This window comes from Harmonia axyridis, chromosome 7 (assembly GCF_914767665.1).
Source record: "Harmonia axyridis chromosome 7, icHarAxyr1.1, whole genome shotgun sequence".
Classification (NCBI taxonomy): domain Eukaryota; kingdom Metazoa; phylum Arthropoda; class Insecta; order Coleoptera; family Coccinellidae; genus Harmonia; species Harmonia axyridis.
The window spans coordinates 18,594,202-18,882,559 of NC_059507.1; the positions used below are offsets into that span (position 1 = coordinate 18,594,202).

A 288,358-nucleotide genomic window follows, 5' to 3' on the forward strand; every position below is an offset into this window, starting at 1 on the left:
CGTCACTTTCAAAAACGATAGAATAAGTATCAGCACCTAGGAGAATATCTATGGGTTGAGAAATATGAAATGTTTCGTCAGCCAAATTCAAGTGCTCGAAATTAGGGATGTGTCGTTCACGAACGAACGGATCAAAAGACCCGGGTCTTCAAAACGAATGGTTCGATCGGGTCGTCTCGCTGAAAATGATTCGTTCGTTCGAACCGATCCAGATGAGTCAAACTTTCACGTTCAGTTCATTCAATCTGTGGATCTTTTAGGTCCCAAAGATCGAAAGATCCATGGAATGGTTCGTTATTCTAGTCTAGGTAGACTATTTCGGATGGGTTGACCGCAAAGAAACATCTGGTAGTAATAAAATACATCAATTTCGCAGATGAACCATCGGCTCGGCAGTCGGCACCCGGTTTTGAACAAAAATGATAGATAGTAACTGTCTGTAATGGCTCCCTCTCATGATTATTACCAATTATGATATCTTGAAAATGTGTTAATGTATATTGTTTATTATTTTTCGATAAAAATTTTTCAGAAACATGAATGTAGGTTTAGTTAAAACTATACATTCATGATTTATTAGTAGCTAAAACCTCGAATAGTCCGCAATCATTCAATTTGAACGAGACATAAATTGGTTTATGAAATTTTTTCATAATCATTACATGGATCAGATCTCAACTCAATTAACTCAATTCATTATATTCGGCCAATTCGGTAACTTATAACTTCTTGATAATGGATTATCTCCTTTATGTTTATTATCATGTCTCGAATATATCATTATCACGAATTCTCGATCCTATTAAAAACATACCGATCCACAAATACAAAGGTGATCTTAACTTAACAAAAACATTCTTAACCTTAACTTGACCAGGTAAAGAAAAGAAGGAACGAAAGAACCAGATTTACGGATCTTTGAATCATGCGCAAATCGTGCATGGTTCGATCTGAGCTAGTGAGCTGAAAAGAACCATTGGGTCAATTGAACGGGTCTTTTGAACCGGGTCGTCAGAGCTATTGATCTGGTTCGACCCGGGTCGTCGAAATTGAACGAACCACACATCCCTACTCGAAATGTTTAATTATTTCCTGTGACAAAGGTGCAGAAGGTATATTGTTGGTAATTTCAGGTAACACAACAGCGTGTACTTGTAAGTACTCCAATCCCGTTCTGGGATACAACTTGCAATCTATTAAACCTAATGGTTGCGCATTGGTCTGACCAATACCAGAAATAGACATATTGATTGAATTAATTTTTAAACCCAATTTTTTCACTAGTTTCTGACTGATAGCAGAAATTTGAGACCCTGGATCTAACACAGCTCAAACTTGGAGCTTTGTACCGTCAGCAGATTCAATTCTAGCTTGAACAGTACCAAGAAGCACTTGTCCAACACAAATAGACTTTTTATTGATATGATATGAATTGATAATTTCATTGGGGGTAGCAGATTCAGATTCCGAAACTTTACTTTCAATGTGGAGGCTGTTATTGTTCGGGATGTCAGATAGATTATCTGACTGATTGACAGATTGATTATCTGGATGGAGGCTAGTATGGTGACGAGTTGATTTGCATACTCTACATGAATTTTTGGAAGCAGAGTATTTAAAATTGTGAAGTCCAAGACAGTTGAAGCAACGTTTGCAGTTTTTTAAATAATCAAATTTAGCTTGCCTCGACATTTTTATATAAGATGGACATGCAAACAGAGGATGTGTATCATTACATTTTGGGCAATGAAGAATTCTTGAGTTCACTGAACGAGATGGCCAATTGAGGGAATGATCCTGAGAAGAACCAGCAGAACTTGCAAGCAAAACATTTTTTGTTTTATTTTTAAAAGAGTGAAATGAACTTGAACCAGTTGATTTATTTGAAGATTTAGAAGAGTTCTGTTCGCAAAACTCCTGAGCTTTGAGTTGTTTCGTGACAAAATCTATCAAAGACTTATATTCAGGAATATTAGACGAGCCCAATTGGCTTTCAAATGCTTTTCTAGTATAATGATCAACGTTACGTAATGCCAGTGAAAACAAAAGAAAATCTGATAAATCCTTTATGTTTAGTGCTTTTATTGCGTTAACTGAAGTTTGATGACAATTCAAGAATTCTTTGAGATGTGTTACAGAATTATTTGTTGAAGCCTTGAAATTCAATATTTCATTTAGGTACATAGTCACCAACATTATTGGATTTTGATAACGTGACTTCAAGCTTTCATATGCCAATTCATAATTTTCATTTGATAACTGCAGTCCTGATATAACTGCGAGTGACTCATTCCTTAAATAAGACTTTAATAATTGAAATTTTTGTATTGGCGCTAAACTTTTATTTTCATGGACCAGAGAATTGAAAAGTTGAAAGAATTCTGTCCATTCTGAACTTCCACCTGAGAAAGGGCGAATATTTATTTTCGGTAGCAAAAGAGATTCAAAATTTGAAACCTGTGTGTTAGACGCTTGGTTTGACGCTGATTGTTGTTGTTTTAATGAAAAAAATAAAGCCCTAATGTGAGCTACCACCTCAGCAAACGCCAACTCCGACTGAGCTGTTTCAACACGTTCAGTTGCTGATAATTCGGAATTAATTTCCATCATTTCCTCCTGTATACATTCAAATTTTGCTTCGCACGCAAGTATTTTCTCCTGGTACGCTTGTAATTCAAAAATATTTGAAGAATCGTAACCTTCAATTTTTTTCCATATTCCGGTTACAATAGAAAATACATTGGCTCTTTTATCGACCAATTTATTCAATGAGGCATTACCTGTATCAGTTTTAGGTGGCATTGTTGTAAATAAACGAACGAAGAAAGAGAATCAAAAGTGAATTGATTAAATTGAAACAGATGTGAACTCTGAGAAAGATTACTTTCCAGCTATGGTGAATGTTGCCAGATTGTAATATATGGATACTTATAAAAAACTGTTTTGATGGCCGCAAAAAGAAAGGAAATTTGAAATGAAGCTACTGAAAATTTAGATTGAGATATTGAAATTGGACGCAATTCGGCTCGCTAGGACCAAATTATGTTGGAGATTGATCAAGAAAATTTTAGTGGACTGTATTCAGAGTTGAATCTTATCCCAACACAGTACGAAAACGAAAAGGACAAGTGAAACCAAAGTAATAATAAAATAATATTCTTACCTAGAAGTGGGTGAACTTAAGTTATGGATCTTGCAGCAGTCCTCAGCTTCCAGAAGCAGATTGATTGAGCTCAACAAACTGAACCAGAAGTGGTAGATCCTTTATGATTGACAAGCTGGAAAATTATTAATTCGACCCCACTTATCCTTAGGAATGTCACAGAGTACGCCCTGGTGACAACTTTATTTCTCAAACGGAGTCTTTTGATTTAATGTTTATGGAACAGAAACACTGTATTTCTGATATACACAACTTCGATGGTCAGCGAACAATGCGTTGAAAATGCGATATATCCCGAAATTTGTGTACGTAAATTAGAACAATAATTATTAATTATTTGGTAGCAGAATGGAAACAATCAAATCTTTCGTATAACACGTAAAGAATGATACTGACTGATGGAAATCACAACATGTGCGCTAAGCGGCAGAGATCACAGATGTTTTAAAATTGCGATAAATACCGCATTTAAATTCATACGAAATTTAATAACTGAAAATTGAAAAGTTTCGAAAAAATTGAACTGAAAAAAAAAGAACGTTCACTTGGCGTGAACAAGGAGGTATACCGGAAAATTCCGTTCCTTGATATGATGGTGCATAGATGTGATGATGACAAGCTTTTGACCTGTTGGTACAAGAAACCTACAAGTTCTGGGAGATTACTAAACTACTTTTCCAATCATGATTTTAAACATAAAATATCAGTAATGAATGGATTGATTCATAGAATAAAGAACCTGAATAGTCCCCAGTTCCATCAAGAAAATAATGATAAGACACGTACTGAAACTTAATAATTATCCTATTAATTAAGTCAATAGGATGGTAGCACAGTCAATGAAAAGGGATAACATTCACGCAGATCCACCTAACGGCCAACGGGAATGAGAATAATGAAATGATTAAATATTAAAGATTTCCTTTTGTGCCTTTACTATCATTGAAACTGAATTTGATGTTCAAGAAAAATAAAATTCCGGCTCAATTAGTGTTTTATAATACAGAAAAAGTGGATGAATTATTTCACAATCTAAAAGATAAGACTCCTACATTACAAAGATCAAATTTAATTTATCAGATACCTTGCCTAGATTGCGAGAGGAGTTATATAGGACAGACTAAGCAGTACCTCCAATATAGAATAAGACAATATAGATATGATTGTCAGATGAAGAATTGCAATAAAGTTGACAAAACGGCACTAGCTAGACATCCATTTGATTTTCAAAATGCTCGGATATTAGATTATGAGGGTAATTACTATAAGAGGTGCATCAGCGAGATGGTATGATATATACAATAAATATTCACCCCACTGTAAATGACAGAACTGATACCCAAAATTTGAGTTATGTTTATTCTAATTTATTATTATTTCGGATTTATTATCTTTATTATTATTTCTATTATTATTTATTTATTATTATTATTGAAGAATGAATTAGTTTTAATTTGGTTGCCATTTCTTGGTGTAGTATCTTTCCTACTGCATCTTGCCTCTCTTTATATTCTTTTCCTGCAAACATTTGACATCCTCCCGTGATATGTTGGATTGTTAAATTCATTGGACACCCATAACGGCATCGATCTTCAGTAATAGTTCGATCCTTTATGATATGCTTGCAGTAATTTCTCGTTGAAATCACTTGATCTTGGATGGCTAAAAGAAATCCTTCCGTTTCTGAATACATTGCACCTGATGTGAGTCAATAGTACGAGTACGACGCTTCAATGTCGACATGATCCTGGTTCACCTCGTTGAAATGTCGTCCATGTAGTGGCTTTTCTGCAAAGATGGAGATCTTTGCAGTTTTTCTTGGATTGTCTGGTGGTTGTATGACAATTGCTCCTTGTGCAGTTGTAAAGGTGTTGATTCGTCTGATCCACACAGTACTTTGAAGACCTCTGATGTGCCTGATTTGTCTTTGAAGTATGTTCGTAGGCATTCAATTTGCCCATGGCAAGTTCCATGATGTCTAGCAGACCTCTGTCTCCTATTCCTAGGCAGTGTCGTCCTCTCAATGCTACTTTTCGGATGGTGCTTGTGTCTTTTGTCATCAAGGTTCTCATTTTGCGTTGCAGGTTTTCCATATCTGTTTTGCTCCATGGAATTATACCGAAAGAGTATGTTAGAATTGAACATGCATATGTATTGATAGCTCTCGTCATGTTCTTGCTGTTGAGGTTTGTTTTTAAAATTTTGTTTTTGTTCTCCTGATGAACTCAGTTGTTAAGTCTTCCCTCATTCTTTGATGGTTTATTCGTCGGTTTTGTTTTATTCCTAGGTATTTATAAAGATCGTCCGATTTCATTGCTTCTATCTCCTGTCCATTGGAGAGAGCGATCGGTTCATCTTGGATTTTTCCACGCACTACGCTAATAATACGACAATTGTCTAATCCGAATTTCATCCCCACGTCTTTCGAAAAATTTTCCACCAGTTTGACCATAATTTGCAAGTGGTTTTTGTTGCCTGTTGTAAGTTTCAGGTCATCCATGTATAGCAAATGATTGAGTGCAATAGTATTTCTATTTTCTTTGATATTGGAACCTTTTTCAGTAGCAAACAGTTGTTTAGAAAGGGGATTCAGCGCCAAGCAGAACCATAAGGGACGCAATGAATCTCCTTTTTGCTAATGTGCTTAATTTTGTTGTTTTTCTCTGGCTGGTTAATGACTTTAAGGTTTTGGCTTCACACCTAGCAATGTTGCTATTGAAAATGCTGCACAGTATGAGATGAGATGAAAGATACTTGGGTATAATCTCCTTGTTGGTCATGACCAGAAGATGAGATAGTTTCTTGGATGTCCTCAATCTTGGCAGTATCGGTCGTCTCAATGGATCTGTGCCCTCAAAATCTATAATGCATCTATTCATTGTGGCAGATAATCGCTCCAGTAGTTCTCTTTGGCCTTCTTCTGGATTTTCGACGGGTGCAGAATATATATTTCCTCGTTGAGCATCACTTATTGCTATCACATCTACGTTGTTTTGTTCCTCATAGTTCATTTGTGCATTGATGTTGTGTTGGTTTTCAGCACAATCGTAGTTTTCTTCAATTTTCGTTTCGTTATCAGTGAAGTTCCTATTCTGTAGCATCAGTTGGACTTCATTCTTTATGGTGGTAAGTCTCTCATCGGGTACATGTTTATTTCTCATATGACCCAGTATTAGTCGTCTACTCTTTGCTCAGAAACTTAGAGTTCGGGATAGTTTCTGTGGAATTCTGCGAATAATTTTGGCCGGTAGCCTATTTCATACTCTCCCATATTAGTCACTTCATAATATATGCGCATAATATATCCCGCATACTGTCATGTCCAGCGACGGCTCCAGACACGCCCTGACGAACCTCAGGCAGCGGCTCTATATTCCTATTCCTCAAATTCACCATCATTCATGGGTTCCTCCTTGTCGTAGAGGAGACGGCCTTTGATCGCCTTTTACGATCCGCAGAGCTACGGTGGGAGAATTCTCGAGCTGCTTTCCACACGGCTTCGTCCGGGAGCTCCTGGAATCTGCGGTGGGCAGGAGTTGATTTAACTCTCCTGATAGGTGAATCGCTAGGGATTTACCTACCGCTACCGCTACAGCTATTATTATTATTATTATTTTTATTAAAGTCTTTGAACTCCTCTAACTCCATTAAATAGAAGTCTTTATTGTCAGGGTGTTAGTTTTGTGAGACTAATGTGAATGTCTCCATAAGTATCCGAAATTGGTCGTATCATTTCTATTCTTACTTTCAAACCACTTACCAAATTACCTGAATTACTTGATCAAGAAATTTTTTGAATCTAGTTAGTTGAGCTGAAATATTTTCTTTTGATAATTTGAAAGAATGGATTTTTTCTGATTAACACATGATACTACCATATAACACACAATAATGACAAAATAAAACTTGCTTTAAACAAGACTAACCTTCGAATATTCTTTGTTGTTTTTCCATTCAAGGGCTCGGCAAATTCTTACGCTTCTGAATACTCCTTCAATGCTTCTTCTATTGAATGATTCTTCACGTGCTTCTTGATGTATTTTCTCTGGATTCTGCTCTCCAATTGATTGTTTATCACTGGCGTGAATCCAGCTCGAAGGACCAAATGTTAAGGGCACGCTTATCAAAGCACCAATTTTTTTGGGATGAAGAATAATGTTTTATTTCTTCCACTGATTGAGATACTCGTACATTCTGATACAATACTTGGATTTTATACTTATATTGAATAAGAACAAACAATTATAACAATGAGAAATGAAACTAGGTTATGAACTAGCGGACTGTATTAGCTGATTGCTGTTTGTACAATTTCAACTTTCTGTGAACACAGGGATGTGAATAGAGAGAGAGAGATGGAAAAGATCGGCGATATTGAGTTGAGACCACAGAACTACATATTTGTCATTTCTTGTTCCTTATGAGCTGGCCTCAACCATGTATTGAAAATTGGAATATAATTAAAATGAATAACCTCAAACAGAGGCTGTTCAGTCCCCGAACATATCTGGCATGGTGGCTTGATCTATAGGATTCTCCGTTTCTGCAACTTCCTCATTCACAGAAATAGCATCCAACGGTCTTCTCTTGAACCTTGATCCTCTCCTTGATGTCTCTCGTATTTAAAAGCGTCCTCCTTGAGCGTCCAGGTTCTGATCGTAGTTATACTTCCGCTTCTCCCAAGTCCCTAATCCAAGCGTCAGGATTTTGATCTTCTCGGCAATGTCTTGGTTTATGAAGAGGTTTTCTTTGATGTAGTCCTAGCCGGTCTCGTGGAACTTCCTCATTTCTTTGTCTTTGACGTCGATCGCCACCTTCGCTTCGCTGTGGTTCTTCACAAATAACTTAACCTCCAACACTTTTTGAGGGAGTTCGAAAACTGTTACTCTAGCTTACATTTTGGACGGACCTGCTGATGAGCAGTGCTTGATATGCTTTGTTCAGCTTCTCGCGTTTGATCTGCTTGATTTCCAACAGTCTCTTTCAATAATCTTTTATTTCTTCCAGCCTGACGAATGTCCCATCTTTGGTTTCGTGATTCGAATGTAGCAACTATTGTCCCTGGTTATATGGCTAGTTTGAGACTAGAATATTTAAAAAGAATCGGATATGTGAAAAGTAAAATTTTTTGATATACATACCTCCTGAATATGGAGTTTGAGTGGGAGAGCAGGGGATGCAAATTTTTGTCCAACTGAAATCCACCTTGAGTTTGATATTTATGTGTTCAATTTTCTTATTTAGGTTTATTTCACTTAACGCATCAACAGTCAATACAGTGTTTTATTATACACAAGAAATAATGAAAATAATGAAATATTGAAACAGCTTTCAGTAATTCTTTCCTTTTATATTAAAAAAAGTGCTTTCATTATAATAAAATACAATCCTTACTTATTGGAATTAATATCTCAAATGAAATACCAATGAATGCTGATTTTCCTATTCAATTACAATGAATATACCACAGCCATAATGAATGAAACTAAACAGTATAAACAGAAGGATATCCGATCAACTGCTGCAGCCAATAACACCCAATCCTGCTGTACAGAAGGTTTCATAGAAGGTTTGAAAATATGATCGTCAACGCTATTATGGTCATCTAAGTCAGTCACGTGATGATCTCTCATTTCTTCAGCTGTCACTCTATGAATTAAGGTGGACTGAAAATAATTAGAGAAATTGTGTTCAACTCAGAAATTACAAATAGTTTATGGTTATTAGATTCGGAAAAGCATTAACATTTTATAATATATTTTAAAGGTGTCCCAGAAGACAACGTTAAACCGGAATCGGGTAACAGGAAAATTCATAATAGTTATCAGAAATATAAAAGAAAGCCTACTCGAAGACATGAACGTTAAACTAGGTTAAGTTCGGCCATAGAACCTCAACCGCTTCATTCTCTATTCTTATATAGAAAATCATATATTATTATACAAATTATATAATAGTAAAGAAATGAATGTAATAAATATAGCAAAATGATAGTATCAGATGAATAAGATAAACGTAAATGATTATACAAACAAAGCAAAATGATAAAAGTGAAGATATTTGGGTAGGCAACCCAAAATACATATTGGAGAATTGTGAGTAATATACAATTCTCCAACATACTCCCTCGCCAAATGAAGGATCTTCATTTTAACACACAACAAAAAAAATATAGTAACTATAATTTTAACATTAGCAAACTTTAGGTAATTTCTTTCGTTTTTAGATTCTATCCAAAATCAAAAATATCAGTAATACAACTTCCATCTTCCCCTTTTATGTTTGCATAATTTTCTTTATTTCTTCCACATCCTGCGTCTGGAAAGCAAAGGTCTTCTATAATATGAGGAACTTCAACATTGTAAGGATATATGAACATAATTCTTCTCACATCAGCATTCCATTCAACAATTAAGAAACTATTAAACAAAGAACTTTCCTTCAATTGCCTAATTTTCGAGTACACTGAAACATTTCTGACATAAGTTCTGAATATGTCCAAAGTAGAATCATCAGTAACAGTAAGTAGTAACAGTAATAAATACCAAACAACTTACTCGGTAATAGGTTTATTTTCTGTGAGGTAGGAAATATTGGTTGAATACTTTCGTTGAATACACGTGTAATACAAGGTGAATACAGAACAGAGTACACATGCAATACTAGATTAATAAAAGTAGAGAATATACAAGACATGAACGTTAAACGAAGTTAAGTTCGGCCTCAGAACTCAGCCGCTTCGTTCGCAATTCTTGTTCTTGCATATATAGAAAATCATATATTATTATACAAAATTATATAATAGTAAAGAAATAAATGTAATAAATATATCAAACTGATAGTATCAGATGAATAAGATAAACGTGAATAATTATACAAACAAAGCAAAATAATAAAAGTGAAGAACCTGCTCGATGAATTACAGAAGGGATGTAAACAATATTAGCTCCATCTATTCTTATTTGATTCATTATGACCAGTTTGTTGGGAGTGAATTGGATGAATCACATTCCACAAGTTCTGCAGTCGTAGAAATAACGTGAAAGAATGATTCCTATGTTCTGGACCGGTTTTGTGAGAGTAGATTGGTGTTTGGTTCATGGCATCTTTTAACAATCGCATTTGTTCCGAGTTCGGTGAGAGTGAATTTCTGGGACCAATGTGATTTAATGCTACTCTATGTTTCATTTGTCATGTGCGTGTATTCTGTGGTAAGTCTGGTTGACAGCATTTTTGACAACCTCTCATTTGATTATTCTGTTTACTTTGTTTACATGATTAAAATTGATTTCTACTCCTTTGCTAACGAAATATCAGATCCTTTTTTCGCTGAAGTTGTTGATGTTCTTGTTCGTTGCTTTCTTGAGAGCTATTGATTTGTGTTCAAATAAGATCTTTATAACTCTGTATTTCGGTATGTACTATTTGTATTATTATTTTTATATATTTTTACATGCTTGTGATGTATCATGTTTTGACTGTTTTAAATTGCTATTGTAGAGTCCTGAAGAAGGTCCCCATCGGGATCGAAACGTCGACTAAATGGAATAAAGAAGAGTGACATTATAACACTTATCAATTTTCCCACACCCCTTATCAAATTTACTATATATATATATATATATATATATATATATATATATATATATATATATATATAAATCGTCCATAAGATCACCTCTCTTTGTGCATCCGATATGAGTCTCTCTTCCAATCCAAGATAGTGAGTATTTTCAACTAAATGTTCTTCAACCAGTCCATTCGTGCTGATGATAAGGGGAAGTATCGTAGTGCTGGTGAGTTTGTAGATTTCTTTTAATTCGAATGACAGGTCATGATATTTAGTCCTTTTTTCAGTGTAAGCTCTTTCGATGTTGTCATCTGATGGAATGGTGATGTCGATGATTGTCACCTTCCTGTTCGCTTTGTTGAATATGACAATGTCGGGTCGATTGTGTGGAACAGGCCTGTCCGTGGTAAGTAGAGAATCCCAATATAACTTAGTTCCATCATTCTCCAGTATTTCCCTTGGTATATACTCATGCACCTTCTTTGTTTCTTCTATTAGTCCGGCTTGGATGGCAATGGCCTGATGGTATATCTTGGCCATAGCGTTGTGGCGATCTGTGTATTCTTTGGGAGCCATTACCGAACAGGACGAGGTGATGTGCTGAATGGTTTCAGGCGACTGGGCACACTTGCGGCATCTGTCATTAGGTATGTTTTTCCCTATTATATTTTTCACGTTCACGTTTCACAACGCTGAGCACGGACCGTGCTTGTTATTATCATTTGTATGGATCACCCAAACCTTAGCTCTTTTGTCTTTCTGTTAATTCTTTAGAGGTAACAGATTTGTGGAATATGGATATGAATAATTTTGGACATCGAAAAATAAATAATACCTACACATTAAATAATTCACATGTGAATATATATTGATAATATTAAGTGGCTGATACTGCATCAAATAAAATAAGGGAAAAACAGAAAAAGTAACAATCAGAAATGTACAAAAATATAGTAATACCAGTTATTGAATAATTAAATTTCCTGAATATTGTAACGAATTCGCAAGCCCTACGCCACTGCCTCTTTCTAGAAGGTACCGGACACACCGAGAGCTCGATAGAAAGATCAAGACGCTTCTAGAGAGAGATGCGAGCGGTATATAACCAATCGAAGCCGCAGAGCAGGGCAGTGCCACGGAATCGGCTGTCAGTGCCGTACACTCAATTAGATATAAGTTGTAGAAATAAATTAATGTAGTAGTGAAAATAAATTAGTTGAAATAAATCATCTGTAAATAGTTATTTATAGTTGTGTACCTGAAATAAATTAGTGTTAGTCAGAAGTACCGATTTAATTAACCGAAAAACGTTACAATATATTTGATATTTTCTATTAATTTCTGAGCTAATCAAAGAAATCTTGTGAAATCTTTAAATGAAAAGGTAAGATTTTTAGGACATCGAATAATAAATAATAAGCCATATGCATATATTCATATATTTATTTAATAATAATGATTCTTATTCATTCTCCACCAACGACATATTGCAATTGAGGAAGAGAATCATTTGGGTTTTTTTATTATTAAGTCGGCTTCGACGTTCTGTCAATATTTGTCCGGTTTTCGAAAACAATCGTTCGCACGGAACTGATGTTGCTAGAGTGCATAATTGATCTTGTGCGATTTTAGATGAATACGGTAATCTTTCTTTGAGCTTTTTCCACCACAAGAGTGAATTCTGATGGCGAGATATAACACCCTCTTCAATGTATCCCTGCATTTTAATAATTGCACGAGAATTGTGTGTACCTTCAGGTTGCACAGAAGCAATGGTTTTGTCGAAAGTACCCCAAATAGACATAGAATTCACATTCTCGATTTCTTCCATGGGTTTATCGTTTGATTCTTTTGCTGCGGTACTTGGATATAACCCACTTGACTCTTCGGAGATTTTTTCTACAATCATTTTCATTATATTTTCTTTCGTATTTTCAGCCATGGAAGGATTCAAAAATGCAAATTGTTTGAATTTGGGATCAAGAAAAGTACTCACTGCTAATGTGTTATTGTTTTCCACATTTCCTAAACGTTCCTGAAAACTGCCTCGAAGTCGTTGAACTACATTCGTCACAGTTTCCGATAACTTTTTCCTTAGTAACTCTTCCAAAATATTCTTCAATCCATTACAAATGGGGATCACTAACGAAGAGCAATAATTTACTCCACTCAGAGATTTTGTGGCTTCTTCAAAAGGTTTTAATATCAGACACAGTTCCTTTATAATGTTCCACTCTGTAGCTGTAAGTACAGGCAGTTCTTTTTCAATAATGGCTACAGTACTTTTCACAGCTTCTTCTAAAAATATAAACCTTTCTAGCATGCTAAACATGGAATTCCATCGGGTCGGAACTTATAATATTAATTTTAAGGGTGTTTTTCCCACGTTTTCTTGATATTTTATTAATTTTTGGGATGACATGTTACTTTTTTCAAAATGCTTAACTATTCCCCGAACTTTATCAATAGTTTTTTGGATGTCCTCATTTTTGAGTCCATCTTTCACTAGAAAATTTATTGTGTGCGCTAGACAGCCAATATGTTTCCATCCTATGTCTTGAATTGCTTTTTGGATTTCGCAGCTTCATCTGATACTGCAAATATCACTTTCCTTTCAATACCCCATTCCCCAGTCACTCTTCGTAGTTCCGCAGATAAATTTTCGGAAGAGTGACGTAAATCGCAAGCCAAACATTCAAGTAATATTGATTTTAAATAGAAATTTTCATCAATAAAATGAGCTGTAACTGCAACATAGCTAACATTGTTAATAGAGCTCCATGCATCGGTCGTGATGCAAAATGTGTTTCCACTATTAATTATTTCTCTAACACTATGAACGCACTCCTCGTATATTGCTGGCAATAAAGTTTTTGAAATAACAAATCTTGAAGGTAGTTGATAGTTGGGATTCAGAGCAGATATTAACTCTCTAAATCCCCTGTCTTCTATGAGGGAAAATGGCTGCAGGTCCTAAAATAAACAACGAAAGTAATTTTCTATCGATGACATTTTTCGACTTGGTAGATATTTCAGAAAAAAAAAGATTCAACTCGCGACTGTCGAAGGTTTGATGAAGATGGACCGGAACAGGTTGCGGGAGGCTCTTGTTCAGGTGAAATTACTTGATTTTGTGTAGAAGTCGTGGCTAATTGGTTCGTTGCTTCAACTGTTGGGAGCTGTAAAAAATTCAAAGCAAAATTAATGAAAAATTATTATGAAAACATTCATTTTTCTTACATTTTCAACTGTTTTCGTTGTTTCAGCTTTGGTTTGGAACGTAACAGAAGGATGCCGATTTTTCAAATGTTTTCTTAAATTTGAAGTGGTGGTTTTAAAAAATAATTTCAACTTGCATAAATTGCAAGTAGCATAATTTCCATCAACTTCTGTGAAGAAAGCCCAAAGATCGCTGGTCTTCCGCCTATTCATTTTTAAGAACTGGTTCACACAAATCGCACACACCAACTCTAATAGTGAAAAATCACGACTAACGAACGATAACGTTAACGAATATTAACTTTTATTATCAACAGAGAATACTGCGAAATCAATATCAGTATCAGTTCTAACACTTCTAATATTCAGCAGCTCAAATATTGTAAAATGAACTGTGAAATAATATCAAATTCAAATCCACTAGCAGCTAGAAGAGGGACATCAGGGGCTGCAGCCCCCCTCAAAGATACCGACGATTCGAAGAAAGTTTGTCAATAGAAAAACCATACCTAACGTCTCTAACGTGTTTTCGTTTATTTTTTATAATACAGAATACAGTACCAATTATGTAGTAATTCAGTAGTTATCATTTCTTTGTAGCAAGTATTATAATTCCTACAAAAATACTTCCGAAGCAATAAAAACATCAGGCGGGCTTCATAATTTACGATTGCCACGGACGTTGATACGCCCTGAAAATATCTGTGAAATGTTCAAACAGTGATCCCGTCACTCTCTGTATTCGTTTTGCGGAACCGTAACTACCTGTGACAGTCTGATATCAGTGATTAAATCACAGTTCGTGAAATATCGCTCATCTCTAGCTGAGACGTCTGACCAATATACACCTCACTACATATTGAACAAGGAATACAATATACCACACCACTCATATTATCAACAGTCATCCTATCTTTCACTCGACTGTATAATCTGTCAATTTTAAATTAAGATTTCTGAATCAATCTAATTTTTGTGGTCTTCAGGAGGTTAATAAATGCATCAGTCATACCATTTATTAGGGGAATAGATAAGTAAAAAATTCTTTCTGTGTTCTCAGTGTCAACAGTGGTGGATGCGCCCCTCTCTCCATTCGTTGGCTGTCTCGAAGGAGTGGTGTTATAAATTAATCTGGACAACAACCTTTTTGGGTATCCATTCTCTAGCATCAACTGTAACAATAACCTCAGATTCTGCTACCTCAGACTTGGATGGGCAACTTTTTCAATAAGATTCTTCAAACCTAAAATCATGTTCACCTTTTGCCCATGTGGATGATTAGAAAAATAGTGTAAGTATCTCCCTGAACTTGTTGGTTTTCGGTACCAATCCAGAATCAGCCTATTTTCCGGTGTTCGAATCACCCTTGTATCCAGGAATGGGACACCATTCGCTGTTTCTTCCTCCAACGTAAACTGTATGCTTTCATGTTCACTGTTGAACCTGTCTAGAAAGAAAGTAACCTGATTTTTAGGTACAGCACATATTAGATCATCAACATATTTCTTGATGAAAGGAATGTGAAAAGGAATATTGGCAAGAATGCAGTCCAGAAGGAAATCCATTACTACTTCAGCAATAGAAGGACTGAAGTTGGAACCCATAGGGGAACCGAGCAACTGTTTGAAGAACCTACCATTAAAAAGGAAATAGTTCGAAGAAAACAGGAACTTAATGGCATAGATGAATTCTTTTTTTGGTAGACTTGTGTGGTTTCTGATAGTCTCCCACTTGTTCTCAACAGCTGAAACTGCCAACTCGACAGGAATGTTGGTGAAAAGAGATACAACGTTCAGGCTGATCAGGACATAATCAACAGGTAACTGGAAATCATTCACATATTGGGCAAAAGAAAAGGAATATTCAATAAAATATCTACTTCTGGTAGAAGAAAGATATTTAGACAGGATGTCTGATATAAAAACTGACAATTTGGATGTGGGGGTGTTAACAGATGATATTATTGGTCTCAAGGCAAGAGTGGGTTTGTGGATCTTTGGTAAACCGTAGAATCTAGCAGGGACTGAATTGTAAATGTACAGTAATTTATCTTGTATTTGTGTTATGTGGCCCTAACTGACCCATCTCTTAATCAATGCATTACATTTACCTTGTGTAGTAGTAATAATAATAATAATAATACTTCACTTATTTTATCCTCTTCCATATTAGTCACTTCATAATATATGCGCATGATCGTTTCATTTATCGAACTTGTCCATTTCATGCGTCTTCTTGGTAGGCCTGCTTGGGTGAGTGCTGGTTGGAGATCCTGCGCAGCACCTTCAGCAGTCGGAGAAACTCGTGTTAATCTTCTCCTAGAATGTTGAGATTGTGGAGGCGTAGCATTTTGTTCGACAGACGCACGTCTCCTTAGCACTCTGTCACCGACGTACCGCATACTGTCATGTCCAGCGCCGGCTCCAGACACGCCCTGACGAACCTCAGGCAGCGGCTCTATATTCCTATTCCTCAAATTCACCATAATTCATGGGTTTCTCCGTGTCGTGGGGGAGACGGCCTTTGATCGCTTTTTACGATCCGCAGAGCTACGGTGGGAGAATTCTTGAGCTGCTCTCCACAGGGCTTCGTCCGTTACCCTGGACAGGGACCCTTCGACAGGTTTCAGCTTCCTGGGTCAGGGAGCTCCTGGAATCTGCGGTGGGCAGGAGTCGATTCAACTCTCCTGATAGTATATAGGTGAATCGCTAGGGATTCACCTACCGCTACTCCACTTGAACGCTATAAACGGTACTGGGATCGTACAGTTTTGACTGATAAAACAGTCCCCCACAACAGGCCAGATATATTGCTAGTTGATAAACATCAAAAGGCAGCAATACTCATCGACGTAGCAATACCCAATAACAACAACATGCGTCAAAAAGAGGTCGAAAAAATTTCAAAATATAGGGACCTCGAATTTCAGATAAAGCGCCAGTGGGGAATGATATCAACTAGAATAGAACTATTCCAATTATCATCTCAACAACAGGAATAGTACCCAAAAATCTCAAGAGAAATATCAAGCAACTAGGACTTAGTGAGTATATATGTAATGCAAAAAAGCTGTTCTTTTAGGTACTGCAAGGACGGTGAGAAAATTCCTAGGAAGCGAAGGATAATATTCAATAAAGACCCGCTTTTTTTATAAAAAGTTTAAAAGGTTTTATGGACGGAAAATGTATATTGAATTTAATTATTTCTTATGAATTCAAATTCAATCAGAAAAGATTATTAATTGATAAACTACTGAAGAAATTAAAAAAAATTGTTGGACAGAAAAGATATAAATTCCATTTCTTGAATATATTTGGTTTTTTCCATGAATTGTTCGTACACCCGTTTTAGGTCACAAAAATCTACCCTTGATTCCAGCAGCTGGTATAACGTAAACAAAACCGATCTTCGGCAGAGGGATGAGAGGCAATAAAGTGATAAAACTGTGAATAGAAAACAATTGCTAGTTATGAAAAGAAGCAAGAAGGATTTCTTATAAAGACACGTCCCGGCCCGTAATGTTTTCAAGATGTTTAAAATGTGTAAATGGAATCTATTGCAAATGTTCGAATGATAACTATTTCAGTTCGCTCTTAATATCGCTCTTATGCCTACTACTGAAAAAAAAATTGCAAGACCTTCCGGATTTCAGAATTGTACCTAACACCTGACAAAGTACCTTATCGAGAATCTGAAAAAGTATCTTCAGATAGTTATTTGATTTCTTTTTTTGAAGTATCTTTATATACCTTTGCAAAAAAGTATCCCATTTTGTATCTAGAATCTCTTATAAAGTAAGTTTGACGGCTTTGTCAACTTTATTTTAAAATATTTATTATTTAAAAAAATTGAAATAATATTCTAATTTCCAATCAGCATTAAAAAAATCAAGTTATTAATCCGAAAAAAATCAAGGTTGAAGTAAAAAAAAATTTTTCAATACATTCTTTTAGTAATTTAGTAGATTTCTCGGAAAAAGTAGAAAATACCTTCCTCCAATATTTCCGCCTCTCTAGAATAGGCTCTGCCGTTTCAGGTTCTTCTGCTGAGTTCCGACTTTATAAAGCGCTTGAACATTTTGTTTTTTTATCTTTAAGATGATAGTGTGTAACAATCGGAGGATACGGATGAACTATTATTTCAAATTCGAATGCGCCCACCCCGAAAAATAGTTGTCATGTCTGAAATTCTTTGAAATTAAAAAGAAATATTCAACATATTCTTTTTGGAATTCGGATTTCTGAAAAAAAAATGGAATTTGCCGCCCCCAATATTTGCCGCCCTGGCAAAATGCCAATTAGCCAAACTACATAGCGGGCCCTGATTCAGTGTTTAATTAAGAAAAATTTCCTTAAAGTCAATTGAAAGTTCCGGGCGAAGGACGTAAAGGATGAGAACGTTTTAGAAAAATATTATCTTGAAATTATTGCTTTCTTACTCGGCAGCTTACATTTTGAGCATGCGGTCACAGTGTATAGATCATTAAATAAAATGATGTTTGAAAAATTTCCGAAAACGTATTTTTTTATTAGTATTTCAGATTCAATTTCGAAAGGTATCTCGTATCTAGTAACTCGAACAATCATGTTCAAAAAATTTTGTATTTGGTTATCTTTTATTCGGTATCTTGTACATTTTTGCCAGCGATTGCATGCTCTGGCGGAAACAGGTATAGAGGTCGTGAAGAATAAAATCTCAAAATTTGATTATTTTAGTTTCCAATAGTTTAATAGTTTTCCAATAGTCCATAAAACAAATAGAGTATTATTTACAATTACAGTTAGGTAAGTGACAGCGAAAATTTGAATGTTAATAATAAACATGTTTAAGGGTCAAAAAATGTATACGTGAAAAAGAATTCCATTAGGATTCTTCCATGGTGAATGTAAATGAATTTATTTGAATGAGATTTCGGAAAAAAAACATTGAAAACTCTACTGGATGATAAAATGATAGAATTCATTGATAACTCATTCAAAAGTTAATATCGGGCTATTTCAACTGGTACACCCTATAATTTATTATGACATTCAGGAGACAACTTTTCAAAGTTACTAAAATTTGCTATCTGAAAGGAAAAAAAAATCAGGTAATGCCATCTAGAATAAGCCCGATAATAACTTTTGAATGAGTCGTCAATTAATTGACTTGTTTTGAATAAATTAATTCATTTCGAAGTGATTTTGTAAAAAATCGAAATATTTCAAAAACGGTAAATTTTGAGAGAACCATTTTAATTTAATTTATTCCGTGCAATCTGAAAATTCAATGAAAAAAAAGGTGTACACTTTGTTGGTACACCCTGTATATTTCCAAACAATTAGATAATGGAGATCTAATCTAATAGAACCTCGTGTTACTGTGCCGAAAAATATTCGAAAATATCAGCCCTTAATTGTAATAGAGCATCGCATCAATGTTGGAACAGCCTTTATGGATTGGATAATAAAAATGAAAGAACTCATTTCAATTTATAAGATATAAGTCATCGTTTTATTCTTATGATTCTCCAACAAAGCTAAATAATTTTTATGATAGCAAAATAAAATAAAACTTATTTTGCAGACGTGCCTTATCAGCATTGGATTTTTATTTTCAAAGCAGTGTGGCCAGATTTAGTAGAAATCTACCTTTCAGTAGTTTTTTCGCATTTCCATGAAATTTTAAGTAGGAAGAAATCAGTTGTTAGATTTTCGTAGTTTTATAAATCTGATCGAGACGATTGGGAATTGGGATGCCTGGACTGTTTGTTCTTTGAGATTCTACGCAATTCTAGAAGAAAGTACGTAAACATAATAAAATCATAAAACTTCTTTGGTAGCTGTCGGCTGAGAACAACTACAAAGGGTGAATCTACCAAGGGTATCCCATCAAAAACAGATGGTGTATAATATTTGATTGAAAATATACCATTATCTTACATCTCGTATTTTAGTCGACGGAAAAAAATATATGATATATGTAACTGAAATTTCATAGGCAAATTAAAGTGGCTGAATAATCTGGTTCGATTCACGGAAAAAAACTTCAGATAAAAGAAATCCTAAAAAAGTGTGTTCACCCAGGTCGTGCCGACAGTAACAGCGGACAGCCGTAATCACTTCTGAAGTGATTTCCACAAATCTCTTAATGTTTGTGACAATTGTTTCGCCAACACTATGACATAATCAGCGTTCATATATTCTGATTGACAAAACAGACCTTAAATAAGTGACAAAAATATGAGCATTGCCTGAAAAAACATAAATACTAAAAAGGTCCAAATAAATTTTAAAGGTGTATTGGACGTTCACCACGCCTGGGATTTCCAAACTATTGAAGAAATTCTATAATGAACAAGCAGATGTAAACTCATGCCTATTATTGAATTTCTTCGAATAGTTTGGAAATTCCATGCGGAAAATGTCCAATATAACCGTAAACTTCATTATGTCCAATTTAGTGTTTCATTAAGGTTGTTCGAAATATCATGTCAAACACTGTAAAAAACAATTCGGATTATATATTTATTTTTATGTATAGGTAAACACATCACAGAAATATTTTCGGACTTTATTTCGTGAAATAACAATATACTAGCTAGCGGCTAATATCTAGCCTCCATAAATAATCAAATATATTATTTTTGGAATCACAAAATCGGGGGATTAGAAAAAGTCTTATTTCACAAGATCGAAATAGCTTCATTAAAATATGAAAATAAGGTTCATATTGAAAACTAAAAAGCAAGATATGGAAACTAAATTTACTTGTAGAATACAACGCAAGCATAAAAAATAGAGGTATGATTAGGAAAAAGGAATTGTGATTTGTGATAATTGTCGACAAAAAGCATTCATATTTTCAGAAAATTATTCAATTTTATCGTTTACATTCTGTCCAACTACTAATGATCGAACTTTGTTAGACTTCCTTCAATCATGCAAATATTAAAATTCTTATTGTTGCAAAAAAGGGGATGGTAATTGTAATAATCTTCTCATTCACCTATAAGATTAGTATTGAAATGCTCAATTTCAAAATATCATAATAGTAACTTTTATACTTTATTTTATAAGAAATATCCTGGGATATGATTGAAAATTCAACTCCCTATTCTCCTTCTGCCTAACAAATGAATTGATTTTTGATCAAATCAAACTAATCTGATATATAAATTCACACTGAATTCACACAAAAGAGAGCCAGCGTAAGATCTTCATTGTATACCTATTGAATTTCAATACACGATCAAAGACTAATCATATTATGTGAAACGATCATCATCGACACATATGCTTGATTGTTTGAAATTAATATTTTGTATTGGTCTTTCTCAAAAGATATATATATATATATATATATATATATAACAATAGTTATAAGTATGATAAGGGGTGTGGGAAAAATATATATATATATATATCTTCTTCTTCTTGGCGTGCCCTATCCGTTCCGGACGTTGGCAATCAACTTGGCAAGTTTTATCTTGTTCGCTGCGTTTCTAAAAAGTTGTATGGATGTCTGGCCAAACCACTTCCTGAGATTGTGCAACCATGAATGTCTTCTTCTACCCGGTCCCCTTCTGCCTTCCACTTTTCCCTGTATTATCAACTGCAGTACTTGGTATTTGCTGTTCCTCATGACGTGTCCGAAGTATTGAAGCTTTCGTTGTTTGATGGTGAACACAACTTCCTTGTTCTTTTTCATTCTTCTCAATACTTCTTCATTAGTGATGTGATCTATCCATGATATTCGAAGAATTCTGCGATAAGTCCACATTTCGAATGCTTCCAGTCTTTTAAGCAGTGCGTCAGTGAGGGTCCAAGCTTCAACCCCGTAGAACAGTACCGAGAAAACGTAACACTGCAATATACGGACCTTCAAGGAAATGCTAAGTTCCCTGTTAATAAACAAGCTTCTCAGATTCAGGAATGCTGATCGTGCTTTTTCTATGCGGCTGCGGATTTCAGTGATTTGTTCCCAGTTGGAATTTACTATAGTGCCAAGGTAATTGTATTTTTCCACACGTTCAATAGGCTTATTTTATAATTTAAGAATACTAGGTGGTGCAATTTTCTTACTCACGATCATATATTTGGTCTTAGAAGTATTGAGTTTCAATCCGAAATCTTCACTGATCTGGTTAATCCTATTCATAAGAAACTGAAGTTCATCGATCCCACTTGCTAGCACCACTGTATCATCGGCAAATCTGATATTATTAATTATTCTACCATTCATTTTGATGCCCATCTCCATTCCTTGCAATGCCAACTTGAATATTCTACCGGAGTAAATGTTGAATAACGTAGGAGAGAGAACGCATATATATATATATATATATATATATATATATATATATATATATATATATATATATATATATATATATATATATATATATATATATATATATATATTTGATTAGTTAACAGTCGTACTATAAATGTCTGCAATTTTAAGGGATATCGACTGAAGCGAGGTAGATTTAAATACTCTTTATTTCTTGCCTAGCTTTCGGAAAACTTTGTTTCCATCATCAGGGCCAAAAATGTTGAGGTTATTCCTCAGTAATTACAAATAAACTTGAAAACATTGAGACAACAGTTCACAAGACAAGTAGTCAATTTTTAAAACGCAATAAATTATGCTTCGATAAATCTAACCTTAAAATAATTGATCACAGAGTATACAAATCAGTCTACAGATTATTCTGTCATAATGTTGTTCTTCTCTGACTTATTCATCCAACGGTCCATCATAAAAATTTTTTCGTTCTTTAATGTTAGGGTATGTGAGTAGATAGGTATATACATTACTTAGTTTCTGTACGTCGGTCTTTTTATTTATTGGGTCTTTCTGGTTCCTTATGTTTATCATCTCGGCCTTACACAAAAGTGACATCACAAAAAACAACCAGCGATGTGCTTTAACCATACATGCGGTAGAGAAAGGACATAGGATTGACTTCGACAGTACAGAGATAGTGGCAACTCAGAAAAAGTATAACAAAAGACTCATACTCGAGATGATAAACATAAGGAACCAGAAAGACCCAATAAATAAAAAGACCGACGTACAGAAACTAAGTAATGTATATACCTATCTACTCACATACCCTAACATTAAAGAACGAAAAAATTTTTATGATGGACCGTTGGATGAATAAGTCAGAGAAGAACAACATTATGACAGAATAATCTGTAGACTGATTTGTATACTCTGTGATCAATTATTTTAAGGTTAGATTTATCGAAGCATAATTTATTGCGTTTTAAAAATTGACTACTTGTCTTGTGAACTGTTGTCTCAATGTTTTCAAGTTTATTTGTAATTACTGAGGAATAACCTCAACATTTTTGGCCCTGATGATGGAAACAAAGTTTTCCGAAAGCTAGGCAAGAAATAAAGAGTATTTAAATCTACCTCGCTTCAGTCGATATCCCTTAAAATTGCAGACATTTATAGTACGACTGTTAACTAATCAAATATATCACAAAATGGGATTTTATCATGACATCGCCACAACTTATGGACAAGAAGAGGCAACAAGACTTAAAAGGTGGAGCTCAAATAATATCAAGCTGGCATCTGCCCGAAATAGGAGAATATTCCTGTTGGAGTGTAAGAGAAGAAATCTGGTACCTAATCATATAAATCACAGCATTAAAAGTGTTCAGAAGCTTTTTGAAATTGAAGGAGGGAAAAAACTAAATAAGAAAATCGATAATTTCAACAACAAGTTAACTAGTTCTATCTCACGCTTGGAGGTTAATCATGTAAACTTAAGAATCAGTCATTTAGAAACAGCTAATGAGGATATTATGAGGATGTTAAAGGACATCATGTCACGAGAATTGTTAATGAAGTTTAAGAAAAGACAGAGAATTCTATACAACAAACGATTCCATATAATAAAACTGACAAACATCAAAAAGATTGGAAAACTGGAAGAGATGAATAAGCCAAATTGGAAGAATCAAGAAAAATGGTTTAGGAATCTGTCGTCAATACAGATTCCTAAAGAAATAGAAAATTTTCTATCGTTAGGATCGAAGTTCAGCATGGCTGTACCTGTAGGGGAGATATCGATGGACAATCTCATTGCCGATGTAGAAGATATTATTCAAAAGACAACTGAGAAGAATCAAGACCTATACCGAGCAAAAGTATCCAGCATCATAGCCAGTTATATTCACAAAAATAGGGACATAATGTACCAAACAGACAGACCATATAGAATTGCAAGGGAATTTCTGAAAGCTAATGAAAATCTTATCATCCTTAATAGCGACAAAGGAGCAGTCACTGTGGCCATGGACAGAGAAGACTATACTCAAAAAATGTATACAATAATAAATTCAGAAAGTTTCAAACAAATACCGAGAGATCCTACAACCACATTGCAAAACAAATGCAATGACTATGTAAGTAGACTTTTTAAATCTAACTCTATCAGTAAAGAACAAGCAAAAGCCATGAAATGCTACAACTCAGTTTGTCCAAAAGTTTATGGAAATCCAAAGGTTCATAAATCAGGACACCCACTTCGACCAATAGTTGCTAGCATACAGAGCCCAACATCAAATTTGGCGGAATTTCTGGCGAATATTCTATCGAATGCATATGAAAGAAATAATGAGTACTACATAAAAGACACCTTTGAGTTTTCCAAATGCATGAACAACCTAGTCATTCCAGAAGGATATGAGCTAGCATCACTCGATGTGATAAATTTATTTGGCAATATTTACAATGAATTGGTATTGAAGGTAATCGATATAAAGTGGACTAAAATTGAGGAACACTGCAACATTCCTAAGTCATTGTTCATGGAGATAATACAGTTTATTCTAAAAAACAACTACTTCTGCTTTCAGAATGAATTCTATGTGCAAACATTTGGCTGCGCCATGGGATCGAAGCTTAGCCCGATCTTGTCACAATATGTAATGGACCATCTACTGGATGTATGTATACCGTTGCTGTCATTCAATCTCATTTTCCTGAAGAAATTTGTTGACGACCTAATCCTTGCACTGCCTCACACAGGCATAGATGAAATACAACAAATTTTCAACAGCTATGATCCACACATACAATTTACAATAGAGAGAGAAGATGAAAATAAAACAGTACCCTTTTTAGACACGAAGGTATGTAGAATAAATAACACAATTAAACTAGACTGGTACAGAAAGAATTCAGCATCCAATAAGTTCATCAACTATCAGTCAGAACATCCAATACAAGTAAAAATAAATTGTGTTAAAGAAATGAAAGCCAGGATCAAGAACATTTGTCACCCAGATTTGGTGGATGCGAATCTGAAGAAATTATACCGGATATTTCAAGAAAACTCTTATCCGAGAGGATTACTAAACAAATTATTGTACGAGTCAAATAATAATCCAGAACAACCTAAACCTGAACCAAAACCACCTGAAGCAGCAGAAGGAGATGATAACAGAATGCCAGAAAACACAAAATATGGTTCCCTGCCAAATATTAGAGATTTGACTAGTAAGATCAAAAATTGTTTCAAGGAGGAAAATATAAAGATAGCAACGTATAATACAAAAAGCATTTCAAGATTATACAGCAGAATAAAAGATCAAACACCAACACTACTTAGGTCAAATGTTGTCTATAAGATGAATTGTGCGGAATGTGAGTGCACATATATTGGTCACACGTCCCAGTGGCTAAAAAGCAGATTGGCCTTACACAAAAGTGACATCACAAAAAACAACCAGCGATGTGCTTTAACCATACATGCGGTAGAGAAAGGACATAGGATTGACTTCGACAGTACAGAGATAGTGGCAACTCAGAAAAAGTATAACAAAAGACTCATACTCGAGATGATAAACATAAGGAACCAGAAAGACCCAATAAATAAAAAGACCGACGTACAGAAACTAAGTAATGTATATACCTATCTACTCACATACCCTAACATTAAAGAACGAAAAAATTTTTATGATGGACCGTTGGATGAATAAGTCAGAGAAGAACAACATTATGACAGAATAATCTGTAGACTGATTTGTATACTCTGTGATCAATTATTTTAAGGTTAGATTTATCGAAGCATAATTTATTGCGTTTTAAAAATTGACTACTTGTCTTGTGAACTGTTGTCTCAATGTTTTCAAGTTTATTTGTAATTACTGAGGAATAACCTCAACATTTTTGGCCCTGATGATGGAAACAAAGTTTTCCGAAAGCTAGGCAAGAAATAAAGAGTATTTAAATCTACCTCGCTTCAGTCGATATCCCTTAAAATTGCAGATATATATATATATATATTTTTTTAATAATCACTGTTTGCAACAGGTTTTACCCATACTTGTCGGACTGGTCGTCAAGACAAGAATGGCAGCTACGATTCCCCTGCAGGAATTTTCGTACGATCCTGGTTGTACTGAGGATTACCTGTTTCTGCGAGCTTGAGATGACTTCGCGGGGGAGACACAGTCTATCTGTATTTCCAATAAGGTGCTCCTCCACGAGTCCGTTGACAGAAATAATCAGCTGATCGACTTGAGCTTGTACAGTTCGCGCAGTTGAAAGGCAAGATCGGCGTACTTTGATAATTTCTCCGTATACGCTCTCGTGAGGTTATCGTCGGCAGGTATCGCAGGTATATATATATATATATATATATATATATATATATATATATATATATATATATATATATATATTTCAAGACGTCGGCGCATATTCGTGTTATAACAAAATTTTGGAAGTGCTTAGTAATCCGCAAAAGTAATCGCGAGCACTTCAGTGCTCGGGAGCACTTTCTGGATTGCTAAGCACTAAGCCTTTTGTCAAAGTGCTTCGATTACTAAGCACTAAGCACCGATTTTAAAAAGTGCTCGGGAGCACAAAAAGGCTTCAAGTGCTTTCGAAAGCCCTTATTAAAATGCTTTGGCGCAGCTCTGGCTATGAGAAATATTTTTATTCGAAATTTTGGTAGTGGATTATTTTGTTCATGGAGTTTAGCCCATCATAGTGGAAAAAAAAGTACCGAGCTACTGCTGCACATTACACCAATAAATTGTCTATTTCATAGTGATTTCAAAGAGGTATCACATAAGTCATTTGTTATTCAAAGAAAAAAGATATGGCTGTTTTTATCCAAATGGGTACGTTTCTGACAAAATCAAGTTTGTCAATTCTGTTAAGAAATCTTCGATATTGCATTACTTAGTGAACAATGGCAATTGCTTACGTGCGAAAATATTACTCGCATAATTATTCACCTCAACGAAATTCAATTTTGCCGGCAAATTTGGATGAAAACAGCCATATCTTTTTTCTTTTTTTGTATTTCACGAAGACGAAAAACAAAACCATCTTCGCTTTCGAATTATGTGAAAGTTGTTTACACATTCAACATATTTAAAATTCCTACGATTTTGCATTCGAAACTAGTTACTGCTAAATGCCAAATGTTTTCAGCGGAACACATGTTTTTAATCCCATTTAGTTTACGAAGCTTTGCATGCCCTTTGTATCTTGTATTATGATACAATCTTTCATCGATCGTACGCTGTGTATTGTGCAAGTGAATATAAGATATATTACTTACGCATTGTTCATCGGCGTCGTAGAAATCCAGGAATAAATCAAAATACCTACAGCGTGAGTAGCTGTTTTATTGAATTAAAAACCTCAAAGAAAACCGTTTCAATGTTCTTCATTCACTAGAATTCTTTTTTTTTAAGCACCATTACTAGATTCTTCATCGGAAGTAAGTTCTGTGTTTTCATCGGTTCAGGTGATGTTTTTTGGTGGGGAGGGGTTGGAATTATGAAGGTGGCCATGTTGTTATTGTTACTTTTTCAGCAGGGGCGCCAAAAAATGCTTTGCTTCAGGTGCCAAAATTGCTCGCGCCGTCCCTGGCCCTAAGTACACTGCGCAAAAAAATTAACCCACATTATGGAAATCTCAAATTTATTCTACAACTGAAGGTGTTCTCAATGATAATTATTTTTACATAGTTGATCGAGTGTAGAAAATCAAACGAAAGAAAAACTATTGATCACTAGAATTGATCGAGAACAACTGATTTCAGAATGGAGCCAATACATTCAAAATCTGATAATCTCATTTTTTTTATTCCTGCTGGGAAAAAACATCTGTATTGAAGTTAAACGTTGAAAGTGGATAACATATACATGCATAATTCTGATAAAAATAATCATTATTGAGAACACCTTCAGTTGAAGAATGAATTTGAGATTTCCATAATGTGCGTTAATTCTTTTGCGCAGTGTATATATTATACAAGGTGCGGCACGGAGGGCGGACGTTTTTCAGATGGGCATAACTTTCCCCCACTGAGGACGAGAGAAGTGGGGAAGGTGCCGTTAGACTCGTGTGTTCCTAGCATTTATTTACCAGTTGTCGTCATGGAGTCTTGGACGGTGGAGCATCGTGTTTTCGCCTATGATAGTTTCGTCCGAAATAATGAGTCAGTCACGGTCGTGCAGCGTGAGTTTCGTCGCCATTTCCACATTCATCGGAATAGAGCTATTCCCTCTCAAAACACCATCGTGTGTGGTTCCAACAGGATGGAGCGACCGCCCACACAGGCAGAGCATCAATGGACGTTATTCGCCCTCTCTTCCCTGGTCGCCTTATTTCCAGGTTTGGCGATGTTCATTGGCCTCCCCGGTCCCCAGATTTATCCATATGCGATTTTTTCTTATGGGGACACCTCAAGGCTAGAGTATACGAGACCAAGCCCCGAACTCTGGACGAATTGAAAAGGGCTATTCGCGTGGAAGTTGCCCAAGTTGAGAGAGCGATGTTGGAGAGAGTCTACGCGAACTTCCAAGAGCGCCTCCAGCACTGCATCACCGATTTCGGCCACCACATGCCTGATGTGATTTTCCACACTTGACTGTCTCAAATGCTATTTCCTTGAGAATCTGATTCCGTCAATAAATGTGTTTTTGAGTAAAAATTAACGCTTTTATTATTTTTTTAAAACCATCCATCCTCCGTGCCGCACCCTGTATATTAATTTTCAAGAGAGAAATGGAAATGTCTAATATTAAACTTGAATTGAAAATCTATAATTATATAAAACCGCTTGCACATTTACGTCAAACTTTAAACGTAAAATCACAGCCCAAACGGGACCATCTAGAGCAAAAATGACAAGAATAAGACCCCCCTCAAAATCGTCTGGAGATACCGGGAAAAATCCCAAACCTTCGATTCTCCTCGCGGTTTTCGAGTATACGGGGTGTTTCGGATCATTTTGACATTTCAAGTCCCATATTTCTGTGGTATCTGTGGACAATTTGACTGTCAGTGTCATGTTAATAATAAATATTCCATTTCGATATATGAAAGTTCTTGAAAAAGTTTGCAGTTTCCAAAATTGTTATTCAATATTTAAATAAATGCCGACAGATAAAATGCAAAGTTTTCGGCGAATCGAAAATTCGATAGATATTTGTCAAAATTTGGAAATGAACATTGATATCATCGAATGCATTTTCAGTTCAGGTTCGTTTGAAGGGTTTGTATAATTATTGATTCCATTGGATGAATGTTACTTTATTTCAGGAGTTTTTCGTTTATTTTCCACAAACCATAAAACTACATTCTCTTTCGTGAGAATTTGAATCTATTGCGACAGAAGATGGAACTACAAAAGAGAACAGAAGTTTCATCTGATCATGTATTAAACAGATAGAAAAACTCCTTATAGATAATTCACAATTGGCTTTATTACTGGAAAAAGAGCCAAGTTAGTCAGATGACATTCAAAAATTTCCATGTGTTTTTTGAATATCTAAAATATACACTTTTACGACAGAAGAGTGCAAAAATATAAATGATCAATCCGTTTTTGAAGAATTTGAGTGCAGTGCTGTTGAATTTATAATGAATAAGTCTGTTATCTGTTATATTATTTGCCGCTCAACTGAAACATGTATTAATAAACCTTGGAAATTAGAGACTCTCAAACGTATAACCTGAGCTATACTAGGATATACATATAAAAAATCAGTTGAAATACTAGTCAAAATGTTACGACAGAAATAAAATTTAAAGGATCATTCAGTATATGAAGAATTTCAACATGGCAGTTACTTTTGAAATTGGTATCAATTTTCCAGCAATTCAATGTAGGTATAAAATACTTTGAAAAGTAACTATATCAAAACTTTCCATTTCATGCATGAATGATTAAACTCGTATAAACATGTAGATACCTATTTCACTAAAGTTTTCAATCGTTATAGGAATTGTTGCTCTATGGCCAGTTCGAAAATGCTATCCTACTGATTTATTCATTGCTTTTAATTTTGGTAAAAATTAAATTATCAATTGATTCAGATCCAAAGTTAACATTTGAAAAAAATCAAGTCAGTGTAGTTATCGAACCCACTAACATGGGTCAATAGTATTGGCCGATACAATTTTAGTACCGAGGCAGTCATTTGAAATACTGAACACATCTCCTGACTGAAGTAAAACTTGAACAATGATCTTTTTTTACTTGCATCTTGAAATGAATTTTGCACTTTTTCAGTGTTCAATAATGAGATAATTATTGAATTGACTCAAGAGATTAACAGAGTATGCTTTATCAGGATTAGTTAATACTGCTAAAGATGTTAATAAACCTATTAATTCCTTATATGGTTCATCATTACAACTCTCTTTTGTTGAATCAAATTTCAATTAAGATCTCAAAGGAGTTTTCATATGTTTACAATTAGACATGTTGAATTATTGCAATACATATTTGAAGAATTTAAACGATTACTATACTACCTTTTTCATAATTTCTAGTGATATTCAGCCTAAACATTTTTTAGCTTTCCCTAAATTATTTATGAAAAAATTATCACTTAAATTTTCTTTCAGATATATTCATTCAGAATTAATATTTGTTAAAACAAAAAAGTCATCCACGTACAATGCAACAACAGTTAGCAAGTTATTTTTTGATTTTATGTAAATATAATGCTCAATTGTTGATCTTTTTTAACTAATATCTGTCAAAATTTTATTTACTATATATATTGCCCTGTTCAATTTACTTCTGAGTAAAACTCAGAGCTACAAGCTTGCTCTATAACGTAGCGAACCATCATTCAGCTGTCCTCCACTGAATCAGAATTATCTAGTGAAATTTCTATATCATCCCATATCTATGATAACTACATCTCGACTGGTATTAATGAAATTGTTACCTGTATCCCTTTGATCATTCACCAGAACCCATAAAAATCATTTTTGTCCATATACCTTCAAGAAATATGCAACAGAAGAGTATGCAAAATTCATTGATACAATTTTCAGATTCTAAAAACGCCTTAGTTCTTCAGGAATGTCCAATTGGTCTTTCGATATTATAAATTATTGAAAATAACCTACTATTAACCAAATTTTTAGATTTCAAAAGGTGTCTTTTCTTGTATTCTAAATATATACACCCTATATAATTGTTGATCATATATTGTATTTCTTAATAAATTATGGAATAGAAGAATAATTTGTTGCTCAACTGAAAAAAGTATTGATGAACCTTGGAAATGAGGGACTTCTTATAACCTGATTTCTCAAAGATGTTACACCTAAATATGATTGCTTGTAAGGCAACATAAGCCATGGGTTTTTGAAAGGTAGATCTATTCATTCTGCCTCTTTTCAGTTCATTATAGCTATACTGAATATTCCTAAAACAAAATTTCACTGTAGGTCTTTTCATAGATCTTATCGAATGATTATGTAAATTCAATATTTGTCAAAACTGAAAATAAACATTGAATGCAGTTTCTTTATTTCAGGTAGTATTTCTATTAACTGATAATAACTCTCACATTTTGATTATGCATTTTTCCCAAATTTTTCAAAGAAGAAAGAAATTGCCATTTCTAGAGAAATGAGAATTTCAGATTTCAAAATGTCTCATTTCTCCAAAAATGACTAATTACTACTTCAAATATATACACCCTATATAATTGTTGATCAAATATTGTGTATTTCTTTACAAATTAGTTAATAATTTGAAGCTTTAATCTCAATTTTCAGACTTGAATGGGTCCAACATTTCTAGATACTTCTAATTGATATTCGACAAATAAATATCCTGTATAATTATCCATCCAAACGAAAATAATCCATCTTCTGAAAAGAAAAACAGGTAAATGTTTACTATATAGAATTAATTTAAATAATGATTCAAAAGTGATGAAATTTTGCAGACTTACTTATTTTAGGTCTTAGATCACGAATCCGGTGTCATAAATTCCTCTCCTCAATCAAGCTAGTGTTTTTTTTTTTTATTGTGAATTTGGCCTAATGAAGGTGAGGTTATCCACATTAATATCTAATTTTCTTGTATTTTATCAACTGATTCTCGTTAGAAATGATTAATTAATCACATTTCAAGCTTTCCCTGAACTAAAAATGCCTTTTTTTCGTCAAAATCGATGGTTTTATCCATTGTTTATATATGGCGGCGGCCATCATGTTTAATACGTTACGTAACGTCTGTCAGATGCGAAATAATCTGCAACGTTGCCTGTATGCCAGATCTTCTTGATGGGATCGGTTTTTTACTTAGTGGAAATTCATAATAATAGATTGTTTGAGATTATGACGTATTATAAAACTGTATGGAAACTCATAATTTTCGCACAGCTATTCGAGTAGAAAATTCGGCAAGATTATTATAATTTATATGATCATGTTGAGTGTCTGTGGGAGTATATATTTCGGAAATGTATTTGAAGAATTCATGAAACCTATCGGTGAATTCAGGAAATTTACGATGAAAATAATGCTCGGCCAAGTAAAGAACAAAATGTTGGAAACCTCCATTTTCCAAACAATCATAGGATCTCCAACAATCGGACATAACAGTGGTTACTGGAAGAATCCACTCCTTAATTAATTCCAACAAAGTATCCTGACTCCTATCAGCAACTGGAACCATGAATACTTTCTTGGATTCTCACTCGATTCCCCCAAACAACCACTGCCCCTCTATAATTCTACCTCGATTATATTTTCTCCAACCAAATTTCGTTTCATCTATTTCTACAATTTTGCCCGGTCCCCTCAAAGGTTCGGTATCAGTATCAGCTATAGACTGATCTGATTAAAAGAGCGGGAATACTTGTTCAATAAAAACCATAGATAGTTGGAACCAATTAACAAGATCTTCACATATAATACACTTGCCAATTTTTCGAATCCAAAAGGGCCGCGAAAATTCGATCCCTGTTAATGTCATAATCTCATTCAATTTAACTACAAATGTGTCACACTGGCAACGTTGCTGATTATTTCGCTTCTGACAGATATTACGTAAGAAACATAATGGCCGCCACCGTACATAAACAATGAATAAAATAGTAGTTTTTGACGTAAAACAAGGGATTTTTATTTCAGGAAAAGCTTGAAATGTGATCAATTAATCATTTCTAACGGGAATCAGTTAATAAAATACAATAAAACTAGCTATTAATGTAGTTAACCTCACCTTCATTAGGTCAACTTTACAATTAAAAAAAAAAAAACTAGCAAGATGGAGGAATTTATGTCACCAGATTCGTGATCTAAGACCCAAAATAAGTAAGTCTGCAAAATTTCATAACTTTTGACCCATTATTGAAATTAATTCTATATAGTAAACATTAGGTGAGAAACCTAAAATTATCACATACAATCAAGTTTTAAGTGTTTCTGCATTCAGCTTTCCAATTACATATTGAAAATATTCTCCACTTACGTTGTATATTTTGAATGAGTGAATTAAAAGTCTGAAATTATCATCAAACACGATTCATGAAATATTTCTGTTTTCGTTTAATTAGATTAAGATTAGATTATGTCAGTATTGAGTATCAAAGCAGATATATCAAAATGAAACTTAACTTAATGTTTATAATGGAAGAGGAAGATGAGATTGTGTTGATATAATAAAAGTGACTTTATGTAGTCCAAAAAATAATTTTACGTGAAATCAGTGAATCAGTGATATTAATTAAAATACAAGTAAAATGAATTGGCTATCATCAAACTTGAAAATGATTTTCGAAATGAATAAATGGTAGTTCATATATGGTGTTATTCTGGTTTTTTCGATATTGGCATCGGATTCAGTTTAGTCCTCCTGAACATATACAGGGACATTGATGTAGACGAGGACGCTGTGATTACAAGGTTTTCAAAGGGTTCAAACACCAAATTAGATTTTGTGTTATAGTTGCCAATTGTCTTTTTTTTTCATATTAAACAAAGATTTACTATTTATTTTTTTTTAATTTCTACCTGAATGGCTAAAACCGTGATAAGTAAATAAATATATTATAATATAACAAATACATAAGCGTACAACTTCTTTTGCGAAATTTGAGGCTTTATTGTAAAACACTGGTTATAGTTACATTTATGATTCGAAATATTGCCCATCGCTGGTCACTATACTTTCTCCCATCTTTCGGGCGGCGTACGAATTGAAAAAACTGGTCATCTTTTTTTGAAGCGATCCACGAATCGATCCAAGTTTATAATTCTTCATAAGATAGGAAGTGCTGGTCAGGCCGTGTGCTATTGATCGAAACAAGTGATAGTCCGAGAATGATAGTCTGGAGAATACGTCGGGTGGTGTAGGAATTCCCATTTCAACTTTTTCAAATTTTGTGAGTATAAATTAAACAGGAAGTATGTATATGTACCTATATTCTATACAATAAAGTACCTAACTCCGAGCACGATATCAGGTTTCCTCTGAAAACGAAAATCTTGTGTAAGAGGCACCCCAGTGAAATGCGGTATTTTTCTACCAGTATCCTTGAGGTACAAACGAAAATGTTTATGTTACAAATAGTTCCTAAAGAATGCAAACAAAAATTCCTGATTTTCGAAAAAGTGGGTACTAACTTCGCATTTTAGGAATGATATTTTTTCATTATAGGTTAGGTTACAAACAAAGTTTTTGTGTTACTTACAGTTACTAACGATGTTTTCTCTAAGTAAATCCTTTTTTTCGAGAACAATCGAAAAAATCGAAAAAAAGCATGAAGTTGGCACCCCAGCGGAATGCTGTATTTTTCTACCAGTATCCTTGAGGAACAAATGAAAATTTCTCTGTTACAAATAGTTACTAAGGCGTTACTAACGAATGCAAAAAAAAACATGAAAATTATCGAAGTTATCGAAACGGGATATACGTGAATGACATAACAGTTACTTCAACCTCAGTATCATCCATTGTGATGTCGAAATATATTAAAAACAGTATACAGGGTGAGTCTTTGACTTGTACATATATTTTAACCGAAGATTCTTGAGGTCAAAAGAAACACTTTTTTCATTTACTATTTTTTCCGATTCGGCCCTGTTAAAAAGATATAGCCATTTTAAATTTTCATAATGAGCTAATTCACCCCTGGTAACCGGAACACTGAAGTTTTCGCAAGTATAAGATATACAATTTGAACCTTGGAAATAAGCTACTGAATTGGAAAAACCATAATAAACTCACTTTTAACATTCCATTTGTTGAACAAAGTAGTATTTATAATACAATAAATGAGTTATCCCAATTTCATTGACGATAAAGATTAAACATTTTTCTTTTGATTTTCTATTTCATTTTCGATAATCATAACGAATTGAGCTCGCTACCACCCATATTAGCTTAGCTCTGATATTCATAATTCATATCCATTCATTCATTAGATTGCATTTATAATATATCGTTGTTCATTTCATTTCGTACAACATAACCTCACATTCTCAAATAAATAATATTTATCTGTGAAAATTCTAACACAGACTAGTAGTCTGTGGTTTTAAGTTTGAACCTCAAATTTCGAGTGTTGCAAATTTAAACACAGCAGTTCGAATAATCTATGTTCTAACCTAAAATGTTCATTTACAGTTTACACTGTTATTGTTATTATGATATTATATTTGCATAAAATGAAAATCATCGAAGATTTGAAGAAACCCAACAGAATATTGAAGTTCCATACATATTTTCAAGAAATTTAAAAACAATTTCCAAAATAAATGTGTGGATACAAAATAAATAAGTGTGCATTCTGATAGAAAGTAATTCCATTATGAAATGAAGCATTTGATTTGTTCCAACTATCTCATAAAAATAATGATCTGCATCGATATTTTTGAAGCCATCAGTGTGAAAATATGGAAATGAAGTTTTATGGCTCTGTAATCAATGGAAAATGTTAGACTCCACTTGTAATCAAATTTGTTCTATAATATGTACCTACATTATAGCCAACTCTACTACTTGATTCTTCTTGATTTTGACATTGAAAATAAATGAGAAGTATTCAATATAAATGTCCACAGTTGAATATCCTGTTTCTTTCAACTCAACTATTTGTTTTCATATTAAAACAATTATGGCACTCTTGGAAGTATGTCAATCATATGCTCTAGGATGAATTTATGGAATAGCAAAAGAATAAAAGTATTTAATCTCAATCACATGAAAATTTGTCTAGTATGTACTTAATGGTATGTTTCGATGTGAGTTTGAATGACCCTCGAAGAATACAGTATTATTCGATAGCAGCAGTCTTTAGTGGGATATTGACTGTTATCATTATAATGGGACTATTTTGTGAAAACTTTTTTAAACATGGGCTTTATGGGAAATCTGGACTTTTCAAAATAGAATATTGATTTAATGAAGTATCTTCTTATTATAAGAGCTGAGTCAAAGCTCAGTATTTTGTAATCAAATAAAAGAGTTGAGGTGAGCTTATTCAAATCACTTCATTTTCAAACTAAGTTGGCTAGTACTTCAATTCTAAAATCTGAGGCATGACATCATAGTAAATATTCATTTCTGTGGTTTTTTTTCCACAACAGAACAGAGTTGCATTTAGCTAAAGTACCCAATTTTTCGAATTTCACAGATAATTTTTTTTTTTTTTAAGATCAAGTTACTCGGAAACGGCGCTTTGTAGGAGAAAATATGAAGAATACTTTTATTTTTCAAATTAGCCAAATATTGTTCAATGAACATTCAAATTACTTTTAAGAGTTGGGTTCTTCGAATTTCTGGTATTATTATGTGATGTAATGTTCATAATGAAGAAACTGAAAGATGTGTAGGGAATCTTGTGTTAGGAGAAGATGTATCACATCAAGGAAAAGCTATATTCCAAAAATCATTTCCTTCAATTGAACCATTTACGAGATATAGCTGAAAATCACATTTTTTTATCGATTTTTAACAGCCTGTATCTTTGTAACCGGGCCGAATCGGAAAAAACTATAAAAGAAAAAAGTGTTTCTTTTGACCTCAGGAATCTTCGGTTAAAATATATGTACAAGTCAAAGACTCACCCTGTATACCAGAAGAAGTTTCGAATTTGATCAATTCCAATAATAGTTCAACAGTTTACGTTGAAAAAATCGAATAGTCAAAAAATAGTAAGTGATTAAATTCGAAGTGTGTGATGAAACACACATAGTTTTTCTCTTTATGGTTATGCATTCAAGAAATTTATAATATCTGTTTTATTCACGAAAAAAAAATAATTTTTCGGCAACCGTCCGGGAAGTGCTCACTTCCCGGACGCTTTTTCTCTGAGAAAGTAGCATTTCCCGGCCTAGTCCGGAAAGTACGTACTTCCTGGACTAGGCCGGAAAAGAATCATAGAATCCATAGCAACCGAGATAACGGCTGACAGTTCATATGAAATTAGTTGTCAAAAATTTTGCATGTTTTTTGATCGCAATCGCAATAAAATATGGAAAGCAGCAGCGATAGTGTTATTTTACATGGTTGCCGAAAAAATATTGTACGCAACACGCCCGAAAATGGTTTTTTTGGACTCACAGACTTCCAGGACTCGCTTACGCTCGTCCTGGAATTTTGTCTATTCGTCCAAAAAAACCCTATTTTCCGGACTTGTTACGTAAATTACTATATTGGGCTGAACTTCTATGTGCAATGGGGAGATATTTTTTCATTGCATAGCTCTCTTATAAACAAATTTAAGTATTTTCCGGGTCATTCATTTCGAAGTAAGAGAAATATGAATCACATTTGTGACAACCCTCTATATTACTTAATGAAGGGTTTTCAGAATCTCCAGTGAAAATCTATCATCAATTTCGCAGTCCGGTGGATAACTTTTAGCGAAGTCCCTGCGTTCTATCGTCACGTTAGGCTAATGGTCGTAAGTTCCTTAAATAGATAAAGGCCCAGAAAACACAATCCCCTTCGATGAAGTTCCCCCACGACTTACTAGGCTGAAGGAACGCATACGCTGCTTGTCATTCGTCTCGTCTATCGCACCAATTGAGTGGAACCAGTTATTGTTACGAAGCGGTAGTATCTTCTCAATACCGAAAGCGTTTCATTCTTCGAAGGGGAAAAGGGCCGTATTGAATAAGTTTGTCAATGAAAAACTTATCTCCTTCATATTTCTATGAAATGAACATTTTACTAGTAGACCTACTGCACCCTAGGAAATATTTATAATTTAGTAAAAGTAAAAGCGCATACGTGTGAATGTACCCTTATTACCTTATTGTTTTTTTATTTATTACATCATTCAACAGCCTAAGCCAATTACAGAATGAGAAACAAAATTTCAACAACAATAAATCACAAGAAATGAAACCTTATTGAAATAAATGCATTTCACTTATGTGAAAAATCAAAAAATTAAATGACTATACAAAAGAAAATCAAATCAGTCTATTATCCCAGAATAGTATTCCTCATAACAGATGGTTTAGGTACTATTAAAAATATCTAAAACATCCTGAACAGAAAAGTAGCTCCGACACATCCGCTACAGAGGCGAGAAGAAACCCACATTAGTGCAGCGCGGAAAAAAAGGAAATAGTATATTGTGCGACAAGTGGGGAAAGTTCAACTTTTCTCGCGAGTGTGGAAGTTACTCGCCTTTCAGGCTCATGCGCAAACACACGAGCGAGAAAAGGACTTTCTCCACATGTTGCACACTATACTTTTCCTACAACTGCACAAATTTCAATAATTCAAGTAATGGACTTGATTCAAATCAAAATGGCCTTCGTTGACAGTATGTGCTAATTCATTGCGTTTCCATAAAAACGACTCAAAAGCCCAATTTCATTGGTCCACCAAGCGAGGTGTGGGCAAAGTGCCGTGAGAAATAATATTTCCCACAGTATGAGTAATACATAGTTTTCAAATTGAGTAAGCTATGAAGAATACGCTACTTTTCATAGCAGTTGTAGGAAAAGGTAGTTGCAACTCTCACGAGTAATCTGGGTACATGTAGATTGATTTCAATTGGGGTTGGTGATAGGTGAAACTTATCACGTCGCCCCTCGATGATTTTAGGTTATGATAAAATGGTTGAACAAAAATACCATGAAATACTAAGCACTGACCAAAAGGGGACCTGATTTAAATATGGTGGGTCGTTCGCAACCCATTAGTGCATCATGACCTGTGTTGGATCATCCTCTCAAATGTTTTCACTTATCAAAAGAGTATTATCAACACTATACAAATGTCTATTGAAGGTCACAATTTCGTTGTTTTTTTACAAAAGATACTGTGATTTTTGGGAAGTTTCACGCGTCCTGAAGGAGAATAATGTCGACATATGCAGTAATCTATCGCTCGCATCTATCAAACGGAAGTTTTTTCCCTCCGATGCTTCTCATTCCGTTGATTTGACTTCAACAAAGAGGCTACGGCTTGAAAAGGAATTTACACATGAAAATTTTTTTCATACGTGGTAATTCACTTAATCAGGAATCATATTTTAAAACTACGCAAAGAAGGAATTGTCAAGACAAGATTGAAAGCATGGCAGCTCTACTACATTCTATTCTCGAATTGCTGTTGTTCGATGGGTCCTTTTTTAGTAAAACATTTTTTCGGCAGTAAACTATTGGATGTGCGTGATCACGGCCTGTCCGAAAAACGCTGAGCATACATTTAAAAATCTTCTCATTTTCACTTCTATGGTTACTACGCCAATTTTCATAATGTGAACAAGATAAATTAATCAAACATGGTTAGCAAGGGTTTGTTTTTCGATTTATCCAAAGTGAGTGGGGAAAAATATTATCAGTATACCACCATCAACGAGCAACCTGTAATGAATACCTAAATACAAATTTGTTGTTTTATTTCTGTTTTTTATTTTGTTCCTATCGTTTCGCATACAGCGATAGTTAGCGTAAATGAACAAATATTTTATGTACTATTATAAGTATTTCTTGATATGACATATACAAGGTGTTTCCTAATGGAATGTCAATATTTATTAGGAAACACACATTGTATAACCCCCGGAACAAGTGCTCAAGACTATATTTATAGAAAACATGACAATATAAAATTGTGGATTTGAGAATATATATAGCTTAAAAATAGATACAGTAATTTTCACCATATTCCTCTAAATGGTTCATCTTAAATGTGAACAAATAAATTTATAGAGTCCGGTACTGCGTGTGCATAACGCCCGCGCCAGTAATGTCTTTCTAGTACAAAATCTAGCCAACAATCCAGCATCGAGTATGACATACCCAATTTATTTACGGGGTGTGCACTACATTATTCTGTTTTGATTGACTCATGAGGGAGGGAGCACTGATATCTCTTTGTATCGTTCAGCTGATAATTCTTCTACCAAAAGATATTTCGGTGCAAGGACAGTGATTTTACCTTTCGTCTGATTATATTCATCTACACAGTTATGAGCGATGGTAATCCATGAGGTTTTTATTTTTCTCATTCATTTTACATCTGGTTTTGTTAACAAGGGTTTGGTTCATTCTTCCATACAAACCTTTAAGAGGGAACACTACCACGTGACTGCTCAGTTCAAATTGAAATTATGAATAATTATCCTTACGAATCACCGATTTTTATGGGGTTTTCTCATAATTTCTTCAAACAATAATCTAGATGGAAATAAGTGACTATTTTTAATTTGCGAATGAAAAATAGGTTGGTAATTTTTATTTTTTCGCAAAAGAATTGATGATATGAGGAATGTGATTATCCCGGATATATTTTAAAATTATTCATACAAAAATCCTTTTTTTGCCTTCGAAATTGATGGATCGTAATCCTGAGCATTTAGCATCAATACGATATTGCGAATTGTGATATAACAACTGATTTTTGTATGTATTCAAATTTCTGAAAATGAGAATTTCTAAAAATTTGAGTTTCTTTTTATGTGATATAACAACTGATTTTTGTACGAAGTAAATTTCTGAAAATTTCTTTTTTTTTAGCCTTCAAAATTGATCGTTATCTTGAGTAGGAAGGATCAATGCAATATAAGTCAAAGTGATATAACAACTGATTTTTGTACCAAATTTCATGCTAATAGCTCTCATATTATCCAAGAAAAGCTCTAGACGAACGGATTCTACCTATTATTCGATATTTGAATTATGTACATTCCAAAACGTACCTAAATTGTCAAATCTTGTATTTCCTCGAGCAATTTCAGAAGTTTAATTGAAAAATAATAGAGATGAACCCAAGAATTTCTATTTGACGAGTAGGTACTAAAAATTGATTCATGAACGTATTTTTTTTTTCTCATTTCGAATGAAATGAAATAAATTATCTGAAACCATTTCCAATCTATTTTGTAGAACTTTTGATTGGAAAATGTATGGAAATAAACAAATGGAATAACTTTCCCATGCCCATGTTCCATCATTTATCCGATATCATATTTGGATAACCATCATATTGATGGCTAATTTTGATTTGGCCAACCAAAATGAGCAAAATCAATATTTGGTTCAATGAATGTGACCCGCTTATGTGAAAAGTTCCGGTACGCCTGTTTTGATTTTTTTAAAATTATTCCACATACGATACAATTTTGAATCGAATAAATTTTCGTAAGAATGAAGGAATCTGAATGAATTTAAAATAAACATTTTTTTTTCGAACCCATTTGGTAACAATCGATCCTAAATGATATTTCTCACAATTTCGTATTCCTCTCTTGAGTTCGGAATAAGCTGCATTACCAAATGTTCAAACAACCTCTCAACAGTTTAGTTTAGAGTGTGTTCATTGGCTCATGTGTTAGAATTAAATGCTGTCAAACGTATCTGAATTCTTACATGTGGTAGAAGAGAACGGAAAATCAGAAGAACGTTTGAGATTGCTTTATTCATCCTGAAAAGTGATGTCTTCTCAGAGGGTCTGGGGGGAGCTGAATTTGTAAAATATGACTGATGCGGACACGTGCTATCATTTTCCTTCACTTTCGCCAGTAGCCAACGACTGCGACTGCGAAGACTAAGCAGCCGCAACCAATTCGCCAAAACATCTCCAATGCATACCTGCCCGGATTCCAACCTTTCGCTATGTCGCTGCTACCAGCAAACGGTTGCCTTTCATCCGGCAGACATTCGCTGCTCCTCTCAAAAAGAGGTGCCACAACTACATAGGCGTACAACTACTACAACTTTGCTTTCGCCGTGTTTTTTTTCGAAATTCGAGGCTTTATTGTAAAAACTGGTTATACATTTATGATTCAAAGTATTGTCCATCGCGGGCCACTACTTTCTCCCATCTTTCGGGCACCGTACGATTCCCGCATTGAAAAAACAGGTCATCTTCTGAAGCGATCCACGAATCGATCTAATTTTAACTTCTTCATAAGACTGAAAGTGCTGGTCAGCCAGAACGTGAGCTATTGATCGAAACAAATGATAGTCCGAGGGCGCAACGTCTGAAAAATACGGCGGGTGGAGTAGGACTTCCCATTTCAACGTTTCTTAGTATGTCTTGACCACTTTCGCTACATGGGGTAGATCCTGCCATTTCTTGTTGCGTTTGACGAGTCTGGATCCCCTTGAAACCATTCTCGTTACCTTCTTTCACTAATAGCGGCCTCACCAGAGGTACATTCGAGCATTCGATGAGCCTCAGCCGCAGATATCTTCATATTAATGCAAAAAATTAGAACCTCCCGTAAATGACGAGAATTTGGCTCGTAAGTTGATATGTTTAATCGAGAATAACTTTATAATGCTGACACAAATCGACTAATATTTTGATGGCGTTATGTATCTTTTAAAGATGTTGAGAGTTTGAGTATGCCTTTTGGTCCCAAACTCGATGATGCTGAAATTCCGATCTACACCTCCACGTGGTAAAGGATGGGCAACGTTATTGATAACGGCTAACGTAGACGGAGACCGAATGTGCGCCGGTATAAGCAATCGACCAATATCGATAGGTATTGGAAGGGCACTCTATTGTCCTGGGGATGAGAAATCGTTCCCGAAGGCGGATGAGCTGCTGAGAGTGGCCAACGGCATTGGAATCAGGAAAGCAACAGGAAACTACCTGATTATGAATCCCTAGTCGTGAAACATGATGAAAATGTTTATTCTTGAATATGGACGATACTGATCATGGTTTTCAGAGGCCAAGATTCGGCAGGAGAAGGTACAAGGCTTCTCAGGTCATCATCAAGCAAAAACCTTGTAAAAACGCAGATGATGATAGAAAAAGGATGAGGATTACAAACCGAAGCTTGATGCTGGGTACATGGAATGTGAGAACCATGTTTCAGGCAGGAAAACTGCATAATGCAATTTTGGAGATGGACAGATTAAACATTGATATCCTGGGAGTGAACGAGATGGGGTGGCCTGGGAGTGGTCGATGTATAGTGGAAGATCATAAGGTTTTTTACTCTGGAGGTGAGAATAATCTGCATGTATATGGCGTCGGAATTATATTGTCCCCTAAAATGTCCCAATACGACATAAGTTTTACGGTTTTCTACGTATGGTATTCAACGAGTGAACACGTTTCACATGCCGCTCTTTCCTAAAATACAAGTTCATATTTGTTCTGTTTGAAGTGAAATCCTTACAATATAAAATAATTGGAATTTCACCATTAATTGAAAAATGGGTCCAAAAATGAACAGTGGTATCAAAAACGCTGTAAAAGAAGCTCTCCGAGATTTACTTAATGAGGATGGATTCCTTGATAAACTGTTATCCAAGGTCAATGAAAAACTCAAAACAATGCAGATGACTATTGAAGAACAGTCTAATAAAATACAACAGCTGAAGGATCAAATCGATAATTTACATCGAACCGATAAATTAAATGATGATTTCATCCAGGGACAATCAAATAAGATAAAACAACTTGAGAATCAAGTTGACAATATGCATCAGGCTGATAAAATAAAGAACGTATGTATTTATAATTTCCCGGAAGAGGACAATGAAAAATGAAAGGATAAATTTCTTCATCTCTGTAAAGAAAAACTTCAAATTGAGTTAACAGACAAGGATATAGTAGGATGCTACCGGATTGGCTCGAAAAGGCATGCTTTTCGTCCTGTAATAATCAAGTTCGATAACCAACAAAAGAAGAAATTAATACTCAAAAATGTGCATAGGCTGAGGGGGACTAAAATTGGGATTACGGAGGATTTAACGAAGAGTCGACTGAGGCTTTTTCATTCTGCCAGGGAAAAATTCGACAGGAAAAACTTATTCACACAGCATGGCATTATTTTTGTCCGAAATGGTAATAATGTGCGAAAGGTTAGTGATTTCGTTTCACTGGACAAAATAATTATTTCTTAAGTTATTTATAAGACGCGGTAAAGTGGAGGTTATACCATTTGCATAGACTGAAAAAAGCTCTTTATTTGGTTTTCTTCTTCTGATTGTTTATGTATGTTTTTTTTTTTTCTTTTCATTAGCACTCAATTATGTTAAAGTATATGGATATGTTGGAGTCATGTGTGGGGTTTGATGGAAAAATTTTTGATGACGTTGGAAATTTAGAAAAATTATTTGATGGATTGGGTAAATTTAATATATTGCATTTAAATATACGCAGCCTGCGTAAGAATTTTGATGAATTATGTGTATATCTGAATAGTATAAATTTGAATAAGATTGATGTCATGATCTTTTCTGAAACTTTCAAAGTAGATAATGTTTCGGATTATTATATTGATCAATTCGAATGTTCCTATAATGGGTCTGAATTCAACAAAAATGATGGCTTAATCATTTACGTAAAAAACAAATACAACATTAACACAAAAATTGTTGAGTTCACAGAGATCAAGATAATTAGGTGTGAGGTGAACTGTGGGAATGATTGTACGGTTGGTATCACTTCAGTATATAGACCGCCCTCTACGCGAACTACATTGCTTTTAAATGACCTGGAAGATTATTGACAGTCAATTAGTTATAGGAAAATAGAAGTTTTCACTGGTGATATAAATTTGAATTTGCTGAATAAAAATAATGATGAAAATAACAATGAGTACAATATTTAGTACAATATCCAAACGAATAATATCATCGTATGATATTAATTATATATCTGGTTATTTAATGTATCAGCAATATAGATTGCCATCAACATAAACCATTGTCTAACAGAAGGTCTCCACGCCATTACGTAGGAATCATAATCGAAAGTAACCCAAGGAGAATGAATGTCATCAAGGGAGGATAGCGATATACCGGTTTCACCCTTATTAGGGATCATCAGTACCGCATAACCCTACCCAAGATGACAAACAAATGAAATAGCAGGTATCTTATTGAACGCTGGCAGTCGCTATTCAGTATGAATTACTGCAGAGCGCCACCCAGCGGACAAATAACCTAACTATCTCCTCCATGAGTACCTCGAAAAAGCAGAATCCCACGTCAACAAGAAAAATCTTCCGTTTTTAGCCTAAGCGACATTCCTATTGAAAAATAACAAAATAAAACGGCTGTTATTTGGATATAATTGATGAAAATAACAATGAGTACAATATTGAAGAAATAAATCGATATCTAAACATATTATACCAAAATGCCTATTTCTCATGTATTGATCTACCTACAAGAGAGACAGATAACTCGTCTTCATATTGATCATCTTTTCATTAAATCGAAGGATATTAATAGTTTATCCGGATACGTAACCCCGTTTATTCTTCGTTCTTCCATCACGGATCATTACATGATAGGAGTCTCTATAAAACAAAAACAAGAACAAAAAACATGCAGTAGGGATCAAAATATAAACAAGAAAATGATTAATTTCCGTAAATTCAACGAACTTTTGAAAAACGAGGACTGGTCTGACGTTTTATGCACGAAAGATGTTCAAACACCCTATTCATCTTTTCTCAATACATTAAAAAAATATTTGAATCAATCAGTTCATGTGTTTCGGCTAAATTGTTCACTCAGGAAGAGAAATAGCTGGATAACTGAAGAGATAATAAAATCTATAAACGTGAGGGATATACTGAAAAGGGATCTAAATTTTGATTATTCACACGAAAAACACAGCTATTATAAACGATTCAGTAATATATTGAATAAGACAATAAAGAACGCAAAAACCACTTATTATCAGCAAAAATTAAATCAAGTAGGGAATTGTTCGAAAAAAATTTGGAAGACAATTAATGATATAGGTAACGTGAAAATCAACAATAAAAAGAAAATCATTAATATTGGACAGGATTACAACGTTACGGAAGATGTAGAAATGGCAGATTTTTTCAATAATTTTTTTATTGATATAGGCAAAGATATACAAAAAAAAGTTAGAGAAAGGGATAATAATAGTAACGCTAATTCCAACAGAAATATCTATAGCTCGCTTTTCATCAAACCGGTTACAAAAAACGAACTTATCCAACATATAAGTATATTGAAAGATCATTCTTCTCCTGGAGAAGATGAAATAACGTCCAGTATAATTAAGAAAACTCATATAAATATAATAACCCCCCTTGCGTTCATTATAAATTTGAGCTTTTCAACATCTATTGTACCAAAGGAATGGAAAATTGCAACAGTTACCCCTGTGTATAAGGGTGGGGAATTAGCATCCCCCACAAATTATCGGCCCATCTCGGTAATAAACAACTTCTCAAAAATATTTGAAAAATGTTTGAAAAATCGCATTGTAGATTTGCTTGAAAAGAACAAACTGTTCAGTCCGAATCAGTTTGGGTTCAAAAAAGACAAAGGAACAGAGGATGCAGTATTCGAACTTATAAGGGAAATCCATAACAACTGGCACGACGGAAACAAAACTTTAGCAGTTTTCTTAGATCTTAGAAAAGCATTTGACACTGTATCTCATGATATACTCCTAGAGAGAATGGAACGCATCGGAATCAGGGGCAACGCATTACATCTAATAAAAAATTATCTAACTAATAGAAAACAAAGAACAAAAGTCAATAACTCTTATAGTTCCTATTTGACAGTTGATACCGGTGTACCACAGGGCACAGTGCTTGGTCCAGTCCTTTTTCTCATTTACATCAATGAAATTCATACCGCAGTAAAGGATTGTCGAGTTCTCTCTTACGCTGATGACACGGTTTTAATTTTTCAGGGTGGGAACTGGCTGGATATTCGTAGGAATGCTAGTAGGGAAATAGAGCTCATGATTGCATGGCTGAATGGAGGCCTATTGGATCTGAATACTTCCAAAACATATTTTGTCGCATTTTCTGCATCAATTTCGGACCAACCTACATTCGACAAACTTAATGTTCACTCAGAAGAATGCCACGTATTGGGGTATTGCCAGGATTGTACTCACATAGAGAAGAGAGAGGGCGTGAAATATTTGGGAGTAGTTGTTGATCAACATCTAAAATGGGACAAGCATGTCAGTTCTTTGTGTGGGAAAATAAGAATGTTATTTCATAAATTCTATTTGCTCAGGGAAATACTCAACAGAAAACTTTTATTGCTTCTATATACTGCTCTTGTTGAATCGATCCTTAGGTACTGTATTGTCGTATGGGATGGAGCTTATAAAAATTCTGTTCATTCTTTGGAGGTCACACAGAATACAGTGTTAAAAATTCTTTTCAATAAACCGCGACTTTTCCCAACCAATGAATTATATGAGTGTCACCGATTAATGAACCTGCGCAACTTATATTGCTTATGCTCTTTGTTATTTCTCTTTAAAGTGAAGGATATATTTCCAACTCTAGCTTACGGCTACTCTACTAGATGTAACATTAGTAAGCATTTGATCATGCCCCTTTATCATAAGAACATAAATCAACGATTTCTCCTTTTCTTGCTGCCGAAAATGTACAATCTGCTACCCACCGAACTGAGAGACTGTATGAAAGATAGAAAAGTTTACAAGAGGAGACTAAAAACATTCATTCTAGACAACCCATCATTTTTTAAGAAATTATTTTGACATTGATTAATTAAGTTTCGGGTTTTTTTTTTTCTCTTTTTTTTCCCATTCAGTGGCTCCGCGTATCCTGTACTCAAGGGTTCCTTGTATTGTCCATTTCTCTAACTGTTCATGATTTAATTTTTCAGAATGTTGAATACCTAAATTTTTGTTTCGGGAATCTCAGCACACAAACATTGTTTAGGCCAAGTTCCCGAAAATTGTAATTTTGTGTTTGAAATTGACGATGAATAAATTATTATTATCTAGGACAGAATAATATTTTTGGAACTAAAAACTGCACCCATAAACTTGAATCTGATTCAGCTTTATGCACCTACCTCAGATAGACCGGAAGAAGAGATCGAAATATTTTACTCGACTTTATCAGGCATTTTAAAACAATTGAAAAATGAAGATATAACTGTCATAATGAGGGATTTCAATGCTAAAATTGGTAAAGGTGAGAGTTCAGAATTAATCGGGCGATTCGGACTGGGGAAGAGAAATGAGCGTGGAAAATGACTCAAGGATTTTGTAATGAAAGAACAATTTGCTGTCCTGAATACAATGTTTGAACAACCACGAAGAAGACTATATACGTGGATTTCACCTCAAGATGAACATGGCCATATAGTAAGAAATCAGATAGACTACCTGCTAATAAATAAAAGATACCGTAACAGCTGCATTACTGCGAAAACATATCCAGGAGCCGACATTTCGTCTGACCACAATCTTCCCTGTGCTAAATTTAAATTCAGATTTAAAAAGGTGAAGAGGGCTTCTGAAAAAAAGAAGTGGGATATGACTAGAATCGGACAAAAAGAAACAAGGGAAAAAATAACTGAAAAAATATCCCAAGAATTTCACGAAATAAGGAATTCAGCGAATAATGTGGAATCGTCTCTGTCGAGGTTATCTAAGGGGTTTGAAAGGATCGGCAATGAGTTTCTGACTACGGAAAAGATCGAAAATAAATCCTGGATGACAGATGAGATTTTGGAACTCATGAACAGAAGAAGGGCCGTCCAGAATAGCAAGAAGGATTATCAACAAATTCAAAAGATAATTAAAAAGAAAATAAGAGAGGCCAAGAAAAACTGGATAGCTGGCCAGTGCGCAGAAATTGAAGAACTGGAGAAAAAATACGACTCTTTCAATATGCACAAAAGGATAAGAGATATGACAGGAATGATGACAGCGAATACTATCGTAAAAATACACGATAAAAATGGTAACATCATACTGGATCGTTCAGGAAAAATAAAGGTTTGGCAAGAATACATAACAGGACTTTTCAGTGACCCAAGTCGATCAATCAACCCACCCACTTACACTATGGGGAATTTCCTTCCGATAACAGTGGATGAAGTTAGACGAACCATAAAGAACCTGAAAAATAGGAAAGCTCCAGGTCCCGATAACATCAGAGAGGACTTCTTGAAACTTATTGAGGAAGAAGAGGATGTGAAATGGCTCACCGATGTTTTCAATGAGATTTATTCCTCTGGAGTAATACCAGATGCATGGCTGAAAGCTACTTGCGTGACTATTCCAAAGAAGTCAAATGCCAAAAGTTGTGATAAATTCCGCACCATCAGTCTTGTTAGTCATGCTCTTAAGCTCTTCCTGAAAATCATCCACAGAAGAATATATAAAACTTGTGAAGATCAAATAGGACAAACTCAGTTCGGCTTTCGAAATGCCTAGGGCACTCGAGAGGCACTGTTCAGTATACAGGTTTTCATTCAACGTGCCAGAGACGTTAACCACGATGTTTATGCCTGCTTCGTTGATTATCTGAAGGCGTTCGATCAAGTGCAGCACAATAAAATAATGAAAGTTCTGGAATCGGCCGGGTTGGAAGGACAGGATTTGAGAATCATTGCCAATCTCTACTGGAGGCAAACTTAATCAGTTAGAGTGGAAAATGAGGAGTCTGATGAAGTTTCGATAAGGAGAGGAGTTCGACAGGGCTGCGTGTTATCCCCACTGCTATTCAATATTTATTCGGAATACATATTTAGGGAAGCCCTTGAGGAGAGTGGGGATGGCATTGTTGTGAATGAAGAAATTATTAACAACATTAGATATGCAGACGACATCGTTATTATGGCGAATGATATACATGGGTTGCAGAGGTTGATGGATAGGATAGTAAATGTGAGTGAAGAATATGGACTATATCTAAACGTGAAAAAGACGAAATTCATGATCATCTCAAAGAATAAAGAACTAACCGCTCAATTGACGATCCACAACATGTTTGTACAAAGAGTCACCAGCTTTACTTACTTAGGAACGAACGTTAATGAAGATTGGGATCACTCCATTGAGGTGAAATGTAGAATCGAGAAAGCCCGAAGTGCCTTCATCAAAATTAAAAAGCTTTTTACGAGTACCTTAGCTATGAAGACCAAAATAAGTCTACTGAGGTGCTATGTCCTTCCGGTGTTTTTGTATGGTGTCGAAGCATGGACATTAACAGAAGCGTCCTGCAAGAAATTAGAGGTGTTTGAGATGTGGTTGTACCGTCGTATTCTGAAGATCTCATGGGTTGACCACATCACGAATGCAGAAGTTCTCCGCAGATCAAATAAGGAGAAGGAGATCTTGTACCAAGTAAAAAGACGAAAACTTGAATACCTGGGTCACGTTATGAGAAATCCGAAGAGGTATCGACTTCTACAATTGATACTACAAGGAAAAATTCAGGAAAAGAGAAGCATTGGACGACGAAGAATATCGTGGTTGAAGAATTTGAGAGTTTGGTTCAACTCAACAACCACAGGGCTATTTCGGGCAGCAATTGATCCGTCCGTGTCGCCATCATGTTAGCCAACATCCAGAATGGATAGGCACCAAAAGAAGAAGATGTTAACAAATACCTAGGCCTATTGTATGACATCTACGATCTATTTATTTCGACTACCACTTACCACTACAGCCATCTATTGCAAAACAGCGGAAACAAAGTTGTACCTATACCTAATAATAATCAATATCGTATATAAATTCATTCATAAATTAATTGTTTTCAGAGCAACGCACAATTGTTTGATTTTATTTTACAATTCCCTCTCAACCTTGAAGAATTTGTTTTATCAAACGAGAATTCTAGTTGGAATCGAGGAAAATGGAAAGACTACGATAGAAATTTGTGGTACAGTGGAAAACAGACGGAAAATCAAATATTATTATTAATGTGGTAGTCGAAATAGATAGATAGATAGATAGATAGATAATTTATTGATGCTCTTTTACAAAAATTCATTGTATTGCACACGTCACAGGATTCGATAAAAAGTACAACTTCGAAATGATATAAATCATTTCTCATCATTGTCAGAATATAAAAATAATAGAGATAACTTAATAAAGTTATACAATTTTTAAATGATACAAAGTATCATTGTCAAAATATAAAGGCATTACTCAATAAAGTAATAACTTCGAGATTGTATAGAGCATTTCTCATCAATGTCAGAATGTAAAAATAGTTGGAATAACTCAATAAAGTTATACAATTCTTAAATGATACAAAGTATCATTGTCAAAATATAAAATATAAATGCATTACTCAATAAAGTAATACGACTATGAATGATATAGAATACCATTCCTCATTACAAACATTACAACACAAAGAATAAATTAATTTAAAAGAGATTAAAATTGGAATAACTCAATAAAGTTATACAATTCTTAAATGATACATAGTATCATTGTCAAAATATAAAAGCATTACTCAATAAAGTAATACGACTATGAATGATATAAAATACCATTCCTCCTTACAAACATTACAACACAAAGAATAAATTAATTTAAAAGAGATTAAAATTCAAACTACTGGACAGGAACTCTTGGACACTCCAGAACGCATGCTGCCGTAAAAATTCACCAACAGTTTGCTTATACTTTTGGAGACTGAGCCTTTTCACCTCTTCAGGTATCTTATTAAAAAGTTTATGTGAAATGAAATTAGGTTCATTCTTGGATTTTTCTAATCGCATATACTTAGATTTAATGTTCTTTCTATATCGTGTGTAATAATCATGGGTATCACCAAACTTCGGAAGATCCCTGTTATTATTATATGCATAAACAAGACATTCATAAATATAGATAGAGGGAAATGTCAGGATTTTAAGTTTTTTGAAGGCGTCTACGCAATCATCCCTGTAGTTTAATCCAGCAACTATTCTAACTGCTCTTCTTTGTAATCTGAAAATACCCTCCCTACTAGAACAGTTACCCCAGATCAGTACACAGTATCTCAGATGTGACTCGACCAGACTATGATAAGCAACCTTGATAACATCCTTTGACACAATGTTGGCCAAGTTACGGAGCAGGAAGGTATTTTTTATTATTTTGGATGCTATTTCATTGGCATGGGAGTTCCAGGTGAGACTTGGATCTAGGTAAACTCCCAGAAACCTGACCGATTCACTGGTAGTATGATTTGAAATCCCTCTCAAATTGAACAACATAGTTTCTGTCTTTTCTGCATTGCAAACTAGCACATTTGATACGAACCATTCCTTGGCTCTCAGCTCTGCCACTCTCGCAAGCTGTTCAACCCCATGCAGTTCTCGATGCCCCACTGTAATTCCAGAGTCGTCAGCCCACAGTAGGTGTTCATACATAGCCATGAAGTAGGAGAAATCATTCATAAAAATTATGAATAATAGGGGTCCTAATATGGAACCTTGTGGTACCCCAAGACTTAACAGACCCTCTGCAGACCATGTACCATTGCAAAAGACCTTCTGCTTCCTGTCTGTGAAATATGATATAATTAGTCTAAGACTAATCTCATCGAACCCATACTTTGCCAGCTTGTCTAGAAGAGCCTGCGGGGAAACACAGTCGAAAGCTCGACTCAGATCTAAAAATATTGATAGTGAAAGCAAGCCCTTCTCAAAACAGTCAAGCGTATATTCAACAAAACGTAATATAGCATCACATGTTCTCGATTTCTTTCTAAATCCGAATTGATTTTTGTATAAGAGATTTTCACTCTCAAAATGGTTCATTACCTGATTATGGATTATTTTCTCGAAGACTTTTGAGAAAATTGGGAGTAGCGATATCGGTCGATAGTTTTTTTGTCATTCTTATCACCTTTTTTGTGTATAGGGATTACTTTTGCCACCTTCAAACAATCTGGAAAAACTCCCTCCTCAATGCAACGGTTCACCATTCTAGTGAGGGGCCTCACTAAATGATTTATATTCCTTTTCAGGAGTGATATTGATAAACCGTAGTAGTCCCTCGATTTACTACCCTTTAGGGAACATATTGCATCTCTTACATTATTGAAAGACACTTCCTGAAATCGAAAACCATTTTTATATTGATAGTTTGTATCTGTAAAATTCTTAGGTTCAGTAATTCCCGTTTTTGGCAAATTATCTACAAGTTCATGGGGTAAGGAAATAAAATAAGAATTAAAATCCTGGGAGCTTATAGGGATAGATGGAATTGCCTCAGGATGTCTCTTCCTGTTTATTATTTTCCACATGTTTTTGCCAGGATTATTTGATTTCAATATGAAATTATCATTTGCTGACATTCGAGCCATGCGCAAAGCTTTTCTGTACTCACTACGTACTTTATTCCGCACCATCTTTATGTCATCAGTTCTAAAGTGATTATACATGTCATTGTAAAGTCTCACTTTCTCCCTCATCGCTACCATGTTACCAGAGAACCATTTTACCCCGGAGTCGCTTGTTCTGGTTTTAATATCAACCTCTGGAAAAGATTCGAGGAAAATTTCTATGAACCGATTGTGAAAAGCGTCAAAACAATCATTGGGTGACAATGAATCATCATATATAAAAGACCAATCTTGTTCGCTCAATATATTGTGCATCATACAAAAGCCTACCTGAGTTAAGGGTCTGTATCTGTTTTTGGTAATATAGTTAGTCAGTGCTAAGGGTCTTGGGATATTAATGCACTGTGCCTTGTGATCAGAAAACTCTACTGTCAAAATTTTGGGAAAAAAACTGCTCGATCCCGAATACCTTACAAAAATGTTATCAATGCAGTTATTGTTCCTCGTTGGCTCATATATTGTTTGCTTCAAACCGTACGATTGAAAGACCTCCAACAATACTTCTGCGTTCCTGTCCAGTACATTATTGCTATTTATATTAAAACACACATTAAAATCACCTGCAATAGCAAGATCATCATTAATATTTACAAAATTCAAAACATTTTCAATTATATTCATAAAATTATTAAAATTACCTACAGGTGAACGATAAACTGATATCAGGGTTAACCCCTGTTTCTTTATAGCAGCTACTTCACAATCAACTTCTACTGATAACTCCACTATTTTTCCTAGGACTTCGTATTCATGGTTTCTACTTAAAATCATCGTACCTCCACGTTTATTTCTTGTTCTTGAGAAATTGGAAGCTGGATAGATCGTAGATGTCATACAAGCTTAGGTGTATTTATAAACATAATGTCATCGAAATATTAGTTGATTTTTGTCTGCATCATAAAGTTATTTTTGATCAAACATGTCAATTTGAACGAGCCAAATTCTCGTCATTTACGGGTTGTTTTAATTTTCTGCTTTAATATAAAGAAATTTGCGTACGAGTTTAAGCCCACAGATGTTGAACGGCGTTTATTAGCTTGAAAACAGCTGCTAGCAAGGCAAAGACGTAAAGTATTTCTGCATCGCATTGTGACGAAAAATGGGCACATTACGATAATCCCAAGCGCATCACAAAATCATGGGGATATCCCGGCCATGCTTCCACGTTAACGGACAAACCGAATATTCGCGGTTCCAAGGACATGCTCAGTATTTGGTGGAACCAGCTTGGCCTGGTGTATTATGAGTTGTTAAAACCGACTGAAACAATCACAGGCGATCGTTATCAAACGCATTTAAGCAGTGCATAGAAAGACAAACGGCCGCAATATAGCGAGAGACGAGATAAAGTTATTTTACAGCTTACAGCTTGACAATGCTCAACCCAAATTGCGAAAGTGGGCATAATTGAGAACGTTGAAATTGGAAGTCCTACCCACCCGCCGTATTCTCCAGACGTTGCTCTCTCGGACTATCCCTGTTTCGATCAATGGTACACGGCCTGGCTGACCAGTACCGGTCTTATGAAGAAAAATTGGATCGATTCGTGAATCTCTTCAAAAAATGATCAGTTTTTTCAACGCAGAATTCGTACGCTGCCCTAAAGATGGGAGAAAGTAGTGGTCAACGATGGACAATACGTTGAATCATAATTGTATAATCAGTTTTTTACAATAAATCCTCGAATTTCGAATGTAAATGGCGGAATCGAAGTTTTCAGATTTAGGACCCAGAAGAGATAAGATAAGAGGCTCAACTTTGAAATTTCAAATGCAAACTCAAAACAAAATTTTTCGTCCTTTTTTGGGCCCTATATAATAACATCAGGATGCAAACTTTCAAATTCTGATAATAAGGTCCATAGTAATTTTTCTCGTTGAATCGATTGAGCCCATCAGATTTTGGGTGCGAAAGAGCCTTATACTAGATAAGAGGCCCCACTTTGAAATCTGCTATAAAAAAGATGGGTTTGCATTTGAAATTTCAAAGTTGCGCCTCTCATCTCGTATAAGGCAATTTTGCACCCAAAATCTGATGGGCTCAATCGATTCAACGAGAAAAATTACTTAGGTCCTCAGTATAAGAATATATAATTTTGCATCCGGATCTGAATGAACGCCCCTGGATTTTTGGACAAAATAGGGCCCAAAAAAGGACGAAAAGATTTAGGTTTCAACCAATTCGGATGTAAATTTCCCGCTGAATCCGAATCTGCAATAAAAAAGATGGGTTTGCATTTGAAATTTCAAAGTTGGGCCTCAAAATCTAATGGACCCATTCGATTCCTCGGGCGAAATTACCCCAGTATCAAAATTCCGATTTTCCACCTGTGCGCGAAAAAATTTCACCGTTTCCTACTTTTGAACCACCCGGTATAATAACAATTCGTACATTGTTCGGATAAACTTAGCTATTTTACATACCTGTAAACAGAAAAAGACAATTGATAGTTATTCATTATACAAGACGAGCAATTTGTACTTAGAGGCTCTAATTACGCTCTAGGAGATAATGCGATTTTTTCATCGTGTGCAATACTATATTTTTTTTCTATAGCAAGACTTCGATTCAGTTGAAAATAAAATTTCAAAGAAAATTGTGAATTTTGGCACTAAATTCGCACTGTCTTGCTCCGTTACTAGGGATATGAATTACTCTATCAACAAATATTAAACAAATTTTACATTCTGGTTTTTGCGGAGTGTTCAGTATTTTTGCTGTTTGTGTACGAAGCGAATACGAAATGTGCGGAAAAGAATAAACACAAGATGAAGAAAACCTGCCATCCGATATGCAGTGTTAAAAGCAGAATGTTTATTTTTGCTCTAAAAATCTAGGATGATGTATGAGAAGGAAAAGAAGAGTTGAAACATTTTATCTACCCTTGCTTCGAAGTGTTACTTTATCTACGTTAAAGTAATATTTTATCTACTCAAATGAGTTGCTATAACAACATTTTAACATTAGCTATAGAAAAAATTTTACAATTTGAATTGTCATTTCCCTTTTTATATAACTACAAAAATACAAGTTTAAGTCACGCTAATCTTTTTCTTCTGCCAGAGATCCTCTAACCTTCTCTGTTCTTGGCTTTTATCATAGAATAAGTCTATGGTCTATGGAAGTTATTATATAGAAAACGATTTATGGTGTAGGCACAACATACATGTTATCTTTTATTAAGTTTGGAATCAGAGTTGAAGAAAAATAATTTCTTCATGAAAGTATATAATTTCCACTGAAAATTTGTTATACTTCAACTCACTATGAGAATAATTACAATTGTTAAATATCCCGGAAGAAGAGAAGGTCGTGTCTGATGCGCTATGCAAATATTGTCGCAGAAATGTGGTAAAACCAGTAAAATGTGCAATATATGAAAGCACATATCATCCATCGTGTATTACGCGAATGAAAGGTGTAGGAAGTAGTGCAGAAACAACCCTAATTTGTTGCAATTCAGGATAGACGACGAAGAAGTGTAAGAAAATTTTGTTATCAGCAATACAAACGTCATTCCATTGATTCAACAAAATTGGAGCTAATGATGAAAATTACACAGGAACTAGAGGATAAAAATCAATTTCTGAGTGAGAATAATCTATTACTCACATATAAAAATGCAATATTGGGAAAAAAATTTATCAGAATATGACATATAAAATAAACAGGTGGACTACACGATAACGGATCAACACGCTGGTAAACAAACCAAACAAATCGTAAATATAAATAGGAATTCTGTAATAGATGATAGTAAGGGGACAAAAGAAAATTGCCTTGAGATAGTTGGGAAAGCTGTAGGAGAGCATAAATAATTGGAGGATGTCCAAAGAGAGAGAATGACTGAAATCATATATTCGGAAAAATTTGACAGCATAAAAAAGGTATGAAAAGCGGAAAATCCAGATGAATGTAAGAAAACAGTGGAAATTACAAGTAGGGATGGATGGAATGTAATACAAAGGAGAGGAAGAAAAAAACCGAAACAAAACCTAATAGGCACATGTAAAGCTCCTGAAAATAATAAAAACTTCAGTGATCAAGGAAGAAAGGCATGGTTCCACATCAACCGAGTTATGAATCATGTCACAGAGAACTGCATTGAAAAATATATCAAACAAAAGACTGGATTTGAAACCGTAAATGTAGAAGTCAAAGAATCAATATTTGAAAAATAATTAAATCCTAAAAGCTTTCTGGTTAGAGTACCACTTGGAAAATAATTGTGAGTATAAAGTCTGAACTAGATCTCCTATTCGTTTTAAGTTAAGATAAAGATTTCAAATTTCAGTACCTACAATCAAACAAAAGAAAGAAAACAATAAAATTTTGCAAGAACATAAAAGAGAGAACTTTGAAAAGATGATTTACCACTCCGACAATAAAAGTAAAACTGTATGGAATATTGTGAATTCTATTAAAAATAAAACCCCAAATGAACTACCAACAACTGAAAATCCTCACAAACTTGCAGATTAATTCAATGAATATTTCATAAGTACCGCTCAAAATATACAGGAAGAATCTAAAATAAGGAATAGCAAATCCATGTACTGCAATCCAATTACTACAGCAGAACTCAAAGAATTATCCAGGAAACTTAAAAATAAGAACAGCAGTGGAGATGACGACAAGCATAGTTAAAGATTCAATTCAGGAAATAGTGGAGCCTCTTACATATATATATATATATGTATGTAAGAGGCTCCACTATTTCCACTATATATATATATATATATATATATATATTCGGTTCAATGTTATTTACCTGCTTTTTAATAGTTACTAAGGTTTCCTTTATTTGGATGTGTCAGGTTTTTAATGATGATATTTGTTTCATATAAGATATTTAATTAGACGTTTCGGAGAGTCTCTCCTTCTTCAGTGATAATAATAAAAATTAGATTGTTCACAATATACAAATTAATTAAAATTGAGCCTTCAATTTCTCGTCAAATTACAATGTTGGAATACAACATTGTAATTTGTATACTATGTAGGTAGGATGTTCAGAAATATAAAAAAACACTAAAAAATCAAATAATGATGGTTTTTTTGTTAATGGGCAATGGATTTCCCATATAAAAAAAGAATCAATAATAATAATATTAATTCATTGCGATGACAGCTAGATCAGATTGGTTTTTTCTTCCGAATGCTTGCTTGATAAAACAATGCTGCCAAATGCATAGTAGCCATAATAACAACAAGAATGTTTGTATCATCAATGACCTACTACTTTTTAAAAATCAAAAGTAATAATCCTCTTATTGAAACTTGGGAAATTCATGACCCATTAACAAAAAAAACCATCATTTTTTGATGTTTTAAGTGTTTTTTTATATTTCTGAACGTCCTACCTACATAGTATCACACATCATTTTGAAGGAAAAAAAATTACGAATCCAACGAAGTAATAATATACAGGGTGTTCCATTAAAAAAAATATAGGTTTGTGTTGAATCTTCAAAACCATACCCCGAAAAGAAAAATTGAGTACGCCACTGGATTCTACGCAGAATTCTGATTCAGATGTAGATTTTACCTCAGCATTATTTCTAATAACTTCGGAGATAAAGGAGGGGTCCGAAAAGTATCAATTTTCAAAATCACCCTGTATCTCTTGAACGGAAACAGTTATGAAAAATCTAATTAGACCAACTTGAGTTTCACGAAAAAGTAGGACAGGAACGTGAAAACCGCAAGGCTCTATCTTAAATAACAAGCGAGAAACCTGGCTGTCTCACCCAAAATGGGATGCACTGTACATCCAGGAATGCTTAATGTTTTTTCCAAAATAAACAACTTTTCATTAATAATGTAAATTCAAGCAGAAACGAAAGTAGAAATCCACATTATGTATATCCTAAACACCACCCCACAATAACTGAGATAAAATGCCATTATTCTTGTTTAAGTATATTCAATAGATTGCCTATGCACTTACGTAAAGAAACAAACTAAAAAAAAATTCAAAAAAGCAATATATGAAATGTTAATTAACTATTCTATTCTAATAAATGTAAAATATTGATTATTTTCAAATTTTAATCGGGATTCACTACAAATTACTCTTCGAACTAATGAATAAAACAGAGAAAAGATTTGAAAAGAGAATTGGTACATGAAATACTGTTGAAAAATGCAAATGAATGATTGGGACTGAATATACATATCATTTTAATGTTCATTAAAATCTTTTAAACATTGATTAATTCGATTATTTTTGTACTATTAGAGCATAAACGGTAAAATGGATATATTCTCAAAAGGTCGTCTTGAGAATATGAATGTGAATGATATCAGTAAATGGTTCGTAGTGTACTCCATTCTTTCAACCTCAGTCATTAAAATTCAAGTACTGAATTATGTCGATACAATGAAACCAGTCGCCTGATTTCTTTGAAGTCCGAAATTATCTGGTAGTGACTGTCGTCGCGACTCAAATAATCGCAATCCCCAGGAAGGAACAAAACGACATTTAGCGACGATTGAGTGGATACGAATGGGGTAATCATTGAAGAAGGAAGACCTTTTCTTTTCTATGGGGGAACCCGTGGAGAAATTGTCTGAGGGGATTTCTTTTGAAGTGAATATTTTCATTTTCTGAAAAATGAAATTTAGTCAGTGCGCACGTGAATGATGAGGTTGAGATTGATTTTCAGGAAATTTTTATAGCTGTGCATAAGATCCTTTCTTTGAGTTCTCTGAAACATTGAAAGGTTTTTCGTAGCATTATAGAAATATTGCAATTTTGAAGAATTCGCGAATATTATGCAACTATAGTTGCACAATGGGCTAAAAAATTATTTCTAGCGTGCTACAATCTAACGCAGCAATACGCTCTATTAGTGTACGTCACGCACCGACATTTTTGGTTCTCCTGTCAGTGTTCGGAATTCAAACAAATAAATTGTCATTCAGATTAGTACGGTGCCGTTGAAGGAATTGGCTTATTTTCATAAGTAAGAGTATTTGAGGAACGATTTCAGTATTAATTGATAGACAGAAGGAACGAGGTTAAATCCAGTAAGTTTGAATTCTGTATCATTCTCCAGATTTTATAAAAGGCCGTGTTTATTAGTTGAACTTCAAGTTCGAACTTACTGGCATTAATCTCGTGCCTTCGTCTATCAATTAATAGTAGAATCGTTCCTTAAATAATCTTATTTATCAAAATAAGCCAATTTCTTCAACGACACCGTACTAATTTGAATGAAAATTTGTTTGTTTGGATTCCGAACACTGACAGGAGAACTAAAATGGCGGTGTGTGACGTCATCACTAATAGAGCGTAAAGCGTCACCAGTTTTGTCAACGCAGTCCACTAAGGCTGAAAATCTTTCTTAAATGTGGAAAACTTCTTCCTCGGGATTCAAGAGAACGTGACGCATCTCAAATGTAGTTCACTCTACTTGACCCGAATCTGGAGTTGCGTTTCTCGAAACGGTCGAATTTTTTCTTTCTGTAAACGGCAATTTATACAAGTCGATGTTGACTTGAGATGAGCGTAAAAGACGGAAAAAAAGTTGAGATGATAGAATTCGCAACTGTGGCAAATTTTTTTTTCTCCGGGAACATAGCGAGATGCAGCGCGTCTTTTATGTTAATTTTATTCCATTATTTTTTTCAATTGTTACAGTATGCCTTGTTTTGGAGATATGATTTTATTTCAATAAATCAAAAAGGTTTTGTAACAAACTATTTCTCTAGGTATTGTTGTATTCAATAAATACTATATTTCAATAACAATAAATATTTTTGTGATAACAAATGACACATTTGGAATCATATATTCTATATGACCACCATACATGAAATGTATCTTTTCCTCATGTTCTCAAACCCCTAAACCCAATACAAAATATCAGAACGTGATACAAATATTTGATGGAATTGCACATAATTTCTTGATGAATATATTATTCAGCAATTCTACTGGAGACAAAACTGAGGATTCATTTTTCAAATTGATTATTTCATCGAATAATTTTTGAGACACATCTGCGGAGTAGTTTTCGATGAAACTTCAGCTGTAGAGTCGATATCTTTATTTTTCATAATTAGAAAATGTCACAAGAAGAAATAGTATTCAGATATCATCTGGATAACAGAATACCTGGCTCTGATAATCGAATCTAATATTACAAATATGTGGTAATTCTAAAATCAACTTCCTCTTCGAGGAATTTTCTCAGCATTTTCCAACATTTTGCTTTCATATTATGTGAAAATGTTGGAGAGATATATTGAGAAAAAGTTGCAGTATTCCTGCAGTAAAGCAGAATTTCATTCCATTTGTTCCGACAAAGTTGTAATTCTTTCGAAGAAAGAATAATACTTCAAAACAGATAAGAAATTTATTATAAGAAATCCTACCTCCCGGTTCTGCTTTGCCATTACTCGAAAAAAAATTCAAATTTTATACGTTTTTTCAAATGGCCCTATTGGCGTTGAAAATAGTCGTATCGCAAAAAAAAGTATTCTGAAATTTGTAGTTATTATAATAATTTCGAGATTTCACGTTCAATTTTCATCCATTTATTTATTATTTCAATTTGTACCGGAAAGTTACGCCAAAACAAGTGGTACCTATTGTTTCCGTTTCTGTCGTCCTAATCGGACACAAATATCCTTTATTCTATCTGATATAGATATCAGGAAAAATGAAAATTTAATTTTATTGAGTCACAAGAACAAACCTTTATTCCAATTTTGAATAAGTTTTCACGATTTTTTTCAAGCCACCAAGTCTATTCCGCATCTTGATTTGAAAAAACTAGAATTTGTACTAAAATTAATTACATATTATTGGCTCCTAGAGTGATTAACTCTTTACCTGTTGATTTACGAGACAGCTTTCATTAGCAATGATTTAAGTCAAATCTGAGGAAGTATGTGTTGTCTAAAGATAGAATAGATATTCATAGAATTTTAGGTTCAATGTGAGGGTCTCGAATGAGCACTACTTCGTTCATTTATTGTGAGTATTGTAGAGCAAATAGGTACTTTGCTCGTCAGGATTGAGCATTCTAAGATTCGTCGTTGGTTGTGGTATTCATGACTTCATCGTGGGTTGGAACTGGTGACTTGGTAATTCTTCCAATTTAAAGTTAAGTTTTTGTTACTGGTTGATTTTCTTTGGCTCTAGAGCTGTTCACAGTCTTTTAATTTTTACCACGAACAGTCTTCGGACTTTGTGGTTATAACATCATTTGTGAAAAAAAAGCATTATAAATTATTGTACTTGTTTTTCCAAATGGAGTATTATTATCCTTTCTGCTTTTTTTTTAGGATCCAATTGAAAATTATAGAGTCGTCAACCGAAAACAGAGGATGAAGAAAATTTTGTTTTGGTTGAAGAATAAGTCCTTCAATATAAATTATGTCAGCTTATTCTGTAAACATTTACACAAACCAGTCACTACACCGATACGGGGAGACAGAGTTTTTCTGAGGTTTTTATCTGTTCTCTTGTATCATACGTTGAAATGTATGATGCCCCGTTACATTTTCTCTGCTAATACTGAGCTTCATCGACACATATCCTTGATTGTTTGAAATTAATAATTTGTATTGCTCTTTCTCAAAAAAAAATATATATTATCAATCAATGATAGAACAGACATAAAGGGTCTGAACAAAATCTATTCAACATTCATACAAAAAAGAAAAGGTAATACATTTGATAATTTAACAACATAAGGCGACACTTTGAGGTTGACTATCCCGATATTCCAAACAAATGAAAATGTTATTTATTACAGTACTCGAAGAGGTAATGGATCTCTATCTGTTTGTTTTTTGATCGTATAATGTTTGTTATTTATTATTATTATTTTTAGACATTGAAAGAGGGTTTTTCAAGAAATTTTCATAAAATTGTGACTGTGATAAGAATTACAATAACAAGTTTTAGTGAACAATCATCCCCGATAATCAAATACTTATCAAATTCAATTACAGAAATTAATGAGATGAATAAGTTCAATAGATAAAAAATATGGTGTCGCATTTATGAAACACCAACTCTTTTCTATATCTCTAATACGGGAATTGATTTTCATGAGTATCATATGAACCATAAAAATCCCTGAAAAACACGTTTTGAAATTCAAGATATAGCGAAATATTTGACACGGTCATTTTTCAGAAACGTCCTGTGTTTTGAGAACGATATCAAGGTATCTTGATATAATCTTTTTATTTCGAAAAAAGAGATCGGAAGTCCATGAAGATTTTTTCTCTAATTCTTGTAGTTCTCGAGATATTTTCAGTCAGCATCGAATTTGGGACACCCTGTACTTATATTGAAATTATTGATAATTCAAAACGGTTTATCATTCCATTTATTCCGGATTTGACAATAGTAAAACAGATGTCTAACTTCATCTTCAGATGCCACACTAACAATTTTTCATCATAACGGTGTAACCGTTTTGATGAAAAATTATTATTATTACTCATAATCATATGTCAAAGTTGAATGACATCATATTTTAATCCATTTATCATCCAAATGTTTGTCTTAAAAATTGAAGATATATAGGAAGAAATTTTATCGGTAGTAGAACGAACATTAAGCCGGATTGTTCGTGTATCTATCCAGGATGGGCACGGGAACCGGAACTAGAGATGGGGAATTGGAGTGAATTATGGCACATGCGTATATACGTAAATCAGATACGCGTCAACATCCCCCATTGTGTGGGACGTAGTTTCACAATGTTGGAGCAAGAGGACACGCCAGATATTGCCAATTATCAATGAGTTATCGTCGTTGTTCGTTGCACAAAGATAATCGAATCCCCGTATAATAGAAGCAACTCTTTTTTGCTATTCAATACTCCCATATAATCCGTCATACCGCCTATAAGTCTCAGAATATCCAAGCGATTTCAGATTACATTTATTTCTCTGAAATGGATTCTGTAGAGAACATTAAGATGGCCATAAAATCTCACATTCAAAATTTATAAAATTCTCCTGAAAAACTTTTGGGTTCAATGATATCCTCAAAAAAACTACCAAGAGTTCGAGTTCGACAATACAATGGAAACTTGGTACATATGTGTAGGGTTGTTATATGGTTGTCTAGGGGTTTATATAAAAAGGCCGCCGGAAGTTAACTATTGTTTATTTACACTTTGTACAATCTTCGTCAATTGAATGTACAGCCACTGAACTTTCGTCTATTGTCTATCGAAGCTATTTTATTCCGTCTAACTGTTAATAGTCTAATTATCGAATTATTCGCGTTGATCCGTCTATATCTAACGTCGAATTATCTTACTCGCTGCGTCTACTATTTTACGTCGAATCATATGCGTCTATCACGTCGAATTCTTTAACCTTTTCCGTCTAATCTGTAACGTCGAATCCTAACTATGTCCGTCTACTATCTTACGTCGAATTCCACCCTCGTTCCTATATTGTATCGTACCTCAGTCCTTAAGTCTCAAGTACCTCTTCCCCTTACGTCTCCCTATATCGATAAATCTGCATGGTCCAACCTTTTAGGGTCGATCGTGTAGTTCTCGTTTCGTAAAGTCAGTAGCGTATCATTCAGTTGGGTTGGTTAAGAATTCGGATCCCACATATGATAGTGCTCCTTATTCGTTAAAAGGAATTTATATTCGTGCCTATTGCAAAGAATTACCTCAGACATTATTGAACACACACATAGACTAGGCACACCTACAACAGAGATTTATAGAATTTATTCAAATTTAGGTGCAATTGCAATTGCATTAGTGGATTTAATTTGATACAGGTTGTAACATAACATATAATCCGTTTTCTAGGCATCGGTACAATGTCCTAAAATATGTCCAAGTTGCACATGAAGTATATATATTGAAAATTGTATTATTTGCAATCACGACAGCAATTGTAGAAACGGATCTCAAAGAATTGATGTATAAAACATATTAACTAAGCTATAAGCGATAAGTAGCGGGTAGATACTCATCTATGATCCTGATAGATGACAGATCTACTTCAGGTACGCAAGCCTTGGTTTATCCCCCAACCAATGTCCAAACCAAATTTTTAATCCTTCAATAAATAATTTCCTTCCCACACTGCTCCTTGCCAGTCGCCAACACATCCGGAAAGCGTGGTGTCTTATATTGCCAAAACTTTCTAACAAACTATAAAAATATGTCGAACTGTAAAAATATATTATCCCAGGTGGGTAGAGTTAAAAAATCAGAATCCCACACCGACAAAAGATCGGTCAGCCTCACAGATTCTGGGGGAGGCAACTACTCGATTAAAAAATACCTCGAAAACGGCATACCCGACTTTGCATAGCAAGATCAGATAACTAGATCACTACAGGAATATTGAAACAAGGTGGAGAGAACCTGATGAAAGCAATTGAAATTTTATTGAATAAATGTATTATGGAGGGTACAATACCGAGCAGATGGAATGATGCAGAAGTTATATTATTGTATAAAAAAGGAGACAACACAAACATCGAGAATTATCGACCAATTAGTCTCCTTTATCATTTATATATCTGCATACTGTCAGACAACTGATCGAGAAGACAACTGAGTGTAATGTCCCATTACATCTCGCATTTGTGGATTATCACAAGGCTTTCGACAGTATTGAAACATGGTTGTTTCTGAAGGCGATGGACGACGTTCGAATAGACTCTCGTTATTCCATACTGCTCAAGAAAATTTATCAGAAGGCAACATTTCATATAAAAATAGATGACAACATGAAAACAAAAAAGATTCCCGTAGGCAAGGGAGTGCGACAGGACGACACTATATCACCTAAACTTTTCACTTTGGCACTAGAAAATGTGTTCAAACAGCAAGCATGGACAAATGAAGGAAGCAATATTGACGGCGAATACTTACACCACCTGAGGTTTGCAGATGATACCATATTAATAAGCTCCGATATCTAAGAATTGAGAAATATGCTGTCAGAATTAAACGAAAAATCCAAAGAAATTAGTCTGAACATGAACTTGAATAAAACAAAAATTCTGAGTAATAGCAACAACAAAATACAAGTGAATTATACCAATATTGAGACCGTTGAACAATATATCTTGGATACATTATAAAAATCGGGAATAAAGAAAATCAGAATGTCGAAGTGAATAGAAGAGTAAGCCTATGGCTTTCGGTAGGCTTAGTAGTATTCTTAAGAACAGTAGTATCCTTTTTGAACAAATCAGTCTCCCGAAAAAGTATCATGGAAAAGAATGAAATATGTACGAGTAAGGCGCAGGAGTGGTTTTCGGCTCATGGACTACTCTAAATGATTCCAAGACCCAGAATATCGTCTTCACCAGAAAAACAGATATAAATACATCAATCAAGTATTTAGGACTGGAATTTCAATCTGACCTGAGCTGGAGGAATCATATAACAAATTTATGTAGAAGATTATCGACATCGATTTTCATGATCCGGAGAATCAGAGAAATAGCTGGAACAGAAGTCGCGAAACTTGCGTATTATTCTTCCTTCCACAGAACGGCCATATAAGGTATTATCTTGTTGGGGCAACGTGCGGATGCTGAGCGAGTCCTACTGCAACAAAAGAAGGCAGTACGAGCCATTTTTCAGATGAAATCTACTGAGAGTTGCAGAGAGGTCTTCAAGAGAGAGAATATCTTGACCATCACGGCAGTCTTCATAATAATAATATAATAATAATAATTTATTCATTTCCACAATTATTGCAAGCATACACATATACAGACAATGAAAGGAAAACGAGTCAAGTAATACATAGAAATCATCTATCAAAGTATTCTTTCAAATTGTAAGGCTCAAGTTCCAACAGGAATTTGAATGCTTGGTTCCTAAAGTTCTTGAATGCACCAATTGTTTCGATGGACAAGGGAAGAGAATTGTACAATCTCATGGTCATGAACTCACAGTTATTTCTACTTAGAGAAAGGCTGGACATGTCGAGTGCAACCAGAACTCTTGTTCTGAGTAAAGTATTCGCTGTTCTTTCTAATAAACACAAGGCATCTGTATATATATAGTCCTGTCACCGTCAGGAGTCCATTCGTCTTAAATCTTCCACGACAAGACTCATTATACTTCATCCCAAGAATCCTCCTGAGCGCGAGTTTTTGCGTTATGAATATTTTGCCCACACTGGAACATACTCCCCATAAAACTATGCCATATGTCATTAGGGACTGGAAATTCGCAAAGTATACCACCCTCAATATATCCGCACCCACATGAGGTCTCAGGGCACACGGGGAGAAGGTAGCTGTTACCAGCCTCTTATTTAGATATTCAATATGGTCGTGCCACTTCAGGTTCCTATCTATTTGCAATCCCAAGAACTTTGTTGATGTAGAGATGCATGCATCAGTGTTATCTAATCTCTTACATCAGGGAAAGGTTGCCTAGACCGGTCAGTACGAAACGATACATATTCTGTTTTGTTCTCATTAAGTAGCAGGCCGTTTTCCCTGCACCAAATTTTGACTCTGGACAAAGCATCAGCTGAGACCATCTGAAGCACCAGAACAGTTGGAGCATCTATGACTATGTTGGTGTCATCTGCATACATGATGACATGTTGGTTACTGTTATGTAATACCTTCGGGAGATCATTAATAAACATCAAAAATAGGAGGGTACCCAATATACTTCCCTGAGGAACCCCCGCGTGATGTTTTCCTCAGAGGAAGCAAAGGTAACCCCATCCACTGCTATCTCCACTCTCTGCCTACGACCAGTTAAGTAGTTCCTAATCAGTCCGAGCTGATCATTTCGAATACCATATCGTTCGAGATTCCACATGAGAGCCTCGTGCTCAATGCAATCAAAGGCCTTGGACATATCGAGGAATATTCCCAGAGGCACACTTCCCGATTCCATGCCAAACAATATCCTCCTGATCAGCTCATAGATTGCAGTGTCCGTACATCTACTTCGCAGGAAGCCATGTTGAGCTTCAGAGATTAATTTGTTTATTATTTATTCATTATTGGTCTGTAGTTGTCCCAGTTATCAGCTTCACCCTTTTTATAAATAGGCTTCACGACTGCCAGCTTGAGTCCATTTGGCAATATGCCATCTGCGAAGCATCTATTGATGATGTTGGTAAGAGGTTGGACTATTGTATGAATGGATTTTTTGATAATGTTGACAGGTATTGCATCATATCCACTTGAGGCCCTATTTTTTAGTTGTTTCACAACCATCAACACTTCATCTGCTGTTACATCAAACATGTAAAACGATCTGGGAAACCTATTCGGGAGAGATTCAGCACTTCCAGGCTGTGTGCCATTACCCAGATTCAATTTCTGGATCACGTCAATAAAATGTCTGTTGAATATCTGTGCTATGCCTGCTGGGTTACGGCTAGGTAGGGTAATGTTCTTTGACTTTTTATTTCTCAAGCCATTTGTAATTCGCCAAATTGTCTTAGAAATTTTCATTGAATTTTTTATCATATTACCGATCTGAAATTGTTTGTGAATCCTAAGGGCTTCATCGTATTTCTTTTTGGCTCTTCTGTACTGATCAAGGAAACTGCCATCGGCCATATACAAATCAAGAAGCAAGTCGAGCCTTCTCTTGAGATGTAGTATTTCTTGGTTATTAGTGAGGCCTATCTTGGGGGACCGATCGTTCATCTTTGTCATTTTAAGCGGGAAAGCAGCGTTGAACGCTTCAACATAATACCGATGAAAACTATTCCAAAGGTCATCCACGCTGGCGTTATCATTCTCTAATATACTCTCCCAGTTTGCATGTGCTAGGTACTCAATGAATCCACCAATTGATTCCTCACTAAACTTACGGATCATCTTCTTTTGCGCTGTCAAAGAAGCAAGATTGACATGGGGTATCTGAATCCTCTGATCAGTAGGGTTTGATAAATGGCCATCTACTACATCAGCCTTGACGTCGGTAATATTTGTGATGATGTTATCTATGCATGTCGCTGAGTGAGTTGTAATTCGAGTAGGTTGGCTTATGGTCAGTCTAGCCTCAAAGCTCTCTGTAATAGACCTGAACATCTGGGCCGCGCCATCTTCAACTGACAGTATGTCCAGATTGAAATCTCTTGTTATGACGTAGTTTACATTTACTCTATTCAGTTCTTCGAGAAGGGGAATATATTTTTCAAAAAAGAGCTCAATATCGTCCTCCTGCCTAGATGGAGGCCTGTATATGCACACAACCACCATTCGACCCAATAAAGATCTAAGTTCGGATGCTGAGCATTCAAATATTCTAGGTACACTCAATTTTTCTTAGTCCCCTCGTTCCATACAGACAAGCAAGTTTCGCCAGTAAATAGCACTGCCACCGTGCTCACCAGTATCTCTACAAAACCCAGAAACAAGCCTAAATCCACCCAAGTAAATATCATTCAGCTCATCCCTGCTTCTCGAGTGCTCCGTAAGAGTAACAATATCAGCCCTCTCATCAGAGGCAAACTTCTCCAGCATATTCAACGACGACAGTATTGATCGAATATTCTGGTGGATAATGTTGAAATTTGAGTGTCCAATAGTGATGTCCCCTCCCATATTGTTGGATTCTATTAGACAGAAGGTTTGCTGAACCGAAAATGGTTAGGTTGCTGGTTAACATTGAATTTCCTAAAGTTGTATCTTTTGATTCCCACTCCACTTGGCCAGAAATCAGTGTCGTACATTGCATCTTTGCATCTGAACGGAGCACACACCACAAAGCGCTTCAGACCCTCTGGACTGCCTTCTATCTCCTTGACATCGACAGAAATATCAATAAACCCAGGTTTTGAAACTGTATGATCACGTGTTATTTTAGGTGTAACATGATGACCCTATATGTCATCATGTATAACCAGACTTTCTTTTCTACCCCTGTGAACAAGTTAACTGATTCTCCATCTTTTACCTGTACTGTTCCAAGTCTCATAGGCTTACGTCTACTTCCGCCCTTGCGAGAGGACTCGGACTGATGTCTCAGCTGAATCCCATGACCCTGATCCAGCTCATCCTCATTTGCATTTGGCACCGACATCTCGCCGACCGAGGTCAGCGCACCTGCGTTTGTGTTTCCACCTTCATTGACCTTGTTTACTTTCTCAGTAGTCCCAGTGACTCCACGCTGTTTGGTTGCATCAGAACTACTGGTTGTTTTGTCAATTTTATTATGACGTTTAGAGAATGACGTACCAGTGACAGTGACAGATTTTTGACTAGCGATATTTATGTTTGTATTTTTTGATTCCGGTTTGTTATTTCTTTTTACAACCTCGGTGAAAAGTTGATTTGGACTCCTTTCTTCAAGGTCACGTATTCTGAGATTTAATAACTTATTATTTTCCATTAGAATCTGATTTTTCTCTTGGACTTCCTTCAACAGTTCTCTGAGATATTTATTTTCCACATTTACTTGAACTTACTTGGATTCGATTCAATGAACTACATCATCAATGTTTGTAACAGATCCACTACAACAGACTGTTTTCGCTCCCTTTATGACTTGACTTGAATAATTCCTTCTGTAACATGAGTAGTGAAAGATATTCCCACATTTAACACACACAATATTGCTTGAACTTTTGGTTTTGCAGCATTCAAACTGATTTAACACGGAGCCAGCCGACGAAGCATCATCATCGGCGGCCATTTTCATTCGAATTCAAACTCACCTACTCACCTGTCTAAACTTTGTCCATCAGCACAGGTTAAAATTTCAAAAAAACTCAGATTTTCATGATTACAACACGCGTCGGAAAAGTGCATTTGCCATACCATCGGCCAGAATAGGGAAAAGCCAACAGGGCCCAAACCACACATGTATCAAACTGTATAATGAAATTCCAGAATCTTTCAAGGAATTGAGCCGCACCGTTTTTCACAAAAGAGTGAAAAAGTCACTTTTGGAGAAAACGATATATAGGTTGAGCGATTTTGAATTATATTAAATTTTGAACTGTGAGTTCGTTCGATCTCTGTATATTCTTATAAATTTAAATGTTTCAATATTTATTTTTTTTATATATTTGACTAGCTTAGCCTTTTTTTCGATATCTGACAAACCATGTAAATTTTGATGGTTATTATTTTTACATGTAAATATATTTCGTCGTGAGCAGATAAAAATTATTATCCCGACTTTTGCCTATACGCGTAGGATTTCTCCCCGCCGTCGTCTTCTCACTCCCCGCTAAGAGGAACATTCACTCAATCCCAAATATTTAAAATATCAGAAGGGAAGAGCTCGGTCGTGTCCGGTCCTTGCGGTCCCCCTGGTTCTCTTCGAACTTTTGGTCCTCTTACACGTGATCTTTGGACCTATCCTTCGCTTCCTAGGAACTTCCTCACCGTCCTAAAGGAACAGCTTTTTGCATTATATTACATATATACTCACCAAGTCCCAGATGCTTGATATTCTTCTTGAGATTTTTGGGCACTATTCTAGTTGTTGATAATTGGAATAGTTTTCGTTGATATCATTTCCCACTGACGCTTTATCTGAAATTCGAGGTCCCTATATTTTGAAATTTTTTCGACCTTTTTTTGACGCATGTTGTTGTTATTTGGTATTGCAACGTCGATGTTGCAATACCAAATATAAATAAATGTCTTCTGATGTTTATCAACTAGCAGTATATCTGGCCTGTTGTGAGCGACTGTTTTATCAGTCAAAACTGTACTTTCCCAGTACAGTTTATAGCGTTCGTTATCCAGGATGGTTTCCGGTTGGTACTTGTAGTATGGTACTTTTTCATAATGAATAAGTTTGAATTTTGTTGCCATTTCTTGGTGAAGTATCTTTCCTACTGCATCGTATCTCTCTTTATATTCATTTCCTGCAAACATTTGACATCCTCCCGTGATATGTTGGATTGCCTCATTCGTTGGACACCCATAACGGCATCGATCGTCAGTCATAGTTCGATCCTTCATGATATGCTTGCAGTAATTTCTCGTTGGGGTCACTTGTTTCGAAGAAATCCTTCCGTTTCTGGATACATCGCACCTGATATGAGCCAATAGTTCGATGCTTCAATGTCGACATGGTGCTGGTTCACCTCGTTGAAATGTCGTCCATGTAGGGGCTTTTCTTTCCATCTTTGCAGCTTTTCTTGGATTGTCTGGTGGTTGTATGACAATTGCTCCTTGTGCAGTTGTAAAGGTGTTGATTCGTCTACTTCACACAGTACTTTGTAGACCTCTGACGTGCCTGATTTGTCTTTGAAGTATGTTCGTAGGCATTCAATTTGCCCATGGGCAAGTTCCATGATGTCTACCAGACCTCTGCCTCCTTTATTCCTCGTCAGTGTCTTCCTCCCAATGCTACTTTTCGGATGGTGCTTGTGTGCTTTTGTCATCAAGGTTCTCATTTTGCGTTGCAATTATTATTATTATTATAGTTATAATAATAATAATAATTGCAACGCAAAACTTACGAGTTCGTTAGTAATTAATTGTACCACAAAAATTTTTGTTTGTACTTCAAGGATGCTGGTAGAAAGATATCGCATTCCGCTGGGGTGCTAACTTCACGACTTCTTTCGAGTTTGTCAACCGTGCTGGTTGTCCATGTTGCTGAATCAATTTCGCTTGAATGTTGATTTATCACTCCACATAATATAATATACAGGGTGAGTCTTTGACTTGTACATATATTTTAACCCAAGATTCCTGAGGTCAAAAGAAACACTTTTTTCCTTTACCATTTTTTCCGATTCGACCCGGTTAAAAAGATACAGGCTGTTGAAAATCGTTAAAAAAATGTGATTTTCGGCTATATCTCGTAAATGGTTGTATCGAAGGAAATGATTTTTGAAATATAGCTTTTTTTTGATGTGATACATCTTCTCCGAACACCAGATTCCATACACATTCTTCTGTTTCTTTGTTATGAACATAACATACCATAAAAATACCAGAAATTCGAAGAAACCAACTCTTAATAGTAATTTGAACGTTCATTGAAGAATATTTGGCTAATTTGAAAAATAAAAGTATTCTTCATATTTTCTCGTACAAAGCGCCGTTTTCGAATAACTTGATCTTAAAAAAAAAAAAATTATCTGTGAAATTCAAAAAATTGGGTACTTTGGCTGAATGCAACTCTGTTCTATTGTGGAAAAAAAACCACAGAAATGAATATTTACTATGAAGTCATGTCTCAGATTTAAGAATTGAAGTACTAGCCAACTTAGTTTGAAAATGAAGTTATTTGAATAAGCTCACCTCAACTCCTCGATTTGATTAAAAATCACTGAGCTTTGGCACAGCTCTTATAATAAGAAGATACTTCACTAAAATCAACATTCTTTTTGAAAAGTCCAGATTATTCATAAAGCCCATGTTTAAAAAAGTTTTCACAAAATAGTGCCATTTCAATGACAACAATCAATATCCCACTAAAGACTGCTGCTATCGAACAATACTCTATTCTTCTTCGACTCATTCAAACTCACATCGAAACATACCACTAGGACTAGGTACATACTAGACAAATTTTCATGTGATTGAGATTGAATACTTTTATTCTTTTGCTATTCCATAAATTCATCCTAAGAGCATATGATTGACATACTTCCAAGAGGACCATAATTGTTTTAATGTGAAAACAAATTAGGTGAGTTGAAAGAAACTGGATATTTTATTGTGGATATTTAAATTGAATACTTCTCATTTATTCTCAATGCCAAAATCAAGATGAATTAAGTAGTAGAGTTGGCTATAATGTAGGTACACATTAAGAACAAATTTGATTACAAGTGCAGTCTAACATTTTCCATTGATTACAGAGCCAGAATATTTTACATATTTTCATACTGATGGCTTCAAAAATATTGATGCATTTCAATATTTTTATGAGATAGTTGGAACAAATCAAATGCTTCATTTCATAACAAATATCTTATAACAATAACAGTGTAAACTGTAAATGAAAATTTTAGGTTAGAACATAGATTATTCGAACCGAACTGCTGTGTTTATATTTGGCATCATTCGAAATTTGAAATTCAAACTTAAAACCACATATTACTATAGTCTGTGTTAAAACTTTCATAGATGAATATTATTTATTTGAGATTTTAAGGTTAAATGGCAATTCTTGTAAACAACGATATCATATAAATGAAATATAATGAAAGAATGGATATGAGTATCAGAGCTAATATGGGTGGTAGCGAGCTCAATTCGTTATAATTATCGAAAATGAAATAGAAATCAAGAGAAGAATACCTCAGTTGGCTAAATCTTCATTATTCCTTGTTTTAATCATTTTGTATTTTCATTTATAACCATTAGAAGTGATATTAGAAATGCCTAGCAAGTGTTTTTTGTGTGGTTTCACTTAAATTGTTGGAGGTGAGATTAGTCTTCACAGGTGAGTTTCATCCATAGGCGTGCAGAATTCGGATTTTTCCTTGAAGCATATATTCAGTTATAGTTAAAACAATCCAAATCTAATGTATACGACTAATAAATGTTTTTTTAAGACTTCCATCGAATCAACTCGAACTAGAAAAATGGTTGCAGAGAATTTCTTGGAACCGACCGATGTTGGAAAATAAAAATATTTTCTTTGCTCAAATCACTTTCCTGAAGATTGCTTCCGACTAATAAACCTAAGAAAGAGGTTTATCCCAGGAAGTTTGCCTTCTCCTTCTGAAATCAAATTGTAAATACCTCTGTTAGTTGTAATGAAAACTTTTTTCATAATTTGTCATATCTTCCTCAGAATATCATCATATAACATAAAAAAAAAATTGTAGGACCTACTCAGAAAAGAATGGAAGTATTGAAGCACAGGACTCAACAGAAACTGATTCTAAAACACAATCACCACAAAAAAAAAACGATTAAGATCTGAAACTTCAACTACTTATAACTTATAACCTAAGGCTCATCCAAGGAGGTTTGCCTTCTGAAATTAAATTGGAAATACCTCTGTAAGTTGTAACGAAAACTTTTTTTTCATAATTTGTCGTATTTAGTATAATTCCTTGCAATGAAAATCTTCCTCAGAATATTACCTTATAATATAAAGCAACTTGCATGACATACTTAGAAGGGAATGGAAGTATTGAAGAACAGGACTCTACGGAATCTCTGTATGATTCTAAAATACAACCTCCATCAAAAAACAATTGAGAATTTGATACAAAATTGTTCAGTGTTTTCAATCAGCTTCTATTTGATGATGAACCAGAGAGAATCCATGGTCCTGCTATAACGAAAATGATTCTGGAAACTTATTTCAATTTGAGGATTCACCACGAATTGAGAAATCGACAGAGTGCAAAATTAGATTCGAATCGGTTGAGAAGTAGATTGACAAAAACTATAATATTTGCATACCAATAGATTTTCCTAATAATATTCCAAATCAATATTTTTATATAGGTATACTGTGATAAATTCTGTAATATAGTTATTTATAATACAAGTGCAGAAGGCATTGATATTCTTCCACGAGTTCAAAATTCAAAAACGAGCCACGAAGTGGCGAGTTTTGGAATGAACGAGTGGTAGAATGAGCCTTCTGTACGAGTATTATACATTATTTTCTCTAATTCATTGCATTTTCATTGAAATTAATGAAATATTTCCATAAATATATTTTAGTGATTTTTGCATTGAAAAATGATGGTTGGCAGAACCGATTTCTTTAAGGCAAATTGATGAATTGGCAGATAAAGCCGTGGCGGAAAGTTCGGAGTACCAACATAGAATAATAAAATATAACCATGAAAACTGTGCGTTTCTGATATATTCTCGCACGATTTTGTTCTACAAGATGTGGAAGAATGAACGGAATAACCACAGAATTAGAGAAAATATATTCTGTTTTTTTTTTCTAATGCCTTTTCTCTCTATTGCTACATTCATGACCTGTTTTCATATGATTAAATAATATACAGTTATATTGTCCTTAGATCATATCTAGGAACTCTTCTGGGCGCATTAGTAATTTTGGTATACAGGGTGTCCCGTAAAGACCACGTCGAACCGAGGGAGAATGTAGATCAAAGGATAACCCACCTGCTATGACAAAATTCCTATAATAAAAGTCTTACCGTTTTCGAGATATTTTTTTTTTGTTGAAAATAATGAATTTTTGCCCCTTTCAATAGTTTTTCCTTTACGGTTGGTACAATTTTACATCTTTCTGGTTAATTTTTTCAGTAAAATATTGCTGAAGAATGATTTCAACGTTTACATAAAAAACATCCTCCGAAAATTTCAAAGGGGTGCTATGAGAAATATTTTTATTGGAAATTTTGGTAGTGGATTATTTTGTTCATGAAGTTTAGCCCATCGTAGTGGAAAAAAAATGTACCGAGCTACTGCTGCACATTACACCAATAAATTGTCTATTTTATAGTGATTTCAAAGAGGTATCACACAAGTCATTTGTTATTCAAAGAAAAAAGATATGGCTGTTTTTATCCAAATGGGTACGTTTCTGACAAAATCAAGTTTGTCAAGTCTGTTGAGAAATCTTCGATGTTGCATTACTTAGTGAACAATGGCAATTGTTTACGTGCGGAAATATTACTTGCATAATTATTCACCTCAACGAAATTCAATTTTGCCGGCAAATTTTGGAAAACATCATGCAGAAAATTTGGAGCGACTAGTCTTTCTGTACCAAGGATGGGTACATGAAGACCTAAATCCTCCGGACTTTTAATATTGGGGCTGCCTAAAAGACATAGTAAACGCAACACCCATACGTGATGAAGTCAAATTGCGGATGCGTTCTCTCAATTCGGCTTCATCACGTATGGGTGTTGCGTATACTTTGTCTTTTAGGCAGCCTCAATGATAAAAGTCCATAGGATTTAGGTCAGGTGAACGAGGAGGCCACAAAATTTTTTCTTCTCTTCCAATCCACCGGTGGGGATAAGTTCTATTCAAATGTGCGGTAACTTCGAGTCCGTAATGTGCTGGCATTCAACATGTTGAAACCACAGACTTGCAGCGCCAGTGGCACATCTTCCAATAAAATGGGCAGCTGGTTGGTTAAAAATTCCAAATAATTGTTTGCGTTCAGTGATGGCGGCAGTTCGATCGGGCCCAAAATTGCACCATTAAATATTCCAGTCCATAAATTGATCTTGAATCGATATTGTGATTTATCTTCTCTCACCTCGTGTGGATTTATGTTATTCCAGCTATGCAAATTGTGGAGATTCATGTACCCCTCCTTGGTACAGGAAGACTTGTCGCTCCAAATGATCTTATTAAAAAATCTGGATCTGCATGATGTTTTCCAAAATTTGCCGGCAAAATTGAATTTCGTTGAGGTGAATAATTATGCAAGTAATATTTTCGCACGTAAACAATTGCCATTGTTCACTAAGTAATGCAACATCGAAGATTTCTTAACAGAATTGACAAACTTGATTTTGTCAGAAACGTACCCATTTGGATAAAAACAGCCATATCTTTTTTCTTTGAATAACAAATGACTTGTGTGATACCTCTTTGAAATCACTATAAAATAGACAACTTATTGGTGTAATGTGCAGCAGTAGCTCGGTACATTTTTTTTCCACTACGATGGGCTAAACTTCATGAACAAAATAATCCACTACCAAAATTTCCAATAAAAATATTTCTCATAGCACCCCTTTAAAATTTTCGGAGGATGTTCTTAATGTGAACGTTAAAATCATTCTTCAGCAATATTCTACTGAAAAAATTAACCAGAAAGATGTAAAATTGTACCAACCGTGAAGGAAAAACTATTGAAAGGGGCAAAAATTCATTATTTTCAAAAAAAAAAAATATCTCGAAAACGGTAAGACTTTTATTATAGGAATTTTGCTGTATATTATATATACAGGGCGTCCCGGGAAGAATGTGACAAACAGATACCGTGAATTAAGGACATCATGGATAACTCGTACCAAGAGGTTTCAATCGCCTGAGTGCCTTCGTTTGGGATATACAGGGTGATGATCATCTCATGGATGAAATTTCACAGATCAATAACTCCTTAACTATTCTACCGAATAATTTGAAATTTTGAAGTTTTGTCAACCTCTACTATCGCCTTCCTTCAATATTTCTGAAATCGAGTAAATCAGATCCAGACTAGAAAACTTTCAGACTTTTTCTATTTTCGTGAATATTGGATCACCCTATACGTGAACATTGTGATTTTTTTCGTTTTCATAACCACAAAGAATTAGTTGATAATAAAAATTCTAAATCTCTGTTTGACACGGTCATACAGGGTGATCAATAAACATTCCCTCAAGAGTGAATATTTTTCGTTCGATAACTCTTCAATTAATCCACCGCCTAAATCATAAAACTGAGAAAAACATTGACCTTTTTCAATTACGAAAGAATTTTCATAAATAAATCACACTGTAAACTATTTCTGAGCATCAATTGATTATTTCGAAATAAATCAAAATATGTTACGCCACTGCTATACAGGGTGGCCACTTTTTCAATGGGATTGTATTGGTAACTTTTAAACCATAAGAGTTAGAAGGTCGGTCAAATGGAGGAAAAGTTGCATGCATAGAATCATTATCAAGCAGTTCAAACAAATCGAGATTATCAGGTCCGGTTATTGAGATATCATAAGAAAAGTAAATTATGTCATTTTGATTTTTCTTTTTTTCCCACTTTATTTCAAATATCATCAAAAAATGTTACAGGAGTAGTTTATTCAACAGTAAATTATCCTCAATTTGACGTAATCAGATTTCGTATCCAACGTATCGTGCTATCCGGGCCACCCTCAACCTCATTTTTTTCAATACAGACCTGTATATTTTATGACACTTTTCGGAATAACTTTTAACGATGAATTCAACGATATATCATACAATGTCATTCAAAGTTGATTTTCAAGTGATTTTGACCCTTATCGAAATTTCTTTGGGTCGGATCTGTAGTGAATGCAATTTATCAAAAACTGCTGTTAATAAAATAGTCAAGAGACGCGAATACAATGATTTTAAATTTGAATACCAAGCCTTCAAAACTTATATCGTAATGATATCAAAATAAAGTTCGATTCTGGAACAAATGACAAATCCAACAATAGTGATTTCTCGCGAGAATGTATTGGAAGGTATTCAAGAAGACGAAATAAGCAAATGTATAAGAAGTATGGGTTCCAGAACCGTTGAGTGCATTTTGCAAAATGGTGGACATTTCGAACACTTACTTCATTCATTTTCATTTACTTTCGAATAATCATTCGATTTTTCTTTCATTAAATGATAATTCCTTTAATTATTATGAATTGAAATATGTAAATAATTATTACTTGTTTCTTGATTTGATTCTGATATGTTCCATTTAGTTCAAGATGAGTAAGTTGATTTTCTCATCGAAATGTATTGCTTGTTGTTAATTAAACTAAAGGTACCGAAATGTAATACAGATCCGACCTAAAGAAATTTGGATAAGGGTCAAAATCACCTGAAAATCAACTTTGAATGACATTGTATGATATATCGTTGAATTCAGCGTTAAAAGTTATTTCGAAAAGTGTCATAAAATATACAGGTCCGTATTGAAAAAAATGAGGTTGAGGGTGGCCCAGAGAGCACGAAACGTTGGATACGAAATCTGATAACGTCAAATAGAGAACAATTTACTGTCGAATAAAAAATTCCTGAAACATTTTTTGATAATATTTGAAATAAAGTGGGAAAAAAAGAAAAATCAAAATGACAGAATTTACTTTTTTTATGATATCTCAATAACCGGCCCTGATAATCTCGATTTGTTTGAACTGCTTGATAATGCTTCTATGCATGCAACGTTTTCTCCATTTGACCGACCTTCTAACTCTTATGGTTTAAAAGTTACCAATACAATCCCATTGAAAAAGTGGCCACCTTTTAGACTCCCGTCAGACAAGGAGCCACGAAAGTGGGCATCAAAACAAATGATTCAGTTACAAGTCGATTTCATTCAAAAAATTTGATTAATTATTCACATAAATGACAGACGTAATTCTGCATGTCATTACTATAGCTGTCATCCTTGACGGGAATTGGGTGTTCGTTGATAGAGACATGTAAATAATTCAATAATATATACAGATAGAATATTTATTATGAATTGAATCTTTGTGATTACGAAAACAAGAAAAAATCATGATCTTAACGTATAGGGTGATCCAATATTCACGAAAATAGAAAAAGTCTAAAATACCCTGGTACGGATTTGATTTATTCGATTTCAGAACTATTGAAGGCAGATGATAGTAAAGGGTGACACAACTTCAAAAATTGAAATTATTCAGTGGATTAATTGAATAGTAATTGAACAAAAAAAAAATTCACTCTCAAGGAAATGTTTATTGATCACCCTGTATGAGCGTGCCAAACAGAGATTTAGAATTTCTATTATGAAATAATTCTTTATGGTTACGAAAACGAAAAAAAATCATAATGTTCACGTACAGGGTGATCTAATATTCTGAAAAATAGGAAAAAGTCTGAAATTTTCCTAGTCCGGATCTGGTTTACTCAATTTCAGAAATATTGAAGGAAGGCGATAGTGAAGAGTGCCAAAACTTCAAAATTTGAAATTATTCGGTCAAATAGTTAAAGAGTTATTGATCTGTGAAATTTCACCCATAAGATGAACATCACCCTGGGGCTTCTTCATATAAATGTCCAATGTCTTCGTGATAAGATTGAACAAATAGAAGCTTTATGCCTAGATCACGATATTGTTTTGTTCAGTGAACATTGGATGTGTATGAGGGAGCTGGAGCATGTAAAGCTACATGATTTCACAATTATTTCCTCCTATTCCCGTAGGCATCGTGGTCATGGTGGTGTGGCGGCCGCTGTTAGAAATTCTCATATTGATAAATTTGTACCCAGAAATGATATAAACTCAAGAACAGTGGAAGTGGAAAGTGAGGTTTGTGCAATCCAGTCCCCTCAATTAAAGACCTTAATTATAGCTATTTATCGATCTCACTTGGTAACTTCAATATTTTTCTGGATGTAATTGCAAGTATTTTAGAATTAATAAATGGGTGTGACTTTGATGTTTTTTTAATGTTAATTCCTCAGAGGAAAGAAAACATAGAGGTGCCTTATAGCATTTGTTGACATCGCTATAACATTTTTGTTTACAAACACTTATAATGTACTGCGTTGCCATTCTAAGGAAGAAGTAAACTTTTCTCCGTTCTGTGGCATAGACAGGCGCGGATCCAGGCCCCACTTTTGGGGGGGGAACTTTTAGATACTCAAAATACTGAAAATGTGGACCCCAGACACTTTCGCCATTTTGGGACGTCATTTTTTTTGCCGTTCATAGATATGGATCTTCCCAAAATGTATTGAAGGTGAATATTGTAATTATTTAAGCTTAAGTATGTCAAATTCTAGGAGGGACGGCATAATTTAAGAGGTGCCAGGGTCATTTGGGGGGGGGAACGTTCCCCCAGTTCCCCCCCCGTGGATCCGCGCCTGGGCATAGATGTTTTGCGAATATTCTGTGGATTTGGCAACACGGTTCTGTTGTTGTTATTGCATGTGACAACTAGAGGTGAGTCCTTCTCAGGACCACCACCCTGAGGACGGCAGGCGAATGCTTGCCGAAACGTCGGAAACATCCAACCGCACAGATGATGGAAACAGCCCAAATAACTACCTAACATATAGTCCATCATCAATATCAAGACAACAATTAGAGGTGAGTTAGTGGTGAACTGAAACATTTTAATTTCACGTTTGTAATCGGCGTTTGTGTGTACAAGTTTGTGAATTTTAAGTTACTTATTGTTAATTTTAATCATGGTAAATACTCGAAAATCATGTATAGTGTGTAAAACATCCGGAAATGAAAACATAACCTATCATAGGTAAGTTCACGTTTTAAGTCCATAGGCGTAGAATATATCTCGTCTATGGCGTAGTATTTGTGAGATATTGAAAACTTAATTCACTAACATTTGTAGGTTTCCTTCAAATAGAGAATTTAGCAAAATATGGTGCCACGCGTTAAGATTGCAAATGAACTATTTGCCGAAATATGCATATGTTTGTTCCAAACATTTCAGCACCGAAAACTTAATAAGAGGCAGTAAGAGAACCACACTTTCTAAATATGCAGTTCCTCGAATTAGCGAGTTTGAAAGGTGAGCATTAATATGTATATATTTTTAAATATGTAAGAGTGTGAATCTTTTTGTAATTGTTTTTTTTGTTTAAAAACTTGACGTAGTCCTCACATTAGTACATTCATCAATTTTTCAGACCTGAATTGGAAAGAAATTCCAGCACGGAAACTGCAAGTTCCAGAACAGCAACAATCCCAGACACTGATAATCAAAGGTAGTTGTGCTATTATTATTAATTGAAAAATAATATATATATATATATATATATATATATATATATATATATATATATATATATATATATATATATATATATATATATAGATATATATATATAATCTTAGTTTCAGCCTATTGTCTTCTCCCAAAAAATTCTTAATTAAACGTGTAATTGAGAGTCTCCCAGAAAGTCGAGAATATGCATTCAAAAATTCCTTCAGTACCGAAACTGCAAGTTCAGCAAGTTCGAGGAGGACATTAACAGCGGATATTGTCTTTGGAAGGTATAAATATATTATATATATGAATTTATTTTATTATTTATTTTTTTAAATAATTCGAAGTCAAACTGAAGGTGTCACTCAATATTTGAATATTTTTTTCTAGCTTTGAGTCATCTCCTGAAGAACATGCTGCTTCTTTAACCGAAAAAGCTGCTCCTTCAACTGAAAAATGCACAGCTGGGGGGCTCAAAAGAAAGTAGGTAGAAATAATTATTTCATAATAAGATGTTTCATAAAATATAATCTATTCAACACATCTAATTTTGTGTGCAATTTGAAATATTATACAATTTTTAGGTTTGAGGCTTTAGTAGATGAAGAAAATTTTCCATCAGTCATTACACCATCTATCCCTGGAATTTCAAATATCACACTGAAAAAGTAAGTTCTCAGCCTGCTTAATTTTTTTTTAATTGCATCAGATTTTTCCTTGTAAATAGTTTTAATTCGAAAAATTTTAGGCATAAACTCAACATGCCACGTTTCTTTGGCGACATAGAATATGAAGATCTGGAGGATCCAAATAGGCGAAAAATTTGTTGGAACATCATTACAAATACAGTAAACAAGCTGAAGATAAAAATAAATAATATTCAAGCCAAAAGAAGACGGAGGGAGAATAAAATATACTCACTAGAAAGTTTGACAAGTGATTTGAGAAAGAAAAACTGGATTTCAGAGAGTGCTGAAATGAATTTGAATGTAAATATTTTTCATTGCTTAAATTCAATTGATAAAACACATACTTTAATTTTACAGAGTTCAATGACGGAATCAGCCAAGCAACTGTTTTCTCTCTTATTGAGAAAACGAAAGGGGAAATTCTCACCACAACTGAGGCAGTTTGCATTAACTCTGAATTTTTATTCGAAGAAGGCCTACAATTATGTTCGTCGAACTTTTTCGAATGTGTTACCACATACAAGAACGCTTGCAAAGTGGTATTCCACCGTTAATGCTTCTCCAGGTTTCATGGAAGAAGCTCTTTCTGCTATTAAAATAAAATGCATGGATGCTGCCCAAAAGGGTCATCAAATATTGTGCAATTTAGTGTTTGATGAAATTTCAATCCGGAAAAAAATTGAATGGGATGGCAAAAAGATATATGGATATGTAGATTTGGGTTTAAATCATAACAATGAGAATTCGGAAGAGGTCAGGGAAGCTTTGGTATTTATGCTGGTTTCTTTGAATAGTAGTTGGAAGATTCCTGTTGGTTATTTTTTAACCAATGGTTTAACTGGTAGAGAGAAGGCTAATATATTGAATAATTGTTTGGAATTTCTCCATAAGAGCTCAGTAATTATTACCTCAATAACATTTGATGGTGCTCCATCAAATATGGCAATGGCATCTGCACTAGGTGCAAATTTTAATGTTAATAATTTGAAAACGTATTTTATTCATCCAATTACTCATGAAAAAGGATACATTTTTCTTGATGCTAGTCACATGATAAAATTAGTTAGAAATTCATTGGGCAGTCAAAAAATTTTGGAGGATAGAAATGGAAATAAAATAAACTGGGAATTTTTAGAAAAGTTATGCCACTTCCAGAATATCGAAGGATTGCATGCTGCTACTAAATTAAGAGCCAGGCACATGATGTGGATGGGGGAAAAATGAAGGTTAAACTTGCTGTCCAAACACTGAGTAAAAGTGTTGCAGAAGCTCTGGATTTTTTGAATTTTGATTTAAAATTACCTCAATTTGAAAATTCAACAGCTACTGCAACATTTTGTAGAAATTTTAACAACCTTTTCGATATTTTTAATTCTAGAAGTAATTTTACAAAAAAACCTTTTGAAAAGCCTTTGTCACAAAGATCTGAAAAAGAATATTTGAAATTCATGGATGATTGTTCTGATTATATAAAAAATTTAAAAATTAATGGAAGGAATATTCTAACAACAAAAAAAAGGGTAGGGTTTTTAGGTTTCTTAAAATGCATAGAAAGCCTCAAAGAAATGTATTCATACCGAGTGAACAATGTAAAACAACTGAAATATATTTTAACATATAAATTGTCGCAGGATCATTTAGCAGGGGCGGATCCAGGGGGGGGGCCATGGGGGCCATGGCCCCCCCCTCGCGGACCTTATTACTATAAAAGTGTATCCTGAATTCCCGAAAAATACGCACTCATTAAGTTTTAAATTTTTTTTTCCAATAGATAGCTTTAGTTATCTGTATTACGCGTTTAATAAGTCCGATCGGGTTCCACAACATGGCGTTAGAAAGATGAGATTTTGTACTACATAATCTTTTGCGACAGTTTTGTGATAAGTTTACTCAGCGCGCGTTGAAGATGGACAAAATAACAAAGAAAAAATACGTTATATTTGAGTTTTTCTTCGATAAAGGCGAAAATGCGAGCCAAGCGGCTGAAAATTTAAATAGTTTTTATGTTCTTGATACTGTAATAGCCAATTACGCGCAATTTTGTTTTCGTCGATTCCGTTCCGGTAATTTTTATGTCAAAGATGCTTGATGCTGGAGACCAATTGTCTAAAATATCGACAAAATCAAGGACATTTTCGGGTCCTGTTTCCATTGCTCAAGAGTTGAAGATTGCGTAAAAAACCTTTTTGAACCATTTGCAAAAGGCTGGTCTCAAGAAGAAGCTAGATGTATGGGTACCACACGAGTTACTGTAAAAAACCTCTTGGACCGAATTTCCATTTGCGAATCGCTGCTGAAACGCAATAAAATAACCCCATTGTGGAAACGGTTGGTGGCTGGTGATGAAATGTGAATGACTTACGACAACGTCAAGTGAAAACGGTCCTAGTAAAAAAGCGGTGAGCTGTCGGAAACGGTCAGGAAGGTTTTGCTGTGTATTTGGTGGGATTGGCAGGGAATTATCTACATAAGCTGCTCCCCTAAGGCACAAATATTGACTCGGATCTGTACTGTCAACATTTAGACCTTCTGAAGGAAGCAATTGCCCAGAAGCAACCACCAGGAGAGGAATTGTGTTCCTTGGGGACAACGTAAGGCCACACACATCAATAGTGACTCGCCAGAAGTTCTTATGCATCCACCTTATAATCCGGACCTGGCACCAAGGGATTATCATATCTTGCTGTCCATGGCGAACAATTTTGCTGGTGAAAAATTCGTTTTAACAGAGGCTTGTGAAATTCGACTGTCTCAATTTTTCGCCAATATCGACTAGGGCTTCTATGAGGGAGGCATACACAAACCTTCAAAAAAGCAACAAGTTATAGAACAAAACGGCGCATATTCGAAAGGAAACGGATCATTCTAACTGTGGTAATTAAATCTTGATTTTTATGCAAAAATAATGATTTTTTTCCATACCTCATACTTTCTTGTGCCCGAGTTTTCTCATGAAATACATCTACATATATTCATGAAATTGTTCGAACTTGTTTTTGTACTACAAATATTTTGGAAACTGAATATGATATGATTTACTAAAATACATCTTTCTATAAAAAAACACGTGTCTTGATAGGCACCAACAAAAAATTCCGCTATTTTGCTAATCGATATCAGCCGTGACTTTCTATGGCCCCCCCCTCAGACATCGCCTGGATCCGCCCCTGTCATTTAGAGATATTTTTCAGTTGTATTCGTAGCAAGGGGGGCTATAATAATAATCCGACATCCCTGCAATTTCAAAGTGTAATGAAAAAATTATTGATTCATTCTGAAATTGCTGGGAGTGAAAGTGCAAATGCTATAGCTCTCGATAGCACGGCCATTTTACATTGTTCAAGTGCTTCACCAGTAATTCAAGTTGAGGATGTAGCAACTCGGTCTGTTTCAGATGATTTGGATGAATATTATACAAATCTAAATTTATGGAATTTAACCTTATATTGTGAGGATGTCATTGCATATGCTGCTGGATTTGTGGTGAAGAAAATTAAAAAAACTATCAGCTGCTCACAATGCCTGAGCATAATTATTTCCAAAGTGAGGAAAACATTTGGTGCTCTAACGAGAGCTTCGAAGTTTGTAATCCAATTTTGCAAACTAATTGAAAATGTTTTCGAACTTACAAACATTTATTCAATATGAAATCGAAAAATGTTAGTTTCATAATAAATTCAATAAAGATTAAAACCAAAGAAAATATCCCACCAACTATGATTAACCTTTTTTCTGATCATATATTTGATGATGAACCTTTAAGTAATCATTTTAATATATTAATAGATATTATCTTTGAAAAATATTTTCAATTAAGGTTTCATCATGAAATATCTCAATTTATCAGGGAAAAAGAAAGAGTTCGATCTCGCCTGACTCATTCAATTTTATTCAGGAATCAGTAAGTAGAGTTGTTTTATTTTCACAAGTCATATTATGTTATTCTGTCTACTGTGATGTGTTGTATATATCTCAAAATTTTATAAATAATTATATGTTTTAAAACTACTTTTTTCTGTTTTTATACCCAAGCATATGTGAACGTTAGGTAAAGTTATATAATAAACCAATAAATATGTGCATTATTATTTCCTCATTGACATGGGTTTACATCAGAAATATTGTGAATGGGCACTTTTCGTAATTTACAAAGAAATATGCTGAAAAAACTTCAGGAAAAATAGGTTATTCTTATTCCACTTTAGCTAACACTTAATTGCGATGCTTTTTTCGAATCCTCAGGTGCACTAGGATAGCTACAGGTCCCAAATATTGGGGAATCATCTCCCATTTCCTCTGATAATATTGCTTTATTGTTTGAAGTTAACAATTTTTCACCAAAAAATGATAAAAAACATTGTATTTTACGACAGTTTATTTACTATTTCCATAAGATATCTACTCAAATATCTCATTACTTCTTAAAGAAAAAATTAAACTAGCTGGTTTTCATTTTGAAATATGGAAGTCATTTATATTCTGATTATAGTTCAATATCGATTTTTGTAATATTAATCCTTACTGAGAAACCATTGACTACGCCACTGAAATGTTTACTTCACCTCTAGTTGTCAATTTTGCAGGTTTGTTGTTTTTCTATCTCACTTTACCATCATACTGTTGCAATTGATTACAATACAACGCTTTTTACCTCTAAGGGCACCTCTATGTTTTCTTTCCTCTGAGGTTAATTCTCTTAGAGATAGCACTAATAAATCTGCGATCGTGGATCTTTTTTCCTCCATGGTATTGTGTCGTCTGCTACTAGAGGAAGTGCATGTTTGGATAACATATTCACAAATGTTGATGAATGTAGTGGTTGCGTGATTGATCTGGGTTTCTCTGAGCACTTGGGCATAGAGACTGAATTTGTTTGTGACGTAGGAACACAGAGAGTTAGTAATGTGACTGTGTGTAGACCACTTACTAGGGTGGGAATGGATACTCTCAAATATCTGGTGAGGGATATTTGTTGGGATTTTATAAAGGATACTAATATTGGTACTGAGAGCAAGTTTGATATGTTTATTACATTTATAAAGAATTGTGTAGATTTATCATTTCCGCCAAAAACATATAAGCGTTCTGTTAACTCCTTGCCTATTTCTTGGTTCAGTAATGATCTGAAGAATATGCGCGAGAGATTAATTTTTTATAGAGATCTTGTTAAAGTTTATAAGACACCTAATGCGAAGAAAATAGTGAGTGAATATCAAAAATTATATCGACGTGAAATCAAGATTGCAAAAAAGCAATACAATGACAACTATATCCGGAAACACAATTATAATCCAAGATCTGTATGGAATGTTGTCAAAAGTAATACCAATCTGTTGAAGAAAAAAATAACATGTAAAAAAAATATCCCCGCCAATAAATTCAACCAATTTTTTATTGATGCACTCTGAGAGATCATCACGAATATACCACCATCTAGAAGGACATCAGCGGAATTTATGAATAATTACTGTAGTTCAATAGGGTCCAAATTACATGATATTCGGTTCAAGTTCTCCCTTGTATCTGAGGCTTCGCTTAGAGATATCATTTTAAAACTGAATAATAAGAGTAGTCGAGACTATTATGGATTCAATACCAAAATACTGAAGAGTACAATATTTAGTACAATTTCCAAACGAGTATTATTATCATATTATGATATTAATTATTTATCTGGTTAATGTATCAGCAATAGGAAACTGCCATCAACACAACCATTGTCAGACAGAAGGTCTCCACGCCATTACGTAGGAATCATAATCGAAAGTAACCCAAGGAGAATGCATGTCATCATATTGTACTCATTTTTATTTTCATCAATTATATCCAAATATCAGCCGTTTTATTTTGTTATTTTTCAATATGAATGTCGCTTAGGCTAAAAAACGGAAGATTTTCCTTGTTGACGTGGGATTCTGCTTTTTCGAGGTACCCATGGAGGAGGTAGTTAGGTTATTTGTCCGCTGGGTAGCGCTCCGCAGTAATTCATACTGAATAGCGTGTGCCAGCATTCAATAAGGTGCCTGCTATTTCGTTTGTTTGTCATCTTGGGTAGGGTTTTGCGGTACTGATGATCTCTAATAAAGGTGAAACCGGTATATCGCTATCCTCCCTTGATGACATGCATTCTCCTTGGGTTACTTTCGATTATGATTCCTACGTAATGGCGTGGAGACCTTCTGTCTGACAATGGTTGTGTTGATGGAAGTTTCCTATTGCTGATACATTGACCAGATAAATAATTAATATCATATGATGATATTACTCGTTTGGAAATGGTACTAAATATTGTACTCATTTTTATTTTCATCAATTATATCCCAATATCAGCCGTTTTATTTTGATACTTGTTACGGTTTGAATTTGAATTTAATTATTTACAGTATTCCTTATAATTTGTTCCTGTGGTTAATGATTTCTGTAACAGGAGGTATGTTGCATTGCCGGTAGATGTCATGTTATAGCGTTAAATTCAAACTTGCATTTAAAACACAAAAAGTAACATCAACACGTTCAGTTTTTTCATTCATTTTTTTGTATCTCGGTTATCATTCAATTTGAGTTCTTTTGAAAATGCATTTCGAATATCGTTCTTTTTCCATCGTAGCCTCTCACAGAGTAACAACGAAATTTTGGCGAGCAGTAGAGTTTAAAGTCGGCATTTTTTGAAATTTATTATGGTAGCTGAATTAATTTTTCTGCTAAGGCAATAATCAATTTAATTTGGATAGCCTAGTCAAATCAAGTATTTATTTTGTGAGCTACAATTGAGTGAAAATCCTCGACAACGAGGGTAAGTTACCTTGTGATCAATTTGAATTGAATTTTAAAGTAATACATACTTTTTTCTGTCATTCTTAGATTTTTATTATATGGTAATTTTTTTTCTATTGGACGTATTGGTATCATTCAAGATCTTCACGAAAATTGCGAGTTAATGGTGCATACCTCCTGGGAAAATTGTTCAATTGGTCCTACATTTGTTGCTAGAGATTTTCATACCGTTTCATTTTGAGTCACTTGGTACAGTTGGCTTGGGGAGGAGATTCACCCTAATTTTAAGATAAGTTCCTTCTCATGGTTTTTTTTTCTTCATTGTTGATTAGATACAATTTTGGATATAATATTAAATTCACCTTTGGCACATTTCCTTTTCTAAATTTTTATTATATTTTCTCATATTAACATTACCAATATTTGAATATTGTAATTTTCACATTATATTCAGTATATTTAATATTCCAGATTTGTATTCGCAGTTCTCAAAGTTTAGTACTCATAATTTCATATTGTCTTATATTTCAACTTATCCAAATTGAGTATCTTTTTTTAAATTTTCTTAATCGTATATTTTTCCAAATTCAACTTCATCCTTATTCTTAGAGATTACATTCCATATTAGCTTGATACTTTAAATTTTTCATCATTCACATTTTGACTGCTTTAACTAGAACTTCATTATCTAAATTACTCATTAGTGTATAATTGTCCTAAGTGCACGGTATTGCAATCTTTCGATTCAGTCTATTAGAACTAAGAATTATATATTTGTAAGAAACTTATTAGATTATAGTTATTGTTATTTCAGATTTAAAAATTTATTTGTGATTAAAAGTACTTAACCCAACCCTGATTAATTAATTGTTTATGACTGATTAATTGTCTCATCAGCAACTTTATAATTGGAATTTATTATCACAGGTTATAATAAAGAAAGTACTACCGTGGCAATTGGCGCCCAACGTAACAACCAATACACGATTAATCGACAATTGTACAGGACATTGTTCATTACTGAAACCAAGTCATACTGTTCTTTGAGGAGGATCAGTTCATGCTGAGGGAACACCATCATTTTGAGCTGTGAAATTTTCGGTTTTTGGTGAGACACTTTTCTTTTCTCTGTTTGGACCATTTTTTTTTGCTACGTTATTTTCATTTATATAATTTTGACTTTTACACTGGAATAGACACATTTTTTAAATATGGCTACCATGTTTTTGAAAATTGAACCCGATCGGTTAATTAAAGAGGAACTAGAGTATGAAATTGCGTTAAGAGGTCTGAAACCTGAAGGGTCAGTTTCGGAGTTGATCAAAATGTTACGAGGTTTATTGAAATTAGAGTCAGAGGGACAATCATTCAAGGAATTTTATAATTTTGATGCAAAAGTAGAATTGGATATATGTTCTGCTAAGGTTGACGAAATTGAAGTTTATCTCAAAGAACCTTTTTCAGGTTCTATGCAACGCAAAATTAGAACAAAATTAAGTCATTTATTGGGTAGAGTAGAAAGAATCAAACCATCTGAACAGGATAAAACCTTATGTGAATTAAGATCTAAGTTACTCACTGCGAGTTTGCGCTTAATGTCTTCATATGAGAGTAAATTAATGGGTGATTCTAAGGCTCCAAAATCATTGCCTGCGGAGGTAGAATTCGAGCAAAGTTTCTTGAATCAAAAAGCCGTGAGTTCGACACCAACAAAAAATTTATCTGCTAATGTTTCTGGTAATATTCAAAATAACAGCTTAACAACAGCGACTAATATGATGCAAAATTTGAATGTAGTAGATCCTAAAATTCACTTGAAAAGTCTGGGAATTAAATATTCAGGTAGAAACGATTCTCTGAGCTTGAATGCTTTTTTCGAAAGAGTAAATGATATTATGGAAGCAAGAGGTTATTCGGAAGAATTTATGTTCAGAATCGCATCAGAATTGTTCGAGGGTGAAGCACTTGTATACTATAGAGCGGTCAAGAGTTTGGTTGATGATTGGAAAGAACTTATTGCTATTTTTCGAGATGAATTTTTCAGAGATGGAGACAGAAAAATCTTTGAACAAATTAAAGGAAGAACTCAAGGTGAAACTGAGACAATAGCTATCTATGTAGCATATATGCAAAACTTGTTCAATAGATTGTCTTTCTCAGTCGATGAAAAGGTAAAGTTAGAGTTAATAAAAGATAGAATCAGGCCAGAATATCGTATAGGGTTCGGATTGATAGATGATATTAATTCTCTGGAAATGTTGATTAAATTGGGTCGTAAGTTGGAGGATAATAAGCGTTATGTTAATAATTTTATTCCACCGTCATCAAATAAGCATGCAATTGAAGTTGATTTAGAATACAAGCTCGAATCGACAAAGGGTAAATTATGTAATTTAGAGACTGAAAAACAGGTTAGTTTTAGTGATTGTAAACCAAGTATTTCTAAGTCAGAAAATGAACAATTTAGTGATGATAATAGGTTAAGAAGCAGAAGTAGATCCAATTCGCGAAGTAGAAATAGATCAAATTCCCGAGGTAGCACTAGAACTAGAGATTCTTCTAAGAATAGATATTGTTGTTCAGAAGTTAATTATAGTAAAGATGGACAATACTCAGATAGGAACTATTCAAATAAGTCATATGGAAGTCAGCATAAAACATATCCTTATCAGAAACGTTTGAATGATGATAGATCTCCAAGTGTAGATAGGAATAGTGCGCAGAATAGTAAAAGACCAATTATCGATCAAAGTGACAGAAATAGGGCTCAGAATTCTTTTCAAGATTCGTCTGTTGTTTGTTTCAAGTGTCAGGGAAAAAATCATTTAGCTAGACATTGCACAGTAAAATCAATTCGATGTTACAATTGTGGTAGGTTCGGATTTACAAAATTAAATTGTCCAAGTTGTAATTTAAACCACTAAGGAAGTCAAGTGTGGACCGAGCTTCGACTTCAGAACCTTTATCGGTTAATCAACATATATCTTCAGATGATTATTATAATTTGGGTTCGGATACTTCAGATTTTGTTTGTTCTAAAGAAGAAATCGAAACTTTCAATAATAAATATAAACCAGTTTTAAATTATATTTTAGACGGAGTTTCAGGAGGAGAGTGTCCATATATTTCAGTAGACATTTATAATAAAAAATTTAAAGGATTATTAGACTCAGGAGCTAATCAAATATTCATCAATGAATCCACTTACGAATTTTTACATCAGTTAGGAATAGTCTTACATACGGAAAATGTGTCGTCATGCGTTTTAGCGAATAATCAGGAACTTAAATGCTTAGGATTTGTCAATATACCTATTACTTTGGAAAATAAGACACATATATTTAAATGCTTTGTATTGTCTGACTTACGTCATAGCATTGTACTGGGAACGGTTTTTTGGATTAAGATGGGTATAGTTCCAGATTTGAGGAAAGGTTATTGGAGCTTTAGTAAAGAACAATCTTTTTATTCTGATTCTCTGAATTCTTTACAAACTTCTGATGATTTAACGAATTGTCAGAGGAAAAAACTAAATCAGATTATTGATGGTTATTTCCATAGAATGCAGAATGTAAAATTGGGTTGTGTCAAAGATATTGAGCATGAAATAATAACGAGCAGTAAACCTATAAAATCTAAATATTATCCAGTGAGTCCTTACATGCAAACTAAAATAAATGAGGAAATAGATAAAATGCTCGATTTAGATGTAATTGAACCTTCTAATAGTGGTTGGAGTTCACCAATTCTTATGGTTCCAAAAAAGGATAACACTTATAGATTTTGTGTTGATTTCCGAAAGCTAAACGCTGTAACTGAGAAGTGTGCTTATCCTTTACCACATATTTCCTCAATTCTCGATAGTTTAGGTAATGCTAAATATCTTACTTCGTTGGATATAAAAAACGCTTATTGGCAAATCAAACTTTCCGAGAAAAGTAAACAATATACAGCGTTTACCATTCCAGGACGCGGGTTGTTTCAATTTAAAAGATTGGCATTCGGTTTAACTAATGCCCCTGGAACATTTCAAAAAATAATAGATGTTTTACTTGCCGAATTTCCAGGTTACGTATTCAGATATTTGGATGATATAATTATAGTAACACCTGACTTCGAAACTCATTTGCGTATATTAGAAAGTATTCTCGACAAATTAGCACAGGCAAATTTAGTTCTGAACAAGGAAAAATGTGTATTTTGTAGACCAGAGTTGAAATTTTTAGGATATATAGTAAATAGTAACGGTTTAGCTGTAGATCCAGATAAAATAAGTGCGATAGTTAATATGCCCAGCCCAAAGTCACCTAGGGAGGTGAAGAGAATAATTGGCATGATTATGTGGTATCGTAAATTTATTCCAGACCTGTCGACTATCACAGAACCCATCACTAAACTTACTCGTAAAAATTGTAAATTTGTATGGTCAGCCGACTGTGAACAAGCTTTCGCTAAAATTAAAGATCTTTTAGTGAGTGCTCCAATTTTGGCTTGTCCAAATTTCGAATATCCATTTATTCTTGAATGTGATGCTAGCTCTTATGGCCTTGGTTGCGTTTTATCTCAGGTTTATGATGGTAGAGAACACGTAATTTGCTATCTTTCTCGGAGTTTAACTCGTACTGAGAGAAATTTTTCAGCAACTGAACTTGAATGTTTAAGCGTGCTGTGGTCAATAGAAAAATTACGTTGTTATTTAGAAGGTGCTCCAAATTTTACAGTAACCACAGATCATCATAGTTTACTTTGGCTTAATAATCTTAAAGACCCACACGGTAGACTAGGAAGATGGGTACTAAAACTTCAAATGTACAATTTCACTATTTTGCATAGACCAGGAAGATTTCATCAAGTACCAGATTGCCTTTCTAGAGCAATTCCTGAGGAAACTTTTGTCATGTCTGAAATTTCATTGGAAAATATCAAGGATTCTTGGTACAATAAGCTTGTAAGTCAAGTTAAGATAAATCCTTGGAAATATTCAAATTTTAGAATTTCTGACGGCGGAATTTTATATAAAAATATGGGTAAGACCTCATCTGATGCAACTACATGGAAGCAAGTAGTACCTAAAGAAAAACGTATTGAGTTACTCAAGAAATTTCACGATGATCCTACAAGTGGAGGACATTTCGGTATATACAAAACATACCATAGAATTTTGGAAAATTATTGTTGGCCTGGGATGCAGCATGATATTACTAGATATGTAAATAAATGTAAAATATGCGCTGCACATAAACCGGAACAAAAACTAAAAGCTGGTATAATGGGTAAGAAACCTGAAGTTAATAGATGTTGGCAATACATAGCTATTGATTTGATTGGTCCTTTTCCTCGTAGTACTAAGGGTTATCAACATATTTTGGTGGTTTGCGATTTTTTTAGTAAGTTCACACTACTTTATCCTTTGCGACAAGCAACAGCATCTTCAATAATAAGAATTTTAGAAGAACAGGTATTTTTGTTATTCGGAGTTCCTGAAATACTTAAGTGTGACAATGGCACTCAATTTAAGGGTAAAGAATTTTCAAAGTTGCTTAATGAATATCATGTGAAAGTATTTTATAATCCTCTTTATCATCCGGAACCAAATTTCTCAGAGAGGTCGAATAGAGTTATAAAAACTATGATAGCTAGTTACATTGAAGAAAATCATAAAAAATGGGACAAATATTTACCTCAATTGGCTTGTGCCTATCGTACAGCGAAACATGAAGTTGTTAATAATACACCGTATTCTATAAATTTTGGATGTGAAATGATTGTGGATGGTAATGATTATGAATTAATCAGGGATAGAGAAAGTATTGTGGATGGAGTCAAGGAGAAACAAGGTAGTAAAGAGTCGGAAAAGCTAATGAAGATGGAAAAATTGAGACTATTCGTGAAAGATAGGTTGAAAAAAGCTCATGAAAAAACTAAACACGATTATAATTTGCGGCATAGACCTCAACAATATAGTGTAAATGATTTTGTTTGGGTAAAATCACATTTCTTGTCATCCAGTATAAAAGATTTTTCAGCTAAATTAGGTGATAAATTTTGTGGTCCATATAGAGTATCGAAAAAGCTAGGGGTTAATACATATGAACTCAGAGATGATTCAGGTGTTTCTAAGGGAAATTGGCATGTGTCTCAACTTAAGCCTGATAAAACTCTTGATGCTGGTCAGTGATTGGGGTGAAGTTTTCTTCTCTCATGTTGACTGTATCGATTATTTGCTTGCTTTCTTTGGAAAAAAATCTTCGATTTTTTTTTATGGGAAGGGGAGGTATGTTACGGTTTGAATTTGAATTTAATTATTTACAGTATTCCTTATAATTTGTTCCTGTGGTTAATGATTTCTGTAACAGGAGGTATGTTGCATTGCCGGTAGATGTCATGTTATAGCGTTAAATTCAAACTTGCATTTAAAACACAAAAAGTAACATCAACACGTTCAGTTTTTTCATTCATTTTTTTGTATCTCGGTTATCATTCAATTTGAGTTCTTTTGAAAATGCATTTCGAATATCGTTCTTTTTCCATCGTAGCCTCTCACAGAGTAACAACGAAATTTTGGCGAGCAGTAGAGTTTAAAGTCGGCATTTTTTGAAATTTATTATGGTAGCTGAATTAATTTTTCTGCTAAGGCAATAATCAATTTAATTTGGATAGCCTAGTCAAATCAAGTATTTATTTTGTGAGCTACAATTGAGTGAAAATCCTCGACAACGAGGGTAAGTTACCTTGTGATCAATTTGAATTGAATTTTAAAGTAATACATACTTTTTTCTGTCATTCTTAGATTTTTATTATATGGTAATTTTTTTTCTATTGGACGTATTGGTATCATTCAAGATCTTCACGAAAATTGCGAGTTAATGGTGCATACCTCCTGGGAAAATTGTTCAATTGGTCCTACATTTGTTGCTAGAGATTTTCATACCGTTTCATTTTGAGTCACTTGGTACAGTTGGCTTGGGGAGGAGATTCACCCTAATTTTAAGATAAGTTCCTTCTCATGGTTTTTTTTTCTTCATTGTTGATTAGATACAATTTTGGATATAATATTAAATTCACCTTTGGCACATTTCCTTTTCTAAATTTTTATTATATTTTCTCATATTAACATTACCAATATTTGAATATTGTAATTTTCACATTATATTCAGTATATTTAATATTCCAGATTTGTATTCGCAGTTCTCAAAGTTTAGTACTCATAATTTCATATTGTCTTATATTTCAACTTATCCAAATTGAGTATCTTTTTTTAAATTTTCTTAATCGTATATTTTTCCAAATTCAACTTCATCCTTATTCTTAGAGATAACATTCCATATTAGCTTGATACTTTAAATTTTTCATCATTCACATTTTGACTGCTTTAACTAGAACTTCATTATCTAAATTACTCATTAGTGTATAATTGTCCTAAGTGCACGGTATTGCAATCTTTCGATTCAGTCTATTAGAACTAAGAATTATATATTTGTAAGAAACTTATTAGATTATAGTTATTGTTATTTCAGATTTAAAAATTTATTTGTGATTAAAAGTACTTAACCCAACCCTGATTAATTAATTGTTTATGACTGATTAATTGTCTCATCAGCAACTTTATAATTGGAATTTATTATCACAGGTTATAATAAAGAAAGTACTACCGTGGCATACTGAAGAGTCTTGTGAATGAATTAATTGGTTCACTTACCAAATTGATCAATTTATGCTTGAAAGATAACATCTTCCCGAAAATACTTAAGGTAGCAAGAGTTGTTCCTGTTCATAAAAAGGGTTCAGTGCAGTTGGTCAACAACTATAGACCAATATCGATTATACCATTATTCTCGAAAGTCTTGGAAAAGGTTATGCAGCTACAGTTAACCTCCTATTTTGAGAACAATTGCCTCTTCAATAGCTCCCAATTCGGTTTCAGAAGCGGCCTCTCTACAACTGCTGCCATAACAGAGCTTATGAAAATAATTAATGAAGGATATAGTGATGGTTTATACGTCGGTGGACTTTTCTGTGACTTGAGCAAGGCTTTTGATTGCGTGTCTAGAGAGCATCTTATTTATAAATTACAGAGGTATCGGTTCGATCAGGGTGCAATTGACCTTTTAGGTTCCAATCTGTCTGATAGGGTGCAGTGGGTTGATCTCGGGGGAGATATATCTGACTTGTCGAGTGTTGATTGTGGTGTGCCACAGGGATCGGTTCTCGGACCGCTTCTTTTTCTCATCTACGTCAATGATCTTGTAAGTTGTGACCCCGATGCGGACTTTGTTCTTTTTGCTGATGACACAAGTGTGCTCAAAAAGGTACAGTCTAGAAAGCTTATACTTCAAATTTTGAGAGAGTTGTCTTCTGTTGTTTCGGAATGGTTCAATAGCAACCAGCTCAGCTTGAATGAAACGAAGACAGTGTATATGTATTTTTCAATGAGAGATCTAGAAGGAATGAATTCACTTGAGCCAATCAAATTTTTAGGTGTGCATATGGAGGGTAATTTGTCTGGGATAGCTCACATCGATAAAGTCTCTAGCTCTATTACGTCAGGTGTTTTTGCATTACGATCATTAACTGAGGTTGTATCGGATTCTGTATTATTGTCTGTGTATCGTGGATTCATAGAATCTAGAATAACATATGGGGTATTTTGTGCTGGGGTCATGATGCAGGTGTGAAACGACTCTTTGGATTGCAAAGAAAGGCTATCAGAGTTTTGGGTAGACTTAATTACAGAGATGAATTCAAACATGTGTTTCATGTTAAAAATATACTTACTGTCCCGTGTCTGTTCATTTTTAAATATTTGTTGTTTGTAAAGTCGCACATAGAGGCACATAGAACACACCAGGATATTCATGCACATAACACACGCAGAATAGATCTAATTTATCAATAGGATAAAGTGCGGTGTACCTTACTATGGGCCTAAGCTTTTCAACAGCCTGCCACCCACGGTGAGGGCGATGCCTAATAAACAATTCAAGCTTTGTTTGAAGGAATATTTGCTTAGTAAATGTTTCTTTTCTTTAGATGAATATTATTTGAATGATTGTCAGGATTTTTCATAAGTATATAAGTAAAAATATTTTTTCCTTTTATAATTGACGTATGTTAGCATTGTTAAAAATGTAAAAGCATGGATAAAATATTATTATTATTATTATCACGCCGGTAAGGTTAGCTCCAGGCCGGCCAGCTCCAGGCCGGCCAGCTCCACGGGAACCATTCATTCCACCACGGTCAAACACACTTTCGTCATTTTCGATATTTTGATTGAATTTCTAGATGCGTGAATGTAATAAAAGGAGGTTCATCTTATAGAGAAATGAAAGATCTAGCGAATAGTAATTTTTGTTTACAAAGGCTACATCTACGGATAAATATCAGGATGGAATTGAAGAATTTCATGACGGCCGAAGAGATTTTCGTGATTTTTATATTTTCTGAATGAGCGGCCAAAGATGATATTTAGTCCATCTTATGGAGAATTGAAACAGCTATAAATATTGAAATTTTCGTTCACATTGGGTACCTCTAAGGGCCCTGCTCCACGACCTGAATTGTATGATATCATGCCGGCCGGATAGTTTTTCGTGATTTTCATGTTTTTCGAATGAGCGGCCAAAATGAAATTTAGTCCATGTTATAAAGGATGGAAGAAGCCATAAATAGTGTTTTTTTCGTTCACATTGGGTACCTCTAAAGGCCCAGCTCCACGACCTAAAATGTGTAATATCATGCCGACCGGATAGTTTTTCGTGATTTTCATGTGTTTCGAATAAGCGGCCAAAGAAGAAATTTAGTCCATGTTATTAAGGATTGAAAAAGCCATAAATATAGAAATTTTCGTTCACATTGGGTACCTCTAAGGGCCCAGCTCCACGACCTGAATAGTATGATATCATGCCGGCCGGATAGTTTTTCGTGATTTTCATGTTTTTCGAATGAGCGGCCAAAGATGAAAAAAAAGAGGCAAAAAAGTTTAACACTTGAAATATGTGAAATCGGTTTGATAGAAATTTAGGCAGTTCTTCCCTGAAAATAGTACATTCTTCCTGTTTCGATTTATCGGTAGTAAAGTGGGTGTAGACGTGAGAGACGTAGATCATTTTCTATATCTTCAGCCATCGTAAGTTTTAAACAAATTATAGAGTAGCGGATGTACGCTAGCGATAGTGTACATTTTATAGTTTTAAATTATTAGTTAGTCAAGATGGCGACAAATGACAAGGTTGAGAAAGATGTAGTCTGCGGAATTTGTCGAAGAAGTGTTGTGTAATCAATGGTTGAATGTGAAATAAGTTCATAAATGTTTCACCCTAGTTCTGAAACAGGCAGTTTGGATGGTATGGTAAATGATAATAACCTGATAAATCTCAACATTGGAAAAGGGGAACATTATCACAAGCAAAGAAGATAGAAATGTTAGAAAAAAAATCAAAATAAACAGAAAGTAAACAAGAGGCCAGAATCTGAAATTTTATCAAAGTTCATAATGATAACAGATGCCAATAATTCAAAGGAAACAGGCGATCAGAATTCAAACAGGTACGCCGACGTATCTGGAGTGGTCCTAGCAATCAACTACAGATTGCGCAAAGAATAAAACTGGCTGAACTAATAAACCTCCAATGCGACTATGAAATTGACAGAGGAATTATAGTAAACAAGACCAAATCAAAACAAAATCGAAGGAAGGATAAAATTTCAACTGAAACTCCGGACAATGAATGGAAGACAGTTCAGAGGAGGAAGACGAGGAAAATCAAGCCTACTAGACTCGGAACGTGCAAAGTCGTAGAAAACGAGGAAGAAAAAAGGCCCACGTGAATAAAAATATGATCGAAACATATATTAGACAAAAACCAGGTTTCAATCAAGAAGCATTGGAAAAAAAGGAACTACAATTTGAGAAGAATAAATGTGATTTGAAAAGCTTTCCAGTGAAAGTTCCGATCATAAAAAAAGACCGGAATTTTGAACTGAAAATGTTGCGATGAAAAGATTCTATATGCAAACCTATAAACAAAATTGTCCGGCGGGCGATTTTTTCCAAAAAAACTTATACTTCCACAGAAACATATCAAGACAAAAAATAAATCATTCCCTTAAAAAAAGAAATTAAGGAATATACACTTATTCTTCAGAACATTCAATCGATGGGAAAAAGTGTGGAATCCTTTCAACATTTCCTCTCATCTCAGAGTGATTGCATAATCGTTTGTCTAACAGAGCACTGGAAAAGTGAAGATGAATTGCAACAGAAATTAAATAACTTAAAACTAGTCTCTGCTTTCTGTAGACCTAAAGGTAAGTACACATGGTGGAGCAGCAATATATCGATCAAAATATTAAGTGTTAAAGAAGAAGAAAACTGGAAAACTTTTCTATAATTGGTCAATTTGACTGGGCAGCAGCAGATATGTCACCAGGAGAGAAGAAATTCATTCATCATCAGTGTACAGACCATGTAGTACAATCAGTGATATAGATGTGTTTCTGGAGCATTTGGAGAGAGTTCTGACGGTGGCAATGGAGGAGAATAAGCATATAATGGCAGCAGGAGATTATAACATAGATCTACCGATGAACAACAAAAGGAAGTATGATTTTATCACATTGATGAGTTTATTTGATCTTTTCCCCACAATTTTTCTACAAAAATTGTGGAGAATACAATTATCAGATATAAATATTATAAAACAGATGAAATCAGGGAAAGTAAGTCTAGACAGAACATTTTGTTGACTATGAAAATATGTAGAAGTGAATATAAAATTTTATATGATTATGACAAACGTAATGACGTTTTACGATAATCTTCTTTTAGCATCAAGGGCTGATTACTACAATAATAAAATCAAGTCATCTGACAATAAGAACAAAACAATGTGGTCTATATGTAATGACATCAGAGGAACAGGAATGAAAAATAATAACAATTTCCTTGAAAATTCAGACATTGCAAATAATCATAACAACTTTCTTGTTAACAAAATTCCTATTATGTTGAGTAATTTGAATGATTTATCATTCAATTCTAAGTTAGAGGATAATACCGAATGCACTGATTTACAACCAACCACTCCTGATGAAATTATTGAAATTGGGGACAAAATTGAGAATGAATATTGTTGTATATTCGAAAGTTGTTATTAATTCTTAGTCTATGGAACGCCTTATCCAACACATGTTCCTCATCCTATATGTGCGATGTAGATAATTTCATTTATTAGTATTGAATAAGAAGCTGAATGGCACACATCGAGTTTCATTTAAGAATTATTCCGCGATATTCCAAATATCTAACAAATTGGCGACGAGTCTGTTTTGTGATCAGTTTTTGTGACATTATACATTATCAAAAATGTCAGAAACCGACGCAATGAACCTACAAGCTACCACATTAATTGGACATCTGCGTGAATTTGACGTTCACAATAACGAATGGTCAATTTTCAAACCACGTATGAAAAATTTCTTCGAGGCGAATTCAATAAGAGACGACAAACAGAAGAGGTCAGTGTTTTTGAACATATTGTCGGAAGATTCTTACAGACTATTGTTCAATCTATGTCTACCTAATACACCTGAGTCACTCACATTCAAGGATCTTATTGAAATTTTCAATAAACATTTCGGATCCCAAATATGTGTATTCGCAGAGAGGTTGAAATTCTACAGTGCTGTCAAGGCACCGCAAGAAAACATGAAAGAATGGGCAGCACGAGTACGTGGACTGGCCGTTCACTGTGAATTTTCCACGGAACTTCAAGTAATGCTGAGAGATCGGTTCATCATGGGACTAGAAAAAGGACCTGTAAGAGATCGTCTTTTCGAAGAAACAAATTTAATTTCATTCGAAGATGCAATAAGAATTGCAATCAGCAAGGAGTCATTTCAGGTGAAGCAAGAAAGTTCCGGTACGCCATCTTTTTCTAAGCCAGAAAATCAAATATTTCAAGTGCGCAAGAGAAACGGTCAAGGAAATACGTCATCGAATATGTCACCCAAGCCGACGTCCGAGGGACAGAAATCAGCATGCAGAATCTATGGCAGAAAGAATCACGCAACTGCGCAATGCCGTTACAGTAATTGTTGTTGTCACCTATGTAATAAGAAAGGTCATATTGCACCTATGTGCCCAACTAAAGGTAACAGCCAAAATAAGAAAAAAGGTTATCATAATTTTCTTGATGATATTTTCAATACTCTGTTTTCATTGAATGAGGATCATCATTCAGAACCATTTATTATAAATATTATTATCAATGGAAAATCACATGCATTTCAATTAGATACTGGAGCTAGTATTTCCGCTATATCAAGAAGATATTATGAAGCATATTTTTCTGATTTCAAATTGAATAAATGTAGTATAATTTTACATGTATACAATGGCGATCAACTGAAGCCACAGGGTTATATTGAACCGGTAATTTCCTTTAATAATTTAAATAGGAAATTAAAATTAGTTGTAATTGAAAATAGTGGTTCTCCAATTTTAGGAAGAAGTTTTCTTTCAGTTTTCAATTTGAATATGAATAATTTTATATTCAGCATTAATAATATCGAATCTAAATTAATTCAAATGTATCCAAATTTGCTTGAACCAGGACTAGGCGCTTTCAATAAGTCTAAAGTAAAACTTACTTTGAAAAATCCCGAAAACGTTCAACCAAAATTTTATAGAGCTTGGCCAGTGCCTTATGCTATGAAAGAAAAGATAGAATATGAATTAGAACGTCTTTTAAAGCTAGTTGTTATTGCTCCGGTAGATTATTCTGACTGGGCAACACCAGTTGTTCCAATTTTAAAGAAGGACGGAAGTATAAGATTATGTGGAAATTTTAAAATCACAATAAATCCATTTTTGGAACAGGATGAATATCCATTACCAATTGCTCAGGAACTTTTTGATAAGCTTGGCGGAGGTCAAGAATTTTCTAAGATTGATCTTTCTAATGCTTACTTGCAATTAGTTTTAGATGATGAATCAACAAAACTTGTAGTTATATCTGCACATAAGGGTTTGTTTAAATATCTCAGGTTACCGTTCGGTGTATCACCAGCGTCAAAAATATTTCAGAAGAAAATTTAATCATTATTATCTGATATTGAAGGTGTCGTGGTATTACAAGATGATATTGCAATTACAGGCAGGAATAGAAAAGAACATTTAGATAGAATAGAAAAGGTTTTAAGATTATTGGAAAGTTCAGGTTTAAAAATTGCTAGAGAGAAATGTAAATTTTTTGAGCCTTCGATCGAATACTTAGGGCATATCATTGACAGTAAAGGAATCAGACCTAGTCATTCAAAAGTCGAAGCCATCAGAGGATTTGCAATTCCTAACAATGTAACAAAACTCAAATCATTTCTTGGGTTGATCAACTATTATTGTAAATTTATTCATAATTTATCATCCATATTACATCCATTATATTCATTATTGAAAAAAAATGTTAAGTTTAAATGGACAGACGAATGCCAATTCGCATTCGATAGGGTGAAAAGTTTGCTCACTTCAAATAAGGTATTAACTGCATATAATCCCTCATTACCTTCAAAATTGTCCGTAGATTCTTCAGATTGGTGCTATTTTGAGCCATATTATGGCAGATAAAACTGAAAAACCATCAGCTTATGCATCACGTTTACTCAATCAAGCAGAAAAAAAATACTAACAATTCGAGAAAGAAGGATTAGCAATTATATTTGGTCTTTGCAAATGCAATCAGTACTTGAAAGGTAATAAATTTATTCTTGCAAGTGATCACAAACCGTTAGTTCACATATTTAATCCCCAAAAAAATTTACCACAATATGCCGCTAACCGAATATGTAGATGGGCTGCAATTTTGTCTAATTATCAATATAAAATAGAATACGTCCGAACTGATAAAAATCCAGCAGATTGTTTATCACGTTTACCCTTACCACATGAAATAAATTCCGCAAGTGTAGATTTTAACATCATTAATTTTATTGATAACTCTGAGTTAAATATAAATTTCAGTCAAATTAGAGATGCAACTAAAAATGATAAATTTCTTCAAGAAATAAAAAAATTCGTTCAGACTAACAAATGGCCAGCTAGAGTCCATAGAAATGAACGATACAAACCATTTTTAAATAAAAGATTCGAATTGTCAGTAGAATCTGAATGTTTACTTTGGATTGGAATAATCGCATTGTTGTACCTGATAAATTACAAGGGAAAATTTTAAATCTAATTCATGCAACACATTTAGGCATCGTTAAATTAAAATGTATAGCAAGAACATATTTTTGGTTCCCGAACATAAATACGAAAATAGAAAAATTAGTAAATCGATGTGAAATATGCAAATTAAATAGTGCAAGCCCACCAAAATCAGAGTTGCAATCGTGGCCATATCCTCAGAAGGCATGGGACCGTTTGCACTTGGATTTTTTGGGACCGTTCAAAGGAAAATTTTTTCTAATAATTGTAGATGCTCATACGAAATGGTTGGAAGTTTTTCCAATGAATAATGTTTCATCAGTAGCTACTATTTCGATATTGAGATCTACATTTGCACGTTTCGGTTTACCAAAATTGATTGTCACAGACCAAGGACGACAATTTGAATCAAATGAATTCAAAGAGTTCTTAAATAAAAATAATATCAAACATATCGATGTTCCAGCTTATCATCAGAGTCATCAGTAAAAATTGTGAAAAATCATTTAAAAAAAGTTTTGAATTCTGCAACTTCAAATGACACTATATTAGCTAGATTTTTATTTGATTATAGAAATTCTGTTCACACAAATACTGGAGTTAAACCATCCGAATTAATGTTCAGGCACAAAATAAATGACAGATTTAGTTCAATTTTACCTACAATAAGTTCATCTGAAAAAGTTGTTCGAAAACAGGCAGAACAAAAATATTATTATAAAGGTAAAAGAAATTTAGAATTTTCACCAGGAGACAAAGTTTCAATAAAATCTTATAAACATAATAAAGAATTCTGGGAAAAAGGAACTATCAAAAGAAAAATAGGAAAGGTTGTGTATGAAGTTTATATTAACGGAAAGAAGTACTGTATTAAAAAAAATCAACTGAAACTTGATTATTTAGACAATAATTCATTACCGTTATCAAATGATGATATAAATGATTCACCGTTGATTAAAAAGCGTTTGAGTTTACCATTAGCATTAAGGAAAGAAAAACGAAATATAAAACCTATAGAAAGATTTGGAATTGAATAACAAAAAAATCTTAACTGTTAAAAAAAAAAAAAATAAAATTGTAATTATATTTTTATAATTTCTTTTAATCATGTATGTATAAAATTTGTATATGTATATATAATTAAGTTGTATATGTATATATAATTAAGTTGTATATTATGTACATTCGAAAATTCATTTTAGATATAAGTTTGAATTTTTTAAGGGAGAAAATGTTATATATTCGAAAGTTGTTATTAATTCTTAGTCTATGGAACGCCTTATCCAACACATGTTCCTCATCCTATATGTGCGATGTAGATAATTTCATTTATTAGTATTGAATAAAAAGCTGAATGGCACACATCGAGTTTCATTTGAGAATTATTCCGCGATATTCCAAATATCTAACAAATATAGTAGTGGTGATTGACGGAATACCGGTCAATATTATGAAATATTGTATACAACAAATCAGTTACGTAATTCCTTCAGAGTGACTCAGGAACTCTTATCAAGGCAGGTGGTAGGGTGTACCTCAAATATCGAGCGAAACAGGGTTATGCTAGAGAGGCTTGAATCACAATTGCTTCATTGTGAAAATAACATCTCCTCAATGTCCAGCACATTTAATGATTTGAATGACGACATGGCAGACATCAGATCAAGAACAAATGAGGCCTTGGCCAGAGTGGATGCTGGTCAGGAGGGGTTGGACTCGTCGGAGATTCTAGATAGAGTGCGAAGATCTCATAATGAATCACATTTTTTCTCCTGGTACTGGGCACATTGTTTCTCATAACAGAATTGGAAGGAAGACAGGGCAAACTCCACGACCTTTGCTGATTAAATTTTCAAACCCAGTCACCCCCTCACGATCTTGAGATCCAAAAAACTCCTTTCAACTTCTTCAGCTTTCGGTGATGTGACCATATCTGATGACTTCACTCCTTATCAGTCTTTTTGTTTGCGGAGAGCTAGGGATGTTTGAAGTGGCGTCTATCGTGTGGTGAAGCGAATCTCACAATAAAGTGACACGCGCTGAAAGCATGTCGGGGCAAAAAAAACTGAACATTTCTATTCATGAATGGACCATTATGTACACCAATGCAATATCTATCAAGAATAGGTTGGATGAATTATCCGCCACTGTTTTCATCTTCAAATCATCCATGTAGCTATTTAGAGAGTGGGTTCAGCGCCAAGCAGAACCATAAAGGGCTCAAGGAGTCTCCTTGGAAAATTCCCTTCTTAATTGGAAATCAGCCTGGTTTTCGAATTGTCCATTGCAAGCTTTAAAAAATTTGTTATAATTGGATCGATCTTGTATATTTCCAAAATTTTCATCGGCCAGCCATGTGGAAATGAGTCGAAAGCCATGAAAGGGTTTCTATGTTTCTTGAAGGCTTGGTTGCATATGATGGAATCTATTAGCAGCTGTTACTTCGATCCTTATGCATTCTTGGGACATCCTTTCTGCTGTGTAGTAATTATTTTATTTTTCTCGCAATTTTTGTAGATGCTAAACATGATGTGATGATTTTGTATATTGGTAGGCATGTTATAGGTCTGTATGTTGATTGATCCATTGCGTTTTGAAAATCCTTCGGTATTAGGTAAGTCATACCAGTTGTTAAAAATGTTGGCATTTCTCTTGGATTATGTATAATGTTATTTATGTATTCGACGAGCCTGCCGCGCAGACACCAAAACTTCTTCAACCAGAAGTTGTGAATTCCATATTGGCCTGGAGATTTCCAATTGTGAGTGTTCTTCAATATTTCCTCATCTCTTCTTATCCAACGCGCTTGCGAGTTGAAAGGAGTCGGTGTTGAAAGTTGATCGGTCCAAAAACTCTTCATATTTTCGGCGCTTGGAGGACGCCCTAATTTTGTTGACGTTTGTTCCTTAAGCATTCTATAAAATTTATTTTTGGAGTTTTCAAAAATTATATACAGGGTGTTTCAAGTTCGACGGCCTATTAGACGTTTCTGGAGAACGGGGCCGATTTGAGATCTGAAAATTCGGAATATGACATTGTTCACGATGCTCTATTCAGCTAAAATATTTTCGAACTTCCGGCACTCCCGGTCATACAAGAATTGAAAAAAAAATTATAAAAGAATTTTTTTTTTTCATTTTATGTCTTAAATATTGTCAATATTTCCAATCTCAATTACTCTTTGCTGAAATTATTGCGTTAGTCCTTATAGTATTCAAAATATTAAGAAAAAACCGTAAAAAAGAGAATTTCCTTAGTCACAATTACGTGAATTATTCTTACTGTGAATATCCTATGCATATACTCAATTCACTTTCTCAAACTAGAATGATGTTGGAATATAATGTATATCTTGAATTTGAAAAATATCATCACAGGGTGTTTCAAATATTGTGCCAAAAATTGTGAACAAAATTCCATCATTACTTTCGATTTTCAAATTAGAACCCTATATTTTTGTTAGATTCTACGGTGAAAAATAAGGGTAGTGTCCAAACATGATTATGCCCTCAAATTCAATAACTCAAGAGTTATTCGAGATTTTATGAATTTATGTTATACGTAGGATCAATTCCATTCAATCTGTTTCTAGAGTACGTTTCGAATAAGTATTCTATGATCATAGAAATTAAAAAATGTTATTATTTCAAAGTGACAGGTGTACTCATTATTGAAGCTAGTAGATTATAATTTCATGATATGAATCGCCGTTATTCAAATAATAAAATTCTGGATCTATTCCATATCCTCGGTGAATGCAACAGAATTATTTCGAGAACTTGTCGAGCATTCAATCAGAAATATTCACATTTACCACCAATTGACGAGAAGATATTTCGAAAGTATGTTTCAAACTTTCTGTTACTCCCTTTTCATCACCACACCGATTGTTTTCCTAAATTCATAAAATTTATTCTACCGCTTTTTTATATGAATATAATTGGCACACAGGAGTCCTGCATGATTTTATCTCATTTGGTAGGTACAGGTTTTTTTATCTAGGTAGGTACTTCAGTATAATGTATATTCATAAATTTCTGATTTAAAATTCGATGAGTTCTACCAATACATAATTCTATTGCATTCATCGTGAATATGGAATTAGATATTTATAATACAAGTGCAGAAGTTATTGATATTCTTCCAAGAGTTCGAAATGAACAAGTGGTAGAATGAGCCTTCTGTACGAGTTTTGAACATCATTTTCCCGAATTCACTGCCTTTTTATTGAAATTAACAGAAATTTCCATAAATATCTATTAGTGATTTTTGCATTGAAAAATGTTGGTTGGCAGAACAGTTTTCTGTATCACAAATTTGACAGATAATAAATAAATCCGTTTCAGTCTATTTTGTTTCACGAGATGTGCCGGAATGAACTGATTTGCCACATAATTAGAGAAAAGTATATCCAGAATGTTGTCATTTGAATATCGGAAATTCAATTCGTGAAATCAAATTAGTGTAGCTTTTATAATGAAAATACCTGTCACATGTAAAGTAATTAGATATTTAAATTTCTATGGTCATAGAGTATGATTGCTAATCTGTCTGGAAACAGATCGAATAAAATTGACCCTACGTATAAGATAAATTCATAAAATCTCGAATAACTCTTGAATTATTGAATTTGGGAGCACAATTATGTATGGACACTACCCTTATTTTTCACCGTAGAATCCAACGCGATCATAAAAAATAGGGTTCTAATTTGAAAATCGAAAGTTATGATCAAATTTTGTTCACAATTTTTGGAACAATATTTGAAACACCCTGTGATGATATTTCTCAAGTTCAAGATATGCACAATATTCCTAAATCATTCTTGTTTGAGAAAGTGAATTGAGTATACGCATAGGATATCCACAGTAAAAATAATTCACGTAATTGTGACTAAGAAAATTCTCTCCTTTTTACGGTTTTTGCTTAATATTTTGAAAACTATAAGGACTAACGCAATAATTTTAGGAAAGAGTATTTGAAAACGAAAATCTTGATAATATCTAAGACATAAAATGAAAAAAAAAGATTTTTTTTTCAATTCTTGTATAACCGGGAGTGCCGTAACTTCGAAAATATTTTAGCTGAATAGGGCATCATGAACAATGTCATATTCTTTTCAGATTTCAAATCGGCCTCGTTTTCCAGAAACGTCTAATAGGCCGTCGAACTTGAAACACCCTGTATATATATATATATATATATATATATATATATATATATATATATATATATATTGACAACGAGAATAGTCCGAATGTTCCTGACAGCAGCCTAGGATTTCCTTGGTTTATTTGGACCCGGTCTTTCTAGCGAAAACTCCCCTAATGGTGAAGAAAAAAAAAAAAAATTATATATATATATATATATATATATATATATATATATATATATATATGATAAGGGGTGTGGGAAAATTGATAAGTGTTATAATTTCACTCTTCTTTATTTCATTTAGTCGACGTTTCGATCCAGATGGGGACCTTCTTCAGGACTCTACAATAGCAATAGAAAACAGTCAAAAACATGGCAATCACAAAACATGTAAAAATAGTACATACCGAAATACAGAGTTGTAAAGATCTTATTTGAACACAAATCAATAGCTCTCAAGAAAGCAATGAACAAGAACATCAACAAATTTAGCGAAAAAAGATCTGATATTTCGTTAGCACAAGAGTAGAAATCAATTATCATATGTAAATAAGGTGAACAGAATAATCAACAAAATGAGAGGTTGTCGAAACGTCGACTAAATGAAATAAAGAAGAGTGAAATTATAACACTTATCAATTTTCCCACACCCCTTATCATACTTATAACTATTGTTGTATATTGGGAATTAAAATTGTTGATATATATATATATATATATATATATATATATATATATATATATATATATATATATATATATATATATATATATACGTATCGTAAGGCGCTTCTTTTATAGCTCTTGATTCCGGTTCGGTGGTATCTCGTAATTCCCAGAAAGGAGATTGACAACAAAAAAAAAATATATATATATATGTTCATTATGTGCAGAATATGTGAGAGTTTTTTCGATGTCTTGAGTCTAGGAAGAGTTGGTCGTTTAAAAGGATCAGTACCCGCGAATTCAATGAAATATCTATTCATTGTAACAGATGATTGCTCTATTAGATCTCTTCGATCTTTTTCTCGGTTTTCCATAGTTGCAGTTTGTATATTCCTCCTTTGCTCATCTCTTACTGGTGTCAAATCTCCTCTGTTTTGTTCCTCAGTATTGATTTGTGCATTGATGTTGTGTTGGTTTTCAGCACAATCGTAGTTTTCTTCAATAGTTGCTTTGTTGTTAGTGAGGTTCTTATTCTATAGCCTCAGTTGTGATAGTTTCTGTGGAATTCTGCCAACAGATTCTGCCAGTAGCCTATTTCAATCTCTTCCATATTAGTCACTTCATAGTATATGCGCATGATTGTTTAATTTATCGAACTTGTTCATTTTATGCGTCTTCTTTGTAGACCTGCTTGGGCTTGTTGGGGATCCTGCAAAGCATTTTCAGCAGTCGGAGAAACTCGTGTTATTCTTCTCCTGGAATGTTGAGTTTGTGTAGGCGTAGTATTTTGTTCGACAGACGCCCGTCTCCTTAGCAATCTGTCACCGACGTCCCGCATACTGTCATGTCCAGCGCCGGCTCCAGACACGCCCTGACGAACCTCAGGCAGCGGTTCTATATTCCCATTCCTCAAATTCACCATCATTCATGGGTTCCTCCGTGTCATGGGGGAGACGGCCTTTGATCGCTTTTTACGATCCGCAGAGCTACGGTAAGAAAATTCTTGAGCTGCTTTCCACACGGCTTCGTCTGTTACCTTGGACAGGGACCCTTCGACAGGTTTCAGCTTCCCGGGTCAGAGAGCTCCTGGAGTCTGCGGTGGGCAGGAATCGATTAAATTCTCCTGATAGGTGAATCGCTAGGGATTAACCTACCGCTACCCTTTTATTATTATTATTATCATCGGTATTTGAATAACTTCCGTAAGAAGTTTTGGAATGAAATTACAATCAAAATTCATACGAAAGAATGTGTTACAAAAAGACTATTTTCTATAAAGTGATTGGAAGCTAAAATCGAATTTAGGACTTCTATTTTTTATACTACTTAGTCTTAGAGAAAGTATTTTCTTCAATTCATCCTGTAAAATTTACCTGATTAATATAAATGGTAAGTCCCAGCCATTTGCCAAGTGTTCCTGTCAATGGTTTTTTGATAACCCATGGTAACGGACTACTGTGTTTTGTTCTAGATATCCAAATCACTACTATTGATCCAATAATAGTACAAGATGAGACATAAAGGCAATTGCTGTAGAATAACACTGAAAATAAAAAATGTTCAATAAGCGTTTTGTCTCTCATAGTATGACAAATATTTTATACTATAAGGTGTGTGGAGAGTAGTCGAAAATTATTATTAAATGTCAAATCCTATTGCACCAAATTACGGTGCAACTTTGTAGTAGTAATACCACAAGTAATTGAATTATCACGATAAATCTCTCGATGAGTGATGCAGGATGAATATCACTGATTGTTGTTACTTTGTTTTTTGATTTATCGACAATGGGTGTTCAAGAGGAGTTGGAGATTGTGATGGTGCCTATAAACTCATGGTAACTATGAAAACACTCATTGGAGTCGTGATTCCAGAATACCTAACCTCATATCATATTGATCACAATGAAAAATATCGGCCATTTGCTGGATGGACATGTTGTTATGACATAATACTATAAGATATAAAGGCGAAAAAAGAAGCAACGTAAGAGCATGGAAAATAGGCTTGACTCTATCTTCCCTACAAATTCTTGGGAAACAGTGCACACAAAGAGAGAGTCAAAGCTATGGCTAGAGCGTTGACTTAATAGGACGTTATTTCTCAAACAGGATTTGGGTTTTTACAAAATTAAGTGATGGTTTCACATAACAACTGAACCAACAAGTTATTTGACGATTCTTGCACCAGCCTACTACAAAAAAATAAAAAGGAAATTCAAATTTGCGTAGCCAGACTGAATTTTTTTGCAGAGTTTTATACATTGTTGAATTCATAATTTTTTCTGTAACACCTCATAAGGAGATTCAATATGACTCGTGTTAAATTATTACTTCATCCGAACAAATTACGAGAGAGACAACTAACATTACATTCTACCCTACACTCGTAGTTACTTCATATCGTCACGGCGGCGCTGCGAGGCTGCGCTTGACGAGGCCATTGAGGGCTATCGAGCGAAACGATTAAAACATTATCTGTGTATTAGTGAATCCTCTGCTAAACCTATAAATCCAACAGGTTATAGACTCAGTGCACGCTTTAAACTGCGCGACGAGGTAAACAATTATTCTGAAAATCTGTTGTGTACACAACGAGAAAAATATAGGGGTAAGTTGAATTTCAACTTAATTATGAGGCTAGAGATATTTTATTTAGTTCAGTGAATGGAAATGATTTATTTCATATTCATTGCTGAAATAGAGAATTACTGTTATACAGTATATACTGTATTTGGAAATAATGTGTTTACTTATCTATTAGAGAAGGAATCAACTTTGATTCTTAACGGTTATTGACCGTTGATGTTTATAGAAATGAAATATTTTACTATACACATGTTTTATAGAGTTAAATAATGTTCACTATCTAGAGAGTCAATGTCCAAGTGTAGAGATCTTGCAAATTTGACTCTTAACGGTTATTGAACGTTGATACTTAAAGAAATGAGATATTTTACTATACACATGTTTTATAGATTTAAACTATGCAGATGTAGAGATTCTGCATACTCATTGTATCAAATTGATTTAGATATTTGTGAATTTAGAGATTTCACATTCGTCATTTGAGAAAATTATATTATGTGAATTCAGAGTTTTCACATTTATAATTTGAGAGATTTAGGTGATGTACCGGGTTTTTCACCATAATTTGACCCCCCCTTTAACTTTGTTACTAAAAGAGGTACAAAAAAATGTTTTCTACAAAAGTGTCACGAATTCGACTAGTGTTTTTTAAAATGATTTCACAAAACGAGATATATACAGAGTGGGCCACTTATTGATAGCAATTTCATTTTTTCAAATAGAACACCCTGTATATTTTTCTGAATTTGACTAGATCTTTTTCACCTAATTTCAAATATATAACATAGATACGTTTGGCCTATCTCTCTTATTCTGAGTACCATAGAGTTTCAAATTTTAAGAACCACCTAGCATGCTCAGTAATCTGTTTTCGAGTGGTAGGCTGCGATAACTCAAAATGCTCTTTTTTGAGTTATCTTGTTGGCAACGAGATGACATATAGTCAAATTGCCAACGAGATAACTCAAAAAAGAGCATTTTGAGTTATCGCAGCCTTCCACTTGAAAACTGATTACTGAGCATGCTAGGTGGTTCTCAAAATTTGAAACTCTATGGTACTCAGAATAGGAGAGATAGGCCAAACATATGTTATATATTTGAAATCAGGTGGAAAAGAGCTAGTCAAATATAGAAAAATATACAGGGTGCTCCATTTGAAAAAATGAAGTTGCTGTCAATATGTGGCCCACTCTGTATATATTTCTTTTTGTGAAATCATTTTAAAAAACACTAGTCGATTTCGTGAAACTTTTGTACAAAACATTTTTTTGTACCTCTTTCAGTAACAAAGGTAAAGGGGGGGTCAAATTATGGTGAAAAACCGGGTACATACATCATTCGAGAGGTATCGATTAGAAAATTTCGGAGTTTTAATTAAACCATTCAGGGATTGAGATTATGTTAACTTCAGAGATTTTGCTAACATACTTTCTGTTTTAGATTGGATAATTTTAGAGATTCTACATACCACACCTAGAGGATTGGAGAGTCTACATACATTGCTTGGAGCATGTAAAATTGGATGTTTCACATTCCACAAACATCATCTAGAGATTTAGATATTTTGAGAGTATATATTCATCATGCTTGATGAAAAATTTGGGGAATTATTTATTCCACTAAACTACAAGAACTGCAGTATGGTAAGATTAGTGATAATTAATATTTCAGGGCTTCTTTCATACAATGCTTGCTGTGCTGTGTTGTTTGTTTGGAAGCTAGGGATATTATAGGATTCAAGTATTCATCCTGTATAATGGCCATACCTAACTCAACAGGTATTCATTGCAGTGCGTGATACCGCCTTTGAAGTAAGGTGTGCCGGGTTTTTCACCATAATTTGACTCCCCCTTTAACTTTGTTACTAAAAGAGGAACAAAAAAAAGTTTTCCACAAAAGTTTCACGAAATCGACTAATGTTTTTTAAAATGATTTCACAAAACGAAATATATACAGAGTGGGCCACATATTGATAGCAACTTCATTTTTTAAATAGAACACCCTGTATATTTTTCTATATTTGACTAGCTCTTTTTCCCCTGATTTCAAATATATAACATATGTTTGGCCTATCTCTCTTATTCTGAGTACCACAGAACTTCAAATTTTAAGAACCACCTTGCAAGCTAAGTAATAAGTTTTCGAGTGAAAGGCTGCGATAATCCAAAATGCCCTTTTTGGTGTTCCAATTTATAGTGAAAAACGTATGTCATATATCGTTAACAACGAGATAACTCAAAAAAGATCATTTTGAGTTATCGCAGCCTACCACTTGAAAACTGCCAGCTTGCATGCCAGGTGGTTCCTAAAATTTGAAACTCTGTGGTACTCAGAATGAGAGAGATAGACCAAACATATGTTATATATTCGAAATCAGGGGAAAAAGAGCTATTCAAATGTAGAAAAATATACAGGGTGTTCCATTTGAAAAAATGAAGTTGCTATCAATATGTGGCCCACTCTGTATATATTTCGTTTTGTGAAATCATTTCAAAAAGCACTAGTCGATTTCGTGAAATTTTTGTAGAAAACATTTTTTTGTACCTCTTTTAGTAACAAAGTTAAAGGGGGGGTCAAATTATGGTGAAAAACCCGGTACATGTACGAGGTGGTGCTGCTTGAAAACTTGATAGTCCTGTTTCGAATTTTAGTAGATTGCTGTGCGTCTGAGGCAATTCAGAAGCACGAACAAAATTTTATATCTTATACCTGGTAGTAGATGTACTAAGAGAGCTTATAATGCACAAAAGCTTGAAATACATAATATAAATATTTTTGTTTCATAAATCCTGAAATAGATGGCAGCCAAAGGAAACCAAGGAAAACCATTGGTGGATACTGATAGTGAATCAGATTCCACCATTTCCGTAAGTGCAGAAGATAGAGGTTTCATGCAATACGTGGAAAGAGAGAATTGTCAGAACCAATGTAAGTTTTTCGTGCAATTAATAATTGCCATTTCCTTGATTTTAGCCGTCTAGAGCAGTATCAACGAGTGATACCTAAGAGACTAGATGAAAGATGCTAGAGAAATTTTAGAGACATTAGACTAAACCCCCTTTCGAGATATTAGAGATTTAGAGATATGAGAGAGGAGAAATTGTCGATATTAGAGTTATGAGAATATTAGAGTTATGAGAATATCAGAGATTTAGAGTATTGGAAAACCCAGGTATATAAAAATTAATTCATGTTAAAGAGATAATTAGAGTTAAGAGAATTTTTTTTGGTTAAATTCTAGAGTATGAGAAAACCCAAGTATTCAGAAATTAATTCATATTACAGAGGTAATTAGAATTGAGAGAATATTTTTAGGGTGAATTCTAGAGTATCAGAAAACCGAGTTATATAGAAATTAATTCATGTTACAGAGGTGACTAGACTTATGAGATTTTTTTTTATTAAATTTTAGAAATTTAGAGTATGAGAAAACCCAGCTATATTTAATAAAAATTCATTCATTTTACAGAGGTAATTAGAGTTATGAGAATAATTTTTGGGGTTAAATTCTAGAGTATTGGAAAACCCAGGTATTTCAAATTAATCCATGTTGTAGAACAGAATTCGAATTTTGAGATCTGGATCCACAATCTAAGATCTGAGCTTTTCGACTAATGATTTGTTGGACATCATAGAGCCAAGTACGAGTAACCAATCTTGGTCAGAGGCCAACAAATCCAAGCTAAGTAATTGAGTATGACACATTAGCATAAACAGAATTGACGAGAATTATTACAAGAAAATTTTCAATATCCGAGTCCCTGTTGAAGTAAGTAGAGGTTTGAGGTTTTCCAGGAAGTGCAAGTCAAATGCGATACACACTTCAGGTGAAAGCTCACTTGTACTCCATCAAAAGGGAGAAACACGAATCGGTCGATGATTTCTGTGAAAGATTCGACTCGATAGTATGAGAGCATGAAGCTTTTGAGGATGTTATTGAGCTCAACTGCTCAAGAGATGAGATCTGCATTTTATCAGACTGTATTACCAGTCATATCCAAGTTACGAAATGCAGATCTGACCAGGAGACTGACCTCAAACCAAGAAGGTAATTTAGACGAGATCAAGACCTTCATCCCTCGATAAGGGAGATTAGAGTTTGAGAAGAGATCTGAAATTAAAGAGAATATTCCTAAAGTTCAACGGGTGCATAAACTAAAATGCTACCGTTGTAACAAAGAGAGACACTGGTTAACTAATTGCAATTTGAGGCAACAGAGTAAGTGATTCTGCTTCGGTTGTGGGGCAATCAAGAAAGAGAATTGCCTTGACAATGGTGGCACGAACGAAACTAGGCCCGTTCAATTTAGAGGATCGAGTAGAGGTAGGTTGAACAAGCCAAGTTTCAATACTAAGAGACGGAGCCACGTAGACCAGAGGAGAATGAGAGAGAGCAAGAGATTCAACAAAGAGGGTCGCTCCAAGGCAAGAAGGGTTGGAAGTATAGAGCATAGAGAAACTAAAACGGGTAAACTTGATCCAACCATTTACTCCTTTGCAGATTCTGGAGCAATAGACCATATCGTAAATGATTGTCTGATTTGGAGAAACTTTGAGAGATGTCAAAATACGAGTATAGAGTGCTCATAAAAACGAGATAGCAGTAAGTATAAGCGATGGTAAGAGTGAGTTGATCTTATATTTAGATTCTAGAAATGAGAATACTAAGAAATTGCAAAATGTATTTGCAGCGAAAGAGATTTCTGATAATTTACTTTCCTTACGTAAACTCGTAGACTCTAGGTTCAATATTTATTTAAACGACCAAGTCCTAAGAGTTTACAATAATGTTGATAATGAAATTGTTTTAGAGAACAATTACGAGTCCTAAGAGTTTACAATAAGGTTAATAATGAGATCGTTTTAGAGAACAAGTCCAACTCCTAAGAGTTGACAATAAGGTTAAGAATGAGATTGTTTTAGAGAGTCAGTGTGAAAAACCGCACTGGATTCTCAACTTCAAATTTATTACTTATTATTACAGAGCAACGATAAGCGAAGAAGATGAGATGAGCTTGCAATCGCAGACACATTCCAATAACGAGTTATTAGGTTCGGAGGGAGAACCGGAATCTGAGATTGGGAGGGAGAAAGAGTATAATCTCATCTTTTCACCTAAAGAGAAAGTTCTACAAGTTTCAACTGACAAAACAGATGAAACACAATCTGAGCAACAAGAGGAAAATTGGGATTGCAATCATATCAGTAGAGAGGTAATTGAGATCGATAACTTGGAATCACTCCAAAACTTAGAGGAATTATGTATCGTAAGTCCATTAAACAATAACCCCTGTAATTCAGGAAAAATCAATGAAACAATGATATGGCATTTTAGACCTGGACATGCTTCACTCAACTATCTGAAGAAAATGTAGAAGTTAAACGAGAAACTTAAGAACGTCATATTTGACGACTCTATTTTAGAATGTGAAGTATCTATCATGTCGACAATGGAGAAATTACACTTCAAAGAGACAGAATGAGAGCTGAGAGACAACTTCAATTGATACACACTGACACGATGGGACCTATTAAATCACCATCTCATCCAGGTCAGTAAAGATTCATTAACGTCTACACAGACTACCTAAGAGTATGTGGGAGATTGCTGTTGATGAATCTATAGATGCGTACAACAGAACACACAAGTCTATCGGATATCAAACACCATTGACAAAGTTTGCACCAAATGCAGAATGCCACTTTGATCAAATTGAGAGATTTGGATGTATTGGATGTATTTGTATGTATTATTATGTATTGTAATGTTTGCATACATTAAGATTCCAAAACCCAGCTTGAAATTTGGAGAATGTGCCCTGAAAGCTGTCCTAGTGGGTTATACCGCTACAGGATACTTGATGTGGCATTCAAGCTCGAGAAAGGCCTTTGAATCTCAACATGTGAGATTCAACGAGAAACTTGCCTACAAAGATGTTTATAGAAATAAACAACTAGAGAAAAACTAGAGACCCAGGAAAATATAATTGACTGGGATTGGATGAAAAACTCCAAAGAGCCAAAATAAGGGAACTGCCGATAAAAAGGTAAGTACCCTGCTACACAGTACACGTAGAGAAAGTCGTAGAGGACGTAAGCTATACAAGGTTTCTTAATTACTCAGAGAATATATTTTACAGAATGGGCTGAACGACCCTGGTCGATTGCCTTTGGATAACTTGTTATCAATAAAGATATATATATATATATATAGTTGTAAGTATGATAAGGGGTGTGGGAAAATTGATAAGTGTTATAATTTCACTCTTCTTTATTTCATTTAGTCGACGTTTCGATCCCGATGGGGACCTTCTTCAGGACTCTACAATAGCAATAGAAAACAGTCAAAAACATGGCAATCACAAAACACGTAAAAATAGTACATACCGAAATACAGAGTTGTAAAGATCTTATTTGAACACAAATCAATAGCTCTCAAGAAAGCAATGAACAAGAACATCAACAAATTTAGCGAAAAAAGATCTGATATTTCGTTAGCACAAGAGTAGAAATCAATTATCATATGTAAATAAGGTAAACAGAATAATCAACAAAATGAGAGGTTGTCAAAAATGTTGTCAACCAGACTTGCCCCAGAATACACGCACATGACAAATGAAACATAGAATAGCATTAAATCACACCTGGTCGCAGTAATTCACTCTCACCGAACTCAGAACAAATGCGATTATTGAAAGACTCCATGAACCGAATCCAATCCCCTCTCACAGAAATAGTCCGGAACACAGATTTCATTATTACGTTATCCCGACTGTAGAACTTGTGAAAATATTCATTCCATTTGATCCATCCAATTCACTGCCACCAAACTGGTCATAATGAATCAAATAAGTATAGATGGAGCTAATATTGTTTACATCCCTTCTGTAATTCATAGAACAAGTGTGGCGTTTAATATGGTACATCTCTAAGAAACATCTTTTCTTTCCACTAACTGCACATTCAAGAATTTTGGTGGAATCATAATCCATTGGGTGATCTTTGTCCCGGGTATGGTCTGCTAGGGCACAAATCTTATTTGGATTCTTGATGTCGCTCTTGTGTTGAGCAATCCTTCTCTTCAAAAGCTGAGATGTCTGACCAATATACACCTCACTACATATTGAACATGGAGTACAATATACCACACTACTCATATTATCAACAGTCATCCTATCTTTCACTCGACTGTATAGTCTGTCAATTTTAAAATAAGATTTCGGAATCAATTTAATTTGTGTGGTCTTTAGGAGGTTAATTAATGCATTAGTCATACCATTTATTAGGGGAATAGAAGAGTAAAGAATTCTATCTACGTTCTCAGTGTCCACAGTGGTGGATGCGCCCCTCTCTCCATTCGTTGGCTGTCTCGAAGGAGTGGTATTGTATATCAATCTGGACAACAACCTCTTTGGGTATCCATTCTCTAGCATCAATTGTAACAATAACCTCAGATTCTGCTGCCTTAGACTTGGATGGGCAACTTTTTCGATGCGATTCTTCAATCCTAAAATCATGTTTACCTTTTGTCCATGTGGATGATTGGAAAAATAGTGTAAGTATCTCCCTGAACTTGTTGGCTTTCGGTACCAATTCAGAATCAGCCTATTTTCCGGTGTTCGAATCACCCTTGTATCCAGGAATGGGACACCACTCGCTGTTTCTTCCTCCAACGTAAACTGTATACTTTCATGTTCACTGTTGAACCTGTTTAGAACGAAAGCAACCTGGTCTTTAGGTACAGCACATATTAGATCATCAACATATTTCTTGATGAAAGGAATGTGAAAAGGAATGCTAACAAGAATGCAGTCCAGAAGGAAATCCATTACTACTTCAGCAATGGACGGACTGAAGTTGGAACCCATAGGGGAACCGAGCACCTGTTTGAAGAACCTACCATTAAAAAGAAAATAGTTAGAAGAAAACAGGAACTTAATGGCATATATGAATTTTTCTTTTGGTAGACTAGTGTGGTTTTTGATAGTATCCCACTTGTTCTCAACAGCTGAGACTGCCAACTCTACAGGAATGTTGGTGAAAAGAGATACAACGTCCAGGCTGATCAGGACATAATCAACAGGTAACTGGAAACCATTCACACATTGGGCAAAAGCAAAGGAATCTTCAATAAAATATCTACTTCTGGTGGAAGAAAGATATTTAGACAGGATGTCTGAAACAAAAACTGACAGTTTGGAAGTGGGGGTGTTGACAGATGATATTATTGGTCTCAAGGCAAGAATGGGTTTGTGGATTTTTGGTAAACCGTAGAATCTAGCGGGAACTGAATTATAAATGTACAGTAATTTACCTTGTACTTGTGTTATGTGGCCCCCACTGACCCATCGCTTAATGAATGCATTACATTTACCTTGTATTGTAATGGTTGGATCTCTGTTAGGAAGAAGTTGGTAATATTGTTCATTGAGCAAAATTGTGTTGGAGAGCTCTATGTACTGATCCTTATCCATCAATACCGTAACATTGCCTTTATCAGCCCGTAACACAAGCAATTCTTACAATACAAGGTAAATGTAATGCATTGATTAAGCGATGGGTCAGTGGGGGCCACATAACACAAGTACAAGGTAAATTACTGTACATTTATAATTCAGTTCCCGCTAGATTCTACGGTTTACCAAAAATCCACAAACCCATTCTTGCCTTGAGACCAATAATATCATCTGTCAACACCCCCACTTCCGAACTGTCAGTTTTTATTTCAGACATCCTGTCTAAATATCTTTCTTCCACCAGAAGTAGATATTTTATTGAAGATTCCTTTGCTTTTGCCCAATGTGTGAATGGTTTCCAGTTACCTGTTGATTATGTCCTGATCAGCCTGGACGTTGTATCTCTTTTCACCAACATTCCTGTAGAGTTGGCAGTCTCAGCTGTTGAGAACAAGTGGGATACTATCAAAAACCACACTAGTCTACCAAAAGAAGAATTCATATATGCCATTAAGTTCCTGTTTTCTTCTAACTATTTTCTTTTTAATGGTAGGTTCTTCAAACAGGTGCTCGGTTCCCCTACGGGTTCCAACTTCAGTCCGTCCATTGCTGAAGTAGTAATGGATTTCCTTCTGGACTGCATTCTTGTTAGCATTCCTTTTCACATTCCTTTCATCAAGAAATATGTTGATGATCTAATATGTGCTGTACCTAAAGACCAGGTTGCTTTCGTTCTAAACAGGTTCAACAGTGAACATGAAAGTATACAGTTTACGTTGGAGGAAGAAACAGCGAGTGGTGTCCCATTCCTGGATACAAGGGTGATTCTGGATTGGTACCGAAAGCCAACAAGTTCAGGGAGATACTTACACTATTTTTCCAATCATCCACATGGACAAAAGGTAAACATGATTTTAGGATTGAAGAATCGCATCGAAAAAGTTGCCCATCCAAGTCTAAGGCAGCAGAATCTGAGGTTATTGTTACAATTGATGCTAGAGAATGGATACCCAAAGAGGTTGTTGTCCAGATTGATATACAATACCACTCCTTCGAGACAGCCAACGAATGGAGAGAGGGGCGCATCCACCACTGTGGACACTGAGAACGTAGATAGAATTCTTTACTCTTCTATTCCCCTAATAAATGGTATGACTAATGCATTAATTAACCTCCTAAAGACCACACAAATTAAATTGATTCCGAAATCTTATTTTAAAATTGATAGACTATACAGTCGAGTGAAAGATAGGATGACTGTTGATAATATGAGTAGTGTGGTATATTGTATTCCATGTTCAATATGTAGTGAGGTGTATATTGGTCAGACATCTCAGCTTTTGAAGAGAAGGATTGCTCAACACATGAGCGACATCAAGAATCCAAATAAGATTTGTGCCCTAGCAGACCATACCCGGGACAAAGATCACCCAATGGATTATGATTCCACCAAAATTCTTGAATGTGCAGTTAGTGGAAAGAAAAGATGTTTCTTAGAGATGTACCATATTAAACGCCACACTTGTTCTATGAATTACAGAAGGGATGTAAACAATATTAGCTCCATCTATACTTATTTGATTCATTATGACCAGTTTGGTGGCAGTGAATTGGATGGATCAAATGGAATGAATATTTTCACAAGTTCTACAGTCGGGATAACGTAATAATGAAATCTGTGTTCCGGACTATTTCTGTGAGAGGGGATTGGATTCGGTTCATGGAGTCTTTCAATAATCGCATTTGTTCTGAGTTCGGTGAGAGTGAATTACTGCGACCAGGTGTGATTTAATGCTATTCTATGTTTCATTTGTCATGTGCGTGTATTCTGTGGCAAGTCTGGTTGACAACATTTTTGACAACCTCTCATTTTGTTGATTATTCTGTTTACCTTATTTACATATGATAATTGATTTCTACTCTTGTGCTAACGAAATATCAGAACTTTTTTCGCTAAATTTGTTGATGTTCTTGTTCATTGCTTTCTTGAGAGCTATTGATTTGTGTTCAAATAAGATCTTTACAACTCTGTATTTCGGTATGTAGGTACTATTTTTACGTGTTTTGTGATTGCCATGTTTTTGACTGTTTTCTATTGCTATTGTAGAGTCCTGAAGAAGGTCCCCATCGGGATCGAAACGTCGACTAAATGAAATAAAGAAGAGTGAACTTATAACACTTATCAATTTTCCCATACCCCTTATCATACTTATAACTATTGTTGTATATTGGGAATTAAAATTGTTGATATATATATATATATATACAGTCCATTCAGGAATTATTGACATCCCGGGTGGCTATGGAAAATCGAAATTAAGTTGGTACTGGCTCATTCAGTAACATTTTGAATTGCAGATTTCGGGTTGGCATTGGAAATGTCATTGACAAGAGGTTAGATTTCAGTATGTTTGTGTTTTTGGTTTTGATCGAAGAAATTTTGAAACTTAAAAGTTGTATCAATTTCAAACACACATTGATTAGTTTATTTGAGTATTTCTCACAGTACTGTTTGAAAAAAAAAGAAGGCAAGTCATTACAACCTGGATTATTAGTGGAAGAAAACCTGTGCAATACGATTTCACCTTCAAAGAATCATTGAATGATTTGATTGTTACCAAAACCCGAGCCAAAAGCAACCAATATATCAGCCTGGATGAAAATTGAGCAAAAAGCATCTGGATTTTAATCAATCAAAGACAACATTACATAAACGTAATTGGTTACAAGTTCAAAACAGTTAATAAAAGGAAAATTCTTATTGATAAACAGAAAAATATAATAAGTTGAGTACGATTTTATGGTGAATACAGAGAATATTTGCAACAAAATGTGAAATTCATTTATCTGGAGGAAACTTGGTTATTTGAAAATGCCAGCATTATTCAACAGTGGACTCTAGAAAGAAAACAAAATGTTTTTCAAGTATATTCAAGGGTAAAAGTAGAAGGAGCACTATTTTGAATGCTGGATATTTGGATTTTTACCTGGATGTTTTGTTTTGACAGTGGTGATCAGTGACGGCTCGTCAGGGTCGGCAGGGTCGGCCGGGCCAAAAATTATCAAGAAATAGAAAATAATTCTAGATATTCAATTCATTCAAACTCAATCGGAGTTATCGATTTCGATATCCAAATTCCCTCGGTAATGAATATTTCCACTCAGAACAGGAAAATATAACTTATACCGGCCAATATTTTCTTTCGGACTCACCTAATATTCGATTTTCAAAGCATCCAGCGTTGTTATTCCCTTTCATAAATTGTAACAAACCACAATCGTAAATGGTTACTTTTCGTAACATCACCCCAAACAAGTTATTCCAGAATTGTACGTAACACCGTAACATTAGGTCTGAAATGTAACACAAATGTTACAATTATACAATTGCAACTCCTGGAATGTCACTGAAAGCATCTCATCACGTTAGGTCGGCCAAGAGCCGATGGCGGAACCAGCGCTACCGAGAGCGCTACGTAAAGGAAAAGATACTACGACATACGCCCAGAATACGACCACTCAGTAGAACGGCACAACAACTCGATGTTAGGTCGCTTCCCAATATACAGGGTCGGCTGGCCGGTTATCCTATTGCAGAGCGTCAAGCAGCAACTTTTCACAGTTTATTTCAAATATTTGATAATTAAATGAATGGTTAATTATAAGACATTATGTCTTAATCAGAAAAGAACTTATTTATGCCGTTCGATAGTCGCTATTGATTTTCAGATCATGAAAATATAATGATAATATGATAATAATATAATGAAATTCCCTGAAGCATAGTGTTTATTTATTTTTTTTTTTTTTTTATAATTCACACTTATAAGTGGGTTTCGTAGAGTTATCCGGACGCCAAGGCATCAAGGATAACCCTCTTTTTGGTCAATGGGGGTATACGACCTTCCCTAAGATATTCACGGTTCCCAAAATCATTTTATATATATATAGATATATATTATATTATATTTATTTATATTATATTATATATATATATATATATATATATATATATATATATATATATCTTCCCCCATTGACAACAGAAATTATTCTTGGCCTTCCGGCCCGAATAATCACAATTGAACTACCACGCTAGTGTGAATTAAAAAATATATATATATATATATATATATATATATATATATATATATATATATATATATTTATAAGTTAGATAAGGGGTGTGGGAAAATTGATAAGTGTTATAATGTCACTCTTCTTTATTTCATTTAGTCGACGTTTCGATCCCGATGGGGACCTTCTTCAGGACTCTATAATAGCAATAAAAAACAGTCAAAATAAGGCAATCACAAAACATGTAAAAATAGTACATACCGAAATACAGAGTTGTAAAGATCTTATTTGAACACAAATCAATAGCTCTCAAGAAAGCAACTAACAAGAACATCAACAACTTCAGCGAAAAAAGATCTGATACTTCGTTAGTAAAGGAGTAGAAATCAATTATAATAAGTAAATAAGGTAAACAGAATAATCATCAAAATGAGAGGTTGTCAAAAATGTTGTCAACCAGACTTGCCACAGAATACACGCACATGACAGATGAAACATAGAGTAGCATTAAATCACATTGGTCGCAGTAATTCACTCTCACTGAACTCAGAACAAATGCGATTTTTTTTGAAAGATTCCATGAACCGAAACCAATCCCCTCTCACAGAAATGGCCTAGAACACAGAATTCATTTTCACGTTATCCCTACGACTGCTGAACTTGTTGAAATTCTTTCTGTATGTGATCCTTCCAATTCTCTCCCACAGAACCGGTCATAATGAATCAAATAAGAATAGATGGAGCTGATATTATTTACATCCCTTCTGTAGTTCATCGAACAGGTTTGACGTTTAATATGATACATCTCTAAGAAACATCTTTTTTCTTCCACTAACTTCAATTTCTAGGATTTTGGTGGAATCATAATTCATTGGATGATCTTTGTCCCGGGTATGGTCTGCTAGGGCACAAATCTTACTTGAATTCTTGATGTCGCTTTTGTGTTGAGCAATCCTTCTCTTCAGAAGCTGAGACGTCTGACCAATGTACACCTCACTGCATATTGAACAAGGAATACAATATACCACACCACTCATGTTATCAACAGTCATCCTATCTTTCACTCGACTATATAATCTGTCAATTTTAAAATAAGATTTCTGAATCAGCATAGTTTCTGTGGTCTTTAAGAGGTTAATTAATGCGTTTGTCATACCATTAATTAGGGGAATAGACAAGTAAAGAATTCTACCCGTGTTCTCAGTGTCCACAGTGGTGGATGCGCTCCTCTCTCCATTCGTTGGCCTTGTCGAAGGAGTGGTATTATAAATCAATCTGGACAATAACCTTTTTGGGTATCCATTCTCTAGCATCAACTGCATCAACAACCTCAGATTCTGCCGCCTTAGACTTGGATGGGCAACCTTTTCTATGCGATTCTTCAATCCTAAAATCATGTTTACCTTTTGTCCATGTGAATGATTAGAAAAATAGTGTATGTATCTCCCTGAACTTGTTGGTTTTCGGTACCAATCCAGAATCAGCCTATTTTCCAGTGTTCGAATCACCCTTGTATCCAGGAATGGGACTCCATTCGCTGTTTCTTCCTCCAAAGTAAACTGTATACTTTCATGTTCACTGTTAAACTTGTCTAGAACGAAAGCAACCTGGTCTTTAGGTACAGCACATATTAGATCATCAACATATTTCTTGATGAAAGGAATGTGAAAAGGAATACTAACAAGAATGCGGTCCAGAAGGAAATCCATTACTAATTCAGCAATGGATGGACTGAAGTTGGAACCCATAGGGGAACCGAGCACCTGCTTGAAGAACCTACCATTAAAAAGAAAATAGTTTGAAGAAAACAGGAACTTGATGGCATGGATGAATTCTTCTTTTGGTAGACTTGTGTGGTTTCTGATAGTATCCCACTTATTCTCAACAGCTGAAACTGCCAACTCGACAGGAATGTTGGTGAAAAGAGATACAACGTCCAGGCTGATCAGGACATAATCAACAGGTAACTGGAAATCATTCACATACTGGGCAAAAGCAAAGGAATCTTCAATAAAATATCTACTTCTGGTAGAAGAAAGACATTTAGACAGGATGTCTGAAACAAAAACTGACAGTTTGGATGTGGGGGTGTTAACAGATGATATTATTGGTCTCAAGGCAAGAATGGGTTTGTGGATTTTTGGTAAACCGTAGAATCTAGCTGGAACTGAATTGTAAATGTACAGTGATTTACCTTGTATTTGTGTTATGTGGCCCTCACTGACCCATCGTTTAATCAATGCATTACATTTACCTTGTATTGTAACGGTTGGATCTCTGTTGGTAAGAAGTTGGTAATATTGTACATTAAGTAAAATTTCGTTGGAGAGCTCTATGTACTGATCCTTATCCATCAAAACCGTAACATTGCCTTTATCAGCCCGTAACACAAGCAATTCTTGATGTTCACTTAGGTATCTCTTACAGTGGTAAAATTCTCTCTGGAAAATATTATTAGTCCTTTTTCCAGGTTTGATGTAGTTTGTGATAATATTAACAGCTTGGGAACGTTTGATGTTCTTTCCCTCATCTGACAGTCTATCATTAAGATCAATAATGCCCTCCACATCTGACAACAGCCTCGACATGGACACCTCCCTTAAAGGAATATCAATGCCGAATTTGGGGCCCAGTGCTAGAAATTTCAATATTCTATCTGGTACAATAACAGTACTAACATTCTTAATCCACCTTTCCTGTGGTTCTACTCTCTTTAAAAGTTCATCTGATAGAGCTCTCACCTTCATCAGATTTCTCTCCCTAATAGTAGCAAATTCTCTTCTGTACCTTCTGGACTGGTAAGTTTCAAAACGACTTAGCATCTCTGGTGGAAGCAACCCCTCCAAGATCTGCCACAACCTGGAAGAATCACACTCCATTCTTCCTATCCTGCTCACAGTCACAGTGATCTCAAATTGAAGAACGAGACGTCTTGATTTCTCCAACATAGCCTGAACCTGTCTGGACGAACCTGAATCACTTGCTGAGCTGAACAAATAATTCATATTGTTGGAAATATGTTTGGGAAGTAAACCCTGTCTTTTGCATTCCAAAAGGAACACTCTTCGGTTTCTATAAGATGCCAGTTTCATACTATATGACGACCATGACTTCAACGCTTCACATGCTACTCTTCCATAGTTGTTTCTCACTTCTGCATAAAACATCTGTATCATCTGTCATGTGCGTGTATTCTGTGGCAAGTCTGGTTGACAACATTTTTGACAACCTCTCATTTTGATGATTATTCTGTTTACCTTATTTACTTATTATAATTGATTTCTACTCCTTTACTAACGAAGTATCAGATCTTTTTTCGCTGAAGTTGTTGATGTTCTTGTTAGTTGCTTTCTTGAGAGCTATTGATTTGTGTTCAAATAAGATCTTTACAACTCTGTATTTCGGTATGTACTATTTTTACATGTTTTGTGATTGCCTTATTTTGACTGTTTTTTATTGCTATTATAGAGTCCTGAAGAAGGTCCCCATCGGGATCGAAACGTCGACTAAATGAAATAAAGAAGAGTGACATTATAACACTTATCAATTTTCCCACACCCCTTATCTAACTTATAACTATTGTTGTATATTGGGAATTAAAATTGTTGATATATATATATATATATATATATATATATATATATATATATATATGTGTGGCCGACCCACATCTCGAGGGCACGAGCCGTCACTGGTGGTGATCATGAGGATTATATAAATCTATGAAGAGAGAATTATTTTATGATTGGATTGCTAAACAAAGTCTTGGCATTGCATCTATAGCTTATTTATATTCTATAATGAAATTAAGTATTGTTATATCTGTGTTTTGTTCTTCAATGAGTAATCCAAAAATCTAATAAATTCCAATTGCTTTATAGAATTTTTACTGAGTATTTAATTGAAAAATATATTCAGAAGAGTAACTTCAAGAATTTCTTCATCTCTTACCCCCTTGAAGATAATAATAGAATGCAATAAAATTTTAAAATTCACAAATTAAAAATAATTTCATGCAAAAATGCTTTTAGTGAGTGAGTTAAAGCTGTTATGGGCAAAATAATTTATGTAATTTAATAGAAACTAGTATACAAGCATTTCAATAAAAAAGAGAAAACTCGAGTACAAATAGTACCTATATTTTTCATACAAGTTTAATCAATCATTCATGTCATGAACAGTTTCAATAAATAGTGACTTTAGAAAGTAATTTACACATCGGCTGATAAATTGGTTCCAATTTTGAAAGTTACAGTACAACTGTGATGTCAAAATTTTTCATATACTAAATGGATTCTTTGAATTTTATTTCTGTCTTATTATGATACGGCTCTTCCATTCACTAAGCTACACTATTTAAATTTATCAACCAGTTTTTTCTGTTTTCTTTACCAGTTTAGACACCACAGTTGAAATGATCCATAAGAGTGATTTAATAAGAATTTTGCAAGCAGGTTGGTATCCAGTGTCCATCAGTAATGCAACAATTTTTGTAGAGCCTTTGGCGAAAAGGAATATGCCTATTTTAATGATCTTCAATGGGATCTTTCATGAGCGACTCTTAAATGAATAGATATCTCTTCATTGAATTTCCTTGAAATGAGATAGCATTTCACTATATTTTTACGTTATATAATCTGAATTTCAATTTATGAAATCATGACTGTATGCGTCCCTTCGTAATAATCGTAATTTCGAAAATTCAGGATCTTTCGGATACAAAAATGATGAAAATAATTTAAACTGGTCATTTCTATGATGAACCATAGCAATTTTTAGTGATATTTTTGTAACCAGAAATAAAGCCGCGACTAGACGTTCATGGCCTACTTCGATGTCAATAATTCCTGAATGGACTGTATATATATATATATATATATATATATATATATATATATATATATATATATATATATATATATATATATATATATATATATATATATATATATATATACAGTCCATTCAGGAATTATTGACATCGAAGTAGGCCATGAACGTCTAGTCGCGGCTTTATTTCTGGTTACAAAAATATCACTAAAAATTGCTATGGTTCATCATAGAAATGACCAGTTTAAATTATTTTCATCATTTTTGTATCCGAAAGATATATATATATATATATATATATATATATATATATATATTCTGGGCTTAACAATATGATACAATGAACATATTAATAAGATACAGCCTAGTGCGTGCCGTCTACCCAGTCCTCTTCTCCAAGCCTCTCGATCCTGTGCCAGTTTCGCATCAAGCTGTCTCTGCTCCATATATTGGCGAATTCCCTCATTCCAAGAGCGCCTCGGCCTTCCTCGTTTTCTTCGTCCTGGCGGAACCCATTCAAATAGACGCCTAGGCCATCGATGTTCAGGCATTCTCATCAAGTGGTCAAACCACCTTAGACCTCTAAGTTCGATCCGGTCAGTTACAGACTCCCTAGCATGAAGACGATCTCTGATCACTTCATTCGTCACATGATCGAGCCGTGACGTTCTGGCACTCCGTCTCAAATAGTCCATTTCGACTGCATTTAGTCTACGTTTTAGATCAGCGTTAATGGTCCATATTTCAGACCCATAGCAGTAGAGATCAGCTATTAATATTATTATTTTAGGGAAATATGAGAAAACCGATAGAGAAAAGGATATGAGACTTTCTCTCATTTCTTCATTAAATAGAGAACCCATTAATTTCGAGGAAGCTATAAATTCTAAAGAAGGCCACTTATGGAAGGGAGCTATAAAAGAAGAAATTGATTCCATGATACAAAATAAGGTTTGGATATTAGTAGATGAAGAGTATCTTCAAATATCTGTAAAACAGGCCAATATTATAGACTCGAAATGGTATTCGAGAGAAAATTAGAGGCAAATGGTCTTATACGATATTAAGTAAGATTAGTCATACGAGGCTTCAAGGTCAAAAATATTTATGACCGTAAAGAGACATATGCACCAGTATCTAGACTTCCTGTAATTAGAGTTACACTTGCAATAATTAATGAGTATGATTTACATGCTTGTCAATTAGATGTAAAAACTTACCTTTTCAAATGGCACTATAGAGGAGATCTATATGAAGATTCTGAATGGAGTAGACATCGACAATGAGATCAAACGATCTTATATAAGATCGTTTGATCTCATTGTCGATGTCTACAAGTATATAAACAAGGTTCATGTAGATCATTCTCTGAACCAAGTTTCTTGATCTCTCCAGTTAATCTCTTATTACATCTCTTTGGACTTAACTTCAGTCCATAGAGGGCTTTCCGGAGTTTACATATATATGTAAACTCCGGAAAGCCCTCTATGGACTGAAGTTAAGTCCAAAGAGATGTAATAAGAGATTAACTGAAGAGATCAAGAAACTTGGTTCAGAGAATGATCTACATGAACCTTGTTTATATACTTGGAGGAGAAATGGTAAAGTGGTACTACTAGTCATATATGTAGATGATATATTGCTAGCTAGTAACTTAAACTTTCTAGGTATAAACATAGAGAGAAACTGAGAAGAGAAGTATATAAATCGATCAATCAAATTATACCATTAATATATTAGAGAGATTAAATATGAATGACTGCAATGCTCAAAATACTCCTATGATAATCAGACAGGTTGAAAATAGGATTAAGAGAAATCAATCAGAGAATCTACAAGATAACTCAGATAAACTAGAGATGAAAAGAGTTCCTTATAGAGAAGCGATCGGTAGCTTCATGTATCCATCAAATGGTAGACATTACGTTTGCTGTTAACTATTTAGCGAGAAAACAAATGAAGCCCATCGAAGCTGATTGGAAAGGTGCAAAGAGAATCTTCAGGTATTTAAAAGGTATTGTGAATTTAAGCTTTAAATTCACTGTTCAAACTGAAGACTAGAGGCATTTACCGATGCAACCCTTAGAGACCATACAGACTCTTCATCAACTGAAAGGTATGTTATTAGATTTTTTGAAGATGTTATAGCTTGGAGAAGCCATAATCAAACCTATGTCAAATTGCCCACTTGTAGACCCGAATACCTAGCCATGAGTAATGCCTATCAAGAATTAATATCTCTTGACAAGATACTTAGATTTGTGATAGGAAAAACGATTTTTTCAATAACAGTCTGGTGTGAAAATCCGCTGGAGACTGCACCAAGAGAGATGGTGATCACAAACTAAAGGTATTTCATGATCGTTTAGAGTACGACCCACTAGATAGAGAGAAATCTGGACCTAGACGACATATGGTTGAAACACATGGTGATTTCAAACAATCTGTTGAGTATAAGAGAACCACAGTGAGGTGGGCTCCAACGAAAGAGAATGTGTTAGAGATAATAACAAAACCTTTACCATCAGACGGTCCTAAGAGATTAACTCAAAAACTTATGATTTTATAATCTTAGAATACTAACTCATTGAATTTTTGTTTTTCAGATTATTCTTAGCGTACAAACTAATTGAGTTCTGTTTATAGATTAGACTTAGAGTGGATAATGCTAGTTGTAGTTTGATGAAGGGAGGGGAATGTTAGAATATTACTTCATCCGAACAAATTACGAGAGAGTAAACTAACATTACATTCTACCCTACACTCGTAGTTACTTCATATCGTCACGGCGGCGCTGCGAGGCTGCGCGTGACGAGACCATCGAGGGCTATCGAGCGAAAGAACAATAATCGATCTTCAATGATCTAGAGAAAACGACAGTGAGTCTAACCTATAGGTTCTGTCCATTCGACATCGAGCTTGCTCGGAGAGAGATATTCAAGAGAGAATAAACGATTAAAACATTATCTGTGTATTAGTGAATCATCTGCTGAACCTATAAATCCAACAACTCGAAAAAAAAACAAATTTAATATCGCGTGTTTGAAACAATGAAGAACAAAATATATCTGACGACACTATTAAAATCTCTATATTGAATAATAGCTACAAACCGAATTTCGTGTAGTTATCTCCAGAAACAAATGAGATACAGAAAAAGAGAAAATCTGTATTTTAAGTTTTTTAGAAATATCTCGTGAACCATTGGAGATATTTTGGATATGTTAACACCAACACACTAATCCCTAAGTAACGCTAGTTACAATATTTTCCGCAGGCTCTGCGGTTACAAATTCTTCTGCTGAGTTTCGATTTTATAAAACGTTGGAATATTTTATTTTTTTTTCTTCAAGATGATTGGATGATGCGGATGAACCTTTATTTTAAATTTGAATGCGTCATTGCAAACATTAGTTAATTTGAGTCTGAAAAACCGTGTGTGAAATTCGTTGAAATTAAAAAGATTTAATATTGATAAAACAAATAAAACACTTGGATATGTGAAACGTATAACCCATTTTTCGAATCCATTCTTCTAGGAATTCCGATTTCTAGGAAAAAGTAGAAAATGCTACCATCCAGTATTTGCCACCCCTCTAGAACGTGCCCTGCGGCTTCAAGTTCTTCTGCTGAGTATCGATTTTATAAAACGCTTGAACATTTGTTTTTTTTTTTCTTTGGGATGATTGAGTAAAACAATCGGATGATGTGGATGAACCATAATTTCAAATTCTGAAGCGCCCACGCCGAACCCTAGTTTATTTGATATAAATAATCTGTGAATCTCCGAATATCTATTCGAAGATCTTGGAAAAAGTAGAAAATGCCGCCCTTCAATATTTACCACTTCGTCGAAATTAATTTCGTTTTTTCTGAGGAAAAATTCCATTCTTTTTAGTTTTTATATAATAACATATATGTATGTGTGTAATATTTTTTCAATAAATTTTAAATATTTTTCTTGTTTTTGATATTCTTTTTTTCCGAGTTTTTTCATATTAAATATTATTATATTGTGCAACAAGTGGGGAAAGTCCAACTTTTCTCGCGAATTGGAACACACAAGCGAGAAAAAGACTTTCTCCACATGTTGCACACTATACTTTTCCTACAACTGCAAAAATTTCAATAATTCAAAATGGTCTTCGTTGACAGTATGTGCTAATTTATTGCGTTTCCATAGAAACGACTCAAAAGCCCAATTTCATTGGTCTACCAAACGAGGTGTGGGCAAATTTCCGTGAGAAATATTATTTCTCGCAGTATGAGCAATACATAGTTTCGGAATTGAGTAAGCTATGAAGAATACGCTACTTTTCATAGCAGTTGTAGGAAAAAACATTTATTAATTTCAATGTATTTTCGAACCTTTTTTTTCAATGTGGATCTAGCTTTTAGAATTCTAAAACAACCAAAAACTACCAAAAGATTTCATAGAAATTAGAGAATAGTTATTTATAATACAAGTGCAGAAGGCATTGATATTCTTCCACGAGTTCAAAATTCAAAAACTCGCCACTTCGTGGCTCGTTTTGGAATGAACGAGTGGTAGAATGAGCCTTCTGTACGAGTATTATACATTATTTTCTCAAATTCATTGCATTTTCATTGAAATTAATGAAATATTTCCATAAATATAATTTAGTGATTTTTGCATTGAAAAATGTTGGTTGGCAGAACTGATTTCTTTAAGGCAAATTGATGAATTGACAGATAAAGCCGTGGCGGAAAGTTCGGAGTACCAACATAGAATAATAAAATATAACCATGAAAACTGTGCGTTTCTGATATATTCTCGCACGATTTTGTTCTACAAGATGTGGAAGAATGAACGGAATAACCACAGAATTAGAGAAAACTACTTATAAAGTCACACTGGCGAATAGTTCAGTCTCTCGTCGCTCGAGGAATCCTCTTATTTAGTCCAAGCGCGCACGAGATTGCAGAAATATATGCCGTGCGACGAGTGCATATCAAGATCAAATAATATCAAGATCAAGTAATATCAAGCAGCTTGATATCAAGCCAAGCACTAAATATCTATAAACCAGTAAATCAAGCTCAAATATATAATTTTTCACGAGCTTGATTTTTAAGTCAAGTAGTACTTGGCTTGATGAATCCCTAGGAACATTGTTAAAAGCTTGTGATGTGATGTTGAAAAAATATCATTAGCCTGTTGAGAGATTTTATTCAATATTTCATTGAACATTTCCTAAAATTACCCGAAATTGCGGAAAGTGCTACTTTCCTGCACAAAACTGCCGTTGACCGAACGACGCAAAACGGAGTGCGGGAATAGTGTATGGTGGGGAAAGTCCAACTTTTCACAAGAATGAAAAAAAAACTTTCTCCACATGTTGTACGCTAAAATTTTCCTACAACTGCACAAATATAAATAATTCGAGTAATGTACCAATTTCAATTCAAAATGACCTTCGTTGACAGTGTCTGTTCGTTTCCTGCTTTCCCAAAGAAACGACTGTTGGGCTTTTGCCCAATTTCATTGATATACCAAGCGAGGTGTGGGAAGAGTGCCCTGTGGAATAATATTTTTCACAGTATGAACAATAAATAATGGTTTCACGTCAGTATATTACATATCAAATTAAATTCACGGCGTTCAGACAATTTTTCAATTCTGGAAAAATTGTTCGAACGCTTTGAATTTAATCCAGTATGAACATTACATAGTTTTAAAATTGAGTAAGCTATGAAGAATATGCTACTTTACATAGCAGTTGTGGGAAAATATACTTTCCGCAAGAGTTTGTAAAGTCCAAAATCAGTATTTCATTTTTGAACGGAAAAGAAATAGCAGGGGATTTTCACGCACTGTGCGAGAAAGTTACTATTTATGACTTAAAATGCGTGTGAAAAAAGAGATGAAAGCCCACGCTTGTAGAAAAAAAATATTTCCCTTGCTTTTCAGCTTTATATTTTATTGTGCAACTACTTTTCCCAAAATCTCATCAGTTATTAGACATTTCCATGCGTCAATTTCTGAATATGTACTGCTCAATATTCTTACGGACCTTTTACACCCGAAATGTAAGATATGATGTTATGTCCCCTTGTTGAAATTTTGAATTTTGATAAAATTATTATCTATCAAAATCAAATAATTATCCTCCAAGGTTCTAAATTAGAAATGAAAGATCATTGCTAATTTAGTGCCTCTAAATTCTCTCCAAGGCTCCAAATTAGCAATGAAAGATCATTGCAAATTTAGAGCCTTGGAGGATAATAATTTGATTTTGATAGATTTTTATCAAAATTCAAACGATTCAAATTCAAACATAACGATCTTCTTTGTAAGAACAAATGAGATCGTTATGTGTAGAATCGGTGGTAATAACTGTCCTCGAATCCATAAATGAACTGAAAGTGGATATTGTATTTTCATTAGATTTCACTTCAATTAACGTCAATTCGAGTTCACAATATTTTTTTATGTGGGAGTTAGTCGACAGCCTTCTTATAATTAAAATATGTCATAAAAAGATTTCTAAGCGTTTTTAAGACTTGGTTGCGTATAATGGAATCTATTACTACACAATTCTTCTTAACCTTATATTCGGTTACAAATTTATTATTTAATATGATCCGGTATTAGTCAGCTACCATTTGCTCTCGGAAACTTGGAGTTCGGGGTAGTTTCTATGGGGTTCTGCAAACAGCTGATTTCATCTTCTTCCATTTTTGTCACTTCATAGCGAATGCGCCCGATCGCTTCATTCATAGATGGGTTTGTCCATTTGATGAGTCTTCTTGGTAGACCTGCTCGGATGAGTACTGGTTGAGGACTATGCGCAGCATATTCAGTTGTCGAAGAAATTCGTGTTATTTTTTTCCTACAAGCTTGAATTTGTGAAGTAGTAACCCAAAAGTGATACTTCCGTATTTTGAACAAAAAAAGGAACAAACGGTATAAATTTTATGAATATTAATTTTAATTAATATGAATTTTTGCTGCCCCCCTTAAGTATCGCATGAGCTAAAATATACAACATGGATTTAACGTGAACTGGATGGACCCGGAAATCCTGGCACTCCTTGAATTACCCTGACCCCTCGCCATCCCCTATTCTTGAAAGCTGTCTTCATGCTATTTCCAAATCATACATGAAAAAGATGAATAGATTCTGATAGAATCAGAAGGAAAATAGAAGATAGATGATTCTTTAACATTGTCCGCATGCTGGAAAGCGATTATATAATTATATAATGAATGCAAATTCAGATACATCATTGAATGAACAGAGCTAAGACAAACCATCGTTTACCGACAACAGCGCGGTGCATAACAGAAAAGAAACAATGAAAATGTGGAAAGCATGAGGAATTGAATCGAAAATAATTGATATTTACATACCTATGAGAGGAATATGTGAACCCATGGCAGGAATTTTTTGAGTGAAATATAGCAGGAACATACATATGATCAAAGCTACACATCCATTCAAAATCAGCTTCTCTCCAGCGTTCGGTGGTAGCCAAAATGAAGATAGAATTAGTATGAGAATTGCTGAAAAAATAAAAATACTCATTCAATATTGCTACACATAGTGAGGTGATATTTCAAACATACCAAAGGCTGGAGTCACAATCACTGCTTTGTAGGATGGTGACCTTCTGGAAATTGTAATATTCCCTAAAATGTAAGGGTAGGGTTCCTCGCAACATGTGTAATAGATAATGTTTTTTTCCATGCTAGTACTCACAAGATCCCATTCTGTACTGTCAATCATCAAGTCATCCTAGAACAAGTTGAAAATGAGTGACTGAAATTCAAATGCTTCAAAATTACAGTTGGACATTAATGAGTATACAATTTAGGTTTGCAACTATGGTATGAATTTTTGACTGCTCAAAAGAAATCATTCCAATTCAAAAATAATTCATTCTTTATTAGTGAATGAAGTCCAGGAATTATAGGATCTAATCTCTAAGCAGTTGAGAGTCAGTTGATTGCTATATTTTATATATCTGGCGTAGAATCAACGCTTGCATAGTATTCTGCTCTGTTACCTTTCTGATCGAATACTTTCAGAACTTCTTGAGCAAAAATATTAATAATATCTTTCCATATCGATGATGATAAATACAAGATGTTTTCTCTTCCTGGATTACCATGCCTTTCAAGGTGATCAGCCAGAAAATGATCAAAGTCGGCTAGAAATTCTAATAACATCATCTTATTCCCCTACTGCACTTCTCGTTTGAATTGCTTCTTACCACGAAATTTATCTACCTGACCAGCTGCTCTTTGTTTTGACAGTAAAATGAAAACACAATTTTATGATTCTGCAATAATTCCTGTTGTTAAAAAAAAACATGATTTTTCCAGTAATTATAAAGCCGGTAGAAGTAGCACTTGTTGAAAGTTGGTCTAAAACTGGTTCAATTTCACTTCTATTGCGCCCTGCGAAGTCAACACTTTGGCATGTTTTCTATTTATTCATCTTTTTTTCTTTTGCTCTATTTTTTATCTAAGGAACACACTACACAAGAAGCCGGTAGTGCGACCTTTACAATTTTACTAAGGTCCCAGGCTCACGTGTCAACAAATCAGTCAAGTCAGGTGGGTATTGTGACGACGACTTTCTTCGGATTGTTGATTGTATACTTTTTCCCTTCAATATTACCTCGGGCGCCAATTGCGATAAGTTTTTTAAGTTCGCAATTCCTTACGTCGCTGACTATTATCGACCCTGGGTAGCTTTTAAACAGTTGGAGAAGGGTTCGATTCAATCTAAGGTAAGAGCGATTGACCATTGGTGATTTCTCTCACTAAATGGCAGTAAATGTCTATGAGACAAATAAAAGACTCTCTGACGAAACACACTATATTCAACACTATTCGTTCCCTTATGTACAACACCAAATTATATACAATACTAGACTATATATAAAATAAAGGAAAAGGCTACTAAACACCAAAAGCAAATATTTACAATTCAACACGGTACGGAACGAGAACTAAGCGAGGTGAGCAGGTGGCGAATATCAAGCAGTAGAAATGAGTAAGCAGTGAGCAGGCAAATTGAGCAATGGTAAAAACGGTAAAGTGCGGACAAGCGTGGAAAGCATGCAGAATGGCGTGTGAAATACAAACTAATAAGTCAGATGTAACAACCTATCCTGTGTTCCGTACGATCTGGTTTCATACCTCTTTATTCGAGAAAACAAGCCTGAACAATATATTCGAATCAGGTCTTGTAACGGCGCATCAACTAAAATGGATATCAAAGAAATTAGGGCAAAATACTCTATCGATAACAATAATAATAATTTCAATCAATCATTTGTTGTACATGGATGATTTGAAACTGATAACAGGGAATAAAAACCACCTAGAAATTATGGTCAAACTAGTGGAACATTTTTCGGAAGACGAGGTATGGAATTCGGATTGGACAAATGTCGTACTTTCAGCGTAGTGAGAGGTAGAATACAAGATGAACCGATCACTCTCGCAAATGGACAGCAAATAGAAGCAATGAAGTCGGATGATCTTTATAAATATCTTGGAATGAAACAGAACCGACGAATCAACCACCAAAGAATGAAGCAAGACTTAACGACTCAGTTCATTAGGAGAACCAAAAAAATCTTGAAAACAAACCTCAATAGCAGGAACATGACGAGAGCCATCAACACATATGCATGGTCAATACTGACATACTCATTCGGTATAGTTCCATGGAGCAAAACAGATATCGAAAACTTGCAACGTAAAATGAGAACGTTGATGACAAAAGCAAACAAGCACCATCAGAAAAGCAGCATTGAGAGGACTACAATGCCGAGAAATGAAGGAGGCACGGGTCTAACGGACATCATGGAACTTGCTAGTAAGCAGATAGAAAGCCTACGGGAATTCTTCAGGGATCAAGCAAGTACATCAGAGTTCTACAAAATACTGTGTGAAGCAGACGAATCAACACCTTTACAACTTCACAAGGAGCAATTTTCATACAACCACCAGACAAACCAAGAAAAACTGCAAAGATGGAGAGAGAAACCCCTGCATGGAAGACATTTCAACGAGGTGAACCAGGATCATGTCGACATTGAAGCGTCGAACTACTGGCTCACATCAGGTGCAATGTACCCAGAAACGGAAGGTTTTCTTTTAGCCATCCAAGATCAAGTGATCTCAACTAGAAATTACTGCAGGCATATCATAAAGGATCAAACTATTACTGACGATCGATGCAATATGGGTGTCCAACAAATGAGACAATACAACATATCACGGGAGGATGTCAAATGTTTGCAGGAAATGAATATAAAGAGAGACACGATGCAGTAGGAAAGATACTACACCAAGAATTGGCAACCATATTAAAACTAATTCATTCTGAAAAAATGCCATATTACAAGTACCGACCGGAGACCATCCTGGAAAACGAACGCTATAAGCTGAACTGGGATCGTACAGTTTTGACTGATAAAACAGTCCCTCACAATAGACCAGATATATTACTAGTCGATAAACATCAAAAGACAACATTACTCGTTGACGTTGCAATACCAAATAACAACAACCTGCGTCAGAAGGTACGTAAGTATATTTTCATTCAATTATTTCGTTGTGTATTTTTGCATTCTTTCGAAGTTTGCATGTTTAATATTCCTTTTTTATATAATCAAACCATCACCGAATTTTAGTATTTTGAGATATCCCTTAAATTTCATGTTAGCGTGGGGGCCGCTCTTGCCCCACAAAAAAAGCCTCGGGGGGCAAGTGCGTTTCCTAAGACTGGGGCAAGTGAACAGGATGACTGGCAAAACTTGGGTAAAAATGTTAGTGACATGAATATTGATGATTGGTGAAATTTTCAGGGAAAAAAAGCATCGAGCATTACGTGGGCCAAATCGCCAACATCACCAATGATTCGTTATTGTTTCTATAAAATAAAGTTTTTCTGATAATATGATCAATTCATTTCTTCTGAGAAAAAAGTTCATTATTTCTGAACCGGTGGTGATATTACAGTTCTGTGAAATAGAGGAGAAAGAGGAAATTTGCAATAAGATGCTCTTACCCCGTAATATTTGATATACGATCACACACCTCTATCACATCTGAGAACGCACTTGCCCCAAATGATGGGGCATGTGCGTTTTTAAACCCACTAAAATAGAAAAAATCACAAAAATGTCAGATTTTGATAAACTACCTAGATATCCGCATTGCATTATTAAAGCTGAACATTTCAATGAATACTCAGAAAATTTCTTGAATGGTTTTCTCATCAAATTCAACAAGTGTCACTAATCAATTTGGGGGTGCACTTGCCCCAACTCACCTTACTGCAAGGACGGTGAGAAAATTCCTAGGAAACGAAGGACAGGTCCAAGGATCACGTGTAAGAGGACCAGAAGTTCGACGAGAACCAGGGGGACCACGAGGACCGGACACGACCGAGCTCTACCCTTCTGATATTTTAAATATCTGGGATTGAGTGAATGTTCCTCTTAGCAAGGAATGAGAAGACGACGGCGAGGGGAAATCCTACGCGTATAGGCAAAAGTCGGGGATAATAATAATGAAAAAAAAAAAAAAGTGTAGCGGGTAGGTGAATCCCTAGCGAATCACCTATCAGGAGAGTTGAATCGACTCCTGCCCACCGCAGATTCCAGGAGCTCCCTGACCCGGGAACCTGAAACCTGTCGAAGGGTCCCTGTCCAGGGCAACGGACGAAGCCGTGTGGAAAGCAGCTCAAGAATTCTCCCACCGTAGCTCTGCAGATCGTTAAAAGCGATCAAAGGCAGTCTCCCCCACGACACGGAGGAACCCATGAATGATGGTGAATTTGAGGAATAGGAATATAGAGCCGCTGTCTGAGGTTCGTCAGGGCGTGTCTGCAGCCGGCGCTGGACATGACAGTATGCGGGACGTCGGTGACAGAGTGCTAAGGGGACGGGCGTCTGTCGAACAAAATGCTACGTCTCCACAATATCAACAATCTAGGAGAAGAATAACACGAGTTTCTCCGACCGCTGAAGGTGCTGCGCAGGATCCCCAACCAGCACTCACACAAGCAGGTCTACCAAGAAGACGCATGAAATGCACAAGTTCGATTAATGAAACGATCATGCGCATATATTATGAAGTGACTAATATGGAAGAGGATAAAATACCGGCAAAAATTATTTGCAGAATTCCACAGAAACTATCCCAAACTGCAAGTTTCTTAGCAAAGAGTAGCCGACCAATACCGGGTCATATTGAGAAATAAACTTGTACCCGATGAGAGACTTAACACCATAAAAAATGAAATCCAACTGAGGCTACAGAATAGGAACCTCACTAACAACGAAACGACAATTGAAGAAAATTACGATTGTGCTGAAAACCAACACAACAATGCACAAATGAACACTGAGGAACAAAACAACGCGGATATGATAGCAATAAGTGATGCTCAACGACGGAATATATATGCTGCACCCGTCGAAAATCCAGAAGAAGACCAAAGAGAACTACTGGAGCGATTATTTGCCACAATGAATAGATGCGTTATAGATTTTGAGGGCACAGATCCATTGAGACGACCGATTCTGCCAAGATTGAGGACATCCAAGAAACTATCTCATCTTCTGGTCATGACCAACAAGGAGATTATACCAAAGTATCTTTCTGACTACCATGATCTCGAATCACTACACCTCATCATATACTGTGCAGCATTTTCAATAGCAACAGTGCTAGGTGTGAAGCCAAAACCTAAAAGTCAGCAACCAGCCAGAGAAAAATAACAAAATAAACCACATTGGCAAAAAAGGCTAGAAGACAAAGTTCATAGCATCCGCCAAGATATTGGGAGGCTCACCCAATTTGGAAAAGGTTCGCCGTCTAGAAAATTACAAAAAATGGTGAATATAATAATGGATCGTCACCGGCAACATACAACGTATGATCAAAACAATAAAAATGCGCAACAAATTTTAGACACACTGAAACAAAAACTTAGTGTGTAGTCCGAAAGACCCAGAAGATACAATGAGAGCTATAGAAGAAAACAGGATAATTTAATTTTTGAAAACTCCGGAAGAAAATTCTATAGAATGTTAAACAATTATATGTCAGCAACACCAGGAAGTTATCCAACCGTCGAGGATATTGAGAATTTTTGGACAGATCACCTGGCTACACCAACCCCCTACAACTCCCAGGCTGATTGGATAAGAAGTGAAGAGAAATCCTGTGAGACAATAGAGCACATGCCGCATAACGCAGTTTCTATAGAAGAATTCCATGAAATATTGAAAAACACACACAATTGGAAATCACCCGGACCAGATGGAATCCAAAACTTTTGGTTGAAAAATTTTTGTAGTATACACGGCAGGCTAGTTGAAACCATAAATGGTGTTTATAAGTAATCCAACGGAAATGTCTAAATTTTTAACAACAGGGACCACTTACCTCTTATCGAAGGATCTGCAACACACAGCGGACCCATCAAAATACACACCAATTACATGTCTACCAACAATATATAAAATCATCACATCAAACATTGCGAGACCAATAATATAATGACAGCACAGAAGAAAGGATGTTCCAAGAATGCACTAGGATCCAAGGAACTGCTGATAATAGATTCCATCATATGCAACCAAGCCTTCAAAAAACACAGAAATCTTTTTATGACATATTTTGACTATAAGAAGGCATTTGACTTTATTCCACATGGGTGGCTGACAAAAATTTTGGAAATATACAAGATCGATCCAATTACAATAAACTTTCTGAAGTATGCAATGTGCAAGTGGAAAACGAATATCGAACTCTCTACGGCGAACATAACTACTAAAGAGATTCCAATAAAAAGGGGAATTTTCCAAGGTGATTCATTGAGTCCCTTATGGTTCTGCTTGACGCTGAACCCCCTTTCTAAAAAACTGAATGCTACTGAAAAAGGTTTCAATGTCAAAGGAAATAGAAATACTATTGCACTCAATCATTTGCTATACATGGATGACCTAAAACTTATAACAGGCAACAGAAACCACTTGCAAATTATGGTCAAACTGGTGGAAAATGCTTCGAAAGACGTGGGGATGAAATTCGGATTGGACAAGTGTCGTACTATTAGCGTAGTGCGTGGAAAAATCCAAGATGAACCGATAGCTCTTTCCAATGGACAGGAGATAGAAGCAATGAAATCGGACGATCTTCATAAATACCTAGGAATGAAACAAAACAGACGAATAAACCATCAAAGAATGAAGGAAGACTTAACAAATGAGTTCATTAGGAGAATCAACAAAATTTTAAAAACAAACCTCAACGACAAGAACATGATGCGAGCTATCAATACATATGCATGTTCAATTCTCACATACTCTTTCGGTATCATTTTATGGACCAAAACAGACATAGAAAACCTGCAACGTAAAATGAGAACCTTGATGACGAAAGCACACAAGCACCATCCGAAAAGTAGCATTGAGAGGACGACACTGCCGAGGAATAAAGGAGGCAGAGGTCTGCTAGACATCAGGGCAAATTGAATGCCTACGAACATACTTCAAAGACAAATCAGGCATGTCAGAGATCTATAAAATACTGTGTGAAGCAGACGAATCAACACCTTTAAAACTGCACAAGGAGCAATTGTCATACAACCACCAGACAATCCAAGAAAAACAGCAAAGATGGAGAGAAAAGCCCCTACATGGACGACATTTCAACGAGGTGAACCAGGAGGTGAAGCGTCGAACTATTGGCTCACATCAGGTGCGATGTATCCAGAAACGGAAGGATTTCTTTTAGCCATCCAAGGTCAAGTGATCTCAACAAAAAATTACTGCAAGCATATCATAAAGGATCGAACTATTACTGACGATCGATGCCGTTATGGGTGTCCTACGAATGAGACAATCCAACCTATCACGGGAGGATGTCAAATGTTTGCAGGAAATGAATATAAAGAGAGACACTATGCAGTAGGAAAGATAGTACACCAAGAAATGGCAACTAAATTAACACTAATTCATTCTGAAAAAGTGCCATACTACAAGTACCGACCGGAAACCATCCTGGAAAACGAACGCTATAAACTGTACTGGGATCGTACAGTTTTGACTGATAAAACAGTCCCTCACAAGAGGCCAGATATATTGCTAGTTGATAAACATCAAAAAGCAGCAATACTCATCGACGTAGCAATACCTAATAACAACAACATGCGTCAAGAAGAGGTCGAAAAAATTTCGAAATATAGGGACCTCGAATTTCAGATGAAGCGCCAGTGGGGAATAATATCAACGAGAACTATACCAATTATCATCTCAACAACAGGAATAGTGCCCAAAAATCTCAAGAGAAATTTCAAGCAACTAGGACTTAGTGAGTATATATGTAATATAATGCAAAAAGCTGTTCTTTTAGGTACTGCAAGGACGGTGAGAAAATTCCTAGGAAGCGAAGGACAGGTCCAAGGATCGCGTGTAAGAGGGCCAGAAGTTCAACGAGAACCAGGGGGACCAGAAAGACCGGACACGACCGAGCTCTACCCTTCTGATATTTTAAATATCTGGGATTGAGTGAATGTTCCTCTTTGCGAGGAGTGAGAAGCCGACGGCGAGGAGGAATCCTACGCGTATAGGCAAAAGTCGGGGATAATAATAATAACGTTTATTCAAGAAAGAAACACAACATGGATTGACTAATAGTTATTTATGATACAAGTGCAGAAGGCATTGATATTCTGGAATGAACGAGTGGTAGAATGAGCCTTCTGTACGAGTATTATACATTATTTTCTCTAATTCATTGCATTTTCATTGAAATTAATGAAATATTTCCATAAATATATTTTAGTGATTTTTGCATTGAAAAATAATGGTTGGCAGAACTGATTTTTTTAAGGCAAATTGATGAATTGACAGATAAAGCCGTGGCGGAAAGTTCGGAGTACCAACATAGAATAATAAAATATAACCATGAAAACTGCGTTTCTGATATATTCTCGCACGATTTTGTTCTACAAGATGTGGAAGAATGAACGGAATAACCACAGAATTAGAGAAACATAATTCTCGATAAGTGTTGAACACTTGTTTCGAGGTATAATATACAATAATATACAACCAGAAAAGAGCAAAAACATTAATGGTATATGTATATGTACAATAAAAATGAAACAAAAACAAATAGCACACAAACGCAAAATTTATAAGAAAAACAACAACAAGAGTCCTCCATTCAAATCCGCATCTCTACCAGATCAGCAAACACTCTACGACACTGGGTCATAATAAAAACTTGCTCCTGTACTGCGATAAACTTGTGATGCAACGAATCTCCTGAGGAATTAAACCGCACAACCTCGTGGCAGCGTGAGAAAATGAACGTTGTCCAACACACCTTTGCACCCTTGGCAATATTAAATTATTTCTCCCTCGGGTCTCGTAGGAGTGCGATGTCAAGGAAGTTCTCTCCATACGAGAGCGGTATGGAAGCAATACAATTGGCGAATATCGAAAACACGTGCCTCCAAGAAAAGACTATCCGATGGATATCTCGGATCTTTTCCGATAATTGTCTTCAAGAATCTTTTTTGTAAGATTTCAAGTTTTCGAATATGTGTCTTCAAAGCATTTCCCCAACAAACTATACCATAACGCAAATGAGTTTCGACCAGAGCATGATACAGGATTTTCAACTGATGGACAGTAAACAGATTCTTTAAGTGTTTGAATCTATGTAAAACTGTTCTTAACCTTTTACGAACAAGATGTATGTGCTCACTCCATTTCAGATTACAATCCATCATAACTCCCAAGTATTTCACCTTCTCTTTAGGCAGTATGGTGCACTGTTCTTTCGTTATGATAATCCTAATAACTAAATGATGGTGTATTAGATCTTGTGCAGCTGAAAGGCAGGTAAGATTTTTTTTCCAAATTGACTATTAGTAATTTATGCTCAAGCCACCTTTTCAGCTGAGGGAAACCTGTTTCCGCAACGGCCTTAAGTTCCTCCCAAGAATTTGCTTTATCAAAAACTGATGTATCGTCTGCAAATCCCAGAATTTCTCCTCCACATTCCACAACGAACATCCTACACATATATGCAAAAAAGTAGCGGCCCCAAAACCTTACTTTGTGGGATCCCAAACTCAACTCCCCTCTTGTCGCTCATTACAGAGCCCACTCTCGCAGACTGAGTTCTACATGTCAGGTAACTTCTGAACAAGCTGAGTGGATTGCTTCTAATACCGATATCTTCTAGCGTCTGCAACAGTAATTCATGGCTAACGGTGTCAAATGCCTTCGACAGGTCGACAAACATACGGAGACTAGGCTTTCCCTGATCCAAAGCCGTGTATACATTCGACGTTAGGGACAGCAGGGCATCCTCGGTTGATACCCCCTCTCTGAAGCCAAACTGTTTATCAGACAAAAGCTTGTACTTATTGATATATGCCGATAATCTCTTTTTGAGGATCTTTCCATTATTTTTGTCAAATGAGTTATTAAAGCGATTGGTCTATAATTTGTTATTAATTTATCATTACCTCCCTTAAATATTGGTACAATCATTGCTTCCTTGAATGCCCTCGGCCAAACACCTTCTTCTAAGCACAAATTAATTATGTATGTTAAAGGCTTTCGGATAAATGGCGAAAGTGTCTTTGAGGCGTCGGCCTGTATCCCGTCGACGCCTGCCGACCTGTCAGATTTCAATCCATCGATTAGATCACCAACCTCATCATCATCGGTTGGGAGTAGGACGAAGGAATGAGAGGAGCTCGGCCTCCGCGGAATATACTCAGGATCCCTCCTTATAGCATTAGCCATTTTTCTCCCCATCTGAGAGTACACCAAGTTGAACTCATCAGCCACCTGTCAATTCTCCGTTCTTATCGCTTATTATGGTAGATATTTCTTGTTTATTCTTCTTAGTATGAGTGACTTCCTGTACTATCTTTCACAATGCTGTAGTGTCGGATGAACTTGCCGCTATTTGTCCCTGATAATAGTCATATTTGGTTTTCTTTATAAGGTTGGCTAGTTTATTTCTGCAGTTCTTATACCGTGTTTTCAGTTCGTCGCTATCTGGATGCTTCTTAAATTTCCTAAATAGATTGTTTTTTTCGTGCACCGACCTCACCAGTTCTTTTGTCATCCATGGAGCTATATTGAATTTTTTCTCTTAGCCTGTACTGTATAAGAACACTCATCTATGGTGCGCATGATAACATCAAGGAACGTGTTTGTTGCTTCATCTGGATCATGCGTCGAAGTGAAAACTTGCCGTGGAACATTTCCAGCTGTGCTGTACAGTTTATTATGGTCGATCCGGACCCTTGTGGGACCACCAAGTGGCCTATTCTTATTATGATGTTCTTCCTCATCAATGACCTTTTGAGATACTTAACTCCTTCTCTCAATTCGAAATTCTCCCTCTCTAGTGTAGTTACAGTACTCCTCACTTATTCGATCTTCAGTGTAAGGCGAACCTCATGTGCTTCTATGAAGTGTTTTATTTCATAACGATTCTTCAGAATTTCATCATATAGTTAATCAATTGTTTTATTCTCTCCAGACATTTTTACAAAACAAAGATATGATAGAATTATCATGTATGGACTCCTTTAAAAAAGAAAGAAAAGTCGGCCGCCCGTCCTGAACAGCTGTTCCGCTATCTTCGTATTCACAAGCAATGATATTGTGTATTATAAACGAAGCTAACTCAGTTAGGAACTCTTATTATCGTTAGAAATGTGTTATATACGAATCAATTGCAATTTACGTACGTTGGTTGGTATGAAATCAAAATATATATCACCAGCTAGAGAAAAGCAAGAGAAAAGCTTACGACAGCTGCATCCTACCTGTTTTTACTTATGGCTTGGAAACCATGGCAATAACCCAAAAAGCAGCAGAACAACTGAGAGTTGCACAAAGAGCCATGGAGAGAATAATGTTGGGAGTTACCTTGAGGGACAGAATAAGAAATAGCCAGATACGTGATAGAACCAAGGTAACAGATGTTATTAAAAGAGTAGCAAGCCAAAAATGGCAATGGATCGGCCATGTGGCGAGACAGGAGCAGGACAGATGGACCCAGAGGGTGATAATATGGAGACCAAGAGAGACAACAAGAAGTGTGGGCCGACCTAAAAAGGGATGGATCGATGACGTCAGAACAGTAGCAGGAGGACAGTGGATGAGATTGGCAACAGATCGTGTGGCATGGAAAACCTGGAAGAGGCCTATATCCGACAATGGATGGACAGGGGCTGAAGAAGAAGAAGAAGAAGATCACCAGCTATATCCCTCTAAAATAAGAAATTCTTCAGAGCGATATTATCAGCGACTATAACAGCTAAGGCTCAACACACAGTCGAATGTGCGACTGTGATCCGGAGATCAAAAATAAACGACCCCTCTCCCCAAAATAAAGAGTTCTACCTGGTGGTCCCAAATAAGAGTTGTTCGCAATAAGGGACTCGACACACAGACTCTACTTGAGAAAGTTGGATCTAAGGAATAAATCCCAATCAGGGTATTCGTCAGCGCATATACCAAAATAAATCTCAAGTCAGACTGGACAGGATGACTCACCGAAATGACCACGGTGATCCGTAAATCGAAAATAAGCGACCCCTCTCTCCAAGATAAGGAATTCTGTCTGGTGGTCCCAAATAAGAATTGCTCGCAATAAGGGACCCGACACACAGACTTCATTTGAGAAAGTTGGATCTAAGAAACAAATCCCAATAGGGTTGTCGTCGGCGCATCCACCAAAATGAATCTCGAGGAGTTGCTCGCAATAAGGGACCCGACACACAGACTCCATTTGAGAAAGTTGGATCTAAGGAAAAAATTCCAATCAGGTATACCTCGGCGCATCCGCCAATTCTCGACTTGAGTCAGACCGGACAGGGTGATTAGCCTAAAAGACCGCAGTGATCCGGTGATCAGAAATGAGTGACCCCTCTTCCCAAAATAAAGAGTTTTGCCTGGTGGTTCCAAATAAGAGTTGCGAGCAATAAGGAAACTGACAGACAAACTCCACTTGAGTAACAAGGATCAAAGAAATAAATTACACTCTGAAAGAAGCGATGGAACACAGGAAAGTCACCGGTTATACAGACAGAAATAAAACGGGTCTTACCAATCCTAAGAACTTCTCACTTCACTACACGAACTCAAATACTTTTCGTGCACGAGCTAAGAGTCAAATTCACAACTATAAATAACTGCACTAAAAACGTCCGATGTTCAAAAAGAAAATTGTTAACTAAAAATTCAACTCTAAATACACTGCTCAACAATTGGTAGGGATCACTTACTTGTTCTAAATTTATTTCTGAAATATTCGCTCCAAGATTATAAATTTAGTCAGATATCAGAGTATTTTCAGTTGATAATATGGTTCACTTGAGAAAAGAATGAAAAAATGGAAAGTTGAAGAGAAAAAAAGACTTTATTAGGAACACTCAAAATTCTGTGTTTGAATAACATAAAAATTTTATGATGAAACCACAAGAAGGCTGAAGATTCGGTTAAGCTAGTACCTAGTTGGTCCCCCACGAGCTCGTCTCAAGCATTCTACCCTACGAGGCATACTTTCGATCAAACGATTTATAAAATTTAGGGGCAAATTCGTCTAAATATCCCGTAAAGCGTTAGAAAGGTCCTCCATGTTATTGATCGGTTGTTCTAAGGTTGACAATTGTCTAGACATCTCAGACCAGACATGTTCGATGCAATTCATGTCTGGAGAGCGAGCTGGGAAGTCCATCTTATCAATAGCATGAGTTTCTAGCGCTTCATTAACCAGACGACTACGGTGTGGACGGGCATTATCGTCACGGCAGCCGCAAACGGAACAATTATGGGTTCAATAATCATATCGTGATATCTCTGGCTGGTCATGGTGGTGTTCTGCAGAACAACCAACTCTTGGTTCAAACAAATGCCTCCCCATACACATATAGAACCTCCGATAAAAGCTGTTGTGGGTACCATAAACTGTTCTGCATACCTTCGACCTCTTTCCCTCCAAGCAAGAATACGTCCATCGGAATTGACCAAACGAAATCTAGACTCATCCGTAAATAAACATCGGCTCCAATCTTCAAGTGTCCAATTGCGGTGCTCCTCAGCCCATTGCCGTCGATGAACCCGGTGTTCCCTATTCAAACGGGGATGTTGTACCCTCCTACGTGCTCTCAAACCACGAACATGTAGTCGTCGTCTTACAGTCTGGTTCGAAATTAGAACTCCTGTTGCAACTCTCAGTGATCTATTGAGCCGCGACGCCGGGTAAGTGGGATTTCTCCTAGCATTGAGGATCAAAAGACGATCTTGGGCAGCTGTTGTACTGCACTGCCGACCTCCCCCATGAACATAAGCTACTGAGTCGTTTTGGATGAACCTATTCCAAGCCCGACTCACGACACTTTGCGAAACATTCAACCGCCGGGACACTTCTCGCTGGGACAAACCTTCCTGTATCCACATTTGGTCCAGTTGCACAGGAGCCAAACGTCTTCTCGGCATTACTGATAAGCTGATATTGTTCTCATTTCTTCAATTATTGTCACCTTATGTGTTTGAACGAGAGAAAAAAACAGATTTAATAACAAATACCACATTGCTTTTCACTCCACCTGTAACAGCCTACAGATAATAATCGATTTTGTCAACAAGAGCCGATGAAGTGAGGAAGACTTTGATATAATCAACTCAAAACATCTCACTTTTTCCTTAGAGAACATATAATGTACAGATATTCACGAGATAACTTGAAAAAAATACAAATGAAGAGAAGTTCATAAGTGATCCCTAGCAATTGTTGATCAGTGTACTTCAGGAAAACCACAAATCAATCTTAATCCGATCAATAATTATCAGAAAATATCTAGCTCGAAGACACCGACAGGAGTAACTAGAAAAATATCTATAAGAATGTAATCAATTCTTATTTTTATAATCAAAGAAATAGACGATTTGATGTCTTGAATCTGTAAGATTTATTTTGTTCACTTTAAAATATAACATAATAACATACAAAAAAGAAATAATATTATACAAAGTAATACAAAGAAATAAAATAAAAATTAATAAAAACAAATAAAAAGAAATAGCTTACTAACCTGTAAGAAATCAAAAACAATGCCACTTCTTCGGGATTCTAAAATAACTCACAAATACCACATGAACTAGTCTTAGGTTAGAATCTCAGACATAGAACGTAGATCATAGAACATAGATCATAAAACATAGAAGTTATAAAGTTGTTTTCCCTAAAAATAACAGTCTTATTTTTACATCCCCCCACACAAAGTATATTACATGTTTGCGTTTTCACATGGAAGCAACTTAGTTACATGAAAATAATTATTGTCCTTTCTTTTATTTCCAATATTTATCTCATATATAGTGTTAGAAATTTTTTTCACTATTGGAAAAGGTCCTTTTCTTATTTCATCAAGTTTTTTTCTATTTAATTTTGATTTATTTTCAACTTAAACATAGTCTCCAATTTTAAAATCATTTTTCATCATCGAGTCTCGAAATCGGAGGTGTGCCTATGAAAAACAAATGACAACATGTAAAAAAAGAACATACTGAAGAGATAAGGTCTATCGCGTTGTCGCATGGAAGTTTTTATACATAGGCTGAGATTTTAAATTGCATCGTTATATTTGCAAGAAATAAATGACCCTGAAATTATTCCAAATGAATTTTTCTGAACTGGACGAAAAATCATTTCACTGTTTTGATTAAAATTATATTTTCACTTCCTCATAGAATAATTATGGAATTCTAAATTTGGGGAAAATTATACCGGGTGATTCTAGTAACGAATTTCACTTCGTTACAGTATTTACCGGCTAAGCTAAACAGTGGAGATGGAAGTGGATCCCTACTAGCTGAGAACATATGTTCAATGGTGGCCAAGTCAATTCAAATACCCTAGGAGACTACCTTCAGCATTACCAACCTGCCAAGAAATGCTGAAATAAAAAAAAAACAGATTGAGACTCTGAACTGTTGAACTGTTGAAAAGATTAGAAAACATCGGTATCAGAGAAAATGGTCTGAAACTAATCTAGCGTGTGAGGATAAAGAATACGGTGAATAGGCATCCCTCAGGGAACTTTACTTCCAATCCAATTTTATTTCTCGTCTTCATAGATCAAATATTCGGCATGAATAGGGACTTGAATGTGATTGCATATGCTGATTACATGGCAATTATGTTTAGAGGGAGATTCACTATCGGGCTGTTTGTTGAACCTTGTCACTTACGACGAGTCCAGGAATGTCAAACAATACCCATTCATCTGTTGGGCTGTGAGGACACAATCTGCAACTGTCCGTTAATAGTCAAGACAGAAAATTACTAACATTAGGTACTTGTACAAGTTATGTAAGCAATTTTTGATGAATACATTGAATTCAATTTATGTTCTTCTTGTAGGTCCTCTTCATGCATCCTATAGCAAAGTGATTGATGTCTTTTCAATAACTGCAATATACTCTCACCTATCTTATTCAATCTATACTCAGAAGACATCATAAAAAGAGTACTTTCAGAGCAAGATATAGGTATTAAAATAAATGGCATCGCAATAAACAATTCAAGATATGCCGATGACCCGGTTTTAACTACAGAAACTCCTAAAGATCTTCAAATACTAGTTAACAATATAGTAGAATGCAGTGAAGAATACGGATTATCACTCAACATCAGCAAAACAAAATAATGGCAGTATCTGAGTCACAACAAAACTTCTCTAACATAACCTTGCATGGTCAAAAAATTGAACGTGTGAGAAAGAATAATTACCTGGGATCTGATGTCAACAAAAATAACGATAGCTCTGAAGAAGTCAGGATCAGAATAGAAAAAGCTAGAGCCACATTCACTAAAATGAAAAAGATATTCTGTGGAAGAGATCTAAGCCTTAAACTTAAAATTCTCCTTGTTAGATGTTACGTGCTGTCAATTCTTTTCTACGGAATGGAAGCGTGAACATTGAAGAAGATTGATACAAGAAGGATACAAGCATTTGATATGTGGAGGTACCGTAGGATACTAAGAGTATCGTGGACAGAGAGAGTAACGAATATGGAGATCTTGCGGAGAATGCAGAAAGATAAATAATTGGTACTGACTATTAAAAAGAGCAAACTGCAATACATGGGACATATTATGAGGGGAGATAGATATCAGTTGCTGCAGCTTATTGTCCAGGGAAAGATAATGGGCAAAAGATCAATAGGAAGAAGAAGAAACTCATGGTTGAAGAACTTGAGAAAATGGTACAATTGCAACAACTGCTAATTGTTCAGATCTGCAGTATCGAGAATAGGCATAGCTTTGAATCATCAAAGCAATGCCGTTCCGAAGTTTGGCTATCAAGCCAAACTTCGGAACGAAGCCGTCACCTGAAGAAGAAGAATAACTGCAAGTCATCTGGTAAGCAGAACATTGGACAAAACTATGACTTCAACAACATTTTTTTAGAGTTTTTAGAGTCTCTTGCGCTTCATAATCTTTCTGATTTTTCCACAATAAAATTGGAATCTCGCTGAAGTATGTCCTGAATATCTAGATTAGTATCCCTCAGACTATTCCGTCGCCCATTGAAGCATCCTCAATGATCGCTCCACATTGCAAGTAGAGCGATCCAAGTTTCCAAAACCTTTTCGTCTCAGGAAAAGTCCCGTGTTTCTTTCATTGAATAAATTACGGACAGCTCCTTGAAAGTGAGTGCAGATTTGCCCTGCCATATCCTTTGCCACAATTCGAGTTCATCTTGATGTTTAATCAATTAATTAATGATCAATTACCTTTGCGATATACTTCATATGCAGACCTTCTGATTCGACAAAACCAACAAAATCTTCTTGTACTCCACAACCAAAAAGGTAGGTAGTAGTATATTATAAGCTGCTTTCCAGTCAGGTGCGTGTCACCCCGGGGCTCGGCGCACTAGAGATTCGAGCAATTCATGCCCTTGCTATAACGAAACTGTCAAATTCAACGTAAACAAACCAGGGTTCTACAGCTGTCTCGTACTTTATGCGAAGTAACGGTCGTCGTTCTCTCTCACATCTGTCAGGGCTCGAAATCCCGCAGATGCGGGGGGTGCTTCAGGGGAAAGGGGAAGGTAACGCGAGGGCTCGACGCCCTGTTTACTGGAACACTACAAGTGCGCTTCGGTACGCTTCGGAGCTATACCGAGGAGCTCCTGACGTTGTGGTTGAACGCGTCCTACAAAAATAATTCCTCTTAAGCCGACGAAGTTGTCAACGGATGCTGGGATTGCTCGATCATAAAAATTATTCAATTATGCTATTCGGAAAAAGTTCCGAAGCAATAGAAACATCTGGCTTCAAAATTTCCGAATGAGTCAAAGATTTCTCAAAAATCAATCTGTGTTATTATAGTTCCCCATTCAAAACTTGGTGAATATCGGTACTTTCTAAATATGGGGCGCAGTTATTTCCTATTCAATTTTTTCGAGGTTTTGAAAAAAGGGTCGAGTCTCTAGGGGGAAGCAGTGGCTCTTTCTGCCCCCCTTGGCGACGCCCATGAGGACAAAGTTGATACTATTGCGACAGTCTACAGAATTTTGCCGAAATTCGATAAAAAGTTATATTCGAGATATTTTTATACCGTGATAAATATAGGTAACTATATTATACCATTAGATATTTGTCAACTTACCTCGATTTCTGTACTATTACCATATAGCTCAAGATCAATGAGGTCCCCACTGTAGGTCCAAGAGCCGAATTTTAATGTACAGGTCTGAACATCAAACGGCCAATATTTCAAGTTCAAATTGCATAATACTGTGAACTGACAAGGAGGCACCCACAGTACCTCGCCATTTGGGTAAACCAAGAAGTGGGTATTGGCGTAGTGACCTACGGCTGAGGAAACGGCACTGAAAGTTGATTTATAAATCATTTCCACAGATAAAACTATTTTCAACTAGTCACAAATAATTGCTTCTGATTATCATATTTTAAATCGACTTAGGACTGGTCAGGGTCGTTGTTATAGTAAGCTCTTTAAATGGCATTTTTTTCATAGCCCACTAAGTGAGTGTGGTGTAGAAGAAACCATTGACCCCTTGGTGAATAATTGTCTAATTTATAAATTTCATGGTGTTTTCCAAGCTATCAGATTCAGTTTCAGATTCTTTTTTAGAATGGGTCGCTAACTTCAAATTAATATAATGGAAACTAATATTTAGTACTCCTTTCTGGTTCTTTTTTGTTTTGTTTAAGGATTCAATTATAAAGTCGTCAACTGTTGGTGAAGAGAGAGGATGGAGAAAATTTTCTTTTGGTTGAAGAGGAAGCCCTTCAATATAAATATGTCAGCTCATTCTTTAAACGTTTACACAAACCAGTCACTACACCGATACGGGGAGACGGAGTTTTTGCTGAGGTTTTTATGTGTTCTCTTGTATCATACGTTGAAAAGTATAATGTCCCGTTTACATTTCCTCTGCTAATACTGAAATTACATTTATTACATTTACACATGCTCTGTTGTTTGAAGTTGATAAATTTTGTAATGCTCTATTTCAAAAGAATATATATATATATATATATATATATATATATATATATATATCGGGTGTCCCAAGGTGAGTGGCCTATTAGATTATTATGGAAACTATTGATGGTAGAGATTTCAAATTTTGTGGATAGATATTTGGCCATGTAAGGTACATTTTTAAAATGATTTCACATTTCCAGTGTTGCCGGATGTACGACAATTTGGCAACAACTTTGTTATTTTGAATAGGACATCCGGTATTTCTATTTTTTTTATGATACTCCATAAAATATTAAATCTATTCACTCTCACTTTTCCATCCCTATCTTTAACGGTTTTTGAGTTATTAATTATTTTTCGAAATTTTTGATCAAATTGGCGTATTACGAAAATGAATCTAGTTCGTTCAATATTTGAGATGTAAGTCAGAAATTTTGCAAGTCGTTAGATATTGATCTGATCTGTGTCACTGCTCTTGAATTATGGTTGTCAATAATACAGGACGGACCAAAAAAATTCATCATTTGCCAAGTTACAAAATTGTGAAAAAGTCTATTTTTTCAAATTAGACACCTAGTATATTTTTCAATTTTTGGAATGAATACAACACACTCTACAATTTTTCTATTCACGTCCCTATACCTATCTCAACTGGATTCCGAGTTATATGCGTTTATTAGATTTCACATTGATTCAATAAGTGTTAATATCTTTTGTATTGTTATGTTCTCTATGTGGTTCATAGATGAATCAGTTCAATCCATAAATGTCAAAATAAACAATAATTGCCTAACAGGTGTTTTGTTCCGAGGTTTTTCTATAAATAATGGCTCAAGAAAGATATACACATATAACGCATATAACTCGGAATCCAGTTGAGATAGGTATAGGGACGTGAATAGAAAAATTGTAGAGTGTGTTGTACTGATTCCAAAAATTGAAAAATATACTAGGTGTCTGATTTGAAAAAATAGACTTTTTTACAATTTTGTAACTTGGCAAATGATAATTTTTTTTGGTCCGTCCTGTATTATTGACAACCATAATTCAAGAGCAGTGACACAGATCAGATCAATATCTAACGACTTGCAAAATTTCTGACTTACATCTCAAATATTGAACGAACTAGAGTCATTTTCGTAATACGCCAATTTGATCAAAAATTTCGAAAAATAATTAATAACTCAAAAACCGTTAAAGATAGGGATGGAAAAGTGAGAGTGAATAGATTTAATATTTTATGGAGTATCATAAAAAAAATAGAAATACCGGATGTCCTATTCAAAATAACAAAGTTGTTGCCAAATTGTCGTACATCCGGCAACACTGGAAATGTGAAATCATTTTAAAAATGTACCTTACATGGCCAAATATCTATCCACAAAATTTGAAATCTCTACCATCAATAGTTTCCATAATAATCTAATAGGCCACTCACCTTGGGACACCCGATATATATATATATATATATATATACAAAATGTGATAATTTCCTAAAGTAATTACTAAACAATGGTTTAAGGGGTCAGTCGACGTTTCGATCCTTGGTTGGGATCTTCTTCAGGACTTCTATAAAACAAACAACATACAAATATAACAAACATTGCAGAAAAGACAACATGTTAAAACGCACCGAAATGCGAAGAGTTACCAGATCTTAAGTTGCACTGAATCTTATACAGATTTGGAGGAAAAATTATTAATTAACTTGAACACAAAATAGTCTCTAATACAATAACGTCTCTTTTTTATATCACACACTTCCTTATTCTCTTGAAAACTTATTTTTGAAATTCTTTCTTCATCCATCTGACAACTGCGTAAAAAACGAACGGGGTTAGGTCGGGTTCATAGAACATCATAGATCTTCAAATGACATTGGAGAACATAGAACTTGAGATCAACAACTCACTCTCACTAAGTTGGTTTGAATGTATCAGATATGAATAAATGTTGCTAATGTTCTCTATATCCTTTCTGTAGTTCATGGAATTTTCATGTCGCTTAATGTGAATCATCTCCAGGAAACATCTTTTTCTCATATTCTCCTCACACTCCAAGACTGTCACCGAATCATAGTCCATTCGATGGTCAACTGATCTTACATGTTCTGCCAGTGCACATATCTTTCTAGGATTCTTAATGTCGCTGATATGTTGAGTTATTCTTCTTTTAAGTTGTTGGGATGTTTGTCCGATATACACCTCATCACAATTTTGACAGGGTATTCTGTATACAACACAGCTTTTCTTATCAGTTTCTATCCTATCTTTCAAATTACTATAAAGTCTCTTTAATTTAAATTCAGTTCTAGGTATCACTTTGATGTTATCAGTTTTTAATAAGTTTATTAAGGATTTTGTCATTACATTAATCAGTGGAATGGAAGTAAATATAATTCTCTGATCTAAATTGGTGGATGCGATTTCGTCATTATTCTGTGGCTGTCCAGAATTCGATGAATTGTGTATCAATTTCTTTAAAAGGTTCTTGGGGTAACCATTCTCAAGCATCAACTGATATAATAGTTTCATATTCTTCTCCTCGTATACAAAGAATATCACACCCCACTCTGAAGGAGAAGAATATGAAACTATTATATCAGTTGATGCTTGAGAATGGTTACCCCAAGAACCTTTTAAAGAAATTGATACACAATTCATCGAATTCTGGACAGCCACAGAATAATGACGAAATCGCATCCACCAATTTAGATCAGAGAATTATATTTACTTCCATTCCACTGATTAATGTAATGACAAAATCCTTAATAAACTTATTAAAAACTGATAACATCAAAGTGATACCTAGAACTGAATTTAAATTAAAGAGACTTTATAGTAATTTGAAAGATAGGATAGAAACTGATAAGAAAAGCTGTGTTGTATACAGAATACCCTGTCAAAATTGTGATGAGGTGTATATCGGACAAACATCCCAACAACTTAAAAGAAGAATAACTCAACATATCAGCGACATTAAGAATCCTAGAAAGATATGTGCACTGGCAGAACATGTAAGATCAGTTGACCATCGAATGGACTATGATTCGGTGACAGTCTTGGAGTGTGAGGAGAATATGAGAAAAAGATGTTTCCTGGAGATGATTCACATTAAGCGACATGAAAATTCCATGAACTACAGAAAGGATATAGAGAACATTAGCAACATTTATTCATATCTGATACATTCAAACCAACTTAGTGAGAGTGAGTTGTTGATCTCAAGTTCTATGTTCTCCAATGTCATTTGAAGATCTATGATGTTCTATGAACCCGACCTAACCCCGTTCGTTTTTTACGCAGTTGTCAGATGGATGAAGAAAGAATTTCAAAAATAAGTTTTCAAGAGAATAAGGAAGTGTGTGATATAAAAAAGAGACGTTATTGTATTAGAGACTATTTTGTGTTCAAGTTAATTAATAATTTTTCCTCCAAATCTGTATAAGATTCAGTGCAACTTAAGATCTGGTAACTCTTCGCATTTCGGTGCGTTTTAACATGTTGTCTTTTCTGCAATGTTTGTTATATTTGTATGTTGTTTGTTTTATAGAAGTCCTGAAGAAGATCCCAACCAAGGATCGAAACGTCGACTGATGAAATAAAGAAGTTAGTAACAATTGAAGTTTTCCAACACCCCTTAAACCATTGTTTATATATATATATATATATATCAACAATTTTAATTCCCAATATACAACAATAGTTATAAGTATGATAAGGGGTGTGGGAAAATTGATAAGTGTTATAATTTCACTCTTCTTTATTTCATTTAGTCGACGTTTCGATCCCGATGGGGACCTTCTTCAGCACTCTACAATAGCAATAGAAAACAGTCAAAAACATGGCAATCACAAAACATGTAAAAATAGTACATACCGAAATACAGAGTTGTAAAGATCTTATTTGAACACAAATCAATAGCTCTCAAGAAAGCAATGAACAAGAACATCAACAAATTTAGCGAAAAAAGATCTGATATTTCGTTAGCACAAGAGTAGAAATCAATTATCATATATAAATAAGGTAAACAGAATAATCAACAAAATGAGAGGTTGTCAAAAATGTTGTCAACCAGACTTGCCACAGAATACACGCACATGACAAAGGAAACATAGAATAGCATTAAATCACACTGGGTCGCAGTAATTCACTCTCACCGAACTCAGAACAAATGCGATTATTGAAAGACTCCATGAACCGAATCCAATCCCCTCTCACAGAAATAGTGCGGAACACAGAATTCATTATTACGTTATCCCGACTGTAGAACTTGTGGAAATATTCATTCCATTTGATCCATCCAATTCACTGCCACCAAACTGGTCATAATGAATCAAATAAGTATAGATGGAGCTAATATTGTTTACATCCCTTCTGTAATTCATAGAACAAGTGTGGCGTTTAATATGGTACATCTCTAAGAAACATCTTTTCTTTCTAATAACTGCACATTCAAGAATTTTGGTGGAATCATAATTCATTGGGTGATCTTTGTCCCGGGTATGGTCTGCTAGGGCACAAATCTTATTTGGATTCTTGATGTCGCTCTTGTGTTGAGCAATCCTTCTCTTCAAAAGCTGAGATGTCTGACCAATATACACCTCACTACATATTGAACATGGAATACAATATACCACACCACTCATATTATCAACAGTCATCCTATCTTTCACTCGACTGTATAGTCTGTCAATTTTAAAATAAGATTTCGGAATCAATTTAATTTATGTGGTCTTTAGGAGGTTAATTAATGCATTAGTCATACCATTTATTAGGGGAATAGAAGAGTAAAGAATTCTATCTACGTTCTCAGTGTCCACAGTGGTGGATGCGCCCCTCTCTCCATTCGTTGGCTGTCTCGAAGGAGTGGTATTGTATATTAATCTGGACAACAACCTCTTTGGGTATCCATTCTCTAGCATCAATTGTAACAATAACCTCAGATTCTGCTGCCTTAGACTTGGATGGGCAACTTTTTCGATGCGATTCTTCAATCCTAAAATCATGTTTACCTTTTGTCCATGTGGATGATTGGAAAAATAGTGTAAGTATCTCCCTGAACTTGTTGGCTTTCGGTACCAATCCAGAATCAGCCTATTTTTCGGTGTTCGAATCACCCTTGTATCCAGGAATGGGACACCACTCGCTGTTTCTTCCTCCAACGTAAACTGTATACTTTCATGTTCACTGTTGAACCTGTTTAGAACGAAAGCAACCTGGTCTTTAGGTACAGCACATATTAGATCATCAACATATTTCTTGATGAAAGGAATGTGAAAAGGAATGCAAACAAGAATTTACGAGCACAATAAGAAGGCGTGGATGACAAATGAAATTTACGCTAAGTGGCTCAAAAGTCTAGATAAAATCTTTGTTGCCCAGAATCGGAAGATTTTACTTTTTGTGGACAATTGTCCTGCACATCCTAAAAATGTAGAAGTAAGTCTAAAAAATATTAAACTCGAATATTTTCCTCCTAATCTGACGTCTGTTCTACAACCAATGGACCAAGGGATTACCAAAAATCTTAAGCAGCATTATAGAAAACGAATGGTAATTCTTGTCACATATGGAAGAATCAAGTCCTGCCACTGTATCGTTACTGACTTGATGCAATCAGGGATCTGAATAAAACCTGGAATTGCGATGTGAAACAACAAACAATCCGTCATTGTTTTAGAAAGGCAGGTTTTGTTAAAGATGAATTAATACAGAATGCTGCTACAGCTGACTGGGATGAAGGCGACGATCTTCCATTGTCTGAATTGAAACAAATTTGGACAACATGCAGAGGGGCAATAGGAAGCGCCGATGTTTCTTTTGAAGATTACGTCGATATTGACGATGGTGTGCAAACAATGGGATTACCAACAGACGAAGAAATTTTAGAAGACGTTATAGAAAATCTAGTTTCTTCTGAAAAAGGTGAATTTGAAGTGATATGTAGCATTAATGTTAAACACACATGTCATAATCTATTGTTTTAGACTCAGAGAAAGAGGAATTTTCAAGTGAGGGCGAGGTTGAAACAACTACTGATGTCACAACCACCTTCAAGCAAGCGTATTCTGCTCTTCAGACCCTGAGAAATTTTGCTTCGTCAAAAGAAAATGTTCCGCTTGCAGTACATGTGTCGTTAAATTGAGTGGGGGATTTCATAGACAGAAATAAGTGGTCCGTATTTAAACAAACGAAAATTACAGATTTCATTAAGTAAGAATACATGTGTATTTGAAATAAATGTACAAGTTTCGTTTTTTTTGTATTTGTTTTTTTCTGTGTTTTTATTAAATAATGTACATACATGGGACCGTGTTTTTGTGATACATCTGCAATACATTTGCATATATATATACGTGTTTTTTTTTATTGGTCACCCTCAACTCAGTCCAGTTTTCCGTATTTCGAATTTTCCGTAACTCGAAGTGAAACTACTGGCCCTTGGAGATTCGAGTTAGGGAAGTTCCACTGTATATATACAGGGTGAGTCTTTGACTTGTACATATATTTCAACCGTAGATTCTTGAGGTCAAAAGAAACACTTTTTTCATTCACCATTTTTTCCGATTCGGCCCGGTTACAAAGATATAGCCATTTTAAATTTTCCGGAAACCGGAACACTGAAATTTTTGCAAGTATAAGATTTACCATTTGAACCTTGGAAATAAGCTACTAAATTAGAAAAACCTCATAAACTCACTTTTAACATTCCATTCGTTGAACAAAGTAGTATTTATAATACAATAAATGAGTTATTCCAATTTCATTGACGATAAAGATTAAATATTAAATTAATTTGCATTACTGCATATTCCAATATATATTTGAGTTAAAGTTCATATTTTAATCATTTTCTGTTTTAAATACATATTTCCAAGATAAAATTGGTTTTTAAACAAGAACAAATCTAATAGAACCGTTCTTTTGGAAAATCCCAAAGAGCTTTATGACTTTTTATGACCTACCAAAACCGCAAAGAATACAGTACCTATTCGGAGAAAATATTCATCCCAAATAATGACATTAACAACATCTGGTGAAAAAGATAGCAAACCTCGTTTCTGTCGTTGTTTTTTAAGTGCCTACTAGAATATTTCTTTGGTCAAGTATCAGAGCAATGACAATTTGAATGAAAATATGAATTTCACCATGAAAGAATCCTAATGGAACTTTTTTTCGTACCAATTTCTTGACCCTCATACATGTTAATTCTTATTATTTTAATTTTCACTGTCGTTTACCTAACCCATGTAAATAATACTATTTTTGTTTAATCGACTATTGGCCAATGCGATACTAAACTAACAAAATTTTGAGATTTTATTCTTTACGACCTTCATACATGCTTTTGTTCAAACAAGTACTTCATTAATTTCAACTATAGTATAAAACGAAGAACTAACTGTCACATAAGTGGATACATAAGATTTTTTGTCCGATCAGAAAAGATTTTACCGATTTGTGTTTCTTTTTCCGAAATTCCTCATTTTCATAAAACTTCTTTTCCCAAATAACTTCAAATATTGTCAAAATCTTGCAATCATTGACAATGATGTACAAGATACCCAATGAAATATAACCAAATACAAAATTATTTCAACATCAGTGTTCGAGGCACTAGATACAAGATACGTTTCGAAATTGAATCTGAAATACGTTTCGCGGAAATTTTTCAGAGATCCTTTTATTTAATGATATACGTATTCAAGTACGATTTCAAGTACCAAAAATTTTTATAATAATTATATTTAATTTCAATCGTAACTTTCAAATTCGAAAATTCGAATAAATCAATTTGATTCAAGATTATCAAATTCTTTATGTTTTTTTTTTATTTCTTTTCAACAATTGAACATGTGCTTTCATAGTCTCTCACTTCAGAATGAATCTGAATGATTTAATCGATTGAGAATACAAAGAAATTCTTTATAAAATAAAGTTCATAAAAAACGATTCTGTAATGTGAAATGAATATCTATAAATCTGAAATATTCAGCCACTTTAATTTGTCAATGAAATTCCAGTTACACATATTTTTTTCCGCTTAATAGAATAACTGATGTGAGATAATGGTAGGTATATTTTGAACTGTGGATTTCACACCACTCGTTTTACCATCTGTTTTAAATGATGTACCCTTCGGAAATTCCATCACATTTCGTAGTTATTCTCAACCGACAGCCACCAAAGAAGTTTTATGATTTTATTATGTTTATGTACGGTCTTCTAGAACTGCATAGAACCTCGATCAACAATGAATTGATTCATCGGAACAGTCAAGGTATCCCAACCATCTCGGTGAGATTTCTGAATCTTATAAAATCGACCAACTGATTTCTTCCTACTAAAAATGTCATGCAAATGCGAAAAATCTAAAAAAGTTGATTTCTACTAAATATGGTCACACTGGTACGAAGCTTCAGATATTGGTTCGTTTGGTCATAAAAATGGTCTACAAACCGTCCGGAGTTGCTTCGTTTCCGAGATATGACGAGCGAAGAAGTTTCGAAAAAACGGTACCTAGTTATTTATGAATTTTCCCAAATATTTTTCTCTAGTTTTTTATTTTTTGGATTGAATAACTAAAAATGGAACTTTTCGGTCTCCTGTATTATCTTCATATCAAGCTTTGTTATCGAGAACAAATATTAGCTCAACTCATTCTGAAAACTATTCATGGTGTTTATGAGCCACATGGTGTTTATGATGCAATAGAGTGTCTTCAATTTTTTTTCTCAAAAACAAAGCTAGATATGCCGGAAATACAGGTGACGAAAAAGTTGTACCTATATTATTAGTTGTTCAATCTTTAAAAATTTATTAAAAAAAACAAACAAGTCAGTTGCGTACTCTTTGTCCTCAATATTGTTGTGTCCACTGAGACACCACTTGACCTAAATAATTCAATCTAGTAAGAGCTAAATAAGCGCCTTATTACTTTCAATAACTTCACTAAATTTCAACTAAATTTATTTAAATACCTAAGTAACAAATATTTAATATTTCGTAGATCCTTCAGAATACCTATTTGGTGGTATTTACTAGTATTTTCTTCACAGTTTGAACACAATTCGTCTGAAACTACTAACCGGGAAGGTGAATGAGTATAACCAGTTAAAATCTTTTTGACCGCGCTGAGCGGAATTAACTGACGTTTGAATTTGTTTTGAAATTCATAAAAAATAACATGTATACTAGGTACCTCGAAAATCAAAAAATAAATCAACATTTGACCTGTCATGATTGCCAAAATGTATAGGTATATTCGACAGGAAGGCTTTCCAAATTGGAATTAAAGAACATTTGAAGAGTTTTCTTAACTGCAAGAACAATTGTACAGATTTCAATCCTATATTGGAATCATACGTTCAATCATAATATTGAAATTCTACAGACCGAAATTGAAAGTTGAGGCTTGAAATTCCTAGAACCACTGGATATACCTAGATAGCGCTGAAATTTCGTAAAGAAGGAATTTATTTGAATGAGATTTCGAAAGAAAATCATTGAAAACTCCACTGGGAGTTCGAAATGATTAAATTCATTGATGACGCATTCAAAAGTTAATATTGGACTATTTCAACTGGTACAGTTATTATCTCACTCAGTAGACAACTTTTTAAAGATACTAAAATTTGCTACCTGATGAGAGAATAGAATACATGTTTCAAGGTACATAATAAAACTAATGTGATCTATACAACTGTGCATAAAATTCCACACAGAAGTGCCAGCGTCAGATGTTTGTAACTGTATTGAATTTCAAGATGATCAAAGACTAATCAGATTATGTAAAACGACTAAAGGCTATTCAAGCGTCGGCGCATATTCGTGTTATGACAAAAATTCGGAAGTGCTTAGTAATCCGCAAAAGTGCTCGCGAGCACTAAGCCTTTTGTGAAAGTGCTTCGATTACTAAGTACTAAGCACTGCTTTTAAAAAGTGCTCGGGAGAACAAAAAGGCTTCAAGTGCTTTCGAAAGTTCGAAAGTACTTAGCACAATGCTTTGGCACAGCTCTGCTAATAACCCAGCAACAAAATTGTAATCGTTGTGGCAGATCTTGTGGCAACAGTTCTTGAAACTTTTGAAACTTATTAAAAAAATCTGGATCTGCATGATGTTTTCCGAAATTTGCCGGCAAAATTGAATTTCGTTGAGGTGAATAATTATGCGAGTAATATTTTCGCACGTAAACAATTGCTATTGTTCACTGAGTAATGCAACATCGAAGATTTCTAACATAATTGACAAACTTGATTTTGTCAGAAACGTACCCATTTGGATAAAAACAGCCATATATTTTTATTTTTGAATAACAAATGACTTGTATGATACCTCTTTGAAATCACTATAAAATAGACAATTTATTGGTGTAATGTGCAGCAGTAGCTCGAAACATTTTTTTTCCACTACGATGGGCTGAACTTCATGAACAAAATAATCCACTACCAAAATTTCCAATAAAAATATTTCTCATAGCCCCCCTTTAAAATTTTCGGAGAATGTTTTTAATGTAAACGTTAAAATAATTCTTCAGCAATATTTTACTGAAAAAATTAACCAGAAAGATGTAAAATTGTACCAACCGTAAGGGCAAAACTATTGAAAGGGGCAAAAATCCATTATTTCCAAAAAAAAAGAATATCTCGAAAACGGTAAGACTTTTATGATGAAAATTTGGTCATAGCAGGTGGGTTATCCTTTGATCTACATTCTCCCTCGGTTTGACGTGGTCTTTACGGGACAACCTGTATAAAGTGAATATTTATATATTTAATATTATAAAACATAAAAAAATGGTTCACAGTTAAAAAAATATTTATTAGTTTTTAATTTACTCAAGTTTAGGGGTGCCTGTTTTCGAAAGTTATCCCAAAGAAAATATGAAAAAATTGGATTTTATACTTTAATGATTTTAAAGTCACAACCGAAGATTCCTGAAGTCAAAATAAACACTTTTTTCCTCTACTATTCCTTCCGATTCGATTTTTTTTTCTCACTTAGTATAGTGGCCATTCTGTAGTTGACCAGACTTTGGACTTTCGGTATGCAAGAAATGCCACAAATGTTTCTGCTCGATCAACCTAAATCAAAGAACTAGCGTCTTCACAAGAATCAAGAACGGTAGGGAGAATGAACAAATAATTCACATCGTCTCGGTGCAATATTGAATACGCTCCAACTCTGATCCTATGTATACTAAAATTATTTTCGCGCGGTTTGAACGATTATATGGTATCAAGAAGAAGATCGATGTATGAGCACCACACGAGTTAACTTCATCTTGTGGACCGAAAATTTCCATTTGGGATTCGCAGTCGAATCGCAACAAAATTTTCCCTTTTTTAAAAGCGGTTGGTGACTGGTGATGAAAAGTGGATCACAAGCACATCGTCAAGTGAAAATGGTCGTGGTCGAAAACAGTCAGCCAGTGGAAACAGTGGTCAAGCTATGATTGACGGTCAGGTAGGTTTCGCTGTGTGCTTGGTGGGATTGGCAGGAAATTATCTACCATGAGCTGCTCCTCTACGGCACAACTGTTAACTCGTAACTGTACTGTCAACAATTGGACCATCTGACAGAAGCAATCCCCTAGAAGCGGCCACTTTTGCCCAAAAGAAGAGGATTTGTGTTCTATCAGGACAACGACAGGCCACACACATCGATAGTGACTCGCCAGAAGCTACGTGAGCATGGTTTAGTTGGTGGATTTGTACTCAGGGATTTAGTGTGAAAAATTCAATTGGAATTCAAAGAAAGAAAAAAAACGTTTGAAGTTGTTCATTATTTTCATTTTCGCGCGGTTCCTGAAAACGGGACAATTTTGTTATAAAAAAAGAGCAGACCTGTTCAAAACGGGACGTTTGGTCACCTTGTATATACTAAAAGTTCATAACGTGCAGGAAAAACTCGATAGCTCCTGGGAACAAATGAGGGCAGTTCTAGTTCTAGAATATATCTAGAATCTGGAATAGACTGTCAATCTGATTAGATTTCTTACAAACTGTTATCACCTACCTGTTATAAAGAAATAGATCTGGCTGCCAAATTTCGTGATCGGCCAAATGAACAAGCTGAAGATTACCGTAATCTTTGGGATTCCATTTTAATTTTTCATCGATCCACATCTGTAACCCAAATGATATTGATTTTTTTCAGTTAACAAAAACGGTTTAAGAATTATGAAAGATCTATCACAAAGAATTAAGAATTACTTCAATAATTAAATGAAGATTATTCTGATTTCCCACATGATTATTTTATGTATTGAAAATGTCGAGATCATAATGTAATATATCCGTATATCAGCTTTAGAGTTTGCAGTTACTCATGCTTTAAATTGTTGTTTAAGTATACGCTAAATTTTAAATCAGAGGATTTGTTACTCTGAATTGTAAACTTTTGACTGATGACTGATACAATTTTGGACTAAGGTTGACATTGCTATTCTACAGGGTGATTTATTAGCTCACCGACAAATTTTGCCATATGACAGGTCATTTAAATTCAACAAAAACCATTGAAGGAACATAATATATCCGATTTCAATTATACGAGTATAAGGAAATAAATGGCTTCAAAAGTTTCATTCATGTCTATTGATATGATTCATTAATAACAAAAAGTATGCTCCGAAACAAGCGTAAATACACTTGTCAGTTCATTATTATCAATATAGGTATTCTCATTGCAATAATCATAAAGAAATATGATAGCATCTAGGCATTCACTGATTGGCTTGGATTTTCAAGCTACTTGGCTTGAGCTTGACTTTTTTTCAAGTTAAGATCAAGTCAAGTAGTAGTTTTTCAATCTCAAGTTAAGTCAAGTATTTATTTAACAAGTAGGTAGATACTTGATTTCTTTAAAAATACTTGATTTTTGCAGTTTTATTGTGTAGTGTAGTTATCATAAGTAATTGCACAAGTGCATCAAAATTACCGATAATTTTGTATGACAGCGTGTTGTCATAAAAACTGCATGAGTTCATTTCCATTTTTATGGAGGGCTCTTTCTCCAAAAATGAAAATGACCGAATGCAGTTTTTCAAAGAAAACACGCTGGAATGCGAAATTATCCGGTCATTTTGATGCACGAGTGTAATTCGGGGGAATATTTCCCGAATAAACTGTTACATTACTTGTCAAACTGATTTAGAATGGAATTGGCATAGATTCGAACTGTGTAAGATGCATAGAAACTATGCATCTATGAACAGAACAATTATCGCAGTGCTGTTTCGCTTCCTACAATGCAATTATCGTAAGTAATTGCACAAGTGCATCAAAATTACCGATAATTTTGCATGACAGCGTGTTGTCATAAAAACTGCATGAGTTCATTTTCATTTTTGGAGAAAGAGCCCTCCACCTTCGGTGTCGGGCTCTTTCTCCAAAAATGAAAATGACCGAATGCAGTTTTTCAAGGAAAACACGCTGGAATGCGAAATTATCCGGTCATTTTGATGCACGAGTGTAATTCGGGGGAATATTTCCCGAATAAACTGTTACATTACTTGTCAAACTGATTTAGAATGGAATTGCCATAGATTCGAACTGTGTAAGATGCATAGAAACTATGCATCTATGAACAGAACAATTATCGCAGTGCAGTTTCGCTTCCTACAATGCAATTATCGCTGTAATTTTCGATAATTGTTCTCCAAATACATAGAATTTTTGACAGGAGGGGAATATTCGCTGTAATTTTCGATAATTGTTCTCCACATACATAGAATTTTTGACAGGAGGGAAAGATTCAATAATGAATGATGAAATGAGAAGAAATCTTGCGAAAAACACTTTTATTTATTGAACTTAATGTATAAAAGAACCGAAAATATCAACTTTTTTGAAATAGAAAAATTAATTATATCAGTTTATCAAACTAAACTTCAATCTATGCTTAATAACAATAATAATAAACGTAAAGCCATTTTTCCAATCCATTCATCTAGGAATTCCGATTTCTTGCAAAAAATAGAAAATGCCACCTTCCAATATTCGCCTCCCCTCTAAAACGGCTTCAAATTCTTTTGAGAGTTTCGATTTTAAAAAACGCTTGAACATTTTTTTTTTCTGAAGATGATTGAGTCAAAAACTCGGATGATGCGGATGAACCATTATTTTAAATTCGAATGCGCCCACGCCCAACTCTAGTTAATTTGAATTTAAAACTCATGTGTGAAATTAAGTAAATTTATTCACTACATAGGCACCCACTTCTAAGAATTCGGTTTTCTCGGAAAAAGTAGAAAATGCATCCATCCAATATTTGCCGCTTCGGGGTAATTTGTTTGGTTTTTCTCCTGAGAAAAAACTTCAATTTCATTTCTTCATATATTTATATAATAACATAATTTATTCAAAAAATAATGATACACACTTAGATATATGTAAGTGAGTAATATTTTCATCCTGAATTGTCTATGGTTCTGATGATGTGGTTAGAGTGAAATTTGGCACGTAGCTTGGAATTATTATTTCAAATCAACACACAAAATATAAACTCCATTGTTTTCGAGGTTAAGAAAACTTTAAGTATTTTTCAATCCACTATCAGCCATCAACATAAAATTTGGTATGCAGCTTGAAATGAGTTTTTGCTTGTATACTTATTTCTTTAAGTACCGGGTTTTTCACCATAATTTGACCCCCCCTTTAACTTAGTTACTAAAAGAGGTACAAAAAAATTTTTATTACAAAAGTTTCACGAAATCGACTAGTGTTTTCAAAAATGATTTCACAAAACGAAAGATATACAGAGTGGGCAACATATAGATTGCAACTTCATTTTTTCAAATGGAACACCCTGTATATTTTTCTATATTTGACTAGCTCTTTTTCCCCAGATTTCAAATATGTAACATATATTTGGTCTATTTCTCTTAGTCTGAGTACCACAGAGTTTCAAATTTTAAGAACCACGTGGCAAGCTGAATAATCATTTTCCAAGTGGAAGGCTGCGATAATTCAAAATGCTCTTTTTGAGTTATCTCGTTTGCAACGATATACGTTTCTTACACAGAAAGAGGAAAATTTTGAAATGTTTTCACTTTATGTGAAGAACAATAAAAATAAGAAATCTACAAGGGGAGAATATATGGAGTTGCATCCAAATCATCTAATTCCAATTTATAGTGAAAAACGTATATCATATCGTTGCCAACGATATAACTCAAAAAAAAAGCATTTTGAGTTATCGCAGCCTACCACTTGAAAACTGATTATTGAGCATGCCAGGTGGTTCTTGAAAATTTGAAACTGTGTGGAACTCAGAATAAGAGAGATAGACCAAACATATGTTATATATTCGAAATCAGGGGAAAAAGAGCTAGTCAAATATTGAAAAATATACAGGGTGTTTTATTTGAAAAAATGAAGTTGCTATCAATATGTTGCCCACCCTGTATATATTTCATAATTTGATATCATTTTGAAAAACAATAGTCGATTTCGTGAAACTTTTGTAGAGAACATTATTTTGTATCTCTTTTAGTAACAAAGTTAAAGGGGGGGTCAAATTATGGTGAAAAACCCGGTACCTATAGGTACGAGCAAAATCTCAATACTATCGAAATATTGGATCTGTAATCGCGGAATTATTTATTATTCAGTATGTAGTATGTCTTCTTCAATATTCATCTTGAATTTTCTAGAATTGTCTAAAATTGTACTTATTTATCTAAGTTTTATTGAAGTTAAATGTTAACTCTACTCTATCAGAATGCCTTGAGATTAACAGGTACAATTCTAGAAAGATTTGATTGAATATTCATGTTAGATTACAGTTCGTAAATTTATATTCAGAATAAATGGCAACAACGCATGGATACTGGTAGAAAAATATCACATTCCACATTTAAGTATTTCAAAGAATACAAGCAACTTGTCGAAAACCTAACGAGCAGAAGTATGTGTACGTTGGTGGTGAAATTTGTGGAAACGAATGTGAAGAATACCTCAAGAAAGAGGATATCGTACACCAGAAAACCAATCCTCATACCCTACTACAAAACGATGTGAGTGAAAGAATGAACAAAACCATTATTGAAAGAGCCAGGTGCTTGTCATTTGATGCTGAGCTCCCTAAAACTGTTTGAGCGGAGGGGGTCAATACAGCCATATATCTCAGAAATAGGTGCATAGCTATAACTTTGAATTACGAAATCCCATTTGAACTCTGGTATGGTAAAAAGCCAGACATTAATCAACTAAGAATATTCGATAGTGAGTGTATGGTTCATGTTCCAGAAGCTAATCGCCTGAGATGGGATTAGGAATCCAAGAAAATGATACTAGTTGGATTTGGAGATAACGTTAAAGGATATAGATTATATGATCTTACTGTCAGAAGAATCAAATATTCCTTCTAGATCTGAGAGAGTAAGAATACCAAACAAGAGATTGGAGGATTACGTCACCTACGTTTGCGAGGGTAAAACTGATATAGACGATATACCAATAATGATCAAAGAAGCCCTATCAAGACCAAATAAGCACAGATAGAACCAAGCTATGAATAAATGCAGTCATTCTAAGAAAACGACACCTGGGAATTGGTGGATGCGCTAAGGCCTGAAATCATCCTAAACAGTAAGTGGGTTTTAAAAATTAAAGGTTCAGAAAACAATTTAGTATATCGTTCTAGGTAATTAGATGAAGGTTTCACACAAAAACGAGGCATAGACTATGAAGAAACTTTTCACCCGTCGTTAGACACAGTACCATTAGAATGCTTTTCAGATTATCTGTCAAAATGAATTTAAAAGTTTTTCATTTAGATGTGAAAACCGCTTTCTTTTAAATGGCAACTTTGAAGAAAATATATATATATATATATATATAGAGGAGACAATATATATATATATATATATATATATATATATATATATATATATATATATATATATATATATAGGAATTATTGCAAATTCATCTTGAAACAGCAACTAAATAACACCAAGTGTAGGCTGTGCGACTGCGTTGAGGAGACAGTGCAGCATCTCTCCTCAGGATGCTCGGCAATTGCGGATACAAAATATATGTCCAGGCATAATAACATGGGTAAGGTGGTCCACCAGTTGTTGTGTCTTGGAGAGCGGCTCCTACAGAATTTTACACCTTATCACGCGTATACACCCCAAACACTGCTGGAGACCGAGCACATAAAGGTGTATTGGGATTTCGCAGTGTTTACAGACCAAGGGGTGGAGCATAATAGACCCGACATGATTGTATGGTACAAGACGGAAAAAACTGCCGTGCTCATCGACTTCTCGATACCGATGGATCAGAATTTGGCTAAGGCATATCAAGGAAAAATCAGAAAATATGAGCCATTAGCAAGACAGATTAGGGACATATGGAAGTTAAAACGTGTCGATATAGTTCCGCTCATTATCAGTTGCAACGGTCTGGTACATAAGAAGACTACGGAACACCTCAAAGAAATGAAACTTCCGCCTAACACCCTCATATGGATGCAGAAGGCGGTACTGCTGGGAACTGTCAACATAATCCGCAGTGTTCTTTATCCACATTAGCTGTACTGGACAACTCTTGGTGTTCTGACACCCGAGTTGTACGGATAACCACCACGAAAGTGTAAAGGCAAAAAAAAAAAATATATATATACAGGGTGAGTCTTTGACTTGTACATATATTTTAACCGAAGATTCCTGAGGTCAAAAGAAACACTTTTTTCCTTTATAGTTTTTTCCGATTCGGCCCAGTTACAAAGATACAGGCTGTTGAAAATCGATAAAAAAATATGATTTTCGTCTATATCTCGTAAATGGTTCTATTGAAGAAAATGATTTTTGGAATATAGCTTTTCCTTGATGTGGTACATCTTCTCCAAACACAAGATTTCCTGCACATCTTTCAGTTTCTTCATTATGAACATTATATCACATAAAAATACCAGAAATTCAAAGAACCCAACTCTTAAAAGTAATTTGAACGTTCATTGAACAATATTTGGCTAATTTGAAAAATAAAAGTATTCTTCATATTTTCTCCTACAAAGCACCGTTTTCGAGTAACTTGATCTTAAAAAAAAAATTATCTGTGAAATTCGAAAAATTGGGTACTTTGGCTAAATGCAACTCTGTTCTGTTGTGGAAAAAAAACCACAGAAATGAATATTTACTATGTCATTGCTCAGATTTCAGAATTGAAGTACTAGCCAACTTAGTTTGAAAATGAAGTTATTTGAATAAGCTCACCTCAATTCCTTTATTTGATTACAAATTACTGAGCTTTGGCACAGCTCTGATAATAAGAAGATACTTCATTAAAATCAACATTCTATTTTGAAAAGTCCAGATCACCCATAAAGACCGTGTTTGAAAAAGTTTTCACAAAATATGTAGTCCCATTATAATGACAACAATCAATATCCCACTAAAGACTGCTGCTATCGAACAATACTGTATTCTTCTTCTGATCATTCAAACTCACATCGAAACATACCATTAAGTACACACTAGACAAATTTTCATGTGATTGAGATTAAATACTTTTATTCTTTTGCTATTCCATAAATTCATCCTAGAGCATATGATTGACATACATCCAAGAGTGCCATAATTGTTTTAATATGAAAACAAATAGGTGAGTTGAAAGAAACAGGATATTCAATTGTATATTGAATACTTCTCATTTATTTTCAATGGCAAAATCGAGATGAATCAAGTAGTAGAGTTGGCTATAATGTAGGTACATATTATAGAACAAATTTGATTACAAGTGGAGTCTAACATTTTCCATTGATTACAGAGCCATTAAACTTCATTTCCATATTTTCACACGGATGGCTCCAAAAATATTGAAGTAGATCATTATTTTTATTTTTATGAGATAGTTGGAACAAATCAAATGCTTCATTTCATAAAGGAATTACTTTCTATCAGAATGCACACTTATTTATTTTGTATCCACACAATTATTTTGGAAATTGTTTCTAAATTTCTTGAAAATATGTATGGAACTTCAATATTCTGTTGGGTTTCTTCAAATCTTCGATGATTTTCATTTTATGCAAATATAATATCATAATAACAATAACAGTGTAAACTGTTAATGAATATTTTAGGTTAGAACATAGATTATTCGAACTGCTGTGTTTAAATTTGCATCACTCGAAATTTGAGGTTCAAACTTAAAACCACAGACTACTAGTCTTTGTTAGATTCACAGATGAATATTATTTATTTCAGAATGTAAGGTTAAATGTACGAAATTAAATAAACAACGATATAATATTATAAATGCGATATGATAAATGAATGGATATGAATTATGAATATCAGAGCTAAGCTAATATGGGTGGTAGCGAGCACAATTCGTTATGATTATCGAAAATGAAATAGAAAATCAAGAGAAAAATATTTAATCTTTATCGTCAATGAAATTGGGATAATTGTATTATAAATACTACTTTGTTCAACAAATGGAATGTTAAAAGTGAGTTTATGATGGTTTTTCCAATCTACTAGCTTATTTCCAAGGTTCAAATTGTGTATCTTATACTTGCGAAAACTTCAGTGTTCCGGTTACCAGGGGTGAATTAGCTCATTATGAAAATTTAAAATGGCTATATCTTTTTAACAAGGCCGAATCGGAAAAAATGGTAAATGAAAAAAGTGTTTCTTTTAACCTTAAGAATCTTCGGTTAAAATATATGTACAAGTCAAAGACTCACCCTGTATATATATATATATATATATATATATATATATATATATATATATATATATATATATATATATACAGGGTGAGTGAAAAAAAAAAAAAAAAAAAAATATATATATATAATATATATATATATATATATATTTTTTTTTTTTTTTTTTTTTTTTTTTTTTAATCACCGTTGTAGGGTAAGGCTTCGAGGTTGCCGGTTCCTCACAGAACAAGGCAACACTCAATTGCTAGTGAGGAAACTTCTCACAATTCTCGTGGTCCACAAGATCACCTCCTTCTGCGCCTTCTCTATTAGGTCTTCGTGAAGTCCAAGTTTCGCTGTGTTCCCAGTCAGATGCATCTCAACCAGCCCATTCGTAGTGATGACCAGAGGAAGTATCGTTATGTGGGTGAGCCTATACAGTTTTTTTAATTCAAATGCCAGATCGTGATATTTAATTATCTTTTCAGTGTACGCTTTTTCAGCGTTGTCGTCGGCCGGTACGGTGATGTCAACTATAGTGGCTCGGTTTTCCATCTTTTCAAGGATGACAATATCAGGCCGGTTGTGCGCGATTGGCCTGTCTATATATATATATATATATATATATATATATATATATATTGTCTCCAGATAACAGTCGTACTATAAATATCGTGAATCTTTAAGGGAATTCGACTGATAAGAAGGATTTCAGTTTTACTCTTTATTCATACCAAGCTTTCGGAACTGGTTAGTTATATATATATATATATATATATATATATATATATATATATATATGGCAAAATCGTACGCGGAGAAAATATCCAAATACGAGGCACTTTCACAACAAATGAAAGATATGTGGAGGCTGAGACGCGTAACGATTATGCCTCTTGTCATAAGTGCCAACGGTCTCGTCCACCGAAAGACCATCCAACATTTAAAAGAATTGAACTTGCCCCAAAATACGATCACTTGGATGCAGAATACTGGGGACAGTCAATATCATACGCAAAATAATATACCCTCATTAGGAGTTGCTCTTGGCGCATTGACGCCCGGGTAACTCTGAAAAACCACAAATGTGTGAAAAAAAAAAAAAAAAAATATATAACCATAACCATAATATATATTCATCGTCAAAGTTTACATATACATAAACATACATATGAGGGACTATATATATATATAGATATCAGACAGCTAGATGGCTTTGTCCTTAAAGGATTTGAGAATAATTAAGAAAGGCAGTTCATGGACTCAAGGGAAGTAGTAGAGCTTGGAAAACAGGAGTGGACGATGTGTTTCTACAATTGAATTATTCCAAATCGAAATTTGATGTTGTATCAACATTGAAAAAACGGGAACATTGATTATAGTTGCATTGTATGTTGATGATTTTTTTATGTTTTATAATATATGTTGTGTGTGAGAAGTCGCATTGATTGAATCCGAGCTCCCGCCGATTTTAAGTTTTAAGGATACATCTTGAATTTGAAGTGAATATTTTACCAAAATCTTAAATAGTATCGGTCGATCTCCTGCTTGAAGTTTAAAAATGGTTATTACACAAGAAAATGAGGAAGAAATTACAACTATATATATATATATATATATACAGAATGATTTCTAAGGGAATCGACCAAGGTTTACACCAAAAAATTACTCTGTTTTCTTTGCCGAGCTTTCGGATTTTATTCAATCCATCCTCAGGGCTTCTACCAAATATCAACAAAAATTATCAGTTACAACAAAAAGAAAAAATAAACACAAAACTGTCACAATGGTACATACAGTCATCGATAAAACCTGATCAAAATGAAAAACAAAAACAATTGAAAACATACTCACTGAAATCGAGGTTACGGTGTCATCAGATAAAAATTAATCATTAAGTTATTTATAAATCAAATAAAAATATTTCAGGAATCTCAAAGTGACAACTGGGCATCTTATGTCGATAAGTCAATATTTTAATGCGGAATATAGAATGAAATAAGATGGTGATATTTGCACCTGCGATTAAATCATTCCATTTAGACAGAAGATAAAAATCAATGAGACAAGGTATCAAACAATGTGTACAAGAGAGATAGTGGGTTTTGTTCACAAATTTAATTATTCGTCAACAGGTCCATCATAGAAATTTTTCTCTCGGTTTGGGTATGTTAACAAATATGTGTAGATATTACTAAGATTTCGACAACAAATATACAGGAGGAGTTAACAAGTCTGAGGAATAATGCTGATGGTGAAATTAAGAAGATTTAAAATCAATTTAATGATCAACTATATCACAGAAAATTCATAGAAAGAAAATCAGATCAGATTGATAAGAATTCAAGGAAATGCAATCTCAGAGTTTTCAATTATGAAGAGAAACCAGGCGAACAAACGGGAGAGATAATTATTTCCTTTTTAAACTAAAAAATGGCTCTGAATCTGACTGTTGACGACTTTGGATTCTGCTTTAAGCTTGGTTGACATGGCTAGTGGATCACAGCTGTGGTTCAAGAATACATGGAAAACGACCCGTGTCAACGGAAGAATCGTGCGAATATTCACGAAATGAACGATTTATCCTAGTTGACACGGGTAGTGAAGCACAGGCGAGGTTAGTTATGTGTAGAGATCGACTCGTGTCAACGGAGGAGTTGTGAAACAATTCTCGAAACGGACGGTTTCGCAGCCGGCACGAACGTAAAATGGGAAATCAAACATGTTAGATATTTAACGTGTTTCGTGGTCTTTGTGCGACCATAGTGAAGAAGACAAGGGTTATTTTCGATTTTTTTTTACTGAATTGTGCTGTACTAGGTTTGTGATACTTTGTTACTTTTTTTTTGTTACATACGACTTTGAAACTATTTTCCAAAATATGTTTATTGTTTATTATTCAATTAAAAGCCAGGCCAGCACCGAAGTCATAAATTTTTTGTCTTTCACAGGAATACTCAAAAATTAGAAAAAAACTCATCCCAGCACATCTGTATTTCGATTTTGTGCTGCACTTATGGAAAGATGTGCCCTTGACATTTTCGTAAAAAAAAATTGAAGAAAGTTAGTCGTGCACTTTTTTCTTCGGCCAAAATTGCTTCAGATACTTTTACTACATTTGTAGAGTTGCCTTGTTCTGGTCAGATTTTCAGGAATAACTCTCTACTTTTTCTTCAAAGGATGGTTATCAGTAAATTGTTTGAGAATCTGACAGACATTAGTCAGCTGAAATATATAGCCCAACTATACAGGGTGAATCTTTGCTTGTACATGCCCGATTCCATTCCATATGCGAGATATAACTAAAAATGATTTTTTTTATGGATTTCCAACAGCCCATATCTTTTCAACCGAGCCGATTCGGAAAAAATGGTAAAGGAAAAAGGTATTTCCTTTGACGTCAGGAATGGCGATCTGGAAATTTCGAATTTAATTCTACTGATAAGTTTATCGCACAATGAAATTCCACTCATAAGGCAATGTTTATTGATCACCCTGTATCACAGTGCCAAAAATGATTTTTGAATTTTCTCTATGAATTAAATATTTGTGGTTACGAATTCGAGATAAAATCATAAAGCACAGGGTGATCCAATATTTCCAAAAATAGAAAAAAACCGGATCTGATTTGTTCCCGATTTCAGAAATATTGGAGGCGATAGTAGAGTGACTACACTTCATAATTTGAAATTATCCTGTCGATTAGTTAAAGAGTTATTGAACTATGAAATTTCACTTGTAAGATTAACATCACCGTATATATAGCAAACGGCGATCTTGATACGAGTCCTTCATGATGACCTTTATTTATGCATTCATTCTTCCCGAGATACCCTGTCTATAGCCTAACTATAAAAAAATATTCTCAGACGAAAATTTTTGTGAAAATATTAACGGCAAGAGGAAACGAAAAAACGAGATTCCTTGGATAAAAACAATCCTATGAAAATAGACCCACAAACGTTTTGCGATTGATCAACAAAAATCACATGTTTAGAAATTCGGAATGAGATTTAATTGGGTCATAAACAACAGGCAGAAATACCGACAAAGTTAATTCCCATCAAAAAGGAGCCGCATCATAGTCATAAATATCTAGATTGACGCAGAAAGACATGTGCAGTCATCAGGGCTGGTCGGCATCCCTTTGTGCCGACGAAGAAACAACATAAATTTGCCAAATAGGTTATGGCGATACGAATATACGTCGTTTCATCGCCCGTGAATAAGGCGTAAAATCAAAGGTCGCAATGCACTACCCATGTCAACCTAGCGTTAGAGTGGTAAAGGTTGACAAACAGAGACAAGGACCGCAGTTATTAAATTACAGTCCATTCAGGAATTATTGACATCGAAGTAGGCCATGAACGTCTAGTCGCGGCTTTATTTCTGGTTACAAAAATATCACTAAAAATTGCTATGGTTCATCATAAAAATAACCAGTTTAAATTATTTTCATCATTTTTGTATCCGAAAGATCCTGAATTTTCGAAATTACGAAGGGGCGCATATAGTCATGATTTCATAAATTGAAATTCAGATTATATAACGTAAAAATATAGTGAAATGCTATCTCATTTCAAGGTGATCCAATGAAGAGATATCTATTCATTTAAGAGTCGCCCATGACAGATTCCATTGGAGTTCATTATAATATGCATATTCCTTTTCACCAAAGGCTCTTCAAAAATTGTTGCATTACTGATGGACACTGGATACCAACCTGCTTGCAAAATTCTTATCAAATAACTCTTATGGATCATTTAAACTGTGGTGTCTAAGATGGTGAAGAAAACAGAAAAAAATTGGTTGATAAATTTAAATAGTATAGCTTAGTGAATGGAAGAGCAATATCATAATAATACAGAAATAAAATTCGAAGAATGTGTCCAGAATGTTGCAGAAGGCAATTCCAACTAGGGCTGGGACTTTCTGGCCTTTTTGTATTCGAATATTCATTCTTTAATTTATTCGATTATTCGAATAATTCATTCAAACAAATATTCATGCTTGATTATTCATGAGTAGTCATGAATATTCAACTATCCGTTGAATATTCAACGAGTATTCATTGATTATTCAGTTATTATTCAATGAATATTCAATGATTAATCAATGATTACTCAATGAATTCAGTGATTAAACTCATGTTCTAATGAACCAATAAAATACGAGGGTTTTGATGAGCGAATATACTCATGACGACGTGGTATAAGCGTTTTGGTGTTTCGGCTCTCACCATATTGCGATCATTTCCACAGTAACGTAATTGGACGTTCGTCAAAAAAAAAAAAAAAGTCAAGTTCAGTGAAATGTCATTGAATTTTGCAAAAGGCAGCGCTACCGCTACAATTATAGTTCAGTAGTACTCTGGTTTTACGTTTTACCGAAAAAATTGTGATATTCTTATAATCAAATTGTCGTTTGGTAAATGCAGAAATTATTTTGTTTACATGACAACGTACAAAATACAATAGATACTTTAATAGACGCAGTAAAACCTTTGCTGGGACAATACAATCTACATAAACCCATAACAGGTATACAGGTACAAAAAGAATAATCAAGCGGATTTTGAGAACACACTTCGTGTTCAATTATACGATATTTTCAAAAAACTTTGTTTACTGATTTAGTCTTGTTAGAGAAGGATGTTACTCCAGTTGATGTGTGTACATTTTAAATCAGATTTGAAAGAATAAAAAGATTCGTCGGTTCGCAATTCAGAATCAAGCAATATTTGACCACTGAAATAGAGTAATGTCTAGAAATAGCAATGCATAGTGAATAGGAAAGCAAAACTCTGCAATCGATTAAAAAGGCGGCATTAGATTCCGAATGTAGAATCTCATATTATTATTAGAACTTTCTATTGCTAAATACATGTTAGAATTTCAAATTCCATTTTTAAATTTTTTCATTGATGAAATCCCAATTCTATTAATTTTTCTTTGGATCGTTTGTACTATTGAATGAATAATTTTAATTCAATTGTATCTATCAATTTCAATATATGTAATTTCCATTAATTTTAATAAAACGATTTGTCCAGAGTAAATCATAAAACCCTGTTCTATTTTTTATGCAAATTAACGTGTCTCAGCAGCTAGGCCATTGTTTTAATCATTTCTGAATAGTGAGTTACGTGATCATTCAAATTTTCATTCGTAACTTCTCAAATGATTCATAAATATCCAACTACTCACTAGAAAACTTTTCACTGTATAATCAGTGAATACTCAACTATTCACTGATTATTCATGAATAGAAAAGTAGTCATTGATTATTCCACTATTCAGTGAATACTCGACTATTCACTGATTATTCATGAATAGAAAAGTAGTCATTGATTATTCAACTATTCAGTGAATATTCATGAATATTCGAATAATTCAAAATGCAATTATTCGAATAATCATTCAATGAATATTGAAGGGTAGAATTGTGTTGTATGCGGACGATATAGCACTGGTTGTTACCAGGGCCGGCGTTAGGGGTGAAACAGTGACGCGACTGTTTCAGGCGCCTCTATTCGAGGGGCGGCAATTAAGCACAGTTTGTGGCGCCTTTAAATATCTCTAAAAATATATAGTGTTGATTCTTAAAAACAACATTAGGTTGATCCGCTCCGCTGAGTTTATCAACATTCCCTGCAATAAAAATCTCCAAACCGTCTTTACTAAGCCGCCTGTTCAATAAATAACACATGGCAACCCAACCAATATGAGCAGCATTGCCTATTACCCTAATTGAAAGAGGGATGAAATGTATTTCACAAAGACGAAAAACAACACTATCTTCGCTTATGAATTATGTGAAAGTTGTTTACACATTCAACATTTGCAAATTCCTACGATTTTGCGATGGAAACTGTTACTGTTAAATGCCAAATATTTTCAGCGGAACACATGTTTTTAATCCCATTTAGTTTTCGAAGCTTTGCATGCCCTACCCCTCTCTGTATCTTGTATTTTGATAGGTAATCTTTCATCGATCGTACGATGTGTCTTGTGAAGTGAATACCAGATATATTACTTACGCATTTTTCATCGGCGTCGTAGAAATCCAGGAATAAATCAAGATACCTACAGCGTCAGTAGGTGTTTTATTAAATTGAAAAACCTTAAAAAACCCGGCATAATTTTATATATTAGAATATTTCAATGTTCTTCATTCACTAGAATGAATTCAATTTTTGTTAAGCACGATTACTAGATTCTTCATCAGAAGAAGTAGAAAGTTCTGTATTTTCATCGGAGAAGGTGATGTTTTTTGTTAGGGGGGGGGAGGGCGGGGTTGTTATGAAGGTGGTCATGTTGTTATTGTTACTTTTTCAGCAGGGGCGTCAAAATTGCTCGCGCCGTCTCTGGTTGTTACGGGAAAAAGCTGGCACGAGGTTTATGAAAATTCAGATTCAGACCTTCAGACACTACACACTTGGCTGAATAACAATCTTCTAAGTCTGAATGTGGGTAAAACTAAGTATATCACTTTTTGCTCTATTCTAATGATCAGCCTTCTTACATCTTGAAATTGTATTAACTGTAAAAATAAGAACCCTTGTCAGTGTGTGGCAGTTGAAAATACTTCTAGTATTAAATATTTAGGTTGATCAGCATATGAGGTGGGACAAACACGCTGTATCAATTATGAAAAGAATGCGGCTTTTGGCCCATACATTCTATACCCTCAGAGATGTTCTAGCACGTGATTGCTTACTACAACTACATACTTGTTTACAGGTCGTTGGAGGAGTCGGTAAATAGGTATTCAGTGGCGTACCCAGACAAAGGCCTTGGGGGGGGGATAAGGAAATTTTATTTTAAATTTTCCTTCTTTTGAAGAAGTTTACCGAAGAAGTTTGCTTACTCATAATAAGATTGTGATATATAAGGTTAATTGTTGTCTTGATATTGATGATGGACTATATGTTAGATAGTTATTTGGGCTGTTTCCATCATCTGTGCGGTTGGATGTTTCCGACGTTTCGGCAAGCATTCGCCTGCCGTCCTCAGGGTGGTGGTCCTGAGAAGGACCGATTGGGTGGTTCTGAGAAGAACCGTTTGCCAAAACTTGGTCTGTCTGGACTTGTACGCACCATACTTTTTTCGATTTCGTATGAGTGTATCGGGGTTTGAACCTTAGTCGAATCGGTTGCAATCCTTTAACTCTCACCACTAGTCTACAGAAGCAGGTAGTAAACTATACGCATTAAGCTTAATATAAGTTACACCTGTATGCGCAGTTGGGATGCGCAGTAGTCGAATATTCGGGTTGCGCAGATGGTGTGCGCAGTTATCCGTCCGAATTCCGATTCATTTTTTATCTTGGTGGTGTCGAGGTGCTTCCGACCTGGACCGGGTTCAATTTCCTCAGATCAAGCTCGAGGAAGCACCTCGACACCACCAAGATAAAAAATGAATCGGAATTCGGACGGATAACTGCGCACACCATCTGCGCAACCCGAATATTCGACTACTGCGCATCCCAACTGCGCATACAGGTGTAACTTATATTAAGCTTAATGCGTATAGATTACTACCTGCTTCTGTAGACTAGTGGTGAGAGTTAAAGGATTGCAACCGATTCGACTAAGGTTCAAACCCCGATACCCTCATACGAAATCGAAAAAAGTATGGTGCGTACAAGTCCAGACAGACCAAGTTTGGCAAACGGTTCTTCTCAGAACCACCCAATCGGTCCTTCTCAGGACCACCACCCTGAGGACGGCAGGCGAATGCTTGCCGAAACGTCGGAAACATCCAACCGCACAGATGATGGAAACAGCCCAAATAACTATCTAACATATATAAGGTTGTTACATAATATAATGGATATTCATCTTGGGGGGTGGTGGGGTATATATCCCCCTTGTTTATTTTTCTCTGCTTTGTGCCTCTTTGTCGTCGTTTTTGTTCATTTGCATACTACGTTTCCATCACTACGAATAGTTATATATTGAAATCTGCATGATTGCTTCCTCTGTCTCCGGCTGTCCGGGACACACAAAATAAGTACATTTGCCTAGGCGGGTTCCTGCCGGCACGGGGAATGAGTATTATAATGAATTAAATGTGTATATATATGTATGCTTGATTTTGCAGAAGATATGAATAAATTCGATTTGATTTGAATAATGACGAAGAAATCATAAATAAGAAATCAAATCTCAATAATTAAGTACTTCAAAATCAAAAATTTAGAATTAGCCGAACATATTTTAGGTGTCAGAATTAGGCAGGAATCTGGTCGAATAAGGTTGGATCAGGAAAGTTATAGGTATTAATTAAGTCTTAAAAAGTTTAACGGCCGGTTTCTGACAGGCCAATCAACGTGAAATTCAACTTAACAGTCAATTCTATGGTCAAGCGTCATTTAGGTTGCTGAAACGCATTTTAATTTCTATTTTCAAGTTAAAAGCTCCAGATAACATAGATCAATTTACACTGAACCACATTTCAGAAACCCAAATCGATTTTTTATCGCTGTTGAGTTGAATGTTGTATTAGTTGAACAAAGATTTGATCAGTTTTTCAGAAACCGGGAGTTAGTATGACCGATGGCAAGGGAATCTCAACTCCCATTGAATGCAATTTAAATATTGAATCAAGTTCGGAAGAACTTGAAAATATCAACAAAAAGTTTCCGTATCGGCTGTTGAAAGGCAGTTTAAGGTATGTATAAATGTTTCAACAAGACCTGATATTTCTTATGCCATTATAGTTTTCAAGCCAATTTAACAATTATTGTTATACGGAAGCTCATTAGAAATATGCAAAGAGAGTGCTCCTAAGCACTCTCTTTGTAAATACCTATATTTACATCAAGGCACACAGAACAAATATCTCACTTTCACAAAAAATGGCTGTAACTTAGAAGGCTATTCAGACGCAGATTGAGGATCCAATGAACTGGATCGGAAATATTTTACGGGCTTTGGCTTTGTATTTAATCTAGCGGGTGGAGCCATTTATTGGAAAAGAGTACTGCACTCAGCAGCACTGAAGCCGAATAGGTATATGTCGATGGTGAAGCTGCAAAAGAAGTCATATATTTGAAGAATTGAGAAAACGACTTTCTCCACATGTTGCACACTATACTTCTCCTACAACTGCACAAATTTCAATAATTCAAGTAATGGACTTGATTCAAATCAAAATGGCCTTCGTTGACAGTATGTGCTAATTTATTGCGTTTCCATAAAAACGACTCAAAAGCCCAATTGCATTGGTCTACCAAGCGATATGTGAGCAAAGTGCCGTAAGAAATAATATTTCCCACAGTATGATCAATACATAGTTTTGAAATTGAGTAAGCTATGAAGAATACGCTACTTTTCATTCCAGTTGTAGGAAAACTATGTTTAGTTTAGGTAGTTATAATTTGTGTTGTTTGTGTTTTCCCTAAGTTTTGATTACTGTAGCAATTATATTCAATAATTGGGGGTGTTGAAATATATTAAATAATATTTTGAGTACATGTAACCCATCTGTTTATGTTCATGCTAAACAGTCATGTTGGGTAAACTCTACTGAAGGCAGTTTTTCTTCATCTTCTTTTCGATCTGTCATTGTACACAGAATGTATTCATCTATGATTTGTATCGATGACCATTTTTGAACCTCTCTTGAAATTCTTTCTTCTCTCTTTTAACTCCTAATGTGAGTAGGTATGTTCATTTAAATATAGACTCTCTCTATAAAACTCTGACTTTGTTGAACTGATTTGATTGATTCTACCCAGTTTTATTCATCCCAAATAAACTCATTACAATATTTTATCCGTTCTCCTTATATTTTGATATCTATTGGTGGCTCTTGGCTTTTTGATATTATAAAAATTTTTGTTTTATTAGTATTCACTCAAGAGAAAGTGTTCTTTCATATTTTTAGATTCTCCTTTTGATGAACTCAGTATTCATTATAATGCTTACCCATGTTATGAAAAAACACACAGTATATTATAAGCTCCAACCACATTGATTTGGTTTAATAAATGTTGCAAGGCCTTCGGACTGTCCGTTTTCATCGTAGTATCATCTATCTGAGATTATTAACCGTTGTATTGTTTACTTTAATTCCATCACTTTTGTTCTTCATGCATTGCCTCCTCAAAAATATAAGAAAGTAGAATATTTGAAAATATTTTGGGGAAAAAATCATTGTCTCAAACCCCAACGTGCAAATTTTCACCACAAAATCATGATTCATTTTTCATAAACGTCTAATAGGCTATCGCGGTTAATCGTGAATCACCCTGTATAAGTATAAATTGAATAACAACTCGTTTTCGAGGTTTATTGATTACAATCAGAGACATCAATGAAATTCAGTTAAATACTAACTAACTACTAAAATTACACATTTCGATTAAGAGAAAGTGTTCTTTCATATTTTTAGATTCTCCTTTTGATGAACTCAGTATTCATTATAATGCTTACCCATGTTATGAAAAAACACACAGTATATTATTCATTTGAAAAACGTTAAGGCGGAAAGTGTTGAAGGCGGACGTGGAGATTCCGGCGATACTTCCCAAACATCCGAATGAAATTGCGAGTTTCCGAAATTCCAAATCGAATATCCGTCATAGGCAGAAAGATCCTCCTTCGGATGGGAAAACCGAAATTCATTCACCTCTCTTCCGAACCGGCCTTCAGGTTGCGCTTTTGTTATTACTTCCTTCCCCGTTCGCGTGAAAAAGAGGAAAAGTCTTGCGCGTGGGGAAGTGCTAGGAAAGGCGGGACTTGGGAGCGACCCCAACTGGGACGAGGGCGGGTTCCTCTTCAATGGTACGGGCACTCTTGCCTACCCTGAAGACGCATACTAAGTAGGCGGCTCCTGCAAGGGACGAGGAAAGAACTCCAGGAGATTTATCGACACAAATAGATAATATGTTTCCCCCTTCCTGTGAGAAATGTTTTAAAAAATACTTAGGAATATGAAATATTGAAGAATCCGTAACAAAAAGTAGATATTCATGTTATTTTCTCGGATTTCCTATAGCTTGAAGTTTTCATGGAACATTCTGATAGGATCGAAATCATTATGCAGTGAATTTCCACAACTATAATTTCGGCTTCTAAGTTCAAGATGTAGGTACCTAGGTCCTAGGTATATAAGTGCTTTCCAGACTTCCAGTTATCGGTTGAAGCACATGATTCGGGGAAATACCCTCATCATCAATATGCTTATACACTTTGAAAAGAAAGTTGTAAAGGAATGGAGTGAAACCTGTTCTTTTTTTGTGTTCCTGAAACCGATATTATTCAACTTTAATTTAAAAAGAACGTTTAAAGAAATTGTCGAAATTGTTTGGTTGACGAATTGGCACACTATATTCTGTGTCAAGTGTAGAATGAGAATCTGATGTGAGTGAATCATTCCGAGGGCGAGTAGGAGACCTGAGGAATCATGAGCATCGCAATTTATGTAATTCTAGCCGAGTGTGGACGCACTATACTTTCACCACAACCGTTGAAGTGAAATGAAAAAGAATACTATTATTCTTATAAGGAAGCAATAGAAACTGAAAAACATATCTGGAATTATTTTTTGAAGAGGTTTCTATAAAATTAACTACAGTGGACTCTTGTTAACTCGAATGTCGTTTACTCAAAATCCTCGATAACTCGAATTATTTTCAATCCCCTCGGAAAAACCTGTCTAAGCCGAAAAATATCCATGTATAACTGGAAATGATTTTACGGATATATTTTACCATTTTCAACTTTAGGTATAAGTCGAAGATACACAAAAATTACCTCTATAACTCGGAGTCAGTAGTTAATTCCTAACCCGCCGAACAAGTCGAATCGTGTCGGTGAATCGAGTGTATTAATGATGCAATAATTGCATCGTGAGTTTTAAAGAGTTTAGTTTTGTTTGTTTTTTAGTTTTATGAAGGCTGTAGGAAATAAATTTTACTCTCCTTAGCCTCGGAGACCTCTCGGAAGATTAGAATTTCACGGAAAACTTTAGAGTTTTTACTGTCATTTCTGAAACAAGCCTAAAAAATTTGAATAAAATGCTCCTGCGCATATAATTGCAATAATTTGTCAGAAGTTGCCAGGTTGAAATAATGTTTCCTAAAAAGAAACAAACAACACTTCGAATTAAGTAACTCTTTTGGAGTTTTGTAGTCTAAATCAGACTCCTTCATCAAAAAAACATAAAATATTCAGAATTTGTTAATACACATTTGTCAACACACAGAGACGTTGGTCTATTCGTATGAAATTTTTTATTGTCAATTCAATTTTTAGTAAATTCATCAAATACCTATGTACAATCTACTCCTACTATATAGGGAACAAAATATTACTATTCTTTACCTCTATAACTTGAATTTTTATTTGGCTTACCTCTATATCTCATTACGTCTCATTACCTAGGTATGTAAGTCGAATTTAATCAAGAATGACCTGTATAACTCGAACTACGCCCATGTCGAACTATACGTAACTCGACGAAAAATCTTGATAATGTGGTGTTTCGAGTTGACGAGAGTCCAGTGTATAAGTTTTCCGAGAATGAATCTACTTCTTTCCATCAGCCCATAAAATGATTATAATATTTCTCATATACAGGGTGAGTCTTTGACTTGCACATTCATTTCCACCGAAGATCCCTGAGGTCAAAAGAAACACTTTTTTCCTTTATTATTCTTTCCGATTCTTTTTTTAGGAGTATCTGTATCTTATCAACCGAGCCGAATCTGAAAAAATGTTAAAGGAAAAAATGTTTCCTTTGATCGCAGGAATCTTCGGTTGAAATCAGTGGCGGGTCACCATATAGGCGCAATAAGTGCGCGCGTAGGGACCCGGGATCAGGGACCCTCAAAAACTTGAGCTGTTTACTGAAGACCTGTTCATATTATCTGTCCGTCTCGATTAAGCTCAGCTGTGTCAGACTGTTTTTCAATTATTTTGCTGATAGGTCAGGAACGGATAGTGTGAATTAGTCCACAAAAAAACACATTGACAGAAAGCCGAGTGAAAATATGCGAAGTGAAAAATAACTCGGATTTATGATTGTGCTAATAATGCGGAAGCCACAAGAGCTAAAAGGTCATTAACAAATAATAATTATGTGATCGTTCAAACATAGGTACAATAGGGGAGAGTGTTGGTGGAAGTTCCCGGAGTAAGGTATTCCGATGGTAATAACTTTTTAACGAAAAGAGATATCAACACATGCAAATTATGCTTCTAAAGCACCAAGTGGAGCGCCAATTTGGCAGTAATTTTATTACTCAGGTGACGGTGGTTGAGTGGCTGTGTGCACGTGCTCTCAAAACGTCACGTAAGTGTCAGTTTTCATGTTTGAACTATTCGGTCTATCTTTCTAAATTATGAACCTATTCATGCGTAAATTTCCCAAATTGTAGTTACATAAGTAAGGAATCTTATTACTTTAGTATCATTTCAATTGATTTTGTTAGTTTGCCAGTATGTGAATGTTCGTATATTACAGTAATTTGGGGTCATGAGTTCCTTTCTGGCGGGGCTGGTTGTTCCGCGGAAAAACTCACCATAATCGACTTTCAATCGTATCTTAAATCCTCATGACACATTTTTTTTCATTCTAAGGATTCGAAACTATTAGCCAGAGAGATGTAAGACCTCCTAGACAATGGTTACGCCAAGTTTTCCCAGCTGTTACCAACGACGGAAAATCTGTTTAAACTGCAGCAAGAGAATTTGAATTTTCCTCATGACTTAGCTTAGCGCTACTTGTAACCACAGAAAATCCACTCTAATTTCTCCACAGCACTCTTGACCACGAATTTTAATGAACGCTTGTTACATATCAATGTGATGGAATACTAACGTGTGCTCAAATTTGAAATAGGAAGAGGCTCTATAGCAGTCGTGGAGAAAACCATTCCACATTATTCATTTAGTAAGTTCATATTAGTAATTAGTGGCGCATCCACGTTGGGTGAAACTGGGGATTTCCCCGTTGAAAAAATTACGCAATATTTCCTTGACAAAAGATTTGATCAGGATGAAATTAAGTTCATATTTAAAAAATCTCCGGAATGTTCATGATAAAGGACACCGCAAAATCCTAGAGGAAAATGGACTAAATTAGTTGAAACTTTACAAAGATATAGTATTCGGTATGCTAATCAAAAGTCTTAATGAACAAAATCGTCCATTTTCAACCCGAAACCCCTTCCGGTGTGTTAATTGATGAGTTTCAATTCATCTTCAAAGCGTTTCCTTTCACTGCCCACCCACTTTTCCAATCGAATCTTACATTCTACCATCACAAGTCGAAGGATAGTCGAAGCACAAGATGCAAATATAAAATCTATTAAAAGTTTCTATTTCAAACGCTTATATTTCAGCAAACAAAAAAGAAAGTAGATAGTTGCTATGTCATAGCTGGGGCTATCAGTAATAGATATCGTCCCTCTTTTACCATGATGCAAGCTACAGACATAGATCGAAAGGTCTCATATGCCCAATATTGTATAAGCATGAGTTGAGGTAGATAATTCAACAAGAATAAAGGGACACTAGAACGACATCAAGACCTAGTAGATATTTCTGAATTGAATCTCAGATATATTTCTTCGATCTCCAAGGATGCAATAAGAGAAGGTGTTGATAAACTTGCGATCAAAATCTCTGGATGGCAAGTCATGATTTTTTTCTAATTCTTTTATCTTGCCGCAAATAAGAGAATTCGTTTTCTGATAACCAATCCGAAAATCGCCTTAAAAATAAACTTGGTATTTCAGTTTTTCAGTCTGCCGTAACTACACCTATACATACATGTAATTCAGATGTTCGGGATGTTGAGAATATATCAGATGGGCTTCATAGTAATTCGGCGGGTATTGATGAGGAAACACTAGGAATGATCTCGTCGTGTAGACAGATCATATACAGAGTAAAATATATGATAGATTATATTGAATTTGCATAGAATGCAATTATTTTCCTTATTTTTGAAAGGTTGCTATGGGAAAACCAATACCAAAAAATTTGTATAATTTTCCGGATCTAAGTGAATTGGGGTTTGGTTTTTTTGAAACACAAATTCTAATTTTATGAATATGTGTTTACTAATGCACAGATCACATACAAGTTGCACCAGCCTGACGCTTATATATATATATGGATAGAATTGAGTAGAGAGTATTAATTGGTTTTGTTTCATTAGACTGTGGGTGGTTGACTCGAGATTATGGTTGAAACTGTATCTCGCATGGGGTGTTTGCTGCTTGGGGTCGAACCTTCTCAAGTGGTACTTCAAAGATATATTCGATGCGATGTTGCCAATCGCACAGTACCTACCGAACATACCGGCGGTCTTGAAAGTATCCTTTTTCAAAAACCAAAAAACTCATGAAAAGAATAGCATCAGGCCTGGTAAGATAGGTTCACATAAAGTTTTCTTAATGCTATTAATAAATTAATAATGAAAAAAATGGCTCTAGATGAATGAGAGTCAATTCACTGGCGAGATGCTTATTTTGCAAATTGCTCTTTTCACAATTCCGTTCTTGGTACGGACACTAACAACAATATTGCCTGTTCCGGGATGCACAGAGGTGATTCTTCCCAAGGCCCACTGCTGAGGTAAAGAATTATCAATACGGAGGAGAACGAGTCTGCCTGTCAGCGCTTGGACTTCTTTCTTGAATTGCCACTTGTTTCTTTGATGGAGATTATGTAGGTAATCATTTCTCCATCTGGTCCAAAAACTTTGTACGAGTTTTTGCAAGTGCTGAAATCTATTCGAGTGATGAACCTTTGTGTCATCGACGCTGAGTTGAGGAACGGCATTCAATGGTTCTCCGATGATGGAGTGTCCTGGAGTGATCGCCTCGAGGTCATTGGGGTCAGAGGATAAGGGAACGAGAGGACGCGAGTTTAGAGTAGCTTCTATCTGCGTTAATATAGTCATAAACTCCTCATAAGTATAATGATCTGTGGATAAAAGGCGTTTGACGTGATGCTTTACTGATTTCACAAAGCCGTCCAAAGTGGGCTGAACGAGCAGGTATTAAATGCCACTGCATTTGATTATTTTCAAAAAAAATTTTTACTGGCTTACTGGATAAAATTTCATATATTTCCTTTGATTGATTTCCGGCTCCAATGAAGTTGGATCCATTATACGAATAAAGATTTGTACACATTCTTCGCCTAGACACAAACCGCTTGAATGCTGCCATAAACGCTTCAGTGGTTAGTTCACTCACGAGTTCAATATGAATCGCCTTTGTAGACAGACTCACGAATATGCGTACGTAACATTTTAGGATTTTTCGGTTTCTATATTTTCCATCTTTCAAAAAAAATGGTCCAGCATAGTCAAGAGCACAATTGGTGAAAACGCGAGAAGGGGTTACGCGTGGAGCAGGAAGATTGCCCATTTGATTCGAAAGTATTGATGGGTTGGCTCGGAAACATGGTATGCATTGACGAAGTATATTACGTACCGCATCGCGACCATTTAATGGCCAGAACCTCCTTTTTATAAAAGAAAGGTTTTCCTGACAGCCAGAATGAAAATTCACATGCCGCACTAGCATCGCTGCAAAAGGGTGTGTTTTAGGAATAAGAATAGGATGCTTAGTATCGAGACTTACGTTTGCATGTCCTTATTGGCCTCCCACTAGGATTATGCCGTTAGTGTCTAAGAAGGGTTCTAAAAATTTCAGACAACTAGAAAACTTGACCGATTTCGTAAATTTTAAATCTTTCAGATCAGCGATGTATTCGGAATATTGGGATTTGAGTGGGTTTTTATCGAGTTTTCTTTTAATCGCGTGCAATCTGTCAATTGCTGTTTCTTCAGAGTCACTTAATTTGACATAATTTCTTTTGAGTGTAAACTAACAGTGAATCTACCGGTATTCTCTCTTGTAAAGTTTTCAGAGAAATGAGATTCACACTCAGCTTCTTCCTAAGTAATAATTTTTGATCTGCGAAGTTTTCTTCATTCTGCCAAAAATCTTTTAACTGTATATTCTTCGAAGTAGATAGTAAAGAGGAGTTCGTGGAAGTAGGTGGAAGGATGGACAAAGGTTCGGATATTATCCATCCTAGCTTTGTTTCCTAAAGTATGGGTAGCCCTTTACCCAATTTAATTTGTCCAATAGAAATTAAATCGAAGAATATGCCAGCACCTAGGAGTATGTCAATATCAGAAGGTATATTGAATGAGTCGGCAAGAGAGATATTGCTTGGAATTGTGACAAAGCTTCGAGGTATTCTCCGTTGAGGTGTAAGGCCGGTGATTTTATCAATTATGAGATGAGGCAATTTGAAGGTATAATGTTATACATAGATTGGGTTCGGATTACGGCCCGTTTGGAAATGTTAATGAGATTTTGACTAAACCGGAAATCGGTATGTTTACAGAGGTAGAACCTAAACTCAGCCTATCGAATAGTTTTTTGATAATGAAGTTTGATTGTGAGCCACTGTCCAGTAAAGCTCGGCATTTAATTCTTTTTCCGTTTCTGTCTAAAAGATTAAGAATTGCAGTGGAGAGAATTGTGTATGTACAATGACTTACTTGAGATGCAACTGAATGAATATACAAATTTTCGGAAATATTCTCCGTGTTCGAATTAGACTCTTGATGAGTATGAGACTGATTGCTGGAGGGTTGATTATTGATTCGAGTTTTGCTGGTATCATTCGAGTTATCATGAAGTAGAGTGTTATGTTTTTTCTGGCAAAACCGACAGGAATATTTTGATCTGCAGGAATAATTTGAATGTCCAGATCTTAAACAGTTCGAGCACAACTTAAGACACTTAATCTCAGTAAATCTTTTTTCTATAGGAATCTCTAGAAATTCTTCAAATGAATAAATGAAATGGGATTGAATAAAGGGCATAGATTAATTTTGGTAGATAAATGAGAGTAGGAACGAATATCTCTAGATTTCTTGTTTGATAGATTATTTGGGTCAGATGTATAGGCTTCTGTGTCCAAAGATTCTAAGAGAGAACAGCGAGAAATGATAGGAAAATTTCATTTTTTGGAGTATTATTGTCATTAATGAAGATTTTCCATTCCTTTCTGGTTGACGAATCTAATTTGGAGTTGAGTAGGAATATTAATATAGTATACCATTGATCAACATTATCACCTAAGCTTTTCAAGGATCTAAAATGTTTCTGGAATTCATCTAAGAATTTTCTCAAGAGTGAGTGTGATTCTCTAGGAATATTTGGTACATCAAAAATTGTCTTCATATGCGAATTTATAATAGCTTTCCTATTTTGATAGCGATCCCGAAGTAAGTCCCAAGCGATTTTATAGTTGGCCTAGGTAGCATTTAATGAAGCAATTATTAGAGCAGCTTCACCTTTAAGAGAACTTTGTAGATATAGAAAAACCTTTGAATATCGGTGAGCATTTCGTTTTGATTGATAACAGCATCAAAAGTTTCTTGGAATTGAGTCCATTTGTCATAACTACCGTTAAATTCGATCAATTCAATGTCAGATAGCTTTACATTTGTCATCGGATGATTTGATACGACACTGGCGGTCGATGTTACGGGCTTAGACAATTTCATTTCTCTAGAGAAACAACGGAAATATACCTATTTCGTTTCGAATTCATCCCGTTCTAAATCATGAACATCTACATCGTCGGGCTCTAGGAACTCAATTTCTGTTGGTTGAATTCGAATAAAAGCGATATAATAGCAGCGAGTTTATAAATGAAATGTTGATTCTTGAGTCAATGGATTAGTGGATATTTTCTTCAGATATTTATCGAATTTTGTGATTATACCTATTATACCGGCTCTGCGAGACGTAAGCATCCTCTTATGATCGATTTCAGTCATTTTATTACGGAAAAAGATCCAGTAAAATCTGAAGAGTGATTTTATTATATGTGATTGTTTAAATGGACTAAGGAAATATAGAAATTTATTGAATCAATGAAACAATAATACTCTAAACTCGTTATAAATGATAGATTACTTAATTTAAAAAATCCTTTGTTGTCTGACAGGAGAAAACCCAATTACAAGACAATATATATATATATATATATATATATATATATATATATATATAATATATAATAAAATTTTTTTGTCTATTACAAATTTTCAACAAAATCATGTAGATTAACAAAAAATTATGAAAAATATAAACCTAGTAACCCAATACAATTTTGAAGAATTTTTCCTTTTTTACTAAATCATAATGTATAATGGTGATTTTAAAGCTTGATGTCAGACCCCATCTTGATAACATCGCCAGATTTATTCAAAATTCAAGCGTAATAATGAAAAAAATGACTCAATATTTCCGCAACAAAAATACCGATTAGGCTGAAATTTATTTCACCCAAATATCCTTAACAAAGGACCAGGCGGCAGCCTAATGGAAAATTTTTCTCTGGTTAATTTTTCTGAATTTTTCGTATGTTGTAAAATATCTATGTATTGTATGGTAAGCAATATTTATCGCGCAGTCTTTCTTGTTCAGGTTATATTGTACGACATAAGAAAAATTCCGAAAAATTTACCGGTTATAATAGGCGTATTAATGAAGGAGCGATCAAATCTCCGAATAACTAGTCATGCTTTTCTGATTCTTTGATAATACCGCCAATTTCTTATTAGAGAATTCGTTTTCGGATAACCGATCCAAAAATCGCCTAGCATATTTCCATTTGAAAAATAAACTTGGCATTTCAGTCTGTCATATACATAGTTCAGATATATCCCGGACAGCGAAGCGTCAGCTAATCGATTCCGGAATGGCGGTAGTAATTGATTCGGTGTTAACGGGCGAAGTCATTTCCTGGTGGCGCGCATAACTTCACAGGCAGGCAGCAGATACACATATTAGATAAGATAATCTGGATGGGGATGACGGCAGAGCGGGGGCGTTTCCCGGCACTAATTTAAAATTAATATCTCGAAGGCTGCCGACGCCGCCGGTGCCGGAAATAAGCAGAGCGGAACAGCGTCATCCCCCCGACGAGGGTGCGAAACAACTTTTCGATGAGTTCATTAAACCGCCCCAAATGAATTCCAACATCAGCATCCTCCCGCTTGCTGAAAGAAGTGAGTTCGAATCGAAGCAGTAGAACGTTTGGATTAAAATTCATCTACTTCTGTTATATAGATATCAAAAATGAGCGAATATTATGAATTGAGTTCTTCTACTAGTTCAAATTTTAAAAACGAGCCACGAAGTGGCAATTTTTTTAATGAGCTAGTCAGTTAGTTAGAATTAGAATTCTTTACGAGAATTATACATAACTTTTTCTAATTCACTGAATTTTCATTGAAATTAATGAAATAATTCCATAAATATCGTTCGGTGATTTTTGCATTGAAAACTGTTGATTAGCACTACAGTTTTCTGTATCACAAATTTGACAGATAAATCCGTGACAGGTGAGTTCCGAGTACCAACATAATATAATGAAAAATAAACAAGAAATCTGTGTGAATCTGAGATATTCCAGCACGAAGTTCTACAAATTATGGCCAAATGTACGGATTTGCCACAGCATCAGAGAAAAATTATTTTAAACTATCTTGGAAGGTGTTCGTCTTAAGCTAGTTCTTTTATACTGTAAAATTTAAGACGCTCTTCAAGGGATCGGCCTAAAAAAACATCTAAAGCGGAAAATCGTCTCACCTGGGAAAAAAATCAGAATGCTCGAAAAAAATTATTGCAAAATTTGAACTTAAAATTAATCACTGAGCAAAGAGCAACCTGACAAGTGTAGCTACTATGTTTGAGGTACTTCGTAGCTTGAGTGAACAGAATTTTGTCAATTCTGTTAATGTATGCATGACATCTGCATTTGCCAGTTTGGAAATAACTTTCCTTAGCACGCCCAAGTTTTCCAAGTCAGCAGAAACTGTAGATGTTGCGGAATGATAATCCTCTTCCTCAGAGTCATTTTCTTCCCCCTCACACCCCTAAGAGTCGGTGGTGGCGTCGGCGATCATGTCATCAATAGTGCGAGTGTGAGTTGTTACAAGAGCGTCATCCACTGTCGCGTAATCGGGAAAATTTTGGAGAATTTCCTCAGTTTCTATTGCTGTGCTGTCAGTGGTGATTGTCTCGTCTGAAAATACGAAAGCTACCTTCTGAAAACCATTCCTTAGTAAGGGGTAAATTTCATCCCTTGCAGCAGTAAGAAAACTTATAGAGTTTAAAACATTACTTTTGGTTGAAATTTCCTCCCCTGATTCAAAGGCTGAAGTTTGGATATGGCATTAGGTGGCAGAAAAACCATTTTTATGTTCGTGACAGGGATGTATTTGGATTTTTTGGATAATTTTCAATAAAAAGAATAACTTTTATTTTCTTCTCACTCAAAATGGCATCCACTTACTGAATCCAGTTTTTAAATAGATCTTCTATCATCCAAGAACGAGCATGAGACTAAGAATGACTCATGTTCAATATGTCATGTAAACAAATAACGTGAATTTCCCATTCATCATTGATCAACCTTTGTACTTTTTTCAGCGTCTTATCCAAAAAAAAGGAAAAAAGAGCGTCTGACCGAGTACTTTTTTACTGTAGAAGAATAGGACAATTCAATGGACCGAAAAAAAAGAAAGTATTATGCGAGAAACAGAAGCGTATTGATAAAGTCTACAATTGCACTGTGTATTATTTTTTGACATTTGTGTTTCAGAAAAAAAAAACATGGATCTTTCCATTTTCGTTTTACTAAAATCAGTGTTCATTCGTGAATACCGGCTGAGAGAAATTTGAGAATTCATGGACGGCCTTATTCAGTCAGTCAACTCAATCTTCGTCGTAGGGTGGACCAATTTTTAAGTGAATTTTCTTCATACAATACAAGAGTACCAGGTACGACGAAAAAATGCACCCGCACAAGAGAATATTGATTTGGTAGCAGCAAAATTATCGGTTCCAAGTTGTTCTCATTATATTAAATCTTTCTCATACAACATCATGGAAAATTTTCAGAATGGATTTGGATTTACATCTTTACATAATTCAACTGGTTCAAGGAATGAAGCCACCTCGAACGTGCTTTATTCTCTAATATTGCTCTTGAACAACATGAAAATGATGACCAATTGTATCTAAAAATTTCATTCAGTGATGAAGTTCTTTTTTGTGTGAATGGTTATGTAAACAAACATAATTCAGAGTGATGAAATTCACACGAAACCGTTTGTTTCAAATCACTAAGTTAAGTCACTATGTGAACATTGCTGATAGATTGATTTGTCCATATTTCTTTGAAGGAAATGGTCGAAGAGTAAAAGTACATTGAGAACTGTTTTTTTGCTGTTGTTGAGAATATATAATAGGAAGGATATATGATTTCAACAAGACGGTGCCACCTGCAACACAGACGGACATTACACAGTAAACATCGGAAATTTCACCAATTTTTTAATAATAGATTCAATTACTATTTCTTTTGTGAAATATTAGGATTTTAATATCTGTGAGTACATAAAAGTTGTAGAGGAGATAGATCACTTCTTCGAAATTTTTCAAAATACTTCCATGTATATATTAAATGTGCAAGATTTTCGAAAATATATTCAGAGTCTTTGCTAGTTTTAATATTCAGAATATTGATGCGAAGATCAAATTTATGAATTCTTTTATTCTATAAATTTTTGATAATCACGCATCTCACATTCACTCAGAAAAATAATCTTGTAACCTTTACAAACGACCTTCTAGTTATAACTAGATGGATCGGCTCTCTGTCTGATAGAACCTCAAATCTATGATGAGGTCAGCAGATCTAAATTCTATCGTTGAGGGTCTTAATTCTGGAAAAGCATGAAAGGCTTTGAAGGATCACTCGGATCCATCAAAGTCTTTGTGCATGGAAGTATCTGAATTTAAACAAAGTATACTGAGTTTGTGGAAGTACTTTATTGATATTCACTGGCAACAACTCTTATAACAGTGATTGATAAAATATTCATAAAAATATTAATATAATTATTCAAAAATGTATAATATTTGAAGAAGCTAACGTGTAGCGAAACAGAAAAACAAAATTTTTACTTTTATATGAGTTCCTATTTTAGCTATCTCAGCTATCTTTTCTTCTACAAATCTCAAATTTCTCTCTATCATGTGATTCTCTAAAAATTGAAATTGAGAAAAATAAAAAAAAATATTTGAGACAAAATAAGGGGTGGGCTGATGAAATCAATCGATCTAGTTTGTATCTGAAAGACTTATGTGTGTTGAGCAAACAATTTCAACAGCTCAGTGATTTATATGAAAAATGTAAGCTCGATCACTCTTTTCTGATTCAGTATAAAAAAAAGGCAAAATTACTAATTCGGAAAACAAAGCAAAGACAGCATGGAATATGGTCAACCAATTAAGTAATAAATGTAATAGTCGAACAATTTATTTTAAACTTAGAGAGAATGATGAAATCTTCGAAAACTCTTATGAGGTTGCTAATAGGTTCGTTAATATCTTTGTTGATGAACCTGAGGATCTACAAAGACAGTCCTCTGGCATAATCTACACTGATGTCATCAAAGTAAACCACAATACTATGTCCTTGTAACCATATGTCAAGAAAGAATTTTTCAACTTGATTAACCAAAGGTTGAAGTCAAAATTTTCAGCTGGTTTCGATGATGTCTTAGTTATATTGTAAAAAAAATGTTTGAGGGAAATTCAATTTCTAAACCACTAACATACTTGGTTAATGTTACATTTTTCGATGTTGGTTTCCCGTATATACTGAAAACAACTAAGGTTATTCCACTTCACAAGAAGGGTGACAATGAGGATATTAATTTTGAATTATATCGACTGTGATTTATTCCTTTATGCTGATAATGCCACTGTTGTCGTCCATGGCGAAAACAATTTATCATTGCAAGAAAATCTACACAGGAATTTAGGTAAATTATGTGATTGGTTCGAGATGAACTCACTGCAGAAACTGAGTTCAATTTGTTTCCTCTTCAGGAAAGAGAGGAAAGATGTCTTTATGATTGAGCAAATGCTTTCATTATATTATCATGCTCAAGTATCATCTAGGCTTAGATATGGATTGGTGTTCTGGGGTGCTTCGTCAGATGCTGACGATGTAGTTTCATAGGTCAGAAGAGAGTGATCAGGTGTATGGCCGGGATTTCTAGTAGGACGTCTTGTAAACCTTTCTATCAGATTTTATTTTAGAAGTAGCAAGTTTGATTTATATGTTTAAAAGTAAATTTAATATGAATAGCGATTATCATCAATATTTTACTCGTGGTCAAAATAATTTAGTAATTCCTGCTTTCAAGTATAGAATAGGACGTCACTCGCCTATGTTTTCAGGTATGAAGATCTTCAATAAATTGGATGATGAAATAAAGAATTCTAAGGATAGTGTTATTTTTAAAAGGCGTTTGAAATAATTTTTTATGATCTTTCTGAATCGAGTTTATACTTTGTTTAAGATTTGTTTTTGTTTGACTTTTTTACATAATGGAAAATTCTTCTGGAAATAAAGTTATTATTCATTTATTTAATAGATCTTTTCGCCGCTCGTCTCCAGTAGTCCATTTCTGTTGCTTCTAGAGATTTTTTGATTTCATTTTCAATGGCCATACCTCACTGCCATATGTTACTATGCTCTCAACTATTGTGTTTATATCCAGTGTTTATTTTCTTTGCTAATATTCTGATCCCATAATATGTTATTGAGGGCTTTGATAGCTTTTCTTTCTTTTATGGCGCTATCGAGAGTTCCGTTCTGGGTAATACGAGTATCAACACCAAGGTATTTGTAGTTGCTGCATAATTTAAGATTATGTCGTCCGTCACCAGCTCCTGTTGTGACCCGCCTATACACATGTACATCTTCTTATTTAAACTGATCTCTAAACCGCATGTTTTGTATTCTTTAATGAGTTTCCTGATCATGTATTCTAAATCTTCGAGATCCGGTGCCAGTACTATCTGATCATCCGCAAAGCTTAGAGTAGCTTTTACAGTTCACTTATTTTGATTTTATTTATGGCCCCTGCCTCATCGAATTGAACAGGGACAGAATTCTTGTGAGACTCCCACAAAATTAAAGAAAACAAATGCCTTGTCATGGAGGCTAGCAGGTTGTATCACTTGGGATCGTTCACTCATGGGATCTTTTTATCCCAAAAGTTCAGATTTTTCAAACGATGTTTTGTTCGACATACAAAATAGAAATGTACATTTCAGAGGTACGAGATTCAGTGATAAATTCACAGTACCACGACATGAAACTGCTGTGTTCTTGAGGAGTTTTACTTACAAATATATTTCTCTTCATTACACATTACCTACCTTCTGAGTTCAAATTATTGAATACCAACGATTTCAAATATAAATTTAAGTCCTTCTCAATTGGTAGAAGGTGATTAATTGGACCTTGATGGGTTTGTTAATTTTTTATCATTCTCTTTAGATAATAAAAGAAAGGTTTGTTTGTTAGGGTTTCTATTTTAGATACTCAGTATACAATCAATTTACTAGAAATTTTATGACTTATTAGATTCTATGTGCCAAGAATAAGACCAGAAGCTATAAGTGAGACTTATTCTCATATATTCATCACAAACCAGATAAGACATCAACAACAAAAAGAATAATGAGAACCACAGAGATGAAAATATTGCGAACCATCAAGGGAGTCACACTCAGGGACCGAATGAGGAGTAATGAGAAGAATTCTGAAGGGATCACGTAGAAAGAATGTCAGAAGACAGATGGTCAAAGTAGGCTAAAACTCGGAGACCGAACACACGCAGACCGGTAGACAGACCACCAAATATGTGGTACGAGAGCTGGGATTCAGTATCTTAGGAAGATCTCAGACGAGGGCCAAGTGTACAGGATTGAACAGGAGATGGTCCCATAGAAAAAGTATGAAGAAGAATATTATCTCAATCCTCTTGTTATTATTGCGTGTTATCTTACATTTAATTTGTTTTTCAATTTTTTGTCCTCTCTTTTTTTTGTTGATTTGTCAGTTTATAATTAGTTCATATCAGACTTATGTCCTTTTTTTGGTCGCGTTTCTTTTTTCTTATGGTTGCTCAATTTGCATTTAGGGAGACCGATATTGTAGGAGTAGTTTGTTACCACACTCACCTGAAGAAGTCAAAATGTAATTTGACGAAACAATTGTTGTGAAATCAATGAATATAAGCGGAAATAAAGTGTTTTATGTACTTTTCAATCATATTCAAATAACATAACGGGAAAGGGCGTCCCCCAGATCTCATTCAATGTTTTTGATATTTGTATTAGTTCAATCAAAATGTTTAATACAAATGTATACCTAATGTACACTGTCATCGTTCGATAAATGTAATCAGAACAGAATTAAATATCTATAATGAATGTTTAGAAATGGAAGTGCGAAGGGTAAATGTATCAGAAAATATCTCCATCAACTCTACACAAAAAAACCATCATATGGAACACTTCAGGGGGGTCGACATAACGCACGCATTATATGAACGTACACTGTGCGATCATTTCATCGTTATGAATAGCCTGATAATAAATCATCGATTGTTATAGTCGCCACCCCTCGCAACTTTTATTCGCGCCGAGACGGCACACGTACGATGTTCACTTCTTTCACGCGAAACAATCGAGCCATGTTTGGTGTGACAATTGGCATACGTCGACAATTTGGATTCGGCAGTACCTTGATTCGACTAGATGTATGTTTATTCTCAAATGCACCCCGCAGAGAAATGCGTGGGAAACTTAGCCCTGTGACGACACATAAATAATCACCCTTATAAAGTGAAGTATCTATCAAACGCCAGTCTATTATATAGAGCTCTATGACATCGAACTTTGGAGTAAGGTTATAGAAACGATCTTTTGTATCGCGACTTCGCGGTGATTTGCACCAGTAACGAGCGAGGCAGAACTATCTGCGGTTCTGTAACTGTCTCCTCGGATTTCACAAATCGTTTTTGAAGGGGGTGGGAAATCGTTTCGAGGACAAAAGATGAACGTGGCGAGCCCTTACGAGCTATTAATATGGGTGTGACTAATTTCGAAGAGTGGAGAAATGGACAATTCGCATTAATTGTTCCGAAGAGTGAGCATCGGCCCTTTGAAATGAGAAGTCAGTCATGAACGTCAACTATACGCTGTATAGTTTAATGTTTTTTTTTTATTTTATGTCACCACGACGAGTGGAAAGGATAAATTTGAAGAGGGCATCTAAAAGGCCGTAACCAAGGGGATCCGATGTGGTTTGGACATCCCTACCCCCCCAATTTTTTTTTTTCAGAAATACAGGATTCTAATTTCACCGATTATTTTTTTCACATGTCGAAATCATTCGAGATTATACTGATGTTCTGATGAACCAATAGAATCCGTAAAGTGAATAATAATAATAATAATATAACTTTATTCGCTCTCAATTAACATAATACACCAACATAGTCGGCTTAGAGCCCGTCAAAATATAGCTGAAATTTACATACAATTTAATAACAAATGAATAATTTTACAAACTTATAAAATAAACCCAATGAAACAAACAATCATCCAAACTTAATCTAACAATGAAAACTCAAAATTAATCAGCCAAATGAATTTCATCTTTCATGAATTCCTCAATAGCATAATAAGCCTTAGAAATTAAATATTTTTTCATTTTTTGTTTGAGCTTCTTATCACTATCATTTATTCGATTATATAGTGGTATTTTATTGAAAATGGAGATAATCTGATACTCAACATTTTTTTGTAAATAAGAAAAATTAATTTTAGGTGGTCTCAAATTAAGTTTACGTCTTGTATTGTGTTGATGATTTCTCCGGAAATCAAGAAACAAATCCTTGTTGTCGAGAACAAACGAGATCGCTTCCAATATATAAATTGATGGAAATGTAAGTATATTATATTTAATGAAAAATGGTTTACATGACATCATCCTCTGCAATCCAAATATACTGCGTATGCATTTCTTCTGCAAAATAAAGATGCGGGAGGCCTCTATTGAATTTCCCCAGAAAATAACTCTGTACTTCATCCTGGAATACCCATATCCGTAATATACAGAGAGAGCTGTTGCCTCATTAACTAATTTTGACAGAACTCGGACCACATAACTACATCCCCCGATTGACCCTGCCACTGAGTCGACATGGCATCTCCAATCTAATCTGGAATCAATATGTATGCCCAGCATTTTTACTTGTCTCCCAGTCTGCAGTGAGAAGCAATCCAAGGCAATTTTATCTTCAAATTGTTCCCTATATGAGAACTGTACCATTTGTGTTTTTTCTATATTAAGTCTTAATTCATTATCTTTGAACCACTCGTTCAATAGATTAAAGTTTATTAAAATTTCATTATTTAACTCGTTTTGATCTCTTCCAAACAACGCCAAAGACGTGTCATCCGCATACATAGTTACTTTGGTATTAACCATATTTGGTAGCTCGTTGGTGTAGATGATGTATAAAAACGGTCCTAAAATTGAGCCTTGCGGTACTCCCCTTTCAGTCGTGGTTACATCTGACTTAAAGAGATTTCCCTCCTTATTGAATTCAATTACGTGCTGTTTTCGATCAGTTAAAAAAGACCGTATCAGATTTAAGGCTATCCCTCTAATCCCATACTTCTCCATTTTACTCAATAGTATGTTATGGTTTACTCTGTCGAACGCTTTAGATAAATCCAGACACACAGCCGCAGTGCATTGACCTTTATTTAATGTATCCATTATATGGGATAATAATTGGTATACTGCCCTCATCGCACTTCTACCTTTTCTAAAACCATTTTGTGCTTCTGTTAGAAGATGATGTTTTTCAAAGAAAGCAAACATTCTATTGAGAATAATTTTTTCCAATATTTTCCCGATATTTGATAGTAAACTAATTGGACGGTAGTTATTCATATTTGTTCTATCACCCTTTTTATAAATTGGTTTTATCAAAGTAATTTTCAAGTTTTCAGGATATATCCCCGTCAACATCATAGTATTAGCAATGTGACAAAGAGGATTCGCAATTAGAGTCGACACCTTTTTCAAGAGACACACCGGAATTTCATCTTCTCCAACCGATTTGACGTTCTTAAGATCTCGTATCCATCCCTGAACCTCAATAGCATCACTAGGATACATAAATATAGAACTGGTATTATTTTTTATTAACCCATGATCAACAAATTCATTACTACTAGCAATTTGGCAACTTTCTGAAAAAAATTTACTGAACCCATCAAGTAGGTGCTTTTCGTTGTTGAATATTCCCTCAAAAGAATCCATCAAACTATCTTTTTTCTTTGTTTCACTACCAGTTATCCGTTTTACTATTTTCCAGCTAGCTCTAGTTTTATTTTGTGATGAGGATATAGATATTTGATTGCTCAATTTTTTTGCAGCAGTAATGACTTTCTTCAATATACTTTTATATAAATTAAAATATTCTGTTGATACAATACCTGCAATTTTTTGTTTGTACAGAATTCTTTTTTTTTTACATGATATTCGTATACCTTTAGTTATCCACCCCGTAGTTTTATAATTATGATATTGTACAGTTTTATACCTCACCAATAAATCAACCGATTTCATTAGTTTGTGTCGAAAATAATTATACGCCTCATTTGGATTGACGCAACTATACAGGGTGAGTCTTTGACTTGTACATATATTTTAACCCAAGATTCCTGAGGTCAAAAGAAACACTTTTTTCCTTTACCATTTTTTCCGATTCGGCCCGGTTAAAAAGATACAGGCTGCTGAAAATCGTTAAAAAAATGTGATTTTCGGCTATATCTCGTAAATGGTTCTATCGAAGGAAATGATTTTTGGAATATAGCTTTCTTTTTATGTGATACATCTTCTCCGAACACAAGATTCCATACACATTCTTCTGTTTCTTTATTATGAACATTACATCCCATAAAAATACCAGAAATTCGAAGAAACCAACTCTTAAGAGTAATTTGAACGTTCATTGAAGAATATTTGGCTAATTTGAAAAATAAAAGTATTCTTCATATTTTCTCGTACAAAGCGCCGTTTTCGAATAACTTGATCTTAAAAAAAAAATTATCTGTGAAATTCAAAAAATTGGGTACTTTGGCTGAATGCAACTCTGTTCTGTTGTGGAAAAAAAAACCACAGAAATGAATATTTACTATGATGTCATGTCTCAGATTTAAGAATTGAAGTACTAGCCAACTTAGTTTGAAAATGAAGTTATTTGAATAAGCTCACCTCAACTCCTCGATTTGATTACAAATTACTGAGCTTTGGCACAGCTCTGATAATAAGAAGATACTTCACTAAAATCAACATTCTTATTGAAAAGTCCAGATTATTCATAAAGCCCATGTTTAAAAAAGTTTTCACAAAATAGTCCCATTATAATGACAACAATCAATATCTCACTAAAGACTGCTGCTTTCGAACAATACTGTATTCTTCGAGGGTCATTCAAACTCACATCGAAACATATCACTAGGTACATACTAGACAAATTTTCATGTGATTGAGATTGAATACTTTTATTCTTTTGCTATTCCATAAATTCATCCTAAGAGCATATGATTGACACACTTTAAAGAGGGCCATAATTGTTTTAATGTGAAAACAAATTAGGTGAGTTGAAAGAAACAGGATATTCTATTGTGGATATTTATATTGGATACTTCTCATTTATTTTCAATGCCAAAATCAAGATGAATTAAGTAGTAAAGTTGGCTATAACGTAGGTACACATTGACTCTAAAACCAGCCTAAGAACAAATTTGATTACAAGTGGAATCTAACATTTTCCATTGATTACAGAGCCAGAATATTTTACATATTTCCATATTTTCATACTGATGGCTTCAAAAATATTGATGCATTTCTATATTTTTATGAGATAGTTGGAACAAATCAGATGCTTCATTTCATAAAGGAATTGTTTTCTATCAGAATGCACAGTGATTTATTTTGTATCCACACATGTATTTTGGAAGTTGTTTTCAAATTTCTTGAAAATATGAACTTCAATATTCTGTTGGGTTTCTTCAAACCTTCGATGATTTTCATTTCAACATAATAACAAATATCATATCATCATAACAATAACAATGTAAACTGTAAATGAAAATTTTAGGTTAGAAGTTAGAACATAGATTATTCGAACCGAACTGCTGTGTTTATATTTGGCATCACTCGAAATTTGAAATTCAAACTTAAAACCACAGATTACTATAGTCTGTGTTAGATCTTTCATAGATGAATATTATTTATTTGAGATTTTAAGGTTAATTCTTGCACGAAAAATAAACAACGATATCATATAAATGAAATATAATGAATGAATGGATATGAGTATCAGAGCTAATATGGGTGGTAGCGAGCTCAATTCGTTATAATTATCGAAAATGAAATAGAAATCAAGAGAAGAATATTTAATCTTTAGCGTCAACGAAATTGGAATAACTCATTTATTTGATTATAAACACTACTTTGTTCAACAAATGGAATGTTAAACGTGAGTTTATGATGGTTTTTCTAATTTAGTAGCTTATTTCCAAAGTTCAAGAGGTATATCTTATGCTTGAGAAAACTTCAGTGTTCCGGTTTTCAGGGGTGAATTAGCTCATTTTGAAAATTTAAAATGGCTATATCTTTTTAACAGGGCCGAATCGGAAAAAATGGTAAATGAAAAAAGTGTTTCTTTTGACCTCAAGAACCTTCGGTTAAAATATATGTACAAGTCAAAGACTCACCCTGTATAAATATCCCCAATTTTCTTCGGCTAAAAGATCATACAATTGTTGCAATTTGTTTTCCGTAAATAACCTAAGTTTCACTTTTTGAACAGATTTAGGATTTCGTTTTAAGTTTATTGAAAGATATTGTCCATAATGATCTGACAATGCAGTGTTCAATACCAGACCATCATCTGTGACAAAATTAGTAAATATATTATCTAATAATGAACATGTTGTGTTTGTTTCTCTAGTGGCCTGAAATATTTTTTGGTTCATGCCAAAGGTGGCCAAAATATCAACGAAATTTCGTGTCTCGACTGAATTAACCAATAGATTTATGTTAAAATCACCACATAATATGATTTTGTAATTTTTGAAATATTTGAAGCTTAATTCTAAAATTTCATTGATTCCATTAAAAAATATTTGAAATTCACCTTTAGTGGATCTATATATACATATGAGTAGAATTCGTCTTTGTTGATCTCGTACACATGAGCACTCCAAACTAAGTTCCACACTTTTTCGCACTATTTTTTCTACTTCACAAACTATGTTGTCGATTTTAGCATATATTGATGATCCTCCATGTTGATGAAAGGCACGAGTGAAGCATGATACCATCTTATATCCCTGGATAACAACGTTCTCGTCCTGCTTGAGCCAGTGTTCCGTTATACACAAAAAATTTGGCATGCTTGACATTTCTGATAGGTATATTTCAAGTTCTAAAATTTTGTTTCTTAAACATTGCATATTCTGGTGAAATATAGAAACCTCTTCATTATCTTCTGAGACAGTCGGATGTTCTGGACTGCACTCATTTATTCTAAAAAATTATTTTCAACTCTATTCTTATTAAATATACTAAAATTGAATCTTTTAATCCCAACATTTTTTGGCCAAAAATCGGTATTATATAACTGATCTTTTCTTTCAAAGGGAACCTTTACCATGAAACTCTTGAGGTCACCCTTTTTTATTTTGAATTGAAGTTCCTTGACTTCTACTTCTTGATTTTCGAATCCTTCCTTTTTTCTGATATAATTTTCGACCGTTTTCTCAGAAACTTTGGGATTAACTCTGTTTATAAAAAACCAAGCTTTTTTTTCAGGTCCTTTAAACTCCTCCATTCCTTCCGAGTTGCCAGTTCCAAGCCGCTTTGTTTTCTTCTGTTTACTTTCTAACTTTTTGTTGACTATATCAGCATATTTAGGTTGACGTTTGGTTTTCCTTGACCTGTTTACTGTTTGAAAATCTGAATCAGTATCATTATTCAAGTCTATTATTTCCTTCATTTTCATTTCCTGTGCAATTTCTAAAGGGTGTTTCTCATTAAATTCTATAGGTTTTTGTTTAGATGTTTTTAAATCAGCTATTACAGTTGTTTTCGATTGAAAATTGACAGTTGACGCATGAGCATCAGTTATTGAATTCTCATTTCTGCGACGTTCATGCATTTGTTTATTTATTTTATCTGTTATTTGTTTACCTTTTTTTTCATTCGATTCGACCTGCCTCTCCAAACTCTCAACTCGTTTTACCAAAAACGAATTAAAAGATTGAAGTAATTCATTTTTCTCATTCGACGACCTCAATAACTGAACGAGGTAATTTATTTTTAATTCCATTGTTGATACATCACCTGCAACTGGCGTACTTATCGGATTTTTATTCTTCGATATTTCCGTACAGCATATAAGTTGTGTATCATTTAAAAAATGATATTTTTTAATTTGTGCACAAGATCTGTGATATGTACCCTCACAGTTTATGCAAAATAGTGTTTTACATTCTCTTTTTTCACAACACTTGTAATAGTTTTTGTTATCACCTGTTGAATTATCATCAGGTTGTACTTCTTTGCGCAAAGCGTCATCTTCACTCCGCGACATCTCGAATATACTACTTGACGGCGAGGTATAATCGTTTTTCTCAGTGAAATGTCATTGAATTATCAAAATGCAGTGCTCTGGTTATAGTTATTGAAATTATTCGTTATAACGAGCGTTCATTTGAATTCGTGGTCAAGAGTGCTGTGGAGAAATTTGAGCTGATTTTCTATGATTACAAGTAGCGCTTAGCTTGTACCATATTCGAACCCAGATTTGAAGTATGTAAACAAATGTTAGTGATATGGTACAAGCTAAGCGCTACTTGTAATCACAGAAAATCAGCTCTAATTTCTCCACAGCACTCTTGACCACAAATTTAAATGAATGCTCGTTATAATCGTAACGAATAACAACTCGAGCATAGACAATATATTTCGATTATACGAACCTCTTCACACGACGTAGTCCGACCATTAGATTGTGAGATATTGCAATGTGAGTGTAGCTACTTAAGTTATTTGAAAAAGATGAAAAAAAAAGAATTTCGTGTGCTGATGAAATATTGCTTTACGGGATAAAAAATACAGTTGACGCAAAATTTTGGCTTGATGAAGAGTTTCCTGGGTCTGCACCAGGAAAATCAACCATCATTGATTGGTATGCTGAGTTTAAACGTGGTGAAATGAGCACCGATGACTGCGAACGTAGTGGACGCCCAATCGTAAAATGAAGTTGATCGAGTCAGCAGACATTGTGAAGATATTATCTGAACGTTTACTTCATATCATTCACGAATATTTGTACATGAGAAAGCAGTCTGCAAAATGGGTGACGCGCGAGCTCACAATCGATCAAAAGCAACAACGTGTTAATGATTCTGAGCAGTGTTTGAAGCTGTTTAAGTGCAATGAACCTGAATTTTTGCGTCGATATAATTTCAATAACCATAACCAAAGCGCTGTATTTTGATTATTTAATATCATTTCACGGAGCTTGACTTTTATTTGTTTGGCGAACGTCCCAACATGTTACTATGGAAATTATCACAATATGGCAGGAGGCTGAGAGCTGAGAATGATGATGATGATGGCAGGAGGCGGAATACCAAAACGATTATACCACGTCGTCAAGGGTATTTTCACTTATCAATACGCCGTAATTATGGAATTTTCTCAGATTCTATTGATTCATCAAAACATGAGTTACCTATATAATCGATAAAATATGAATCAGTTTTACGTTTTACCTTTGATAATATTTTCAACTTTTTCAAATTGAATGCGATACCTTATATTTCATTGCATATTCAGAGGTATTCCTTAATTCATACGTTTATTAGTGTACAAGTACATTTTCTGTGAGCTTTCTTCGGTTGTTCTTGAGTTATTGGCTATATCTTGGAATAAATAACTGACGAAGGTCTATACCCACACAACATAGAACATTTTTCAAATTTCTATGAAATACCTAATTGCAGGCAAGGTTTAAAACATTTCATAAATTTACAGTGAAATATTTATGAAATATTGATATGTCCTGTGTTTTTCATGAAACATTTATGAAATATTTAAGAATTATTCCTCCAATGGATCGAAAATTTAACTTACTGTGAATATTTAGAGAAACTCTGGTAAAAATGGTATGAAATCTTCTAGGAAAATATTTTGAAATCTTCCACTGCAATATTCTATTTTGTGTGGACAAGAAATTGTATATTTCTCGAGCACACGGAATGAAATCAGATCTGTTTTATGGAAACCGTTATTTTATATCTTCCTCTACTTATAATCTTTATTATTTTAATCCCATCAGTTTATTTTTAAAAACAGCCCAGTATTCAGGAGGACGATTTTCTATTATTTAACAAATTTTTAGAAGGGACGTATTGAAAATTGAATTTGATCCATGAAATGGCTTAAAGAACCTGTTTCATCTTCATCTCAACCAACCTGTGCTATGGAAACACTCGGAGAATGTAATAAGGAATTGTTTCCAAATATTTATGAACTTCTGAAAATATTGGCTACTCTACCTTTTACAACATGTATTCCAGATAGATCCTTTCCCTCCCTTAAACGCCTCAAAACATATTTCAGATACTCCACAACATCTGGTCACGAGAGACAGAAAGAGATTGGATTGACACAATGTCGATTCACAGAGAAATAAATACCTAATGAAAACATGAGGGTCATTGATTTATTTGACTCAAAAAATCTAAAAGGCTCAATATCATTTTGTGATATGGATCAGACTATATCTTTTATGTATATTTTATGAATTTATTTTATTTTGTTACTTCTTTCATGAATAAATCGAGCCTCAAATATTATTTCATGCGAATAAATCCGCAAAACTGTAACGTGGTTCATACCTATTATTCAATATGATAGGTCTGTTGTTTATATAAACAACGTCAATCATAGATATTACCTGGTTGAATGTTGCTGATATATAAATTATATCATTGTACAATTATTGGTCACAAACTCCAGAATATTTTTTTAGAGTTCAACTAGAATAAACCCTCACAATTTTTTTCTAACTACGGCCTTGGGCATATATTTGAAAGGATTCTAGTGCTTCCATTTCATTCTTATTATGGAATTTACTAGGTTTATCAAACCCCGAAGAATATAATAGTCACTTAAACGAATATTCAATTAATTAAACAAAAGTGAAACTGGCAGTTATGAAATGAATCTGCGTTCTTTGTCCTCAATTCCATTAATTTTCGTGTCTATTGCATCCTTGGAGACCTCAGAACTATATATATTGGTATAAAAGGTTAGAACTATGTAGAGGCATATCGAAAACCGTTAGAAATACAGGGTGGCTTAAATTACAAAAAAGTTGCGTTATTTAGGGATGAGTGTTGGTGTGAACAGATCCAACATAGATCTTTAGCTCCAATGGTTCCCGAGATATCTCGAAAAGACTAAAAATCGACATTTTCTTTTTTTCTGTATTAGTCATTTGTTTTTGGAGATATGTCCACGAAATTTGGTTTGTAGCCATTATCGAATATAGAGATTTAAATGATGTAAAGATTTTTTCTGTTTTTAATTGTTTCAGAGACGCGATAGTCAATTTTTTTCTTAGGAATGCCATATTGTTTCTCCTCAAGCGGTGATAAGGAAACAAATTACGAATTCAACAATGTATCACACTCTACAAAAATATCGAGTCTAGTTACGCAAATTTGAACGTTTTTATTTTTTTGTTTAAGTTGTAGGCTGGTGCAAGAATTGTCGAATAATTTGTTACTTTATTCAGTTGTTATGTGGAATCGTCACTTGAGTTTCAAGCGGTTGAATCGCAGGTATACCGTATATCAGTGCGATTCAAGTCGGCAACCTTCTGATGTTTAGGTGAACGGTGTAACTGGCCATTATCCACGAAAATATCAAGTCGGATTATTTTGTTATATTATGTCATATATGATTATGATGTATTCATCAAGAATATTTTCTCCGGTTCAAAATTTTTTAAAGAACATTTTATAACATGATAGATCTAAATTAACCTGAAAAAAAAATACATTTTTCGATAAAATTTTCATATCACTAAATCAGAGCAACAGTTACGAACAACCTCCAAGAAGACATTCAATGAAAAAATAACGGGAGAACAAAGAAAGTGGCAGAGAGCTAATTAAAAAGCGTCGCGATGAATTGATGAAGACAACGCCTATAGGGATGGCGATTTATTGCCTAAGGCAAATGAGTACAAACAAGAGCGGATTGGGGTCTTTCATTTTGAGCGTAACGAAATATACGATGTAGCAACGTAACAGCCATTGTTTGTACCAATTGGGGTTTGTTTTATGACCACTAACCGTTCTCTTCATTGACTTTTACGAGAATTATATCGAGACAGATCCCCCACTAAGTCATTCCTGTCTCTAGTTTGGAAGTTATCCCTGAAATATCAAACAAGCACAATGACATACGAAATAATGTACAAACAAGGTATAATTCAACATAATTTATTCCCTGTAAACAATGCCAGCAATTTAACGTTTTAACTTTCCTCCGAACTAATGTCTATATTTATCGAATTTTGGGCAGGTATTGATCTCAAACAATGAAATACTCACTTATGACGCATATTTCTTCTCATTCGATTCTGTTAGGCCGTATACACGACAACTACCTAATGGTGAACCGGGAAACTTGAAATATTGAGAGTAAGTTCGCATCGCTCAGCAAAATCCTACTATAGGAGTTTCGTAAATATGACCATCAAAGGCGTAGATCTTTATTTTTCTTGGGGGAGGAAAATCCTTTGACAAAAAAAAAATTTGAACCAAATCACTTAAAATAATAGCATATTTCTGCTTACCGATTCAATTTCTTACATTAAACAAGGTGGTCCTAAATTGGAGATACGAAGGAAAATGGGAGATTCCTTGGATAATTTTAAGAATAAAAAGTCCTATAAATATAGACCAGCAAATGCTTTGTTTTCGAGATACAGTGTGTTGTTTGTAGTCCTACATTTTTGTGATGGTCAAACTAGTTTATCGAATCTTTATTAATCTTTGCTGCAGATTGAGTAAATGAGTACCAACACTTAAAATTAATTTATTCATCACAGCTTACTAACTGGATCTTTATAATTATTTGGGTTTACCAGAGGATTACTAGAGAGCTGTTTTTTTCTCGAAATCGATAGCAGATATGACAAAACTACAAGATACCAAAAAGTGTAGTACTATAGAGCCGAGTTCCTCTTTACTTTTTGTAAACTACTAGTGATCTACGAAAAAAGTTCTGGAGAAAAGATGCAGGCACTGTTTCAGAAAAAATATCACCCTGTAGATTTGCATTCGAAATCATCGTATCATATGATTGAAACTTTAAATTGGAATATCTATGCCAAACTTAAGTTGAAAATATTTTGTAATTAGGTACGTGCTATGAGAAAAAAACTTGAAAAAAATCAAACTTTAACATCTTGTATCTCGAAAACAAAGAGTTTGCGGACTCATAGGTATTTATAGGCCTTTTAAACCTGCAATTTAAGAACACCCTAAAGTAAAGTTCTCTGCTAACTGCAGTATTGATATATTGTGTTTACAACGGGTAAGCAGTGTATACCGATTACGAATCACCGATGGCAAATCATGGGGCAGGCTGACAATGACAAAGTGAATAGATAAAGGAAAATAATACACCTCGGACATAGACGTACTCGTGGTGCAATAATAGTATTGATCTTGAAAGCGATAATAAATTCGTGAACCGTATAAGAGTCCGACTTTTTACTTCCTTGTCGATTTCAGAGAAAAAGTAAATGATTATTGATTCATGTTTGAGAGAATTCTGAAATTTAATATTTTGAGAATCTTGGGAAGGGGGAAATAACCTCAAGTACCCCCATTTCTACGCCCTTGAATATGGCCGTTCGAAAATTAATTTTTCTGTTGATTTCGAAATTGCAGCTTCGATGAATATCAAAATTTGCATTTGGATGTAAAATGGCAATATGAAACTCTGGCAAAATTTCATGTGATCACACTACTGAAAGCATAAAAAATTTAAAAAGAATATCGAAAAAAATTTAATTATACTTATTATTATGTAACCGTGAAACCGACAAAGTTGGAATTTTCCATGAAAAATTAAAAAAGAATATTGGTAAGGAAATATCGAAAGGATAAATCATAAGTACAGATTCAATCGGGTTGAGTTGATAAATAGAATAGAACAATGCCACTTTCTAAATCGGCACCGCTGTGTTTATAAACCTACCGTACTACGATAGTGTTACATTTATACATGGCAGACATACCAAAAATGAATAGATGCAAGATTGCCTAGTCTGCAGATGACACCACTATTTACCTACTATCACAGTAGAATGAGGAAAAAAATTACCAGGCAGTTAGAGATAGTCCTAGACAAACTGATGAAATATTTCAAGAAATAGAGATTCAAAGTGAATACATCAACAGTTGCAATCTTCTTCGGAGAAACAACAGTAAAGAAAGCAGGAAACGTCAAAATAGAAAACCAGACGATAGAATGGAAAAAGGAAGCAAAATGTCTGGTAGTAATTCTAATTGAGAGGAAACTTTAACAAATAGATGGAAAAAAACAGAAAAAAGGAAATGCAATTCCACGGGTAATTTTCCTCAGAAAACAAGATGAAGATAATAAAAATAGTGCTAATGCCAAGCATAACATACGCAGGAGTATCCTGGTATAATACGTAAGACAATAATAAAGACAAGTTGCAAAGTATACTAAATACGGTAATTAGAACCCATGGTATCTAACCAACCAACTAATAAGAGAAGAATAGAAAATTGAAACTATTGAGGAAATAGTTAACAAACGAAAAAAGGAGAAAATAGATACGCTGAAAGAGTATTAGAATAAGGAATTAAGAAATATACTACTGATTGAAATAAGAAAAGAACCAAATAGAAGAAAACAGTGACATGCAGTAGGGAGAAAAGTCTCCCTATCAGACAAAAGTATAGGAAATCGGAGAAATGAAAGTTAGAGGCGTAGGGAATAAAATTCCATTCCTTATCCAAAAAAATGACCAGAGATAGAGTTACCATACAGCATGTGGTATGCTGCATTATAAAGATGGATCTCTATGGGGAGATCTTCAAAGATTTTTATTTATTTATTTATTTCATTTATTTATTTAATATATATACAATGTTCTACAGGTTTAAACCCAACTACAACTACAGAACAAGGAGCATAAGAAAAATAACGTTACATATTCTAAAAAAAAAAGATAACAAAAAATGCTCAGTCAGTCAAAATAATGAGATCTGATATTTGATTGATTTTCTGTGGTAATATATTTGAATCAAAATCCTACTAATCAACGTTGCATGAAAATTACATAACAAACCTAAATGTACCTACGTGATTATTTGGATTTCAGCTGATGGGCTCATTAAAACTAGAAAATATTATTTCTATTTGTCAGAGTATTAAGATAACTTGACAAATGATTCTACTTGAGTGACGTGCATCGACTCGCTGATGAATTGAGACCCATCGATCCGTGAATTGAGTCAAATATCGTATCACAATTTGTTAATGAAATGTGATTCGATTTTGCTCCATCTGCCATCTGTTAGCACATGTTGCGAACTATTTTTATAGTCGCCTCCTAATGAAATTAAGTAACTATCATCAACCTCAATTTATTTTATTACTGAGATCATAAGCCAAATAATATGAGATAAGAATTTTTCTTGTCTTCTTCCGAATACAAGTATATTTTTATGTTTGTTTGTGATAGTATATTCAAAAACAAGTTGCAGAATGGGCTCCTATTCCAACACGAATGCGAAATTCGAAAACGAGCGACGAAGGAGCGAGTTTGGGAACGCATGAGTGTTGGAATTACCTTCTGCAACGAGTATTAGACGATATTTTCTCTATTTCACTAAAATTTTGTGAAATATTGTCGAAATTCAATGAAAAATTCAGATTATACATCCTAATGACATTTGTATTGTATCTTGGCAGTTAGTGTTACGGTTACGAAAATTGACATTGCGCATTATACTTGTCAATTTTATCTGATGAAATCGATTTAACACCAACAGAATCAAGAGAAATTGCGAATATAATGTCGCAAATCATTTCATTAAACCCAATATATAATAGGTATTGACAATTTGAAAAAAATTGGAAGTCTGTGTAGACAACCACAAAATGAAAAATATAACTGAAAACAATGCTGTAATGAGTTCATTACAGCACTGTTTTTAAAACTGTAATGAACTCATTACGATACTAGAATAGAGATTAGTATATTCTAAAACAAGTTGCAAAATGAGCTCCTATTCCAACACGAATGCGAAATTCGAAAACGAGCGACGAAGGAGCGAGTTTTGGAACGCATGAGTGTTGGAATTGCCTTCTGCAACGAGTATTAGACGATATTTTCTCTATTTCAGTCTAGTTTTGTGAAATATTGTCGAAATTCAATGAAAAATTCAGATTATACATCCTAGTGACATTTGTATTGTATCTTGGCAGTTGGTGTGACTGTTAGGAAAATTGACAGATTACGGAATTTCAATTTGAATCGTTCGTTTCGAGTTTTGAAATAATTTATAATTACGCATTAAACTCGTCAATTATGTCTGACGAAATCGATTTAACACCAACAAAATTAAGAGAAATTGCGAATATAATGTCGCAAATCATTTCACTAAATCCAAAATATATTAATATTGACAATTTGACGTGTGTTGAATTTTGATAGGATTGGAAGTCTGTGTAGACAACCACAGAACGAATAATATAACTGAAAACAATGCTGTAATGAGTTCATTACAGCACTGTTTTTAGAACTGTAATGAACTCATTACGATACTGAAGTAGAGAAAAATATTTAATGCTTAAAATTCTTTCTTAGAATGAGGACTAGTTACAGTTAAGGAGTTAAGCCCAGTTGTACTTCTCTTGAATGTTCTCATCTCATCCTATCTCACTTTTATCCAATTTAATTCCCTTTTAAGGCAAATCTCATATTTAATAAAAAATTTTTGGGTCTATAACATATTATTCATAAATCCTTCTTTTCTTTTCAAGAAAACTTCGGAAATAATTATGGTTGGGTCACAATTGAAGCCGTTTTAGATAGAATCATTCAATTGAGGAAGTAGGTACTTAAGAAATGATAATTGAGTTCAATCTAACTTCTTACCATACGAACCCAAGTGTAAACTGTCAACTGTGACTTGAATTCGTTCACTTCAAAGTGTCTCAAGCTGAGTCCAAACCGAACTAGAGTTGTGTTGAAGTGCTGGGTTGGTCTTGCAAATTTATCATAGTTCAGGAGGAGGTCCTGTCTGAGTTTGTCTGTGAAGGTTGCGTTCCATATTGGCTGAGGACCGACCTCTGAAAATAATGAGAATATAGGTAATTTAAGTAGAATGAGTATAGGTTCATTAAATGATGATTAACACTTTTGACAATTTCAACATGAAATCTGAGAATTTTGACACATGTAGAACAAAAAGGATTCAAATTCTCTAATATTAACTCGATTCATTTTCGAATTGAACAAATTGCAGTAATATGCAAATTTCATGAAAATTTTTTTTTTATTTGAATACACAAAGGATTTCTGTGAAATATTCAAATCGTCAATAACTATCAGAACTATTTAATGAATAGCATTGTCTCATTAAACACATCCAAGTATACTCACTTATTTCTCCATTTCACGGATTATTTCGGCTCAGTGACAAAAAATAATCTATCTACCTCTACCGAGGATTGAATTTGAAAGAATCTGCATCAAATTGATATAAAACAGATAAGAAATAATAATGAATAGGATTGAATATCTGTATAGTTAAGAGTCTATACATTAGTCCGTACAGAGTAATTATTTTAGATTGAAAACCTTTAGAAATACTATATAGGGGTTTGTTTCTCGTTTTCACAATATATTTGACTATATTGAGAAAGCACCTGATATTGATCGGGTACCGGTACTTTCTCAACATAGTCAAATATATTGTAAATGACGTTGAACACCTTGTATCTCTATTATGCTTCGAAAACAAGGTACCAATATGTCTTAAGGCAAAAATTATTCTCCTGTCATTAATATCGTTCTACAGCTGAAGCGTCGTTTTCATTTTCAAGTTCACCGGGATACGAATGCACATCTATTCTTATGTATTTGTACAACCTAAAATATTCTTAACATGTATGATTTTTATTTTCTATTTTTCATATGAATAATGTAGTTTGGTTAATAACTGAGCGAACATTGCGTCTAGCATTTTGTCCTGTAGTTATAGTTATAATAGTAGAGAAATAAAAAATAATATGAATTTTTTAATTTTCATGTAAGAATAATCTTTGAGTTCTGATGACGTTATCAATCTGAAACTTTGCAAGGAGCTGGGCCCGAGCCCCCCTGAAATTCTGCTGGCCTCCCAAAATATTTGAAATACTAAAGCTTAAATATTTACAAGATTAGCTGAACTATAAATTCGCTTCAATTTGGCCACGCCAAAAAATTTCCAGCCCCTCCTTGGCCACCCCTATTTTTGAAAACTGGCGTCGCCTCTGATTATAACTATAAGGTAAATGTATAATAATATAATAAGAAATAGTTACACAAAATGTGATTTACGAATAACGATTTTCGGTGCTTATTATAATCGATGTCAACTTTCGAAACTAATGCAACAGAAAAAAAAATGTTTGTAAGTTCAGAAAGAAAGAAGATAGGGACGAACGCATAGAAGTAATATGCCTTTACGTTTTAAATTTCAGAATCAAAAATAATTTTTTATTTTCCTATGAAGATCATCCAATTTTTTTTTTATTTTTATCTAAATCCCATCTTGAAAATTATTCTATTTGCAATGAGTCGAAATCGTCATTACTGCTGCAAATTCGACGACCTAACGAAATGATAGAACGATGTATTCGAAGAACAAACGCTTAAAAATCAAGTTATCCTTAGGCATATAATCATTATCTGGATTTTGAATTTGTATGGAATTTATACTTGTCAAGTGGAATTTGACCAAGATTTTTCGGTACCCTTAGCATGAGAAATAGTAAACCATCATTATATATTCCCGAAAGAGCCCCAGAAGCGAATTCCGGGACAAACGACTAACCGGAACAAGGAGCGTAACCAAAGCAACCGGTTACCTAGCAACAGAGCTTGGCCCATCCACCCATGTTCACGAGATATAAGTTGTTATCTAGTTGGTGGGATTATTTTTCACGTCTTCAAATAAACAGGCAATTTTCATTGTCAGTAGTGTTGAAGGAAATGCTGGATGAAGAATGAACAGTCTAAATGTACAAATATCTAAACATATATTTAATTATGCATATAACAGAAGACAAAAACTCAAAGTAAGTAGGTAACTTTGGTAAATGTAGTAGTTTGAAGTAGAAAATGAAAAAAATTTAAAAGCGATGAATACGAAAATAGTGTAGGTATGTAAACGTTATATCGACCTTTACTTACAACGTCTGAAATGAAAGTTTTACAGCTACATCGGGTCGTGCAATGAAATTTTAATGTTCGAAATGTGACAAACTGTCTGAACTGAATGGTAAGATGAATTTTTTTAAGTTGAATCTGACAAAAATCTCGAAAGTAAACATCTTACGGAAAAATGTTTCGAATAAAAGATTGATGGTTTTGGGGTGGTAGTCGACTTATAATAACTACTCTTCCATTTAATCCGCCCTTGTGGGGGGACGGTGGCCAACTTTGGAATTTCAAATGGTTATCCCTGTTTTAACTGCAAATTCGCATTCTACGGCAAAAAATACTTAAGTTTTGTAGGAACCATTTTTAATGATTCGTCACGGATGACTCTGCAATCGAATTTAAATTTTCCGTCTGAACGACCTTAACGAATCCGTTCTATTATCCCTTACATGAACTTCTGACTTCTGTCGTTTTTTACTGAATTGTTTGTTTCCAGTACATGTAGGTACTTTCATTGGTTGATTGTAAATGGCGAAATTATTTGTTCGTGGTGTTTATGTTTTAAAATCCCAATGTTCAAAAGCATTCATCAATTGAATGAAAATATCGAAATGGATCTCTTTTATTTGAAATCTAGTAGAAATATCCATCAAGCCGCCATCTTTATGTGCAGAACGTTTTCTATAGTTTCAATTAATAGTTAGATAACTCACGAATAAAATTTATGGGAATGAGTAATTTCAGAAAGAAAATTCAAATTCGATTTCAAAGCCATCTGTGACGAATCAAGAAAAATTGTTTTCAAAAATTTCGTCCTGTTTGCAGTAGAATATGGATCTGCTATAAAAAACAAAGGTACTAATTCAAAATTCCAAAGTTGACCCTCGTGCTCACACAAGTTGTTTCCTAGTCGAGATTTTCAAGTGATTCAACCCAGTATATTCGACAATTTATCTGGAATGTCAGAAAAATTAACTTTTTGTAATTGTCAAAAGAAATTGAGTTAAATGTTGTTTCCCTCTATTTTTGCAGTTTTTTTATCAGTAATGTTGTTATTGTTAATAAATCCCATTTTTTTGTGCAGGGAAACAAAGTTAAGACTAAATTCAATTCGAATAGAACTTATTATACATATATACAAGTACATTAGATATCACATTTCAAGAAGTTTAATTTTTGTTTTAAAGAGTGTCATCTGTTCACCATCTTCCTATCGGAATACAGGATCAACCTGTATGACGGTGCCAAGCAAAAATTCAGAATTATCATTACGAATTTGTGGTTACTCGAACAAAAAAATCATGATGCTAACGTACAAGATGATTCAATATTCACGAAAATAGAAAAAGTCAGAAATGTTTCTAGTCCGGATCTGATTTATTCAATTTCAGAAATACTGAGGGAAGACGATGGTAAAGGGCGACACAATTTTAAATCATTCGATATATTACTTAAAGAATTATTGAACTGTGAAACTTTACTCATAAGATAAACATCACCCTGTATATCCCAAACGAAGGCACTCAGGCGATTGAACCTCTTGATACGAGTCGTCTATCATTTTGTTAGGGGAAAAGAAAAAGGCGAAAAAACAGTATAGACGCACACTAACCCCGGTGACAAATCTATACTGAATAAATTGACGAACGAAGTGAAAAACAGATTCAGACAAGTGTTCAACAAAGACTGGGACAAGAAGTTAGAAGAACTAGATCCGGAAGATCAATCACTGTGAAAAATGACGACAGCACTAACTGAAAGAAAAACAAAAGCGAAGATACTAGCACTGAAGAAGGGAAATCAAGTAGATAATGAAGAAAAGGCAGAAAGGTTTGCAGAATATCTGGAACATCAATTTAAGACGAATCCAAAAATTAACGACGACCAATTCAACCAATCAGTTGAAATACACGGAAATATAATAAACGACGATAACTATGAAATGGAAGAAGATTCAACAGAGGTGACTAAAGAAGAAATTGAAAAAATCATCAAAACATTAAAAAATAAAAAATCACCGGGAATAGACGCAATACTCAATCAAACAATTAAAAACTTACCAAGAGAAGCTTGAGATGAAATCATTGAAATAGCCAGATTCATACTAAAAACAGAATATCATCCGAAAAAATTAAAAACGGCGGATACAATATTAATTTGGAAGAGAGGAAAAGACAAAAAAGACCCGAGATCGAGAACACACATTTTTCCATCTGATATTTCCGTAAATTTTGTCATAAATTTGTTTGGCGAGAAGATTTCCCAAGAATATAATTTGTTTCGCATCTCAGAGATCATGAATGAAAATAATAATAACGATGGTGCTTACTCTGTTGTAGAAATACTTATTTCATAATGACTTGAGAATGGCTACAAACAAAGCCCAAACGTCGTCATTGCTGAATAAAAATAAAGAGTATTTCACTGGAATAAATTTGGTCACCTATACCCAATAAATCAATATATATTATTCTAACTAAGGTGTAGAAAAGTGGAGAAATTAATCCACAGAAGACTGACTGATTTCGTAGAAGAAAAGAAAATAATTCCAGATCACCAGTTTGTGTTTCGTAAAGAGCATTCAATGATTCATCAACTGGTACGACTAACGGAAAATATTAAGGAGCAAATTAACCTCTCTACAGACAATGGTGCAATATTCTTGGATATAGAAAAGGCATTTGATAAAATGTGGCATCGAGGTCTGATATACAAAATGAAGTTGATGTAATTTCCAATCAAACTTACGAGATTAATACAATCATACCTGGCAAACAGAAAATTTGGGGTGAATATCGATAGTACCAGGTCGACGATCAGAGAATTGAAGCCAGAGTTCCCCAAAGATCGGTGATAGGACCGCTGCTGTTCAACATATACATGGCAGACATACCAACAATGAATAGATGCAAGATAGCCTAGTTTGAAGATGACACTGCCATATACTATCACAGTAGAATACGAAAAACAATTACTAGGCACTTACAGATAGATATAGATAAACTGATGGAATACTTCAAGAAGTGCAGATTAAAAGTGAATACATCGAAAACAGTTGCAATCTACTTCGGAGGAACAACAGTAAATAAAGAGAAAGCAGGAAACGTCAAAATAGAAAACCAGACGATGGAATGGAAAAAGTAAGCAAAATATCTAGGAGTAGGTAATACTAGATGAAAGAATGAATTTCAACAAACCGATAGAAGAAAACTGAAAAAAGGCAAGGCACTTGCACAGGAGACTGTATCCGCTGCTCAACCCTAAAAGTGAACTTTCCTGAAAAAACAAGCTGAAGATGATAGAAATAGTGGTAATACCAAGCATTACGTATGCAGGAGTAACCTTGGATAATACGAAAGACAATAATAAGGATCAGTTGCAAAGTACGCTAAATTCAGTCATCAGAACAGCGGTTGGCGCCCCATGGTATATAACCAACCAACAAATCAGAGAAGAATTGAAAATTGAAACTATTCAGGAAATAGTCAACAAACAAAGATAGAAGACAATATATACGCTGAAAGAGCATGAGAATAAGGAATTAAGAAAGATACAGCAAATCAAAATAAGAATGGGGAAATTCCTCTTTCGAAGAACTAAATAGAAGAACAAAGTGACATGAAGTATGGAGAAAAGTCATCCGATCAGACAACAGTAGCAAATAGGAAAAATTAAAGTAGAGGCGTAGGGAATGTAAATTCTGGTCCTTAAACAAAATGAGATCTGAGTTCACCTGCGGCTGTCCTGTTATAATGAAGATGCCGAAAGCGAATATTGAAATTCGACATTCTTAAAATTAATATAGCCTAGTTATAGCATTGTAACAAGGAAGATAACTTATAGTGAAACAAAATAAACTGATAAACAAAATCCGTCAAGCGACCTTTGAAATATAAAATCACTCTCATGAAGTGAGAAGCTTTCAAGCAGTCATGCACCAATTGCACCCTTAGAGATCACATACAGTTCATGGTGCTGAATTGTGGCATGGCACAAAAATACAATGATTTCACATTAGTGTTCTGCCCATTTTTGATATCTCAATCGTCGGTTGACCAAAATAACCAGGTCATTCAAGAAACGATTGAGATATAAAAATGAGAAAAGCACTGACGTCACGTCAGGAGCTATTCATTGCGATAGCAAAACATTTTGATGTCTTAAGAGACAATTGTTTAATTCCAGAAAAAAATTTCCGGAATTAAACTATTGTATGTTAAGCCATCAAAATATTATGCTATTACAATTAATTTCAGACATCAACCAACTTCGCTATTGCTATTGCACTTGTAGTCCTCAGAACTGTATCTAGGTATATGTTGTCTCCAAGGGACCAATTTGCTCATGAATGACTGAGAGCTTAAAAGCTATTGCCTTCACATCAGTGCTTTTCTGATTGTATTTTCGATATTCTGCTTGAATTTTCTATGGTTCTGGTGAAGTGATCAATCAGTTTGAAATTTTGCACAGAGTTTGAATTTGCTTTTTCATACCAAGCACCAAAATCTCAACTTGGTCGGTTCTGTAATCACGGAACAATTTATTCATATTTTTCTTGAATTTTTTCTGGTTCTAGTTACCTGATCAACATGAAATTTTGAACAAGGCTTGAACGTGTCATTATACATCTCAATGCATATTTTCATCTCGATCAAACCTGCAGTCTAGAAATTGAAAGAAAATGAAATTTCGAAAGGCAATAATAACGGTACCTACCCTTAGTTCAATTTAGTCAAATAAGTTGTGTATTTCCTCATTGCACAGTCTCTGTGACAGCCGATATTTGGCTCAACACGCACTTCCAAATGAAGCTACATCTTCGGTATCTCTTGTTGCCTCGGAGCCTCTTCATAATATAATTTATAAATTATTTATATGTACACGTATGGTCGGTGTACGGTAAGGCTCTTTTCACACGGTGGGCCGTATGCGTCAAGCTCATGAGCGAGAGCCATATCAACGGATCGAAATGCAAAGGGTACAACGGTGCTTTCACACGATGGGCTATGGCCGTGCTTCTTTCACACGGTGAGACGTACGGCTCTCGCTCATGAGCGAGAGCCACATCGACGGATCGAAATGCAAAGTGTACAACGAAGCTTTCACACGATGAGCCATGAGCCGTCACGGCTAATGAGCGAGAGCCGTCACCGCTCATGCGTCTCGACCAGAGCGATTGTATAGGAGACAGGGCCGTCGCTAGGCAGTAGGTAGGGTATGCGGTCATCTCGAACGACAAAATTCAGGGCGGCATTTCAAGCTTGATCAATAATGAGCCCATATGTAGAAATCAAAAGTACCGAATGAGAATGTAATTTAGTCAGAAACAAGAGGAAGGAATACGGACAAATTGTATTTTGCCATAAAAAATAGGAGTTGCCATTTAAGATTTCGAATTTATTTCCTCCGCCTCCGCTAAAATAATAGTTGAGGAAAACACTGTATAATTTTCATTCTCAAAAGAATTTCTGAGAAGAAAACCGGAACTTAACTTCTCTTGAACCAGTTTAGGAAAAATTCATGATTTGAAAAGTTCAAAGGACTATCTCAGCTCAGCTACAGTAATTGAAGCAACAATAAAATTTTTAAGAGAATGTCAATTGTACAATCATATTTGATTGATGTAATTTCAGTACAAGGTTTCCTTTTCTGTAAATACTTGTGAATATTTTATAAACATTATTACCTGTAATGGAATAGTACATTGTATACCATGTGTAAATGGCATAGTTGTCGAAACACGTTAATTTAAATTTAAAAAAATGGGATTCTGTGAAATGAATTCATATTTGAAAAGAGGTCTGTCGACCAAAATATGGTAGGTTGGAATTGTATTTATTTATTCCAATCACGTTAAATACATTTTTCAATTGTACAGAATTCTTGTACCGTCTACAAAATGTGTAACATTGAGGTGTAACTTATGTTAAGGTTAATGCGTATAGATTACTACCTGCTTCTGTAGACTAGTGGTGAGAGTGAAGGGATTGCAACTGATATGACTAAAGTTCAAGGCACGATACCATCATACGAACTCGAAAAAAGTTGGTGCGTATAAGTCCAGACAGACCAAATTTGGCAAACGTTCCTTCTCAGAACCAAATAACAATCGGTCCTTCTCATGACCAACATGTAAGGCGAATGCTTCTGAAACGTCTGAAAAACAAAACGCACAGATGATGGAATCTGCCCAACTATCTATTTTAATATTGAGGTGCATGTGTAAGAAGAAAGATATGCTTTGTAACTCGAATTGCCCTCCTCCTTGTCGCAGTAAATTATTTGCATTCCATTATCTGACACCTGCTTTTCTCATCAAATAGTACTTTTTTATTTTTTTTTGCTCTTTTATGTTTCTGTACTTGAATTTCGATTTATCAATGGTATTAATGAAGGTTTTGCATTCCTTATTCGTTATTATAAGATGGTAGTAGTAAGTAGTAGTTCGTTTTCTTGCAGAGTCAGGCCTGGTTTACATTGTTATAATTTGTAGTAGAGTTCGGTGATAAAGTGCTTATTATTCCTCTACTAGAATAATTTCAATATGTTGGGATATTGAGTAGAGTACTAGATATAGTGCAGAGAAAGGTAGAATGCATAGCACATGTGGAATAGTACACTCGACTATCCCACCTCAACTTCCCCAATCTAATTCGACTCTACTGGTTTGTTTGTTGACTATATCAATGTAACACAAGGTCAGTTTAAGCAGAGGATAGTATGTCTTTCTAGCTTCTTGTGTGCTTCAACGTTCGAACTATCTCTTCAAATTACTGGCAAACGTGAATTACTCTACCTAAATGAGCACAGTAATTCACGAAAATAGGAAAAGTCTGAAATTTTCCTAGTCCGGATCTCATTTACTCGAATTCAGAAATATTGAAGGAAGGCGATATGAAAGTGTGACAAAATTTCAAAATTTGAAATTATTCGGTCGATTAGTTAAAGAGTTATTGAACTGTCAAATTTCACTCATAAGATGAACATCACCCTGTATATCCCCAACGAAGGCACTCAGGCGATTGAAACATCTTGATAAGGGTCCTCCATCATGATGACCTTAATTTATGGTATTCGTTTGTCGCATTCTTCCCGGGACACCCTGTATAGTACAATACATCATTCTGCAGCCATTCAACATGTTTCCATTAAACAATTAATGTAATAAGAACAATTCAACACAACATAAAAATTATTGCGTCTTTCGTTGTAACTAGGATGTTCTGGTTATAATGTTTCACTGTTGGTATTCTCTCAATTAATTTCAATTATACTTTTTTGTCATCAAATCATAGTTTTTCTACTTCAGATAAATTTGATGAGAAAGTTTCCATGTCTAAATTTTTTTGTCATCTGAAAGAGATAGATGGGACTCTCGATCAGAGGTTCGAAGTTTCTTGGATTGTATTGATTATTCTTTATCGAAAAATGTTTGTTCTGAACTGAAAGATGTTATAATATCATTGAAAATTAATACTTTTGATTATTTATGCAACAAAATGAGTTTTAAAATATTATTTGGATAATCATTGATTAATGTTTCGTCGGTAGTCAGATCGCGGTGGAATAAAAGTGCAGTTTTCTTGAGTTTTCTGTGTCCAAATTTCCGAAGGGTGTTAAGACAGGTGGATTATAGTACGAGGATCAGCGTGAGCATTTTGTTAACTTAATTGAGATTGTAATACAATCATAAATTAGATATTTGAGTACCATTTTCTTAAATTGAATTCATATTCAACGAGAAAACATCTGGCACGCCTTATATATGTCAGTTTTCGATAACGATGAATAAATATCATCCCTATCAGATAAGAACCAGACGGTAGATTTATCGGGGATTCCCTTTGTCTGGCCATTTGTTTACTGTGTTTTTACCGCGGCCTACCATTGTTTGTTTTGAAAAGTCTCTTACATAGGCCCGTTAGAGTGAAGTGTTTCTGTGCCTTTTCCCGTTTTTCCTACCTACGTGTGTCATTAGTTCCTTCCCGATTATAGATCTGGTATAGTAAAAATACTAGAAATTTTCTGTTGTGTTTTTCTTTCTCGCTCCAATAACCCGAAAAATAGAATAGCGACTCCTCTACTCAGATCATTCGCTATGCAAATGCTTATAATATTGTATTTGTATATTTTCTCTCTCAATGTTGAATGAAAAGCACGTTTTCATTTTCAGAATTTGTAAGTATATGTGTATGTATTTTTTTTTGAACAGGTAAAAGTGTAAGAATAGCTTTTGCTAAACTTTCGCCTAATAAAGACGGTTATCATCATTATTAATCCAGAAAATGACATATTTCTAAGAAATCATATCACTTTCAAATTGTGTCCTGAATAATGAGTGATAAGGTAAAAGATTCAGAGTCTCATTTAAGGCATTTTGTTCCATTCCTCTGATATACAATGTCGTTTGAATCGAAAGGATTTAAACATATAAATACGAGTACCTATATTCATCCTTGTAAGATCAACGCCCTCAAATCCGAGAAGGGAAACTCAATTTTTTGTTGGTATCTATTGAAGTCGGGAAATGAAGAGTGAAGTGAACATAATTTTGCAAGGAATTAGTAGTTAAATGATATTTCAAGAAGTAAGAACAATGAGAAACTTAAAATTTTATATTCACCTAAGATATTCTTATATTACGCCAATGCATTAATAATTTAGGTTCTAGGAATTTCACAAATTCACATTTAGCCGTACAAAACAGAAAAATTTAATCTGGCGTTTAATCAACTTGTTGGTAACTATCTTCAAATTTAACCCGCCGACAGCCCAAATGAAATATCTCTTGTAGAGAACCTCCCTCTTTTCATGAAAACCGAGCATGGTTTCCATATCTATAAAATAAATTTCTCGAGGATTGTATCATCCCAAAGAGTATATAAAAGAATTGTTTTTATTGGTTCTTTTTAGGAAATCATTGTTCAAAAAAATTCATAAAAACTGTTAGAAAAGGAAAACAGCATTGGTGTGAAGCATAAATTATATAAAACAACTCAAGAGCTAATAGTTATTGAAATGGCACAATTCCCAACTGAATAAATGTGCACTAACAAACAGTATTTTCACGTTCGAAAAGCAATTCGTCATAAACTTCTTCAAATTATGATTTACCTAGAAGGAAATATTGACGTATCTTTGAAAATGTCAGTATTTGATATAGAATGATATCTAACGAACTTGGATCAAATTACTCGAATTCAAATGGAATTTCCATACTCACTAGTTATGAACCCACATTTAACAGGATAAACAAGGCACAAAAATGCAAATACTCCGAATACGAAACCCACGAACGAAAAACGATGCATGCTCCTAACTCGTTACAGGATGCTGAGGAACAATGAAGAAGACTGAAATTGAACTCACGAAAATAAAGCAATTGTTGTGCATTCACTGCGGCCTAATATGATAAATATTTCCTGTTTGAATACTATTTTATCTTCTTTCAAAGCCATCTCTATGAGAATTAAGAATGCCTATCTTTTATCGCCTGTCCGTTCGAGAAGTGTCATTGATGGTTCATTCAAACAACCTTGAGCGATGAACGTAATATTTATTGATCATGAACTACAGTTGAAGTTGAAACTATATGAGATGAATAACAAATAGATATACAGGGTGTCCCGGGAATAGCTCTACATAATCTTACCAGAGATAGAGTAGGATTGACTGCAAAAAAATTAATTTCTGCCTTTCCTAAGAATGCTACAGGGTGAGTTTGCATATTCATGGAAATAATGAAACCATCATCAAAACCAAACTTACCGGCGGAACTTATTGAAACTTGGGATGTGATTGACACATGGTGAAGTCGATTCAGACACATCGAATTTTTTCAATATTCCAGGACCGGACCAATACCACCTAGAAAAGAAGGCCAAGGCGCTCGACTCAAAAATTTGCTTACTTCACACATCCCAGGTCATCATATTAATAGGGATGGGATAGGGACGCTTAAAAAAATCTGTTAGATGTTTAAGTAAAATTGATACTGATAGTTTTCATCGCTGTGCATCTGTTATGAATTGGAGCATTCGTGATTTTCTAATGCCCGCCACTCACGAGGCGTTTTTTCGAGCATTTGGAAGCAGGCGACCAAGTAGCTTGCGTCGAAATGGTAGCTAGTCTACACTGACGGCCGTCCCTTGCTGCCATCGAAACCTGCCACTCAAGAGGTTGTTTTATTGAGTATCCGGGTCGGATTTCAGATGGCCACAGACAGTTGGCAATTTATCAGGTGCCTGCCTCTTTCATCCAGAACTGGTCCAGTACTACATTTTTTGGTTTGTTACAGTTTATTCGCATCTGCTATCGATTTCCAGAAAAGTTTCAACAGTCAAATTATTTGAAGATCCAGCAAGTAAGCTGTAATGAATGAATTAATTATAAGTTTTGGAACTTATTTATCCACTCTGTAACGAAGATTAATGAAGATTTGATAAGCATCACTAAAAAGTACGATATAAAAGAAACACCCCTTATCTCGAAAACAAAGAGTTGGCTGGCTCATAGTACTTAATGGGACTTTTTATTCTTAAAATTATCCAAGGAATCTCTCATTTTCCTCCGTAGCTCTAATTTAGGAGCACCCAGTAGAAGGTAAGAACCACCGAATTGGTAATAATAATAATAATAATAATAAGTTTATTCACCAAAAAAATGTTTTACATAGATAACAAAAGAATAGTTGAGATGTAAATAAACATTGAAATAAAAAAATAAAAGAATTATTTCGACTAATTTGGTTCAAAATTAGTTATCAAATTTTTTTTCTCACACAACAGATATAGGTAAACGTTGTCATCAAAAATTTTTCTCTGATTACCCCCTCAAGAGAAAAAAAAACTACGCTCTTGGGGACACCCTGTCTATTATTATAGTTATACTCGTATATCTAGGGTTTTTTAAAGGAGAATAGACTCGGTTTGAGTAATATGGAACTCTTTTTTTGCTTCTTGACCAAGCTCTCGAATAATACTTTATTCTTCCACATTAGTATGTACTCTAAACAGAACAAATATACAGGCTGATGTATATGAATAGAAGCAAAAAATTTAAGGGGCGATTCTTTGTGAACAATAGGGTGGGTCTTCAATATAAACTTTTTTTAGAGCCTCCTCTGCTTGGTTACAGCCCCCTAAAGATGGCACCCGAAAAGTAGTTCTTAATTTGTGAAAAGTTCGTTTTTTTTTTTTGTTACAACTGCTCATTTTTTGTTACATTTCTTTTTTATTTGTATATTTATTAAATATATATTGTACCAGTTCCCTTTAAAAATATTGTTTTAACATCCGCCTATTGGATAAATTTAAGATCGAAAATAATTCCATCTTCCACAACTCAGGCGTATTATCTGTTGTTAATTTTTTTTTTCTCAAAAATCGTGACTTTTAGCAGAAAATTACTAGAGATCTCATTTGTTGAGAATTGATCACTCTATCCAAAATCAATTTTTTAATTGTGAAATATGAATATGGAAAAAGTTATTACGATACAAATTGAGCCCCCTCTGTTCCCGGACCCTTAGTGTATGGGACAAGTCAAATACAAATATATATATATATATATATATATATATATATATATATATATATATATATATATATATATGTATATCTTTAGAAACCTGGAAAACAACAACAATAGTGATAAGGAACCTCCCAAAACAGAGGACATGTACACCTACTGGCAGGCAATATGGGGTAACAACAAGCAACACGACGATACGGCTCGTTGGATCAGGGAGTCGGAGGCTGAAAGCTCCAGGTACAACATGGAAGAGGTTGAGATCACCAAACTGGATATTGAACAGGTGCTGAAAAAAACAAACAACTGGGCGGCGCCCGGACCGGACAAGATCCAGAATTATTGGTGGAAGCACTTCCCGAGCACCCATCAAACCCTTGCTACCCTCTTTCAGAGAGCACTGACCAACCCAACTGTCATCCCTGGTTTCTTCACATTGGGCACCACCATAATGTTGCCAAAGGGAAACACAACATCTGACCGAAAGAATTTTAGACCAATAACATGCCTGCCCACCATATATAAACTAGTTAGTAGTTTATGTGGTACCATCACAAAATATATATGGAATCACGTGAAGAAAGAAAACATCTTGGCACGCGAACAGAATGGCTGCTGTAGGGACGCAAAAGGATGCAAGGAGCTTCTTGTAGTCGACCAAATCATCACCGAGCAGGCGAAGGGTAAACTTCGTAATATATCTATAGCCTGGGTCGATTATAGGAAAGCGTTTGACTCAGTGCCCCACACCTGGTTGCTGAAAACACTGAGATTGTACGGAATATCAGATAAGGTGATCAATCTGCTTGAACATCTCATGAGCGCCTGGCGTACCACATTATTGATTGATAATAGAGGTGAAAGCAGCATGTCAAAGGAGATAGCCATCAAATGCGGAATTTTCCAGGGAGATACTTTGAGCCCGCTCTGGTTCTGCCTGGCTCTGAATCTCCTAAGTAAACTTCTCAACAAAAGCAGATACGGATATATCATCAACAAGACCAGAAACTGCAAAATAAACCACCAATTATACATGGATGATCTCAAACTTTTTGCAGCCAATAGAGAAGAGATGAGAAGGTTACTGGAAATAGTGTCATCCTTCAGCCAGACGATCGGCATGGAGATGGGACTGGACAAATGCGCGGTCCTGGATGTGAAGAGGGGCAGGGTTGCCTAGGGTCCGGAGATTAAGCTGTGGAACGAGTCAAAAATATCATGTCTAGGGCCTCAAGAAACTTACAAATATCTTGGCATTCAACAAGCCCTTGACATAAAAACGCCTGAAGTGAAAGATAATTTCAAGACTAAATACTTTGCCAGGCTAAGGAGTCTTCTTAAAGCTAAGCTCAATTCGAAGGCACTGTTTACAGCTATTAATATATGGGTCTTACCCTGCATTACTTACTCATTTGGAGTAGTACGCTGGACAGCCGCAGAACTGCAAGCAATAGACATCCAAACCAGAAAGCTCCTCACTAGGTATGGAATACATCACCCCCATTCCTCAGTGAATAGATTGTACATCAGCAGACATGAAGGTGGCAGAGGGCTTCAAAATATCCTCATAACACACAACAAAATTGTATCACAGATGAGAGATTACTTCAGATCAAGAAACTTACCGCTTTTTAAGATCGTGTGCCAAGCAGATGAGTACTCAGCCTTGCAGCTGGCAAAATCCTCGGTGAATCTCAGGGAACAATCATTGGAACATCTTTCGGAGGAGTGGCACAGCAAAGCCCTCCATGGCAGATATCCTGGAAATTTAAAATCTGATAATATAATAAAAAATGAGTCATTAACTTACCTGAAAGCAGGATACCTACACCCTGAAACCGAAGGAAGGCTTATAGCAATCCAGGACCAGGTGGTGCCAACAAGAGCCTATATAAAGAGAATAACTGGCCGCAACATACCCTCCGACCTATGCAGACGGTGCTCCAGAGCCCTGGAAACGATTCAGCACATCACATCCTTGTGCCCTATACTGGCCCCAAAAGATTATCTGGAACGCCACAACGCCATGGCCAGAGTGTACCACAGGGAAATCGCGACTAAAACAGGTCTACTGCAAAGTAATGACGGTTTTTATAGTTACCAACCACGAGATGTGCTGGAGAATGACATCTTCAAGCTGTACTGGGACACTGCCATGGTCACAGATAGGTCTATAGCACACAATCGCCCTGACATTGTGTTGTTCAATAAAACCGAAAAGTCTGTACAGATAATAGACGTATCGGTTCCCGCTGACGACAACATCACAAAGGCCTATACGGAGAAGGTCATTAAGTATCAAGACCTGGCCTTTGAACTGAAGGAGATCTATGGCCTCAGAAAGACATCTATAGTGCCACTCATAATATCGGTGAACGGCTTGGTGGAGGCCCACATGCTGGAAAATACAAAGAGGCTGCAACTTGATACTTACTTGATTAGTCAAGCCCAAAAGCAAGTGATTTTGGGCACTACGCGGATAGTCAGGAGGTTCTTGACCAGCTCCTTAGAACAATCTTGGCTGAAGAATCAGCCCGGTTGTCTCACGTACCAACCTGATAAATTGTGAAGAAAAAAAAAAAAATATGTATATATATATATCGGGTGTCCCAAGGTGAGTGGCCTATTAGATTATTATGGAAACTATTGATGGTAAAGATTTCAAATTTTGTGGATAGATATTTGGCCAGTTAAGGTACATTTTTAAAATAATTTCACATTTCCAGTGTTGCCGGATGTACGACAATTTGGCAACAACTTTGTTATTTTAAATGGGACATCCAGTATTTCTATTTTTTTTATGATACACCATAAAATATTAAATCTATTCACTCTTACTTTTCCATCCCTATCTTCAACGGTTTTAGAGTTATTAATTATTTTTCGAAATTTTAGATCAAATTGGCGTATTACGAAAATGACTCTAGTTCGCTCAATATTTGAGATTTAAGTCAGAAATTTTGCAAGTCGTTAGATATTGATCTGATCTGTGTCACTGCTTTCGAATTATGGTTGTCAATAATACAGGACGGACCAAAAAAACTCATCATTTACCAAGTTACAAAATAGTAAAAAAGTCTGTGTAAGTGAATAGAAAAATTGTAGAATGTGTTGTACTGATTCCAAAAATTGAAAAATATACTAGGTGTCTAATTTGAAAAAAAAAACTTTTTTACAATTTTGTAACTTGGCAAATGATGATTTTTTTTGGTCCGTCCTGTATTATTGACAACCATAATTCAAAAGCAGTGACACAGATCAGATCAATATCTAACGACTTGCAAAATTTCTGACTTAAATCTCAAATATTGAGCGAACTAGAGTCATTTTCGTAATACGCCAATTTGATCTAAAATTTCGAAAAATAATTAATAACTCAAAAACCGTTCAAGATAGGGATGGAAAAGTAAGAGTGAATAGAGTTAATATTTTATGGAGTATCATAAAAAAAATAGAAATACCGGATGTCGCATTCAAAATAACAAAGTTGTTGCCAAATTGTCGTACATCCGGCAACACTGGAAATGTGAAATTATTTTAAAAATGTACCTTAACTGGCCAAATATCTATCCACAAAATTTGAAATCTTTACCATCAATAGTTTCCATAATAATCTAATAGGCCACTCACCTTGGGACACCCGATATATATATATATATATTTTTTTTGTACCACCTTTATAGGGTTTCGTAGTGAGAATTCCGGGCTATGGTGGGCCAAGGCATCCTCACGCACTGGTCAGAAACGCCCGAACGATCCTCGTCGTCCACAGGATAACTTCTCTCTGTGCGTCTGTGATAAGCCTCTCCTCTAATCCGAGCTGGTAAGTATGCTCATTTAAATGTCTTTCAACCATTCCATTGGTGCTTATGATCAGTGGGAGTATCGTCGTGTTGGTAAGTTTATAAATTTCTTTCAGCTCGAATGCAAGATCATGGTACTTCATTCTTTTTTCAGCATAGGCTTTCTCGATGTTGTCATCCGCTGGAATGGTGACGTCTATTATTGTGACCTTGTTCTCCAGTTTGTGAAATATGACAATGTCAGGCCGATTATGTGCAATAGGTCTATCCGTGATGAGTGGGGAATCCCAGTACAACCTGATTCTATTGTTCTCCAGTATTTCGCTTGGTCTGTATTCGTATGCCCGTTTTTCTTTCTTTATTAATCCGGCTTGGATGGCAATAGCCTGGTGATATACTTTGGCCATGGAGTTGTGGCGATCTGTATACTCTCTCGGAGCTATTACTGGACAGGACGAGGTAACGTGCTGTATGGTCTCTGCTGCTCTTGCACATTTTCTACATTTATCACTCGGTATATTTTTGCCTATTATGTTCTTCAGGTAAGCTCGTGTTGGGACAACCTGATCTTGGATTGCTGCCAACCTGCCTTCTGTTTCTGCAAAGAGGTAACCAGATTTAAGGTAAGATACTGAATTTTCTTTATTAATTGTTGTTCGTTTCAGGGTTGTTGGGTACCTTCCATGAAGGGTTTTGCCGTGCCACTCTTCAGAAAGTGCTGCAGTTGTCAGAGGTCCAGCCGGATCGTTATTGGAGGCAAGATTCAGCACTGTGATATTATCGTCTGCTTCACATAGCGCCCTGAAGAATGGTGAGTTTTTCTCGATAAAATATTTTCTCATTTCCATGACAGCTCTGTGGTGCACTGCTTCGACGCTCTGCAAGCCTCTTCCTCCATCCTTCCTAGATATATAAAGTCTGTTGACTGAGGCATGAGGGTGGTGTATTTCATGCCTCATCATGAGCTTTCTTGCCTGTATGTCAATGGCTTTCAGGTCTGAGGTGAACCATTTGACTACTCCGAATGAATATGAAAGGTAAGGCATCGCCCAGGTGTTCATTGATGTAACCATTGCTTTGGCATATATATATATATATATATATATATATATATATATATATATATATAGTACCATGATCTCGCATTCGAGCTCAAGGAGATCTATGGACTTGAGAGAACCTCTATATTGCCCCTCATTATTTCGGTGAATGGATTGGTTGAGTCCCACCTCGTTGAAAACACCACACGACTACAGCTAAACACAAGCTTGATCAGCCAAGCTCAGAAGGAGGTAATTTTGGCCACAACACATATAGTCAGGAAGTTCTTAACTAGCTCCTGAGACAACCTTGGCTTCGTCGGCCCGGTTGGCTCAGGCACCAACCCGTTAAACGGTGATTAAAAAAAAAAAAAAATATATATATGTATATATATATATATATATATATATATGTTCGGATAGGTTTCCGCGGTAGGAAAATTTTTGAACTTTGTGTGTTCCGGATTGGACCGCGTCTAATATTTTGTCATGTTCGACGTTTCGGCTCCGATTTTGGAGCCATTCTCAAGAAGGACGGAAGATAACCACACCTACGAGAATACTCTTGTTGATGATACCTGGGGAGTAGGCAGATTGAGACCCCGGCGTAAAGTCAACGGTTCTTGAGAATGGCTCCAAAATCGGAGCCGAAACGTCGAACACGACAAAATATTAGACGCGGTCCAATCCAGAACACACAAACTTCATATATATATAATATATTTTTTTTTTTTCTAATCACCATAATGGGTTAGCTCCGTAGAAAAGTGCCGGGTCGACTCACGACCAAGGCTCTCCTAGGTTGAATATATATATATATATCTATATATATATATATATATATATATATATATATATATATATATATATATATATATATAGATACATATATATTCAACCTGTATATATATATATAGAAAAGTGCCGGGTCGACTCACGACCAAGGCTCTCCAGGTTGAATATATATATATATATCTATATATATATATATATATATATATATATATATATATATATATATATATATATATATATATATAGATATATATATATTCAACCTAGGAGAGCCTTGGTCGTGAGTCGACCCGGCACTTTTCTATATATATATATACAGGGTGGGCAAATAAAAGAGGTAAGCGGCTATATCTCAGGATCCAATCATCGTAGAGACTTGCGGTAAAAAATTTTATCACTAAAGTGTACAAGAAAACACACTGGAAATTGTTTTGAACTTCATACCTCTACTGATAGGGGGCATAATAGCTATCGTCGAGTGGAAAAATGAATTTCACTCGAAAATGTTTCATATAAAATTGAAGAAAAAAAATCATCACTGTAATCCTTAGAAAATTCATTATCTTTTTGAATTGTCACTTTCGATTTTACAACATCAAATAAGGGTAAGGAAAAGGGGAAATCTGACTGATTGAAATGCCTGTAAATTCAGTTTGGCTCAATATTTTTGAGCAAATTAGATCTCGTCTAAGAGATAATATCTTATTGATTGAGGACAAAATAAACTCATGATAAATTTGTTTTTGCTGCTTTCGATAGGGGGCGCTAAGTCAGAAGTTCATTGTTTTGTTAATTTTACTCCGAAATTTCAAATGTAATGATAAAATTTTCTTAACAGAAACAGAAGTTCCATCAAATTTGCATGAAAAAACCTGAAGGTCGCAAAGCGATAGTGTCAGGCATTCTGGAGTTATGGCCGAAAGAAGATATTCTTCAACTGATGCACTGAGAAAAATCAAATTATGTCTTTAGGTTCTGACAAAAACAGAAATTCCATCGAATTTGTATGAAAAAACCAGAAGGTCGCAAATCGATAGCTTCAGGCGTTCTGGAGTTGTGGCCGAAAGAAGACACAATTTAGTTTCTCAGTGCATCAGTTGAAGAATATCTTTTTTCGGCCATAAATCCAGAACGCCTGAAGCTATCGCTTTGCGACCTTTTGTGTTTTTCATAAAAATTTGATTGGATTTCTGTTTCTGTCAGAACTTAAAGACACAATTCGGTTTTTCGCCGTGCATCAGTTGAAGAATATCTTCTTTCGGCCATAACTCCAGAACGCCTGAAACTATCGCTTTGCGACCTTCAGGTTTTTTCATGCAAATTTAATGGAACTCCTGTTTCTGTTAAGAAAATCCTATCACAACATTTGAAATTTCGGAGTAAAATGAACAAAACAATGAACTAATGACTAAGCGCCCCGTATAGAAAGCAGCAAAACCAAATTTATCATGAGTATATTTTGTCCTCAATCAACATTCCTAAAACGTCTGGTTTGGCAGCTATGGAAGCCTAACGCACTATTGCAAGACTCTGTATATGGGGGTATACTCTATATTTTATATTGACGATTGCAAACATTGTTTTTTTATTGCAAAGCGTGAATAAAGATTACTAATGCCAGAGGTACAAGGTTTGCCAACAAAACCCTCAGGGAAAATGCAACCGTACCACATCACCGAACCATGGCATACTGTCTGCATGGATCTAATAGGCCCATTACCTTGTTCCAAAATAGGTAATAATTTCCTCGTGATGTTTCAAGATCGTTTCTCGAAGTGGATCGAGTGCAAACCACCCCAGGCAGCCACGGGTAAGGCTGAGTTCCAGGCGTTTTACGACCTAGTGTTGCTGAAGTTTGGATGTCCTAAGACCCTAATAAGCAACAATGGTTCTCAATACGACGGACGTCTATTTATGGAAAACCTGAAGAGTTTGAGTATCCAAATAGGTTCCCTCCGGTCTATTCGCCGCAGTGCAATCCCATAGAAAGAGCTAACCGGACCATCAAAACCATTATAGCACAATTCTGCGAGCAGGATCATCAATCCTGGGATCAGCGAGTAGGATAACTAACTTTCTCGTTGAACTCTGCCAAACATGAGTCCACCGGATTCACACCGGCATTCCTGAATTTCGGTCGGGTGGTCCAATCCCCAGAAACGAACCGTCGGATATCAGGGACCAAAGGTGACGCAGAGGAATCAACGTAGGAACTACCGGACCAAGGGGTAGACCAGTACGAGAATCGCATTAAGCGACTCCAAGTTACTCGAGACAGTTTGTTAGACTCCAGCTGGCTCGGCGGCTTAGGCATTCAACCATCAGAGTCGAAATTATAATCTCAGGAGGAGAGCGTGGTCGTGCCGGGTGGGTGACAAAGTTTTGCGCCTGGAACATCCGTTGTCATCGGCAGCAGAAGTCTTTTCATCTGAATAAGCGCCCAAATATTCTGGTCCGTACACCGTTACCAAGGTCATATTTCCAGTGGTTTACGACTTGAAAGGCGCGTCGGTTAAATACCTCCGTGATTTCCACGTGAAAGACTTGAAACCGTTTCACGAGGGTGAATTGGGTGGTGAACATGCCAATAAGGTATGATCGTATTAGCCGACCATCCTTTTCTGAGAATGCCACTATCTTTGGTGGTCATATCATCCGTCTCTTCTGAATATGGGACCACAAGGCGAATTTGGACTCCTCGAGAGTGAGGCCGTCCGTCCGCACGTTCTTATGTTGGTGTCCGAAGTAGGTCGTCATTGGTCGTAGTGGATTCCATACGAATGATCGTTGATCCTTTTATGTTTCAGAATAGAGATGTCTAGAAAGTAGAAGGACCTTTTCAATGTCAGGTTGGTGGATTCCATGTAAGCAAGCCCCGACGAGCTGGTGGTGGAAGCATTTTACTACGGGCCAAGACTACGAGGGGAGAATGTCCAGGGAAAATCAGTGCCCGAAAGAATTCCCCAAAAAAGGCGGCAAGAGAGCAATCGAAAGCTGAGGGAGACATCAATCAGGAAGCGAGGTCGGAACGACCCAACCCGCCCGGAACCTCCAACCCAGGCCGTTGGAGATTCGTCCAGAGGTGATATTAGCCGTCGGCCAATAGATTTCTGAACAACGAGGTAGCAAGTGGTGACGAAAAAAACGCTATCGTTTTTTTTTTCGGGGAAGTAAGGGGGGTGTGTAACGAAGTGAAATTCGATACTAGAACCACCCAGTATAATTTTTCCCAGATTTAGAATTCCATCATTATTTTACCAGTTATGAGGAAGTGAAAATATGAATTTGATCAAGCAGTGAAATGATTTTTTGCCGAGTTCAGGAAAATTCATTTGGAATAGTACTAGCCGAGTGCTAAAAAAATTTTATTATTATTATTGATAATTTCTGGTTTATTTATTTCATGAAAATATAACGATGCAATTTAAAATCTCAGCCAATGTATAAAAACTTCCGTGCGACACCGCGATATACGTTATCTCTTCAAAATGTTCTTTTTTATATGTTGTCGTTTGTTTTTCATAGGCACTCGCCGATTACGAGACTCGAAATTTTCCCCTTCCAACCGACATTACAAGTAAGGAATTTTGAAGAAGAATTAGGATTCTTGCCGGTGTCTTCGAAGTAGACAGGGCCGTCGCTAGCCAAACTGCCGCCCTAGGCAGAGACTCATTTTGCCGCCCTAGACAGAGACCAATTTTGCCGCCCTAACAGAAGCTTACTCTGCAGAATGCTAAAAATAAATATTGGATAATAGAGGTACAGCGCCTGCTCAAGCGTTTCTACCTTTCTATTTTTCATGGATTCAAATTTCAATCCAATAGATGATTTAGGATAAGTGGAATGTAATAAACAATAAACGTGCTCAACTGAAATCTAATGAATCAATGATAAAATGTATGAATTGAGTTCAGGTTTCAGATCCTTCGTTTTTTTTTTCTTTGATATGATGCAAAGATGTTTAAGATTAGTAAATTAGATAAAAAAAATCATCAGTGAAATTCGTTTAAATAAAAAAAATTATTTAATTCGTTCTTACAGTAAATGTAGATAATGTCGCCGTCCATTATTTGCCGCCCCTCTAGAGTGGGTGCTGCAGTTTCAGGTTCCTAACTCAGTTTCGATTTTAGAAAAAGCTTGAAAATTCGTATTTTTTTTTTGTCTAAGATTATCGAGTAAAACAATCAGATGATGCGAATGAACCATTATTTAATTCGAATGCGCCCACGCCCAACACTAGTTAATTTGATATGAGAAATGAAGAATATTACAAAATAATGGAATGTCGTAGGAAATAATAAAACTTCTTATATTTCTTGGAATTGATGAAATGGAATCATTTTCTTATATTTTGCATTCCATTCTGAGGAATCAACATATTCTGATTAGGTAATTGAAAAGAAAATAATCCAGAACCTCAAGTGGCCATAAAATTCGGCAACGTAAAGAGAACGCCGACAAGCCTGATGAGTGCATGTGTTTTTTTAGCGTCAATAACTCGTAAACAGCACTATGAGGGGATCACGCCACATCTGGATATTTATGAGTGTAATGTATAATGCGGACGTTTTATGGTTTTTGATGTTATTTAAATTTGTCGGTATTCCTTCCTGTTGTTGCCGACTGAATTAAATCTCATTTGGTACTTTGAATTTCTACACATGTGATTTTTGTTGATCAAACTAGAAATGCCGCCCTTGAATTTTGCCGCCCTAGGCGACCGACTACCTGCCTAACTCCTAGCGACAGCCCTGGAAGTAGGAAGATATTTTTCTAGTTATTCCTGTCGGTGTCTTGGAGTTAGATATTTTCTGATAATTAGTGAGCGGATTGAGATGGTTTTGATATTTTCCTTAAGTAACATTTTAGAATTGAATTTCCAGTTAATAATTTTCTTTTTGAACGTCGGCCGTCTGTGGTGCAGTAAATTATAGTTATAAATTTGACGCTTAACTTGTGCAAAAAGGAAGTTGAGTTCGTGTTGTGAAGTGAGAAATTCTTAGGATCGGAAAGACCCGTTTTATTCCTGTCTGTAATATTGGTGACTTTCCTGTTTTCCATCGCTTCTTTCCGAGTGGGATTTATTTCTTAGATCTTTCGTGGAGTCTGTCTGTTGCGTTCCTTATTGCGAGCAACTCTTATTTGGAACAACTAGGCAAAACTCCTCATCTTGGGGAGAGGGGTCGCTTATTCCCGATCTCCGGATTACCACGGTCCTTTCGGCGAATCACACTGTCCGGTCTGAATTGGTGGATGCGCCGACGTATACCCTGAGTGGGATTTATTTCTTAGATCTTTCTTTCTCAAGTGGAGTCTGTCTGTCGGGTTCCTTATTGCGAGCAACTCTTATTTGGGACCACCAGGCAGAACTCCTTATCTTGGGGGGGGGGTCACTTATTTCTGATCTCCGGATCACCCTTCGGCGAGTCACCCTGTAGTATGTATCAGTATGAAGAACCTGTATATTTTCATACTTGAGACGACAAGGTCCGTATAACCAAACACCATCTTAAAATATAAATATATTTACTATGTTTACCCTTGTCGATCGTGTTGTATTTATCAACTCGCAAGGTTGTTGTGAATATACAATATAAATAGTAAATATATATCATGTCGCTAGATACATAAAGTAGTAATAATGATCTTATTCAATAGTAGTCTGTAATTCATTCATTTGATGCTCACATTCTTGAATTACATCATGTGAGTTTTCATCTGTGATCAGTACAGTGTGCAGTAAGAAATAAATACCCTTTGATGAGTCATTCCTTCAACTGTATAACGATTGACCGAACCTACCCTAGCTCGGTACATCACAACCCTGTCAAGTCTGACTCAAGATTCGAATTGGTGGATTCGCTGACGAGTACCCTGATTGGGACTTATTTCTTAGGTCCGTCTTTCTCAAGTGGAGTCTGTCTGTCGGGTTCCTTATTGCGAGCAACTCGTTATTTGGAACCACCACGCAATTCTCCTTATCTTGAGGATAGGGGTCGATTATTTTCGATCTCCGGATCACAGTCGCATTATTGACAGAGTATTCTGCCCTAATTCTCTTGAGATTCATTTTGGTGAATGCGCCGATATAAGTCCTGGTTCGAATGTATTGTTCAAGCTTGCTTTCTCGGGTGAAGAGGTATCAAACCAGACCGTACGGAATACAGGATAGGTTATCACCGTGATGATTTATTCACACGCCATTCTGCATGCTTTCCACGCTTGTCCGCACCTAACAGTTTTTATCATTGCTCATTTTGCTTGCTCACTGCTTACCCATTTCTACTGCTTGATACAGGCTACCTGCTCACCTCGCTTAGTTCTCGTTCCGTATCGTGTTGCATTGTGAATATTTGCTTTTGGTGTTCAGTAGCCTTTTGCATTATTGTATTTATATAAGATAGTATTGTATATAATTTGATGTTGTACATAAGGAAACGAATAGTGTTGAATATAGTTTGTTTCGTCAGAGTGTCTTGTATTTGTCTCATAGACATTTGCTGCCATTTAGTGAAAGAAATCACCACTGGTCAATCGCTCTTACCTTAGATTGAATCGAACTCTTCTCCAACTGTTTAAAAGCTACCCATCAGGATCGATAATAGTGAGCGACGTAAGGAATTGCGACGTTGTAAAACCTATCGCAACTGGCGCCCGAGTAAAAGAGTATATAATCTACGATCCGAAGAAAATCGTCGTTTCGTCGTCAAAATATTCCGAATTTTCTCTCCTGCATCTGGTGTATCGTGTTCATTTTAATTTAATATCATGATTTGACATGTGGTAGATTGTCCAGTTGATTGCGGTCGGTTTTTTATAGCGACATATGCGGTTGAGACCACTGCCGACACATCCAAAACAAAGATGATGATGCGTACTAACGAGATGAGGGCCTCAAAAACCATAACGAGTTATTCATTGAGAGATCACAGGATGAGCGACGACATCCGAGAGGAGTGTGGGATATTGGATGTGGTGAGATGGTCACGTACAAGAAGGAGATACTGGAATGAACATGTTTCTATATCATATCATATCATATATTTATTTACCTTCAATTTTACAAGGTCTGTCAAAAATATTTATGTGAACCAATATACACTGTGTATAAGACAATACTTAATTCACAAACAACATAATAAATAATAAATTGACAACTAGGTATAATTAACGTGCGCCAAAAATTCCTCTATACTATTGTAACGAAGTCTGATTATTCCCATAGGAATAATCAGGCTCCGTCTAAAGAATATTTTATTGTTTTCCGTTCAAATTAATCATTCTGATATATTCCGTAAATATTGGAAATAATTTATTAATTGTTCACCGCGATAATGAAAAAGTCCATGCTTCATGTTTTTCAACCGACCAGGGCCTCGAATAATCCGAGTGAAATAATATAAGAAATTATTTATTTCGGCGTTTTTACCGCTGATATATTTTTTTCCATATGTCAGATTACGTTCCGCCAAGAGAATTTTCTCGAAAAACGAGGTTTTTGTCGACATGAAGAGTCACGTGGACTGAATTCTTTCACCGTCCCGCACCGAAGTTATAAAAGGGTGTAACCGACCCAAAATCGGGAATTCACGTTCAGGCAGTAGTAAGAAATTGATGTTCAGGCATTCAGATAGTTAGTTATTCAGTTTTAGTCATATAGTTTAGATAGTTGAGATTCAGTAGTATAGTAAAGATAGTTAGTTATTCAGATAGATTTAGGTAGTAGATAGTTCAGTAGATAGATATAGTTAGATTTAGAGGTTTAGGTAGTAGTTTAGTTTTAGAAAAGACATTTTGGTTAAGTGGTTACCAGGTGACCGGAAAATAGTAAAATTGGTAATTGAACACCAATAATTACAAATCCGTTTCTGAGGTCGAAAATCGCCATTTTCATCAGTAAACTTACTTGTTAGTCTTTTTCTGGGGAGTTTGCTAATCTTTACTTGTGACTTTCTTACGAGTGAATATTCAAGGGTTTCATTTGATAGAGACAACGAGAGGGTGGTGTACCGGTGGAGTTTTTTTCAACGCGTTAGGATTAGTTTTCATTCCTTCCCGACTCTACAAAATCCACGATTCTCAATCTCCAAATATCATAATTTCCCGGCTCCCGGATCCGACTAACTTGTTCAACGGTTCTGACTGACATTAAATTGGTGAGGTAAGGACACAGTAGTTGTAGACAGTACAAATCATCTCAGTAACCGAATTGAAGTATACAGATTGATATAGTTTATGCTTTTTCTGATTTCCCGTTTTTACTGAGATTGTCTGTATTGTAGAATTGAATCAATAAACCTATTAATTTTGTTGCGTTGTTTGTTACTTGGTCACCGCTACCATCCTAGGTGACACCGAATCCTGTCTTCACTAAGCTGCCCTGGTAAGGTTTGTCAATTTCTCCCTAAAATTGGCTGGCGCTCGAGATACTACTGCAAAGTGCTGAAGGGCAATTGGCAGAGGCGCCAGTGACGCAAAAAGGACGTTACAAATGACGCCCTAGAGCAGGGACCAGAAAAGACAACGCTACAAAAGGACAGAATAGCTCCCGATCTTCAGAAAACGACGCTTAAGGGTGTAAGGACTGAAGAGGAACCGAAGGTCAGTGCAACCATTTTTTTTTTTCTCTGAGTGGAAGAGATTATCTTCTCCTGTTGGAGGAAGATCCGTATATTGAATTGATTTGTTACTGGTACCTAAGTATCAGTGGACTATATTAAAGTGCTATAAACATTTCCGCGTTTGACAATAATTTCCTTTGTTAGCAGGAAACCGACATAGCATTGACAGTGTGGACATTTATATCTGAATAACTTTTTTTTTGTTTTGTGTATTGCAGGACTAGAACAATCGACCGCCGGATTTCTTTGTGACTTTTTCGGTTACGTGAAGGGTTACGGAAAGTGACTTTGGGGTGACACTCAGTGACTATCTTTGTGCGCGTTGAATACTGTTTAACGTTGAGTGGTTGGTTCAACTCGGACAGAAAACCAGTGAGTATAATTGAGATACTGCTACCGATTGTTTCATTGTACAATCACTGCAGCTAATATAGTGATATCATACCGCCTTCATATAATAGGGTATTGTTCACTGCTACTATTTACTGATCATCGTTTGAATAAAGAAAGATTTGTTGTTTTTTCCCTTACACACTATTATCCTGAGCAACTTTATTCCAGGCTGAAACAAGGTAGGGATATAAAAGTCATAAGGACTTGGAGATATTTACTGTGATTTTATTTGCTTTTGAACCATAATAGCTGATTTCTGATAAATAAAGTTGACTTGTTTTTTTTTATTATTGCTGCAACAGTGAATATAAGTTTTTGTTGCTGTGTATTCCTTATTTTTCTGAGTTTACTGATTGCCTGAAACATTGTTATTTTGTGTTGAATTGCTGAAGAATTTTTGAAACAAGTGATTATCGTTATTGATTTGAATAAAGACTTGCATTGATTTTCTTTGTCTGATATTCCAGGATTACTGAATTGTTGTTGATTTATTTGAAATATATTTTGACTGTGAATAAAATTGACAATTTGTTATTTTTGAGATTATCTGATTGCTAGAACTGTCAACTGTGTTTGACAAGTGAACATTATTTGAACTACTCGGTTAACCCTACTTTTCTTTTCTGGGTTTTTGAATTATTTTCTTGCTGAAACTGTCAACTGCGTTTGACATTGAATATTTTTTGAGCTGGGTTTATGATTTAGTTTCTTCTGGAAATTGTCAACTGTCTGACATTGGAAATTTTTTTTTGAGAATCATAATAAATTTAAACCAACTTGTTTTCTGAAAGTTTTCTCATTTTTGATTTTCTTTGTCTGTATCAAACAATAATTCAAACTTGAATAGATTCTGTTATCAACTTGTAATTTTTCAGCATTATTGTCTATTAGTGTTATTTTTGTGCGAGGGATAAGGGAAAAATAAGGACTGTTACCGGGAATAGTGAAGTTGGGGAAAGTGTTCGGACTTCAACGGTTAATAAGAAGAGGACAGTGTCGAATAACTTCGATAGACTTCAAATCGATTGTTTGAGTTTGGACTTCAACGATTCAATCACTTAACCTCAACATGGATGTGAATCGACTATTGAATGATGAGCTGACTTATGAGTTACAGCTGAGAGGACAAACAATACCCAGCACAGTAACGCTAAAGAGAAGTCTATTACGACAGGTATTGAAATTAAATTTGCCTTTACAGCCGACAGGAATGAACCCGACACTGGACATGGAGTCCTGTCAGAACAAACTCACCGACTTGCTGGAAGCCATTAAACACTTTGACACTGGGAACACCACAAATGAATATACTCGGATTTCAACAAGATTGATACACATTCAGAGAAGACTGAATTTTATTATCACTGAAAATGAAACCGAGTCACAGATGATAGAACAATTAAAGGAGACTGCAGCTCGGGCCTTGAGGTCATTGGAGGCACTAGTGACTGCAGACAGACCGCAGCCATCGAATCATCCGGATGGATCGCTTTTGGATGTAGAGATCCCACAGTCGCCGGGGATGTCTCCCATACATCCAACCAAGGTTGCACCACTGGAGACATCGTTGATAACATTGGACGCTGATGATCAGCCACTACCACAGGTTCCAATTCCCCAGGCTGCGACACCTAAAAATAAATCAAAATTAGCACAGGTCCTGAATGAAACTAGACAGGAATGTGAAGATTTACTACAGCATTTACCAACAATGCCAGTTTCTCAACCACAGAGACAAAATGTGGAACAACAAGAGGGGCCAACTCATAGTAGGTGGACGAGCTCTATGAGAAGGGTGTCATTCCCCCATCCGACGGAATCGATAATAGATTTGAACCCCCGACATGACCCCCAAGTGAAGTCAACACCGACTGCAACGGTACCCATTCATAAATGGAATATTTATTTTGATGGCACTGATAGTGTGATTGGATTTATAGAAGAGATAGAGAGACTTGCTGAATCCCGAAAGACATTCTTAGAACATGTGTTCAAATCGATTTACGAACTTCTGCGAAAGGATGCCAAGGATTGGTTCATCCCCCGGAGGGGACTTTTCAGAAACTGGGACGACTTCAAGACTCAATTAAAAGAGGCATTCTTACCAGTCAACTATGAAGAGAACCTACTGGATGAAATCAAGAAGAGGATGCAAGGTCCTGATGAGAAGTTACTACTGTATGTCACCCGGATGCAAAATTTGTTCCAGAAGCTGACTTGCAATCGTCCCACTGAGAGTGAACAGATTCGACTGATAAGACAGAGGTTATTGCCATCACTGCAACGGGCTTTGGCCTTTCAAGAGACCACCACGTATGATGAACTCCTGAAAAAGGGAAAAGTTTTTGAAATGGTTCAATGGCAGATGGGACATTATACCAAACCACCGGTTCAACCCAGCCTCATCGATGAACCACATCTAACATATCATCAACGTCGTCAACAGGACTACCCGGCCAACCTCTCTGCAATTTCGAAGAATACTAGACAACGAAACCACAGTACTCGTCAGGAAGCTCCCACACCATCTCCATCTCCGAAGAAGGGCCCGTCAAGACCGCTAACCACAGCCAGAAGGATAGAAGACTGGAATTGCTCAGTATCCCCTGGACCAGATCGTCCCCATCTGCCCTCGAGGCCACCGGAATACTCGACCAACAGAACAGGAAATGCCAACACCTCCCAGGATCGTAATGGATCACCACCGGAGCGAAGAGTGTCCTCCCAGACACAATGCTTCAGATGCGGGGGATATGGCCACCTACGTCGAGACTGCCGAAGGACACCGAAAATGTTTTGCTCCCGATGTCAACGAGAGAATATCCTCTCACGAGACTGCCCATGTCCTCAAAACCGGAGAGGAACGACACCGTCAACTTCAGCTGGATTCCTAACTACAGTAATTCCTATCGTTAGCAACGACAGCTGGCCTCTGGTAGAAGTGCACATTGAGGGAAAGTTATTCCATGCATTGATAGACACTGGTGCGGCAAAGAGCTGCTGTAGTCAGAGGGTGGCCCAGCTGTGTGAAAGAAATGGAATCAAGGGAGAAAAATCAACGACTGAAGCTGTCATGGTAGCAAATGGACAAACTACAGCCATACCGAAGATGTATCACCTTGGAATGGTGATAGCCGATTATGCCCTGAAGAACATAGAATTCTTGCTTGTACCCAACTTACCAGTCGACTTAATCCTGGGAATAGAGATGCTGAAGACCTACAACTTCTCCCTGGATATCAAGAACACCGAATGTTATCTAGAAGGACGACGGATCCCCAAGGCTAAACAAGTTGGCCAAGAGGTCATAGAGGTGCAGACTCCCGAAAAACACCTCCAGAACCGAAGAGGATCCCACAACAAACCTGTGGACAGCCTGTCGAGAAATCCATTACCGACACTTAACTGTGTCCAACTGAAAGAGACAGGTATTCAATGTAAGTGGTATAAAAATAAGTTTCAGGAAGTAGAGAAAGGACCAGAGCACTGCCCCGAGTATTCCATCATCAATGGAAGATTGCACCGACACTTTTGGGATTCATCAGATGCCAGGGAAGCTGGAACAGGCCACCCATGGAAGCTCTGTATACCCACCGAACAGAGGACCGAAGTACTGAAAGAAAACCACGACTCTGCTGGGCATCTGGGAATAGCTAAGATGATTGCGAAGATCTCGCGGAATTATTACTGGCCAGGTATGTTTAGGGACATTGCGAAATATGTCCGGAACTGCACTTCGTGCCAAAAGTTCAGAGTACCCCAACAGCAACTGGCAGGAAAGATGCAACCTCGAAAGATGGTGGATGCGCCGTTCAAGGAAGTACCGGTGTTAAGGAGGAGAGCAACGACGGAGATGCGGATGCCCGGAACCCCCCAGAGCTCGGTATCGTCAGTGCGAGGGAGAAACACCCTAGCAAGAGTGGAGAGGGTGGTGAAACGTACCACTACACAGTCTACACAAACCCCCCCTTTGTGCCAGCTGCGTACCAGTAAGCAAGATACCGGTTCCAAAATTCCATTCAGGACGAGTGTGGAAGACAACACTGTTATAACTAAACCATATGTTTCAGATCAAACCACACCGGCCCCAAGGAGCGTTCGTATTGTAGGTACGATGGGAAATAAAGTGTACCTAGAGGTTAGGCCCAATACTTGCTGGAAGTGCGGCAAGACATGCCCCTCGCGGCAGGAGTGTCGAGGTCCACCACTCCTATTTTGCAGCAGATGTGGTTTGATAGGTACGCAGACCAGGTACTGCGAGTGCGTACCCAGGAAACTGGCCCCACGACCGCCAGCAACTAGGTCGGAACAACCAGCCAGGCATCCATGTGCAAGATGCACAGAAAGGGAGGCCATGCAGCGGAAAATGAGATAGAAAAAAAAAAAAGAATGATGGGAAAAATAGAATTAAAAAGAAGATACCGTTGTTTTTGTTCCATAATCCTGTAAAACTGTATAAAACCATATAGGGCCTAACCCAATATCGTATAACATTATATTCAAGACTAGTAGACTGATTTTTAATCTGTAAATGTTGATGAAACTGAATAGTACATAATAAGTCAGTGAATATTATGCAATAAAAACAATTCCAGTCACTTGCCCCGAATTTCAAAGGCCATCAGATATAAATTAGTAGTTTCACTGTGTAATCTATTTGAAGAATGCCATTTCTAATCTCTTACTGTTCTGATAAATAACTGAAATATTCCGCAGTGTTACAGATGAAATTTTCTAAGAGGCTAGATACTCACCGATGAGAATAAATGCTGGAGATAGGCAACACACCTTTCATCGGATGATCAGCTGTAAGCCCAATTCCACCGAAGACATGATTCCTGAAGATTTATTCATGTCATCATCCAAGAAAGAAGTACTTGAAGAATTGGACATCATGACCTGTCAATTATTACTCTGGTGGACATCTGGATTCCATTTCAATTTTCATATAGATAATTTAAACTGTATAACTGGAAGAATTTTCACCGTTCTGAAAATTTCACCATACAGTCATTGATTCCTTGTAATATCCACAGGTAAATCAACCAGTATATCAATGAGTTTGGAATGGTTTCGACTCATCTGACTGGGAACTTCGACGTCCCTCTGAAATAATATGGCATGATTCATCGAGATATGGAAATCACGGAACTACTCACCGGAGAATGGGATAATCCACACCTGACATCAGATTATTTCACCGACACTTGGAAACTTCATGGAAATGGGAATGAGTTCTACTCCACAACCCCGAGATGAAGAAATTTCCAAACATTCAAATCACCCCGGATGACAGAAGAAAGAAGACGACGTGTGAATTTGACATCGATTCATAGAGCAAAGTTTTATTTTTATATGTCATACTGTCTACAACAACATTATAATCTTTGATAGCGTAACGTAACAGTCAGACCCGTACTTCCCATATATCCCGCGTAATAAGACAGGATAGTATTCGGTTATTTTTTTTTTTTTTGTTTTTAGAATTCAAATTTCTGTTTCACCGTAACTTGAATTTTTCCGAACCAGGGGGGATGTAACGAAGTCTGATTATTCCCATAGGAATAATCAGGCTCCGTCTAAAGAATATTTTATTGTTTTCCGTTCAAATTAATCATTCTGATATATTCCGTAAATATTGGAAATAATTTATTAATTGTTCACCGCGATAATGAAAAAGTCCATGCTTCATGTTTTTCAACCGACCAGGGCCTCGAATAATCCGAGTGAAATAATATAAGAAATTATTTATTTCGGCGTTTTTACCGCTGATATATTTTTTTCCATATGTCAGATTACGTTCCGCCAAGAGAATTTTCTCGAAAAACGAGGTTTTTGTCGACATGAAGAGTCACGTGGACTGAATTCTTTCACCGTCCCGCACCGAAGTTATAAAAGGGTGTAACCGACCCAAAATCGGGAATTCACGTTCAGGCAGTAGTAAGAAATTGATGTTCAGGCATTCAGATAGTTAGTTATTCAGTTTTAGTCATATAGTTTAGATAGTTGAGATTCAGTAGTATAGTAAAGATAGTTAGTTATTCAGATAGATTTAGGTAGTAGATAGTTCAGTAGATAGATATAGTTAGATTTAGAGGTTTAGGTAGTAGTTTAGTTTTAGAAAAGACATTTTGGTTAAGTGGTTACCAGGTGACCGGAAAATAGTAAAATTGGTAATTGAACACCAATAATTACAAATCCGTTTCTGAGGTCGAAAATCGCCATTTTCATCAGTAAACTTACTTGTTAGTCTTTTTCTGGGGAGTTTGCTAATTTTTACTTGTGACTTTCTTACGAGTGAATATTCAAGGGTTTCATTTGATAGAGACAACGAGAGGGTGGTGTACCGGTGGAGTTTTTTTCAACGCGTTAGGATTAGTTTTCATTCCTTCCCGACTCTACAAAATCCACGATTCTCAATCTCCAAATATCATAATTTCCCGGCTCCCGGATCCGACTAACTTGTTCAACGGTTCTGACTGACATTAAATTGGTGAGGTAAGGACACAGTAGTTGTAGACAGTACAAATCATCTCAGTAACCGAATTGAAGTATACAGATTGATATAGTTTATGCTTTTTCTGATTTCCCGTTTTTACTGAGATTGTCTGTATTGTAGAATTGAATCAATAAACCTATTAATTTTGTTGCGTTGTTTGTTACTTGGTCACCGCTACCATCCTAGGTGACACCGAATCCTGTCTTCACTAAGCTGCCCTGGTAAGGTTTGTCAATTTCTCCCTAAAATTGGCTGGCGCTCGAGATACTACTGCAAAGTGCTGAAGGGCAATTGGCAGAGGCGCCAGTGACGCAAAAAGGACGTTACACTATAGAACACATTGTCGCTCAGGTATTTTTTCATTTTTTGCTTAAATCGGTTTGGTGTTAGTGATTTCACCTCAGCTGGTAAGTGATTATACATTTTTGTACCTAGAAACAAAAATGTCTGCTTGGTCTTTTCCAGGCGATGTCTTGGTGGAACATAATTATCCCTGCTTCTTGTAGCAAAGCCGTGGGTATCAGAGTGCTTCGGAATCTGCCCCTTATTACCGTGAACATATAACAGACACTCAAGTATAAATGAGTTTGGGATGGTGAGTATTTGGTACCTTTTAAATATTTCCCTGCAACTGACCCTGTTATTTATAACCGCTATCACTCTTAAGGCAATTTTCTGCTTCAGGAACACTTTGGAAGCACCAGTCGAAGATCCCCACAATATTTGCCCGTAAGTAGCCAAACTATGGAAGTGCGCATGGTACGTAAGTATTGCTGCACTTTCTCCCATTATTGATCTTATTCTTCGGATCATGAAGATGGACGTAGATAGCTTTTTACAAAGGGAGTTTATATGTACAGCCCATGTTAAGTTGGTATCGAACGCTAAGCCTAGAATTGTAGCATTATTTTTTCGGGTGGTCTGTTTTGAAGTAATCAGTAGCCTTTGTGTTTTCTCCGCATTTGCAGACGAATTATTTCTGATGAATCAGTCTATTGCTTGTTGTTCTGATTTTCTTGCCTTCTCTTCTAGAGTTGCCAAATGTTTTGACTTATTTATGAATGTTGAGTCATCCACAAAAAACTCAGCCAAGTCAGCATCAACACCACTCACCAGGTCATCCAAGTAAATTATGAACAGTATCGGGCCCAAGATAGAACCTTGCGGCACGTCATGCTTGACCCGAGCTCTAGGTGAAATATTTCCCTTCCAGTCTACCACTTGGAATCTATTGCTTAGGTATGACTCAATAAGTTCAAGTACAGGACCCCTGACACCAACTGACTCCAGCTTACGCAAGAGCCTGCAATGATGAACGCAGTCGAACGCCTTGCTTAGGTCCATGCTGGATATTGTGGCTTCCTCTATATTATCCAGAGCGTCAATAAGAAATTTCACTATTTCTACTAATGCGGTCTTTGTAGATTTTCCTTTTCTGAAGCCATGTTGTATATCACTCAGGAGGTTGTTTGCTTCTATATAATTCACTAGCCTGGATTTTATTGTTGCCTCAAAGATTTTGGACAATGCCGGCAGTAGTGAAATTGGTTATTACAAGTATTCACATCTTCTTTCTTATGTACAGGTATTGTTCTGGCAATCTTGAGTTCATCGGGAAAATATCCTTGCTTTATTATAAAAGCAACTGGTTCTGCTAATATCTCAATTACTTTTTTTAGAATATTAGTTGTTAGGCCATATATATCTTTGGATGTTTTATTTTTCATGCCAGTCACCAACTTAATAATCTCATCTGGTGTGGTTGGAGCTAGGAATATTGATGTTGTTGGTGGTAGCCATTTATTTCCTTCATCCACTTCATCTTCATCTGATCCAAATTTTCTCGTCAGCTGTTCGGCAACTGTGGTGAAAAAAATATTGAGCTCTTATGGAGATAAGATGCTTTCTTTTCCTTGTTTGTTGGTTTTCTTTATTTTCGAGTTGATCACCGACCAGATCGCTCGAGTTTTATTTTCACTGTTTTCAATGAATGCTCTATCTTCGTCCTGGATTAATTTGTTTATTATGGCGTTGAGATTCTTTTTCATTTTTTTGTATAGTTCGAATGCTGATTAGTCCCTTGTAGTTTTTGCGATTGTAAAAAATGCGTCTAGTTCATTTTTCTTCTTTTTTATAATAGGTTCCTGAAATTTTTTTTTCGATTTTGATACTCTTTCATTTTTCATATTTGTTTCAGGGATGCATTCATGAAATGCGCTGAGAAAATATCTATGAAATAATTCATATGATTTTTGTGCCGTGTTGGAATATACTGAGCTCTATAACACGGCTCAGTCTTTGGTGGAACTGGTGAGTTCTGAATTCATTAATTTTGCGAACCTTACGATATGTGTTCTTTTCAGGGAATTTCATGAATTTTATTTCCATTTTTTGGGCCAGGTGATCAGACATATGGAAGTTAACAGTGGATTTATTATATAAGCAAGGATCTATATTTGTGAAGAAATTATCGATTCATGTTGCAGATGTTTGGGTTACGCGTGACGGTTCATTGAACACCATATGCAGGCCATGTGATCGCACGAGTTCGATTAATTCTTGTTTCTCGTTACTTTCTGTAATGAAATTAACATTGAAATCTCCGATGACAACCATATTTTTCTGTACTGTGGACTCGAGCGATCCTAATGCCATGTCTAATTGTTTGCAGAAGAGGTCAAAGTTACCGGTCTGCGATCTTTAGATGCAATAGAAAACGGTATCGGTTTCAACCTCATGAATAGCGGATATTTCAATGTGCTTCTCAATTGAAAACTCTTTTACTTTTATTAATTCCTTATATTTCACTCCATTTCTGGTCAAAATCATCGATCCACCGTGTTTGGAGTATTCTCTAGTGAAAGCGCTGGCAACTTGGAAATTCGTCACCGCGATATTCTTTATTTGTTCTTGACGCATCCAATGTTCAGTCAGGCATACAATTTTATAATTCTCTCTATTGAGATTAAAACTAAGGAATCAATTTTATTTGTGAGGCATTGAATGTTTTGATTCAATATTTGCTCAGTTATCTGGGGATTTTTTCCAATTTTGTTTGTTCCAAGTCTGTCTTGTCCTATTAGGTTTCCGAAAAAACCGGAACTGCTTCACTACAAGTGGCCAGATGTCTGGTTTATATAATTCTTTGAGAAGTTCTATGTTTGCTCCCACTTTGAAGGATTTTCCGGTTGAGTGCTCGTTGTTATCCAGACTCTCTACTTGGAATTGTCCTTCGGGAAATTTCATTTTTAGGTGATTCTCAATATGGGCTGCGTCGACACTTTCTTCGACACGTCCAACATACAACCATGTACGTTTTGGGGCACTGCCAAACGATGTTTGGGATCTGTCAATACCTCGTATTTCTTTTGCTTCAGTTTTACGGTTTGGATTTTCAACTCTATGTTTCATCGGCTTCAATGATCTGACGGTAGAATCTTCATTTTTTTGGGAGTTCTGTTCGGGGTTATAGACTTCTGATAATTTCGTCACACCGGCAACGTCGGAATCTGCAGGTGACGTCGATTGTTTATTCTGTTCTTGTTGCTTTGATGTCAGCAATTTAATTATGTGAGCCTTGTCACTTACTGTCTTCTCTAAGTTCTTGGTGAGCTTATGTAAGTACCCAATTTCTTGTTTTGCAATTTCAGCTCGTTTTCCAGTGTTAGTTTTTCCAAAACATTTTCTTGGTTATGTTTCGGTGTTATGAGAATTTCATTCGATGATCCACAACCGCTGTCCTCTATGAATTTTTGTAATTCGGAAGAGATAACAGTACCACTGGGAACTTTTCTATATAATATTATTTCGATTAAATGTTCTTTTTTAAGCTTCGATAACTCAACTTGGAATTCAATGTTACGCGCCATGTTGCCACATATTATTATTATTATTATTATTATTGTTTCAATAAGAGTAGAGGTACAAATACCTATAAACTCAAACTTAAAAAATTACATTCGGAAACTAAATATAACTCAAAACAAAAATTATGGTTTACAATGAGAAAAAAAATTAGAACGTATTATTCTCGAGGTTGGGTAATCCATCGGTCATATCCATTCTTGAAGGCGTTGGTGGAGGTTGCATCTACAAGATCACTCGGTAGGCTGTTCCATAAGTGGAACACCCTATTTGTGAGGAACTGCTGTCTCTGAGGCGTGCGGAACTGTTCTCTCCTAAGCTTAAGTGAATGGCCCCTAAGGTGATTGTGGTTTCTGGAAAACAAGCGACGGATATCGTCGCCAAAATGATTGCGAAGGGCTTTGAAGGTAAAAATGATATCGCCTCTTGTTCTCCTGTCTTCAAAGTTTGGCAAACTGAAGAGTTGCAATCTTTCCTCATAAGAAGGTCTAATGGGTCCATAAGGAAATCGAGTTACCCAACGTTGAACCGACTCCAGAAGAGCTGCGTCCGCTCGAGATGAATGCCACCACGCTGGCCCTGCATATTCCAGAATAGGTCGCGCTATACGACGAAAGAGGGTTGTTGTACAACTTCGTGTCATCTGCGAAGAGGAGGCAAGGGGATTTTAAAATACGTGGCAGATCGGATGTGTACAGGAGAAAGAGAATGGGCCCAAGAACCGATCCCTGCGGCACGCCTGACCCAACTGTTCTGTTGGATGAAGATAAAGCATCACCCACTTTCACACGAAATGTTCTGTTGGACAAAAAAGCTGAACTCCAGCTCAGGAGATTTCCACGAACGCCGAGATGCTCCAACTTCGAAATGAGACGCCTGTGTGGAACCTGGTCAAAGGCTTCAGAAAAGTCAAGATACAGAACGTCCACCGGAATGCCGCGGTCACACGACTCAGTCCAAGCAGATAGACCTGTTAGAAGATTAGTAAGAGTGGAGCGGCCGGGAATAAAGCCGTGTTGCTCCCGCGGTATGATAGAGTGTTCCATAGCAAATTTGATAAGTTGGTCACAGATTATGCGTTCTAGAACTTTGGCAACTGATGAGACTAGACTTATTGGACGATAGTTCAGTGGTGAGAGCTTATCACCCTTCTTGAAAATTGGCGTAACAGTGGCAGACAGCCAGTCACATGGAAGACAAGAGTCTCGGAATGACTTGGAGAATATGATGGATAAAGGCACCGCCATAGCCTTAGCACAATATTTAAGTAAACGTTAGGTAATACCATCACGTCTAGGAGAGGTATCAACTTTTAGTTCCAAGAGGTATTTCTCAACGGTTACTTCATCAATCGAAACATGTTATATGCATTTAAGACTCTGATGGATAATCATAAAAATAAAAATGATATAACACACTCTACTCATACATATCCCACGAGAATAAAAGGTACTCGTCCCACTACTATAAGAGCTGAAAAGACAATTGGCCAAAGATGCAACCAATACTTGGCTCCAAGAATATTCAGCATTCTACCTGAAGATATAAGGAATATCCAAAATTGTTATCAGTTTAAATACAAGCTAAAAATATGGATAAAAAACACCGAAAGAACACTGCTCTACAATATTATAAACTCTAAATAAATAATAAAATAAATGTGTGGGTGAGTCAATATGGCGTCAAGTGAAGATGAGCAGAGCGATGGCGGAAGCGTTAAAAGCGAAAAAATCAATAATACAGCAGAAAATAATTATAAATGCTGTTACAAGAAAGTGTGTATAATCATGGTGTGCATAAATTGTGAAGGTATATACCATGGTTCTTGTGTCAAGAAAAGAAACATCAAAGTAATCAGTGGAAGATACGTCGAATGTTGTGACAAGATCCCTGAAAAACCGAAAAAAACTAGCAAGGAAGAAATTCTAGAACTCAAAGTCGAATATTTGAGCAAATTGTTAGCAGAGGTACAAGAAAAAAACAATATCCTGAAAGAAAACAACCAAATTTTGAAAGAAAACAATAAATTATTACAACAACAGATAAGTATCAGAGAAGAAAAAAGTACCATAAAAACTGATAAACAATATTCAAATGTCGTCAAAGCAACTTATCAAAGAGAAAATGTCATCACGGATAAAATAGTTCCCAAAATAGTAGTTCAAATGTCGGACAAACCCTACCACAATGACAGAGAAGTTAACCTAAATATTAATCGTCATCAACAACACAATAAAAATGTATTAAGCCCAAAATTATCTACTATACGCAATCTAGGTCCACAACCACCAAACACTGATACTGAAAACACCAATAAAGAAACAAGAAAAGAACAAGAAGCAGAATTTACAGAAGTACGTAGAAAAAAACACTACACAAAGAAAAGGTTAGGAACAGGGGTTGTGTCAGATGATACGATGAAATCAGGTTTCTCTGGCCCTGAAAGGAAAGTATGGCTAAATATATATAGAGTAAATAATCATGTAACCACCGATATGGTGAAAAATCACATCAAAAAACAGCCTGGTTTCGAAAATGAGGATGTCACTGTAACCGAATTACAAACAAAACAGGGACAACTCAAAAGTTTTTGTGTAACAGCACCTTTAATCAAGAAAGACAACATGTATGAACCCTCATTTTGGCCTCCAAACGTAGGAATACGAAGATTTAAATTTGAGATCTACAAAAAATCAAACGGTGGAAGTTTTTTTGTACAATAAACAATAATGAACAAGAAAAAACAAACAAACAAAAAAGTAAATACAAAAAAAACAATATCAGTGTTATACACCAGAACATACAATCTATAGGAAATGCAATCAACAAACTAGAGTACGGCCTCAATGAACATAAAGAATGTAAAATATTGTGTATAACAGAACATTGGAAGTCACATGAACAACTAATGGGCTTACCAATAAAGGATTTCAATATAATAGGAAGCTTCTGCAGACCTGAAAAAAGTCATGGTGGAGTAGCTCTTTATTTTCATAAAGCACTCAAGGGCAAATCTAGAATAAAATTACAGAAACTCTCTGAATGTGGTGAAATCGAGTGCGCAGCTGGAGAATGGATAAGAAAAAATGGCAACATAATAATTTTATCAATATATAGACCACCAAATGGAAACTTACAAACATTTTTTTCAAAAATGGAACAAATTTTGATCAAGATTCTTCAGGAAAAAAAGGAAGTAATTATAGCTGGTGATTTTAATATTGAATTATTAAGAACAAACAAGGATGGATCAGACCTAACAAACCTTATGAAATCTTTCAACATCAGGCCAACGATAAGTCAAGATACAAGAGTCACAAATAGGTCAAGCTCTTGTATTGATAACATCTTCACCAATATCCCACACTATGAAAGTTATGTTTTTGATTTACATGTATCTGATCACAAAGCACAGAAAATCAGTTTCACTCTTGATAATGTAGTACCTAATAACGTCTGTTTTCGTAGATTCTACGGACAAAAGGAAAAAACATCATTTATGGAACAACTATCTGATCAAAATTGGGATCTTGTACGAGAAGTAGGAAAAAAAATGTAAATAAGCAATGGGATATCTTCATGTCTATATTCACCGATGTATTCAATGAAAATTTTCCTAAAAAACCATCTATCAATAGGAAACATGTAAACAATTTCAGAACGCCAGAAATTGATGAAATAAAAAATAAATTAGATATCCTTTTGATCTTAAGCACACAGAGTCAACAACATATGGAACTATATAAGAATACAAAAAAGGAATATGACAACGCATTGAAGCAACAAAGAGTAAAAACTTATGAAGAAAGAATGAGAAAATCGGATAACAAAAGCAAAACTATGTGGCAAATCTGTAAGGAGCTAACTAGAACAACAAGAAACATAGAAAATTGTCAAATACAAGGAACACCAGAAGAGATAGTTGAAAATTTCAATATACACTTCAGTAATGTAGTAACCACCCTCTTAAATAATCTAACTCCAACTCAAGTAGATTATTCACACATTAGAAATATTGATAAATCTTTTTATTTAAAGCTAACCACACCTTCTGAAATAAAAAACCTGAGTAAATCTATAAAAAATAAATTCAGCAGCGGCGATGACGAAATCCCCATCATAATAACTAAACTATCATTACCAGCAGTCAGCGAAATACTATCATACATAATTAATAACTCTTTTAGATATGGCATATTTCCAGAGTCCCTGAAACTTGCATTAATAAAACCAATCTTAAAAGAAGGCAATCCAGAAGAATTAAACAACTATAGACCAATAAGCTTGTTACCAGCATTCAGCAGAATTTTTGAAATGCTCATGTCAGTACGATTGATGGAATTTTTCAAGGAAAATAATCTATTTTCCCACACCCAGCATGGATATCTGCATGGACGTTCTACACAAACAGCAATCTTCCAGTTTGTACAATATGTTTTAGAATTACTGGAAAACAGGAATATGGCTTTAGGTATATTCCTCGACCTTTCTAAAGCCTATGACTCACTAGACAGAGAACATCTTATTAGGAAATTGGAATTATATGGTATTAGAGGAAATACAAACAAATGGCTCAAGTCCTATATTTCCAACAGAAAGCAGAGAGTTTCCATCACACAAAACAATATCCAGATTAAATCAAACCTATTAATGAGAAACATGGGAATTGATCAAGGAAGTGTCATTAGTACCTTACTATTTCTAGTATATCTTAATGATCTAGGTAACATAATCCAAGATAATGAAGGTAGCATGGTCAATTTCGTTGATGACACAAATTTATTAACTGGTGCAGAAGAATTTGAAGAACTAACAAGACGAGCAAACCAAATTTTCTTAAAATCAAAGACATGGTTTGACCAAAACAATTTGATCCTCAATGAGAATAAAACTAAACTTGTTCTTTTTGATACAAACAGATCACAGAAACTAAAATCAGATTCAGTAACCTTATTGAATAATAATTTTCAACTATCGGAATATGTCAAGTTTCTTGGCGTTCACATCGATCAATTTCTGAATTGGCGTCAACACACAGAGATAATATCAAAAAGATTAAGTAAAAATTGTTATGCACTGAGATCAATCACCAAGTATATGAATGAGAACACCTTAAGAGTAGTATATTTTGGGAACTTTGAAGCCACCTACAAATATGGAATCATTTTCTGGGGAACAAATGAGAATCTGGAAAGAATATTTTTACTGCAGAAGAGAGCAATTCGAATAATATACAAATTGGGATTTAGGGAATCATGCAGAGGAAAATTTAGATCAAAAAATATTCTAACAGTGCATGGTCTTCACTTGTTCGAATGTTTAATGTTTTTACATAAAAATAGGAGCAAATTCACAAGCGAAAATATAAATTCATATAATACAAGAACTTCAGACATAATTTTCCCAACACATAGATTAACATTAACTGAAAAAAGTCCAACCTACATGAGTATAAGAGCTTTCAATAAACTACCAAACGAGTTAAAAGGCATTTCACAATATAAAAAATTCCAAATCAAAGTGAAAAATCTACTTATTCAATTAGAACCTTATAGTCTCCAGGAATATTTTGAAAAAGCAATGTAAAACTTAAATTGTGACGTCATTTCACTTAATTTGTATAGTTTATGTTATGTAACTACAAATCATTTGAAATAAAGAAATGTTATTATTATTATTATTATTATTATATATGTATGTATATGTATATATGTATATATATATATATATATATATATATGTATATGTGTGTATATATTACTTACCCGAATCTTGACCAACTACTCGATAACTGAGAATTTACCCGAATTGTGACATAATACACGGATGTGGATATGGATCACCGAATTGCGACACTGAACCTGAATTGGACTATTCACACTGGATTGAGAAAAGACCGAAAATGGAATGATACTCTGCATCTACTTACCTACACATTAAGGCTAATGTAAAATTTTGTAATATTTGTGATTTTACTCACAGAAAACCATTTTACTTGGTTTTCTCCATTTTTTGAATATTCATTAGTCCCTCATATGTATGTTTATGTATATGTAAACTTTGACGATGAATATATATTATTATTATATGTGACATCTCAGGAATAGACCGTTCTGTTTGACAAGTCGGGATAGGTCCAGGTGGCTCTGAGGTGAAAGCTGAAGAGAAGACATCAGCGAGTACATCCGCCGACTCAACAGGACTCCCACACATGTTACCATCAAGCCTTCTAACAATCGGTGCCCCAACCTTAGAATTGAGGAAGGATCTTACATATTTAAACATCCGTTTAGGGTTCCTGGACGAGACCAAATTGTTCTCAAATGCTGCCTTGGATGACTTGATCTCCTTACTGACGAAGTTGGAAAGGTTACGATGATTTATGTAGTCCGAATCAGCTCTGGTTCTCAAGAATCTCTGCCAGAGAGATTTCTTTCTTCTCACTAGTGCCAAAATACGATCATCAATCCAGGGTCTCACAGGATTGAATTTAACTTGTTTTGTATACGTATTGGATGCAATAGCAGTCTCAACAATTGAGAGAAAGGTAGACCATACAGCATTCATCTGATCGTCTGCAAGGATTAAGCTCCAGTTCTTCGATGATAGTTCCGCAGCAATGCCGTCATAGTTCACTTTCCTTATGGTTTTGAATTGACTATTTTGGGAAGTGGGAGCCTGTAACTGGATTTCAGTGGCCAAAGTTAAATGGTCAGATTTTCCGAATGGTGCTAAATATTCAATCTCTGGGTCTGATGTGAAAAATAAATCTAATGTGGATGGATTTTGTCCGAGAAGATATCTGGTGGGGTTCTCCACCAACTGCTGAAGTGCAGAGTTAGAAACTATTTCTGCATAAGGAAAGGACGGGGAATTCACTGAAGGCAACTGAACTATGGGCCAGGAAATATCAGGGCAGTTGAAGTCTCCTGTAATCAACATGTTATTGTAATCTAAAGATGACTGCCGCATGAACTGAGCACAGCTCCAATCAGCAGAGCTGGGGCGAGGTCGGTAAATACAACCTACTAGCAAGGAAAAGCAAGGTTTAGTTATTTTAAGGAAAAGGTTGTCTATACCCGTCCAATTATGATGAATTACATCAACTCCAAAGGAAGCGGATATGTGTGAACTCACATAGATGCAAACACCCCGATAACCCAGACAGTCCAAGTTATCGTCGCGAAAGAGCCTATAGCCAGGGATGTCAAATATTGAATTTGGTATGGAAGGTTGCAGCCAAGTTTCAGAAATAAATATCAAGACTGGCTTATGTAGTTGGACATATAAGAGTAGTTCTGGAAATTTTGAAGAAAGTGATTGTATATTAGTATATAAAATGGGCCAGCTATTGAGAGATGTTAGTTTTTTGAATCTTCATTCTTCTTTCCAGGTGGTTGTGATACAACAGTTGGAATTCCCTTGATATATTTGATAGTAATATCAGTATCCCCCAAATCCTGTCTTCTCTTGAGCTCCTCGCGGGCAGCATTCAGCGTAGAAATCTGTGCTCTAGTTTTATCATCCTGTATTCTTATGTTGTGGTATTTCTGGTTGCCTTGTAGGGAAGTTTTGTTTCTCAGTATAGTTGAAGCTATTTCAGGGTTGGAAAAAGTAAGCTTGGTCCAGCGAGGTTTTGTTTTGTCTTTTGACTGAATTCTCATGGTATTTGTTAAATATCGACTTGAGTTGGCAGAAATAAGGTCAACAATTTCACCAACGACAGGCAGATTAATATTATCCTCTCTTTCGGGGAGATTGGTGATGATAAGATTGAAAGACTTCTTCACCCTATCCAAGATCTCAGGCAAATCGTCAGCCGGAACATCTCCTCGGACATGAGATAGTGTTGACTCCACATTTTCTATCTTTTCAGCAATTGATGTTTTGTTGTTTGAGAGGGACGTGTGAGCGTCCTGAAAACACGATATGTTCGACTTACATGCCTGAATAGAGGATTCGTGAGCCGCCAAAGTACTAGAATGTTCGTTCAATGTCGCCGTACAGATATCCAGCTTAGTGAAAAGATCATCTACTCGTTTTCCGACTCTCTCCAGACCAGCGTTCATAGCTCGCATCTGCTCCATGAGAGCATTGAAATAAACGATCGTAATAGGATCGTTTGAAGTGGAAACTAAGGGAGAAGATGGGGATGTTGATCGTGCATCAGTAGAAGTGGATCCGCTACGAAGCAAACGACCGGAGGTGGTGCAAGAGGGACACACCCATTTGGCATTGGTCTCGCTCAAATACTCCTGATCTTTCTTCGCGACGTTGACACAAACGGGGTGAAAATTTCCCCTGCACTTATAACAGCTGATGGGAGAAGAACCGGCTGGAATTGGTTTAGTACATTTGGAGCAACTATTCGGCATTGTGTGTTGAATATAGGTTCAAAGGAAAACAAAAACAACAAACTTCACTTCCTTGGGCTCGTAAGGAAGACTCACACAGATCGGGAAGGCCACGGATGGGTAAAATAATTATGGTAGGAGGAGCCTTACATTCATAGAACCAAGTGAAAAGAAAAAAGAAAATTAATATTTATTTGAACAATCACCGGGAGTCTGAGCTACGGTGTTGCTGACGCCGCCACTGGAGGTGACTAGCGAGCGCAAAGCCAGTTTCGGGATGTTGCTTCTGGACAGCGGTATGGGTCAAGGTCACGCAGTCGAAGTAATGTAAACAAAACAAACTGCTCGATCTAAATCAGCCGAAAATCGAACTAATTTTCAAAACTAGAGTTCGGGTGTAACTAATTGATGAAATATAAACAGACTATTCACTCTGTACAATATTTTCAGTCTGAAAATGTTGGTTTTTTAGGCAATAATAATACAATATATTCGGAGCACCACAAGAACGTCTATATTTCACGAATATTATCATATATATAATATAATGGGCGATGAGAGACTTGCCAAGATTGCACGGAATGGCTAGCCAGCTACTAGAAGACCACCGGGACGCCCTCCAAAAAAATGGAAAGATAGCTGGTCATCAGCATCTCAAGAGGTCACGTGAGAGGTGAAACAAGCCTTTGGTTTTCGAAAAGATGAAGAGGATGAAGGTTTTTTATAGCACTCTAATATTAATTCATCCTTCCTTTCTCTTATAACTTTTGTATCTAAGAATGGTACCCTTTTGATTATCGGTCTTAGTGGTAAATTTTATTGGTGTATTTTCGGTTTTCCATCAATTTTGGGCATGTTCCGACATAAATCATCAATCTTCTTATTCACGGAGAGCTAGAGAAGAGTTAGTCGAGTCTATCTTGTAGTGAAGCGGATCTCCGCTTCATATGTTCCAACGGTTGTTCACGCTGAAGGCATGTCGGATCAAAAAAACTGAACATTTCTATTCATTATCGAACCATCATGTACACCAATGCAAGATCTATCAAGAATAAGTTGAATAAATTATGTGCCACTATTTTTTCGCTTAATCCCAAAATCATTTGTAACTCCGAAACCTGGTTACACGATGGCATTACCGATGATTGCTGTGGTAACCAGAGCTTCAAATGATATCGCAGTGATAATAACATCAATTGAGCTTATGGAGGGGTGTGTATATATTTAGCAGATGAGATAGTTAATTTTTTTGAAGTGGAATATATAGTTCGAGATTAACCCGGAATCGTTAACCTATTTCTCCGGTTGAATTCCCGACATTTCTCTGCATTGATCAGTTGCATATTATATCGACCTCGAGCTTCTCCTGATCTCTCTGTCTCTTTTTCTCTTACGGGATACTCAACGTCTTCTAATAACCGGCGATTTCAATTATCCCGACATCACGTGGATCAATAGTTCTAATCCACCAGGCACTTCACCATATACTTCATTTCTCTCCTCTGATAACTCGTCGAACACAATATCGTCCAAGGCAAAACCCATCCACACTGGATTCGCTTATGACCAACATCGTGAAATCATCTGTGATACTGAATATCATGAACCAATGGGACGTTCTGACCAGTGTTCTTGGCAGGTAAAATGTAGTTTAGCCCCATCTTGATGGTGATGTCCAGCTGAGGTACCGTTTGTTCTGTTTTGATTGGAATGAAACTTGGAGAAGTTTACTCTAAGTCGGAATCATTTAGAAATCTGCTGTCCGGAGAAATAAAATCCTGTTCGAATAAAGGGTCGCCAGAAAAAACCCATCCAAACCTTGGATTGATGACCACATCTTGGACACTATTCATATAAAGAAAAACCTTTGGCAGCGTTATCTGCGGTACAGAACTCGAGAGAATTAGTAATCGGCGGTACTCTAATCGACTATCTACAATCCTCAGAAAGTTCAGAGTATCTATTGGCACCTCGACAAATCGGAAGAGATTCTTCAAACATGTGCGCTTCACGTTAAATTCAAAGGTTTCAATTCCTCTGCTGCGAAGATCATATGACGTTAACTGTCGTGATGAGGATGAAACAGCCACCATGTTTGCTGAGGCTTCCATCCATGAACCACCTGGAGTTATACTCAAGGTCGGAGTGCCGTGGTCCACAGCCTCTCTTGATTCTGTGGAGGTAACTAAGGAGGAAGTGAGAAAATTGTTGACACCGCTTGATGTCTCCAGTGCCCCTGGATCTGACAATCTACTTGCCTTGGTACTCAAATCTTGCGCCAACCAGATATCGAGACTCCTCATTGGAATTATCTGCTCTTCACTCAGTTTAGCCCGAGTACCAAAAGCATGGCGAACGGAGAAAATAATCCCCATTTTAAAAACAGGAGAAAGACTATCAGCATCGAATTATCGCCTCATCAGGTTGACTCCTATTATAGCAAAACAAGAGTCGCTGAAAAAGTATTCTGCCCGTTTCAGTCCTTGAATTCATGGACAACTTCGAATTTGCCGGTGAATGTAGTCTATTTATACTCCTCAAGATCATTCGATCGCGTTCCCCTAAGAAAACTCCTTTTTGGTATCAGAAGGAAATACTCAAATGGATCGAGTCATTTTTGAATGATCCAGAGTTCGCGGTCATAGTCGGGGCAACTGGTTTGCTCTGAATGTTCTGCTTATGCAGATGATTTAAAATTGTAGGCCAATGTGTTCTCCTCTAAGATCCAGAGTGATCTATATCGTATCTATGAGTGGTGTCATGAATGACTTCTTGCCTTGAATATTCAAAAGTACAAGGTTTTACATTTGGGCAGGAATAATCCGCAGAAACAATACAACATTGATGGTATTCCACTTCAATTTGAAGGACAACATATCGATTTAGGAGTGATTATGTCATCTGACCTATCTTGGTAAGCTCATGTGGTGGATGTTGTGTCAAAAGCGAAGAGAATGATGTGCCTAATAAGAAGGTTGTTCCTTGTGTACTAAGACTGTGTATAACACTTGTGCGGCCCATCATGGAATTAGCCGGTCTCGCGGGTAATCGGGAGAGACTCGAGTAGGTTCAACGTTATGCAACGCATGTTGTTGGTGCGATTCGCCTGAGCTATGGCGAAAGATTGCGCCTATTTGGTCTTCGCTCTCGCTCGTGAGACGAGAGCTCGCTTCGATCGTGAACGTCGTGAAGCTAGGTTGACATGGGTAGTGCATTGCGACCTATGATTTTACGCCTTATTCACGGGCGATGAAACGACGTATATTCGTATCGCCATAACCTATTTGGCAAATTTATGTTGTTTCTTCGTCGGCACATAGAGATGCCGACCAGCCCTGATGACTGCACATGTCTTTCTGCGCCAATCTAGATATTTATGACTATGATGCGGCTCCTTTTTGATGGGAATTAACTTTGTCGGTATTTCTGCCTGTTGTTCATGACCGAATTAAATCTCATTCCGAATTTCTAAACATGTGATTTCTGTTGATCAATCGCAAAACGTTTGTGGCTCTATTTTCACAGGACTTTTTTCATCCAAGGAATCTGGCTTTTTCATTTTCTCTTGCCGTTAATATTTTCACAAAAGTTTTTGTCTGAGAATATTTTTATATAGTTAGGCTATATGCAGGGTATCCCGGGAAGAATGCGACAAATGGATACATAAATGGAGGTCATCATGGGGGACTCATATCAAGATCGCCATTTGCTATATACAGGGTGATGTTAATCTCATAAGTGAAATTTCACAGTTCAATAACTCTTTAACTAATCGATCGAATAATTTCAAATTTTGAAGAGTAGTCACTCTACTATCGCCTTCCTTCAATATTTCTGAAATCGCGAACAAATCAGATCCGGACTTTTTCTATTTTCGGAAATATTGGATCACCCTGTACGTGCACTTTTCTCGAATTCGTAACCACAAAAAATTAATTCATAGAGAAAATTCATAAACCATTATTGGCACCGTCATACAGGGTGATCTATAAACATTGCCTTATGGGTGGAGTTTCATTGTTCGATAAACTTATCAGTAATTTATAATATAATTGTGCCAAATTATGATGGTCAGATTTTTAGAAAAAAACAAGAGTTTTTCCCTTATATGCAGAAAATAAGAAAAATCAGTATCACTGGTAACCCTGTGTGGGAAATTTGTCCAGCACCTTTTGATTTTCGAAAAAAAAAATTTCAGTTATATCTCGAAAATGAAATGGAATTGGTGGAAATGAATATGGTTTTTACTGACATGATGAATCTTTTCCGAACATGAAATTCCATCAAAGTCCGGTATACTAAGTGAGAAAAAAAACGAATCGAAGTTTTTCCCTCATATGCAGAAGATAAAAAAAATCAGTATCACTGGCAACACTGTGTGGAAAGTTGGTCTAGCACCTTTTGATTTTAGAAATTTCCACAAAAAATTAATCAAAAACAAAAAAATTAGAAAAAGTTGAACCAGTTTCGGTCTTTTTGACCGAGATTTGTTTTATACACTTTGATGTCTTGGATTTGTACACATATTTCAATCGAAAATTCTTGACGTCAAAGGAAATACTTTTTTCCTCAACCATTTTTCCGAATCGGCTCGGTTGAAAAAATATGAGCTTTTGAAAATCCATAAAAAAAATGTTATTTCCAGTTATATCTCGAAAATGGAATGGAATTGGTGGAAATGAATATGGTTTTTACTGACATGATGAATCTTTTCCGAACATGAAATTCCATCAAAGTCCGGTATACCTACTAAGTGAGAAAAAAAAACGAATCGGAAGAAATAGGTAGTAAAAAAAAAAGTGTTTCTTTTGACCTCGGGAATCTTCGGTTCAAATATATGTACCTGCAAAGACTCACTCTGTATAGTTGGGCTACTATATACATATTTCTGCTGACTGATGTCTGTCAGATTTTCAAACAATTTACTGATAACTGATTTCCATCCTTTGAAGAAAAAGTAGAGTTATTTTTGAGAATCTGATCAGAACAAGACAACTGCACAAATGTAGCAAAAGTATCTGAATCAATTTTCGCCGAAGAAAAACGAAAGTGCAGGACTGACTTTCTTCAATTTTTTTTACGGAAATGTCAGGGGCACAACTTCACATAAGTGCATCACAATTTTTACACATATTTTCATAAGAGAAATCGAAATACAGATGTGCTGGGATGAGATTTTTCTAATTTTTGAGTGTTCCTGTGAAACCAAAAAAATTTATGAAATGAGTGCTGGCCTAGCTTTTGATTGAATTTTGTAATATTCAGTACATGTAGTAAAAATTTATTTCATCCGTTGAATCCCAATAACATGTTTTGGGAAATATTTTCAGAGTCATATTCAACAAAAAAAAAATCAATTTAACAAAGTATCACAAACCTAGTACAGCTCAATTCATTACAAAAAAAAAATCGAAAATAACTCTTGTCTACTTCCACTATGGTCGCTCCAAGGACCAAGACCACGCAACACGTTAAATATCTAACATGTTTGATATCCCATTTTACGTTCGTGCCGCCTTCGAAACCATCCGTTTCGAGAATAGTTTCACAACTCCTCCGTTGACACGAGTCGATCTCCACACATAACTAACCTCGCTTGAGCTTCACTACCCGTGTCAACTAGGATAAATCGTTCATTTCGTGAATATCTGCACGACTGTTCCGTTGACACGGGTCGTTTTCCATGTATTCTTGAACCACAGCTGTGATACACTACCCATGTCAACCTAGCTTGAACGTGGCGATTCGATAGTGACCTATAGAGCGTTACACTATCTATTCAGTTGTTTCTTTATTTTTTCCTGGAAGTTGAAGGCTTGTATTCATTCTCTTTTATCTATTTTATGATATCCCAATACAAGGTTTATGTTTTTTCAGTACATAAGGGATATGTACCTAAAAGTCAGATCCGCTGACTTTTTATATCATGGGATTAACAAATTATGTAATTCAGATTTCCAGTTTTGAGGTTCGATCTGAGGCATAGAATCCTCTGAAGTTGTAAGTGAACTGTTAGGTGAAATCGATTAAACAATAGGCAAAAACCCAAGAATCTATAACATTTTGAATCCGATAGATTTCAAAAATCTTGAAATATGTTTTATTTCAGCTTCTGCTGTTGAAATTGAATAGTCTTTACTTCAGTAGAAATAGATATTATAGAATTGATCCGATTACAATGAGATGTTCTTTTAAAAACTCAAAAATTTTACCATTCTCTCGGGAATTGCTCAGTTGGATACAGAAGTTAGAGATAGAGAGAGAATTTATTAGTGCCAATGCAACATAAATCGCTTACACAAGTCAAAGTATACAGTTTATCCGACTTAACAAACACATAATGTATAAATAGAATAAAAAATATGTCAATATAATAAAATGACAAATATGTCACACACGTAGCAAGAACAATTCAAAATAAAATAGTTCAATTCTGCAATATTTTGGTATTATGAAATTCATCCAATGAATAAAAAGCATTATCCAACAAAATTCTTTTCAACCTTGCTTTAAACTCAACCCCTGAAAATCTTCTCATCCAACCGGGCAATCTATTATAAAGAGAAGCCGCGCAGTAGTCTGGACTCTGCTGTGACCTCCACAGTCTGAAGTAGTCTTTTCTTATACACGAATTACTTCGTGTATTGTATTCGTGAATATCAGATTGTAGGCGATAACTTTCAATATTGTTATGAACATATAATAAATTTTCAAGAATGAAAATAAAAGGAAAGGTTAGTACACTCAGTTTCCTAAATGATTGCTTGCAAAATTCTCTGTATCCAAAACCATCCACTATCCTGATGGCCCGTCTCTGTAATCTAAAGATATCTTCACGTCGGTCATAATTTCCCCATACCAACACACAATATTTCAGCCTGGACTAGACTGGCTGTTACGATGTTAGCTAGGACGCTAGGTACTAAAAATGCGTAAAAGTTTAAAATGTAGGAGGTACATGTGGACACGGGGCAGATGTGGACAATTCAAATTTACCGCCCGTTTGGCGCTGCTGTTAGTTCTCGCATATATGGGTAAATTGACCTACCACTATAATAATAATAATAATAATAATAATAATAATAATAATCAATCACAATCTCAACATTCTAGGAGAAGAATAACACGAGTTTCTCCGACCGCTGAAGGTGCTGCGCAGGATCCCCAACCAGCACTCACCCAAGCAGGTCTACCAAGAAGACGCATGAAATGGACAAGTTCGATAAATGAAACGATCATGCGCATATACTATGAAGTGACTAATATGGAAGAGGATAAAATAGGCTACCGGCAAAAATTATTTGCAGAATTCGAAAGAAACTATCCCGAACTCCAAGTTTCTGAGCAAAGAGTAGCCGACCAATACCGGGTCATATTGAGAAATAAACTTGTACCCGATGAGAGACTTAACACCATAAAAAATGAAGTCCAACTGAGGCTACAGAATAGAGACCTCACTAACAACGAAAGGACAATTGAAGAAAACTACGAATGTGCTGAAAACCAACAGAACATCAATGCACAAATGAACACTGAGGAACAAAACAACGCAGATGTGATAGCAATAAGTGATGCTCAACGACGGAAAATATATGCTGCACCCGTCGAAAATCCAGAAGAAGACCAAAGAGAACTACTGGAGCGATTATCTGCCACAATGAATAGATGCGTTATAGATTTTGAGGGCACAGATCCATTGAGACGACCGATTCTACCAAGATTGAGGACATCCAAGAAACTATCTCATCTTCTGGTCATGACCAACAAGGAGATTATACCAAAGTATCTTTCTGACTACCATGATCTCGAATCATTACACCTCATCATATACTGTGCAGCATTTTCAATAGCAACAGTGCTAGGTGTGAAGCCAAAACCTAAAAGTCAGCAACCAGCCAGAGAAAAACAACAAAATAAACCACATTGGCAAAAAAGACTAGAAAATAAAGTGCACAGCATCCGCCAAGATATTGGGAGGCTCACCCAATTTGCAAAAGGTTCGCCGTCTAGAAAATTACAAAAAATGGTGAATATAATGATGGATCGTCACCGGCAACATACAACATATGATCCAAACAATGAAAATGCTCAACAAATTTTAGACACACTGAAACAAAAACTTAGTGTGTACTCCGAAAGACTCAGAAGATACAATGAGAGCTATAGAAGAAAACAGGATAATATGATTTTTGAAAACTCCGAAAGAAAATTCTATAGAATGTTAAACAACAATATGTCAGCAACACCAGGAAGTTATCCAATCGTCGAGGATATTGAGAATTTTTGGACAGATCAACTGGCTTCACCAACCCCCTACAACTCCCAGGCTGATTGGATAAGAAGTGAAGAGAAATCCTGTGAGACAATAGAACACATGCCGCATAACGCAGTTTCTATAGAAGAATTCCATGAAATATTGAAAAACGCACACAATTGGAAATCACCCGGCCCAGATGGAATCCACAACTTTTGGTTGAAGAAATTTTGGTGTATACACGGCAGGCTAGTTGAAACCATAAATGAGGTTATGAGGAATCCAACGGAAATGCCCAAATTTCTAACAACAGGGACCACTTATCTCCTACCGAAGGATCTGCAACACACAGCGGATCCATCGAAATACAGACCCATTACATGTCTACCAACAATATATAAAATCATCACATCATGTATAGCATCTCGTATCTACAAGCATTGCGAGACAAATAACATAATGACAGCACAGCAGAAAGGATGTTCCAAGAATGCACTAGGATCGAAGGAACTGCTGATCATAGATTCCATCATATGTAACCAAGCCTTCAAAAAACACAGAAATCTTTTTATGACATATTTTGACTATAAGAAGGCCTTCGACTCTATTCCACATGGGTGGCTGACAAAAATTTTGGAAATATACAAGATCGATCCAATTACAATAAACTTTCTGAAGTATGCAATGTGCAACTGGAGAACGAATATCGAACTCTCTACGGCGAACATAACTACTAAAGAGATTCCAATAAAGAGGGGAATTTTCCAAGGAGATTCATTGAGTCCCTTATGGTTCTGCTTGGCGCTGAACCCCCTTTCTAAACAACTGAATGCTACTGAAAAAGGTTTCAATGTCAAAGGAAATAGAAATACCATTGCACTCAATCATTTGCTATACATGGATGACCTAAAACTTATAACAGGCAACAAAAACCACTTGCAAATTATGGTCAAACTAGTGGAAAATTTTTCGAAAGACGTGGGGATGAAATTCGGATTGGACAAGTGTCGTACGATTAGCGTAGTGCGTGGAAAAATCCAAGATGAACCGATAGCTCTCTCCAATGGACAGGAGATAGAAGCAATGAAATCGGACGATCTTTATAAATACTTAGGAATGAAACAAAACCGACGAATAAACCATCAAAGAATGAAGGAAGACTTAACAACTGAGTTCATTAGGAGAATCAACAAAATTTTAAAAACAAACCTCAACAGCAAGAACATGACGAGAGCCATCAACACATATGCATGTTCAATTCTCACATACTCTTTCGGTATCATTCCATGGAGCAAAACAGATATGGAAAACCTGCAACGCAAAATGAGAACCTTGATGACGAAAGCACACAAGCACCATCCGAAAAGTAGCATTGAGAGGACGACACTGCCGAGGAATAAAGGAGGCAGAGGTCTGCTAGACATCATGGAACTTGCCAATGGTCAAATTGAATGCCTACGAACATACTTCAAAGACAAATCAGGCACGTCAGAGATCTACAAAGTACTGTGTGAAGCAGACGAATCAACACCTTTGCAACTGCACAAGGAGCAATTGTCATACAACCACCAGACAATCCAAGAAAAAATGCAAAGATGGAGAGAAAAGCCCCTACATGGACGACATTTCAACGAGGTGAACCAGGATCATGTCGACATTGAAGCGTCGAACTATTGGCTCACATCAGGTGCGATGTATCCAGAAACGGAAGGATTTCTTTTAGCCATCCAAGATCAAGTGATCTCAACAAGAAATTACTGCAAGCATATCATAAAGGATCGAACTATTACTGACGATCGATGCCGTTATGGGTGTCCAACGAATGAGACAATCCAACATATCACGGGAGGATGTCAAATGTTTGCAGGAAATGAATATAAAGAGAGACACGATGCAGTAGGAAAGATTCTGCACCAAGAAATGGCAACTAAATTAACACTAATTCATTCTGAAAAAGTGCCATACTACAAATACCGACCGGAAACCATCCTGGAAAACGAACGCTATAAACTGTACTGGGATCGTACAGTTTTGACTGATAAAACAGTCCCTCACAACAGGCCAGATATATTGCTAGTTGATAAACATCAAAAGGCCGCAATACTCATCGACGTAGCAATACCCAATAACAACAACATGCGTCAAAAAGAGGTCGAAAAAATTTCAAAATATAGGGACCTCGAATTTCAGATAAAGCGCCAGTGGGGAATGATATCAACGAGAACTATTCCAATTATCATCTCAACAACAGGAATAGTACCCAAAAATCTCAAGAGAAATATCAAGCAACTAGGTCTTAGTGAGTATATATGTAATATAATGCAAAAAGCTGTTCTTTTAGGTACTGCAAGGACGGTGAGAAAATTCCTAGGAAGCGAAGGACAGGTCCAAGGATCACGTGTGAGAGGACCAGAAGTTCGACGAGAACCAGGGGGACCACAACGACCGGACACGACCGAGCTCTGCCCTTCTGATATTTTAAATATCTGGGATTGAGTGAATGTTCCTCTTAGCGAGGAGTAAGAAGCCGACGGCGAGGAGAAATCCTACGCGTATAGGCAAAAGTCGATAATAATAAGGTGCGACTATGGAAAACCGAGAAGAAAGTCGAAGAGATCTATTAGAGCAATTATCTGTTACAATGAATAGATATTTTATAGAATTCGAGGGTACTGATCCTCTTAAACGACCAATTCTTCCTAGACTAAAGACATCGAAAAAACTCTCACATATTCTGCACATAATGAACAAAGAGATAATTCCACCGTTTTTTTCGAATGACCAAAACCTAGAGTCATTGCATCTTATTACCTACTGTGCAGCCTCTACAATATCAGCAGTGCTCGGTGTGAAGCCAAAACCTAGAAGTGAGCAACCAGCACAGAAAAAACAGCATAACAAACCACATTGGCAAAATAGGTTAGAAGCAAAAGTACATAGCCTCCGACAAGATATAGGACGGTTAACACAATTTGAAAAAGGTTCTCCGTCGAGAAAACTACAGAAAATAGTGGATGCAATTATGGATCGCCATAGGCGACATGCAAACTACGACGCCAACAATGAAAGTGCTCAAGAAACTCTAGATACACTCAAACAAAAATTAAGTGTATACTCTGAACGACTGAGAAGATACAATGAGAGCTATAAACGAAAACATGACAATATGATTTTTGAAAACTCCGAAAAGAACTTTTATAGAATGCTTAATGAACAAACGTCAACTAAATTAGTGAGTCCTCCAAGCGCCGAAGATATGGAGAGTTTTTGGACCGATCAACTGTCAACACCAACTCCTTTTAACTCCAAAGCGCATTGGATAAGAAGAGAGGAGAAATCATGTGAGACCATAGAAAATATGCCACATAGTGTAATAACGTCTGAAGAACTACAGGAAATATTGAAGAACACTCACAATTGGAAATCTCCAGGCCCAGATGGAATTCACAACTTCTGGTTGAAGAAGTTTTGGTGTCTGCACGGCAGGCTAGTCGAATACATAAATAACATAATACATAATCCAACAGAAATGCCAACATTTTTAACAACAGGTATCACTTACCTAATACCGAAGGATTTTCAAAACACTATGGATCCATCAAAATATAGACCTATAACATGCCTACCAACAATATACAAAATCATCACATCATGTTTAGCATCTCGTATCTACAAACATTGCGAGAAAAATAAAATAATAACAACACAGCAGAAAGGATGTTCCAAGAATGCACAAGGATCGAAGGAACAGCTGGTAATAGATTCCATCATATGCAACCAAGCCTTCAAGAAACATAGAAACCTTTTCATGACTTATTCTGATTATAAGAAGGCTTTCGACTCACTTCCACATGGCTGGCTGAAGAAAATTTTGGAAATATACAAGATCGATCCAATTATAACCAATTTTCTAAAGCTTGCAATGGACAATTGAAAAACGAACATCGAGCTTTCCACGGCAAACATAAAAACCAAACTGATTCCAATTAAGAGGGGAATTTTCCAAGGTGACTCCATGAGCCCTTTATGGTTCTGCTTGGCGCTGAACCCACTCTCTAAACAGCTAAACGCTACTGAAAAGGGTTTCAACATTAAAGGAAATAATAATACTACCACCCTCAATCATTTGCTGTACATGGATGATTTGAAACTGATAACAGGCAATAAGAACCACCTAGAAATTATGGTCAAACTAGTGGAACATTTTTCGAAAGATGTAGGTATGGAATTCGGTTTGGACAAATGTCGTACTCTCAGCGTAGTGAGAGGAAGAATACAAGATGAACCGATCACTCTCGCAAATGGACAGCAAATAGAAGCAATGAAGTTGGATGATCTTTATAAATATCTTGGAATGAAACAGAATCGACGAATCAACCACCAAAGAATGAAGCAAGACTTAACGACTGAGTTCATTAGGAGAACCAAAAAAATCTTAAAAACAAACCTCAACAGCAGGAACATGACGAGAGCCATCAACACATATGCATGTTCAATTCTAACATACTCATTCGTTATAGTTCCATGGAGCAAAACAGACATCGAAAACTTGCAACGTAAAATGAGAACGTTGATGACAAAAGCAAACAAGCACCATCCGAAAAGCAGCATTGAGAGGACTACACTGCCGAGAAATAAAGGAGGCAGGGGTCTTACGGACATCATGGAACTTGCTAGTGGGCAGATAGAAAGCCTACGGGAATACTTCAGAGATCAAGCAAGTACATCAGAGTTCTACAAAATACTGTGTGAAGCAGACGAATCAACACCTTTACAACTTCACAAGGAGCAATTTTCATACAACCACCAAACAAACCAAGAAAAATTGGATAGATGGAGAGAGAAGCCCCTGCATGGAAGACATTTCAACGAGGTGAACCAGGATCATGTCGACATTGAAGCGTCGAACTATTGGCTCACATCAGGTGCAATGTACCCAGAAACAGAGGGTTTTCTTTTAGCCATCCAAGATCAAGTGATCTCAACTAGAAATTACTGCAGGCATATCATAAAATTTCGAACTATTACCGACGATCGATGCCGATATGGGTGTCCAACAAATGAGACAATACAACATATCACGGGTGGATGTCAGATGTTTGCAGGAAATGAATATAAAGAGAGACACGATGCAGTAGGAAAGATATTACACCAAGAAATGGCAACTAAATTAACACTAATTCAATCTGAAAAAGTACCATACTACAAGTACCGACCGGAGACCATCCTGGAAAACGAACGCTATAAACTGTACTGGGATCGTACAGTTTTGACTGATAAAACAGTCCCTCACAACAGGCCAGATATATTGCTAGTTGATAAACATCAAAAGGCAGCTATACTCATCGACGTAGCAATACCTAATAACAACAACTTGCGTCAAAAAGAGGTCGAAAAAATTTCAAAATATAGGGACCTCGAATTTCAGATAAAGCGCCAGTGGGAAATGATATCAACGAGAACTATTCCAATTATCATCTCAACAACAGGAATAGTACCCAAAAATCTCAAGAGAAATATCAAGCAACTAGGGCTTAGTGAGTATATATGTAATGTAATGCAAAAAGCTGTTCTTTTAGGTACTGCAAGGACGGTGAGAAAATTCCTAGGAAGCGAAGGATAGGTCCACGGATCGCGTGTAAGAGGACCAGAAGTTCGACGAGAACCAGGGGGACCACAAGGACCGGACACGACCGAGCTCTACCCTTCTGATATTTTAAATATCTGGGATTGAGTGAATGTTCCTCTTAGCGAGGAGTGAGAAGCCGACGGCGAGGATAAATCCTACGCGTATAGGCAAAAGTCGGAATAATAATAATGTTTCATATTAACCCAGCATTTTCAAGCAGATGATGGTAAGTAATGGTCATATTCTACCTAAATTGCTGCATGATTCAAGAAACGGTTAATGAAAAGACTTAGAAGGACTTAGAGGACTTAGAAGTTTATTACACTTGTCCACTTCTACCACGTAATATAAGTTGCTATGTCCACATTAGTTATTATTTTCGCTTGTAGCTGGAAAAAATTTTAAAGATAAAATATTTAAATTTCAGTATAAATGGCATAACTCATGTTCTTAGTTGAAGGTTAAAATAATAATTGATTGGAATCAATTTTTCACAGATAAAATTCCAATAATATGAAAAATGTCTACATGTGCCTCCCTCTTCCTTAAGCTTGGTTGACATGGCAAGTGGATCACAGCTGTGGTTCAAGAATACATGGAAAACGACCCGTGTCAACGGAAGAATCGTGCGAATATTCACGAAATGAACGATTTATCCTAGTTGACACGGGTAGTGAAGCACAGGCGAGGTTAGTTATGTGTAGAGATCGACTCGTGTCAACGGAGGAGTTGTGCAACAATTCTCGAAACGGACGGTTTCGCAGCCGGCACGAACGTAAAATGGGAAATCAAACATGTTAGATATTTAACGTGTTTCGTGGTCTTTGTGCGACCATAGTGGAAGAAGACAAGGGTTATTTTCTTTTTTTTTTTACTGAATTGTGCTGTACTAGGTTTGTGATACTTTGTTACTTTTTTTTTGTTACATACGACTTTGAAACTATTTTCCAAAATATGTTTATTGGGTTTCAACGGATGAAATAAATTTTTAGTACATATACTAAATATCACAAAATTCAATTAAAAGCCAGGCCAGCACCGAAGTCATAAATTTTTTGTCTTTCACAGGAATACTCAAAAATTAGAAAAAAACTCATCCCAGCACATCTGTATTTCGATTTTGTGCTGCACTTATGGAAAGTTGTGCCCTTGACATTTTCGTAAAAAAAAATTGAAGAAAGTTAGTCGTGCACTTTTTTCTTCGGCCAAAATTGCTTCAGATACTTTTACTACATTTGTAGAGTTGCCTTGTTCTGGTCAGATTTTCAGGAATAACTCTCTACTTTTTCTTCAAAGGATGGTTATCAGTAAATTGTTTGAGAATCTGACAGACATTAGTCAGCTGAAATATATAGCCCAACTATACAGGGTGAATCTCTGCTTGTACATGCCCGATTCCATTCCATATGCGAGATATAACTAAAAATGATTTTTTTTATGGATTTCCAACAGCCCATATCTTTTCAACCGAGCCGATTCGGAAAAAATGGTAAAGGAAAAAGGTATTTCCTTTGACGTCAGGAATGGCGATCTGCAAATTTCGAATTTAATTCTACTGATAAGTTTATCGCACAATGAAATTCCACTCATAAGGCAGTGTTTATTGATCACCCTGTATGACAGTGCCAAAAATGATTTTTTAATTTTCTCTATGAATTAATTATTTGTGGTTACGAATTCGAGATAAAATCATAAAGCACAGGGTGATCCAATATTTCCAAAAATAGAAAAAAACCGGATCTGATTTGTTCCCGATTTCAGAAATATTGGAGGCGATAGTAGAGTGACTACACTTCATAATTTGAAATTATCCTGTCGATTAGTTAAAGAGTTATTGAACTATGAAATTTCACTTGTAAGATTAACATCACCGTATATATAGCAAACGGCGATCTTGATACGAGTCCTTCCTTTATTTATGCATTCATTTGTCGCATTCTTCCCGAGATACCCTGTCTATAGCCTAACTATAAAAAAATATTCTCAGACGATAATTTTTGTGAAAATATTAACGGCAAGAGGAAACGAAAAAACGAGATTCCTTGGATAAAAACAATCCTATGAAAATAGACCCACAAACGTTTTGCGATTGATCAACAAAAATCACATGTTTAGAAATTCGGAATGAGATTTAATTCGGTCATAAACAACAGGCAGAAATACCGACAAAGTTAATTCCCATCAAAAAGGAGCCGCATCATAGTCATAAATATCTAGATTGACGCAGAAAGACATATGCAGTCATCAGGGCTGGTCGGCATCCCTTTGTGCCGACGAAGAAACAACATAAATTTGCCAAATAGGTTATGGCGATACGAATATACGTCGTTTCATCGCCCGTGAATAAGGCGTAAAATCATAGGTCGCAATGCACTACCCATGTCAACCTAGCTTTAAGCTAGGTTGACATGGCTAGTGGATCACAGCTGTGGTTCAAGAATACATGGAAAACGACCCGTGTCAACGGAACAGTCGTGCAGATATTCACGAAATGAACGATTTATCCTAGTTGACACGGGTAGTGAAGCTCAAGCGAGGTTAGTTATGTGTGGAGATCGACTCGTGTCAACGGAGGAGTTGTGAAACTATTCTCGAAACGGATGGTTTCGAAGGCGGCACGAACGTAAAATGGGATATCAAACATGTTAGATATTTAACGTGTTCCGTGGTCTTGGAGCGACCATAGTGGAAGTAGACAAGGGTTATTTTCGATTTTTTTTTGTAATGAATTGAGCTGTACTAGGTTTGTGATACTTTGTTAAATTGATTTTTTTTTTGTTAAATACTACTTTGAAAATATTTCCCAAAACATGTTATTGGGATTCAACGGATGAAATAAATTTTTACTACATGTACTGAATATTACAAAATTCAATTAAAAGCTAGGCCCTCACTCATTTCATAATTTTTTTTGGTTTCACAGGAACACTCAAAAATTAGAAAAATCTCATCCCAGCACATCTGTATTTCGATTTTTCTTATGAAAATATGTGTAAAAATTGTGCTGCACTTATGGGAAGTTGTGCCTCTGACATTTCCGTGAAAAAAATTGAAGAAAGTCAGTCCTGCACTTTCGTTTTTCTTCGGCGTAAATTGATTCAGATAATCTAATACAAAATGAAGAAAACACACTGGTTATATAAATTATATTTATTCATCTATCGATTTCGGTTAAAACTTAAACCATCATCAGGCTGTCCTGAAATGACACTCATCAGTGACGGCTCGTCAGGGTCGGCAGGGTCGGCCGGGCCGGCCGGGCCGTCCCAAAAATTATCGGGAAATAGAAAATAATTCTAGATATTCAATTCATTCAAACTCAATCGGAGTTATCGATTTCGATATCCAAATTCCCTCGGTAATGAATATTTCCACTCAGAACAGGAAAATATAACTTATACCGGCCAATATTTTCTTTCGGACCCACCTAATATTCGATTTCCAAAGCATCCAGCGTTGTTATTTCCTTTCATAAATTGTAACAAACCACAATCGTAAATGGTTACTTTTCGTAACATCACCCCAAACTGGATATTCCAGAATTGTACGTAACACCGTAACATTAGGTCTGAAATGTAACACAAATGTTACAATTATACAATTGCAACCCCTGGAATGTCACTGAAAGCATCTCATCACGTTAGGTCGGCCAAGAGCCGATGGCGGAACCAGCGCTACCGAGAGCGCTACGTAAAGGAAAAGATACTACGACATACTCCCAGAATACGACCACTCAATAGAACGGCACAACAACTCGATGTAAGGTCGCTTCCCAATACACAGGGTCGGCTGGCCGGTTATCCTATTGCAGAGCGTCAAGCAGCAACTTTTCACAGTTTATTTCAAATATTTGATAATTAAATGAATGGTTAATTTATGTATTTATTTATATTTTTATTAAATTATGAGACATTATGTCTTAATCAGAAAAGAACTTATTTATGCCGTTCGATAGTAGCTATTGATTTTCAGATCATGAAAATATAATTAATATATTCAAATGAATGGTTAATTATGGGATATTACGTCTTAATCAGAAAAGAACTTATTTATGCCGTTCGATAGTAGTTAGGTATTGATTGTCTGATCATGAAAATATAATTAATATATATATATATATATATATATATATATATATATATATATATATATATATATATATATATATAAAATTCGCGAGGAAATAAATAATTCTGCGTGCTTTTCTTGGGAAATAGACGAAACAACGGATGTTAAATATTTTTGTCAGATGTCAGTAATTTTCCGCTTCGTTCGAGAAGGTAAAATATCCGAACGATTTTGGGGTTTTTTCGATGTTAGTAAAGGTCGAACCGCGAATGATATTTTCAATACCTTGTTGGACAATTTTAAAGATTTCAATTTAGCGACTAAATTAGTAGGTCAAACATATGACGGGGCAGCTGTGATGGCGGGGGAAATTAATGGGTTACAAGCGCGAATAAAAACAATTGCTCCTCAAGCACTATTCACGCACTGTTATGCACATAAATTGAATTTAGTGTTACAAGATTCGACCAAGAAAATCAATGAGTGTCGCGTGTTTTTTTCGAATCTTTCAGGATTTTCGTCGTTTTTCACTAAAACAAGTAAACGCACTAATATTCTAGACGAAATTTGCAAAAAAAGATTACCCTCTAGCTCGGAAACTCGTTGGAATTTCAAATCTCGCGCTGTAAAAACAATATTCGATAAGAGAGAAGAATTAATTGAAGTTTTTGATCATATCAGCGACAATTTAGATGAATGGGATGATATTACAATACGTAAAGCTACCGGTCTGAAGAAAATGTTGAATGATTTCGAATTTTTGTTCATTCTCCACTCTTTTAATTTGATTTTTACATACACAGATCCCGTTTTTTCTATAATTCAGCATAAGTTATCAGATATAACTTATTGCAACGCCAGAATCACTTCTTTATTATCGACTCTGAAAAAATTTCGCACAGAAGATGAGTATTTCATTCGCTTATATTCAGAAGTAGAAAAACTCCCTGAAGTAATGCCACCGAGTGCTAGACGTCGAAAACGTAAAATAGATTCCGAAATTCAGCTCATGGATAATTCCTCAATGAAACGGCTTTTTTGTGAAATTCTGGATTTAATTATAACTCAAATTGAAATAAGGTTTAAAGACATTTCATCACTTCATTTTTTGGAACTAATGAATTTTAATAAATTTGATATATACGTTCGTAATTTTCCGGAGTGTGGCCGACCCACATCTCGATGGCACGAGCCGTAACTGACACTCATGTATAAAAGGAAAGATATATATACAAAACAAAATCTTACTGTCATTAAACACAGCAAGAAGCTACGAAACACAAAAAGTATAATAAACATACAAGGATTCCTATATCAATAAATAAGTTTTTCGTAGTCAAAGATGTGAAATGTATGGAATCAGGTTATATATTCTTTATCTGGTTGACAGACGTATAAATAACATAGGCATGTGTCAAGTCTGAAACGTATAGAAACATACACAAACATAAAGATAACATTCTTCTTTATCTGTTGTCATTTTTAAATGAATGTTTTGAAAATATTGTACAACGGAAACTCCTTTACATCATTCATAAGGTTAGTGTCATCCTTTCTTTTCAGAATCTCCAATTGCTCCAAAAGGGTTAATCGATAAAAGTTCATTTCATGGTGAAGAATACTGAGATTTTGAATTGAAGTTTTATGGTTATTATTTTTAAGGTGGTTTCCTAATGCTGATGGAGGTTTATTCTTCATGTGTTCGGAGAATCTTATATTAGCAGCACGTGTAGTCATACCAATATAATAAGCCTGACAATCCTCACATTTAATCCTATAGACTCCACATTTTTGTTCTGTTTTTATTTTTTTTTTTGGTTTGTTGTTAATAAGGATATTTTCCAGATTATTACCTCCTTTATTAGTAACGTAGTAATTATACTAGTGAGTCTTTGCTAGAACATATATTTGAACCGAAGATTCCTGAGGTCAAAAGAAACACTTTTTTTCTTTACTATTTCTTCCGATTCGTTTTTTTTTCTCACTTAGCATACCGGACTTTGATGGAATTTCATGTTCGGAAAAGATTCATCATGTCAGTAAAAACCATATTCATTTCCACCAATTCCATTCCATTTTCGAGATAAAACTGAAAATAACATTCTTTTAATGGATTTTCAAAAGCTCATATTTTTTCAACCGAGTCGATTCGGAAAAATTGGTTAAGGAAAAAAGT

The 288,358-nt window shown here is 35.2% G+C and overlaps 4 protein-coding genes and 2 long non-coding RNA genes across 8 annotated transcripts in view; 5 read left to right on the plus strand and 1 right to left on the minus strand.

Moving 5' to 3' along the window:
• Window positions 1-40, plus strand: part of LOC123685299 (spectrin alpha chain, non-erythrocytic 1-like) — a 3,470-nt gene extending 3,430 nt beyond the window's left edge. The window contains exon 2 of the mRNA XM_045624955.1: window positions 1-40. This exon is cut by the window's left edge and continues 183 nt beyond it. Within this exon, the coding sequence (XP_045480911.1) occupies window positions 1-40 (40 nt within the window).
• An 8,452-nt stretch (window positions 41-8,492) lies between these two features.
• On the minus strand, window positions 8,493-232,736 carry LOC123684943 (acetylcholine receptor subunit alpha-like 2). 2 transcript variants are annotated; one of them, XM_045624476.1, is made up of 8 exons: window positions 232,557-232,736; window positions 221,063-221,256; window positions 170,160-170,269; window positions 157,293-157,515; window positions 139,161-139,329; window positions 138,945-139,097; window positions 112,992-113,161; window positions 8,493-8,829 (listed from the first exon to the last, which is right to left on the minus strand). In XM_045624476.1, the coding sequence occupies exons 1-8, from the start codon at window positions 232,642-232,644 to the stop codon at window positions 8,614-8,616; spliced, it is 1,323 nt and encodes a 440-aa protein (XP_045480432.1). In that variant the 5' UTR covers window positions 232,645-232,736; the 3' UTR covers window positions 8,493-8,613. The 2 variants fall into 2 exon arrangements, with proteins under 2 accessions (XP_045480432.1, XP_045480433.1); XM_045624477.1 differs by lacking the exon at window positions 112,992-113,161 and having other exon boundaries at window positions 8,671-8,829.
• On the plus strand, window positions 82,278-82,894 carry LOC123684945. The gene is made up of 3 exons (XR_006748209.1): window positions 82,278-82,340; window positions 82,488-82,656; window positions 82,753-82,894. It is a non-coding gene; the product is annotated as an uncharacterized LOC123684945 (long non-coding RNA).
• Window positions 90,173-94,145, plus strand: LOC123684942. Its single transcript, XM_045624474.1, has 2 exons — window positions 90,173-90,612; window positions 90,681-94,145. Exon 2 carries the CDS (start codon window positions 91,805-91,807, stop codon window positions 93,515-93,517), a length of 1,713 nt encoding a protein of 570 aa, XP_045480430.1. The 5' UTR covers window positions 90,173-90,612; window positions 90,681-91,804; the 3' UTR covers window positions 93,518-94,145.
• A 5,796-nt stretch (window positions 232,737-238,532) lies between the features above and the next one.
• LOC123684946 lies at window positions 238,533-244,375 on the plus strand. Of its 2 annotated transcripts, XR_006748211.1 has the most exons (5): window positions 238,533-239,124; window positions 239,208-239,273; window positions 239,331-239,476; window positions 243,308-243,582; window positions 244,026-244,375. It is a non-coding gene; the product is annotated as an uncharacterized LOC123684946 (long non-coding RNA). The 2 variants fall into 2 exon arrangements; XR_006748210.1 differs by lacking the exon at window positions 244,026-244,375 and having other exon boundaries at window positions 243,308-243,678.
• A 2,989-nt stretch (window positions 244,376-247,364) lies between these two features.
• Window positions 247,365-253,910, plus strand: LOC123685300. Its single transcript, XM_045624957.1, has 3 exons — window positions 247,365-247,475; window positions 250,716-253,503; window positions 253,585-253,910. Exons 1-3 carry the CDS (start codon window positions 247,365-247,367, stop codon window positions 253,887-253,889), a joined length of 3,204 nt encoding a protein of 1,067 aa, XP_045480913.1. The 3' UTR covers window positions 253,890-253,910.
• The last annotated feature ends 34,448 nt before the right edge of the window (window positions 253,911-288,358 follow it).

Bases quoted from the DNA above. Each gene is read 5' to 3' on its own strand.
- LOC123684942 (XM_045624474.1), top strand. From the start codon at position 91,805: ATGGCTACCATGTTTTTGAAAATTGAACCCGATCGGTTAATTAAAGAG.
- LOC123684943 (XM_045624476.1), bottom strand. From the start codon at position 232,644: ATGCATCGTTTTTCGTTCGTGGGTTTCGTATTCGGAGTATTTGCATTT. The intron at 157,516-170,159 runs GTAGGTGATAAC...ATCAACTTTCAG, and splicing joins GATCTATTTCTTTATAACAG to TGCCGTTTCCTCAGCCGTAG. The intron at 139,330-157,292 runs GTAAGTTGACAA...AACTTGTTCTAG, and splicing joins GTAATAGTACAGAAATCGAG to GATGACTTGATGATTGACAG.
- LOC123685300 (XM_045624957.1), top strand. From the start codon at position 247,365: ATGATGATGCGTACTAACGAGATGAGGGCCTCAAAAACCATAACGAGT. The intron at 247,476-250,715 runs GTGAGATGGTCA...TTGCCTTTACAG, and splicing joins AGTGTGGGATATTGGATGTG to CCGACAGGAATGAACCCGAC. The intron at 253,504-253,584 runs GTAAGCAAGATA...CATATGTTTCAG, and splicing joins TTTGTGCCAGCTGCGTACCA to ATCAAACCACACCGGCCCCA.